The 288,358-nt window shown below is 40.9% G+C and overlaps 6 protein-coding genes and 1 long non-coding RNA gene across 15 annotated transcripts; 5 read left to right on the forward strand and 2 right to left on the reverse strand.

Annotated features, from left to right (window-relative positions):
• Positions 1–735: 735 nt before the first annotated feature.
• On the forward strand, positions 736–9,718 carry LOC121183705. The gene is made up of 2 exons (XR_005894222.1): positions 736–1,441; positions 9,366–9,718. It is a non-coding gene; the product is annotated as an uncharacterized LOC121183705 (long non-coding RNA).
• A 12,942-nt stretch (positions 9,719–22,660) lies between these two features.
• s1pr4 (sphingosine-1-phosphate receptor 4) lies at positions 22,661–25,346 on the reverse strand. Its single transcript, XM_041039430.1, has 2 exons — positions 25,269–25,346; positions 22,661–24,531 (listed from the first exon to the last, which is right to left on the reverse strand). The coding sequence occupies exon 2, from the start codon at positions 24,372–24,374 to the stop codon at positions 23,130–23,132; it is 1,245 nt and encodes a 414-aa protein (XP_040895364.1). The 5' UTR covers positions 24,375–24,531; positions 25,269–25,346; the 3' UTR covers positions 22,661–23,129.
• Positions 25,347–29,563: 4,217 nt separating this feature from the next.
• LOC121182944 (unconventional myosin-IXb) lies at positions 29,564–82,693 on the forward strand. Of its 6 annotated transcripts, none has more exons than XR_005894177.1 (44): positions 29,564–29,988; positions 47,422–47,642; positions 47,777–47,996; positions 48,356–48,865; positions 60,205–60,299; positions 62,809–62,871; positions 64,381–64,480; positions 64,903–65,003; positions 65,264–65,393; positions 65,491–65,580; positions 65,891–66,007; positions 66,169–66,303; positions 66,592–66,713; positions 66,877–67,018; positions 67,210–67,405; positions 67,893–67,968; positions 70,044–70,157; positions 70,772–70,811; positions 70,976–71,098; positions 71,210–71,290; positions 71,604–71,714; positions 72,091–72,216; positions 72,324–72,473; positions 72,602–72,762; positions 72,928–74,124; positions 74,533–74,608; positions 74,740–74,858; positions 75,684–75,802; positions 76,367–76,560; positions 76,655–76,762; positions 76,875–77,045; positions 77,130–77,171; positions 77,283–77,394; positions 77,513–77,586; positions 78,296–78,488; positions 78,634–78,762; positions 79,028–79,133; positions 79,359–79,490; positions 79,608–79,731; positions 80,017–80,067; positions 80,947–81,062; positions 81,165–81,316; positions 81,428–81,481; positions 81,783–81,852. XR_005894177.1 is itself a non-coding variant. In XM_041039625.1 (44 exons), exons 2-43 carry the CDS (start codon positions 47,485–47,487, stop codon positions 81,439–81,441), a joined length of 6,378 nt encoding a protein of 2,125 aa, XP_040895559.1. In that variant the 5' UTR covers positions 29,564–29,988; positions 47,422–47,484; the 3' UTR covers positions 81,442–81,481; positions 81,783–81,923. The 6 variants fall into 6 exon arrangements, 4 of the variants coding, with proteins under 4 accessions (XP_040895559.1, XP_040895557.1, XP_040895560.1 ...); XM_041039625.1 differs by having other exon boundaries at positions 81,165–81,304; positions 81,783–81,923; XR_005894178.1 differs by lacking the exon at positions 80,017–80,067.
• Positions 82,694–85,040: 2,347 nt separating this feature from the next.
• use1 (unconventional SNARE in the ER 1 homolog (S. cerevisiae)) lies at positions 85,041–90,137 on the forward strand. Of its 2 annotated transcripts, none has more exons than XM_041041257.1 (8): positions 85,041–85,152; positions 86,230–86,279; positions 86,594–86,672; positions 86,880–87,032; positions 87,226–87,241; positions 87,383–87,413; positions 87,677–87,839; positions 88,593–90,137. In XM_041041257.1, exons 1-8 carry the CDS (start codon positions 85,054–85,056, stop codon positions 88,773–88,775), a joined length of 774 nt encoding a protein of 257 aa, XP_040897191.1. In that variant the 5' UTR covers positions 85,041–85,053; the 3' UTR covers positions 88,776–90,137. The 2 variants fall into 2 exon arrangements, with proteins under 2 accessions (XP_040897191.1, XP_040897192.1); XM_041041258.1 differs by having other exon boundaries at positions 85,063–85,142.
• Positions 90,138–106,590: 16,453 nt separating this feature from the next.
• Positions 106,591–184,482, forward strand: insrb (insulin receptor b). Of its 2 annotated transcripts, XM_041041031.1 has the most exons (23): positions 106,591–107,492; positions 128,636–129,184; positions 160,567–160,775; positions 160,896–161,017; positions 166,537–166,676; positions 166,806–166,950; positions 167,057–167,271; positions 167,413–167,539; positions 167,716–167,966; positions 168,692–168,859; positions 168,981–169,179; positions 170,956–171,094; positions 171,251–171,404; positions 171,591–171,739; positions 173,106–173,262; positions 173,665–173,761; positions 173,972–174,039; positions 174,207–174,436; positions 175,107–175,217; positions 175,360–175,522; positions 175,673–175,802; positions 175,955–176,089; positions 176,230–184,482. In XM_041041031.1, the coding sequence occupies exons 1-23, from the start codon at positions 107,405–107,407 to the stop codon at positions 176,582–176,584; spliced, it is 4,101 nt and encodes a 1,366-aa protein (XP_040896965.1). In that variant the 5' UTR covers positions 106,591–107,404; the 3' UTR covers positions 176,585–184,482. The 2 variants fall into 2 exon arrangements, with proteins under 2 accessions (XP_040896965.1, XP_040896966.1); XM_041041032.1 differs by lacking the exons at positions 106,591–107,492; positions 128,636–129,184 and adding an exon at positions 133,498–133,586.
• Positions 184,483–191,207: 6,725 nt separating this feature from the next.
• On the forward strand, positions 191,208–234,130 carry arhgef18b (rho/rac guanine nucleotide exchange factor (GEF) 18b). 2 transcript variants are annotated; one of them, XM_041040102.1, is made up of 30 exons: positions 191,208–191,356; positions 191,984–192,588; positions 193,059–193,215; positions 193,758–193,884; positions 193,989–194,043; positions 195,562–195,633; positions 196,114–196,222; positions 196,653–196,851; positions 204,152–204,219; positions 204,952–204,997; positions 206,477–206,684; positions 207,342–207,448; positions 208,539–208,679; positions 209,028–209,278; positions 209,520–209,645; positions 209,767–209,884; positions 209,987–210,241; positions 210,495–210,571; positions 210,781–210,959; positions 217,443–217,516; positions 217,852–218,037; positions 218,264–218,410; positions 218,759–218,874; positions 219,390–219,458; positions 220,078–220,125; positions 220,361–220,642; positions 220,765–220,914; positions 228,152–228,497; positions 229,040–229,165; positions 229,656–234,130. In XM_041040102.1, the coding sequence occupies exons 2-30, from the start codon at positions 192,473–192,475 to the stop codon at positions 229,973–229,975; spliced, it is 4,275 nt and encodes a 1,424-aa protein (XP_040896036.1). In that variant the 5' UTR covers positions 191,208–191,356; positions 191,984–192,472; the 3' UTR covers positions 229,976–234,130. The 2 variants fall into 2 exon arrangements, with proteins under 2 accessions (XP_040896036.1, XP_040896037.1); XM_041040103.1 differs by having other exon boundaries at positions 218,264–218,404.
• Positions 234,131–246,416: 12,286 nt separating this feature from the next.
• On the reverse strand, positions 246,417–257,648 carry enc3 (ectodermal-neural cortex 3). Its single transcript, XM_041040415.1, has 4 exons — positions 257,353–257,648; positions 255,011–256,045; positions 254,147–254,920; positions 246,417–247,931 (listed from the first exon to the last, which is right to left on the reverse strand). The coding sequence occupies exons 2-3, from the start codon at positions 256,031–256,033 to the stop codon at positions 254,174–254,176; spliced, it is 1,770 nt and encodes a 589-aa protein (XP_040896349.1). The 5' UTR covers positions 256,034–256,045; positions 257,353–257,648; the 3' UTR covers positions 246,417–247,931; positions 254,147–254,173.
• Between the last annotated feature and the right edge of the window lie 30,710 nt (positions 257,649–288,358).

A 288,358-nucleotide genomic window follows, 5' to 3' on the forward strand; every position in this document is an offset into this window, starting at 1 on the left:
GAACTTTAATGTACTCTAATCAAAGGACACTGAATCTTATCTGAGAATAAACATGATATGTTGAAAACTCAAATTTCCATCATGATATGTTGCGATAATATGCTTCTTAGTGTTATTATGGTCATAAACTAAGTGGTTAAATGTGTTTTCTGCCTGTTGTTGTTTCATTGATTCTACACACACATCACTTGCAGTGGCACAGTAGACCATTAGTTCTGTAATGGCAGGTAAACATTTGAGACAATCACAAGGCAAACAGAGAAACACAATCAATGCCTCTCAGCCTCAAGAAATACGAGCCTGCACCTGGACTCCTTCAAAGTGCCCCAGCACCTCCGCAAATGAGCAAAAAGGGAGACAGTGCCCCTTTAAGGGATAACTCACAGAGGAAGGAGGAAAGCTGCAAAAAGGAAGGAGAGGAGGTGTATATGTGTACGTGTACATGTCAAACTGATAGACACTTGGGAGAGAGACAGAGAAAAAGACAGAGAGGAAAGAGAGATAAGGAGAGAGAAAACCAGATACTGAGAGACACAACATTGCATTAGGCACTAAGAGCCATTCCTCGCTCGCTAAAGGCTAATGCAATTGCCACAATAAGAGTGTCTCAGTGGAGGCTGTAAAAAAAAAAAAAAAAAAAAAAACTAAGAGGGGAATGAAAGAGGAGAGGCAGGGAGGGAGTGAGGGAGGGGAGGGAGAATGAAGGGAGGGATAGAGAGACGAGGGAGGGAGGGAAGAAGGAGAACTGGCAGGTCTGCTTCCAGACTCTCACATGGACAGTGGATCTCTTGGGACAACTGGCTGAAAGTCTCTCTCTGTCTCTACTGTTACTCCTGGCTGTGTGTGAGTGGCTGAGTGGGTCGCTACTCTGCTGTGTCTCCAGAGTGATTTATCAGGTTTACAGGGAGGAGAGACAGAGGGAGAGAGAGGGAGACAACTCCGGTAGCAGGCAGGCAGCAGTTACCAGCCAGCTGGCTGGGTGTGTTAACTCCACATCTGACCTCTATGGGAACAGAGCAGCCTCAACTCCTCTCCTCCTGGCAGGCTGTGGGAACAACGGTGGACAGATCTTCATTTTTACCCCTGTCTCTGCCTCTGCCTCCTGTCGGGCTTGGGGATCTGGCCAGAGCAGGACATGACATGACAGAACAGGACAGCTTTGGCAAGGGAGACCTCAACAGGGAGACCCAGGCTCTGAGGATTGCACTGCCGACTGATTCTTGGATCTGAAGTGGCACAGTTGGCAGAGTCGGGTTGACAGTCATGGCAGCAATGCAGTTGTCTACTCAGTCATTCGGCGATCAGATGGTTAGCCAGTCAGGCAGAAAATCGGTCAGTGGGGTCCTTCCCAAAGGGCAACTCTTCCACTTTGTGCATATCCTCATCTGAACTCTGAGGTGACTCAGACCTACCAAGTGGCAAAAGCGGACCTGTGGGCATGGTGAGTGGCAAACCCCCCCGCCCTCTCTGTCTCTCACATGCTTTTTCACACACAGTTTTTTCCTCTGAGCCTTTTTCTTATATGGGTATAGCATTCCTTTTCCAAATTTTATTGGTTTTGCTCTGTTGTGCCTCTCCTTATTTTTCCATCTTTTTTCTTCCGGTTGGCAGCTGACTTGCCACCGTGCCACAGATTTGATCAAAGCATCAGTGTGATCTTATGGAGTTTTAGGCAGTTGTCGAAGAGTCGCTTTGATCTTTTGGTGATGGCACTTGGGAAGACATCTGCATCTGTTTGTATGGCAAACAAGTAGTTGGTTTTACAGCCATCAAATCTCACCAGAGATATTTCACACGGGTAGTTTAAGCTAGTTGTTTATGAGGGTCAAATGAATAGTAAAATCTTTACTTACTCAAGGCTACATTACAGCATTACATAGTGAATTTTAATGCCAAATCAATAAAAAAAAACCTCATAAAACTTGAATAAACCTGTATTTGATTCTGAGCTCCGTAAACAGAAAAACAGATAGCATTTCACAAACGCACACACACACACGCACCTGCATGACTTTTGGCTGCTGTACCAGCACTTTTTCTCAGCAAACTCATGACTGTGGGGGGTTTTGCAGAACGGCATAATCTCACCACTGTTTGGAAAAGGAGTTTGATTTGATAAACCAACCCTAAAGTCAAGTGCACACAACATTTTTGGACACATAGTTCAAATATTTGAGTGTGCTCCAAGGCTTTATCTGGGTGTGCTAAATCAGTAAGTTGTTCCCATGTGTAAGAGACACATTACACAAGGGCAGACAAATGCTTTTAGAAAAGTTTTATACTTGTGCGCATTAATTGCAGTGGTATAAATGATGAAATGAGATTATACTGTGATAGAACTATATTCATGCTTGCTTGTAGCTGCATTTAGTGATATTTGGTATTAACACTTAATATAATAAATAACACTCAAAATAACTGTATAATGTGAAAGGGTCTATGGTAATGACAGACGACAAAGAAAAAAAATCCACACCCAACTCGGCAGCTCTATACATCTTTTAGCTTTTTTTTTGTGGCACAGCTGTATAGTTGAGTCTCACAGCTCTCATTAACCCCCCAGTATAAAACCATGAACAGTCATTTACAACTTGGCACTCAGACACGCAATACAAATGAACATCTGGCGAACAAAGTTTAGCATCTAGGGTGGTAACGACCTTTTTTTTTTTTTTCTGGAGTCATGAAGCCAAACCAGAACTGACAAGAAGCAAATTCAGGGCTTACATGTGTTGGTTCACAAGAAATATGACTACAATGAGGTGCCCATGTTGCTCCATGTCTATTAAAGATCTACCAATTATTGATAACAAGTTAGCCATAACCACCTAATCAATCAATCAATCAATCAAGAACTTTATTTGTCCCCTGGGGGGCAATTCAACTAATAAACATACGGCGTGTTAATGCTGTCTTTCTGTTAATTTGTTCGGGAATCTCTGTGCCCTCTAGTGGTCAGATATCACATGATTAAGCTTTAAATCTAAATCTCTTCTACACTCTACTTCAGAACAGGCCAAACACTGCATATGCGCTATCTGCGGCAGATGTTGACATGGGCGTTGTCTCGAGTACAACGAACAGATGTTTGTTATTTGGGTTCAGCAGCTAATTTTGCTGTCATCGATCAGCGTTTGTGTGAGCGTGAGCACATGTCTCATTGTGAGGGCATGCCTGTGTTGTGTGTTTTCCTAGGCAAGAAGTGCACCTGTGTGCACTCCACAGTGGTTCGTTGTGTGTGTTGGTGCCCTGTGTGCAGCCGCACAGCCTCCTCCTCTCTCATGGTTTCCCTGCACTTTGTGTGTTCGCTGGTTCCCCTCAGATCAACTGCAGAGTGTTTAAGTGTACAGGACAGCATGGTTTCCCTGAGCTCTTTCAGTCCGGCCATGAGTCTACCACAGAGAATTTCTGTCTGAGCGGTGGCAATTACAGCGCACATCCAAAGCCATCTTAGCCAGGAACCAAATGAAGGAGCCTTTGATAGGCCCCGACTGATGCATATTTACTTTTTACGACCAACCAAGTAGTAAACAGCTTGCTTTCTTGGCGCTGGAGTGAGACTTTAAATATAGGCCTGTTCACACACAAACATGCAAATAAACACATGCACATGCATGAACACTCACACACAAATAGACAAAGACTTTTCAAGTAATAGAGGGAATAGTACACGTCCATTTCTTCTTCTGCCAAATCAGTGAACGCCACAGAAATACCCACGACTTAGCGACACTGCCAGTTCTGATTGCCACTGATTTCATAATCAGGTTTGTTGAGCTATGCCTGGTTGTTGTTGTTGTTTTTGTTTTTTTTTTGGAGCTGCAGACACAGCAGCAGCAGCAGCAGTAGCCTCCAATTGAAGCCATGTGTGGTGGAAAAACAGGCCTCAGTTTGTGGAGAGATTGCATGCTTGGAGTGGGAGGGAGCCTGCCGGTTACAGAGGTCACAATCCGAACACGCCAACTCCTCCTGGCCTTCTCACACGCCATGCTGACGGATGCATCTCAATAGTCAGTGAGCAGTCCCTCCCAAACCACCTTCACTCCCTCCTCATATTGAAATGAATCAGCTTAGAAGGTGTATCTCCAGCTTCTGCTGCAGGAATCACCTGTTATTTTTAATTTTATTAATTTAAAAATAATTTTAATATTTTTAATTTAATTAACTTTTACGTGATGCCTACAAGAATAATACGGATCAAACAAGGGACACTAGGAAAGGCCTCCTAGCTGACTTTCGTTCTTATAGGTTGTGTCTGGAACTGCAGGAACGCTGTGTTCAGGGTGTGCCACAAAATAAAAAGCGGTTGGTTTAGTTGGGTCTGGTATGAGACTTTATTGGAGTTTGCTCTGCTAATAGTGGTGCTGATACATCCCAGTGTCCTCAGATGAACCCAGCAGTCTAATGTTGTTGTGTCTGAGCTTATTCCCTCCACCCATATGTCACCTGAGCACACTCGCACACGTCTTCACTCTATTTATCGTCTCTTTCACCTCTAATATCTATTTTTACCCTCTTTTATGCATGACTCTCTCAGTCTTTTCCCTGTTCCTCAGCTCTTCTCAGGTTCTTGCAGAGTCTTTCCCCTCAAGTTAAAATGTTATCAGCACAGCCACAGCTATTAGCTAATAGCTGAGATAGCCACTACTATCAGATTCAGAGATAGCCTATGCCAGGCTTTAATGCAGCTGTGCCATTTCCCCTCATGCATTATAATCGATCATGTTCCTGTCAGAGCAAAGAGCCAGATCATTTTTTCATTTCTCCATTGTTCCTATAAGAGGTGAGTCAGTGCCTCCATAAAGATAACATTCATGTGATTCATACAGTGAGGTACTTTTTGACGTAAAATTCACAAATCTCTTTAGTATCATATGTCTTATTCTGTTACACTTCTAAGTAAAGCTTGGTAATGATGGATTTTGCATGAAATTACATCCGGACCAAACTACATTAACGCTATGCAAAGTGGATTATTGTTAATGGGACATGTGAAAAAGCTCCTGCTTGATGTCTGCTCCCTTCATCAGTCACATGTGGGAGCTGGTTTATCGAGACTGAGTGATCTAATGAGCTAAATAATGAAGCCCAGACCCAACAAACACTGGTAATGACTTTTTAATGCTCATGGGGTCTTTAGTTACCTACAGAGGTGTGAACGGTTGAGATTGGTTCATGTTTTATCTCGCTGATCAAGTGCGGCTTATAGTTGTACATAATATCTCAGGCCCACCTCTTCCTGATGACAGTGTAAAGGTGAAGGTGGCGCGCTCCATACAAACTGGTGCGCACGTGTTGTCCAAGTGTTTATAGCTGTGAAAAGCCAGCTGTCACTGAGAGGGGCGAGCCGTAATAATTGTTAAAACGTGGGTGAGAAATGAAACGAAAAAGCCACAAAAATAATTTTGCAAAGAACGAAAAACGAGAACTTCTTAGAGAAGCTCGAACCCAGGCTTTTTTCCATGCAGCTGGCCAATCGCTGCATGAAGTGGGTTCGAATGTCAGCCTGTCACTTATGGAAAGTTACAGAAATTGTTGGTTGCAGGTTTTAGTTGCTGTTCGATGATCTGTTAAGTAATTAGTTTGAGACATACTGACACCTTTAAGACGGCAGTACAATTGAAAAGAGCTCTTACCACATCAGACAACAAAAGTATATGCAGCTGTTCCGAACAGCCACAATCGACGGCGGGATGAAAAGCAGGCCAATGTAGAGAGGAGAGAGACGTGATACTGTTTCGATAAGTGGATAATGGGAACATTTTCAGAAGGCATTTGTAGTGTCTCGATTGTTCACGTGAAAAGTGATAGATGTTGTGTGAAGTATTAAAAAGAGGACTTGGGAGAGAAGTTAAAACCCAGTATTTGTTTTCACCTCCACACGCCTGGTTTTGTAAAGTCACAGAAATTGTCAGTTGCATCATGTCATTCAACAACCCAACCAGCTCTTTGGTTGGGGAATACTGGTGCCAACATTCAAAACCTCTCTCCCAAAGGTTTGTATTAAAAGAGTTAAAAAGAGTTTTGTATTTCATAAGAGCTTTGCACACTTACAGACTGGAAGAGCCTGTTAATATAACATCCATTAACCAAAGCTTTGCTCATGCTGGATATTGCTCTCTCTTTCTCACAGACAAACACATACATTCTCACACGCTAGCACTTCTCTCCGTCTCTTGTTTCTCCTTCTACCTCTCAACAGTTTGCCTGTGTTTTGTGAGAGCAGGGTGACAAATCACAGTGGCACCGATGTGTGAGATGCAGGGTGACGTCAGTGCTGTGCGGCTGGGTTTAGATGTGAATCTTACGCCTGCGGTCACCACCACATATATCACAACATCTCTTGTGTAAACACTGCCAAACTGCCAAGAGTGGAATTACATGAGAAACTGCTTTTCAGCAAATGGTGTGTGGCTTTTGTCACCTTTGTAAGAAAGTAGGGGGAAAAGAGGCAAGGAGCATTTGTGGATTTTTGTGGGTACATACAAATGTTAATACACTTAATTTTGTGGCTGCCTCTTTGTGTTTTTTTTGGGGGGTACCAAATGCCACTTGTGCTCTGTGTTATTTCCACTCTGGCTCTCCTTCGGCCTTTTGCCCAACAAGCAGTTCCTCCAGGCTGCGAGAATGAGGTCAGTTTATTCAGCTGAGAGTGCAAACCATGCGCTTTCTAAATGCGGTGACTTCTTCGCACCTTCAGCCTTGTGTCCAACAATAAGTTCCATCAGGCTGTAAATTATGTTCATCTGGACTCACACAAACTGGAGACATGACATTATGCTTTCACAAACCACAAACAAATGACAGTGAAAGTCAAGTTTAGTTACCATGGACATATGAAAATCATGTCAAACGAACCTCCAGTAATTTATTAATATCAGTTTTGTCCTGAAGCTGTAGATAGTTTTTTTTTTTTTTTTTTTTTTTTAAAGAAAAGTACATTGTCCTTCATCATTCTGGAGTATTTATCTGATGTAGACCTTGAACAATTAGTTGATCAACAGAGACTATTTCAAGAAAAAAATGCCAAACTTTTGATTGTTGCAGCTTTCTTTGTCACATTTGTGAATTTGAATAGTTTTCACAATTGTCTAATATTTTATGGACAAAACAAGCTGATGAAAAAGCTGAAGATTAACCCGAACTAATAATAATAAAAAATGTTAGTTACACTCCTAAGTTACTGTGCATTTCAGGTGTTACGCCAATTCTGGTTTTGTAGAAAGACTTTTCTTGGATGTGTTACAACCTGACAACAATGTCACCTATCAGTTATTTCCCACATTGAGCCTCCACACCCTGCAAACAAACACTGACCACTCCCTTTGATTCACTCTCACCATTTTCTTTTCTTTCACACACAATGCAGATCAGCTCATGCATGCAAATGAACAACAGAAACGCCTCCATGGACGCGCACACCCTCGTTGGCACACACACCCAAGTGGGCAATCCCTCATTCCACTTTCCTACAACTGTTCAGTGAAGCACAACTTTACGTTCCACATCTCACAAACCTAGACAAACATATTTATTCATGATTCCTGCACAGGGAGGGGCAGACTGCTAACGCTGCTTGACAGGACAGGCATTTTTCTCTGTCTGGAAGGATTGTGCACGCCTGCGTTAAGTTGTACAACATGTACTGTGGCTCTGCACATAAACTCCAGGGCTGATGTAGTTCCTTCATAAAATGACACACAGATGCCTGTGAGATCCCATCAGCAGACATTGTAACGTTTTTATGTACATGCAAGTGTAGACAAGAATGGCACCATGACTTCAGAAGATAAGAGAGAAAAGCCTCTGTGTATTTTCTTTGTAATTATCAAGATTTCAAAATGCACTGATGATAGTGCTTTCAGATGGGCTCCGCACTCCTGCAGCGCTGATTATAGATGGATCTCTACAGTTTGTCCTTCACTCGCATTCCTCAACATCTTACTGGAATACTAGAAATTAACACACCATGAACCTACACCACTGATACATAGAGGAATAGTTTATCATTTTGGAAAACATACGTAATTGTATTGCAGAGAGATATATGAGAAAACTGATGCTTCTATTTGTTAAACGTGTAGAGACAGCACAGTTTTATTTGGATTAAACAAACAAGATGCAGCGTGTTCACTGTTCACCGTTGAGTTTTAAACGTGTGTAGAAGGATTTCATTACCTTTGGACAGAGCCAGGCTGCCAGCTGTCTCCCCCTGTTCCCAGTCTTTGAGCTAAGCTAAGCTAACTGTCTGCCAGCTGTAGCTCCATGTTTAACTGACAAATATGAGCGCGGCATCAGTCTCCTCATCTAACTAGGAAAGTAGATGTATTTCCCAAAATGTCAAACTATTTCTTTAAGTCCACAAATTTAAGACGACAGTTGCATGTAGCATGAAAACATCTGATCATGGTTTTGAAATCTTCTGATGAAATGACACATTTAAATATTTCTTAAGTTACTCCACAGTAAAACAAACAAACAAAACAGCTTTCCGCTTGTGACAGAGGGAACTCTACATATGGTTCTCCAATCATTTTGACTCTCAAATTAAGGGAGAGGAGACGCTGACGATGTATGAAAAGTTGTCAAGGATAGACTGTTGAGACTCAGCCCTAACCTCCTCCTCACCGCTCAACAATCCTGTCATTATTCCTTCCCCACCATGGTGGGCCTGGAATTTTCCCTGTAAAACAGAACAAACAACAACAACAAAAGATAATCATACACGGTGACGTTCTAATTTTGCAAGATGGAAGTTGTAAAAAAGAGCTGGAGTTTGTTTGTTCTATGTCTCCACTTGTGACCCACCCAGCAGATTCAAACCATCTACAATGGGAAAACAAATCAAACAGCTCTCTATGACCTGAAAACCCCTCATTTAATGGGAGCCAGAGACAAAATAGAACCATGTTCTTTTGTCATAGTTTGCTCATTGTTTGCTAAAAAGAACACAGATCTCCTTGTGGTGCCCGTGTTCTCTCAACATTTTATAGAGAGAACACTGACGTCCAGGAGCACCAGACAGTTTGCATTGCTCTTGCCGTTTAAAACAAGCAGTGTTTCCTTTTTGCCCCTGAGTTGCTTTAAACAAACTGAACAGGTAGCTGGCTCTGCATGTTTCAACTAGGTTCCACATCTGCTGCATCTTGCTGATCTGTGCAACAGAAAAGTCTGCAGAGTCATTCCTCACGTCCCACAATTAAATTTAATGGAGATAAGTACCATATTTCATCCCGGGGTTACAGGAGTGGTTTGAAGTGCATCATGGATTATCATCAGGTCAGTTCAAGTTCTAATGTAAAGGTTTTGTATATACTCTCTGAGGAGTAATGTACCCCACGGCTCTTTCTTTCTCTCTCTTTCAGGTCACAGGTGCTTCACAGCTGCTGTGGAAGGAAACATATGGAGCCCAGGAAGATGCCGGAGATACAGAGGGCAAGGAAGGGCAAGGAGGTGCGGACTGGATCCAGCCTCTGCCCTGGCTGTGGTGGGGAGGGTTCCTGGCACCGTGATTTGATGCACAAAGAGAAACAAAAATCACATTGCCAGGGATTTCCACTCCTTCACAGCTCAGCAGATGACCCGGCTGCATCATTATATTTCCACCGTGGGATGCTTTTGTGTAGTCTCCTTCACTGTTCTGTGTTTTTTTGTTCAGTTGATATCTGACACTGGATGTTGCTATGGAGTCAAAGAAATAAATATTGGAGAGCTTAGACGGATATTGTTATCAAAGTTCTCAAGACTTCAAGAGGTTAACTTATGGAATCAGATTGTCACATGAAAAACTGCAAAAGAACACGTGTCTCCCTTGAAAGGTGTTAAAATGCTTTTCAGGCTGCACTTAAATCTGCAGCTGTCTGAAATTTGAACTGTCTTCACTGTTCTCTCCTTTCAAATCATCCAGGAAGTCGATATAAATTCATATGAGAGCCAGACAGCTTTACACGACAGAACAAATTTTTGCATGCAGTTTCAGCTCTTGGATTTTAGATTTGTAAACAAGGAGATGATTTTGATGTAAAGAAAGAAATCTGGGATCAGCCACTGACAGCACACTGAAACCCAACGCGAACTAGCCCGGTTGAAGGCGAAGCAAACCTCAACATCATAAGTGTTGCAGAAATTCACCAAACTTTACAACTGAACAGTCACGTAAAGGTCTGTGTGAGTCTCTATTCCCTCAAAAGCCAGCCACTTGCTAAAGGCACAGAGCTTAGCTAATTGGTGAGCATTGATCCCTGCTATGTGTTGTTCACAGTGGCTAAGTTCAGTGCCTGAGGTGAAATAGTTGATTCGACGGAGGGGATTTGTTTCGGTGAATGGAAAGAACCTGATGATCTCGGATATGAAGAAAGGAGGAGGGAGAAGGAGAGGAGAGGAATGACGAGAGATTAGGTGGAGAAAGAGGGAGCGAGGCTGGAAGGTGGAAAGACGGAAACACTAAAGATCAAGGTCTTGTATGAAGTTAAATGTGTTTCTTTGGACCAAATGATGGTCTAGGTTGTGTAATATGGTTTAGAAGTGGGACAAGCTGTACATTTTTTTAATTGTGTTTGCCTGAAGCAACAACTGTCTTACCTTACGCATCTGGCAAGAATCATCATGCATGCCAAATATATTTGAAAGCATTTCAATGAGGGAGTTTGACCCAAGTTTAATGTCGACGTTTTGTATTGAGATTTTAGGAATGTGTTGCTAAATGTCAGGCCCGTCCGGGCATGCCCAGTTCATGTCCAACTGAGTTTGCTCAGGACCAGTGTGCCAGTATCTCAGTGCCACACAGCAGCCTGGACTTAAGTGTTGGAGACAAAACCTGCATACACTTAATTGACCTTTAATGATAAATGCCCTGTTCACAACTTGCTGTCTATTACTTCCCTCCTGCGTGGAGTGTTAGGCTAATGTTAGCAGCTCTTTCCTACACTTTATTAGGTATGGAAGTTTACACTCCAACAAATCCTGTCAACGTAATTCGATATAGTGTTTGGTCATCCTAAAAAACTTTTTTTTTCTATAACACTGTAAGCTAAACAGCTAAAAGAGATTATGGTATACCAAAAGAAATGTCACAATATACTTTATCACAATTGTCAGTTAGTACAAAATATTGTATGCCAGCAATAAATGGATACCTTTTTTTTCTTTTACAAGATTATTGTTTTAAATCAAGTAACAGACGCATTAACATGTCAGCCAGATACAGCTTGAGGTCATAAAGTTAGCTTAATTATCTAGGAAACTATAGTTAATAAAATCTGCCTGTGACAGTTGTCTGCCAGAAATTATAACTCTGGCTTTGTCTGGCTCTGTCTGAAATGAAGGAACCATTGTTGCAAAGCTTTCTAAGAATTTAGGATGATAAATTTGTTATCATTTTCATTGTAAATAGTGCTGAAAAGCTTGACAGATCTAACAGCAGTAACGAAAGGGGAGGCAGGGCTTAATGGTCAATTCACCCTAACAGAGATTGCTGTCTTGTTTTTTTTGGTCACTGTTCTTACACTGCAGGTTGCGCACAATCTAATCTTTCTTTTTTTGTTGGATTAAAAAACATGCCCTCTGTTTTAGCATGCAGACTGCATCCTGCATTGTCAGATGATGTCTGGGCTGCGCCCTCCCGTGCCTACTGAACTGGTATCAGTGTTTTATCTGAAAACTGGCTCAGTTCAGCAGGAACAGGAGTTGAGCCCTCTTACTAGCAAGATCTTTGTCCTGTGATACTTCACCAACACCCATTGAGCACGCAGCAAGACAGCTCAGCTCAGATTCAACATTTCGGTTGCTGTGTTCAATTGACCACACCCAACACAGAGCCGCGTGGGATGTTAGCCTCGAGTCACTGGCCCTGATGAAAATTAAACCCGAGCTTTCCAACCTGTCAGACGACGGCACTGAACCCTGAAGTGTATGCAAAGCAGAGCAGCTTGAGTCCGATGACTGTCCCCTTTCTTTGGTAAAATATGAATGTTTCATAAGCAGATTTACCATTTTTTGCAGAATAGGTAAGCCCCGGCGTCCCGAGCCATTGTGTGAATACTGTTACATACTGATGCAGTCGTTCTTGCTGTTCTGCTCAGCCTTCATGTTTATTTAAGCATTCTTCCGTCGACAAGGCTGCAAACACGTCTCTCACTCTCTCTCACGCTTATGTCTCTCTCTCTGACTCTCTCTCTTTTTTTCTGTCTTTCTGTGCTGTCAAAGGCCAGACTGAGACTGGATTTCATTGTGAGGTAATCCCTGTGAAATGTCTGCTATGCCTGTGTAATTGATGTCACCCAGCAGTCGCCATTAGCAGTGATTGGGAATGTGTGCAATGCTGCTTCCTCCCCACTCTCCAGATAACTTGTAGCCACCAAAGGAAAAGTGCTTCATCTTGAAGATATTCATAGCCAGAGGAAAATGGAAGCTCATTAGCAGGCATGATGAATCTGCTCTTATCCAGCAACTCCACTGACCTTGGTTGGCATCATAAAATTATATTTCTGTCGCTTTGAACTTCTGTGGATAAATGTTCCATGCAAACCTTGAGGAGATTACCCACAGAATGTCTAGAAAGTTGATTTTTTCATAGTGTCAGCGGTGTGGTATTGTCTTCAGGGCATTGTTCAGCCAGGTGGTACCACTGACAAGTTAGCTATGATTTGTGTAAGCATTTAAAGGTACAGTCAGCGATTCTAATCCAGTGGCAAATTCAGCAAATATCTCATCACGGTCTACTAGCTGTCCATTCTGTGTGTGGCCTGAAAACAGTGTTTGTACACAGCCCTGGCTCTGTAAATGGGGAAACAAACAAAGTGGCTTGGATCATGCCACACAACACTATTCCAGCAAATCAGCAACAAGGGGTAATGAGGCAGGCCCACCTCTGCCTCTTCCTTTGCTTTTGATGCCTGGTGTCCCTCTTCCACTTCCTGACCCAGGAGGAACAAAGCTACACCATGATAGTACTAAAATGTAAATGACATTGTAGATATTACTTTGCCAACTTGGTATCAAAATATTTTACCTGCTATGTCAGACCTCACATTATTTCTTTGGACTTACACGTCTTTGTTTGTGTAATGTTACTCCTCCCACCATATGTGCTCGTCTGTGGAATTACACCATAGTAAGAGGAAAATCTTAATAACGTCAGAGATATAATCCTGCCACGTTATTTTTTTCCTTGTTCTTTTAGAATTTGTAATAAACAACATTCCTCTGTGTGTCACTGACGGAGAAGTATATGTTACTGTTATTGGTGAAGTTACTAGTGATAATATTACCCATACATAGGCTGAGTTACGCTTCGGCTTAGGCTTTGGCTTATATAAATATTTGGCTTCAACGCCTATTTAAATATTGGCAGGCTGAATAACTGAATGGAAGACAATGGCGCATTGTCGTGAAGTTCTTTATTCTACATGTCAGTAAGTTTCTAATTACTTTCAACCGTTTGGAGCATGATTTATTCTGATGTTACAGGTGCACCAAGTGTTTCATTTCATTACTGATCAAACCATGATTTACTGTAATAAAGTTTAAAGGAGCCTGAGAAAGAACTCCAGCATTGTTTTTCTTTTTTTATTCAGTATCGTAAGATAACATCATTTATCCCTAAGAGGCAAACATGTTACAGCAGGAAAGACCAAAGGTGCAGACAAAAACAAAAAAGGTTATCAGAATGTGACAACATTTCTGTGGTACTGAGAAATTATGAAACTATGACTTTAATTGCACATAATTACCATATTGTTATGTCTTTTGGTTGCTGTCGCTTTACCAGTCAGGGCCAAAACTACCACTGAAGATACTGGGATTGTGAGGTCAACCTGGGGGTTTTAGGAATCTGGAGATATTTTAAATTATTATTCCATTATACCATTTTTTAGACTCAGTATATACAGTTTTGACTGCTTTTAGGCCAGTTCATAGATTAAGCATTCATTATTTCCCAATCTGAATCTAAGTTTAATGCAGCAAAACCAGATATTAGTGGCTATTGTAGCCTCTGCTGTAGGACCAGGCTACAGCAAGGACATGTCATAGAAACTCTATACTGGACACAAAGATGGTGCCTGCTCACTTGAATAAAATTTACTCACCTGGCGCATAAACCAAATGAGTGTTCTGGTTTCCGGATTTGCTTCTGCACTGTGTGGTTGGTGTTTCTGGCCCTGCCTGCGTACCACTCTCCTAGGCTGTGGAAAGTTTTACAAATAAAAACCATCCATGAATTAACTCATGATAGAGTAATAACCAACCTTGCTTGTAGTTTGACATATCCTGCGAACAGTTTTACAGACATTTATTTTCTAATGATTGTGCAGGGAAAAATTATCTTTGGGCTGCAGGAGGTTTTTCTTTATGTGCATCTTTCTTGGTACATACGTGGGTTACACAGGTCTGATAAAATCACTTCTTTCTTTCTCCATACTAACAGATTATTTTCATTTTCAAACTTGTCCTGCTGACTCAAGTAACATCATTTGAAACGTTTTATTAGATTGCATGCAGCTTCCTCTGGAGACACAAAAGGCTTTATACTACTTTTTTCACAAATGCAGTAGTACTCCTCAAGACCTATAAATACCCCTTGTTGTGTAAAATACTGTTGGATTGCCAACAATCCATTTTTATGATAAACGTTCATGGGTGTATAATATTCTTCTACTTAAAGTCCCTCTCAATAATCAATTCAGAAAAAAAACCCTTGTAAAACTGAACTTTTGAGCATAAAAAAGTTTACATTGTTGTGATATGGAGGGAAATAACATTTACAGTCAATGCAACTTAACAATAAACTAAAAAAAATAAAATAATTTTAAAAATGTCCAGGGTAACAGGACTGACTGGGGAATGACCTCAGTACTGTTTCTTGTCAGTGTTGTAGCAGACGAATTCCGGTAAACTGCAAAAGGTCGAAAGTTCAACTTTCTTTTTTAGTTACACTTGTTGCATCCTGTTGCATGCTGTCAGTTTCATGCAGTGAAATCAAAAACATGACAATACACAGTCTCTAGTTTTTATGAAAAAAAAAAAAAAAAACACTCACACATCCACAGAGCCAATGACTGGTACCCAGACCAAAGCCTCCCGTTCTCCTTTTAGTCTCCATAGTGATGTCAGTATCCCTTTCATCTTCAGGCCTCAAAGGCTGACCAGATTTCGTGATGTGGCTGGTTTATTAAGCCTGATCTGCTTTTGTTGCCCCCTCTGCCATTCAGTCAGCATCCGTGCAGTTCTGGCCCGTGGCTGTGAGCTTGCCTGCGTAATTTGGTTTAGAGCTGAGCAGGAACATCTGTTCTACAAAGCTTGAGCTCCTTCCGTTCCTCGGGCCTCATGCAAAAAAAACAAGGGCAGTAGTGAGGCCACTGCTGCAGCACAGAACCTCCAAACCTGCAGGTCATGACCTTGGGTAGAAACCCTCTCAATAATAATCTCAGCAGTGGGCGAAGAAGAATGACAGCCCTTTGAATGTTCGAGGTTCAAATGTGTAAAGTGGCAATAATTAGGAATATGCTTTATTGATTTCATATGTACACTAGGAGTTTTAAAACTTTGAGACAAAGCATTTCATTCAGTCAGCCCACTCACATGAAACAAATTTATGGTGGGAATATAGATCACAAACACTTATGACATTAAATGTTGTTAGTGTTCTGTCATTCAGTTTGACCACATACTAACTTTTAAAAACATTAGACTATCAAGAAAAAGATGTTCACTTATTAGTACTTATGGGTATCATTTTGTTAGAGATCCGGGGTTTTACTCATGAAAAAATATGCATAAATCCCACATTAAGCTTGGATTTATGAAATATGATAAAGTTTCTAAAAACAGTGGATTGCACTTCTCTCCAACAAATTGTTATACACACACTGTCCACGGCACACACACTACTTCCTGATGATAACAATCCCACAATGTAATGCTCTGTATTTTAGAGATGCAGATAGTACCACTGTGCAACTCTGGTCAGTGACATATGACAGTGAAGTGGACAAGCAAAGAGAGAACTTCTGCATTGGAGATTAATTCAGAATCTTCAGCATGATAATAAATAAATAAAGACAAACTATAAATTTTACTTGTGCAAATGTTGCAGATCCAGGGAAGGCAATGTTTGGGTTTGTCAGCTTGTTGGTGCACAACTTTGGTCCAGACTGAAAGATCTTTACTACTATTGGATACATATGAGACACCCCTTTGGCTTAAGGTTCATGACATTAACCATGGAACACAAAGTCTAGTTCAAATCTGTCCTGGGGACCTTTGGCTATTAATACTACTCAGTGCATTGCCATGGTTGTACAGACATTCATGGTCTTCTGAGGATGAAGCCCACTGACTTTTTTGCTTGCCTGAATTTTCCTGTAGCACTACAAGAAAGTTCACATTTGGGGCTTTGAAATGGCAAGCAATAATTATTGCATGGATTGAGTCAGAAGTTAGAATTTCAACTTGTCATATACTTTTAGTTTAGGATTGAACACTTGCAAAACTATTTACTATTACAGTCTCAGCTGTGCTTGTTGCGTTTAATGCTAACTAGAAGTTTTTAACATGCTAACATACCAAACTACGTGGGGGAGCATGATAAACATTTCACCTGCTTATCTATCACCTGCACCTAGTTACATGTCAGCACTAGCACTGTAAACATGTAAGCATACTGAAGTTAGCATTTAGCTTAGAGTACTGCACGGCACTTCACAGAGCTGCTAGCATATCTGTCGATTCCCAACCATGTCCCCTCCATGTCCTCTTTAAGAAAACCTGCATCCTCACTTTGGAAACTTTTTGAAACCAAAGCTGAATCATCACCCTTGGAACATCTTTCACAACACAATTAGTTAAGTGGTCACGGTGCTCAGTCAAAGCACAGCAAGAATGAGAGAGGGGATTTAGAAAAGGGAGAAGACATGCTCACATACATTCCCAAGGTTGAGAGCTAAGTCACTGCAGATGGCCAACATCCAACCCTCAAGGGAAAACTTGTGTTGTCTTTGATAATTGTGTTCTACCCTCACAATGAAAGAGGAATGAAAAACACTTTGGCATGCTTGTGGCAATTTTTCAAACCTGCTGGAAAATGTTATGTATTTATTATTATTAAAAAATAAAGAAGAGGTTAGTGACAGAGTTTGTGCTGACAGTGTGTCTACCTCCATCATTTTATATCTCATAACCTCTGGCCTGTTCTCCTCTGTATCCGCTGTCCCACTATCTATAATCTGATAAAGAGGAAACCGCTGGACCCAGAGATGGTGTAGATTTTAGGAGCCCTGCCTCCTCCACATGCATCCAAACTGGCATTGGAGAAAATGTCTCCAATGTCTCTCCAAAAAAAATGGAGAACGAGGACGACGTAACTCCTCTCCTCCTGCTGCCTTCAATTTCAAGGCTCATTTTATGAATGGGGTATAACAGACATGTTTGATACGTGTTTATGCATACCTTTAAACTGTAGCCCAGAGGATATAAATCCAAAATAAGATCTCAAAGCTGCATTGGCTTCTTCAGAAAGGATTCCTCAGCCAGGTGCAGTCGACTAAACCCGACACATGAGGAAGAAAAGGGCCTTGTATGCAAACGTTTCATTTGTTCGTGTGGACATGCAGCGCGTACGCCCTTCCTGTTCTTTTGTTGGCAAGAGCGCGACGTCAGCTGCTCAAAGGAAAATGGCAAACACATTGATTGATTAATTGCAACCACAACACTGGATATTTGCACAGCCATTATTGATGTCTGACTGTGGAATGGGATGCTGTAAGGTAGCCAAATAAATGCAATATTTTCTTGGGGAGTTCTACCCAGGGAGCAAGACGGCTGGGTTAAATAAAGAGAGAATTTCCTGATGTTGCCAGTTCATGAAATCATCCTCTGTGTGAATGAGAAAGAGCAGATAACGACTGACTGCCCCAGCGGACACCTGGTGGTTACTGTCTGGGTTATATCAGCTCTGTTGAGGGAATGCTTTTACTGTACACCCATGTATACACAGATGCACAAACACATGCACACTTGAACCCATACAGTATATATACAGCCTGACATACACACACATTCAAGTACACATAGGAGGCTCTATTGTGTTTTCTCCTGTCCTGTGTAAAATAAATGGCGATGACAGCTGCTGTGCACATATTATGATGATTATGTGAGATAGAACATGTCTAATATGAGAACAAAATGTATTTTCATTACATTTAATGCATTATGGTGTAGTAAATTTTGCACAAACGTGTTCTATTCCCATATCATCAATTTTACAGTTGTAGGAAACTATGCAAGCCATTATTTTTCAGCAGATCATGCAAGTGTTTTCATGTAAGATAAGCAATCAGACTGTCTCTTGTTCTTATATGTTTGTCCTCCTCTTCTCTATGAACTATAGGTGCAGAAGAAACCTGAACAATGTGTCACAGGCTTCCTTTTTTGGCAGTTTTCCATTCCCATGTGATCTGCATGTATGCGTGACAACATGTCAGCATGACAGGAATGATAATCTTTCCCCCACTGAATAGACTGTCACTCATCTGAGTCAATACATTCCTGTAATTTTTGATGTTTACTACATTGTTGGACTGTTTTTCCTTTACCCCAGCCCCTGCATTTCTTTTCTTTTTTTGTATTTTCTGTCAGTGCTGTGAGTTGTGTCTTTCATCACTCCTGGTTTGATTTCTTGATTTCTTAAAGTGCGGTGACACTCATGGTTTGGGAGTTTATGTACACTATGTTCTTGTCTTTGGCTTCTGTCTGGGTCAGAGAGTCAGAGAGTGTCTATTAATTTCTGTGGACACTAGTGACACAAGTGAAGTCATATCACTGGAGATTTCTGGAGCTTCTGTGGCGCTGTTACTGCAAGGTTTTTTTCTTAACAGACTCAAGTGGTTTGTGATCAGTTTTTCCACAATGACTTAAAAACCATAGACACAATACTGGAAATGTTTGTGTCCAAACAAAATACCATGCACATAGTTTTTCTTTTCTTCAAGCTGAGTGTAGCTGATTTCACAGTGACCCTGACGCCTACCCAGCAGGCTTTTCTGATAGTAAAACTGTGCCATACTTGGGAATTTTTTATTTATTTATTTATTTATTTTATAGTGAGCATGTGGTTGAACTGCAGATAAGTAGATTAGGCTAAAGGAGTGGTTTAACAGTAGTTTCCAAAAATATTTATATTCATTTATTTATAGAAATTGGGTCATATTATAACTGGCCTGGAAACATGTTGGCCTCCGCCCTGAAAGAGCAAGCTTTTAACTCATAAGGTTTTGGGTGGAGTATCCCTGTAAAGTGATTGCTGTGTGTGTCAGTGTATCTCTACACTGAAGCTAGTAAAATTGGTGACAATGATTTTCCATTAACACAGCTGATATCATTTTTTAACAAGCTTAGGACATAAATCTCACTTAGTCTTAGTCTCACTTATTTTATTTTTTTTTTGCAGGCTGTTGTGTTGCATTGAGCACTCGTGCAGCACATGTGTCGCAGTGCTGATGGCAACGTATCACACTCTCCCCCGCGTAGCTTCTCTGTGCCTCACCCCCTGCCTTCCCCTCTCCTCAGACAGTACATCATTAGCTGTCTGCTGAACACCTGGAGGCAAAGCCAGCGAGGTAATTATTGAGGGCATAGCCATGTCTGCACGCAACTATCATTAACCCATCGTACCTCATTTAGAGAGGAGAAAAGACCTTGTTGTTGTAAGGGGAGAAGGAGAGAGAGCAGTGTGGATTGGTGATCAGCCCCTGACATGTCAAATATGATACAACAAATATCTCTGAGCCTAGAGCTAATAAAGCCTGGAATTTGCTGTTGCTTTTTCATTCAGGCACCGGACCTGGAGACGTGCCAGGACCAAGGATGAGGGAGGCTTATCCTCTACTCTTAACCGTAAAGATGCAGGAATTCATGAGAGGGGAACACACACACACACACACACACACACACACACACACACACACACACACACACACACACACACACACACACACACACACACACAAAACTAGCAATGACTTGTTTGCTTCCCCAGCCACAAAAAACAGGAAAAGATTTTGAGGTGAGCCAACCTCAGAAATCCTTACTTCTAAGAAACCTCATAAACGACTGCAGAAACCGGAGTTAGAGTGTTTATGGGCATGTTGATGTTTGAGTGTGTGCAAATACATCTTAAATATGTATGTATTAGCCTATAGGCTTTGCATGTACATTTCAGACTGAGTATGTTATTCATATGCGTTAAATTTTAAGTTGCTTCACTGTCATCTGCAAATGATAATAAATATGCATGTGTGTTCTTTCCTGTCGTTACGGCAGAGCACAGTTCCCTCAGATGCTGCGTGGGCGGCTGTTTCAGGTAAAAGTGTAAAAGCAGAGTTCTTCCTTTATCACTTCAACGCCTCATTTCCTTCTTCCAGTCATCACTGACGAGCCTGTGCAGCTCACACGTCATAAACAGGAATGCCTACATGATGCTGCCAGGATAGTGAAACATCTCAAAAGTTATTAACAAAAAGCAAGTGAATTGTTTTTAAAGTTAAGATGCCTTACAATTGTTGATTTGTTTGGAACCAAGTTAAATTGCTGTGTATGTCTACTAACTGCTGAACAGATTGATTTAATTTTTACTTGCTTGCATGCCTGTACAGTTTACTATAGAGCTAAAGTCACACTTAACTTTTAGATTAGCTTCTGCTGTAGTTTCTTTCACATGTGAGTGTAATTTCTTTGTTCACTGTCCTTTCTGAAAAACTGAAACTAGCACTGCTGAAAAAGATTATAACCAATTACTTAATGGTGCTGACTGCAACATGATATCAGGTTTGTCACTAAAACTCATAGCGGTGTGTTGTTTTATAAGATACTGGCTTTTTTCTTAATCTCTGCTAAAATGAAATGGTGCTGAAAATTACAACCCGCTAGCTGGTACAGTCATAAATAAATACTCATGAGACTATGGACAGAAAATCCAAGTATCATGTTTGAGCTTTTTAGAAGACCTTCTATGAGAAAATACACTTCCTGGGGAGGCTAATGGAACTTGAAGAGGAGATGGGGCTTCAGTGTTCTGGTCCACAGGGACACTTCAGAACAATATTCTTCAAATTCTAGCTGAGGAAGAGGATTAAGGATGTTTTCACCATCTTAATCTCTTTTATCGTCAGCATGGGTTTGTGAACATGACTCACACACATTAACACTCAGACTCTTATCTGTATATCAGTCCTGTATTTTGTAATAATCATTCATTTCAGCCAAAACCTGCTGTAATCCATCAATCACAGTCAGAACCTGCACTGGGACCTTATTATTATTTTAATCTTTTTTTTAAATGGGTTTAAGTACACGTAGGAAATAAAACACGAAGGATTTTAATGGTTGCTTAAGTAAACGTAAACAGACTGATGGGACAAAATAGATTCTTCATGGTTAAAGGGACCAACTTCTTACCCTTAGTAATTTGCTGCTACATGAATGCACTATTTTTTCTCCACAAATCTGAGTATTTTTTCATCATTTATTTTTTTTTATGTGAGTGATCTTTTCTCAGTGGTTTAAAGTGGGTGGGGTTTAGTTGAAAAAAAGGTGATGTCACGCATATCAGAGCACCAATCAGCATTTAGCATCATTTGAATCTGAATGTGGTGACGGTTGGTGGGGTTGTTTGTTCATGTTGTCAGGCCACTGTCAAGCACATCTGATCACACCAACACCACAATACCAAAATAAAAATCATCTGAGTTTTTTAGAGTTAAATGCTCAGTAAATAATTACTATGGGTACTTTTTTTCTGAACTGCCTCAGTGTAATTAGAGATATTTTAGAAAGTAAAGCAAAAACATTATTCTGAAAGTGGGAACTTTCATATCATCAACCTTTAAATAGCATACAGTACTGAGTTCTCTCAGATAGTGGGGCTGCACCTTGTGGCCATGATCTACTATAGTGACTGTTTCATGAAATACATAGTGAAACTACCAGATATGCATGCTTTGCATGCTCTGTCTTTGCGGAATGTCTGACCGTTGATTTTGTGAAAATTCCTCCTACATTCTCATTTCAAGACAAAACCTGTTGTTCCAGTGTGCAGCCGTAAAGTACAGTACAGTAGCCTGTATAACTTACGGGTGAATACTATCTGCTCAACCTTATCTATCTACCCAGCCAGACAGTCATAATGAATTTATCAATTAGCCCAGGCTGTGTGTGCCCTTGGGGCTGCAGTCCCAGCCCTCACCTCCTCTGCACTGAACTTCAATCAGTCATCCTGTCAGAAAAGCAGAGAGGGAAGAGCAGTCTGGAAAAGGCCATTTGAGAAGTCTGTTAGGTCTAACAAAGAAGACAAACCTATAAAACTATAGTAAGAAATATTTCCTCTTATGTACAGTTTCATGTTGTGCAAAATCTTCATTAAACTGATGAATGAAGAGATTCAAATACATAATTTTAATATGGAAGGATATGTAAAATTTACATATAGTAAATCTAGAAAATTATTAAGCTCTTATGTTGCGATTACTGCATTATACAATATATTTTCAGGTTCTGGAAATCTAAAGCATTTTGAATCATATCATCCATCTGCAGGAGCCAGTCAAGGCTTTGGTGACATGTCTCCCTCCAGAGGAAAGCTGAGGTACTATACTTAATGAAAACAGCATAAAGCAAAATAAACTTTATTCATATTTCCATATAAAATGAAACATCAGGATCAGTACAAAATGTTATAAAATACAATGCAATACATATTTATACATATTTTCACATTCTGCACAATACATATGTTCACATTTACGTATATATCATTATTTTTGTAAATAATCTGCCTTAAAATCTATAAAAAAATATACAGTATATATCCTGGCAAAAGTAAATGAGTATAGTGCAACACTGGCTCAATGCAGTAACTGAGTAAAATGCATGGAGAAAATGAATGTCTGGTAATACATAAACTCTTGCTATTTGAGAAAAAATTGCATATTTTTATCAGATTTCTTGACCTGCATAACAATCAGTGCAAGTACCTGCTCGAAAAACAGTAAACATTCATACCAAAACTTAGAGGAAACGGTTAGATGTGTATCAGTGCACACAGGTCTTGTTTGCTTGGGAGGGGAGAACATTGTGGTTTAACCACTTGAAACTGACAGGCAGCTGGTGGTGGAGCTGAGCCTGCATTTTTTGGGTGCCCTGCGAGACTTGCTTGGGGTCGATGGTGGGGAGGCCACGCTCAGATTTCTGACTTTGTTAAAGCTGTTCCTCAGACTGTCCCTCCTGCTCTCTGAGGTGCTGCTGGTATCCTTGGATGTGAATGTGTCTGGGTGACAGAGGCCAACATTCAGGCAACAGCAGCACAGCAGCTCAGCAATAGCCTTCCTCATCTCACTGCTGCCCAGGGCATAGATGATGGGGTTCAGGCCGGAGTTCAAGACAGCCAGGGAGATGAAATAGTCAGCACTGAACAGCAGTCCACACTGGCGGGAGACACAGAAGAAATCCACCAGCAACAGCACGAACAGTGGCCCCCAGCACAGCATGAAGACTCCAACAATGGTGATCACAGTTTTAAGCAGAGCCAAAGAGCGCTTGCGACTGCGGTGGGGACCCAGCTGTGCACTCCTGTGTACGTGGCAGTAGATGGCACCATAGAGCACACCAATGGCCAGGAGGATGACAAAGAAGATGATGAGAGAGAAAAAGATGTAGGTCTTGGAGTAGAGAGGGAGGAGGGTGGAGCATTTGTCCAGGCTGCACACACAGTTCCAGCCCAGCAAGGGCAGGAAGCCAATCACTAGTGCCAAAACCCAGCAGAGTGCCACCAAGAAATAGATCCTATAGTAGGTCTTCCTAGCTGATTTCTGGGGCAGTGGCTTCATCATCGTGGTGTAACGCTCCACAGCAATCAGCAGCAAACTGAATATGGATGCTGCCAGAGCCACAAAGAGCATCCCTTCCCTGAAGAGCCACAGAGCAGGGGTGAGGCGGAAAGTCTGGTTGCCAGACAGACAGATGTTGACCAGGTAGGCAGCACCTGTGAGGAGATCACTGAGTGTGATGTTGGCAATACAGACATAAACCCAGCGTCGGCTGTAGCATATGCGGGAGATGACAGCAATCAGCACCAGGAGATTCTCCAGGATGATGAAAATGCTGACGAAGAGGAAGACGGCTATGGGGATAGTGATCTGGTTTTGTGTGTTTGAGATGGTCCTGTTCTGCAGGCGGCCAGTGTGGTTGTAATGCCGCAGAATCACATGGCTTATCCCACTGGCCATAGTGGTAGCGTGTGATACGGTGGCATTGCTGGGGTAACTGGGTGAGTAGTACAAGTGGGGGCAGGAGGAGGAGGAGGTGAGGGAGGAGATGACATTCATAGCAATGGCTGGTATGGTCAAGATCAAGGCTGTGGGTAGGAACAGGCTGAACCGAGCTGGTACGAGCTGCACAGAAATTAGTGTGGCACTCCTGTGATCAAACAGGCTATCATCACACTCTAACCGCTGTAGCTCTCTGCCTGTGCTCAACACACACCTGAACAGACAAGAGAAAATAAGAACAATTTCAATATGGCATCTGTATTAAAATCAAACCAAATAAAAGATAAGTCCAGGTTCTGTCATAACAGCACTGTTACAACACCCTCATTGTGGTTCTTCAATCGATTTAAAAGGCATCATTTAAATGTCTCCATGTGACACAGCACTCCACCTAACTGTGGTTAACACAGGATGAGTGAGCAGATGCCGAGGGCATTTAAATCACCACATGAAGGAAATACACATACGACACAAACACATATGCTGGAAAACGCTTACTTAAAATTCCCGTGCAACAATGTTAACTGAATTACTGCACCGTACTATGATAAATAATTGCAAAATAGCAACAACAGAAGTTTTTTTCTTTTTTCCTAAAATGTCAGTGCAGCTTCACTGAAATCAATCAAAATCAATTAAAAGAAAAAAAGAAGTAAGAAGAAATATAAAGCCTTTTTCCTTTAAACGCTCTAAATAAAACCTTATCTCAAGCTATAAAAAAATACATTCACGTTTCCACAGTGCTCGATGTGCTCACTGTGGAAATGTGGAAACATAAGAGCTCAGTGGAAATTCTGAAATGCATTTAACATTTAAAATGTATTTTACAATATAATTTAGAATTTATACAATACCATATAATTACATTTTCTTATATTTTGATAATATCTATTCCAGATCATTTTCAGACCCACACAGTGAAGTGAATGCTGTGCAGTGGAGAATACTTACTCTGGCTGCTGGAGGTGATGTTGAGTGTGTGAGAAGGTATCGCAGTTGTAGCTGACTACAGATTTTTGCAGCACATTTTTTTTATGGGGAAGTAAGCCAGAGAGGTTACACACCACACCCAAATATATCACACACACACACACACACACACACACACACACACACACACACACACACACACACACACACACACACACACACACACGTGTGTGTGTGTGTGTGGCATATGCAAGAGAGTGATTGCCATCACCTTGTAAAGAGAAAAAGCAACTGCAAGAATTTCAAAGTTGCCTACAGTTTTAGAATTCATGGTCGAAGAGGTCATATGCTGTTAGATGGTTATTTACTTGTTATTTCAGAGATTAAATTCTTATTCCAAAAAGTCACAGTTTGCCATCATTTTTCTGGCACATCAAGATCATCATGTTTTCCAAGGACATCATGCAGATTATACTACTACAGCACATCAAATGTTATTGCTCAAGCTACCCTATGGCAACTTATACGGGAAACTCTCTTTCAAAACACGTGCTACGCTAAGCCAGTAGTAAATGTTTTGTAAAGTTACATGTCTCAATATTTTTAAGGATATGTGGCAAGAATTTCACTTGCACTTAAGAGACCTAAAAGCTTCAAATTAGAATTGATTTTTTTCTCAATATTTCTCAGAATGTACAAGAGAAAAAAACAGGAACTTCCAATCAGATGGAAAGGTACCCCTCCCTGTAGATAGAGGGTTTCATGTCTCATTACACAGCTGTGGTTATGTGTTTGGGTATACACAGGACACACTCACTCTATTCACTCCGTGCTCTTAATGCATGGCACACTTGACTTTATCAAACCTCCAACCATGCACAAGCAGACTCTAACCACATGCCATAAGAGAGGCAGTGTCATTGAGGCCATGACCACTTTCAAGTCAAGTATAAACGCATAACATAGTGAGAACCAGCATATGGTTCATCTTGCAAGCACCAGAAAGTGGTGCCAGACCCCAAAATCAAGAAACCACTTTTTGAATATGAGCTAAACCAGAGCTTGTGGCAGAACAAATTTGCCCTTCAGAGCAGAGTTTTCAAAGACCTATGATTATATATTTCAAACTTTCAGCAAAGTAGGCTCTAATTGTATCACTGCACTATAATTATCATTTATCAAATATTTGAAAAGGTCAAATGAAACCTTTGAGAGCATTTAACTATAACCATGTTAATGCCCCAAATGTTTTCATAAGAAAATTATGCTTTTCATTCTCATAGCAAATGTTTTTTTTTTTGGCAATAAGAATTTTGCAATTTGCAATTTGGTATTATCTGTTGTCTTGCATCTTTGTCACAAATATGTTTCTGTCACAAATATGTTTCTGTGTTTTACACTGTTCCACCTGGTGTCTCCATTCAAGAGCAAGACCAGGCTGTGCATGTAAATACAGAAACAATGCAAAGGTAGAACTGTGAGACACTTGACCTACATTGTGTGTAACTGTAATGAAGCATTACATTTACAGGCCTCCCCCATGAAACCAAATTTGCTAATTTCAAACACAGCTTCTCCTTTTTTGTCTCGAGATATAAAAGACAAGCATACACGCATCAATAAACAATACAGTAAACACTCTGATATAGGCTGGATGTTGCTCTATCTGAATCTAACAATGTAGTGGTGAGACTGTTTTTGCGGAAGGAATGAGGAAAAAGAAAAACCCAATTAAGAAAAATTCACAACAACAGACAGCAACATGAGGTGTTAACACACACCCATGACTGTTGAAAACGCCCTTACTCTGAAAATATGACTTCAAACAGAACTGTAACCACGAAGTGCGTATTCTAAACCACAAGTGTGTGTGTGTGTTTTTTTCTGCAAGTGTTAAACAGACCCTGAAGGCTTTTTATTATAATGACTTCAAACAAGATTGTGCGTGTCAGTCCAGTAATATTTGTTGTTTGTCCGGTGACAAGTGTCACTATCTTTTATATTTGCCTAGCCTGTTCAAGGTTGCAGGGGACCAAAACCTGTCCCAGTGTGCACTAGGTAAGAGAACATGCAGACATTTTACCGGTCTAACTCACATGCAAGCATTTAGAGTTTCCACTTTACCTGTACTGCATGGCTTGGGACTGAGGGAGGAAACATTCACCAACAAAAGCCCCAGCTAGCCACGTGGGATTTGAACCCATCACCTGGCAGAGAGAGCTTAACAAGCAACATTTAATTTGTAATTTAGGTATTTGTTGCTTGATTGGTCAGATGAAGTGAAACTTTTTCTTGGGTATACTACTACATCAGACAAAGTCTGCAGTGTTGCAGACCTATTGAAAATATGCATAAAGCAACCAAAAAAAAAAAAAAAAAATCTGTGAGAATGCCCTCAAGGCCCTTGCTAATGTTTATATTTGCCTTTGAGTTCAGCTTAGGTGCTGCTTAGGTCCAAGGACACAGGGGAAATTACTTGAGAGTGAACTACAGCAAAACAAGGAGTGGACAAACGTCCCATGGAGAGGCAACAGTCTGCAGGTTTTCATTGCAACCAAAGCTTCCAACAACTGATCAGCATTCTTTGGAACGAAAGCCTGCAGACCGTTGGCTTTCCATGGCTGACACCACCCCTGTGCTACTGCCTTGTAAATCTGTTATGGCTTACGCATTTGCAAACAAATTTCCTGCTTACACATCCACTACACCATCAGCCCTTTCACATTACACACAGTGACTTGAGTAATTGTTGATGTAAAAAAAAACATTGATTGGTGGAACTTTTAACATTTAGGGAAACCACCTCCCTTCCTGTTGTGGTCTTTGACTTCAACTTCCATTATGTGCTGTGCAATGACAAATATCAGAACTGTGATAAAGGAAAAATTGTTAAAATGGACTATGTAAAAATGTGATTGCTGATCTTTAGATGTTTAACAACAGATGTTTTACAGAGAGTCAACTGTTCACTCCTTTCAGTCTCAGTCTTCCAGAAAGCCCTGAAAACTGAGACATGAGGGTTGTAACTAGGACCAAAAAAATCTCAGCATGCAACTCCATCCCTCATACCACCACACTGGCTAAGACTTGAGACCAACTCTTTAAAGCACTTGGGGTTGCCTTTGTGAATGAAATGTGCTTTAGAAATAAATTTGCCTTTCCTTGCCTTGCAATGTATGAAACAACCTATTTGGTGGCTGATCAAGTCTGAACTTACCGTCCCTGAGGTAAGGATGACTGATTTGCTTGATGTTGAGCAGTCAACATCTGGTGGCCACAAGTTAATATTACAGTCATTTTAATGTTGAGGAAAACATGCAGTGTCACAGTGGGACCACTGGAAGATGCTAAAAAGCTCGCTGAAATCCTGAAATGTTACAATCTTGTTTTCACCTTTAGAGAATTATGAATATTTCAGCTATGAATTGCAGACATAGTTTAATGCAACACAAGTTGGAATAGATCTGTTTAGAATTCTTTGTAAATTGAATCGAGTGGACTAACTTAAACTTTAAATTATGTTCCTTAGGAAACAAACATCACTGGAGAAAAATCAACATTAAAAAGGGAGTACAAAATACTAATCAGTCTAATAAATATATGCACAGTGTCCAAAATACTAAAAGTAAAGAGTAAAAAACATAAACTAACTTACAGTTAGCCCAGCAATAGCTTGTTTAATTAGCCTTAGACAACTAGCATTAGTTAGCAGTAAACTGATGCAGATAAACTAAACATGTGATAAATCAACATTCCCAGAACTGTTGTTGCAAAAAGGAGCACCTATAAATAATGCTGCAATAAATAATACAATAAATTTGGGGAACAGATAAAAGATGCTTATCAATACTTATTCAGTCAAAATGGTTGATCTAACAATGTCCATTAAACTGCCATTGAACTCTGCCAATGGTTGTTGTTACTAGCAGCAGAAAGTTCAGCTGCAGGTAACTGTTGGTGGCAGTGGCGGTTCTACATTAGCTTTGAAAAGCTCCTCTCTGCTTGAGCCACAGTGACTGGCAGAGTAAGTGCAACCCTGAGAGCAGGATTATCAGAAAAACAAAACCGTGCAGGAATTATAGGCCTGTATTTATAATATGAATGAAATGTGCGTTATTTGGAAGAAAGTCGAGGTGACTTTCGCCCACTAATCCAGAGGCCACTCTGTAGTACCACCGCTGTAATCCCGCTAGAGGGCGCTCTTCTTTTACAATTGCCACCCAAAGCAACAGGGTGCCTTCATTGTACAGAATCTGGCTTCTGCCTTTTTCCTCAACTTTTTTTTTTTTCCACCGCTCACACTGCTGCTGTTATTTAGGCAAAGAGAAAGGAAGTAGCGACAGGCTAGCTGGTTAGCCGGTCTGAAACCAACACAGCCTGTCAGGAAAGAGTGGACTTTTGAGTCTGTTTTATCTCATAGAGTGCTCTTCTTTATTTAATGGAAGCGTATAACTAGGCTACGGGTTTTTTTTGTCGGTTCGTTTTATTTTCTTTCCCCCACGGTTTCAGACCTTCAGATTGACTCAACTCTTGAGCTTTGTCTGTCTGGGACTCCACCGTTGTTAGCCTGCTTCATATATGTCCCTCTTGATTTAATCAAAAGAAGAAGGAGAAGAAGAAGAACCCCCCACGAACTGAAAAGAAACCGCGACTTTATCATTTATTTGTTCACCAGTCGCTTGAACCGCGGGGAATGCAGTTAAGGATTACACCGAGACAATGAGAAAATCAGCCGGGAAAGGTACGTTAAAGACGGTTTGCTCCAGCACTTCGCCTTTGCAGGAGCTTGTTCTGTTCCTTACATGGCAGCGTGGTGAATTTCCTCTACAGTTTGGTTTATTGTTGTTGAAAGATGTGTGTTTTGCTTTTATGGCTACCAGGCAGTGTATTGGTAGAGCCGTTCTAGGAATTTATTGTGAAGTAGTCAGCCAGTGAATATCAGCGTCTAACGTTAACCGTACAAACGTAAACGGTTCCCTGGTGAAAGCAGTGTTTAATGCCCCCTTTTAAGACTAAATAGACCTGCCGTGTAACCGTCGCAGGCGTCCTGTCTGACTGTGATGATAGGTAATAACAGTATGTCGCCTGTTTGGTCAGTGACACACAGTAGCATAGTTGCATCCAGTGTGTGAATGAGCTGGGAATGTAGGCTGACTTGTTGCAGTCCAGTGTCCCCAGGCCTGGTGCGTAATGTGACTAACTTGCATATCAGTGGGTTGTTGTTCTGCTGGAGTCAACAAGGCTCACTTAGATTTCAGTGTTGAGTTTGGTTGCAACAGACATGAACCCAACCAGAATTGCCCAGACGGGGGTAACTTAAGCTTATCCAAATTACCAGTGTACCGTAACTGTTATTAAGTGCCCTCCGTGGGGCACAGTTTATGGAGGAGTGCAGCCAGTGATAAGGTGAGGTAGTGAAATACATTAATAATAAAGTAATGGCTCTACTTAGAACTGGAAGATTTACTGATATAGCATTGTTCTCATGATATGGGATAGGTATTGTGTGTAGCTTTTATTCTAATTTCATGACATGGCTTAATAGCTTCTCCCCAGGCTTAACATCTGCATTGTAAAAAAAAACAACTTTCTGAACTTTTTTTTTTGACTGTCTGGCTGAGTAATATCAGCAGTGACTGTCTGCCACTATCAGCCACCTCTGGTTTACAGTTATTATGCAAAACTCCTGTCACCTTAACAATTTAGAAGTCAACAGTTAGAAGAAAGAGATATGGTTGAAATCAGTTTCATGATTTTTACAAGGATATTTTCCATTGTCAATTAATATTACAACATGGCAAATGTATTTAGAGTCACTTGTGAAATAATCGTACTGATGTGATCGTTTTGTGGCAGCTCCTTCCATACAGTAGCACATTGGCTAAACCTTAACAAGGTCTTCCAAACAAGCTGCAGGACCAAGCTCTCGCTGCACGAGTAACGTCTGGGTGATGGAAAAAAGTAATCATACATAGGAACATTAAAATTACCCACATATGCACTTGGAAGTTCCTCTCTCTCTCTCTCTCTCTCTCTCTCTCTCTCTCTCTCTCTCTCTCTCTGTTTCCCTCTTTCCATTTTTCTGATTTACTCTGGCCTGAATACAGTTGTGTTCTTCCAGTTACCTAATAGCAAATAATTTCATCATGCTGCAATAATGTATTTAGTCTTCCTTCTGTTGGACTGGCAGCTTCATGGCTCTTTCAGCCACACGTTGTGACCCAGGCCTTCAGGAATAGATCAGAATAAGTTGTCAGACTATAGAGAGTGAAATTATGAGTATTACCTATTGAATGGTTTCGGAGTGGGATGAAGTAGCGCCTCATTCAGGTTTCGTTGTTGTTTTATAAGTAAGTTGCTGTTTTTAAGTTAAAAAAAAAAAAAATCTTGTTTTTATTTTAGAAATTTACAAATTAAGTTATCATCAACTATAAAACATTAGCAATAACTGGCCATTCCTTTACCACACCATACACACAAATAATTATACTACTGATGGAACAGTCAGTGACCAGTTTCTAGGTAGTTTTTGGATTTAAAAAAACCCCACCACAGTTTATCACTGAATTTTAAAGCATCTGCATTGGATATAAATGCAAATTAAATCTTATTAGAAAGTCAAGCACACCATGACAGCTTTTAAAGAAAGTCTTTAAAGACCAAACTCAAGTGACATTGAACAGAATGTAGACTACATTTTAATTTACACAATACATTTGACCTTTCATGTCTATTATTCAGATGTTTAATAGTAAATAATATAGCTAATAATGGTGCATCATAGCTGTTTTGGGTGCATGTGTGTGTCGAGCACCTGTAAGGCTGGTTGTGTGGGGCTTGCCAACAACACTGTTCTGTGGTTCAAGCATCAGTATGTTAAACATAATTAAGGTCCCCATCTGTCATATTCAAAATGTCATTAACATCCCAATTCCACAGAAAAGCTTAAGAGTCAAATCGCCATTTATTTAAAATGCTTCCTGTTTCACAGTTTCAATTATAGTAACTATTTAGATATTTTAAAAAGGCGAAAAGGCGGAGAAGGCATGCAACTGAATAAAGATGTTATTCAGATATGAACACATAATACTCTAAATCTGAATGCCATCCAAGCTGGAGCTGTAATGTGAAGCAAAATGCCCCCCCCCTCCCAAACTTCACACACACACTGAACAGACCTGTCCAATATCTTAAAGATTGCAAACAGAAACCCCCTCATATTATGTTGCAATATAGCCCATTTTATCCCATACCTCCCTAAAGTGCTTCTAAACACTTGGGCAGCCCACAGAAAGGCTCTCTGCCATGTTTGAAAGAAAAGGGCCATATGGCCCCCTGCTAATGGTTTGTACTCTGCAGAGGTGACAGTGGTTGAGGACAAGAAGGGGGAGGGGGAAGGAAGACCAATTACATCTCCAGTTCAGCGTTGAGTTGTAATTGGTCTACACATCCTGGTGAGTCCAATTGTGTGAAACTGCGGATGAAAAGATAATTGCCTCAATCATAGCCGTGCCAATATTTCTCAGAGGAGAGATTCAAGGGTTTCCTCAAACCAGACATTGATATTCAGGCTCAGTGTGTTTATTTTCAGCCACCGAATCTTGCCTTGTGTGTGTGTTATTAAATGTAAGTTTCCTATCCGACAACACAATAAATCAATCTGTTGTTTTTATCTTTAAAATCAGTGTCCTGTTCACTGTGGTATTTCAGTGTTTTTAATAAATTTAGGTCTGTTGCTGTTTTGGATCATAAACATGAACCACATCAGAGGAGCTGTTGTTGTTTCCTAATACGATGCGGATGAAGCTGCTCTCTCCTACAACGCCACAAATGTCTTTGGACAGAAAAACTGTAAAATTGTTTTTAAAGGCAACAGAAGTTGAAATGGTTACGAAATGGTGTTGTCTTATTTTTACACTGATGTCTTAGATGTCTTGTGGTTAGGTGAATATAATCATTTTATTTTTAGCTGATGACTTGAGAGGTGTGGGTGTTGTTTTTGCATCTTTGCATAGCAAAAACTACTTTGTGGAAGTTGCTGTGGTTCTGTCAGCAGCTCTATCAAGTCTCTGTCTTAGTTTAAATGTGTTTTCACAGTTAAATATGTTGGGATTTTTACTACACGTACGTGGAAACTATTTGGTTTCTCACAACTGTTTGATGAATCACCCAGTGAGGGAAATTAGGTCAAATTGGTAAATGTAAAATCTACTCTTTAAAAGGATTATGAAAACTCAAAAAATAGGTACAAATTGCCATTGTGTGTTTCGTCCATTTGAGTAGTTTAAAACCTGAAGATGTTGCGGTACTGACTGATTTTGGGGATTGTGTCCTGTTTGGTAACCCTGTTTGTGTGAGTCCAGGCTGTTCTTGGGTTACTGTGTGTGACAAAACAAGGCCAGAGGAACAGGTCGAGCTACGGAGTGCTGTGGCAGCACAGTGATTTCTAATGAGTCCCTTAGCAGCATGCGTTGTCTCTATGCGCAGCTGGTGAACTGGGCTAAGATGATGTAGGCTACCTGTGAAATGACGCAGTCACCTGCAGTCCCATGGCCCTGCAGAACAGCTTCACTTCACAGCTTCAGATACACCAGCTGGCTCATCTGTCTGGAGGCAAACACAATGCACTTTTTTTTTTTTTTTTGAGAACTTTCAGTGTGTACTGAAAGAGAAAGCATACATTGCTGGCTACACAATTGCATGATGATTAAAAAGTAGATGATTGTACATTGTATGTGTATTTTACTACATTATTTTTAAAGACGCTCTCCTGTAAATCTTGACAAATCAGTGTGTGTGAGACTATTGGCTGCTACACAAGAGATACTGAAGAGCTCATTGCCAAGGGCTTGGCAAGAAAAGTCAGACATGTAGAGGCTTGTGTTTCTATTTACCCATGGGGTGATCAGGAAGATGTCTGTATCAATGTTACTTATATTGCTAGTCAAGAATAGCTAGGATGGGTTGGGCTGGGTGTCATTCTGCCTTTTGTTAACCTGTGGGCTGGTTCAGGTGACAGTATTATAATTTCAGAACAGCAAAATCTAAGATCGCAGATATCTCAGCTGTAGGAGCTTCACCTTCTTATCTCTGCATCACAGATGTTGACAGCTGACTTGAATAGGCTGCCGTGGGTAAATACTGGACCGTTTCCATGAGTGTTACCTATTCACTCAGTAAAGCAAGCTGAGGAGGTGTGTGAACACAGAAGAAGGAATGAATGGAAAGAAGGTCAGAAAAGAGAAATGGGACACCAGTGAGTTAGCATATGCATGTGCTTTTTGTGTACATACAGTGTGGGTCAGCTCTTAGTCCAGTAACGTGACAGGAATGCTCCAGGGTCTGCCTTTCTGTGGTGAAAGATGGGGGAGAAAAAAATAGCCCTGTGTTCTGCAGAAAACTGCTAACCGGGCTCTGCAGTGTGGATTTGCAGTGACCTGTATTTTGTAGAGACTGGACCAGATGGAGAAAGTCTGCATGAGCAGACGAGGAGAGGCAGAGAAGAGGGAGAGTGGTGGGGGTTTAAAAGTCATCAATTCCACAAACTCCTTGGTAACTTTCAATGTGGCAAGCTGAATTTATGGGCTTTATAAATAGATCCAGCTGTAATGATAGGGTATAAGTGAGGAAAAGGCAGTCTGACTGTTTAGGGATGGCCTACTTACAGTGCATTTGTTTGTTGTGCCTTAGTCTTCACTCAGCCATCATTGTAAGGTCCAAACACATCAAGTCAAGATGGCTCGGATCAAAGCTTGGTTGTGATGATTATGATTATACCAAACCTGCCTGTTTAGATTTGGATTATAGGCACAGTTATAAGCCAAGCAAAGTTTTAAGCAAAATATACAACAGAAGAATTTTCCACAGTGAAGGGAAAAGTGGGCTGTTAGGGTCATGAAAGACAGATTTTCACCCACTTTCAGGCAGCTCGAGTACACTGATTTCATGCAGCATTTAGGTTAAAATCTACATGTTATATTTTTATTGTTAATCCATGTTTTGGGGGGTAACCCTCAGCAGTGTTTATGTTATCTGGTTTTCATTGCATTCAGATGTATGGAGTGTAAAGTGAGAGACACCAGCAATGTAGGATTTTAGCTTTTTGATTCTTTTTTAACAGTTCACATTGAAATTTATCTATTAATTTTTTTAAATCCATGAATTGGTGTGAGCTACTCTCTGTTAGTGATATTGATGCATGGGGTTTTAACTCCGGCCGTGATTCCTGTGGTCGGAAATCTCCCAGTGAGAGCCTGCAACTTGTCAGCTAAAAACAAGCAGCAGCCGCACAAGGCCACCAAACAAAAAACATTTCAGCTACAGCAACGCACACAAACTGTCCACAACAGATTATGACATCTTTTTGCATGATGCTACTGTTTGACACACTTCCTCTCAGACCCATCTGGAGACTACATTGCTTACAGTGTGTTCCATGCGTCAGTATCACTACTGGTCAACAACTCAGACAACTGTTTGTAAAAACATATAAAATCCATTGTGTGTTAAAGCTCTGATTTCAAGTTTGACATATTGCTCTGAAGCCTTTCTGTCACTCACTACCCACTCCCTCAGCTGCCGTGGTCAGCCCTCAGGAAGAGCACTGTTGTGTGTCTGTGTGGATACAGATTGACTAGTTGATGGCTGTGGTGAGTGCTATAACCTCCCCCTCCATCCTCTCTGTGGTCACTGATCCTGTCCCTAGGCTCTGGATTATGGGCAGAGAGAGGGCACACCCTGAGGCTCTCTTTGCTGCTACGCTGCAAAATTAGATCATTAGGCATAGCTAAGTAGGGCCAGACAGAGACAGTAGGTTAAATGTATCTATCATTATTGTTTACTTGAATTTCTATCAGCATCCCTGTCAGTTCCTCTTACAGTTTTAGGAAACAACAGAATCTATCTGTAACTGCCAAGGAAATTGTTGGAAACTGGTCATGAGAATATTTTGCAGTCTATTTTTAGGCTAAATATGGTCTGTGATATCTAAAACACTGCCTCCAACTGGCAAATTCCAAACAACCCTCATCTGTGTCATCTTTACCTGCTTTAAGTCAAACCACAAAGGTGCCATGTGCAACTGACTGTAAATTCCTGAGCTGGTAGTAGTCGTTGCTCCTTCCTGTATGACAGAGATAAACACGCACATTGTGTAATGACCAGGTAAATTGAAGTACTAGCTACGATCTCTATGTGTGTTTACTTATTAAAACACCCTACATTTGCATCTCCCACACACATTGTGGAGATGCAAATGCAGAGGAGACAAAAGATTTAAGAGTAAACCTGAAGGCTCCATGAGTCTGTATGAAACAGTACCTAATCTAATACTTAGTCTGCCAAAAGCCTCCGAGTATCAAGGGCGTAGGTATATTTTCACAAATTGAGCTCAACTCATTTACATCTTGGTTTAAGAGCTATGAGCAAGTCAAAGGAAATAGACCTGAGTGCCATTTCTTACTCACCGTTTTTGAAACGATGTGGGGAAAAAATGAATAATCTCAGCCAGGCAAGGCGGTGGAGGTGACAAACCATTCCCATTATATGTGCCAGGGCAGAAGCAAACCAGTGTGTTACAGACGACACTGGATGGCTCAGTGTTCGGACTAGTGAGTACAAGGTTGACACAGCGCCACTTGAAGCGCATGATGTTTGTTGCTGTAATTAGTTGTTGGTGTGTATCTGAGTTAGTTTCTGATGTTTATTGTGTAAAACGCTCTTCAAACTTGAGAGGAAAGTTGAAGTTCATAATGTGTTTTTACCATGACAGTGAGAAAAATCACATTCACAAAACTGAGTATGGTGTTTACTCCACTTCACTCCCATTATTGGCTTGATTACAATTTGATTAGGTTCTTTGTGTTCATGTAAACAGTCATTAACGTAATCTGACATCGTTTAACGATTTGCCCCAAATTACTCTGTGACTCGTCCTGGTTGTCTGCGTGAAAGAAAAAAGCACTTAATGTATCGCAGCCACATTTATCTGTTTCACAGTTACTGGGATGTATTTTGGCCTTTGACACATATTTCCAGTCCAGACATATCAATACAATCCAATGTATTTGTGTTCAGCATCTGGGTTGAACTCTCAGTGAGTTGACTGTAGCTCAGTCTCACTGGATGCCTGAAAGTCTGTGGAGAGTGACAAGAGAAGTGAAAGAAAAAAATTCAAAGCACAGAGATGGAAAGAAAGAGACAAGCTGAGGGTTGAAGGAAAGAGAGATGGAGCAGGAACAGTAGACCTTGGCTGTGTGCTCTCTTGTTGGCTGGGCTCCGCTCTGCTCTGTTTGTTTTTGCTCTATTTTTACCGTGCAGTCTGACTCTGGTCACTGATGAATGACTCCATATGTAAGTTACATTTCATCTGACAGAAATCATTCAGGATTTCTGGCTTAGGTGAGAGAGGGGGAGTGTTTTTTCTTTTTAACACACGATTTTCACATCATTACTTTTGTTCTCCGCTCTTGTTACTGTGCAGTCCACTTTAAAAAAAAAAAAAAAAGATCTTTTCTAAGATGCTTATCATCTACATGTTAGTGTGTGAATCTGTGAGGCCACCCAAACATCGTCAGGGCTCACCACAGGAGAGTTGTTTTCAATAGATTATACTTGCTGCACTTGCTGCCCTACATATAATCTATCGTACGTAGATTATGCTTTTTCCCATTTCTTACTCCTTTTCATTACACATCCGTCATCACAAGCTCTTTATAGTTATCCCCCCTGCTGCTTTTTGTCCTGCTTTCAAGTCCAAAGTGAGGTCAAAACATGTATAAAATGTAGGATGAGTAATATTACTAACACAAAAATGTTCCCCAGTTGGTAGAGCACGGTGTTGCAGAGCGTGGTGAACCCACACTAAAACCTTGTCATAGTAGAGAGAGCAGAGGCTTTAGTCTGTTAGCTACTTTAAATCCCAGTTTCCCCCTGCTATCTGTGTTGTATGCTCCCCAACAGGATTTTAAGATCAAGATTTTAACATTGCACCCAGCTGCCCAGACTTTTATATTTTGTAAGGAACAAAGAAAAGTATGTCTCTGTATGTGTGTGGCACGTGTAACCGGCAACAGGGGTAGGGGATTTTAAATAAGTATGAACTTAGTGCAGTGCAGTGACTATTCTGGTGCTACAATGGAGTCATGTGTTTGAGGAAGTGTTTTTGGAGCAGGGTAGCCCACATGAGTGAGCGTGTACAATAATCCCCTCTGTGTGCCTCCTTCCCCTCGCTTCCTTTTCTCTTCTTCCTGATTTCTGTCTGCAGCTGCCCCACATCTCCAGATGCTCTACTGTACTGTATGTTTGTGTGTGCGTCTGTGCGTGTAGTTGATCACACGGAGTGGGAAGGAAGTGTTTCCTTAGATGGAGACCATCCTTAATTACCTTTCTTTAAAATGATTGCATATGCAGTGGGTGGACACAATAACATGAACATCAGCCAAGTGCAACCCTGCTGTTAACATTTCATTCAGGCTGGGTTGTAAAAAACAGTAATTTTCAGCAAGTAAGCTGTTGATTCTTTTTTGAGAAATCGATCAATCATTTGGTCTGTAAAATATCACTGAACACTGAAGATAGCAGCAAATATTTCCATATGAAAAAGCAGAAAAGTAGAGTTTTTTCATTTTCAAGGATTCATTGAAAATTGTGGCTGATGGATTTTTTCATCATCACATTGACGTTTTAGAAGTATAGAATTTATTGGGGAAATTTATTAAATCATACTTGTGTTTATGTTGTTTTATCCACCCCTCTAAATGTCTGTAATACTAAGGAAGAACATTCCAGTCTCCTACATGTTTTCACTATACTGTACTTGCTTGTCTCTGGTCTAAACTAGTCTATTAGTCCAACATGGTTGAGATGACTGGTCCGGAAAGCTTTCCAGAATCCACTGTCACCACCAACCAGTGAGGAATCCCAAAACAACCAATCAGACCGAGCAGAGACTTCTGGGTTGCATTAAGTCAGACATGCTATGGCCTCAGTGGTCTGGTGTATTTCATGTGGACGCTGCTGCTTTGAATCTAAAGTTTCAGCTCATCACCGTGATTGAAAACATAAAGTTCTCTACACTGTCTTGGTTGCTATGCATTGCCTTATCCCTGCATTAACCTCTGGATGAAGGAACCTTGGGACTTCAGTCTGTGCAAGGCACACAGTTTTGGAGAGGTTTGGTGAAATCCAAAAAAAAAAAAAAAAAAAAACACTCTGTTCTTGGCTCTCCTGCTCTGCTCACTGGGGCTTGCCCTCTGGTCTGACTGACTGGGTGACAGTGTAGAATTATATTCATTAAATGTAAATCAAAAACACCAAGGTGCTGTTTTTTATGGCAAGCAGAGTTCCCTCAAGACTTCTCCTTTACACAGTGTGGCTTGGCATCTGGACTGTGTTAAAGCAGCAGTGCCAAATGTTAGGCGGTGGGGAGCAGAAGGGGGTGACCAGCAGGGGGTCGAAGGGGAGGTATTAGAGGGCAGCGTCGGGGGAGATTGTGTGAAAGACGATGGAATGACAGGAGGGATGGAGGGAAAGGGGCACAGTTAAGGAAACGGTTAAAAACACAGTGTTAGAGCAGAGGCAGACGGGTGGCAAGACACGGGGGAGTAGTGTAAGGCTGTACCTGGGCCTCTTAGATTACTGGCCTGCAGTGAGATGTACATAAAGTAGTAGTAGTAGAGTTCATAAAGCTGTGGCTGAAACTAATGTTGGATTGCCTCAAGCAACAGCAGAACATGCTGACATGTGGAGGCCTTAGAGGAGTGATACAGCCATGATTTCAAGTTGTTTAAAATTAGGTTGTCCCATGTGCTTGCACCCGGCCCCAGCTGTTGAGGTTTACCCGTCTCGCTTGGCTTGGCATGATCTGCATGTGATGCGGGGTCACAGCTACCTCAGAGGGATGTCAAATGGACAGCCGTCTGCTTCAGTTTGTCAATACACGATTCAGGCACATGATATTTCGAGTGGTGGATCAATGTAGTGCACTCAGATGGCCATGGTATGATTGATTTAAACTGTCCATCACAGTTATGGTAAATTCATTGTGACAGACAGCTTGCTAGCTTGAGTTTCTTTATGGTTTGGAAAATGAAGTGGTGGCTGTGATGGGGAAGATGGGTCAAATGGGTATTATTCATCTCAGTGAGGCTTAAATTCGCCATCTCTGATAATGTCTTTCTCTGCTCTTTTATGCTCCTTTTCTAGCAGCTTATTTGTAGCAGAGAAGAGGATTTTGACCATGAGCTTGAGCTCCATATTGAATGAATAGGGTAGTATCAACAAGTCAAAGACTGGATCCCTGCGGCTCCTATCTTCTTTATCCTCTTCTTTAGACGGAGGCAGCAGATGCTCCTCAGCTCTGGTTTTATTGTTTGTGGCTGGCCAGCCTGGGAGCTGACTTAAAGACGGGGGGAGGAGATGAGCTTTTAGTGCCCTTTTTTCTTCTCTTTCCTTCACTCTCTCTTCACAGTTCTCTCTCTATCTGTGTTTGTCTTATTGAGCCCAGTTGGTGTCTGCTGGATGAGTTAATTCCCTGATTGAGGTTTCAGTCCCTTTAAACAAAAGGCTGCATCTTTGAATGGGCCACATGGCTCCAGTGGGAGGGCTCTGATCCATTCACAGCCATTTTGGGCGCATCTGCACTTCCTATAGAGTCTCAACCCGGAGGTTGATTTACCACCAGTCAGCAGCAACAGGAGCAATCTCGCTCTATCACACAGGTCCTGAGTGCATTTATGAATCTCTAAGAGAATACAGACCACACATGTGTGGGCTGAAAGCCACATGGATCACACACAAACAGACACAGACCAGCAGAGTGAATCTGTACTTCCCTTGCCTCTGCTTCTCATTGTGCCCAGAGGACAATGCAGCCTGCTTTGGCAAAGAGCCAGCCCCTCTCATCTCCATTAGGTCAAGCACAGAGAGTTGTAGTGGTGATGGATACTTCAATGGCCCCTGCTCCACTTTTTTGCGGGGAGAGGAAGGGAGCTTGGTCTAAAGCATTGCAGCCTTGCACACAGATGTACCCTGGAAAGGTTGTAGATGGACTTGGGAATTTTGAAATGCTTGAAATTCGATGTAAAAGCAAAATGATTACATTAACTTGAACACAGATGTTCAAACGGTTATCCTCCTCAGCTCCACAAAGCCTTCAGTCGGTCCGTCATGACAAGCACATGTTGTTGGAACAAGCGTAGTCTAAACCCACAGAACTTTATTTAAATTCTAGTAAAGGTCTCAAGATTTCCAAAGTTAAAACGATTTCCGCAGTTAAAAAAAAAAAAAGTTGGCAGATTGAGTTTGTTTGTTTCATTTATCAAAAAGAAATGGCTTCAACAAAACCCCAGAACAAGCTTTGTAGGGCCAACTCATGATGGGGAGGGAAGCCTTACATTTACTCATTACTTTTGTCAGTACAGGGTCGTGCCCTCCAGAACAAAGTACATTCCTGTTGTTTTGATTAAATTAAAAGTGCGGTAGAAGCCTTCTGGGTCTTCCTATCTGCTATCGTTGTCATGTCAAGGATTAGTTAAGTCCGTGATTGGAGCTGCTTGTAGCCCTGACTCATGAGATTTAGTCCTCCTGTGACGGTGATGAGGAGTGCCGGGAGTCACCGTATCATTGGTTCACACACACCGCTGACATCATAACTTGCTTCCTTTTGGTTCACCTCCTCCTTTGTTTGTGTGTGTATTAGAGTGTGAGGCATGCAGTTAGGGAGAGATGGGAGGAGTGAGAAGGCGAGCTGACATTAGTGAGAAACAGAGAGAATATTCCAGTTGAAGTTTATTGACCCTGTATGTGTCACTGGGTCATTCACTTCCTGCCAGATCATAGAGTCAGCCGTGGTGTTTCAGCAGTGACTGGCTGCTCTGTTTATATGGTGTAAATATACTGTGTATATATGTGTGTGTGTGTGTGCCAGTCTTGGGAGGTCCATTAGGAAGAAAATTTACTGTCTGTAACAGAGCCTAACAGCATAACACTCAAGACTTTAACACATCTCCAAGTGAGATCATAAACACTACAACAACTGGCCATATAAAGGCAAAATATTTCTTTTCTCTCTCCGCTAATTGGCACTGTAGACGTACTATCGTCCCTCCTCTTCCTCTGGGTGGAGCTTTTTGCTATTTCTTTGAAGGTGGGTGAGGAAGACAGAGTAGGAACTGGGAGAAAGCAGAGAGTGAGTAAGACCTGGTTGGTTTAATTCATTCTGCCAGCGATTGTCAAACAACTCCTTCGCTTACTGTCATGCCACCTTCAGTTGTAATGAAATTAGAAGAGTGCTTGTGTTTTATGTAGATGTTTTTTCTCCATCCTCCTAATTTGGCTGTGTGTGCATGTGACACACATTTGTTCAGAGACTGTGTACACTATTGCTCCTTTATAATTGTGCCCGTCAGAATCATAGCATATAAAATGGGCCATAACTTTCAGTGTTAACACCATGGCTCTGAAATATTGACCCCCAGACAACTGTCTCGAATAGTTCCTCTGTGGCAGAGGACTGAAAATCAGTACAGCAGTCCAGGCATGAACATGTGTGGTCTAATTGAAAAAGCTATAAACCTTATTTCTCATTAGGTAGTGTTAACTGTGCTCACTTCAATTTCTGTTGTGTTGCTAAATCAGCGGAGTAACATTTCTGTGCACAGTCCAATCTTACATCTGTCTTCCTGATGAATGTACAGTGGAACTAATTTACTGAAAGCCTATTCTCCTTGACTGGATAATGAGGGGTTAGATGGGATGAAGTTAACAGGGATGAGTGGTGCCTCTCTTAAAAAAAAAAAGTCTGGTTTAAGGAGCTTGTTAGTTGTTAATGCCACCTCCTGCGCACAGGAGCTAAAGAGCCCCTCTCTACCATCAGCTATGGTCCTGTGCTCTAGTGTCTTCCCATCCACCCCCATTAAGCAGCTAAAGTGCCAGGCTAAGCCTACGCAGAGCAGACAACCCTAGGTCTTATCTGTGGAATGCTGGGCATCCTTACAGAGGATCTCCTCTGCACGCAGGAAGCTGTATTATCTCAAAGCCTCCGTCTCCTTTGATTGTCCCCTGGGACCTCTCTCTTTTCTGTCTCACTTTTAGATGTTTACCTCTCTCACTCTTTGCCTCTCCCTCTGCCTTCCTCTCTTTTTCTTTGTTCAATTTTTTTCTGTCACTACTTTTTTTCCCGTTTTTTTTCTCTTTGTACAACCACACAAATTGAGATGAAATCTCTAATGTGGTACACACAGATACTGTAGCTTTACATTTGCTCTTTTGAAACTAGTTGAGAGAGCAGCTCAGGAGTTAAAGGGACAGATTTAAACCAGACAGAGCCCATGATGGAGGATAATGATGATGCTGCCTTTTGTGGTCTCTGCAGTTTTGCATGCCTTGGCATTTTACAGGCTTGCATGTTTTTGGGACTGTGGTCAGCTAGCCTGGCAAAGGCACAAGCTCATGAGTCTCAAGTTGCTCTATTTTTCCTCTAATTCTCTTCTGTGACCTAAATGATTCCAGAGTTGGCTTTGCCGAGATATCCTTGTTTAGTGCAGTTTTGTGTTTCATCTGTTTGTAGTATGTAGTGATGTGCCGTTTTGCAAACAAAAAGAAACTTAAAAATATTGATAATGATTTGGACAATGCAAAAAGGTCAATTTCAGTAACTTCAGATAAACTGGATAGATAGATGCAACCAGTTACCAGCATCACTATGAGGTTTGGAGCGGGAGAGTTTTTTCCATTTAAAGCACTCGCCTCTTTTGGGTGAGACTGCGTAGGGTTATTTTTTTAGTCGTCAGACGTTCCCATGGCTAGACAGTAGAGGATGACACAAAACATTATCTTTGCTGCTATTACTCAACCAGATGATTTTTCATGAGATTGATACGAGCAGTCCTTTCATCTGAGCTAAAAGGTTCATTTGTAGAATGACTACTCATATTAACTCCATATCCGACATGAGTAAAATTGGTTAAATCAGTCTTTGGAAAGTTCTAGTGAAAATAAACCTTGTAATGTAGAAATGGAGAACTTGATTTCATAATGCATGCAAAGGTCTGTGAGACCCTCTTTTCCCTAGGCCTGCTTATTTTGGGCATATCTGAGACTATAACATTTCTTATTTTTCTGGTTGAGAAAATAAACTGTCTCTGCTTGAATGATAAAAGTGATAAACTGTAAGCTTTCAGGACTCGACCCCGGATCAGGTTACCAAAGCAGTGCAGTCTCCCTGCCATACAGTGATTTAAACCAGGTCCCTGTTTCCCCAAGGCGAGCTTTCAGTTTACACAGCATGCATTACTGATGCAAAGCCATGCTACATGATCCGTCCGTAGACCAAACTTTACTCAGCTGCTGTCTGTATGACTCACATGCAACTATAGATCACTATTCTGCATTCATTTTTGTTACAGACAGCATTAACCTGGATCGTGTTCCTTTGGCTGTGGTCCAAAGTCCTGAAATACCTCAGTGCTACTTCAAAGAGTTGACTTTAAATCAATCAAAAGTGTTGGCCTGGCTATCTGTTTAACAGTGATGATGTAAAGCTGTCATCATGTCAGCCTGACAAAGTAACCAAAGCAACTGACACTGCCAATAATTTGGGTGTGGGGTGGAGTGAACTTACAGTTATACAAAGAAGAATTATAATACAGTGATTTGAGTGCAAATTACAGAGCAGTGTTAGTCCTACAAGGTTTTGTACTGACACTAACTACTGCACAGTAGATTGTGGTGTGGAAAGCTGATGCACTGTCTGGGACCAACTGTTCTCTTTCTTCCATATACAGGTTGCCGATAGCTGTAAAGTTATAGTTTCAACTTTAACAGAAAAGCATGTAAAAGTTGTGATTGAATCTATTCTCTTTCATTAAAGCTTATGGGATAAAACCTTGGTGGTGCTGGTAATAGTTAGTAGGTAATTGGTTTGAATCACAACCTGAAAGCTATCAGCTCCTCGTGGCAGATGATTGCCCATCTCTCCCTATAAACAGTGTTGTAAATCCCAAAATATTGTTGCCTGACCTTGTTGACATCAGTCAGTTTTATGGCATGGATGACAGTCTTGTGATTCATCAGTAAGACGTTTGTCCTTTATTTTTTAGTTTAGTTTTACTTCATAAAACACTACGCTACAATTAGACAGCTTCACCGCAGTGAGGGAATCAGTGAAATCCATAGTAAGGACTGAACAAACCTCGACTGTGTTCTCAATTAATGGTCTGCTCAGGGCTCTATGATGTTACAAGACCTTTTGTGTTGGGGTTTTGCCCAGCAGAGAAAATTGAGTTATCCATGGATGGAGAGATGAGTTGTTGTGGCTGCTGAACACTTTATCCTGCCACTGAGTTCTACGTCATACATTGCCGTAGGTGTGTTGTGTGAGAGTGAATAATGTACAGTCATTACACCGCCTGTGGTTTGCCCTAAGTGTTCTCTGTTTTTCGTTGCTATCATTGAGCGGAAGGGTTCAATTTCTGTGCATCTGCAGCTGCAACTTACGGTAAGGTTTCTGTGGCAAAGCTATGTACATGTGATGCGATAACAATGGGCCTCAGTGTTATAAAATACAAGTCATCACCACCACTGATGCACACGTCTGATATATGTACCCAGGCTCATGTGTTTTCTTTTTTCAATTTTTTTTTTATTTATTTATTTTTTTTTAAAATCTTGACATGGAAGTACAGTTTAATGTCATTTGACCTACTCTGACAGCTGAGGTGTATTTTTAGATGTGAGGAAAACCACAAACTGGAAATCAGCTGCATTCCATTTAACCATTGGCTTTGTCTCAGTCAGACATCATCAGTTCAAAATATCTTTGTGTTTGCCTTAATCTAAGTTTGTTTATCATCTGAAAACATTTTATTCCATATGTCACATATTGTGGTACTTTTTCCATAATATTTTTACTTTACATTTTAGTCAGTGTTCTCCTCTAGGCGTGTCACACTAGAAGTTTGGCATTCCCCGTTTATTCAACTAAAGATTAAAATTTTAACGTAGTACTTTAAGCATATTATGGACAGACAATTTAGTCTCTGTCTCAGGTATCTTGAGTGATTATTCTCCTTCTTGTCATAATGCAGATACTTCTATGGCACTGTTCTTCCCAAGTGATTTTGCTTATTTTGCCATTTCATTTGATTGGTCGGCCACAGCTAGATTGACAGCTCTTGCGTCATAAAAATGATCAGCCTTGCAGCAATGGTATCCAAAGTTAAAACTCCTCTGACTCCTATTTTAATCTTGTGGTATGTAATTAGCATTTGCAGTAAAATAATTACATTTGGCAGATCAACACAAGTATATTTTGTGTAACCAGCCAGCTTATTCTGTAATCAAAGCAGGCCTATGGGTAGACATCCCTTGATGCATGTGGTTTTTCAACAATTAGGTCAAGGCCTATAATGCTAACATTTTTTCACTTCACCCTTGTCTTTGCTGCTATGTGATTTCTGCAACTTACAGTCTGTGATTTCTCGTTCCTTCACTCCTCTTCTCATAACCTTTTGATAACTCGTAAACGTTTGATAAACAGATTAAGTGTGTATTTCACTTGGAGTACATTGCTCACACTGCCCAGTTCTACAGAGTTTTAACATCTTTTTATGATAAACCACTGATTACAAATGATCTGTTGCTAATTTATGAGGTCTGTGTCCTATCAAACTGTCACATTTACTTGCCCGGGCCTCTTTTCTAAGGTAATCAGAGACACATCTCTGTAGCAGAGTTGCATTATGTGCAAACTTTAAAATTCAAAGAATCAGATACCAAGGATGAGATTCCCATTTGGTTTGAGACTTTGTTTGAAAATCAACTATTTTGTTTGCCTTTTAAAATGGTTGCTGAGAGCTGCAATGACGCATTGTTTAAGCTTTTAGAAAGCTGTAATGCTTTATATTGGAAACCGTTCACTATCAAGGCTCTCTCACTGTGTTTCTACTGGCAATACACCAGCACTGAGTGTTTATTAGAATGGAATAGATAATAGTTGGCATGGCAGTCATTCTTCTGTCTTTCATCTCAAATGTTTTAACTATAACCTGACTTGTGTTTCCCTTTTATCACGGTCCTGTGTCAGTATTCAAACTTATCAAACTGATAATGGTTATCAGTGTGGGTTATAAACGTGAAAATAACTGTCATGGATCACTCAACCTCTCGTTTTCAGGTGCTGCGTGGTGAGAGGGAAGCAGTGGGTGCGGCATGCTGAGGCCACTCCCCCTGGCTCAGGATGAGTGTCAGAGATGGCTCTGCCACCATGGCAACGAACGCAGGTGGAGGAGGAGGGGGAGGTGGGCAAGCTAACCCTATCGATTCTGATGGCCGCTCATACGTGCTCCAGATCTACCCACGGCTGGCTGCCCAGCCCTCCACCTGCTGCAACCTTAGGTGAGTGTTATAAAATTTTTAGCTATGATATGGTTCAAAAAGATAAAACTCCACATTGTATTCCTTCTTAAACAAAGGAACTATTGTAAAACATCACTGATCAAACTTAGTAATTACTTTTATCTACTCATCAGAGTGCAGAAGGATGCAACAGCAGCCTCTGTGATCTCGGATGCTGCCACGGCACTGGGGCTGGACCCTGGCCGCCTGTATGTGCTGGCAGAGGTGAAGGAGTGTGGAGGGGAAGAGTGGGTGCTGGAGGCCGGAGACCTGCCAGTACAGAGGTTTCTGCTGTGGCCTCGGAAAGCCCAGGAGCAACACCCTCAAAGCCTTGGCTTTTACTTCTTACTACAGGTAGAGCTGACAGTGTACAGTTCACTTTGCTGTCAGACGTAGTGGATGTGGTCCTGTAAGAAAAGTCGTCCCATTGTCTGACTATTGCATTCTACTTCCTTCTGCTCTATGTTCCTCTTTGTTGCCATTTTCAGTGATAAACAAAAACAAACACTTAGGTAACAAGTTACATGCTAATAAACAAAACCATAACAATAACATCGATAAATTTGCCACAAGCAAAATGTTTGCCACCTTTTAGCCATATTGGCCTGCTGTTTTAGGAAATTTAAACCACCCAGAATATTTTAACCCAGAAAGATACTGTGTCGGCATTAAACAGTTTTACAGTCTCTTTTCTTTTCCCATGTGTGATCCAGGAGAGGAACCATGATGGCTCTATTCATTATGTCCACCTCCCACCTGTGTCCAAGGAGCAGGAGGCACAGCGGCTAGCCGCCAGGGGCTTCCTTCCACCTCCACAGGACGACTTTGCAGACCTCTGCAACCTCCCCGTCCTCAATGAGGACAGGATATTAAATAACCTGCGCACACGCTTTTACAAGAAAAAGATCTACACCTATGCAGGCAGCATCCTCATTGCCATCAACCCCTTCAAGTTCCTGCCCATCTACAACCCTAAGTATGTCAAGATGTACGAGAACCACCAGCTGGGGAAACTGGAGCCTCATATTTTTGCTATCGCAGATGTAGCCTACTATGCCATGCTCAGGAAGAGGGTCAACCAGTGCATTGTCATCTCTGGGGAAAGTGGCTCAGGCAAGACCCAGAGTACCAACTTCCTGATCCACTGTCTTACTGCGCTCAGCCAAAAGGGCTATGCCAGTGGGGTGGAGAGGACCATACTGGGGGCTGGACCAGTGCTAGAGGTAAGAAAGAACGTTTTTTTTTGCCATTTTGGTCGACAGCTCACTCATCTTGAGGTGTTTCTCTTAAAAAATTTAGGTAACTGGTGAATTAGTATAGCGTGGCTCAAAGCTTAGTCACCTGATCTAGTTTTAGGAACATGTTTATTGTTGTGAAGAGATGAGAGATGGGATAAGGTCTGTGATAAGATGGTGTCTATCTTGTATAAGGGCGCAACAAAACAAAGAATGAAAAGTAGACTCTTAGTAAAACAGGCAAGTCTGGTAGTTCCTCATTGCAGGGTTGTCCCTACCATAGAAAGGCATAGGCGCGGTATTTTTACAGAGTGCTTTAAGCCCAATGAACTTAAAACGTCATTTAGGCCACATATCAGAATGAATGTAAGGACAGTTGTGTTCCTATCTTACAGCTAAAGAATGTGGCTTGGTAGCTTAACAAAGTTAGGCTGCGTTAACGTCTTTTTCTGATGAAAACTGCTGATCAAAGCGTTTTTTGTTTTGTTTTTTTCGTGTGTGTGTGTGTGTGTGTGTGTGTGTGTGTGTGTGTGTGTGTGTGTGTGTGTGTGTGTGTGTGTGTGTGTGTGTGTGTGTACATACATATATCTGTTCCTAATGCAGTTCAGGCATCACTTGGTTCCATAACTTAAGTTAGGTAACAGGCTAGTTTTGCTAGTGAAAAAAAATGAAGATAAAAACCAACCAGACACTCTCAGGACCCATCCAGTTTTACTTCACCTTGACCGTGCCATACATTTCACTGTGCTCTCATTAGAACATAAGCAGTTTCTCCACCACTACCTTCTCCAATTTGAATGTTGCAAGGGGACATGACATGTCTCATTGCTCCTCTTGTGATTGGTCAGCTGTCAGAAAACTGCAGGACATAGAGCATTTTTGCCTGAGAATATTCTTGGTTGAACTCCTTTCAACCAAGAATAATAACATTTATATTTCAACATGTTTATACTTCCTATGTTTACAAGTGAAGGTATTACGCATATATTTTCATTAAATCCATGTTATTTGGTGAGAGGAATAGATTGTTGACTGTAAGTGCAATAAGTGTTGCCAGCTTTCTTTCACAAATGTGGTAAGGACAACTGCTAAAAACAATGTGAAAAAAAAAAAACATAAAATTTCCTTCAAATAATTTCAAACCCCCTGAACCCACGTAAGCCCTTTGAAAAGCTAGGGAAAACCCTGCATTAGCTCTGAGACTTACATCTGTTTATCTCATCAGTCACATGGAAATAATCTCATATCACAGAAGATGTTATAGCTATGTAGTCTTAGTTTCTTCTCTGCAATGGCTTCAGTCAGGTGAGAAATGCATTGGTATTTTGATGAAGTCATACCAGACAAGAACATCTCTTCCTTAAAAATGACTCGTCATGTTACTCTTGCATGCAAAAGCACACACAGGCAGAGAATGCAAAATACACAGAGTTGTTATATTTTGAGATTATGTTACAGGGCAGTAATTATTAAACATCATATGAAAGTATCAGATCCCCTTCAGAACTGAGAAAATGTATTTTCAGGCTGTGACTCAATTGCTCTTTCGTATGGGCTGAGCTAATGGGGCACATGGGAGTCTTTGTACAGTGTGAAAGACTTTACATAAAGACGTGGTTTACCCAGAAAGAAGAAATGAAAAAGAGGATGGGAAGTTGCGCCATTGGCCCTTTTATGTGACCTCTCGTCTTTGAAAATGCTTTAGAATCTAGAAAAGATAGGGCTGTTTTTGGTTCTCTATCTCAACGTACTTCTGCACAAACACTGATGTTTCTCATTGTATATTTTTAATGCAAATGCTAATCTTGGTCTCTTTTGCCAGCTGCTTGTGTAACACCATTTTCTAGGGCTTAAAATATGAATGAGTTGAATTTCATTCGGAGCTGTTGTTGACCAAGCGCTGGTATTTTTTGTTGCTGTTTCGGTCAGGTGACTGTGCTCCACTTCCTGCTTTCTCCACTCTGAGAAATTAGATGCTTGTACTGACTTGCTCTCTGCAACCGTTGACAGGACAGAATAAATCCAAAGCTCCAGCCAGACTGAAACTGAAAACTTTGTAGAAGTTAACAGATAGCTCTTGGGAAAATCATGAAAGCTCAGGGGCTGATTTTTTTGCGTTGTGTTATTTTTTCTCACTGTTGAACATTTGTATAAGGCCAGCTTGGTAATGATGGTGCACATTTTGCAGATTGTAAACAAGCAGACTTACCAACAGTTTGTTCATCTGAGACTACAGACTGTTGACTTGCTTAGTTGTCTGATTAAGTGAACAGCTGTCTCAACGATACACAGGAAATAATCAGATGATACACACAATCAGGATGCGCATATTTTCTCACTCGTAGATTAACATCAAAAATGCATATTTTCAGCTTGCAAGTGAACCAAATCAAAACATAGTTAATTATAGGGCTGCAAATAATTTTTTCCAGTATTGACTGATCTGCTGATTGTGTACTCAATTAATCGATTGTTTTTTCTATAAAATGTCAGAGAATGGTGGGAAGTGGTGGTTATAATTTCCAACAGCTCAAAAGAGATGTGTTCAAATTGCTTATACTAATTGCCCAGCGAACCCTAATCAGAATATTTCAGCTTACTGTCACATACATGTGACAAAGAAAAGCAACAAATCTTCACATTTCATAAGCTGGAATCAGTGAACATGACCAAAAAACAATTATTCAACCTCAGTTATTTCCCCTCTCCTCAGTTTTGACTTGGATATGAGTTGTTTCCAGTCTTTGTATGCTAAGAGACATTTCGACAGAGATACTGTGTGGGGTGTCACCAGTGAGTGGAGGCATCTGAATGTAAGGTCACTGAGGATATCTTTATGCTGCTGACAGTTAAATGGCCAGGGCTTATTGCAAACTACTCTCTGTGTTTGGTGACAAAAGGGCCGCACAGAAATATGTGCAGACAAGTAGACATCTGTTAGCTTTTACTTTGTTTAACCAGAAATGGTTGCATCATGAAAAGTAAGTTATTGCACAGTATTGTTTTTGCATGAGTTTAATCCCCGAGCTACGTGGCAAAGAACAGAGTTGACTTTGTTTTGTTTGCTTATTTATTTATTTATTTTTTATCCCTGTAATGAGAAACGGGGTCTCCTCCACTTTCACATATGGAAGAATTTACTTCTGGTCAGACCTCAAGCAGGGTTATTATTGTGAAGTCAGTCTCTGCAGTCACGTCCCTCCCACTCTCTTATAAGCAACAGTCCATTGTGAGTGTTGTCTCACATTGTGTTCTGCAAGCCTCCGTCATGAGTTTAACTCAGCTTGTGCATATTTTCAGTTCTTGACGATTAGACTGCCTTGCAGATCTGGCTCTGCTGAATTAAGCATGATGTTTTGTGTGTGTGGCCGTGTGTGGTGCTCTGGATGGCATGAAAGCGTGTGACCCCAGGCCATATTAACTTTTAGAGTGCTTCCTGTGAGTGATGTAATCTGAATGTATGTTTGTGATTTGTGAATACGGAGGGACTAGAGATTGAAAAAGATAAAATGAAGTTCTGCCTGAGGTTGCAGAGCAAATGTCAGACTGTGATGCCCTCAATCACGGGAATACCATATAGACAAAAAGCAGAAATCCATGCACTTAGGTTCAATTTAATAGCCTTCCTTGGAGTGGGGAACTAATTACTCTCAGACTGAACTGGAAGTAAATCGCCTCTACATATTTTTCTGTTTTATTTCGCAGTAATGTGGCTAAAAATAGACCTTTTAGCCAGAAAAGCCGTATGTGGAATGTGGTTTATTGAAAGTACAAAACGGTGCTGAAAAGTAAAAAACCCCTGATCTGGAACACACAGTTTGATGGAAAAGAGAAACATTGAGCAGAGGTTTGATGGGAGTTTGCCGCAAGCAGCTGGCTTGAATATTAATGACAAGAATACAGTGCACATCTACAGTAAGTTGCAGCCGTGGTATGTCCATCCGTCCATTTGTCACATCCCTATCAACTCCCTACCCTCTGACTCAATACTGGAGCTTTCACTCACAGAACTGCTGCTTCTTTCAGATGCATGTGAATAAGCAGCATCTGAAAGCACGGGTCCCTTGATGTGTGTCAGTCTGTCAGAGTCTTTGGTTCCAGATGGCTGATGGAGGGAAGAAGGGGGAGGTGATGGAGAGATTTTCCCCTCCATCAGCAGAGTTCTGGTCCCTTTGGCAGACACACTGCCACTCTGCCACTCACTCCCAGAATGCAGTGTGTGTATGTGTCAGCCCAGTCCAGAGCTGTGGTTGCAGGGGTAGACAGGGAGACGGGTTTGGTCTTTGCTGGCCTGGTCAGTGGAGGAAGTGGAGACAGGATTCCATGTGTGACCAGTCTGTCAATCATCCTAGCTATTGAACAGCTGTGTATTTCCCTTTTAGGCATTATAGCATCCAAACATGCTTTTTTTTTTCCCCAGAAAACTTTAAACACTAGTGGAAGCTGTTGCTTTTAACGTTTTTCCACACTATTACGTGCTTAGAGAACCTCCTAGTTAGTTACTCTCTTTTGACAACACCCTCCAGCTTTTGCTGCACGCTCATAAGATGGCTGACATGAAAGAAAATTTGCTTTACAGTGGAAGCAATAACTCCTCTGAAATTATGTTTCCTGCAGTTTCTCTCCACGCAAATCGTCTACCTCTGGTGGTGCCCTCCTGACAACTTCCAGGCAAGACATTATATATGGAGGTGCAGCATTCTATTTTTAAACAGGTTTAGTAAAATGGTGGAATTTTACTTAAAAAGTAGTTTGGTTTGATTCCTCTTTTTTTGTCCTGGAAGCTGATCAGGTTACAGTGGTGGAAAATGCAAAGTGTGTGCGTGCGTGCGTGCGTGTGTGTGCGTGTGTGTGCGTGTGTGTGCGTGTGTGTGTGTATCCTCGAGCTATAGGGGAGGTCTCCAGGCCCGGGTCACATTTTGAGGAGATGAGATCATCGTTTGTGGTGCTGGACTCTGGCTGTGGGCTGTGTTGCTGGCAGATAGAATGGCCCAAACCTGAAACCATTTGAGAAAGCCTCTGTCCTACTTTAGAGCATTATACCACTTCTTTAGATTCTATATTCTGTTCCATTCTATTCTACGAATTCCCTTCCTTTGTTTGGCAAGGGAGAGATAGTCTTTTATACCTTCTGAACAAATAGGGCTTCTGTCTGCAGAACAGCTCACCAGCTCTAAATGAGTATTTCGCTTCTGAACTGGTCCAACTGGTTGATCCTCTGTTACGTAGTTCTTTTGGTGTCTCTGTTTTCTTTTGCCAGGCTTTAAGGCCTATTTGTTCTTAATGTCAGCAAGGCCCTCCTCTTTTGCGCAGAGTATGCTGACACATGGGCAGGCAATATTAGGGAAATACAGATCAGGTTTTTCTCATGTAAGAAAATTTGCCATTCAACTGACCTGTTAAACTAAATTTTGCTTGATATGTTACTGGACAAATTGTTCTAAATATACTAGATTTTTAGGTGCAACTTTTCATTCATCCAGGTCATCGTGTCCTAAGGGTTGATTGAAGGCAACTGGACTTCTTATTTGAAGCTTGAAGACGTTTCACCTCTCACCCGTGAAGCTTCTCCAGCTTGTGTAATCCATGTGGAGCTTCAGCCATGGTTTTAAAACTAAAATTGACAACTTTGTAATTGCTGTAGTGAAGAAAAGAGGAAAAAAAACAAGTATCTCAATAAAAAAAAAGGAAAATATTGGAAAATAGCTTACTTGGGATAAAAGCTGGATTTCAGTTATTCAGGGCTCTTGTGGACTTGTAGTATAACCTATTTCAAAGGTGAAATGAAGCTGTTTTGACCAGATATCTCTGACCACACTTTAGTCAGTTCTTACTCATGTAAAAAAATTTGATGACAGGTATGATGTAAGTCATCACTTTTTTTTCTACTCCCCCATCCAGTCAATGATGTGATGGGAGAAAATCATCTGCTATAACAGGCCTAAGTAGCAGAGGGGTATATGCTTGCTAACAGGAGTAAGACTGATGTTTAGATTTTACTGCATCCACAACTATCTGTCACAAAATAAAGTGAATTAATGTAGCTACATTATAGGACATTATTAATATAGATTATTAATATATTATTCATTCAACTGTTCAGTCACTGAAATAAAATAATGCCTTATAACTAAAGCCTAACCTGTAAGTTGTTACACATTCCTCTTGCTATGTTCCCAGACCCCCCATGCCACTGTGTTCACAGCTTCAGACAGGAAGTTCCTATCATCCGGAACCCTCTTTAACAGGAAGCGGCTACGACACGGGAAGTAGCAGCAGTAGTTCTCGCTGCCGCTAGCTCAGAGCCTTGAGGGGTGTGGATAGACCAAAGTACTGTATTGTTGTTCAGGAAGTGCAGAGGAGTAGCTGGCCATTCTGTCTGCTGATCCATTGTTTATCTCTTAGTTATGGGTTGCACCTCTTTATTCCTCAGCTATATTTGGTCAGGCTGGGTGGCATTGTGTATGGGTCTGGGAAAAGCTGGCATTACTGAGTTTAAGCCCCTGCGTCATGTGCATGTGTCATTTGTCTCATACACACACACACACACATACACAAAGTCCTTACTGTAATCACATCATCCAGAATCATAACTGAAGAGTAGGGCATGTTTCTTACAGACCAAATACAGCGTACATGTTGCAGCATGCTGCAGGCCACTTTCATGGTCTATTCATGGCACTGTGACCACACCACAAGCTGGAGTTTGATGTGGTATCCATCTAGACATGGGTGGAGCTGCTTGAAATGACTCCAATCTGGTAAAATACCAGACCACATGAGGAGTAAAACTGGTGCTTGAAAACTTAATCCTAAGTATCCTTTTTTGCCTCTAACATGTGTCTTGACCCTCTGCTTGCATTAGTTGGCCATATAGTGTGTAGGCGCACAGGGTTGAAAAACGTATATCTTAAATTAACTTAGCCAAGTCTCCCTTGTATTATTGTTGACAACAGGTGCTTTGACATCATTACTTTTGTATATTAGAAAAATAGTAAATGCAAACATGGACCTTTTTTTTTTTCTTTTTAAAACAGCAAAGATATAACTACAATTTAACAGGTCAAAAAACTGAGCAAGTTGCTTGTGATAAAGAAAATGCAGTTTACTTTCTTATTGAGACCAAAAGATTTAACAGGGTTAAAGTTATTAATCCAGCAGGCCTCTCTGCAAGGGTTTCTCCATCAAATCACCTTCTTTAGGGCAAGGGTGAATTTTGTCAGTTGTGCAAAATATTGATTCTGCAGAGTTAAAATTTGACTTCTATACTGAGGTGCAGTTGTGTTGTCCGTTGCTATTGCAAGCTCCAGTGGTCGGTTATTGATGGTGACAACACTCACGATGTATATATGTGTCGTGTTGAAATGTCTGTGTGGTCTACGATGTTCAGACTAAACATGCTTCAAAGATCATGATTGCTGAAACTCTTGCATCAGATAATTTAAATAACAAAAAAAAAATGTGGTTTCTGGTTTCCTCCTGGACTCAACTCTGTCCTGAACAGAATGGCTCCCTCATAACGTTTTTTTTTTTTTGGACGTTTCCACAGTAGCTGAGTTACTGCTGTGCAGCTATCTTGTGATAGCAGACTTAATACTGTGCAGAGCATTTGTGCACATGTGGCATACGCCCTAACCATTCAGCTCTCGAGTCACCCAGGATCAACAGTCTTTTAGTGAGCTGCATGTCATGTCCCCAGAAACAAGAGTACTGCATCGCCATCCTGTTGATGACAATAAATAAATAAAGAATTTAGAAATATATGCTTCTGACAATCATGCAGTACATTCATTGAAGTTGTTCAGCATAACCTCATTCACTGGAACATTCACCATTATTAAATCGAAGCACCAGCCCCTCTAAGTGCTATTGACGCCCTTATTGTACCTCAAAGAATCAATTCTTTGTTAACAATTCAGTTGAGTTAAGCTCGAGGGGTTTAAGTGTAGTTGGTGGGATATAGTGGCGGCTTGAAGCACAGCCAAACATAGAGGAGGAACTGTGTAGAGACGTGGTTGTATTCAATCACTGCCAGCATCATGTGATCTCACCAAAGCATTTTTCACATTCAGGACAACAACAAACAGTGATTATTTTGTCACTAAGTACCATTGGTGTTTTGCTTCAACATTACAGCTACCAGTGATTATATAGCTCATTACCCTGCTGTTTGGTGCTCCAGTTTAACTTGTAATTTAAGAGTACATTGATTTAAGTTGAGCTTAAAGAACATGATTGCTATGGTAGTGGGTGTAAAGTGTCTACCACTGAATGAGTGAGCATGTCCACCTAGAGGTTTGATCAATTCTTGCATGAGCGCCTGTCGTTGTCCTCTGTGAATGTGGGAACTGTTTTTCTGGCGGTTGGACTATTTAGAGTCCTTTTGTGAGCGTATCCATGCTGCAGTGAGGTGTCAGTGTCAGGGCCTTGGCAGCTCCTGTGGAAACGTTTAACCGAAGCGCTTTTGTGCAGCTAGACTTTAAAGGATGCAGCAGTGCCTCCTCGTTATAGTAATAAGGTCTTGTAACCAAGCAGACACTGTAGGTTTTTACTGGTTACAATAAAGTTTTTGTCCTTTCCATTAGCAGGCATGTTGAAAATATGCCAGAAAATTTCTAAAAACTGTAATACTCTCAGATCATCATAGAGGTGACCACAGAGGGAAATACCCAAAGCTTGGGGGGAAGTATGACAACTCGTGGGGTATAGAAAGTTGTTTCTGAGGAGTCAACAGCATTTTTGTTTCTGTTGTATACACCAGCAGACCGTTTCCCTCCACATATTTTTTGTTTGTTCATGTTTGTGCAAGTGTATACTAGACCCAACATTTAATACCTTTTTAAAGTATATAATTTATACCTTCTCGTCTCTGCCCCACTTGCTTGTTGAGACAAACAGCTCATAAACTGCACTGTTGTAGAGACACTCCCAGAGTTTGGTTTAAAGAAGAAGTTTATGTGTATGTGAGGGGGACTGAATGGGGATGTGAGACTTTATTCTGGTAGCTCTGGCTCTGTGGAAGTGGAAATGTACAGGGGAGCGGGCTGCCAGAGGAGCCTGCTCACCATAGAAAGGAATCAGTTAAGACAGCATCAGACGTCATGAGATGGTCACTGGATATGCATACCCACAGCATGCACATATGCACGCACTGCAGACTGCACTCTGTTTTTTGCCCTTTCACTCTCTCTCTTTCTCTACTTCTCACGCTCCCTTCCTTCTCTTTTTCTTCCGTAAACTCCTTGAGAGCACCTACATTTCGTAAGAATGCAGATTAGACCACGTTTTTCCATGAACACGGCTTTTGCTCCACTTCCTCATACCTGCTGAGCCTTCCAGCCAGTTAGATGACTTGCTAATGGGCATGTTCAAATACGAATGATGCTGTGACATGTTTAGCATTCCCCTCCATGGTGCAGTGGCCTGTGCCTGTGCAGAGATTTCCCAGGGTTTTGTGCTCTTGGCTGCACTGTTTGTGGAGTTGGGATGATCAGAACGATACTGGGCACAGTGGGCGGCACTGAATAGCGAGGCACTTCGGATGTATTAGCACCAAAACACACTTTACTGACCCCTCAAACCTGGAACGTAAGTGATGGCTTTGCACGCTTTAAACAGAGATAACATTTGAAATGTGCAATTTATATATTTTATATCGGCATGCTAAACATACAATTGAACATGCACATCAAATAATGTGTGGTATAAACACACACACACACACACAGCCCGGAAAGTGAGGGTAGGAGCCTTGTCTGAGCAAGTCCAAGTTAATCGAAAATGGCTAATTCTCATCACAGATAAGAAACAACTGAGTATCTCTTTCATCAACAAGCTACAACTCTTGCCTCATACTTCCCCTGAGTCTCTAAACTATTTTCAAATCCCATTTTGGTTTGAAGATTTTAGTGCATTAAAAAAATAAAGGTTAGTGCAAATGGGTAAAAAGCAAAGGAGAGTTAGTAATTCAAGAAAAGAGCTAAAGAGCTAATTCAAAACAGATCTGCTGTAGCAAAGGAAATGAAAATAGGTCAGCAGTGCATCCTAAGGAATCTCAATCAGACCCTGTAGGTGTGTGTGTTTGCATGTTTGCTTGTGCCCCCTAACTCTAATCATCCCCAACACCACTGTATCAAATTCACTCTGCAAGTGCTTTGAAAGACACAATGTGCCTCCTATTTAACATGCACTGAGTCAACTTCCCCTGCAGTGGCCTTTTGTTGAGTGTTTGTGTGTGTATCTGTCTATCTGTAACCATGTGAGTGTGTGTATCATGAAGGGTAAAAAGGAGTGCTATTCTGTTACCGTATCAATGCAATAAACAGGGCCCCTCAGCGAGGCCTGGTGGCTGAGCTCTGTGTGCCCCTGGCTAGGTTAGCATTAGCCTGGGGCCTGGAGAAAAACCCTGGTCCTCTCTGTTTCTGTTAGTAGTCTGACACTGCTATAAAGAACAGCTGTCTGAACCTCATTTATCATCACTGACCTATGCTCTTTCTGTCTCTCTTTTACTCTCTCTCTCTCTCTCTCTCTCTCTCTCTCTCTCTCTCACACACACACACACACACACACACACACACACACACACACACACACACACACACACACACACACACACAGTGAGAAAGAGAATGAGGGGAAAAGGGACTTAAAGTAGGAAAGAAAGCAGGCAAAGAAAAGAAAGAGATGGATGGGAAGAGAGTGAGAGGAGGGCAAGAGGGGACAACGAGTTGCAGATGCTCGCCCCCTCGCAAGACCCCCAACATGCACAAATACAAGCATGCACATGCACACACACCTATACACACATACATACAGTCCCGCCCCCTTCCATGGTTTCAGCTGCTGTTTGAAAACAAGATTTAACCCCTGGACTATCCAGTTTCTTTGTTGCCATGGTGATTTGTTGTTGTTGACTTCAGTAATGGGGCTGATAGATGTGCTCTACTTGACGGTGCACTGCACAGTTTTGTTGTTGCACTCAGTAAGTAGCACCTCCATATAAGGTTTGAAACTCACCGCTGTTGACGGTTTGGTTTCCAAACATCAACAGTGAACGTAGCTTAAATCAAGCCTGATGTGATGCTTTCCTTCTGTCTTACTCTCTGTATTTTGTCTCAGTCCTAAATTGACTTTTGCATGTTAAACAGTTACCTCACTGACTGATTTGACAGAATGATTAAGACATGTTGAGGGGAAACTCAGCTGTGGTGATATTGCATTAATCTAAAGAAGTTGTTGATTGACTTTGTAATATGCAGTATGTTTTTATCTTTGTCTTTATCTCTTTAAACTCACCCTGTGTTTCTGTCCTCTGTTGTCTTTGCCAGGCCTTTGGGAACGCCAAGACAGCTCACAACAACAACTCCAGTCGCTTTGGTAAATTCATCCAGGTTAATTATCTGGAGAGTGGAGTGGTCAGAGGGTGAGTAATTAACACCAGCTGCATGTGTGTATGTTTGTGCATGTGTGTCTTTGCGTGCAGCAGATCAACTCAACAAGGCTTCACACAAAGTACAGCTGTACAACACCATAGAGGGACATTTAAACGATCATTTTTTTATGTTCTGTGTCATCTTCCTGTTGCTCGTCATCAGGGTCTTCTACCTCTCTGCAGCCTAATATCTTCCTCTTTGCTCTTTTTATGGCTAGTCATGTGGTTCCTCCTCTGTGTGTGTGTGTGTGTGTGTGTGTGTGAAACTTTCAACCGCTAGCATGTCCTTCCTTTTTCTCAGCAGTCACATTTTGGTTAGGTGCTGCATCAAAGTCTGGTCAGCTGTGTCACTTCCTCATTTCCTCACCAGGAGAGGGGAACAGCTGCTCACTACAGTGTCTCAAAAAGGACAACATTTTATGCTAAAACTGTAGAAGAGTTCAGACTAAACACTGACAGGGTGATAATAAAATTTGATTTGAAACACGTAAATGCCTGTGGCGACAGCTGCTAAGCTACACAGTAAGTGGGCATCCCCAACCTTATTATCCCCTAATGGCACCAGCTCTCATCAGGCTCTATTGAATTACTTATCCTAAGAAGACCTCGTAATTCAATCATGAAAGTTAATTTTAGGTGGTTGGGGCATTTCTGTGTCACCAAGTGAACTCAGACAAGGAAATACCAAAAAAGCTCACACACCTCACATAGTTTACCACCACCTTATGTGCTGGTGGAACCTGCTTCACATCAGTAAAATATTCAGAGGACCATCACAGCCCGGCTCTGTGGACTTAACAAAGGCTGCCTGTCTATCTCTCCATCTCCAGTGGCAGCCATTCAGACAGTCAATAGAAGAGATTAACAAAGGGAAGGCTGCTGTTCCGCTCTGCTCTGCTTTGCTTTCTGAGTGGACCCACTAACAGACTGACAGAAGGGATGTTTTTATGCTCTCTTTCTGTCTCTCTCTGTCTCTTGCTGTGGTTTACTCTCTGTGCAGCAAATCCTTTCTCACTGGGATCTGAGCAAGATGAAGCAGGACCATGAAAAGAGACACCCACTTCAGTGGAGGTGTAAAAAAGAGGTGGTGTGTGAGTGACAGATGCCTGAGAGCAAACGCACTGTATTTATGCATTATGAGACTTACCCCTTTGGTAAATGCTGACTGATATCCTGTATAGCCTGTATGTCAGTCCGCTCCTTTGTACTTTGCTGAGAGGCTCCTGTCAACATTCCTGCAGATTTGTACTGTTCTCAGATCATCTCATATAAGCAGACAAGAAGCCATTTTAACTTTTAGAGTGCTGTCATGTTCACATATTATTCTCTGTGATGGGCTTCCAAACTCAAATTCATCGTCTGTTCTTGTTGCTCTGAACCCCCTGAGAAAAATATTTGCAAACACAACTTGTGTACATCATGACATATACATGAAACAGGCTCTCAGAGCAAATTCTGAGAGCCTTGTGTACAAAAACATTTGCATTCAAGAAGTTCACATGGCGGATATTTCTGTGGCTATTCGTAGATATTTCAAAAGCATTTGAGTAGAGTTGACACCTGCATAGGATGCCTATAATTGGACACCAGTGTAAAGTCCTGTCAGATGCTGGGGGCCAAAAGGCTGTGTGCCTTCTAAAGCATCACCTTACACCTTATATAAAATATATATCTTAAATTTGCTTGGATAAAATTTAAATATTATAGTAGTATTAATAGTATAGTAGGGTGTCTGGACCATATCAACTCAAACAAACTCTAACATTTTTACTATATCCATAAAAGTATTTTACAGATTATTTTGAGAAAGAGGGGAAAAAAAAGGCAAACTAGTGGATCTGTATAGTAGATATACAGTATGACTTTAGTGGAGGCATCAGTTTTAGCAGATGGACACCAAAATGTTTCTCACAGGATGGCTCTATTTTTAGTGTATCATGAAGACTGGCGTCAGTGTTGTTTTGGCCTGGCTATAAAAAAAAACAACTCTGACTTATAAAATTTGATTTAGACAACTTTATGGCCTTGGCTTGGTGCAGTGGGTAAATAGCACTGCTTTTAAAGCAGCACATCTCATGACTGCAGGGGTCTGAAAGCATAGCTCTACCCCTGCGGTAGCCTTCCAGTCTCCTCTGTTCATCTTTATTATACAATAGAATAAAATAAATGAATACTAGAGTTGTTTGTCGTCTGTGTTGCCATGCGGTGTGTGTGATGTCCTGTGCCATCCGTCCGACCGTATCTGCACACTTTGTTCACTCTTTTATTGTTCCGACCATCTGCCCTCACTTCCCCTGCTGCTCCTCCCTTCATTTTTTAAAAATCACTTTCACTTATGATGTGAAAATACACACATGCGCGTGCACAAAGACACTTGCATGGACAGAGCTGAGTGACCTTAGTGTTAAGTGATTCATCCTTATTGTTCTTGTTCTTCCTCTTTTTTTCTTGTCCCCTTTGCTTGCTCCTCCCTGTCTCTCTCCCTGTCTTTTTTTTTTAGGGCTGTGGTGGAGAAATATCTCTTGGAGAAGTCTCGTCTGGTCTCTAGAGAGAAGAACGAGAGGTGAGGAAGGACAGGCTGGGTCTTGACCTCTCATCCCCACTGACCTTCATGGGCCCCTCTGCACAAACATGGGGAGTTTCCCCTGGGTGCCTCTGACGGTTGGATATGAAGTTCAGCTGAAGGATTCAGTCTTTAGTCTTTGACTTTGCACATTTATCTGCCCAAACACACCCCTATACACATACTCACATATTCAGACAGATAGAGATAGTGAAATATCTGTGTATGTTAATTCTTCTATTAATAGCTGCGTGTCCATAGTGAACTGAATGTTACCCACCGACATTAAAGTGGACATACGTATACTGTAAAGTGTGTATACTTGATCGTACTCTTACACATTGAATGTAGCAGTCATGGATCATATGAATGTACTTTGGTTTTGGCCTCATTTTAATGAGACATCCAGTGATTCCAGTTTGTTTGAGTTAAAAATAACTGTTGCTACATAAGCAAATGATAAAGTAAAAAAAAAAAAAAAATCACTTTCCTGTATGTCAGTTGTGAGAGACACTGCCTCATTTGCAGGTCACATCACCCAAGCCTGTATTACTCACAGTGACATTCTCTGTGAGTAACTAGACTATCTGTCTGTTGCTACTTGTGTGACTAAGGGAAGTGAGCAAATCCTCCTCTGTGTTTTCATTTGCTGTGTAATATAGATTACTGATGAATGAGTCAAAAGAAGAGACTGACAGATTTTGATTACCACTAGTTTGTCACATCAATGAAATTAACAAAACACCCTGACTAAATAATAGTTTTTCTAATGAATGTAGTTACAGCTAATCCTTAGCCACAAGGTAGTAGTTCTTTATCTGTTACTGACAGGGGAAGGCTTTTTCTAACTACACAAGTTATGTTTTATCTTTCCAGTTTAGATTTGCACAAACATAGATACACACAGGCACTCATGGGGATTGGTCTGTAAAACCACAGTCTTCCACCGAGCAGCTCAGCTGACACAGTTGGTGCTTTATATAAAAACTTACGGTATTTGTATTTTCAGTATTCAGTAGTTTCCTGTTCAGACTTCCCCATCTAGTTTTCGAAAATGCAGTAACCTTTCATTACCAAGCCTGCTTCCATAACCTTTACTGTTAATAACCTAGCCTACAGTTGCTGTTGACAGAGCATGTTGCCTGTCTAGTCAGGTAGTGAGTCTAATGTATGATATCATTGTCTCTTAGCAATAAGTGTGGAAACTCATTACATTTGTGTGCTGCCGCCTGTCTACCCACCTTCCCGCTGATAGCACGAGTGGAAAATTGTTATCAACATAATTGAGCTCCAGACATCGTCTTCTATTAGTGTTTTACAGTTTGTTGACTCTTGGTTTATCACCAAAACTGCCCCTTATTTGTGACCGTAAACATGAAACTTATATCACTGATAACTGCTCACCAGATAATAAAACAAACCAGTGATGAATGCACATATGAATTAATTAATCCAGTGAAGCGTTTGCCAGTGGACATTACATATACATGCTGTGTGTTGTTTTTCCAGGAACTATCACGTGTTTTACTACCTGTTGTTGGGAGCTTCAGAGGAGGAGAAGAAGGAGTTTAAGTTGCTAGCGCCTGAAGACTACTTCTACCTCAAGCAGGTACAGTGCTGCCCGCTGCCCCATCACATCCAGACATCCAGCACTTTACACACTATTTGAAGTAAACAGGAAAAAAAATCCTGACTTTTCCCTTCAATATCATTCTGCCCTGTTCAGTCTGCTCAGCCCTTCTGAGCATCACTTTCCAACTCTAAACGAACTGTAACCTGTTGTAATTCACTGTGAATGGACCTGGTATTCATACAGACTGTCAAGCTTCTCAATAAGCTGCCTAGCTTACTGCGCACATGTGAACTGCATGTTAATCAAGCTGTCTTTGTTCTCTCACTCGTTTATATTCCCCTCTGCCCACACTCTCCTTTTCATTTACCTCTGTTCTTCACCTGTTTATTTTTCCACTTTGTGCTTTTGCTTTCATTTTCTCATCTTCACGCACTCACACTGTCTTTCCTTCCTTGCAGCAAAACTTTAAGATTGAAGATGAGGAAGACCTGCGTCATGACTTTGAAAGGCTGCAGCAAGCAATGGAGATGGTTGGCTTCCTTCCTGCCACTAAGAAACAGTGAGTGAATCTGTGAACATGTACAGTTATTTTGGTCTGAGCATTGAGTTACATTACCAAAAATATAAATGACAACAAAGAAACTTTTAGAGCACCAACAACACAACAACAACTGCATCTAACGGGCTAATGTTGCAATTTATCGGAGTCAGTATGCAGATACAATGCTTCTATTCAGTTTGAGCAGCAACTGCATGTGTCATATGACTGTATTGTAGCTGTTGCTTTCAGTTTATGTAATTTTTATGACTCGTTTGCAGGATATTTTCTGTCCTCTCGGCCATCTTGTATCTGGGCAACGTGACCTACAGGAGGAAGTCGACGGGACGGGACGAAGGGTTGGATGTGGGACCACCAGAGGTCCTGGCTACACTCTCTGACCTCCTAAAGGTAAAATATTTCTGTGCATGTTTGTGACTCCAAACTTTCCACTCTGTCAGGGAGTTGTGTGTAAATGCCAGCATTAACCTGTGGGTGTCCCTCCCAGGTTAAAGAGGAGCTGCTGGTCGAGGCGCTGACAAAGAGGAAAACGGTGACAGTCAACGACAAGCTGATCCTCCCTTACAGCCACTCTGAGGTAGGCACCAGCCATGGAGACATCTCTGCATCTTGTCATTACTTTAACAGTGTCCAACTGCACTCTAATGGTGCCCTTGTAGGTCTGATTCTTCCTTATGCCTTTCTACGTCTTCCTCTTTATCGATGCCACACCTTCTGTAGATATATTACTTCCATTCAGTGTGTAATATTCAATGCACATTTGCCTTCATCTGTCTGCATTTTTTTTTTATATGTTGTCATATAATCTTCTTCCAAAGCGCGCTGTCAAACAGAACCTATGCTCATGGATGTTTTTGTCACAATATTCATCACCATTCTCTCATCAGGCTATCACAGCCAGAGACTCCATGGCCAAATCTCTGTACAGTGCCTTGTTTGACTGGATCGTCCTACGCATCAATCATGCATTGCTTAACAAGAAAGACATGGAGGAATCTGTCCCGGTGAGACACACGCTCTCACACCAACACAGAAAATACATGCAGATGGATCCATCTTCACATTATGAAACACTACAAATATTCTTTTCTTTGAGCTGATGATTGTCATTCCCTTCCCTGCTTCTTACTACTGTTCGGTTGCTGTTCATGGTCCTGTTTTCCAGTGCTTGTCCATTGGAGTCCTGGACATTTTCGGCTTTGAGGACTTTGAGACAAACAGCTTTGAGCAGTTCTGTATCAACTACGCAAACGAGCAGCTGCAGTATTACTTCAACCATCACATCTTCAATCTGGAACAGGTGAGCAGTTTTGTTTAACCCCCCCCCATCCTAAAGTAATTCAATGGGACATTCCTAACATCACACCCCCAGAAGATTTGCTTCCTTGTGATACAAACTTAAGACAGTCTTCTGCTCCAAAAAAAAGATATATATATATATTTTTTTTAAATATTGGTAACCTTTTCTTTTTGAGATTAGTTGGTTAAATAATTCAGGTTACAAGATCAGCAGGGAAATTTCCAAACATCCTGCCATGACTTCACCAGTTAGCTGGTTCACTGAAATGTTCCTTCCTGCCTCATGCAGGAAGAGTACCAGGCAGAGGGAATCACCTGGCACAACATCGACTACACAGACAATGTGGGCTGTATCCATCTCATTAGCAAGAAGCCCACTGGCCTGCTCTACCTGCTGGATGAGGAGAGCAAGTAAGACACACCTACAGATGATTCACTCAGTTTCTTTCATGTCTTATGGATGCAGGTAGGAATTAAGTTTGTTTTGAATTTGACAAATCAGTTGAATTTGTCCATTTATCTGTATTTTCTTTTTCCTTTTCCCTTTCCCCTCTGCTCTGTGCCTGTGTTTCAGCTTTCCGCATGCCACAGATGAGACACTATTAGCCAAATTCAAGCAGCAGCACCAGGGCAACAAATACTTTGTCCCCACAGCAGTCATGGAGCCTGCCTTCGTCATTCGCCACTTTGCTGGAAAAGTCAAATATCAAATCAAGGTAAACAGAAAGATGGACAGAAAAGCCACAGGTAACATGACAATATCTGATTACATTAAGCACAAACAGAAGACAAGCTTTTGGGTTTTAAATTCCACTTTCAGTTACACTTAAATATGATCTCGACCGATGTTTGTTTGTGGGTTGATGGTGGCTTTTTGTAATGTTCTTGACACGTTTGACCTCACCAGGATTTCCGGGAGAAGAACACAGACCACATGCGTCCCGATATTGTGGCATTGTTGCGGAGCAGTGACCGTGCATATGTGCGGCAGCTCATCGGCATGGACCCGGTGGCCATGTTTCGGTGGGGCATCCTGCGTGCCACCATCAGAGGCATTGCTGCTTTCAATGAGGCGGGCCGTTCCTGGGCCGCCAAAACTTCAGGTATAGTATTGGTGTGAACCTCTTCTGGGTAAAATAATCCCAAAAATGACAACATGTTAATTCTGAAAAATACTCAAGCTTAATCAGTCAGAATTAATTTAGCTTTGCAACATGGATTTTGTGCATCAGTTCTGGTGATTTACTGTCAAGTACTAACCAAAAGTGTCATGTCATAGCTTCATCCTCAGACCACTAGTGCAGCTTATACTGCAACTTCTGGCTACTGCTGTTTCTCTGCTCTGTAATTAGCCTTTCAGGTCAGCACATAGAGGAATATGAAGTTCAGAACGTGAGGCTTTAGGAGATTTTGACATTTTCTCTACAATTCTCAATCCTCCAGACTATTTATGAGCTCTCAGTAAAATGAAAACAACAAAAACTGCTGCAGTCAGGTGACTCTGATCAGCCTTTATGCTGCCAGGAAACGTCTTATGATTAATACACTGTTTCACTTGTTAATAATGTGTGTTGTGTGTTTATGTTTTAGGTGTTGTCCGTCCAATCTCCAGAACTCCTTTAGGAGAGCTTCAGCGGTCCAATGCCCCAATAGAAAGAATGTACAAGTAAGTAAAGTACATAATTGAATGTGAAACTTGTCTCACTTGGTCTGTGTTGTGTTTGGACTGGTTTTCTAACCCTCAGGTCTGTTTCCTTTGGAGAAATCCCTCTATCATAGTACCTGTGGACGTGGAGCAGACTGTCGGTCCTGTTCATTTTGAGTTTAATAATCCTGGTACTCTTCACTTTCATGAAACACAGACCCATGATTTTAAGTGAGATCAACTAAATGCACAGCCTTCAGGTGGCTGCCACTTTTCTTCCACTCACAGGGAAACTACACAGTAACATATTTTCAGTTTGATGGTCCTTGTTGATGGTGAAGGAAATGTTTAAATTGGTTGGTGGAACTGTGGATCTCCTCAGTGATCTTGTGGTACTGGATGAGATGAGGAAGGACAATGTCAGACACCTACTGTAAACTGTTCAGCTGAATTCTTATGTCTCATTGGAACGGAATCCACCAAAACACAGACACCTGACAGACAAATCCTCCTTCACCTCATCTCAGTCACCCAAATCCTCTCCACCCTTTGGTGACCCCAGTGTGTGCGGTTCTCTCCTCTCCCTCTCCCCTCCACAGACGAGCGTCTATGCTCGATTTCTACTTTGATCACTCAGAGGAGCGCCCTCTTGAGGCCTTTGAAGACATCTTTGCTAGCTATGAGAGTAAGAAGTAAGTGAATTTGGTGGACAGGAGAAAAGAATGAAGACATGAGGCCAAGCAGGAAAGAAATGTGCTTTATTTTGGGTAAACAGTGTCGGTTTTGTCCATTCTCTTGAGTTTTCTCCCACCTTCAAAAAAAAACTGAATATTTATTTAGCTTTTTAATATGATTAAATGAGAGGGAATTCAAGGTAAAAGGCATTTGGCTTTTACCTTGAATTCCCTCTCTTCCCTCACTGTAATCCCAATCTTTTTCTGTAGCTGCGATAATCTCTCTCCTTCCTCGTGTTTATTATTCTTGCTATAGAGCACAGGAAGGTGTTTGTACTGGCCTGCTCTGATTAGCTACCCGGATTACTTACATCAACTGTGAATCACTGGAAGCACACATGTATTCAAACACATACAGACCCCTAGTCAAATAGACAAAGAAAATTAGGAGAGCTTTCTCAGAATGGAACAAAACCACAGAGAATACTTTTGGATTGTTGGGCCCTCTGAACCTTGACTTTCTACCTCCTGCTTTCAGATCTGAAATTACTGGGTTGTGTTTTTTAAGACAGAATATCTAACCTAACTGTTGAACCTCTAAGCACACTGTTACCATTATTTAATCACCCAGAGCTGCAACAACAGAGGTGTAGAGGTCAGGTTCACTGTGACTCATTTACTACATACGCTGCCCATTTCTTCACTGCTTTGCCTCCTCTGTTTTCATTGTCATTCATGGTAAGTATTGAAAAGCATTGCATGGACAAGCTCTGGGACATGGAAATGTCTCCACATTAACCTCATCAGACTCCGTGTGCAGTGTAACACCAGCACCAGATAAAGGACCATAAATCCAAAAACCTCACCAGTAACAACTTACAGTCACACAGCCAGTAACAATTCCAGCATGGAAACAGATGGCCAGCCACTCTGAACGTCAGCTCAGCTCTGCATGTTAACTACCACAGTGGCAGGGATACAGGGTGTGAATACAACCCCTACATGCCCCCATGTCTCTTTGTGTGTGTGTGTCTTTTTCTGTTTTTAAAAGGGATATGGCAGCATGGTTGGGTGGTCTAGTGTGTCTTGTGGTTTCCATGTACATAAACATGAGCAGCGGGAGAATACATTACATGGGTTATTCTTCACGGATGAGCAGAGAGCAAAAGCTGAAGTTTCTCTTGATAGCAGACCCCCAACTATCCTGCAGTGTGTGTTCTTGTCTTGGGTTACTGCGGTGGTGTGTTTTCCTCCAAGGTGTCTTAACAGTGGTGTGCTGTCACTCCCCGCTTTATGGGTTTGTTTTTATTTTTCCTCCCTTCGTCCTTTTGTGGGTTTTTCCAACCTTTCTTCTGTTTTTCCTCTCCCTCCTCCCCCTCTCCCTCCCACTCCACTCTGGGTGTTTGTTTATGGTGTGATCAGAGACATGCATGCAGAGATCATCAGCTCCATTAAGAACTTGCAGCTGGATGGTGAGGACCCTCGCAAGCTGCTGCAGTCCTGGGGTCGCCTCCGCTTCCCGCGACACGTCCTCCAGTGAGTCTGCAGACAGACCTGGCGTCAGCTCTTCTCTGAATTAGTCCAGTGTAGTCGGCTCATCAGCAGACATTACATGAATAGCACTGTTTGTAGATAGTATCTAGTTTTCTTGAAGGGCTCAAACTCAAACGCCTTGAATACTTATTTTGGTGATTGCTGCATGGACATCATCAGAAGACTGTGCTGGCATGTGAGGACTTTTGGAGCATCTTGTGAAAATATGTCCCAGTGGCCTCGCAGCATGTTAGAATTTGCAGCAAGTTCTGCAGTCTGACAGCAAGATAGAGAACATGAACATGTCTGTCTGTATGGAGAGTCTCTGCTGGGCTGATTGTTTAGGTTCTACTTCCCATCTCCTGCAGCAAACTCCTGCCTCCACTTCACCATCATCCTTTTCCTGTCACTCATTCCTTGCCTTGCCTTTGTCCATCATTTGTCCCGTCTTCCAGGTGCAACCCTTGATTCATCACTGACTGACACTGCGCATGAAGAAGTCACCCCTCCGTACTAACCCGACTTCTCACACGCCATTTCATCCTCCTGCCTCAGCTTTTAACACTTCACTCCCTCAGACTCAACCTGCTTCTTTTTTTTTTCCCTTTTTTCCACAGGAAAAACAAGAGCATCAGACAGAAGCAGGTCATCCCCAAGGTAAACCTGAGGAAATGAACTGTGACACAAAAATTAGAGACAAATAAAAAGAAAAATGCTTCTACAGTCATATAAACCAAGGAAGGCAGTTTGCCTTCCTTTTGTTAGAATCGTAATGACTGAGTGCAAGTGGGAGATAACTTCACTGTATTACTGCTGTGCAGAATTTGCTGGATTCTCGGTCTCTGAAGTTCATTGTGAGCCTGACGCTGCACGATCGCACTACCAAGTCTCTGCTCCACCTGCACAAGAAGAAGAAGCCCCCTAGCATCAGTGCTCAGTTCCAGGTAGAATCACTCAGCTCATTATACACAGAAACTGGGCATTTTACGCCTAACACACCATCCATCAGCAGCAGTCCCCACCATTTAGCAAACCCGTCTCGTTGTTTCCTTCAGACTTCTCTGACCAAACTCCTGGAGACTCTGAACAGAGCAGAGCCTTTCTTCATTCGCTGTATCCGCTCCAATGCTGAGAAGGTAAGACTCTGTTTAATAGCTTCTGTTCAAATATTGAATGTTTTCTTCCAGCTTAAAGGCATTACAAGAGGAAATCTTGAGTGTACATTGTGCATATAGTGTAATTTTGTGTACCTCTCTTAAACAAATCTTTTACCTTTTGTAAACTGAAGCAAGATTATATTAAACAGGATTTTAAAGTCAATATAAAACCTGAGGTATGAAAATTGTCACAATGATATATTATATCAGCGATTGTTACTTTGTGAATATGTGAATCTTAAATGCTAAGAATATAACCAAATGTGCTTCTTGTGTCCTTATAAATGAGCAGAGGGAGATGTATCTGGATGAGGCCTTGGTGGTTCAGCAGCTGCGATACACAGGAATGCTGGAAACTGTTCGTATTAGGAGGTCAGGCTACGGAGCCAAGTACACATTCCAGGTACTGCAAAGTTACCCCTCTTTTAGGAACATCCATGAGATAATCACGCAGCATGTAGAATGTCACACCAGGCACTGAAGATGTAGTATTTTGACTTTGAATAGAAGCTGATACAATGGCCTGCAACAGCACCACTAACACACATGAAGACAAGGTCACAATGTAATTCAAGATAAATATCTTTATGAAATCCTTGGCCCACAGTTTTCAGAGATGTTGAAATTCTTACTGTGCTGTAATGATGAAACATGTTGATGACATTGCTGTATGTAACATATGTACTGTTTAATACCTGACATGAGGTTTGGGTTATTCATCACTACAACATGTCCTGCCTTGAGTAGTCCATAAGGCCTTTGTTTTCTCGTCTCTGCAGGAGTTTATTGAGCAGTTCGGCGTTTTGCTGCCGAAGAACGCCACACCTTGTAAAGAGGACATCTCAGCACTGCTTGAGAAGAAGATGGGCCTGGACCCCACTACGTACCAGATAGGCAAAACAAAGGTGCTCTGTTGTATACTTTCAGTTCATTTTATGTTCTTGTCTCCCTTTGTTTCTGTACAATTTTGAATGTCATTCATCTGAATTCTAGTGCATTTCTCTCTCTTCAGGTCTTCTTGAAGGAGTTGGAGCGACAGCAGCTGCAGGACACGCTGCACAAGGATGTAATGCGTAAGATTATCTTCCTTCAGCGTTGGTTCAGAGCTCGTCTGCAGAGGAAAGAGTTTTTGGACATGAGACAGGCAGCCATCTTGATCCAGGTAAACACACATGCAACATTTAAGATTTTGGCCTGCTGTGTCACTATATTAGTTTGAATTGTTTTGTTCCTTTTTTAATATTTGGGAGAGAATTAAACAATCCGGATATTCCCTCTCCTCTCTATTAGTGTTCATGGCGTGGGTACTGCAAGGAGGAGCAAAGGCGACGTGCAGCCACTTTGATCCAGGCTGTGTGGAGAGGGCACAGACAGAGGTTCGAGTACCACCGCCAAAGACGAGGTGCTACCAAAATACAAGCCTTGGTCAGAGGCCATTCAGCACGCAGGAGGTAAGAACATAGACACAGTCCATGTCTCTATAGTATCTATAGTTGGTTTTGTTAATACTAAAAGTATGGTCTAGAACAAGTGTGCTGGACCCCTGATGGACATGCTGTAAAAACATTTTTTAAAAAACATGGATGGCTGTCATATTTATGTTTTATGTTTTACAGGTGTCAGTCCATACGTGAGGAGAAACAGAGACTGGAGGAAGAGGAAAAAGAAGCTCAGAGGAGGGCAGAAGAAGAGGAACGAAAGAGGAGGGAAGAGGAGGAAGAGGCAAGAAGAAAAGCAGAGGAGGAAGCAAGGAGGAGGATGGAGGAAGAAGCAAGAAGGAAAGAAGAAGAAGAGGAAACCAGGAGGAGAGCAGAGGAAGAAGAGGCTGCTAGGAAAGAACAGGAAGAGCAGAAGAAGAGAGAAGAGGAGGAGGAGAAAAGGCTGGCAAAAGAGCCTCAAACAAGAGACGATCCAGATATAGAGCTGGTCACAGAGGAGATGCTGGATGACAGCCTCCCCATCCAGGAGATGGAGGAGGAGAGAGGAGAAGAGGATGGAGAAGTTAAATCAGTCTCACATAAAGAGGAGGAGGAACAGGACAAGGATGAAGAGCTGGAGGATGAGGATGAGGAATTAAATTTGGAGGCCTACGGTACCCTGGCTGAGGCTGGACCTCAGCTGGATGAGAAAGAGGAGGAGGAGGAAGAGGAGGATTTGGAGAACCAAACACTAGAACAGTCAGATTCAAAACCAGGTCTGCCCTCTGATGGGGTCACCTCCAAATCACGTACACCCACATCTCCCGGTCAGGCAGCGTCAGGTAAACAGGCTCCGAGCACTACCTCCACACCTTCCAGTGCTCAACATAACAGAGTACGATCTGCAGCTATTAACAGGGGCCAGAAGAGAGAGCAGAGGAGACGAAGAGGGCTGGAACACAACCAGAGAGAGACTGATCGAGCCGCCTCCTCATCCTCAGCCACCAGTAAGGACCAAACATCCCCACCGAAGGGCAAAAGCCAGGAGACCTCTAAGCTGAAAGAGCGATCAGAGAGCAAAGAGCTTGACCAGTACACCTTTGTGGCCTGGAAAATGAAAGAAGACAAGGGAGGGAAGAAGGAAGCAAAAACTTCCCCTCCTCCCGCTTCTGCTCCTGTTCGTCCATCTACGCTGTCCCTGCAGCCCGCTGACACTGCACCTGAGAGAAACGGCCTAGGGGAGGGTGGGGGAGCTGTAAGCCTGCATCGCCGCCCTGGGGCGATTAAAGAGAAGCCCGAGAAGTGGAGGGGAAGGAGAAGTGATGGAGAATACCCTGAGAACACCAGCCCTCCTTCAACCCCCAACCGGGAAGAAAGGAGGAAAAAACAACCACTGTATGTCTTCTGTTATTGGTCATATTCTCAGATCTACCCTCATGTTAGAGGACAAGTCTGGAGATATTCTGTATTTTTCATTCTCGATCAGTAGAATGAATACATTACAAGATCAGTAGAAACAAATGAACTTGGGGCTGAGTGCCACCAACAGGAGATTTGTTAACAATTACAAAAATATAGAATATTGCCAGACTTATCCTTTAAAGTGCAAGAATGGGTTTTTTATCCTGTTTACATAATTTATAGAATTAAATTATAATTATATTTATATATGATTATATAAAGTCACAGTAGATCTTCTAAGAAACATTTCCAACATTTTGTTTGCTTGTGTAAGAAATCCCACAGTTGTCATCTTTTCATAAATTGATTTGTATCTTTATGTCTCTGCCTGTCCATCTGCAGGAGTGAAGCAGCCTCATCATCAATTGACAGTCTGTCTCCAGGTTCTGAAGGAGCTGGCATTGTATCAGCCAGAGAGGTATTTATGTGTTGTATATCTATTTTAATGCAGCATGTCTTGTTTTAAAAGTCCGGATAGATGTTTTTGACATTTAAAATTGCAAAAAATCTGCCCTAACTGTCTAATAATTTCTCAAACCTGTCCTGCAGTTGATTTCCCCCTCAGAAGGCCATGGTGACGGCTCAAAGGGGAGCTCCATCAGAAGGAAACAGCACGGTGGTTCTGGTCACCAAGATTCAGCCCACTCCATGCCATCCACACCAGACAGGTACTGCACTGCACCAAACTGGTTTATACAGTAGACACAGGCTTGTGATGGTTTGTTATTTAATATGACAAAAAGCATTTTGGTCCATACATTTGTTTGTAAAGGAGGTGAGTGAAGCACAGCGCAGGCGACTGTGTCTGTAGTATCAGTGAAGGTAGATTCTGTAATAAAAGAAATCATTAGGAAAGCACTGTGAATTATTCTCACTTTCCTCTAAACCCATTTCAGTGTCTGCTTGAATTAGATTTGTGGGAAAATTTGTTTAACCGATCTACCCTGACCTCCTTGTGTGACGTGTCATGTTCACAGATGGAAATTCCTGATAACTGAATTTCCTATGAATGGATTTATGTGTCCGAAATGTACGCGTAACGCTCAGTCACTGGGCCAAAGCTATAATCAGAGAGAGAGGCATTGGGTGGATTGCTTTGTTTTTAATTTGTATTGTTGCTATGGTGACACAGCTGGAGCACAGCTTGGTTTGTGGCCCTTTAAAAGCAGACTGTTCCCGGATAATTAAGTTTTGATGCCATTTTTAAATACTTGATGTCTTAGTTATTTGCTTAAATTATCTGTTTTGTCTGTTGCCAAGAAATATTCCAGGTCACACACAGCCACAACCGTTAGCAACACTAAGGAGACTGTGCTCTGCTATTAGAAACAAATGAGTTATGAGATATGACTCTGTGATATCGTAAATCCACGCTGGAAAATTTCTTTCCTGCATCCAGCATGAACATCAATCCTTTCAGTGTTATACAACAGTTTTGCTGAACAATATTTATGAGTATTGTCTAAAGCATCTTGTGTGTTTGTGTCCTGCAGGTCAGGTGGTTTCTTCAGCAAGATTTTGAAAAAACGACCCCACAAAGAGGCACAGACTCCGGACAACGGAGAGCTGACACTTTCTCAGGTTCTCAATGAAAAGCCACCAGGAGGGGAAGGTAAACAGTACAAACAGGGAGCAGAAGTTGAGTCTGTCCTTATCAAGCTCTAAAATAATTGTATGGATTTGCTAGAGCAGGGACATTCAGTTCCTTCCTTTAATTTATTTGGGTTTGTTGGGCTTCGTTTGCCCAAACCTGATAGAAAGAAGATTAATTCTATGAAACACTTGAAAAAAATCATTAAACTGTTTATATTTCATCATCGAGACTGAGATCAAATATTGATCTGCGCTAACTAACTGCACTACAACTGCTTTAGTTCACCGCTATCACACCTCATGAAGTGAGACATGGAGAGAAAACACAGGTGTATTATCATTTATTATTCCCGTGCCTCAGCTAACCCTGCTGTTTGCTTTCTGAGAAAATACTGACCCGTGCTGGATCACGCTCAGTGATAACAAAATAACTTTACTTTGGGTTTTGTTTCATCCATGGTACTTATGCATCGTGTACATTCTGCATTAGAAGTCTGAATTAGAAGTCTGAATTAGAAGTTTGAGAACGGAGGTAGAGAAGTAGCACTTTTCCTCATGTAGTCTGTTTTACGATCCTTTTCAGCCCCAACATCTGGACATCCATTCCGGCCTATTTCCCAGCCACACGGTGACCACAGTGATAAAGGTTTAGGCCGTAACCCCTCCATAAAGATCAGTCGTGCCACACGGGTCTCGGAGCAGTGGAATGCCTCGCTGGACCGGGAAATCACCAACTCCAACGAGCTACGGCACCTTGACGAGTTTCTGTGCAACACGGTAAATGAAGGACAATAAGAGGTTTACCAGTTGTAGGGAATAATTTAAGCTTATTTACCCACAAAAATATGTTTTGTTATGTGTTTCTGGTTAGGTCAACGATTTCCGCTCCAGGGGGAAGCCGCTGTCAGCCACAGAGGACATCTTTGTAACGGCCACCAAGCAGTTCAGAGAGAATATCAAAGCCATGTATTCGCTCACAGTAAGTCTGTCTGCAGACACAAAACACATACACAATACATACTGATCAAAGCTCTTCGTCACCATCCTCTCCTCTCCCTCATTTTCTCTCCTGTCCCACAAAATTTTACCAGAAACCCACCATTGCCTACAAAGGTCTGATGACGAGTTACCAGAACAAAGTGATCTACCTGGCGGGCGACAAGAAGAAAGGAGAAGTTCAACTTGTGGTCAATTTGTTCCAGTCAGTGTTGGACGGTTTCATCAGAGGAGAGATGAAAAAGGAGGAAGCTGAACCTGCAAAGGTGAAACACAGATTCATTATCATTCAGTCTAATTAGTCCAGATATGAAAAAGTAATATATTCACACCTTTCTTTGTTTTTGCAGCCCGCTAAAGCTCAGAAGAAGAGGAGGAAAAAAGATAAAAGTGTAAGTGAGCAGAGTTTGGAGTTGTCTTTTGTACAAAATAAATCATAAAATAGATCATTTTAATTCATTATACATTAGGATTTTTAATGGAGCGACTGTCTGTCTTGTTAGATGGAGAGCCCCCTGGATCATGTTTTCGTAAACTATCAGGTCAGCATTATGCAGTCGTGTGACCAGTGTAGCTCTTACATCTGGGGCATGGAGAAGGCCTACGTGTGCAGCTGTGAGTTAACACCCCAACAAAACTCTTTCTCTTGCTTCTCATTTGTGTTCAAAACCTTGAGACTAAATCACCATAATGCATTCATTTATACATTTTTTTTTTAAATCTTGTTTTACAGATTGTAAAATGGTGTGCCATAAGAAGTGCATCTGCAAAATAGTCACTGACTGCTCCACCTTCTGTGCCAAAAAGGTAGGTTTTTATGTCTGGACACACACACAGTCCAAGATTAATGACAGCCTCTGTTCTGCAAGACTCAGCCATATTTTCTCATAAAGTCTGAAACATGGCCCTTGCTGTTCTCTGTTTGTATTTTTAGATAAATGACGGAATATCATAGCACCGGCTTGTAAAATTTAAACACCTCATTTTAACACAGATAAAATAAGTCGGTTGCTCTATTATGACTCAGTGTGAGCCCAAATAAAGGTTCATAAACACTGTCAAGGCCACATGGGAACATTATCAGTCTTTCAATCTTTGTTAAAATAAAAGGTGTTGAAATTTTACTTGCCAATACAGAAATAGGTCCCTATTTAGCTTAATATGCAGTGATGTATTAAGTATCATGTTTTAGTTTTTCAAAAGACTGGTGAACATAACTCTCTTTGACAAATTATATTTAGCAAAGAAACCCAGAGGAACAGTAGCTAACCCAGAAGTGGGGCAGGAACTTGGCTCTCTGTATTGTCCTGCATTAATTCTCCGTGTTTTGAAACTCTGGGGAAGGGAAGTTTGTCATATTTTACCATAATGCTTAAACAAAACTTTCCTTAACCTTAGTTGCAAAGTATAATATTTCAACAATGTACGATTTGGAAGGATGTTGTAGATAGATCGTGGAGAGCGGATTGGATGAGTAGACTTCTTACTGACTGCTGCTGCCTGTCTGAATTCACAGAGTGATGAAGAGTCCGGTGGTCAGCACTTCGGGGTGCGTGTGTGTCATCTGGTCAGCGACAAGAACCCAGTACCCATGGTGCTGGAGATGATGCTGGAGCACGTGGAGATGAACGGCATCTACACTGAGGGCATCTACCGCAAGTCTGGCTCTGCCAACAGAATGAAAGAGCTGCACCAGCGACTGGAAACTGGTTAGATCTGCACAATGTTTACACTTAACTAATGATTAACTGGGCAACTGCATTATCTTTATTTACCAGCCTTTTTGTTTAACTAACCATACACGCAAAAACTCTGTCAATTTCTCTATTGACGAGACATTGTTGATGTATTTAGACCCCAGCCAGGTCTGCCTTGAAGACTACCCCATCCACACGGTGACTGGCCTGGTCAAACAGTGGTTGAGGGAGCTGCCGGACCCACTCATGACTTTCACTCATTACAGTGACTTCCTACATGCAGTGGGTGAGCATACTGTTCCCCACCAGGGGGCAGCATTTTACAGTAGACTTGTTGGTCTGTAGTTTAAATTCTCTTTTTTTTTTTTTTTTTTAAATTGGCTACTAGTCAGGTGAGGCTAAAATTTGACATTTAAGGTGGAAACTGTTAATCACACATGATTAAAAATTAAATAAAGACATTTTTGAAATATGAAGGACTCTTAGTGTTAATATATTATTATGGGTTATGAGTCATTATGTTTTTGTTTTTTTTTTTTACCTTCCTCCAGAACTGCCAGAGAAGCAGGAGCAGCTTCGTGCCATCTACAAAGTGCTGGATGAGCTTCCTATAGCAAACTTCAGCACGTTGGAGAGACTCGTCTTCCACCTCGTCAGGTAGGGATTCTCTCATTGTGGCCTTATATATTTGAATATGTTATATATATATCCACTATTGTTCTCAAAATGTATGCAATCCAAATATCAAACTCACTTATTTTTTTTTGGAGGCTATTTTATCACTTATTACAAATGTATTGAATATATCCCAGAGTGGATATGGATTATAAGTAGATGCAGCTAAATAACTAATAAATTAATATTTAGTAAATTCTCTTTCAGGGTGTGTAAAGAGGAGGCGCATAACCGCATGTCTCCAAACTCGTTGGCCATAGTTTTTGCCCCGTGTGTCCTACGCTGTCCAGACAGCGCTGACCCGCTGCTCAGCATGAAGGATGTTGCCAAGACGACCACGTAAGACTGCCCTGAAAGCAAGAACACCAAAATCTGCTTTTATAATTTAGAATTGTTGCTGTAAATCAATATACATACTCCTACTGTTTGACATCATGTCCTCTCCTCCCTCTGTAGGTGTTTAGAGATGCTCATCAATGAGCAGATAAGACTCTACAATGAGAAGATGGAGGAGATCGAGCAGCTGGAATACGCTGAGGCTCTGGCTGTTAACCAGCTCAAACTCAAGAGAAAAAACACGGTGAGGAACTGAACCCCGCCTCGCTCTGGGTCACCTTTGTTCGATTCAGTGTGCTCCCAAAACAGTGGCAATTTTTAGATTTCTGTTTAGCCTGGATGTAAACGACGAACTCTGAAACATTTAAAAAGTCACCTGTCAGTAATGAATCATGATGAAATACCCTGTGTATTTGTAAATCAGTGTTATTTTTCGACATCATTTAAATCACACAACAACGCCAGTATCAGAAGCTGTCATTCTGCAGTTACATGGGTAACATGGCCGATGTTCCTTGTCTCTCCTTAGCCCTACTGGCATTTACCTCTCAGGTTCTCAGCTCCTTACAAAGGAGTGGTGGTATGTATCAATGGGTTCTTCTGGTACAGTAGATCTAGTAGTTGTAGTGAGTTGTACTGTGCCATGTAGAAGCACTTGTGCATGGCATGTTAGATGTGGGTGACTTTTGACGCTCTGGCTGTATTTTATTTTTTATTATTATTTTTAATCCATCTTTCCTTAATACTTTTTTCACTTCCTTACTAACTGGTAGCAGATTGCATGTTGCTGTTAGTCTGGTTTAGATCTTGCTTGTGATGTGAAGGATTTCCTGTTTGCTATTTTTCTTGCTCTCTCTACGAGAGGACAAGATGGTTCTGGGTTGGTGTTGTACTTGCCATCTTTGGAAGGAATGACTTACCTTTCAAAGCTTGATCGTAATGATGCATATTTGTCTTTGTGCTGTTCCACTGTCTTCATATCTTTTTTTTTTTTCATTGAAAGAAGACCACAAAGTTCTGTATGTCATGTTATTTGTGAAGTGATTAGAGGTGTCTGGGTTTTGGTAGTTGTGTCTTCTAACCCTTTATCGTAGCTATGAACAGTTTGCCCCCCCCTCACACTGATACTGTTTTGAAAGAGCAAATGTGTTTGATAGCTTATTTTTTGTCACTTCATTTATTTTTCTCCCTTTAAATTATTCCTTTTCACAGAAGTGCTGTAAGAATTATGTGTAGGTGCATGAAATCCACAGGCACCATCCACCCTCGCTCTTCTCACTAACAAACCCTGGAATCAGTTTCAGATCTGGCTCAAAGCCATCGCTCTGTTATGGCTATTTCATGTTTTTTGTTACTTATTGTATAAATATAATTAGAATTATATTTATATAACTATGTAATGGACACTTTTAGGTTGAGTTGGGTGACACATCAGATTGTGATGTTATGTCTCCTGCAGATGCATGAGAAGGTCAGTTCTGATCTCAGTGTGGTCCCTGAGAACGAGCCTCTGGACTCGGACACAGAGGCCGAGAAGAACCTGGTGGAACGCATCAAGTCCATCAAACAGGAGAAGTAAAGATGTCTTCTTTATTAATTTGTCTGTATTCACCAAGGTACAGTGTCCCTCTCCAGTCTCTCACCTATCTGGTGTCTTTATCATCTGTTCCTCTGTAGAGAAGACTTGGCCTGCCGATTGCCAGAGATGGAGCAGCCCGGTTCAGACCAGGAGAACTTGGACTCTGAAGCCTCGCTGAGTTCTGAGAGTCTTTTGGACGAGCAGCAGCGCTTATCTGCCCACAGCTCAGAGCCTGAAGGTCAGTATTAAGGTACAGTCTGGACTTTCACTCCTTCTACCTGTTTCTCTGGCTCACCTGTGGGTTTCTGACCAGAGCACTGGGGGCCGCTGGTTTGGGCCCTTCCTGTGTTTTGTGGTGCAGGTCTGGACCAGTGATGGTGATTGGGGCTGTGACGTCTGCTCTGTAACAAAGCAGGTTGGAGGAACAGCAACCGTGTTTGTGTGTTTGTGTGTGTGTTTGTGTGCATACGTGTGCACACCCATGTATGCATGTAAATGCATGTGTGGCATGCTCAAACGTTATCCAAATGAATTAACTGACCATTTGGCACACCATTTCAAATCAAATGCCTAATTGTAGCTCACTGAACATAATTTTTTGTAGACAACATGGTTGCATGATCTTCCATTGGTCTTCACCCTCTCAGGATTAATGTGTGATTCTTTAAGGACAGCATGTATATTTTTCCTCATCTTCCCCTTTTCCTCTCTTCCAGGACAAGGTGGTTCCCAGCTGAGGAGATACAGGCCAATTTGTCCACCCAAACCATCCGACCTGGCCCAGCGACCTAAAGTCCTTGGTGGACGCGTCTTGCTGCCAACGCTCACCCATGCTAGCTCCACCTCTTCTATTTCCAGCTGCGCTTCCTCAACCTCCGAAACCTCCAACGCCTCCATCAGGCCTCTGCTGCGACGCCGTAACCCCATCATCCCAGACACGGTTAAACTCCCCCCAGGCGTCCTCTCCCAGTCCGCAACCTCGAGTCTAGCTCAGACTCACACTCCTCCTGTAAATCAAGCATTTAACTATTTGTTCAAGAGAAGAGATCAGCCGGGCCGCCGTAAAGACAGCACCCAGTCCCTGTACATCGACAGCCCTGATTGTGACCTATTATTGCATTTCTCCTCCTGCCCTCCCTCCGCCTCCTCCTCCTCCTCCTCCATCTCCTTGGTGACACCGTGTCCTCAGCACCAGCACCGTGAGACACAGGCCTCGAAGGGCCAGAGGCGCTTTTCTGATCCTGACGTACCTTGCATGGAAGAGGACGTCTGAGCAGGACAGAACAGAAAAGATGGCGAAGTGAAGAAGATTAAAAGCAACAATCTCTGAACAGACAAAAGGAAATGAGTAGAAATGGCTTTCAGGGTAAACACACGACTGTGATGGGATTGTAGAAAGCCAGGAGAGGATAAAATCACGAATCACATAGAGGAAGAGAAATTATTGGCATGGTGAGATGTGCAAAGATGAACCGAAGAGAGACACAGAGGAGGCTGCTCCAGTTGCTGTCGTCAGAGGGAAGGTGATCAAGGAACTGCTAACATGTTTAAAGTCTTGTTGTCCTGTATGACAGTAAAAAAAAAAAAAACTGGACAAGATGCTGCCGAGCACCTTTTCTATCATTTTGATATATTGTGGTTACTGTCAGCGAATTCAGCAGGGACACAGGCTGGATTTTACTGTAGCCTCATAATGATGGAATTTTGTTTAGTTTTTTTTTGTCTTTCTCCTATTTTTTAAATACATTTGTGCTAATTCAAGGAAATAATAGAGGTTTCAGTCGCACTTTTCATTTCTTAGTTCTCCTACTGAGCAAAACATGCTCACTGAAATGTTAGCTAGTGCCTTGATAATGTACAGTAATTTGAACAAGAAGCTCATTTCTCGTGTTGTTGTTATGGAACAGTACTTGTAGAGGGAGGGAGGGAGGGTTATCTGGGATAAAGAGAGGGTACCTTTGTCTCAGAGTTTTGTGTTTGTTGTACTGAACCAACACGAGACAGACCATGTTCAGAGCAAGGACCTAAACATGCACAGTGACTGTTGTAGAAAGCACATCAGTCTGTCCGCCTCCACCGCCTTTTACCTGCCGCACAGCAAGCACCAGATGCGAAGTCGACGCCCTCACATAGCAAAGGGAAAGGAGAGCAGCACACGCCACTTTTTTTCCTTTTGAGACAACACGAACGCAAAACACAACACCGGCCATTATGCATCAGCCGTGCCACGATGTCTTTAAAGCTCAAAGCCCCTCGGACTCACCTTACCCCTTTTCTAAAAGGAGCTTGGCTTCACTCAGCTGTGGACAGTCCCGTAATGAGCAGGTTCTGCTGATTTCTGCACATTTCAACTTTGTATGAAATGTAATACTAATGTTCCTCTCTGACTGCTGTTGAATGATGTCTGCTAGTCTGTCTGGATTATGAGGAAGATGTGTAATGTGTAACAGAGAGTGTATGGTTGGGACTGAATGACGTGAACTGTAATGGTTATTAGTATTAACATGACAATACAGAACATGATGCTTATAACACCTGCCGCTGTGTGATTTGATCAGGCGCAATTGAAAAAGTTTCTCGCTGTTGATTTTGGGTACATAACACCTTTTTATGCAGTAGACAATGAAGAAGGATCAATTTACAAGTAATTAAAGGATGAATATTCAGGCTATGTACTTTTTTGATATAAGCTATAAACCATCAGAGGTCATTGACAAACTCTCCATAAATTAGTCTCCTCCAAAAAGGGTTAACAGATGCACTTAGACCATTGGCACCCAACATTTTGAATAGTAATATGAAGTAAGATTATATATCCGTGCATCTTGAGTCAGCTCCTTCTTTCTCTCATTTGGGGAGGATTTGATATTTTGATCCACCACACAAATATTTAACCGTGCATTTGCATTTACACAAACAGTCTTTATAATTTATTTGTTAAAACGGACTTCAACAGTGGTTCTGAATCAAAAGAAAAAATTGTGATATGCTGCCTTTATTTTGATTTTTTTTCTTTATTACATTTTAAAAAGTACTTTACAGGCCTAAACTGGTTCCTCATAGGTTACAGACAAATCAGAAGTGATAATCAACAGATGAAAGTCTTTGCTGATGTGTTGAAAATCTTCATCCTCTAACTCTGACATTCAGTCTTTGGGAAAAGCTTATTGTTTTAGTCTCTTCACAACTCGTATAAAGAAATAAGAAGATTCTATATTGATCTGACTGAATGAATTTGGTGCCTGTTTCCAGTGAAGGTGTAGCAATGACTTGATAAAACTGACACACACACACAGAGTACCAGCTGAGGCAGACATTCATGCACCTGTCATCTGACAAGCTGTTATATGTGATTCATTGTGGTCCACCGTGTCTTAACTAAACTGTTTTTCTTTAACTGTAATTCAAAAGGTTTCCACACTGAAAACGGAATGACCTGTGCCAACAGAATGAAGGTATGAAAAATACCATCAACAAACTTACAGCAAGAACTTCATAAATACCTTTATTGCACATTAAAAACTGTAGAGAGAGAGAAAGACATATATACATATACACATATACACATATACACATATACACATACATATATTTATATATATATACACATACATAAGTGCATGACATTGGGCTGTGTTTGAGGGTAAACAAAAATACAAGAAGAAAACTTAAGCAGCGAACAAACTGGCACACATGATCATTTCCCCTTTACTGAATTTTGAAGGGCTTTATTTATGTATTTATTTATTTTATTTATGTATTTAGCTACTAAGATTACTTCTCGTGCTCTCACTCAGCCCAGCCCCGCCCCTTGTCCAAATATGGTAACTTCTGGCTCCAAAAAAAAAAGAAAAAAGATGGCGACGGTCAAATTGCCTCGAGGCTTCAAAACCGCAGTTCAAATACCAATTCCTAACGTCAGAGTGGGTTGCCGCTTGTCGGAGGGTCGTTGCGTCATATTGCTGCGACGGTGAGTCGGCTTCAAACATGGCTTCCAGATTAGAAATCAATTTCGTCAGACTGCTATCTCGCTGTGAATCTATCGCCTCGGAGAAACGAGGAGCGACAGAGTGGAGGTTAGAGAAGGTAAAAGCAACATAAACACGGAGGAAATCTAACCGCCGGGAGCTGTTTGTTCCTTCTTAAGCTAAAGTTAGCATGACTGTCGCTGTTGTTGTTAGTCGCAGCTGCTTGTTAGCCACGTCGTCACTCGATGAAAAGAAAACAGGAACAGAATCATGTTTCACAGTTAAAAAAACATTTAAATATTGTGCATTGACTTTTAGGTTGTGTGCTAATCTTGTTCAGTTAGTTTTGTGTGCGAGTGACAGAGTAACGTCGTGCTGCCCGTTAGCAAAAATCATTAATGGTTGATCTGAGCTACAGACAGCGACGTTTAAAATTACCGTCCACATATTCACACGTAAACACACACACCGTCACATTAAAATCTGTACTGCACTGGGGACACACTGATTCAAGTAAAGAGAAAACACTTTTATTGCAAACACTTTTATTTTGTTGACAGTGCTAGTAAATATTCAGTTTTCTTTCATCTATGACAAAGGAAAACATCGGATCCTGATGTTTCAGAACCTGAAACCAGCAAATGTTTGGCATTTTTGCCTTAATAAACACAAAAAGACTAAAACACTTATTGAATAGTTGTTGATTAAGTTACTGTGTGAATCTTTAAGGAAAGCTTGTACTAAACGACTACTCCTTGCAGCTCTGTATACATTACTTTTTCTAAACGACGAATATTCGACTGATTAACTGGCAGCTGAGTGTGCAGACTTGCCTCTTTCATCATCATTATGAGTCAGCTTACAGTTTCGTCTAGTTTGCCAGTATTAGTTAAATGTGAAATGCCACTGATGTTCATTACAAACACCTGCTTAATTCCCTGGTAAAACACTGTCAGTTATGAGGTGGCAAATTATTGTGTGGTGGATTACAGACAGGACTAACATCTAGATGTATTTCTTTTTTTTAATATACCAAAGAGTGTGTTTAGATTTTCAGTGCTGCTTTAGTCTTGTTTCATTTAAGACTGACAGCACTAAGGCACAGTAGAGCTCAAGTTCATGTCTGTTTCAAACTTTCAACATATTAAAAAAAAAAAAAAGTGAACAATTACTGTTTCTGTTTTATCTCCTCTAGTATGTTGGTGCCCTAGAGGAGATGCTGGTGGCTCTGAGGAAAAGCCCAAGGTATCACCACAATGTCACGTCTTAATATATTTATATTTATATTTATATTTATTTTTATTATTGCTAATTGGTAATACACATAAGTCCCTGCTGTCAAATGTTTACTGTGACCTTGAGTCACATATGGAAAGGCTACTAAAGATTTTCATCACTTGCAAACCACAAAACTTCTGATGCATGCAAATCTTTTTCCATTGTTTTTTTTTTTAACAAACAGTGCTTCTGTTACGCCCTTGTTTTATTCATGACCTCTCAATGAGTTTGTAAAGAAGTGTAAAAATAGTTATTCAATAACGTATTATGTCTTTGTCCAGCAAACCCACAGCAGAGGTCCTGGCAGAATACACGAGAAAAGTAGATTTTCTGAAAGGACTCCTGGAGGCAGAGAAACTGGTCAGTGGCAGTATTTCACAGATTTATTGCCTATAAGAATGTTTCCCCTTTTCCACATTATGTACTGGATGTGTTAGCATTTCTTAATATTTCTAGGAGTGATATAATCAGTAGTTTGTTGTCATTCTTTATGTTTAATCTTAAATTCAGACAAACATTTAAAGACCAATTCTATTTATTTATTTATTTATTTGTTCTCCTCCACAGTCTTCACCAACAGAAAAAGCTTTAGCTAATCAGTTCCTCGCCCCCGGGCGAACGCCCACAATAGCCAACGAGAGGATGCCTGCCACTAAAACTGTCCACATGCAGACAAAGGCCCGGTGTACAGGAGAGATGCGGAACGAGCTGCTCGGCACGGTAGGATTTCTTTCTGTAACAGTAAAGTCACCATGAAGACATTTTTATTCATACTTAGCTACAAAAGCTGTGCTCTCCTTATTAAAACACCTTGAGGTTTGGTAGAAAAACTGGATTCAGAAATTGATTTGAATTCCCTACATCACTCACCTTCTGTTTAACTCACAAATGTTCCTCTTTCATGTCATCACAGGTTTTATCAGGCAAAGGTAAGAATTATTTTGCAAGTCAACAGGATTTTGGATTCAGTATCTCTTCTGAGGAATGGTAGCTAGCAATTTTTAGCAAACTGGAATTCTGGAGATGTATTTTGTGAGAGTTAAATCTCTTTAACTCTTTCCTCTCTGTAGGCACATCAGAGACAGACTTGCGAAACAGAAGGTAAATTTTAAAATATTATTTTGTCTCAGTAAGTACTAATGATGGATATAACCTTATTTACTAAATTGTCAGTGTGTAACATCCACTGATTTCCTCCTCAAAATGTCGAGGTTCATTCACAGCTCTGTTTAATTTGTGTCTTACAGAACTTGAGTCAGGACACTGTGCCGCTACTTACTGTTAAATCCTTTTAAAAATTGTTGCTCTAAATGATTTTATCACTGCACTCTTCACTGTTAATAATACCTTCTCAATGCGCACAGAGGTTTCCCTCTGGATGAACGTCAGTCTGCTGCAGAGCTGGATGCTGTCCTGCAGCATCACCACAACCTGCAGGAGAAGCTGGCAGAGGACATGCTCAACCTGGCCCGAAATCTGAAGAACAACACTATGGCAGCACAGAATATCATCAGGCAGGACAACCAGGTAACTGGATGAACACTTCCAAGTGTCACAACAATCACCATACTATGCACTTCAATTATATATTATATATTTACCTGCCAAAATAAGGACTAAACAAACATTTCTAAAGTAACACATCACTAAATTTCAGACTTGTTTATGGGAATAAGCTCAGTATTCAACTGATGGCTAATCGTGTGTGTGTTAGTCATGGAGGACACAATTCAAGAAAAGGCAAAAACAATAATGTTCAAGATCATGTGTTAAAAGGAAGCAGGTGCCTGTTAATGATCAAGGCAAGATGAGGCAGATGCATGTGACTAGATGATGGATCGATGTTGCAGTTTTTTTTTTTTAAAGAGACGGATTTCAAACACAACTGGGAAAGCTTTTATTGAACATAAAATAAGCAAACTCAGGGTTTGTCGATTATTCTGTAATGTTATGTGTTTTTGGTTTGTTGCCCAGGTTTTTGTCAGACCCATTAAACAGATTGAGAAATGTTTTTATATTTCACATCTTCCACATTTTCTCTGGGGTTTGGTCTCTGGTATATGTTTATGTTTATATTCCTGTTCCCTCAAAACATTTTCTCCTCCTGATACCACACATCTCAGCTGATTCTGTCCACAAGTGGGCAGTATAAGATAAGTAATGCTCACAACCAGCCTGTGAATCCATTATGTGCAGAAGAGCTGATCTGTGAGTTATTATTCCTTTCACTAAACTGGATTGTAGGTCTGACTGATATAAATTTATCTTGACATTTCCCAGACTCTGAATCAGTCCATGCGCCAGGCAGACCTGAACTTTGAGAAGCTGAAGACGGAGTCTGAGCGATTGGAGCAGCACACCAAGAAATCCGTGAACTGGCTCCTGTGGCTGATGCTCATCCTGGTCTCTTTCGCCTTTATCAGTATGATCCTCTTCATCAGACTCTTCCCCAGACTCAGATGATGACTGTGCGCAGTCCTGAACTCTTAGCCCTACATCCTCTCCTGTGTTTACAAGAGCAGTAGCCACATAGGCCTCCATAGATCTACACATCATGTCTGTATGTGTGATACAGATCAGTAGCGGTCAGAACCAAAACACCTCAGTCTGACGGACTGAAAAGTTTGCACTTTTGAAACTGAAATTCTTCCTCTAAACAGGCTGATGAAAGATAGATAAAAATGCAGAAGGTGGTTTGAAGCATCAGTATTCATGTTTTTTTTTTGTTTTTTTTTAAACAGGACAGAACATGAATCAAGGTTAAAGAGCTACCTGCAGAGCCTTTTTTGGGAGCAGTAACATACACTAGTCTTAACAGCCAGACAGCAGGGACTGAGCCTTAATTATTTTAATCCCCTATCAGGTAGGCTGCTAGCCATTCAGTACACGTATGCACTTTCTCACTTTGTGGGACTCAAGTCAAAGTCATGTTTTGTAGAACATTATTCTCCACCATGCATATAATCAAAGAGAGCTCATGAACCGTCCACCATCTGCTTCACGTTGCACTGGAAATCAACAATTTTAGTACTGTTTCAGTTACCTGAAAACTGAGTCCAAAACAGTCTGACTTATAAATAAGTGTGGGTGTGCTAAAGCCTAAAATGATTTGGTAACACTTTACTTTAACCCCCCTCTTTAGTATTTATAAGCACCACATAAATGTTTAATAAATGGTTTATAACACACTATAAGTGCAGACATTATTATTATTAATGTACAGTATTTGTCAACAATAATAACTTCTCATATGAAGATTACAGAGTATACATCGGTCTCCAGTTCTGTGTGACCACAGCAGGACTTTAAAACACATTAATCAAATCTTTATACATTATCAACTACATTATAGTGTGTTATAAACCATTTATGACATGTTCATATAATGCATATGAGTGTTAAATGGTGGTGGTTAAAGTGAAGCGTTACCAGTTGTTTCCCTTAAATAAAATATTATTACAATTTACAAAACAAATATCACATAAAACTTTTATTTTTCAACTGCTGGCAAAAGTTTTGGAAGCGTTCATCGTCGAGAGGTTTAGACCTTTGCGCTGTTAGATTTAATTCATTTCATCGCTCCGCATATTTCCAACATCGTCAGTCCTGTCCATTATTGAAGAGTCTGTGAGGTTTGGTGGATGGTTCCATACATGTACGTCAGGTGATGATATCCGTTGTAGTGGTGACTGCTGAGGCTGCTGATGTTGATGAAGTAAGATTTTGTCCTCATTAAATGACTGTAACCCCGTGTTCCAACCCCTTATAAACATTGTTTGTGTGTTCATAGGATCACAACAAAGTAAACTGATTCCAGCAAAAATCTAAATAATTCCGCCTCCTTTGATTGAATAATAAATGTGAGTACTGTAGGGGATCTTTGGGAGTTGTTCATGACACCCTCTGTCTTTGTCGAAATAAGTGATGATGCAGTGACTTCATGCGGCCAGTGTGTGTCAGTCGTGCTCCTACAATATGAGCACGCAATGACCTCCATGACCCTGATGGCCTGATCACGCCGTGAATCCTAAATTAACCCCACTACTCATTTAGAAGTGATCTGAGGATTGAAGTATGGCTAAATAAAGGCAGTTGGCCACAAAAAAAGCACACGGTGACCATATGTGACTCTGTGGGTTTTTCAGCTTTTGTTCCTCCTTAATTTGAGCCCGATAGCAGTAAGGTATCTGGTTTAAGACTGTATGTTTCACACATTCAAATACCCAGAAGAAACTTCTCACAGGTTAACATTCCTCCCATGTTGTTAGCCTAACTGTCATATGAGGCCTGTGGAGCTGACTGGCTTGCCCAGGCTTGCAGCTCTGCCCCCTGGCCCTTCCTCTCTCTCCCGTCTCCCTGCCCCGCCTCATGGCTGGCTGGCTGGCTGGGCCGGGGCCTGGCCCTGGCCCGCCGTGTATTTTAGGATCCCTGGGGGGTATTTTGCCTGCTGGAATGCCGAGGTATGCAGGCCACCATGAGACCAAATGAGGTTGTGTCACTGCGGAGGATCGTCATCCCTCAGTTTAATCACAGCTGTTTGCGCCTTCATTCTCAGGCCTTTACTAATGCTCCGGCTGTGTGATTGGCTTTTGAACTGAAACTGCAGTACATGACTTCATCAGTGGTGCGGTTTCTTGTGTTCATTATGGTTGTATTATCCCGTTACCTGAAAGAGATTGTTAACCATTTATGTTTTAGTTTTAGAGTCTGGGATGTGTAAAGTAAAAAACTTCTCTGTGAAGCTCATTAACAGCCTTTTTATCCTCTGACCCTGTAAACTGGGTTGCCAGTTTGTGGTGAATCCCTTTGACTGGTTGGACTGGTTATTAGCACTCACCACCTGGAAATGTGCTGCTGACCAAAATCCATTTATTAAACTGCCTATTTAATGGCTCATTAGAGAGTGAATATGAGTAAGTAAAACGTTTTTGGGGCTTTTTATGCCTTTGTTATATAGATAGTAGAGAGAAATCGGGGATGACAGTAAAGTTTCCCCCAGTCAGACGTGAACTGGAAGCTTTGTGATTCATGGTTGGCACCACTGCAAGTATTTATGAATGGATTATCAGCATTTATAACTGCACCAAATAGAAAGGATGAACACCAGCCATGTACACATAGATAATTACACACACACACACACACATGCGTGTGTATATTTGAGCTGGTTCTTACGTGTGTGAGTTGTAGTATGCTTTTAATTGGTTTGATCCAGCAGAGAACAGAGGAACAAATTGTTAAGCATGAGAGAACTTCCATCCCCTCTCAGTTCAGCGTTGCGCCTGTTAAACACCCCAACACTCCAGTCTTTTTAATTTAGTTTTTGGCTGCAGCTACGTGGAGGATTTGGGTTGCCTACAGAGATGAAGGAGATTTTTCTTTCATTCTCTTTTCTCTTTTTTTCCATCTACTTCCTTGAGGGAGCAAAAGGGTAAAGAGGGCTTTTCTTTTTTCTTTTTTCCTTCCTGCCATAGTTTTGAATGTGCTGTAATGTTAATGACCTAATGGGAGTGTAAAAGGCTGCACTTATTATGCTTATAATGTGAGTCACTATCTTACACATGCATACTCCAATTCATGGAAAAAGGTTCTATAAAACTGGCTCTGGCCTCACAGTCACAGAGGCATGCTCTGCAACTACATTTTACAGCCAAATCTCCATGAGTCCGTAAACTCCTTGAATTTTTTTTTTTTTTTTTTAAGTAATTGGTTGCTTTTATGGTTTAATTTCCCGGTTGTTAGCTCTTAGTTTCCAGTTTTTCTTAGGTCAGACATGAAAATCCTGTCTACATCTTGGTCAAGGTTAACACTGAAAACACCAGGTTTTCACTGTTATCCCAGACAAAAACATTTATTATCGTCATCAATATGTTAGAAGGCTGTCAATAATCCAAACCAATTTAAATGACATTTATTCACATTGCAGTTTCTCTTTTTTTTTTTTTTGCTGGCCTCTGGAGTCTGTGTCTCCTGACAAGAGCTGCACCACCACTGATCTCATTCTCCTGATCTGTCTCGCCTACACAGGTGTTGTGGAAGTTTCTCTGTTTTCTTTTTGCCGTTACTGTTTCCCTCGACAGGACCCACCTCCCCCAGTGTGTGTGTGTGAGAGAGAGAGAGGGAGAGAGAGACTGAGTGTTTCTGTATCTCTCTCGGTCTGTGTGGCTGTGTTGTGTCTGTGGCTCTTCCTGAGTCTTAACACCCTAATGAGGGTTCCTCTTCAAGCTCACACACACACACACACACACACACACACACACACACACATGTACAGGTACAGCTGTGTTGTGGCAGCTCTCTGACTGGTGGGTTCAAGTAGCTGAAGCATGTAGGAGGACCACTTTCTCCTCTCTCACAGTGTGTGTGACAGCTGAGGATTAATTTGAGAGAATCATATTATCCACAAAAAGTACATCACAGATAAACCAAGCAGACATAACAGTACACCCTTAGCTGTGTGTGTGGTATGTGTTTGTACATGCCTGTGTGTTTTCTTCTGTGCATGCATGTGAGTTTGTTGCCCCGCAAAGACCTGAGCAACATGTAATTCCCTGCAGCACCCTATTGCCCCCCCTGTCCCTCTGTGTTCCCAGCCAAGTGTCAACATGCGGGTTAATGCGCTGAACCTTCCAGCCTATTTGTCAGGCAGCGCAGCAGTGAGAGAGTCCCCCAGTGGAAGTAACCTGCTGGTTTCTGTTCAGCCTTTGATGTTTCGAGTCCAGGTAGTGCTGCTGCTGAGAGGCTTAATTTCTTGGTTCTTTTGCTTCTTCACCTTTTAGTAACTCAGGCTCTCCCAGCAGGCAGGACTGAAGGCCACGGCTGTTGCTGGTACTAAAGGAAGCTTTGTGGCTCGATGCTGGGAAGACAAGTTTGTCTGCCTCTTATCTGGCCATAAAAAGCACTTAAAGGAATAGTTTGACACTCTGGGAAATGTGCTTGTTGGCTTTCCTGCCAAGAGTCAGAATATTGAAACCCTCACGTCTGTATGGTAACTGTGTGGCAACAGCCAGCAGCCTGTTCACTTAGGTTGGTGCAGAGACTGAAAACAGGGGAAAACATCAAACCTGGCTCAACAAAATCCAGCTACCAACACCTCCAAGACTCACAAATAAACAAGTTTTCAAAACATTGACTGAAGCTCCTGTACCTACATGGTTTTATGCAGTGCTGCATAAAACACATGCACATGCACATGATTACTGGATAAGCGGTTAAAGATGGATGGATGCATGTGATTGGCTGATTGTATAATTGCATGAACAAGCAGGTGTACAGGTGTTCCTAACAAAGTTCTCGGTGAGTGCATATTAGATTATTAGACGGTTAATACTGCTGCGATACTGTTATAGTTGGTCCAGGTGTAACTAGTTTTACAGTTCACAAGATAAATTTGAGGGGTTGAGGGGTTGAATGATGGGATAGGAAGAAATAAATCAAAGTTCTGTTAGATAAATTTTTTCTTCATTTTTGGGGCTTTTCCTTTGCTTTTTGTGAAGCTTAAAGCAGCATGAAGTGGACATACTCAAGTACAAGCACTTCAAAATTGTACTTCAGTTCCTATCCACTGCTGGCTGCCTGTAGCTTCAGACTGAAGGGACAGATATGAAAGTTGTACCAATCTTTTCATCTAACTCTCAGAAAGAAAGCAAATACACATAGTTCTCAAAATGTCGAACTAATCCTTTAAATTTGTGCTTTAATACTAGAATTGGAACTGGGGTATGAAGTCGCAGGTGGCTTGGGTGTGACACTTGTTTTTCTCTTAGCAGACTGAGCCTTGGGCTGGGAATCACAGCTCAGACAGGGAGGAGGCCTTGAGGGTAAAAACTGTCAAGGACGCGAAGGTTCTGTAGACAGTATGAAGCAGGAGCAGGGCCCGGCAGCTGAGGCTCTGGGCTCTGCCTGAGGCCTGAGCCAAGACTGGGATGTGTCCTTGGGGGGTGAGGGATGGGAGGTGGAGACGGGTGGGGGTACATCCCAGGAACAATATGCTGTTTAACAAAAGTGATATGTGGGAACCAGGTTCACCTCTCCTGGCCCCCTCAACATTTTCCCCCTGGAGGCCCCAAGCTGCCATCAGCAGGTGGAGGGTCCCTCCTGGAACAAGGGAGGCTCCTCAGGGTAGTAGATTAGAGTTGTGCATGCATGTGTGTGTTGGGAGTGTATGCATAACATCTCTCCTTTTTTGCTTTCATCTACCAGATTCTCTTTCTCTAGTTTTCTGGATCCATGTTTTTATTAAAGATGAAAATGACCGAAATACTGAAACTGATATTGACCAGCTTTTTGAGTTCGACATGAAAATAACCAGATTCTTTAAGGTGTGTGTGTGTGTGTAATGTCGATAAAAGGTCTGAGTCCTTGGCTGAGCTTTTATTTGTGAGGATTTTTGAGACCAAGGTCTCTTTCAAGGGTAGCTTCAACGTCATTCGTCACATGTTTTGTCCTCTGAGTTATGTCAAGGCCAAGCAGATGGTCTGCGATTAACTGCAAAACACAAAAGTGCTACATTTTTGGAAAAATTCTTCTTTGTGGTTTTCAGTAACATGTTACTCTCTCAGTGCAGCTTCTGAGAAAAAATGTTATGATTTCAACAATAGGGATTCCTCTGTTCTTGAAATTTTTCAGTTAGAAAGGACCATATTTTGTAAATTTTACATTATTCTGTCACATTTTCAGTTTTCGGTGTGCACACTAACACTGCTTCGACAGTGTTCTCCTCTTCCAAGCCATCGTGTTCACAAGATATTCCAGATCAATACTGATGCTGCTTGTTTGGTTGTCAGACCAAACCCAGCTCTTTGTTCTTCACCATCGATTCTTTTCTTTCTGTGTTTTTCTTGTTAAATAACAGGATGTCTCCGAGTTGAAGATGTGAAAAGATCGTGTTTAAAACTGTGAGCATCTTCAGTGATTTAAAAAAAAACAAAAACAATAAAAAAAACAGGTCTTCTCTGCTCGTGAGCTACTGGAAACCAGTAAGACAAAATTTGACGAGGTGGAAAATGAGGTGGATAAATATAAAATTTTTCATTGTCTTCTAGATTTTCTTTTGCTAACTCCTCTTCTGCCACTCTTGAATCTTTTCATTCTCTGTCCTGTGATGTCCGGCTTGGGTTCAGCACAACTCTGTGATTGACCCCGGTGAGTTAAAGCCCTGATCTCCCTCTTGTCTGAGGGCCAGGCAGGTGATAGAGCAGTGGAGGAACACTGGCAAGGCCATTTATCAGACTTCAAATACAGCAACAGTCCCGGTGAAATCCAAACACAGGAAATCCATACGACTGAACATGAAAGAAGACACAAGACTGAGGAGCAAAGCTGCTCATGTCCCATGTCCTTTACTCATACTTGTAAGGCACGTGTCTCATGGCAGTATTGGGTAACAAGGAGCAGAAATGTACATATGTCCCTTTTCACCTCCGTGAGTCAGAGTTTTCTTGCATGGAGATCATCATATTCAGGGCAGTCCACATATTTTCAGTCATTCAGCATCAGCTAACCCTAACCCATCAGCTAGTGGCAGCTAAACTCAGAGCCTCAGAGCGTGATACTATCATTTGGCCATGTGATTCGGAAATTTTGCAGAGGCTCTTCTTTTTTTTGCGGCGGAGCCTCTCAGCTCGTGGCGATGTTAAACTCGCTTGACTGAGGACAGTGACACCTGTGCTCCAGCCGCTTCTAAATCAGACCTGGCAGACCTGTTTTTCTGGTGGTTCTTGGATTACAGTCTGACCATTTTCATTTATTGTCTTCTCAGCAAAGTATGACAAGTTGGGTTTTTTTTTCCAAAAGACCACTATGCCCAGTACCTTATACTTACAAATATTGGTTTGCACTGATTACCTTGGGACCTGAGGTCTATTGTGTGTTTTCTAAGATCTCCACTGAGCTCTTTGGACTTTCCCACTGCAATATTTGTGGCTTCATCTAACGTGTGCAGTCAAACAAGTCCAGGCACAGAGATGTTACCAACTGTAGTAAATTATACTCACTGACAGGAAGTCAGGAGGTAATCTTATCTAAATCCTAGAACTTTCTATGATACCAATATTAATAATATACAGTACTTTACTATCACACCATGTGTATTTTTGACCCTTTGGATTTGTAACATATTTTTGAGAAGACCCACGAATCCAAACGTATTTGTTTTGTGACAAAGTACAAAGTACATTTCTCAATCATTCTGTCACAAAAAAAAAACAGTTGTAGAAATAACTGAAATCCCCAAACTGCCATGACACAAGAGTCCCTGACAAATGTATGTAAACACCACCAGCAACACATCAAGATTTAATCAGTGCAGAGACATGTCCTCCATGATATGTTTACAACATATTCCTAATTATCACCTGTCTAATCTTAGCCTGCATGCTTCATGGTACTAGCTATTTTTGTGCACACTCTGAATATTTATGTCCTTAATTGTGCTTTTTTTGCTCATGTTTTCAAACTGGGGTTATTTATAGTGACTAGACACACTGTACTCTCACACAGCTGGCCACTGTCAGGCATACAATCATGACACACACACTTGCACTCTGTCAAGTAAAGGACACCACATTTCAGTAATTCCGGCTTGCGTAAGGCTGATACCACAGTTTGTTTGTTGACTCCCAGACCTCTCACTGAACTTTTACACGCATCCTACTTCCCTGATCCCCAACTTCCCTGTCCCTCTGCTTGTGAGAACATAAACAAATTCTGTTATTATTATTGTCATTCAGGGAAGTTTCAAGACACAACACAGCCACCCGGTTCCTCCCATTCTCAGTGTGTAGAGTGCTGCCCCCTCCCTCCCTCCCTCCCCCCGGGATCAGAGAGCACTGCTGTGGTCAATCCCTGACCTGAGTCGCAGGATGTTGAAGTAGCATGCCTCAGGGCTGTGACTGGAAATAGGACTTGGGAAGAGTGAATAGTCAAAGCCTTGATGTCTGGCCTCCCCACTTCTGCTCCTCTAGGATGGAAAAGAAGAGGCCACACACACACACACATACACAAACACAAACACACATTCAAACCTCTCTGTCAAATAACTGACAAGAGCTTGAGGCCAGTACTTAGACTTCATTCCATTAGGTCGATAACAATAGCAGATGGAAGAGGAAACTAATCAAGGATTGTGGCAGTTTGCTTGGCAACCCTGTTACGTCTAATTTTGTTTGAGGAAGAGAAGGTTCACTGGGGGAAATGGCTTTGCAGATGCTGGGCCAGGTTGCTATCAAAAGCAGCAGTTAGTCTCTTGCTCCCCTGTAATTGATGGTGTCATGAACGCTGCAATTTGTCTTTGGTCCTCTCAGAAGGAGTAGTTCTCACCTTGGATGTGGTGTTTCCAACGTCCAGGATGGGTGGTGCGTGGCTGGGTCTGTTTCCTCTGTAAACACTAATACAATGCTGCTGCATTTATCCCACAACCGTTCCTCGCTCTCAGGAAGTAATTAAGTGTTTCCCCTTACTCTTACTTCGGTCCCAGTCAATCCCTGTGCCAGAAAGAAAATGCATTCTGCCCTTTGAGCTCCATAAGCCTCTCTTGTTTGTTTCTGTAAATATATTTTAAAGCAAAAAATCTTTGTTACTCAACCCCCCCCCCCCCCCCCCCCCCTCCCCCATTATCTCTGATGTACACTGTTTACAGATTGTAGAGAGCAAGTACACTCCCATTGCATGTTTGTAATTTTCTAAGATACAGGGTTTAATCCACATATTTCAAAACAATTTCCTGCTCAGCTCAGAGGTCAGGAAAACATCACTAGCTATTAAACTGCTGGTGCATGGTTCATGTACGATTCGTCCAGTAAGTGTTTACTTTGTCAGTGCTGTGTGGTCCTTGTGTGCTGTGATTCAAATGTTTGTACCAGAAACTGTTTCCACATCACATTCGAGTTATTGCTTGAAAAGCAGGCAACATGATTTTTGCACTGAAACGGTCGATAAGCTGAAAAAGATCTGGAGCAGGAGTAAGAAACAGAAATATTTTAAATCTAATTTGCATATCCAGCAGAATAGGATGTGCATTCAACAACATCAGTTCTGTCATGAGAAATTTGTCCTCTTTGAAATGTCATTAATTTCTGCAGAGGCCATAATGTTATTATGTGAAGAACAGACGCTCCTTTCTCATCACTCATTAAATCATTTGGGTGCGGTGTCCTTTGATTGATATTAAAATCCCTGGAGCACACGGCCAGTAATGGTGGACACAGAGGGTCACTGTCAGGTCCCCGCTGACACTGGAATCATGGGAATTTTTACCCCGGCTCTGATCTGCTCTCACAAGTTGCCCTGCTGCTGATTTCACGTGTGTGTGTGTCACCACCGTTTTATAGGCATTATCATTTTCTCATACTCTGTCCCAGCTGCAAACTGGGGGCGTGACACAACAAATAAACAGTCTTACATATATGGCTCCTTATCACAATAAATCATCGTGGACAGTGCATATGAATGGCTTTGTTGAACCCAGGCTGGAGCAGAGAGAAGCTCCAGTGGAAAGAGCTCTTTTGTGTGGAGCTGGACAAGGCTTTGGTAAGACCTCAAATCCAGAGGAGACAATATATCCCAGGACCCTCAGCCTCTGCTGCCATTGTGAGGAGGATTCAGGAGGAGGTGGCTGGAGCCTCATCCACCCAACCCACAGAATCACCAACTGCAGTACCTGAAGTAAGTGTGAATGATCTTGTTGCATATGTATACATCTGACTGTGTGTGTGTGTCATTCTCAGTTGCACTTGGTATCAACAAAAGGAAGCATTGCATTGTTCATGGACTTAACAAGGACATGAAGACATGCATCAAGAAATAAATTTGCAACACTCTCACACTGTTAAATTCTGTCCCTCATGTGTTGTGTAGACTGGTATTCTGTGTTTAATGGGGCGCATTTATCATTTCTATAAAATAATATATGTATATTCAAAGCAATAAACATCAGTAGTGATGAAAACCTTATTTCATTTGATAAATATGATTTATTCCACCAAAGAAAAAAAAAATGTCTCAAAATCCCCATAATGTTGTGGGTCCACTAGACCTGTGAACATAGGGTGAGTAACAAAAACACAAATGCCACACCAGGGTTAACTCTGAACTTTAAAGTAAATGTTGAACATGAACCTTGAAGATGTTTTGTAGTAAGTTAAACATTTTTCCAGTGTGCTGAAAAACAGAGACAATGATGACAAAATTTTACTAAAAAATTTTCTTTTTTAAAGTCAAGATATCATAGTTTATGACCATAATTCCAATTTCTAATATTTCGCGAGCTCAATGTGAACAAATCAAGTCGAGCCCTGTCATCTTCAACCAACCCTGTGCAGTTCTTCACGCTGTATGATATGTTTCCTGGAGCCCCACTCAAGGTGTTGCTCTTGTATCTGTTATTCGTCACAGTAAATTTGTCTTGCAAATCTTTATAAATTGTTGTCAGATGATGGTGAGTTCTCATTCGGTCAGGACACAGATGAGAATGGCTCTCCTATCTGGGTTCAGCCACCTCTCCCTCTTAGTTTTCTCCTGCGGAACTGTTTCGAACAACTGAGCCGTTTGCACGTGTGCATGCACGTGTACGCATTTACGTGCGAAAGAAAGCAACAAAACAACAGTGTCCCCATATTCCCAGTGTGAGGGGAAGTACAAGAGGCATACTTTGATGTTGTGCAGGCCACACTATCTTCCTGAAGACAACACACCTTTTCCCCCTGAGCCTACGCTGTTCAGGGACCTGTGACATTGACCTGACCTTGACTATCTTGTGTATTTACTGGGTCTCTCTCACTGGAAGTGTTGCTCTCGTTCTCACTCTGACAATATGTAAAGCTGTCACCGACACATCCTCTGAGGACGGGCATTTAGGTTTAAGTTGGCCATGCAGTGCTCCTCCCCAGTTCCTTATCAATGATGAAACTAATCTTTTAGCCCTGCACATGGGCCCCTGAACCATGTGAGAAAAGGAACGTTTAGGGGAGGAGGAGGGCAGGAGCAAAGAAAAAAAAAGAAATGGGGAGGGAGAAAAAAAAATAGGGGGGCGGGGGGGTAGAAAAAAGGAAAATGAAAAAGTTGAAGTGGGTTCAGTCTTGAAAGTGTGAAGGAAAATAGCAGGTGACGAGAGTTTGTACACGGAAAGAGGGCAGTGGGCAGCAGAAGTGACCTTGACAGTGTAATCTGTTTATAGATAAGTGTGGTGTGGTCCATGTGTGGGAAAAGAAGCTCCATGTGATGTGTGTGTGACCCGGGGTTAAGTGTCTTACGCACAGGCCAGGGGTAAGCACACAGGGACTCACACAACACACATAATGGAGCATATAACAGGGGCGGAGGCTGGGTTTACAGAAGGGTCTTATATAGTTCAGAACATTGTGACAGAGATAGAGCTATCTCAGAGAGGAAACCTTTCCTTTAGAAAAACAAACTGCTGTACATCTTTCTTTATCTCCAGAGTGGTTAAAGAATTCACTTGGTAAGCATGACATATAGAACAAAAAGGACACTGGATGTAAACAACAAGGTTACGTATTCCAGTGTGACTTTTGTCATGTTTACGGTAACTAATTCACTTCAAAACATAGATGATTATGTCTAACAGCCTCTTCCATCCTACTTGACCCAAAAAGCTGTTCAGTTACAATTTCTCAAGGAAAACATACTTCACTTTTAATTCAGTTCAATTTGATTTATATAGTGTCTTCCACAATCAAACTTGTCTCAAAGTGTTTTACAGAGACCCAGAGCCCAGAGTAAAGGTCCTGCACTCAGAGTTTTAGTTATGAGTAAGTACACAGGTACAAACAGTAAAATGCAGTTAAATGATCAAAAATTCGAGTATCCTACTCAGAATGAAAGCAGGATAACCCCTGTGAATGGTAAATTATTCTACTGGATTTTTTTTTGTTGTTGTTGTTGTACCTAGTTTGAATAAATTAAACTTCCACTACTTCTGATCTTCAAAGCAACCAGTGACTATTTTAAATCAATGTACATTATTTGCCTCTGAAATGTGTTAAATGTGAAGTTGAAGTATAAAGTAATAGAAAATAGAAAAAGTAGTTTTAGGTTTTTTTAAAAAAATGCTTATTATCAAAGTTAGTGAAGTTTAATTTCCTGTCAATTGATTAATTACATCATTTCATGCATTTTCTTAATTAATCAAGAGCAATATTTAAATGTCCACAGTGTATAAAACTACAGAGGGCTTTCTAGAAGTCTTTCCTGTCCCTAAGAATGATATAACTCCGGGATTACATGTGTAAGTGTACACTGCTTTTAGATAACACAGTGTACCCTTGGTTACAGATTCATTAGCGGTTGATCAGACAGAGACAGACAGAGAGTTCAGACATACTGAAGCTCAGTGGATCAATCTGGTGACCTGAAAGGCAGCTTTTGTCAACATGGATTATCAACATGAGTTGTGTGGTCTGTGTGTGAGATTTATCGGATCACTGAATACATCATATACATCACATAATCACAGTGCTGAGCTGACCAAGGTGTTCTTTCCAAAAGCTTTAGTTTTCCTCATCAGTGGCTTAGTCAGACATCTACAGCTCTTCTCATCTTCCTCACTGATCCTGTTGCAGATAAACTGTTCCACACACAGACAGGTGGGCTGTTCCTTCACTTCGGCTGGATCATCAGGGACCAGTTCGATCCAGATAGATAGAGATAGATAGATAGATAGATAGATAGATAGATAGATAGATAGATAGATAGATAGATAGATAGATAGATAGATAGATAGATAGATAGATAGATAGATAGATAGATAGATAGATAGATAACATAAAGGCTAACATAAATACTAACTGTAAAGTGTACTTTGCCAAAACTAGTCACAAATGAAGTGAGGAGACAGTGATGTTGCAATGAAAATTAAAAACAAAACTCACACTTTAGGGAAGGGAATTAGGTGCCAGATTAACTGTTTTGTGTCTGATGATGATAACGAAGTCTTTTTACAGATTTTGAATAAAAGCCACGAAGTGACAGTGCCTGTGATACACCCCCCCACCCCCAACATACTGCACCTGTACAGGAAGAAGAGCAGATCATGATCCACGTCACAGACCCTCCACAGTAAGAGTGTAATAATACAGTACAATGTTTTGCATGTGGGGTACATCTGAACCTGGGTTGTTTTCATGCAGATATTTTTTGCATATGTACCAGAATACAGAACTTCCTTTTGTCACAGATAATGATGCGTCCTGTTGAGTTTTTTGTGTTAATCTCTCACTTAACTAACAATTCATGTGATTGCTCTGTGCTTGTGTGATTGAGAGATAGTCTGTTGTTTGTGTGTTTGTCTCAGCTGCAGGCTACAGGGCCTGAAGTGCAGGAACAGCAAGTGTAAATCACTAACACGGGGAGCTGGTTTGAAGAGGATAATCCAGAAACGCTTTGTCTGTTTAAGCTCATGACCCTGTCCTTGGTGGACGTGGTCTCTCTCACGCACATACACACAAATGCCCTCTGCGCATACAATACATGCACAGACACACAGAGGCTGAAAGAAGGCTCCTGCTTCCTGGCTCCCCAGGCAGCTAATTACTAAGCCATCCACACCAACAAAGGAGAGACACTCTCCATTCAAACATATTAATCCCTCCATATACAGGGTGCAGCAGAGACGGCTGCAGCGAGAACGCATTGGAGTTCGTTTTGCCTTATGCATCTGTGTGTTTGTGTGTGTGAGAGAGCGAAACAGATGTAATATGTAGCAGGAGTTAATGTTGCAAAAGTTTATGTTGTGAGGCAGGAGGAGGAAATGCAAATATGCACATTTGTAATTTATTTACTTGTTTGTGCATCTTGAATGCCAACTGTACGAATGAATTCTTCTGCTCTCCGAGGAGCTGTTATCTCTCGTGTCCTTCGTGCTCCTTCGTTGATGAGGACGCCCTGAGCTGCAAGACCAACTTCAATGCTCCTTGTCATAGATTCTCCAATTTCCTGGACTCTAAGGGATAGACCAGGACCAGAATATATTCTCTCATTTGGTGTTTTGATGAAGGCGGTGCTGGGTTAAGATCTGGTAATTTTATGATTCATCTCATTTTCATACTCATCCAAACTAGGGACGAGCCAGCCCGATCCAATTTTTGGTCTGGTATTTGTCCAGATACTGACCATGTTAAGTAAACTGGGTTCCAGCCAAGATGTGACCAAACCAGCTTCTTTGTCGGTGCCACTGGAAAATTCAGTGTTTCGCTATCACTTACATTCATTCGGTCAAACCTGTCCACTGACTCAGCACCACAGCAATCCCTGGCATTATGTTACCTTACATGAAAATGAGTTCCTGGCAGTGAGGTAGACATATGGGGGAAATTTGTGAATTTTGGAGAAAGAGCAGATTGGTTATGGGGTCAGTACTCTGTATCCATTGAGGTATTTCTGGAATCGTATCGGGAGAGAAAACAGACGATTCGTGCATCACTAAACAAACCATTCACTGACCCCTCGTACCCTGTATGGAACCAACTGCACTTGTTCCGTTTTGCTACTCATTTATTTAAGTTAATTCTTTAGTTTGTTGGCTGTATGCAATCTGTAAGGGGATTCGCGAATAAAGTAAAAGAAAAAAAAGAATGAAAACAATATGAACTGGGACATGTGTGGGCCTTGAGGAATACCTTTCACTGTTGCTCTAAGTGCTGACCCCACAACTTTTTCCTCAGCAGCTGAATTACAACCATCTCTGTGCCTTTCACATTTCTGCATGTCCTCCAGTCTGAGTGAACGGCCAAATGCCAGGTGGAAACATCCCAAATCTGCCCCAGAACTCTTGATAAAAAGAGAGGTGTCAACAAGTTCATGATAGGCACATTTCCATACCTGTGTGAGTGACCGAGATGAACTCTGTAGAGAAGATCTGGTGCTTAGGAACTTTTTAAAACCTGTATTTGATTTAAAATTCTTAATTTGCAGTCATTTTTTAAAGCTGCCTTTACCAAAGAATTCCTACATCCTCATAGTACAGCGCACATGCTGACAGAATCACATTGTGTTTATCTGACATAGCCCCAAGCTCCCCCCACTTGCCTCTCTGGTCAGATTTAATCCTATTTATTCACAACGTTGTATCCCTTTGTCCCTATTTGACATTTGGTGTAAGTGAATTGCTTGGAGTTATTTTTAGTGCCACCTACTGAAATGAAGTTGTAGTACAACGTGCATGAGCAGGGCTGTAGTGCTGCACAAGTGCTGCATGTGTAGACTCATATAACAGCACTCTAGGTAGGTTAGTGGGATAAAAAGCCATCCACTCAACTTCCTCCACTCCCACTGAAAAGGGAAAGAAATTGGAGTTCTGTGCAGTGCCCAGAGAGGAAGTGGGACAAGTGTGTGGACAGAATAAGAGAATAAGAAGAAAAGAGAGAGAACAGACAGACTGTGTGTGTGCCTCCAGTTGGCGTCAGACGGCGTGACTACCACAAAGAGATCTGTTTTGACTAGATTCCACAACCCTTAGTCCTTCAGACCTGTGACATTTAATCTCACTAATACCTCATTTACTCTGTTCACTGGGTAACAACATTCCTCAGATTAACAACAAGCCTGCTCCACAAGCTCTTAGCAGAGTGCAGCAGTATGTACCCATCCAAGCACACAAACTGCACCCCTCTGTGATAAACTAGAAGAAAATGTTCTACTCTATTCTAATCTATTCTATTCAATTCTGTTCTAAGTCAAAAGGTCTCAGGGTCAGGTAAGAAATGTGGTCAGAGGTTTCCATGCCATAAGTGCTTGTAGGAAGAACTTCCAGGTATTATGCGCAGTTACGTTTCAATCACTAGGACAGGTTTCATTATAAGGATATTTGCTATGCAAATCTGAAGGAACTTTGTGTACTTTCCTTACTGCAGGCAGGCATTTTACTTCCTGGCTGTGGGGCCAAGACAGTGCGTAATGTTTACACTGCTCTATGACACACAGCAACTTTGTTTTGACCACAATCTCACTGGTCTATGACAATGTGACAAGGAAAATCTGGAAATAAATGTGACATATATATATATATATATAGATATATAGATATATCGTACATATATGATGAGAAATTGTTGTACAGAAATGTTAAAGATTTGCAATAATTTAGAAACATGTTGCCACCAGAGAGCCCTGGCAAGTTATTTTTTCAACTTCTCTGTTCTCTTTTACACTGTCAAGTGTGAGACTGTCATAAGCTTGTTTTTTTTTTTTTTTAATCTAATTTAATTTAATTTAATTTTTAATGATGGACATCTCAGTTTGGAAGAAATTTTTTTTTTTTCACATTTCAGCTGAAGCTGTGCGATCTCTTCATATCAAGGCCAAGGTAGACAAGGGGAAAAATATTAATGAAATCGGTGGCATAAATCTGATCAGACAACACTTATTATGCTGCTTATTATGATTATTATGATTATTGTGTTTAATCATATTTAATTCAGGTTGTCGATATCAGAAAAAGGGACAGTAGCTCGACACATTCTTTTAAATTAACATATCGTTCAAACTGTATTTTATATATATTTCTATATTACTCTCTTCCAGTTCTTATAAGGTGTTGTTATGTGTTCATCCCCTCCCTGACAAAGAGCACCGGCGTTCTGACACTAAAGGCTGTGCAGGCTCAGACAGTCCAGATCCGGACCCTGGTGGTTGGGTAAGCGGTTATCCGCTCCGGGTTTTCCCGCAGACCGTGCGTGGCCCAGCTGAGGTGACTGGCAGGACTTGTTTACTGGTGGAGAGACTCGCAGAGAGAGAGAGACGGAGAGAGAGGGAACCTGAGGGAGAGCAATCGCCAAACGGAACGGGAATCCAAGTTTTTACACTTGACCCGTCTTTTTTTTAAAGTCTTTTTCTGTTTGTTTACCTCAACCTTTTTTGACTATCGGAGACGGGATACTCACTTTGTGTGTGCGCGCGCGCGTGTTTTTCTTTTCAATTTTTTTTTTAACTCTATCGCCGACACCGAAACCTCGTTTGTTTTGGATTAGCTAGCTAACGTTAGCTGTTTTCTCCCATCGGCTAACGTTGATCTGAGAAAAAGAAACGGGCGGCGTGGTGGAGAGTTTTCTCACTTCACAGCAGCGTGCAGGTTAAACGGAACCGTTGTTTTTGTCCCCTCCACCCCCCCTTTTTTTCCTCCACTGTCCCCCCCAATAGTGGATGGAGAGAGAAGTAACGTTTACCTCCCCCCCAAGTTTTCCTTCTTTGTTTTCTTTCTCCCGTTTTGTCGTTTTAAGGGTGTTCATTCGTTTGCGGCGTGGTGGTCAGCGGGGGTAAAGGAGTTCAGAGGAGGGTCGAGGTAGGGAAAGCTGAATCGCTGCACGTTTTTCCTGCACGTAGCTGCTCGGAGGAGTTTCCTGGGATGTGCTCCCATCTGTCTTAAAAAGGGTGAGCTTCTGAGAAGACACTAGCAAAGCAGGAGTAATATAAAGACCTGTGAACTTCAAAAGAGAGAACGCAAACCCTGCTATCTCCGGTTCTCGGTTCTGTTATTGGGCGATATCCGCAAGTTTTGAGCCCATGTCCGCTGAAGGAACAGAAGAGGAGACTGTTTTTTAACGCTGTGCATAAGAAAACTACTTGCAATTTGTTTTTTGAAGAGGGCATTCCCTCACTGGAGCATTGCATTACAGAGAAATGAGCCCGGGGCCAGTGGACCTCCATCGGGGACCTCCAAACTAGCCCTCTGCGTGTGGGATATTAATAATATTACTGTTATTTCTCTCTTGATACGTACCAGAGCTAAACAGATGAACGTGGACAGGCGGCTTCACTTATGGAAAATGAAGATTTTTACTCGCACATGTGTTACCAGAACCCAAGATCACGTCATTTAGTGGTCTGCATTTTTTCCAGGGCTCACATACATCACAGACTTGGCTGGGGAAATAAAGTTATTACCACCCCCCCGGGCTTACGGGGGGCAACCTTGAATCGGTTGACTTTTTTGGACCTTCAGTTTTAAGAATTTTGTTGTTGTTGTTTTATTACTTTTGATATTCCAGCTCCTTTTGAAATAACATTTGTCCCACACGATTGTTTTTTTTTTTTTTTTTGAAAACCTTCAAGAGGAGAGCACAACTTTCCCTCAAGTCAAAATGTGGACGCTAAAACTGCGAGCACAAATTGTGTTTTTTATCATCTGCACCTGCATTGTATGCCAATGTGGACTAATAAACGGAGAAAGTAAGTATTTCTGTTTCTTTTTATATTTATTTGCCAAGCATTGTTGCTGTATTTTTTGTCATGGGACATATCATCCAAGTTCACTGTTTCCATCTGCACCTAATGCCATCTAACATACTGACACAGCAATTTGTTAACTTCAGATTATATATGTGTCAATTCTAAATGTCATCATTATAAGAGTTTCTCCTCTTCTACTATAAAGTTTTATCAAGACACCAGTAAACATACCAAGCGGTCACTATTCAATCAGACAGGAGTATAATATTGACTCCAGAAGGTGTAAAACAGTGTGTTTCACAGTGTAATTAGACAAATTTAAATAACTTTGAAGTAACTGAAGCGGGTTTAGGTCTGTGATGGAATATTATGGGGATAATGGAGCTCAGAAAAATAGTATGATATTTAATGTTCTCACTTAAGGTGATAATTTTAGTTATTTTGGACCTTCATTTTGGCGCATGCGTAATGTTTCATACAGGGTCTAATTAAGGGGCTAGTAATTTCAGTGGTTGAGTATGCGTGGCTGCCACGCTAATAATTGATATTCCTCAGTAGAATATCACCGCCCCCCCCCCCTCCCTCACCCAACCCCCCCTCCTCCCGGTGCTGTCTCTTAAAGGTACGTATTTTAGCGGCCTGCGTTGGATGCGCCAGCCCCAGGGCCAGATTAGTCGCTGTAACTGGACGAGGGTGGTCTGCTGCAGCGAGTTTAAACTGGGAGTAGCAGGATTGGCCCTGTGAGCGCGGCTAGGCCTCTCATGGCGACAGAGACACACCAACAACAACAACAACGCCACACACACACACACACACACACACACACAGACGGCGCTGCCTGCTGCAGCAGCCTGAACGTAAACAAATTAGGCGCCGACGCTAAGAAGTCTCTTTATAGGTGGTGGATTAGCCTACATTGGTCTTTAGCTCCAGGTCGAACTCAAGCATGGTCATCTTCTTTACTGCACGATGTCTGTTCCTTGTGGTGTTTTTTTTTAATCAATGAATTAGGGGTTGGATCATAGTAGTATAACAGCGTGTAATCTAAACAGTACCGTGGTGCTTTGCGGACAGAGATATGGAGACAATGATCCCCCCGTACACCGCCTATTGACCTCGTCTTAATAATGATATTAGTGGGGTGATAATTTGCAGCAAGGAATTTTGTTTTCAACTGATGTGATTATTATAGACTACTGTTGCATTTAAACAGAAATATAGTGGAGGAAAACCCACCTAAGATCACACTTTACACACTTTTTTATTTGCAGATTAAACTTCATAAACAATAACCAAGAAATATCAGATTAACTTAATTTATAGAAGTGCATTGACTCAAAAATACATTTATGTACAAGGTAAAGTTTTACTTTATTCTTTTTCCTTCTGATAAAAGGACAAAAGACAATAGGATAGAACTGAATGAGAGCAGAAAAGTGGACCATATCATTTTGTTAAAGCACATAACACACAGGACCATGTGGTAACTCAGTAGTGTCACATTATTTCAGTTTGAATGAATGAACGCAATGAATTTAACACAGAATGGCTGGAATACAGCTGTTCAGAAATGAGTTGGCGTGCATTTTACTTGTTTATTAGTGCTTTGACCTTTGGCCTACAATTCCCTGTTTGAGATTTGTGTTTGGTGTTTTAGATGATGTGTTGCACAAGTCCAGAGCAAGGGAGCAGGTAGACCTGTTTAAAATTAGGGAACAAATCACCTTAAATACATTCTCAATGAAATAGTTTTTGCTCCTTTTTTGCATTTTATTCCGTAAATGTTGTGGTTCTTCAAACTTTGGGTTGTGTTACTTTATTACTTAAAAGTGACTCTCAGAGACTAGGTTCAAAGGAAATGTTCTGGCTGCTTTACACAGGTTATGTATGCAGACAGAACAGAGGCCCCTGAAAGGGGGTCTTATGAGACAAGGTTGCTGGTATCCCTCCTTCCAGTTCTTTCTTTCTTTCTCTCTCTCTCTCTCTCTCTCTCTCAGGGAGTGGGGCACATGTCATTTGCTGTTTCTGGATCCTGATTTACTCATTTCTCTGGGAAGTGACCATATTTGGCACTCTTGAGATGTTTACGCCTGGGGTGGTGGGGGGTGCAACAACCAAAATACTTAGAATACTTCATTCTGAATCCACATGCATCTTCACCTCAGTCATGGGAAAAGGGAAGCAGTATTGATATATAAACCACGCTGCGGCTGTGATCCTCTGACTGCACTCTAGAGAATGTTATAAGGTGGTTTTTACAGGCTGTTGTTAGTTGATTTTGATTGGGCTGTTTGTCATAGTTATCAGCAAACAGTTTTCTGAAGTAACCGCTGAGCTGTCTCCTGGTATAACTTGTGAAAAACAAGTTGTGCAACTGGGAGCCTTGCCCCCTTCTTGTTCCTCTCAGGCTTGTAAGCACAGCTCTGCTGGAAAGAGGTAGTGTGCATATGTGTATGTATGTGTTGTTGTGCATACTTTCCACAGCGTATATATTGCTTCTTTAACAGGCTTTGTCGCATAGGCTGCATCAAAGAAATTCCCACTCTGACAATCTGAATTAAATGCCCACAGCAGTCTTTCTTACTCCTGCTGATAGAGTAACTTGTTGATTTATAAAATGAGGGCAAGCAGAGATGCCCTCCATTTCTGTGTGAGTTTGTCTTTATCTCATTCTGATACTCAGGTTCTCTTCACTGAAGTGCACAGTTGTGCACATTTTCTGACAATGCTGTGCATGTTGTGGAATGTGTTTGAAGTGGCCCACCATGTAGGTGCCTGTGTGTGTGTGTGTGTTTGTACATGTACATGTATATCAGTATGTACCATAGACACCCTGTGCTGTCTGCAGGATCTCATGTCTCAGCTTTGACCTGCCCACTTCCGGGTAGTGAGTGTTTTCTGCATATCTCTGTGTGTGTGTGTATGTGTCTGTATGTGTGTGTGTCTAGAGGAGGTGGCCATGCTTAAGAACAGTGTGTACTAGAGCAACAGGCTCAAGAGAGGGCTACCTGTTAGCACTAGCCCCTGTGCCCTGAGTGGCCCCTTGACCCACCACACATCTATTTCATCAAATGGACGAATCGCAGGATGTGTTTTGTCATGAAATTTTCAAGCAATAATGCCTGACGTGATTCCCTGAAACATGAAAACAATGATCAAGGTGGAGGTAAAGAAAGTCACAATGCAAACCAGAGTGGCCATTCCTCTACTGAATACCTTACTTTATTTCAGGACATCTCAAAGGATATTTAAGAATAGTTGCTCCAAAAGAGTACATTATTGTGCTTATACAATGGCCAGAGAATAGAGGAGAAAGGTCTGTATTTAAGTAATCACTTGCTTTCTAAAGGTTAATCTGAATTCAGTTTAAGTCAGTTAAGTTAGTTTCACCAGTTTAGTTTTAATATTATAGCTTGACCGATGGAGTTTTTGAGGCTGATCTTAATATTTCAGATCAGATATATCAGCTGATACTCATTATTTGATTAAACATTTTTGATAAGAATTGCTAATTTTTTTTTTTTAAGATTTGTGACCACAATGTGCACGGAATGAGGCGTTTTACAGTTGAAAATTAGACTGCTCTCTGGAGGACAAACTATAAGCTGGAGAGACTGTAACACACCTCTGGTTTGTTTTGTCAGTCCAACTGTCCAAAGATATTCAGTTTACTAAATTGTAACATGAGCAAATGACGGCAATCAGGGTCTGGTACACCAAATAATACTTAATAGCATAACTTCTGTTAGGTTTTAGCTATTTTATCTGCTGTTCTCATGCCTTTCTATTTGAACAGCCTGTACTGTAAGTTTAATGCACTACACGCCGAAACGTGGCTTTCACAATTCAGCCCTACCGCTGATTGCATATTGCCATTGTATGTTTGGGTAGTCCATGTTCACAGAGCCAGCAGACAATGGGGGTCATGAACTGAGGCTCCACCAGCTGTGTGTTGCATTTTGAGTGCTGGCCAGGAAGGCAATATGTACTTCTAGAGGAAATTAACTGTTGGGGTGCCTTTCCTAAGTGCTTCCTCCACTGCTCTTATCTTTCCAAGTGTCCCTTTCAACTTCTCCTTACTTGCCAAAGTGTTTTTTTTCTTCATCTTATTTGCACTTGTGTACGTGTGCAATACAAGCAGAGGATGAATAATCAGAAAACTGACCTTTTGACTTCAACAATTCACAGATTGGCCGACGATAAAGTACATTCCTATAACGTGTTTCCTTGAGTGCTTTCATAAGACACTTCATTACTGAGTCTACATTGTTCTCATTTTATAGTCTTTTGAAAGGGCTCAGGGGATTTCTTAAATTCAGCCATTGGAAAGGAAATACAATGTTTTTTAATCATTGTGTTCTCAGCAAGCTTTGAATAGTCAACTAACACATAATGCCCAGCTACAGGAGTGCGAGAGCATGTTCCCTTCGAAAGTTTTTGACAGTGGCATACAATGTAAAGCTGAACACTTATTGTTAGAATCTCTTTAAGATGTGAACTGTAGTTTTAGGGCATAATGTGTCAGCGTGGTGAAGTTTGGAAGATGATAAATTGTGATTTATAGTTTACAAACAAGTTCATACCAAGCAACGAGCATCCATTATATTAGAATTTAAACAATGATACTGTGATACTGTTGTATAGCTCCTTTAACAAAACTAAAGTAACATCTATGATCATTGGTTTCAATGTTGTGTTTTGTTTTTGTTTAGAAATTCAATTTTTTTATTCAATTTTTTTTCTCTTAAAAAATTATATATATTCTACACGATCCATGAGACTCATTGTCCATTGATACGAAGATATGCATATTGGAATATGTGTGTTGGTCCTTACAGTTTTGTGGTAGACAGGGCTGCACTTTTAATATGGAGCTTAGCTGATGGCCTCCTCTCTGACTCCCATTCCTAGATAGAGAACTGTGACTGTTTATGTAAACCTCTGCTCACTGCACAGAAATGTGGTCTAGTTGGGAGGGGATGGATGGAGTGCGGGGATCACACACACACACACACACACACACACGCAGGCACAGACACACAGAGAGTACCGTTACACCATGCTGCAACAATCTGATTTGATAGTTCTTGTTGCTGTTTGGATCTGCCCTATTTTAACCGCTGGTGACTACACAAAGTAAAATCCAAGTTGAGCCGGCCCTGTAATGCAGGGATCAGCAAAGGGATCTTTTGGGGGGCTTTTTCTGGCAGGACCAGACACCGGTTGAGGCCATGTCCATGTCCTAATGTGAGCAAATTGGAAAATCAATTTGTTTGTCTTCACCCCCCCCCCCCCCCCCCCCCACTTTCACAAGAGCCTGGGGTCTTTGACCATTAAAAATACCTTGTTGGCGAAGTTGCTGTCCCAAAAAAAGGCTGTTTTGGATTGATTGCAATGAGAAAAATTTTTGCATGTGTATTTCCATAGGTGATCTTCACCATATCTGCATTTTCACATAGACTCCATGCACTTTGTAAACAGTTGTTCTAAAACAGTGGAAATCTATTTGGTAGGAATGACGTAAAGCTTCTGGCTCAAGAGGCCAGCGCCTGCCCAGTACAAGAGATATAAGTGTTTTTCTATTGTTTTGGCATTTCAGTGGACTGTAGACTTTTTATGTAAGCAGCTGTGTAGACAGAAAACTTTTGACATTTTAAACAGTGACACTACATTACATTAGTGTGGATTATGAGAGGAAGGCTGAATTGTTAGTGTGGAAATAAGCATCAGGAGTTGTGTCTCTGCTCTCTGGTGGTTACAGCTCAGAAAACCATCCCACGATTTGAAGGTCACACTTTCAGCAGTTAACATGTCTGTCTCTGTCAGGCACTGATCCTCCAGCTTTTTTCAGGGTTGCCCTTCTAACTACCCCTGCTCTCTGACTTCACTGGTGAAAGAGTGTATGCATGTAAGTTTGTGTCTTACAAAGAAATGTGAACAAGCAGCTTCCTGTTTACAGTGTAACGGGGGCGCTGAAAAGATCTAATGGAAAGTTGAACAACTCTGCAGTGGATAAATCTTTGTAAGTCTGTTACTTGTTCATGTTTTAGGCTAAATTTTGGACACCCCTTGATTTTTTTTTTTGTAATAATTTGTGGAGATAAGTTTGTCTGACATCTATGCAATACGTTCTACTCACTGAATTAAAGTATATGAGCCAACAACAGATAACAGAGAACTGATGTCACACCGTGCACACCAAATGTCAACTGATAAAGCCCATTGTCAATATGCCTACATAATGTTTTTCTTTCTTTTTTCCATCTTTATCAATATTGTTTGTATCAGTTCTATATGGGGTGGGTTGGTGTTCATAATACAATATGAAAATGTCCCCATCCTGCATTGTTATATTAACGAGAGCCTCACGTTTACTCTCCACTCTAATCACTCTCTCTCACACACACACACACATTTTTTGCACAGCACGGTATGTGTGTCACTTTGTGCAGGCAACACTCTGTTTGTATCATGTTTTTTGCGTATGGATGTTTGTTGGGCAGGAGTGGCTGTGTAACTGAACCTGATGGGTTAAATGTATTTTGAGAACTGTCATATGACTGAGAAGTGGCTATTTGACACACAGCCCTGTGAGTCTCTTAGCAGTTAATTACAACACACACACTCACACACACACGTGCTACTAACTGTTATCGAGTAGGAGAATGGCTAGATTGAAGATATAAAATAATGCAAAGCTGGCTTCAGATGATGACTAGGCCATATAGAAATCAATCACGGACATGAGGTGAATGCCAGATCAATTTCCCTGTCAATTTACAGACCCAGGAAACTTGTGATCACAATAACTCAACTTCAGATAATCCAGAGAAATCCTTAATTATACATGCATTATTCGCAATAGTTTGTAATTCTGTTGAAATCACGCTATTATCCTAGTCAAATTGGAGAAAGGCTTATAAAGTTGACTTCTCTCTGCATCTTCTTGCTTTGATCAGAATCTAACTTAGACCATAACCAGCCAGTTTCAAATATGTAGTGCTTCATATTAATTAAGATATAGAGTAATCCATGTAAGCATGAGGTATATGTGTTTTGTATTTTCTTCCTCTTAAACTTTCATGCATCAGTCATTCATTTGGATATTATGTGAAAAATGCACCAAAATTTGATCAGTAAATGAAGCAGTAAAGGCTGCAGCAACTGCTCCCTCATTCTCTCCTGTGTCCATGCCTTTCTCAGTCTTGGCTCTCTCTGTCTCTCTCTGTATCTCTCTCTCTATATATATATATATATCTTTCTCTCCCCTGCTTTCAGCTGGAGCTCCCTCCCCTCCCATATCCACCTCTCATTCTCCCTCCCTCCCTTCGTTTGCTTTTACGTTCAGGGGTAAGAGGGTTCAATCTCATCCACTGATTTGTTTTTCTTTCACACTGCAGATGCGCACAGCCTGCAGACCTGTCTTACACACACACACACACACACCTGCTAATCCTGCTCTGTATGTGGTGGGAAAGCCTCCTCTTTCAAACCTCTTAAAGGTGTGAACACCATCCATTTGACACCTCTCTCTCTCTCCAGCTCTTTGTATTTTGTTTTCTCCTCTCTTATTAGGCCTGCTTGCTCCAGCTGGGCCTAAGTGATGCTTAACATGTACACCTGCACATTGTGAACAACAGCACCCAGTCACATGTATCTCGGTGATTATGTTGTATTTGCTGCGCTGCATCTGTGTATTTGTGTGTCCTTTTATGAGTGATGGTGTGTGTGTGTGTGTGTCGGGTGGGGTGGGGGGCTCTGTTTTTGTCCTGATGAACTAGCCTGAGATGGGTTACTATGGTGACAGCACTAGCTGTGCTGGCAGTAGGCTACAGTGCTCCCCCCTACCTCCCATTTCTAAACACACTTCTAGCCATGCTACATTTAACTCGCATTTAACTGCATTTTTATGCATTTTTAATGTGTGATGACAGAAAGTAGAATTAGCATTGTTGGCATAATTGTCCTGCCTGTAGTCGACTGTAACGTATTATTGACTTGGTGTTACCGGTGGTGACACACTCATACCAGATTTTACCTCTCCTGACCCCCAGAGAGGTGTCACCTGTTAGTGAACCATAGTCTGTCCTCATTGTTTTCATTGTTACGAGAAATCAGTCTTAACACCAGTACTGAAGTCAGGGCTTCTCATCAGTCAGCATGTGTCCTGTAGTGTGTGGGAGGAACCCACTGAATCTCAGAATCTGTCAATAAGTAATGAGAGTCCTGAGAGTGTAGTCCTACTCCTGATTTCTGTCCTAGACTCACCACAGTAGCAGAGTTACATTTTTTTTATTGATCCATAATACTACTTGTGATAAATACTCTGACTGTGACTTGTTTTCATGATCAGTGCTCACTGATCTCAGACACCAACAGAAGTCCCGCACAAAGGTGGCAAACCGCAGTATTGCTCACCTCAAGGAACACTAACCTCCACCTCTCCTACTTTAACAGCATGTAACGCATGCAGTCTTCACTGCGCCCTCACCAACATTACACCAGACATAGAGGGAGACGGACACCTCCCGCTTTACAGAAAGAGGGTTCACAAAGCTCCTTCCTTCTCAGTTCTCTCCTGTGCCCGCTCTACTGTTAAGTCCACCTCTGCACCATTTCACCCACTAGTCATGAAACCAGATGGGTGAGAATCTGGCCATGCCTCACAAAACGACCGGCCAAGCAGTAAATGTAATCTTTAATTACAGAATGCATGCTTGTATGATTTTATTAGGGTTTTTTTTATTAACTGTTAACTGTTTTTTATTAACTGGTTTGTTCCTGCATTTTGGGAGTAAAGAAAGTTCTGTCAATTGAACAGAACCATTTATTTCATCTGTGGTAGTGATTCATGTAATAACAGCCCCACTAATACCTAGCCTTTTACATGCCAGAATACATCTGTTAGGCCAATTTTCGTCTAATCTGAAAGACATTTACTGCAAATCAGTTGAGCCCTCTCATATTTGTACCAACCAAAACCTGAACCTACCAACTAACATGGGAGAGTATAGACAATTACATGACAAGTCAAGCATTGTAGATATAATATGGCACTTGGTGGTGTTTCTTTCTAAAATGTATTCCGAAGCTGATTTTGATAGATAATTTAACAGAAATAAACATTGGTTTTCCAAAACCACTGCAATGTATTTCCAGTTTTGAAAATCCTTCCTACAGCAGGTCTGCAAATTAGAAACTTTCTCCAGTTTGAAGTTTATGTCAGTCATGTTGCTGGTGGAAACAATACTGAACAAAGCAGTTAACAGTAGTCTGCTAAAGTGAGCATGGCAGTGTTGGCACAGAATAGTCTCTAGTAAGTGGCTGATTATTAGCTGCTTAACTAAAGGGCTAATATGTAGGTTGAGGTCACTTAGCATATAATTGTATTTATTGGTGCAGCTCACAGATCAAACGACGAACAAAGTCATGGTGTTGGGTACAAATTTTATTTTGGAATTGGTGTGAAAACACAAGGATCCCTGTAAGTGCAATGCTCCTAAACCGATTACAGAACAGAATATTCTCTCAACATAATTTGTTGTTGAATTAAAGCAATGGTTTGACATCTACCCCTTCCTCTGTGTGTGTGTGTATTTTGGGAATAAAAACAAAGCAATTATAAGAAGAGACATAAGCATCAGTTTTGGCAAAACATTAAGCCTTGAAGCATTCAGGTCAGACGTAGTGTTATGTTTAAATTTCATTGTATAATTGTTGATGCGTGTGCCGTGTGCATCACATGCCCTTTGCTGGCGTAACAATGTTTAACTGGTCATTATGTGTCACATAAGGACAAGAGTGGAGCGAAAGGATTGTCCCAAAGTGGCAGAGCTGATCTGACAGAAGACATGTGAGGGACTGATTCCAGGATGGAGTGAGCTTTCACCTAGTTTATGAGCCCGCATCAAGCATTCCTAATTCACTTACAGTTAAAGGGGGGCCCATATTGAATCATCCCTTGCTGTTAAATGACAGCGTAATGAATGGAAGTCATTTTACAATACCGCCGTGGCCACAGACCCTCCACTCCAGGGACCAGTCTGTCAGAGGCCTAGGTAACAGCCGGTGATTTGTTGGCTGAGGGGCTCTTCTGAACGTTAACATGACGTCAGTATTTCATCCATGCCATACCTAGCATGCTCGTGGATATCCTGTACGGAAAAACAAACAGGAGGGCAGCTATTGAAAATCTTTGGGAGTCTGTGAAGGTTTTTTGTGGAAAAACAAACAGCAGGGGAGGGAATAGTTGTGCATGTGTGTTTACTGATAACATGTTCAGAATAATCTTCAACTTTGTGTGCAGTTATATCAAGGCATATAAGAAAGTGGTGTTAAAAGACAGGGGGGAATGAAAGCAGGTTTTTGCAAAAAAAAAAAAAAAAAAAAAAATCATTACCTGTTTGCGTTTTGGTAAATGTAAGGAGGCACCGAAGCTGTGGGTACAGGTCTGAGCAATGGAAAAGGTAGAGGGAGGGAGAGATATGGAAAGAAGGAAGCAGAGAGGCAGGATGTGTGTCTGCATGTTTGTGTGTGTGTGTGAGAGAGAGAGAGAGAGGTTTTCCTGCAGCAGCCAGTGAGAGCTGGTGGTCTAACAACCCAGACAAATGGGCCATTAAACTGACCTGGCCCCTCTGCTCTCCATCCCCCCAGCCTCCCCTTTGCTTCTCCCTCTTTTCCGTTTTGGTTTGTCAACTCTCCCAACATCAAATCTCTCTGTTTGCTCCTGTACCACTTTGCTCTCCCCATCTCTCAAATTCTGCCTTGTGTTTTTTTTTCCTTTCTTGCTTGCCTGCTCCCCTGCTTGTTAACGTATCCCGATTCCTCTTTATAGTCTCTGGCTTACACACACATACAGACACATTCATATATCCACACACAAACAACTGGAGTCTCATTTCAAGGCAGTTAGAATCAAATTATTTCCTCCTCTCTGGGTGTTTTTCTTCGTTTGCATCAAATTTTGGATTCAGCCGTAGCTTGGAGTTGGCAGCCTTGCAGCAATCCAGTCAAATCAATAGGATTTGCCATGCTTGGGATGAGCTCACTCGTCCATTCACCACACAGGGAATACCTTTGCTAAACCCCTAAACTGTTATAGCTGAAGGTTAAAACTACTGAGTGTCAAAAGAAAGTGTTAGCATGTCGCGCTGTAGCCTGGGCAGCTGTCCCATCGCAACTCTTGTACTCTGCCTTTGTTATCTGAATCCTTCTAGGTCTTTCCTAGTTCAGTCTTAATGCCGGGTGGCTAAAGCACAAACTACAGTGCTACAGGGAGCAGGTTAGGATTGGAAGTGTAGCTTTACAGCCTCCCTGCAGATGAAGAGGCCTGAGCAGGCAGACAGGCAGATTTGAAAGAAGAAAGAAAGCCATATGACTTGGCAGAGCCATCAAGCAGGCGTAGCATCATGTGTAGCTCTGGTTTGTGGGTCGGAGCGTTGGTGGGGCTGGGCCCTGCAGCTGCTGCCGTGTGGCTGCAAGTCAAGCAGGGGAACTAAGCCCCGGCTGCCTCCCTCTCAAGCCGAGGCTCACCACAAGAAGACGCTGCACTGCGCTCCACTCACTAACGTGGGAAGATGAAAAGGAGCATCAGATGTTTTTTGTATTACTCATTCCGTGTGTGTGTGTGTGTGTGTTGTCTGTCTTATGCTATGTCTTCAGCACAGTCCAGCCTGCAGTTGATTACCTGCTCCCGTTTCATAGTCCTCTGTCTGTTCCCAAATGCTATGTCAGGAATGTCGCTCCCCCCAACATGCTTTTTATTTGTTTGGAGCACCACCTGGTTTAGCTGTTTTGTAAGGCGTGGCCAAAATGTTTCAGATTTTTTTTTGTGTGTGTGTGTGTATTACCAGCTGTCCAATTATTCTCTAGACAGCGAACATGTTGGTTGTAATTGGTCTTAGAAGTAAGTGGAAAAACAGAATGAACATATGCGATTATGTGTATTTGCTTGAAATTACATGTTACTACATCCAAGTAACAGTGAAGTGCAGTTTAGTTGTAGTGGACTCATCAGGTTTCAGTGTATTTGTAGATGCATTTTCAGTTCTTTTAATGTGTAAATTGCACTGCACCATGCTGCAAACGCACATGTAGCAGAGGGAATGAGAAAGAGAAATGGCTGGAAATTCTTCATTTGCTTGCTGTTTTTTTTTTATATTAAGTTGGAACAGTGGTCCAAATAAAATTTGGATGAATTAGGGGTAAGTCAGGGGCAAGTTTAAGCTTCCTTGAACCCTTGTTCTGTTGTTTTAAGTGTGAAAAGGACAGCTAATAAGACCCCCAAGACTCAGTTAACTTATATCAATCTTATATAAAAGATTAACATGAGACATTTTTCACTGTCAGACTACACATGTCTACATAGTGGATAATTAGCATTTGGGTTGGTAGGCACATGGACTCAAAGGATCATTTGCCATCAGGCGCACTTTTACACCTAGCAGACGTCAAACAGGGCAGTCCACACACATTCTTGCTTGTGTTTATTCTGCCCTCTTTTCCTCCACTTCTACTTCTACACCTCTATTATTCTCTCCTCCCTCCTGGCAGCCTTGAGTCCCAAGGTCGAACCAAGTTCGTTGGAACTAGAAAATAGTGAGTCATTGTTTTTAAAAACAAGTGACAGTGACCTGGCACCTCGCCAGCCCCCCTCACTTCTTTTTCTCTTCCTCATTCTTTCTCTCTGCTTACACTCTGTCTTTTTGTCTCCCTCTGTCTGCATCTATCCTTCCCTTCTCCTTCTCCTTCCGTCCTTCCCCTCCTCTCTCCTTTGCCAGTGCCGGAAGGTAGAGAGAAGGAGGCGAGCCAAAGTCACCAGTGTGATCTGATTTAGGCCTCTCTCCTCTCTTGGCCAGCCATCTGACAGTGCAGGGGCCAGCGTGATGCTCTTTTCTACTCTCTTCAATCTGCCACAGCCTGGCCCTGTGCCACAGCTGTAACGGGACCCAGCGTTGTATATAAATAGGCTAGGCCAGCTCCCCTTGCCATGCTCCTCAATGGGAGGCTGAGGCAATGGAGGAACAGGTGCTCCAACCCACACACTCCCTCTCTCTCTGCTCTGTCTCCCTTCCCAAACACCCCCCCACCACACACACACTTTTATCTGATGTCCTCAAATGTGGAAGTACAGGTCAGTCACGATGCACGTTTGCTACAGTCACTTATCATATCACTTGGTCATTGTTCCTTCTCACTGTTAGCAGAAGATTTAAAAAAAAAATATTATATATTTTATGGCACATAGAGCCTATTTCCAGTCAGGCTGCCCCCCTCACTGTCTTTCCCTGGCTCACGTAGTGTTATTTTGGTCCTCAGCTCTCTTTGTTTTGGAAGTACAAGTTGGTACATGTTAATCAAAATGCCTCTCATGCAATTTCTCAGCATCAATTTTCACTGCAGAAGCCACAGCTTGGCAGTGGGCGCACAGGGAGCTGGCTTTACTTCTCAGGACTTTCCACAGCTATATTAACAAACAAATGCATTTTTCCACTGGCAGTCCACTTGGCACCATGGCTGCATATTTTCTCTCCTGGGGTTTGTTCAGCAACTGAGCTGTTGACAAATCTATAATCAGCAGATCACCTCATCAGGGGCAACGTGCGCCTAAGCTGACAGAGAGAGGAAACTTCTCACAGTCCAGAGTTAGCTGCCACCTGGTTTCATGCTAGACAGGTCTGGTTTCACGCTAAGCTAACGTGTGGCTGCCCTCTGCTACAGTGAAAGGCAGAGGCAGGCCGGTCCGCTGGCCACAGAGGGCTCCACTCTCACCTTCTAAAACTTCCACTGTGATCCGCTTTCTCACTGCCAGCAAGCACTGGGTCAGCCAGCCAGCTACTGTTAGTTGATGCATATTAAATTCTCCGCAGGGAGCACAACTCTAAAAATAAGAGAAGAATCTTTCTGAAATTGTAGCTACACTATAACGGAGGCTGCAGCTGTGGGTGCTCACTGAATAGCGGAGATGGCAGTTTCTGTCTGAGATAGCCGTTACATTGGTATGACCTCAGTTGCACCAGCCGTGCTCATTTCTGAGCTGAAATTATGGTAAGCTTTTTCAGTGAGCTAACCCGCTAACATGTAGAATTAGTGCAAATTAGAAAAAACTTGGTTTACTAATAATTTAGTGCTATCATGCCAATATTCCTATAAGAAATAAAAGAAGATGGCTCGGACAGATCACTTTGTTGTACACTACATACATCAGTCTTCCACTCCACAGACCTTTAATTTGCTGTGTAGTAAAATCTAAATCAGAATACTTCATTCTCAGTTGCTGCCACAGTGTTCCCCATACTTAGGGTCTATGTGGGCAGCCCTAACCTAACGCCTTATTTCAACATTTTCAAACACCTGTATGAGTTGTATACACTGTAGTAACTGAGTGGGGACTAGAGGCTTCTCTGTGTACAGCCCGTTAGCTTGTGTCCACTACTAGCCTGCATGTTGTTTAGGGAACGTAAGTAAATTGTAGTGTCTTCCATCTGTAAATTGTAGCTACAGAAAATAACCTGGGTTATACTGTCCCCCTCTAACCTCCAGCTGAGTCTCTGCATGCACATCGGTCACTTGTTGTTCTACCCACCACCACAAGTAAATTCTCAACCTGTGGGAAACACTGCACCGTATAGCGTCTTCGCACTGTTACTGGATTGTGTCCACAGCATGAAGATTTTCTGTGGGAATGGTGAAAGACTTGATACCAGTATTCATTTATCTGTTTTTCACCTTATAATCAAACTCTGTTTAGTAGCCAAGATCGAAAGTACTGGAATTTCTTGAGACACTGTTGATGCAGGGTAATTTTCACAGCTTAGTTTCACATTACAAACTTGCACATTATGGAAAGCTGAGGCAGAGAGACAGATTGAATTATATATAATGTATCACTGTATTGAGTGTGCACATTAAAGGTTCAGTATTTAATAGGTGCTTTCACATATGCAGCTTTACTCTTGTGAGTTAACTGCATTTTGCTGTTAAAGGGTTGAGCGTAAGGAGGGAGCCCATAGTCAGTAACAGCAACTGGACTGCACAAGTGGTAGTAACAGTACTGCTGAGGTTTCATATGTGCAGTATGTGCAAATGCAGCAGTCACATTTGCAGAGCATTAAATGTAAAATGGCAGACTTGACTGACCCCCATAAACTAAAGAACCAAATTTACCACTTGATAGAAAATGAAAACTATCAAAATTCACTTCTTATGACTAAATCCAAAGGATCAATAGGCAGTCCCTCTAATAAATAACTGGAAATAAATAATTTAGCCTTGTTTAATTATGTTTTGGTTACTGGTTTCTCATGCATGCTGTGCCTGCACAGCAAAAGAGAAGCCACAGTCATTCTCAAAGCGGACTGAGGGTCATACTTTTGTGTCTGGCTTTTGAATGAGTGCTGAAATTTAAAGAAATCCGTTGGTAGAGAAAAAATCTGCCATTTGTAATTATTTTCATTTAAAAAAAGAAAAGATGCTGTGGAGCAAAAACAGATACTCTTGTTTTCCTGTTTGAGCTACTTAAATTAAAAACTGCATATATCTGGTAAATGTTGGATGTTTTGAAATGCAATGATCTGTGTTTCAGAACAAAATATAATGTGGTATTGTTTTTTTCCTATCATTTCCATTCCGTTAATTTGTTATTCTCCTTTTGAAGACTTAAACTCGTTCACCTCGCTACATCTCCATGCTTTCTCCTCTGCTGTTTGTTTGTTTGACACCCCCCTATACCTCCCTCCTCCTCCTCCTCCTCCTTCTCTCCTCATTCCTGCTGCCAAATTAAGTGTCAAATAGACAGGGAAGGCGGGTGGCTGGCCCACATTTCTCCTATAGAGGTCCACGGTATGGTACAGTACGTTCCAGTCGGTGCTCTGTTATTCCATTCTCTGCTCCACTCAGACCCCCCCCCCCCCCCCCACCCCCACCCCCAGCTCATTAGCGGCTGATTGGGTTGTTATTGTAATTAAGAGCTCCTGTACAGGCAGTGAGAGCACCAAGCTGTCTGCTTATGGGTGGTCCTCAGTGGGAGGGTGGGCTGTAGAGGGGTTACGGTCATTGTCCAGCAAAACCCCTCGCCCACACAATGTTTACCAGTTTTTCTTCTGTATCACAGATGAAGCTCAAACCAGGAGCTTGTCTCTTTATGTTTGCTATGTGAGTCAAAGCCACAGGGCCTTCTGTTTGACAGGTTCCTTTCTACAGATGAGACAGCCATGAAAAACTGTTCAGCAGGTGCAGGTGTCTCTCCCTCTGTCTCTATGCCTCCCTGTTTCTGTATTTTGTCCCATATTCTTCCTTCAAATATCCAGTCAAAGACTGTTTGTTGAGTGTTAGTTTATTGTAGGTGAACATCACTTTTTGTTGTGTCCCTCCCCCGAAGCTGTGTGTGTGTGTGTGTGTGTGTGTGTGTGTGTGTGTGTGTGTGTGTGTGTGTGTGTGTGTGTGTGTGTGTGTGCGCGCGCGCGCGCGCACAAGCGAGTATGTTGCTTGTCATGTAACAGTGGTCCATAGCGGCCCTCCATTCATGCATGTGATCACCAACCGTCCTGTAGGTCCCTTACGTCACTGTGCGTTCCTGTCTGGGCTCAGATTACACTTTCAGGCCCCTCACTCCCCTCCCATCATCTCTCTGCCCCTCCACCCCACCTACCCCTTCTGTTCCCCCTCTTTTGCCCGAGACCCGCAACTCAATCTCCCCCTGTCTCCCTATTTGCTCTCTTTGCCTCTCCTGTGTCCCCCTGCTCCTAAACCTGGAAGCTGAGAGGGAGGAGATGGCTCATTATTTTAAAGACACAGTGGCTCTCGCAGCCAACCGCTGACTACATAACAACCTTTACTCCCCCTCCCTCTCCTCCCCTCTTCCCCATCTGCCCCCTGATGACCCCCCCCCCAACTCCATACTCCCCTCTTCGTTCTTGTCAGTCGAAAACAAGACTCCATTTTGCAAAGGGAACTCCCAGCAGCACCGTCTAGTGCTTCTACTGCATCCCCGCATGGCCAACTAACATCTCTTTGTGTCAATAAAGCTTGTCCAACAGCAGACTTGACGTATGTGCTAGCCTGTTAGCCTGCTGTGCATGTAGAAAGACTTCATTTCTACTAACATATTTCTCACCTAGAGTAGGGAAAAATACATTCATGTGAAAAGTTCTTGTTTGTCTCTTGAAGAGCATTGTGGGCAGAGGTGAGATGCACCCTAACCCTGTTGGCATTGCATAACACTGTTATGTTGTTGTGTGTTACACAGTAGGTCTCCGGTTAGTGCTGCAGACTGACAGCGAGTGGGTGGCCTGTAGGCCTGTTTGATGTGTCCAGGAGATATGCCAGGAGGGGCAGAGAGGTGTAAGGTTACTGTTATCACTGGGAATAACACCAACTGCCGTATAATGGAGGAAGAAGTGTGTTATGGTTTCTGTTACACTAAGTGTCTAATGAATAGGGTGTGGCCAAGACGAGCTGGCTAGATTGTGTGGATGAGTTTCTGTTGTTGTTCAAACTCTGTGTTATCTGATGAGATGCTTAACAGCTGAAATGGATTTATTGTCTTATTTTATGAGTTGTTTTTGGCTGCCAGTAAGGTTGACTGCAAGCAGAAGTGTGCAAAGTGGAGCAGTCTTTGGCCATTTCCACACCATTGTGGATAAATTTGAACACTCCATTTAAATGTTTTTCCACACAAACCAGCGCTTTCAGATTGTTTTGACAAAAATGACCGTTTACATAGCTTTTTGTAGCCCTTGCTGCTGCATGTCTTCTCACATTTATCACACACACACATATATATATATATGATGATTTAGTCATCGTGGTAAATATCTTGGCACTCTTATTCTAAGTATCAAATACAAATGCCAATGTGTAGACATGAACATCCTTAATGTGAAACATTGGTGCCCTTCATGGATTTAAATTTCACTTTTAAATTTGACCTCTCTTTTTTTTAAGGTTATCCAGATAAGAGACGACCAGTTGCCACTTATATTTTGTCACCATTTGGTATCTGACTTCTTCCACTCTGACAAAATTCAAGGCTGAATAACTAACCCCTTATTGCCAAGTAAGGGGTTACTTGTTTACTACAACAAGATTGCCTAGTTGTAGTAAACAACATGGTTTTCTTTGTCAGTGTAGTTATTATAAGCTTTATTGGCTGCTCTTCATTAAAAGAAGTCACTTAAACTGTTCCATTGATGTGCTGCTGGTCAGAGTTTGTACCTGGACTGTTGACATGTTTGTCTTGCTAACCATTAACAGAATGGGAAGTTAATAGGTAGCTTACACCTGGGAAGTGCCCAGGGCCAATAACAACTCAGTGAAACTATGCAGTCCACTGCAGCAATTTTTTTTTTCCATTTTACAATGCATGTTTTGGTGTGATTGGTTATTTTTTTAGTGTGTTCAAAGTGGTGGTGGTGGGAAATTGAGCAGAATAAATGGGGAAAATAGCAAAAAGGTGGCGAGCAGATGGGGTTCACACCTTTAAGATGCATGAAAGACACTTACAGACGGATTGTGATTAGCAGGTGTGTGTCTGTGTCATCGATTGAAAACAGCAGACTAAATGGAGACCATTAGATTGCTTCACTGATAAGGGGCTCATTTTACCCTGGATGCACAAGCTCAGGCTCCTGTTCATCCTTTCTTTTTCCCTAAGATTATCACTGTTGTCACGAAAAGGGCCTGTTTTTCCTTTAACATAATGGGTGGGGATTTTAAGAAGGATCAGTTTCCTAGTTATTTGTTATGGTTTGTCCTAAATTTACTGTTGTGAAGAAGAACTGTTGTGTTATGTTGCTTTTTTTTTTTTTTTTTTCAAAAACCAATTATCCTTACAAGCCGTTCTTCTCTCATTCACAATGCTGCAGTGTTAATCCAATAAATGACTGGGAAAAGTAGTCTGTTTGTTTCTTGTAGTGGAGATAGGTTTGTCATTTTCCATTAAAAAGTTGCATCTTCTCACATGTTGGTTATTGTCCATAACAATCTGTTTTAGGCTATAACGGCTGCCGGTATGGTTGATACGGTACATGAGTGGTTAAGTCATGTGAACAAATTAGTATTTTATGTCTCACCATTACCAGTGCGTTTAATGAGTATGTTCACTGAATGTAAATGGTTGTGTCCACACTGCGCATTTATGCAAATGATTGCGTCACTGTGTCAGACGGTAAATTATGCTTCTTTCTCTCAACTGCAAGTCTGTTCATATATGTTGACACTCTCTTTGACAAGGTGTTGACAGACTCGCCTGTTCAAATTTTTGAGCAATCTGGTCGAGACAGATCCCACTTTTATGACTATTCCTTGATGTTTTCATTTCTAAGAAGGTTTGTAGGAAAATAGGTGTGGTGATGAATCTGGGCTGTGTTTAGGAGGTGTCTTCTTACTTGTTACTATGTTGATTTGTTGATAGCTTTTTTGAGAGAAGAGCACAGAATGTCTCAGACCTCTTACAAACCATTTCAGTAAACGATAGATTAGTTCCTAATCCAATAATCACTCACCTGTCCTATAAAAGAGAATTCTTGCTGTGGGTCTGACAGCAGCTGATTTTGATGCACTTCTCTGACAACAGATCATATACGAGCAATATTATCATTCTATTTCCTTTTAGTATCTCTGTAAGCCTAGTTTAAAGGAAAAATGATAGAATTTGTTGTAGCTGTACACCTGTCTTATATAATTTAAACTTCCCCACCCTCCCGCTTTGTAATTTCTCTTTAACTGCTTTAGAAAATTTTAGAAATGTGCATCTTATTATTTGTAGCGGGCAACAGCAGCATGCTGCTTCCCTCTGTACATCTCCTGAAGTGTGTGTGTGTGTGTGTGTGTGTGTGTGTGTGTGTGTGTGTGTGTGTGTGTGTGTGTGTGTGTGTGTGTGTGTGTGTGTGTGTGTGTGTGTGTGTGTGTGTGTGTGTGTGTGTGTGTGTGTGTGTGCGCGCGCGCGCGCGCAGCAGTTAAAGAGTATGAATGAGCATGTATAAGGATTTTGCTTTGAGGCTTCATTTCTCTTTAACCCCTTCACGTCTGCTTCATTCACATCACACAGTGCCATACAATAGTTTCCTCTCTGGAGAAATACTGCCGGAGCCAGTGAGAAGAGAGAGATGCAGTGTTTGTGTGTGAGAGAGAGAGAGGGGGAGGAAGAGGGAGAGGGTTGGGGAGAGCACATGTGGCCAGTCAGATTGTAGAGGGGACTTGAGTAAGACTGCTTCTTGAATGGCTCTGCCCTACTTAATATAAATCACCTGTGGTTTCATGGTGTAAAAGAGGAATGTAATGATGTTTGTGTTAATACTGTTGCAAATTGAAGATGTTAAAATCCAGTTTGATTCACCTCCATCCAACAGTGATGGAAGACTGAAATGATTAGTCCATTAATTAATTAGTTGAGTTTAGCAAATATTTAAAAATCTGATACTCTTTTAGGTCATGTTTCAAGCAAAAATATCCTGACATACCCTCATTCCAGCTTCTCAGCTCGGTGGATTTGCTGCTCTTCTTTGTCTTATGTGATAATAAACTAAATATCTTTGGGTTTGGACTACAACCTGGATAAAATTTGTAATGTGTTGGTGTCACCTCTGGCTTTAGAAGAGCGTGATGCACATTGTTCGCTGTTTCCTGTAATTTTATAGATTTAAGTGATTCATGATCATTAATACGGAAAATTACTGGAGCGAACAACTGATGACGCAAATAATCGTTATTTCCATCACTGTTAGAAACACCTCTCAGTTTAATACAATACAAATCAAGAGCATCACACACTTCCAAAAAATATCCATAATGTTGAATCAGCGCTTTGAACAAAAACTGCCTTCAAAGGAGGATTTATTGCAGGACTGTTTTAGACTGCATCGGTTTCAGCTAGTTGTATTAAAATAGGCAACTGTGTGTATTCCTGAAATACACACCTGCAGATGTGCTCTGGAGCGAGATGCTTAACATTAAAATGTTCTAAAGGAGCTATGTTATTATTTGGCAGCTGCCTTGTAGGAATTAATCATGAATAAGAGGCAGGGGAAGGTGGAGGAGAAAGATGTCTCAATAAAACTTTAGTAAATATTAATGAAATGCTTGAATGAACTATTTTAAAAACTCTTCTTTCTTCTCACATCTTCTTCTACTCTCTATTCTTCCAGTCTGCCCAAGCAAGGACATCCGGAACAATGTGACCAACCTCCAGTCTCTGGAGAACTGCACCATCATCGAGGGCCACCTGAAGATTCTGCTTATGTTTAAGACCAAGACCGAGGACTTCCGGGGTCTCAGTTACCCGAAGCTACGAGTGGTGACTGACTACGTGTTGCTGTTCAGGGTGTATGGCCTCGAGACCCTCAGCGATCTCTTCCCCAACCTGACAGTGATCCGTGGCAACAACCTCTTCTTCAACTACGCTCTTGTGATTTATGAGATGTTGCAGCTGAAGGAGGTGGGCCTTCACAGTCTGATGAATATCACTCGGGGAGCTGTGAGGATCGAGAAGAATCCGGACCTGTGCTACCTTTCCACTCTGGACTGGTCCAAGATCCTGGACTCGGTGGAAGACAACTTCATAGTGGCCAATAAGAATGACAGGGAGTGTGGAGATGTGTGTCCTGGCACGGCCCAAGGTCAGACCATCTGCCTACAGAACACCATCAACGGACACTTCAGGGGACGATGCTGGTCGCAGAACCACTGCCAAAGAAGTAAGTGTTTATCTGTGTTAATGCGTCTTTAACAATGCAGGATGTATTCTGTCTTTCTTTCCCCATGCAATCCATTTTTACCAATTGGACATTCGATCGTTGTCAGGCCTTTAAACTAGCCCGATGCTCACTAACTTAAAAAAAAATGGGACTGACATTTATGCATGGAGTGGTGGAAAAATCTTCATATTGACTGGCCGTTGTGCAGATATGATAGTATACAGGTAGCACCTTTCCTGAATCCATCACGGTGCTTGTTGTGAAGTGGTCTATTGAGACACATAATGAGAATATGCACTCCCTGAAATCAATTGAGGCGACTGATGTTTTCATTCCAAATGGTTTATGTAATGATTTCTATGATGCAGAGGGCTGCTCCTAATATCAGCAGCCAGGGGTGTTGGACACGCCACGCCCTCTGATTAGCATTCATTGACTGGAGCATTGTGGGCAAGTAATCTGTAATTATAGGCTTGGGATCTGCTTGATGTGTGAAATGACTCAACTGCATTGTCGAGTCAGGGAGCTGCACATTCAAAGGTAGGCATTATGGGAAGAAACACACTGAAAGAATGAGGTTAGAGCGAGAGGGTTGATGGACAGGGATAAACAGTTTAGTACATATGTTTGTTATAAATTGTACAGATTCTCCCTTTGAGTGAAAAAAAGAGCTGTGGGTTTGCTTGGTGCTTCATCCAGCTGCCAGTGTGTCGGCCAGTCAGCCAGTCTTTCCTCTCCTACCATAAAAACAGAGAATGGCTTCTATTGTAAGACACACAGAGAGAATGCTTATTATTTTTTGAAGGCGATTATAGCTTGTGTTGTTTTTTTTCTCCTCTGTCTCTGTGTCTGACAGAACGGCTAGTGTTCAAAGCATAACGACCTCGGCCATGTTTATACTTGAACGACTGTTGCAGCCTGCCTTTATAATGTTGGCTCCTCGATTTTCTGCCAGGTCTCACTGTCGGGAAAGTAATACAGGAAATGGCTCTCTTTGTGTCTCAGTCTCCGTCTCTACACACACACACACACACACACACACACACACACACACACACACACACACACACACACACACACACACACATTGCCTTAGAGTTTTGACTTTAACAAGTTGTACAGTATTCGCTTTGTTTTAATTGTTAGAATAAAACAACAATTTTAAGTAGCAAAAAGGAAAAACGTGGTGGCACTTAAGGTTGAGTTGTCCGGGTGTTTGAAGACTTGGAAAACTAAAAAGAAAAACTTCTTAAGACTTAAAAGTGCTCTTAAATTTAAGAAACTCTAGGTCTCTTAATTTGTTTAAAAGTAGGTCTTAGATGGCTGCAGTAAAGAGACAGAAGTGAGCACACACCTCTGGGGACATTTTGGACTGACTGTACAAAATATCATTGGTCATGATGAATTATACGTTAGCTGAAGCTATATGTATAATTCAAAAGTGGGTAATTTTAGCCTGTTATTTGCATTGGATGTGAACATGTGATAGGATGTTGCACAACTCTTTTTTTTTCTTTCTTTTTTCCCCACTTCCCACGCATTTCCATAGTCTGCACTTGTTAATTCTTCCTTGAAGAACTTTTTTACTTACTTTTTTTACTAAGTTGAACACTCTTGGATGAAAATTCTTTGAAATTTTATAAATACGGGCTTGGTTTCAGAGGCGAACAGCCCTGACCATTAAAAAAAAAAAAAGGCAAGTGATACAAAGGAGTGTGTACACTACGTCAAAGACCATGTTTGCATGTGTTTTTTTTTGTCCCCTTAGCTTCGGATAGGCCAGGGGAGCAGGTATGACGCTGTGCTCTGCGTCATGTGACAGGCACCAGTTTAGTCAAGAGCTGTGTGTCAAAGCAGGAGCCATTTCTAGAACATGATGCAATGGTTGTCTATCCCTGCAACGGTGTGTGTGTGTGTGTGTGTGCGTGCGTGCGTGCGTGCGTGCGTGCGTGCGTGTGTGTGTGCGTGCTATATACAGAGATGATATGTGTACACTTACTGTAAATGTTTGTGTGTGTGTGTGTGTGATATATATGTACTTGAGTGTGTGTCCCCACTCGAGGTGAGAGCCACAGTTCCACATTGCCACAGACTTGTTTTTAGTGTAGAGCAGCAAACTCTCCCAGACTTGAAGCTAGTGTTTTTCTCTGCTCTAGAGTAATATACAAATGTTTAAAAAAAAGTTAAAAAAAACTGTAATTTGTATAATAGCATTGGTAACAATAATGATAGCAGAGTTTTTAGTTTGTTTAATACAACTTTATTTTGTAGCTTAATATTATTATACAGTTGTCAGTGTATGCATGGCATGTTACAACCCTGCAGATGAGATGAACCTAGATGAGATAAAAGGATGTGAGATATGAACGTCAAGAAAGAGAAAAATGTTGTTTCCCTTGGGTGCCTGTGCAGTGCTACCCACCGGAACACATGCTGGGTGGTGGTGTGAGGAAACTATAGGATCTTTAATTAGGGCTTCTGTGGATAAAAACTCACAGTTAACACACTTAGATGCACACATAGACACAAGTGTGCGTGTGCACACCAAGACGCGAGTGCAGGGCGGAGGAACATTAGATGGAGCATTAAAGTTTATGTGTGAGTGGAAACTGTGGGGTTGTTTTTGTTGTGTTTTTACAGGGTTCTAGTTGCCTTAGGTAAGAGCCAGGGGAGAGCCTGCATTCCTCTGATCTCACACATGCTCCTTACAAGCAGGAAAACCATTGTGTGCACGTGTGTGCACATGCATGAGTGTGTGAGAACCAAGAAATGTCATGTTTAAATGAGCAGGATCCTTAAGTAGCTTGTTGGCTAACCAAAACAGCCTGGATGGTATATGAAATCTGACATTCATTGCCTAGCAGTTTTCTCTGTTTTATATATATATATGTGTGTGTGTGTGTCTGGCGTACTTACGTATTTCGTGTGCATGTGTGCACTGTTTATTTACAACTTTGTGCAGGTAGCCCTTCAGATGTTGAGGTCAGTACAGTAGCAGATTTTGTCAAGTGGACTTGACTTGTGGCTGCAATATTCTCAGCTGTTACAAGCTGTCACCAGTCACTGTAGCTTTGTTGCCTGATTGAATGTTGGTTGTTTGCTTTGCCTCGGGACAATAGTAGTGCAATAGCATATTTCAATCTAGGGTCATAGTTGGCCTTATGAATATATCTGCTTTGTGCTTCAGAGCACAGCACTAGAAACTTCCACCGATGCTGTTTTCTCAGGGCATCAGATCTTCTCCTTATATCATAAGTTAGCTTTTTTTCTATGTGGACATTTGTGTGAACTGAATCAGTTGAAATATCTCTGAGCAGTGAAATTCCTACCAGTCTTACACGTGCCTTTCTGCAGTTAATCCTGCACATGGAAAATAAGAAAAGGAAAATGATCACAGTTTCCTACTGGTGTTGAAGTATCAGATTGAACTTAGTTAAAAACACACTACTAGAAGGGAAGGGTAAGGTTGTCAAGTATGAGATCAGTGGGGTTTAAAGATCACTGGCACCTGCTGTAAAAGAGACAGACAAGATGTGTAACCATTGTGGATACAACCTGCAGACCCACATGTTTGCACAGCATGCATGCACTATATATTACTATATTTGCAGATGAGAAACCTAGAGTAGACACATATACAGGCAGATTGCTTGACAGAAAACAAGCACGCACGCAAGGCTAAGGAATAGATTATCAAATGTGAGGTAAAAAGAGAGAAAAGCACAGATAGAAAGGAAGTAAGGGTAATATTCACAGACGAGAGAATGAGGGAATGGGAACAAACAGTTGATCTCCTGTTTAGATAAGGCTCTATCTGTTGCTGAGGCTTGGCACACTGTGTTCAGCCTCACAGACACCAGCCAGCACTATGCTTGCACAACTCACGCACACAAAAACCTACACACACACACAAGCAGGATGAGAGAAAGCTTTACAGGTTAAAGATCACTCCGCCTGTGCCTACGTGCTTTGTTGTTTGTGGGATTGTTTTCAGGCACTCACACACACAGACGCACAGACAGAGTCGCAGTTTCACCTCAGTGACAAAAGCCACATAGGGAAAATGCCCTCTCTCCATTATACGTACCCCTTTCAGACTATCACAGTCACACAGGTTAAACCTCTGATGGTAGTCGATATAAATGGGTCAATGTGCGTCATCCAGCACGACTTTGTGACCCTCCTCCTGACCAGAGTTGAATACAGGTTGGACATCGCCCAGCTATGGTCAACAGGCTTCAGGAGTAGGGACAGGAATTTTTAAAAAATACATGAAACAAGCTTCCCAGGAGCAGCTAAGAGAGAGAGCGTGAGGAGAACAGAAAATGAAACTTCATGGTGTTTAAAATATGAAATGTATACATTTCTTTGGATTTCTCAGGAACTGCAGCTTTATTTCCATGTAAGTATAGTTGTAGGCATGAGTCTCTGTGAGTGGTGTACACCAGAGATAAACCTGTGACACCAGTGTGAATGGGTGAAAAAACAAGGTAAATTGAAGACATTGTATGTTATGAAAGAGTTGTTAAATGATAGGTTTGGATTTTTTCAAGTCTGTTAAAACAATAGTCACATGCCATGTCTACATTGAGACAGTTACAGGTCACTTAAATAATTTCTCCTGTCCTAAGAAGGAGAGAAGAAAGAAGGCTTGCAACATCCCATAAAACTACAAATTTATTGTTTTTGCACTTGGTGTTTTTGTGTAGATTAAACAAGCAAAATATAACATGCTAACTTGTGAAGTCTAGAGTCACTGGCAGGACGTTTTTTACCTTTGGACAGAGCCAGGCTAGCTGTTTGTCCTGCTTTCAGTATTTAGGCAAAGCTAAGCTAATGGTTTCCTGTCCGTACCTTCATATTTAACAGCTAGACGTGAGAGGAGTGTCGGTGTTATCATCTAACCTGACAAGAAAGCAAACAAACATATTTCCCAAAATGTTGATCCGTTCCTTTAATATCAGTACTGTATGCTCACGTTGTTGTTCCAGCTGTTATTCAAGGACGCCTTGGAAATGGAAATTGTCTTCAGTGTTGTTTCCATTAGTGTTTTATTTCTCATACTATCAAATGAAAGTGGACAGTCAGTGTGGATAAGATGAGGGCCAGATGAGGAGGCCAGGAGGGGAAGAGGAGGGATTGAGCAAAGCAAAATAAACAGAGCAAAACAAACATGGTGGGGCGTTTTCAAGTGTGGCTCCCAGGTACACACACAGACACACACTCCAAAACCACACACGCACACACACACTCACACTTTTGCCAGAGTGGCGAGTGGCCAAGCGAGAGGAGGCTAAAGAGAGAAAGAAAATGACAGTATTAAGGATGGAGGCGCTCAGTGAAGCGTGGTGTTGGCCTGTGCCCACAACCAAACAAAAACACTTCGCTGTCCCAGCCTCTTAATTGGGGTGTAAAAGTCTCTCTGCTCAGGCTGCTTCCATACACACTTCTTTCTCGATATCATCATCTCTTCTATCTTTCTTTGGTTGAGTTTTTGCAGTTGTTTCTAATGAGAGTTAAATGAAAGAGTTTTCCTGAAGCTGTTCTTAATTAGCCATTTAGTGCTCAGTGACACAGGGAACCCAAGAACATAAACACAAAGGGACAGCCTGACTGAGTGCGGGAGCGTTACTCTTTCTCTAAATGGCTCATTTATAATCTATTATGAGACATCACTGATTTTGTATTGCTTTAAACTGAAAGAATATGACCAAAATTACCAGATTTCTGATTCAGACCTTTTTTTCATTAATTGTAATTGTAAGGACTGTGTGTCAGTTTTAAGTAGAACATTATTTAATGTTATGTAATACAAGGGTTTTATATCAGTTTTTGCTGCTTTGGTCAGTACCAAAAAGTACTGAGGTTCCATACTGAGCCATAGTTTTAAAGTTCTGCCATGATTAAAAACATTTCTAAAGTGGTAACATCTTGCCAGCATTTATCTACAGCCATAAGACAGAACAGATAAAGAGCTGGTCTTTAACAGTTGTTCAGGATTATTACTGTAGTCTATATGTTGTAACACAAGCACAAACACACACACACTCCCATGCACACTCACTAATTCTCTTTCCCGCTGGTGATCAACAGTTATGACAGGTACAGTAAATGCCCATCACGTGGGCATTTTTGCACATTTGTCTCACTCAAAATGCAACTAGCTAATCGCAGCCTGGAGGCCTGGGGCCACTTGAACTTTGACCGAAATGTTTTTCCACTGAGAGCTTGAAACGTTATCCTTTGCTGTCTTCTCCCTCGCTACAGTTAACATGACTGCCTGGAAATGGGAGCTTGTTTTACAGTTAACTAAATAACTTATACACTGTGAGAGGAAAACAAAGAACTGAACATGTACTACACAATTGGGGTAATATAGTGTTTGTGTAACATGTCATTTTAAAAACATACGGGAAGGTGTCTAGCTTGTGATCCTGTATGCTTGTAGGACCTTAGTCAAAATGAGGTCACACCAGAATAAGGGTTTAGGGCTGCGTGATTACAGCTAAAACGAATGTTCAACTGTTGTTACAGGCTTTATAATCATAATTATAGATAATGTTGTCACACTAAGTAGATTTATAAATACAGCTCCTGATTTTGCAGCACATTTCAGGAAGGTTTCTTTCCCAAAGCAAAAAAGTTAATCTTCTGTCTTCTTTCTGTACCTTCAAATGGAAAAAAATTTAAGAGAAGTGCCTGTATATGAATTGTTTCCAATTTACTTCTCCGTTCCAGTTCCCGAGCAAAGTGAATTGCAACTGATGTGATCCTGATAGTGATACACTCTCTCACACAGGAGAGAGAGAGAGCTGCGTACATTTGTTCTCATCTTCCTCTCACTTATTGCTCTAGACACGGGAAAGCTCTTCTTTGATGCTGTCCATTTATGATAGTTAAAGCTTTTCTGTGGTGGCTTGTCTTATATCAACACACACACACACACACATACACACACACACGCCCGCACTCACTCACACACTGGTGTTTGAATTACCATGAATATCTTATAAGGGACGAGGAGTGAGGGGAAGAGACAAAAACTGAAGGAGAGGGGATGAGAAGAAGGGTGAAAGGATAGAAACCGACAGATGGAGAGGGAGAGGTAGTAATTGTGCTCTTGTGTTTTCCTTCCTGGCAGCTTGCATCCTTGTTAACAAATCCAAATTAACTTTGATAAGCTGGCATCAGTTATGTACATGCGTGTGTGTGTGTGTGTGCGAGTGTGCATGTGCTTCCCTCTACTTGCTCCATTCGCGCAGCAAGTGCAGTAGCAGGCAGGCAGTGCTAGCCGTGCGCCCCAGGGGATCTGGAAAAGTCTCTCTCCTCTCTCCTCCAGCTCATCAATGGACTGGCACTCCCACATCCTGCTCTACACACAGTGTAATAGTGCACATTCAGATAGACACATGCACAACAAATACACACTTGCACCGAGAGCCAAGTGGAGCACAAACGTACGCACGACGCTAAGTGGAGCATGCTGACACTGCTGCCCACTATTCTGACCAGGGATTGGCTGTTAGTAGAAATGTTAGTAGCCTATAGTGTGGAGAGGATGGGGGCTTCTGAGGATACCAACATGCTGGAACAAGATGTATGGCTACTGTTACTGCACTGTGTTTTTTTCCCCAAAGTGTCAAGAGGGCGTGAGGCATTGCTTATACGTTGATGCCTCCTTATTCTCCTTATTGCATTTTTATTGAAAACATATTTTAGATTTTTAAACTCAGGACAAGTAGATATTGAGAGGGAAACTGATATTCCTTCCTAATGAGGATAATAGTTTGATTCCCTTTGTGCATGTGCGGTTTGATGTGTGTTTCTCTCTGTGAGAATTTGTGTGTGAGCTGCAGAGGAAAGCATGTTGGCAGGCGAGTGGTTGTTACAGCCTGAGCTGTGTGAAAGGACTTCCTCATTACTTCCTGCCTTTGTCCAAAGCACTTCCTACTGCCGAGCTGTACAACTGGGCCCTGGGGGTGTGGGGGGCGGTATTATTTACATGTGAGGGAAAATGAAAGGAAAGAAAACTTAGATGAATAGTTCACAGCTCTCCAGATCTGCATCCCTTTAACAAAAATTGCCAAACTGACAGTGCTGCTAATGTTTATTTCATTAATCCTTTTGCAAGCCTCCCGCAAATTCAAATCCCCAGGCTGTATACCAGTGTATCAGAAATTAGACTGCAGGCGGCTGAGACGACAGGTGAGCTGTAAGGATTGCATAAAGTGTTTGTGTGTGAGGGAAGAAAATAACACATCCCTCCCTCTGATCGAGTGAAGGGGATTGTTTTCAGGTGTTTGGCCAGATCAGATGACTGTCTGCTTCCAGCTCTGACATCAGCCCCACACACTTACACACACACATACACCAGTGAAAACACAGTCTGATCAACAGTAGCCCCAAGTCCTAGTATTGTGCCAACATGGTTCAGTGGTGACTTATCGACTACTAAGTAACTTGAGTGTAAGATGCACCTGTGAAGATGGCAGAGAATTATCAGAAACCTGGATAAGGAGTTTCCATGCTAAAGTGTCCTGGTTTCTGTTGTAGTACTCCAGCCAACATCAACATGTCCAGGTTTTTTAAAACTGGGGTAAGGGCCTGCTTATCCAGGTTTCTGAAACCAGGATTTGATGTTTACACGTGCAACACATTTGGGATATTCCAAAAACCAGGATACTTGTGCACACGTAAACGAAGGTGACCCTATTTTTCAGTCTTAGAAAACAGTGTTAGCAGTACGGTAGCACGGTAATAGAACCTTAAATTACAATAAATAGGTCTTGTTGAACTTCTTGTTAAATAACCATAGATTGTTATTCAATACTGGAGACAAAAACTTCCATTGTTTTCTGTTAGGCATAGGGAGTTGTGAAACAGCTTATCCAAATCTTCAGAACCTAAAGTCTGCCACTGTTTCATAAATTAGATACTATAGCATTTCACCAGTCCCAGCAGTTGGCATAGAGATTTTCAAACTTTTATGAGTGAAGGAAATAATAAAGTGAATGATTATAAAGCTTATGAGAACAGTCCTTCCATAAACACATAACACATGCAGCCCAGTCAGAGCAGATATAGTCCCTACCAGTACATCATTAACTCAGTCTAAAGGGAGCAACACTGCTCCGTCATTGGAGTAGGGAAGTTCTGTGTATGTTCATGCATACATGATCTGAGAACTTCATGTTAGGGGCTTAACATAGTCTGTAACTGCAGCTACTAGTATGTACTGTATTTGGAATATGTGATGTTTATGCTCCATCAAATATTTGGAATTTCATGGGTGACTTTGAGCTCGGCTAAAGGGGTCGGAAGGGATGTTTGCAGATTCAAAATTCTCAAGAATTTTTGTTGTTACATCACCTTCTTGGGAAAGCGATTTTTCCCACAGGTTGAGAAGTGTATTCATGGTGATGTGTGGGCTGTGGAGTTCATGCTCATCTGGCACCTCAGACTTTCCAAATTATTATTGTGCTTCCATTTATTATTTATTTCCTGTTGTTTTGATCTCACACACTGGTTTGCTCTAAAAACAGAAAAAACAGCTATTACTGGAGAGGCACGTGTACCAAAGGAAGCCCTCAAAAGACAGTGCTGGAAATCAGCATTGTAATTTCTAAACTTGCTTTTCCTGAACTGAACTTGTTTATCCTCATATGACCTCCCCATCCTAGAAGTTGCATCCAAAGCCGACTCTTTCCACGTAGTTCTGTACAGAACCAGCTCATTCACTTCACTGAATGTCATGCCCTTGGCTTTCAAGAAATGGCTCTTTTCCTTGAAACATTTAACAGGTCCCTCTCTGCTAAAAAACTAAACATAAACACAGTACCCTTCAGGCAGTCCAGGGTAGCACTTGAACTCATACATATAGACACAAATTCCAGGGGGGCTCACAAAGACAGGAAGTGCCAGTATGGGACGTGAACAGGTGTGTGTGTTCATAGTGTTCTTGTCTAGCAGCAGGGACTAAACTACTTCTTTTTTTCTCTGCTTCATTTCTATTTTGTTTTGTCTAGGATAATGTAAATTAAACACTGTAAATTTCTGTCAGCTAGATGCTCAGTAGTCTGTCATGACGTTTTGACGAGTGTCAATTTTTATTCATCTTTTGATGTCTCTCCAACAGCACCGCCCTGAGCAGTCTTTGGCATTAAATGTTGTAGTAAGATATCTGATAAGGAAATCTAATATCTCATCTAATAAGGAAAAGGTATCATGAGACAGATAATCAGAGAAGCCATTTCCATTTGAATGCCACTGTTTTGTTGTATGGCTCAGTGGCTGTGTCACCCCTACGCTGCGGGCATCAGAACAGAGATTGGCATTAGCTCCAAATTGCAAAACAGGTACTTTCCCCTGACCTGCAATCTGTACTACTTGTTTCATTTGTGTTGTGACTCGTAGCATTACTCAGAAGCTTGTAGAAGAAATCTGTAGAATCTCTAGTGGAAGAAATCTGATAAGAAAGGTTTACACAGAAACAGAAAAATGGATGACGTGGATAACATTCACGTATGAGTGAATGTAACTTGAATAGCTAGATAAATCTTGGTGCCAACACTGTATGTGTTTATGTTTAAAGATATGACACAGGATATTAAGATTTTAACCCTGGTTTGAGTAATGAGCTAGGGCACAAGGTCAGAGGATGATGTCGTGAATGTTGAAACCAACAGCTTTAAGTTTTATCTCAGGTCACGCTTCCACAAAATGAGGCGATTACTGAATTTGTAGACCATGTTTGATCATCTTAAAACAAAAGGTTACTTCTTTTGCTGAATATTCATCTGTTTTTTTTCTCTTTTTCATCAGTTGTTTCTTCAGCTGAACACCTGGCCCCATTCCCAGTGTTGCCCTTACAATACTGTAGATTTGTTTTATTCTGCCTCTCCGCTTGTCTGTCCTGATCATACCATAAGTATCCCATAGTATAAAAGTGATGTTGTAAAAATATTAGGCCTATAAACTCCCTTGGCTGCTCATGCCATCTCCACTCTCTTCCAAACAGCTTGAGTGGTAATATATATTTGCAAGACAGATATAAAAATGCCATGATAATCCTTCTCTCTTTGCCTAAATGCATCCCGTGATGATACCAGAGTGGTGACAGAGTTATAAGACTGCAGTAAAAATGGCTGTTACTGTTCCACGGTCATCTTCATCTCTCCTGCAGCGCAGCGTCTGTATTGAACCTAAGTAGAAAATTACAGCACAGGACAAGACTGCAGTCATGCTCATAGTATGTATTCCCTGCTCTTCCTCCTCTCCTCGCTACACTTTTTGTGGCCCCCGCTGCCCTCATGAGGAATGAATGCAGTTAATAATTTTACCGACATGGATGGGGATGTCTAGTCGTCTAGCCATGGGTGGAAAAACCTGGAAAAGTGTCTGACGCCGCTAAAACAGTGTGATGAAAAAAAGAATAAATGGTTTTTTCCTGTCTTTTTCTCTTTCTCTCTCCATGTCCCTTCCCTGCTTCTGTTGCTCCACCTTGTGAAAGATCCTCCTTCTGCACTCCCTCCCTTCTCCTTTTTTTTCTCCCTCTGTCCCTCTGTTCCTTTTCTTTGTGCACTCTCTCTCTCCCTCTCTCCCCCTCTTCCTTCCCCTTCCATGCTGTGGTATGCAGACATGCAGGAATTTCTGGGCCTCAAAATGATAGACCAAACTTGTCAGCCCTGGCTCCTGTTTCCAAAGATGGCCGCCTTGGCAGTGTGTGTGCCTGTGATTGGTGCATGTCTGAGTTACTCCCCATGTGATTGGTCATAACATGTTTGTCCAAAGCTCGTGTTGTTGGCAAAAGTGTGAATTTCAGTTTTTTGTTTGTATAAGAACACTGTCCTTCTGTAATTTGTGACTGCTTAGTGACTGCATCTCTTCCTTTCCTCAGATTTCCCTCCTGCGCAGTTTTGTGAGTGGCTTCAGAAACATTTGTGTTATTGCATGCCGCTGTCTTTTTTACTATGTGAATGGGGGGGGTGTGTCGTTCTGAGCTCCCCACCCACCTTAGTAAAATGGTAAAGTGTAAAAGAAAGAAATGCATTTACAGCACAAGATGAAGACCATTGCGGAGAGAAGGGCTGCAGCTAACAATTACTATTATTATGCATTAATGTGCCTGTTACTTTCCTAATTCATTTGTTGATAATTTGATTTTAAATGCCGGAAAATAGTGAAAAATGCCTGTCATCATTTCCAAAAGGCCCAAGGCAGTGCAAAACCCAAAGACATTCAATTAACTGTCATGTAAGAAAACAAAGGAGCACAAAATTCTAACAATTGAGAATCTGGAAACAGGTTGTATTTGGCATTTTTACACAAATAGATGAACTGAGAACTGTGCATTGATGATTCCCTGTAGGAATCTATCTCTATCATGTATACAAAAATAATAAGTAATACATGAAAGGCACCCAGTAGTACAATTATACTATACTACAGTTATACTGGTTTTAGTTTATTATACTAGTTGTTCCTGGTGTCGACCACACAACAGTGGCAGCAATGCATATATACAGTTCTTGTGGTGCCACAGAACACTTTCTCAGCCCCTCATAAATGTTCAATGGAACTGAGGTCAGGTGACTGTGGAGGAAAGTCCATGACAGTTAGGACTCACTGGTCTTGTTTGATCTTCAAATAGTTCTTGTAAAACTTTGAGGTGTGTCTGGGGTAATTATCATGCTGCTGTATGAATCCTTCTCCACAAAGATGCAAACCAAAGGGTACAGCATGTCTCTGGAGTGTGGTCAGGGTGTAGCAAAACACCCCTATTTGAATATTCCCACCACCAAGTTTCACAATGGGTTTGATACACTGTGGTATCATTCTCTCTCTTGTTCCTCTCCTTTCATACACCCTTCTGTTACCGTTAGGCTGATATTTTCTTAGCCCACCCCAAGTATTTGTCCTTGTTTTCAGAAGCAGTTTAGAAACCCAGAGACCATAACAACACAGCTTTCTATGGACAGTACTTTCACTGATTGGAGTCTTGCGTTCTTTATTTAACAAATTTTGTATCTGTGTTGAAGATGCTCTTCTATCTCTCAGGGAACTAAGTTTGGTGTGTTGATCCTCTGATAATGTGCCCAATTTTAGAGTTCTACACTGACTGAGAAAGCCTCTCTTCACTTAGAATAACTATTTGAATTCTGACACTTAATTCTGATGCGATTTTTCCCACTATCACACTACAACTTAGTGAGCAATGACCTGCTGTAAATAAAGGCACAGCTTTATTTATAACAGGTGAACACTGGCTGCAAGTCGAGTTACTTGAATGAGACTCGGATGAGTAGATTAAATCCACCTGAGTGTCATCTGAATGCATGCTTCAATAAACAGGATGCAACTCAAGGACATCTGATTTTTGTACAACGGACTTAAGTTGGCCAGTGCCCCAATTTTGCTTAAATTTGATTGCTGACCCAGAAATAGAGCAGAATCTTAAATATTTCGTCTTCATTTTACATGACGTAACTTAATCTTTCAAAATCCTCGAACTGATTATTTCCAAAATAAATATATACAGATATTCAATGTGTAATAGAAAGATTTTCTACATAAATATACAGATACGTACATATTTAGAGTTTAGAATTAGAATTATGTGTGTGCATATGTATGTATGTATTTATGTAACATTCAGCCCCACAACATTAAAACCAGCAACTGATTTTTGTATTGTATATTGAAGATGACACTGACTAGGACCCATAGCTTGTCCTTAATATAGACTATGAGCTAATGAGGTAGCCTCTTACGAGTCGTGTGTTTGTGTGTGTATCACCAGGCAGAATGACGTCCAGCCCAGCTAATATTTAGCATGCCTTGGCTGTTGCCTCCTCTCTCCAATGTCTGGTGCTCAGGGCCTTGTGATGGCATTGTTGCAACTAAAAAAGGTTCTGCTCCAGTGCTCCTGCTCGCAGCCTGTCAGCCAGACATACTGCACTCTGCTATCTGTTCTACACACACGGCATAGATGACTCTCCCAGCTATGTTTTGCTGGTATTTTGGATGAACTACGGTGCACCTGTGTTTCTCTCTGTGTACTGTGTATACCCATATATCATCTGACTACTCCTTGTGCGATTCGTATCTTGACGGAGATAGAGTGGAATGAGAATTTTTTGTTTTATTTATTTATTTATTTATTGCATGAGGAATTTTGTTGTCATGTGCTGTCGGTTTTCCTCTTTTAGTTTGCCTGTGTGTTCTCTACCAACATCTGACCTACACAATGCAAAATTTAGGTTAATAAGATCAACTAGACCCACAATATTTTTGGTATGTGGACAGAAAGCATGTGACCAACTGTAATTTATATCAGTCATGAGGGAGGGGCAGTGGACATTAGCAGACTCACAACAACAACAACAACACCATTCCCTTTGCTAATCCAGTACACAAACCACCATTTTGGAACTGCTGTTTCCACTCAGTGTTGCTGCTTCTGAAAAAAGAAGCCAAGGAAAAAAAACACTCCCAAGTGAATCCTTCTTTAATGGCAAGATTTAGTTTTTATACTTTAACTTCTTGTTGGTTCGTGTTGGATTTGGAAGATGAGTGAGAAACCTAGAAAACGGTTTGGTTTCTGACATGTCTTATAACAAATGGCTTTGCATGTCACCCACAAAAAATGTAAGCCCCCAGGAGTAATGCTGGTGTATGTCCCCCTTATCGCCCACCATCTCTCTTCCTGCCGCCTGGCTCGACCAATCCAGACAGAGTGCTGAAGCAGAGGGGCGCCCCTCTGGTCAATTCCACTAAACTAATTGGTTGCAAGGGCTTTTGGGTAGAAGGCAGTCTGGGAGCAGAGGTGAATATCTGTATGTGAGCATGCCTGTGCAGACATGTGCGCATGGAGGTACGCCTGGAGTTGGGTCCTATTTAGTGTGTTTGTGTGTTTATCCCTCAGTTCCTCCCAGAGCAGGAATGGAAACACCAAGGGAGCAACTGGGCAGGGCTCTCATTAGTGGAAGTGCGATGCTTGCTGGAGGGGTTAACAGTATATCAGAGAGTGGGAGAGAGGTCAGCATTAACAGAAAGATGTGGCAGGGATGGGACCACAAAAAATATAGTTACTGATGTTTGTTGTTCGCCTCCAGTCCAGTTTATCATGCACACCATGCTAATTCTAATGCATCCAAAACAACTCCTTTATGAAGCTTAGTATATTTCATTTTTGTTTAGACTTTATCGGTGAAGTGTTGATTCAACTCCATGGTAATTTTGGAGGCTATTTGTGGTGTTTCTATTGAAAGACGTTTCCGAAAAAATGCCTTACACCCTCATTCAGGCAGAGAAAATGACCATAGAGTTGAATATATTACCGAATCAGTGGACTGATGTTGGAATGAATGGATCAGTAATTGAATGTGGGAGTGGATGTTTGAATCAAAGTATAAACATCCAGCAGTTTTCTTCTGAACAACTCAGCCTGTCCTTTTTTCCGTTTTCTTAGTGTTGTTCAAAGTCAGTAACTCGGATGTGTGTGTGTGGTTGCCTCTGTATGTGTGACCCCCTCTGAAGACTGGATAGCAGTGATGGAGGGAGGGATGCAGAGATGCAGAGAACAGCTTGGATGACAAACTCAGCTCCCCGTTCTCTTTGACGGGACATATGTCTGTAGGAGGGACTGTCTGGCGCTCCATAAGTCCATACTGTGGACAGTACGTGCATGTGTAGATTGAGACAGATGCTCCAGTCTCATCGTCTCATGTGTACCACTGACAGAGATAAATGTGCCAATAGCACTTTCCTGGACTGCAGAAAAATAGCTGTGGTCGTGCATTGCACTTCTCGCCTGTGCTAGCTGATTGGATGACCGTATTGCCCCCTGTTGCTTATTGGCCAAGCTTTTAAGATCTTTTTCTGTGATTGCTGACAGCGGTTTGATTAATAATAATAATAATACATCAAATTTGTATAGCGCTTTTCTGGGTGCTCAAAGACGCTGGACAATGGAAAGACGCTCTGGTCTTATTTTATTTTATTTTATTTTATTTTATTTTTTATTTTTATTTTTTTTTAATTTTACGTAGTATTTGTCACATTGGAGATTTGCTTAAATTTGACTTTTTTGTATCCTTTTGTTTTCATTATATTTATTGGCTTGTTCTCAATCTTATAGCTGACTTCATAAATTAAACTTAATCAGATAGAGATGGTAATGAGTTGTCAATGATCAATTAATTATTGTTAAGAGTTTGATCAATCTAGAGTATATTAACAATAGGTAAAGTTTGTAGATTATTTAAGCATCCTAAGGCCATCAATTTCCTGTGTTAGTTTCTTCAAAGGTTGGACCATTGCTAATTATTGATCATTCATGTGGCTGCCAATCATTTAATGAAACTCCTTCAAAATTTGCATCCCCAGTTCCATTTTAGGTGATTAATTTATTCAGTCCTGGTTCAAGTCCCAGTTCAGGGTGTTTATTCATGTCCAACACCAGAGTGAAAATAGCTGATCTACTGTGCAAGTTACCACATGAAAACACAGTAATGGTAGTAGTAGTTTGATTTCCTCCTTTTTCAGTCATAATATTTGCTCTACACACCAATGTCAACAGGTCCCCTAGTGAACACTTCCTTTTTCCGGAAGTCGAACATGGCCGCTGATAGCATCAATCACCAATACCTGTTTACTGTCTCCTGTTAACTGCTCTCCCCCTGACCGCCCAGACTCTCCATTTTGCACTAATTTAATTTAGTCCTCATTCTACTTTTTAAAATCCTATTACAAAGACACACACACACACACAGCTGTTTACCTCTGCCCATCCAGTGTTCTGAGGCAGAGATCACATCTGTTATACAGTGGTGTTGTGGTGGCGAAGCAAGTATCATATTTAGAAGCTGGCCGCAAAAACGTGGGTTTGCTGCACAGTTAAAAAAAAACCCCATTGAGCAGTTTCTTCTTGCCTGTTTGTTATTTTGTGATTTCAGCAAGTAAAAACAGTTAGAGGATAAACATGGCTCACATACTGTCTTCACCAGGTTTTCTCATTAATCAAGCAAATGTGAGATATATAGGAACCCACCTGTTACAGTGTGACTGTGCACGTGTGTTAAAGCTGCTGTTCCATAAATGGCTCCCTACTCATCACACATGAATGCTTCTTTTTTTTTTTTTTTTAATATATATTCTCCCTCACAAATAACAGCCATACAGTAACCAGCTGAGCTGTAGGGAGCATGTTTTTTTTTCTGAGCTGCGTTCATAATGTGTGCTTTGGCAGCATCCAGTGCTAAAATTCTTGCACTGTCTGTTGTCATTTGCTAGATGTGTATAAATCAGTGCTGGACGTCTTCGTGTTCATCTGCCTTGGGTTAGTTGCGTGATGTTACACATAAATGTACCCTTTACTAAATCAGGCAAACACACATATTCATTTACGATGCTGGCCTTCCTGTACATAGTGTACTTGTAAACACTGGTGTGTTGGCTCAACTTTCCCTCTTATTCCATGATGTTTGTGTCATGAAAGTACCACCATTAAAGTTTTCAATGTGAGAGCAAAACACAAATCAATGCTTGCTCCTGACATTTGCCGTTACAGAGGCCGTGCCAAGCTGCACTGGTTTCTCACTATAAATTCTCAATAATTTCTCAGTTAAGGAATTTTGGAATAATAGATAGCTTATCTCACAGTGCCTTTGGGGCTGCATAAAGCATTTGTCACAACCCCTTCACACCAACAGTAAAACTGTTTTTTCCTGGCCTGTTTTGTTGGTGTGATTTTGAGAGTAGCTTTGGTGAGCATCACAGGTTATCTCAGGGCACTCAGAAATGAACTCTTATTCAGCAACACACCAGCCAGGGTTTGTTAGAGACAGAAATATTTAAATATATAGATATAAATATACAGATATTTAAATTGCAATGCTGAATTTAAGGAACATTTTTATTTACTTTTTGTCATTTACATCTTTGTTGTTTATACCTGTTGTATTTGCAGCAGCAGGGTAAAGCTTGCCACGAGACACAGGTAGTGTCTGTCAGTTTGTCTTTCTTCCTGTTTAGCTCTGGCGGCTGTGTTTCAGTGAAAGGCTTTTTTCTTTGTGTGCCACTCACCCAATCCCCTTGCTGCCTGCCTCCTTGAGGGGCCTCTGTTGACAACACCTGCGCCCCCAAGGATAAGCAGGGCCTCTTCAATCCCCTGACACCCTTTTCCCCTTCCTAATGTATGTGTTGTGTTCCTTATTCTTTTGTCCTATACCCTGGTGTACATGTATTATGTATGTGCATACATGCATACACACATATGGCCACATGATACAAATGGGTAGTCCTTTATGGTTAGACCCTTCTTCTCTAGCAGTCACCCCGCTGTGTAGATCCCTCAGCTGGGGTTTGTTTTTCAGTCAGGCCCCTAAAGGGACACCATGCCTGAGTCTGGCATGTATCTGAGGCTGGCCGAGGACTCAGCTCTTCTCTACTTTCTGCCTCGAATGTCCACATTATGCCCAACCTGCAGCCGTAATAGCTCGTGAATGTTCAGAGTCAGTCCCTCATCCACTGTAGTACCGACTGCCAGAGACATAATGGGTGCAAGTATGCTTCAGACGCCAAGACAAGAATTTCCAAACTTGTTGCTGTCTGATGGAACCAGCAATATTTTTTTTTTTGTTTGTTTAATTGCTGTTTTTGTCAAATTTGGACTATACACATCAAGGTAGAAGATCAAGTCAATTATAGCTACAAGGCCTTGAGTGCAACTTTTTGTTTTAGATCACTGTTCAGTACAGCAGGCAGCAATATGTTATTATGTCTCAGCAGAAGAGATTATAGGTTTGTATTTCTGATATATCTGAATTCTTGGAAATAGTTTGTACACCACGTGCACTGTTGTTTGGTTTGTAAGAGGCAAACATGTTTTGAGTAGAGCTGCAGATTTTATTGTCTTGAGATCTGAAAAGCGCATGTACATGCTATCCCTCAGGAACTGGAATCTGCAGAGAGAGGATTTAAATATTTTGATTCTGTAATACTGTTAATTCTACATTACAATTTTAATAGCACTGAACAAGGAAGGACCACTGATTCATTCTTTCAGTTATCTTCTGTATCCTTAGTAGTTTCTAATAAGAGCTACTCAAAGCGTTATATCTTATATATTTCTTAATGATCAGAACAGACCATTCAAGTGTTTCTTTAACTTTGGATGACATGGAGCCAGATACAGATGAATGTTGGTTCCATCACTGCTGCGCTTAAGGACAGAGTTTATAAACAGCCTTAGTTGCTTTTGCTTCATATGTGAAATCCAAGATAAAATGAAATAAAATGTTGTGCATGTGCAGAGGCTCTCTTTCTTTTCTCCTCTGGGGCTTAAAGTGAAAAAACAGCTCCTCCTTCTTACTCATAGTCTCACACTTGGCAGCTTTGCAGACAGAAACATGCAGTGAAAGATAGAGAAGTGAGAAACTGAGCTTGGCACTAATGTTGAGTTAAACCTACTAAATTACTGTCAAATCCTTTTAAAGTTCTTATACTGAGTCTTTTAAATTCATCCAGTGTTGTCGTTAAATTAGTGTTGGGTATCAAAATGCTGATATACAGCTTTCATCATGAAAGAAAGAATGATCATGTTTGGGTTTATTTGTGTCAAAGCTCAGTTATTATTGTATGTATTGTATGTAATGCAGGTGAGAGCTTCATGTGCTGATGAGAAAGTCAAACCTGGAAAACACTAAGTTAACATAGATTTCTAGACAGTTATTAATACAATCACGCCTTATATGTAAGCAGCTAATAAAATGTATACTTTAAATATATAACTGAGGAATATTATTTTAGAATGTGAATTGCAACTGAAATTTAACTCCTATTTCTAATGGCCCTCCTTAGGTAAATGATGTGTCCACTGTTTAATCTTGTTTTTGAGGAGACGCCCCACGAATTCCTATACCAGGAGAGAAAAACAAGCCTGGGGAAGGGGTGTTTGTCAAAGCGAACTGATCAGAGTGAGTGAGGGATAGAAGGACAGAAACGGAGAACTCTTTACCCCGGACTATTGAATCCATGCTGTGTGTCATTTTGCTAATTGTGTTCCACGTAGGGCCACATGCCTGCACCCTCCGCTGTTTCTCTGTCTTTTATGTGTCGTTCTCAGTCTTGTCCCCCCCGCCCCTTCCATCAGACACTCACTTCTCCTGGGCATCTGTATCACTGCATTTGGTTGCGGATTGCACTCTGTTTTCACATGTTTGTTGCGACTTGCAGCAGTCTACATCCATGCATCTCATATATAATGCTTGTGATTGGCACGTGAATGCATGCTCATGCACACACAGCAACACACGCACATAATCTCCCTTCATTTCTCTGCAGTTAATAGTGTGTGCTTATGCCAAATCTCTTTAGTCTGGCAGTTATTGGAACTAAGATTTTAATTGGGGGAGGTTTTAGAGCAGGCCTCGCTGCATTAGCATTACAACAGGGGCATGTTTGAGGGGAGGACTATCAGGCAGACAGTGAGCCATCAGTCTAAGGAGCAGACATACCAGTCAAAAAAAGAACAGAGATGACAATGTAAATGTATGGTATGTATACTATTTCTGCATAGTCTAGACAAGGAAGTGATGTTTCATGAGGGATTTGTGGACTCTTCAAATACTTCATCACACACTTTTCTGCCTGAAATACCTTCTGCTGTTGATGTGAGGTCTTCGTATGATTGATTGAATCATGTCAGCACCTGTTGAATGGTTTTGGATTAGAATTTGTTCAAAAATGGAGTCAATTCGGAAACATCCACATCCACCTGCTGCTTTGTTCTGCAGCTCCTGAGCTGTCCAGAACACAACACTGCCTAAATAGCTAATTTCAGAGGTTATAGTCTTACTTTGCTCAAGAACCTTAGGTATATTCAGATTCTGGGGTCTGTTGTTTACAAATTAACATATAATAGGATGATGTCAGCTCCATTTTCTTACAGTCTTTATTGGCCCTTTGCATAGACAGATTTAGTGAAGTAATTTTAACTCTGTAACTCAAGAACAGTCTCAAACTGGATTAGTTTTGCGAAGCTGATAAAAGTTTGATAAATATCTGAAAACATTTTGGTATGTAATATATTACATTTGTTTTTCAGCAAAGAACATCTTGCATGATTTGCTTTGATCCATGAAGTTGTAGACCTGTTCTCCTTACAACCAGCAGAACCCAGTGTTAGTTCCAGTTCTTGGTTTTCCCACCACCTTTTCTAGTTACGGACAAAAGAACGGGGGATGTGATCAGACAGATGGACAACCAAAAAGTAGAGCACACAGAAGCAAGAGATCTCCCAGTTTTCCCCAAATTCCTTTGACGCATTTGAGCCTGAATATGAGTTTACACTGTTTTACTTATGACTAACACTCTCCATAATCAGTCCCTGCACACCGGCTCAGGAGACCCCTGGCTGGTCTTCTCGGCTGTTTTCCTTGGCCGCTCGATCTGCTGATGGAAAGATGGCTCTCAGTGAGGTCAAACTGAGGTTTTGACAACACGAAATGAGGCTGCGAGGGATGACAGTGAATTGACAACCACAGTTCCATGGCTTCTGTTTTTGTGGGCGAAGATATTATGGTCACCATGTTTATAACCCAAGGACATTTCGTGACCAAGAGTGCTTGAAACCTGTGCCAAGGTATTAGTCAATGAACTATTTTTGTCAATGTTTGAAGGGGTTTTCACCGCCTCAAGAACATTGTGTACCTGACATCTACCCTTGTAAGATGCAGTTTATTGGGAAACATTGTAAATCAGAAAGGTGAGAGTCACAGTAAGAGGATATCAGTTTATCACTAACACTAATTGAGATGTCTACAGCTTAAAATGTCTGTAAAGGTAAGTATTTCAAGCAGGTAATAATAACTAATAATAACTTGTGAATACAGATTGGTTCAGGGCTGGCAGCTGTAAAGTTCTCCAATCTTGAGGTCGGAGGTCGAGGGGCAGGAAGGGAGGGTCGCTTGTCTCAGAACAAAAGAACGATGCTGGAACGTCACGTGTCTGTGACACATGATCTGCGTACTGTATTTGTGGTGTGTTGTGGACATAAGATGAGGGGATGTGTGTATGTGAACCCCTGTGACAAGCCTGTTTCTTGTAGTAATGATGGAGAGTTTCCCTCCTTCCTCCCAGAATAAATAGCCTTCCTGAGGCATTGTGGGATATGAATGGCAGGAGGAGATGGGTGGGATGGGAGTGCTTATATTTGTGTGATACAAGGAGCAACTGACTCAGACTCAGAACAAAACTAACATGGAGACTTTAATTTAATTTAACTTTTTTGCTGCCTGTGTTTTTCTCTTTGTATAAGACCACCTTTGCACCTTTTGAGTTCTCCACTTAGTATGTTACATTTTTATCCTCTGCTCTAAAACTTCAAATCTGACCTCTGTGGCCACACTTCACCGTTAGGTATTGCTTCTTTCTCTTGCCATCGGTTGCTCTGTGTGCGCAAGTGCATGTGTGCGCTCATACGTGTATTTGTGTGTGCCTGTCTGTGTACCGTAGCTCTGCTTAGTGCTATGCTGTGAATATGAAATAGGGCAGCTAGCATCTGCACTGCAGGCATCCCGCTCTGGCCCCCACACTGTGCCTACTGCTCAGTGCAGCTGGCCAGCATGTAGAAACACAAGAGCGTGCGGTGTGTGTCTGTGAGTGAGTGTGTTTTGTATGAGTGAGTGTTGAGGAGGAAGAGGGTTAAGTTTACTTGTGTCTGTGCCTTTTGTTTGTGTGGGTTCATCTTGTTTCTTCTTCTTTTGGTTTCTGAGAGACTGTTTGTGTTTACCTGGACGAGATTGATTTCCTCTGTCTCTGCATGCGTGTTTGCCTTCACATTTGCCCGCATGCTTGTTGCTACATCTTTATCTGCCCCTGTGCATCTGTATTGTTAGCCTCTCTTTTATCTATGTGGCAGTTTTGTTTATACACAAACATAACCCAGTAAAGATTCCAAAATTGGGTTGACCTTTCATTTAGTCTCTGTATAAAGATATTCCCAGTAGGGCTGCAACGAACAGTTATTTTCGTTTTGGACTCATCTTCCAATTTTCTTATGGATTCATTGACCTAAGGTTTAGAATAGCTTGTTAGAAAACGCGTGCCATCCCCACTTTGTCCGTTTGTAAGGGCAAGATGAACTCAAAGCCCCTGAAACACAAGAAAGGCAGGAAAGAGGAAGAGAAGCAGAAGTAGAGACAGGAGAAGAGGAGCAAGTGAAAGATGGAGTAAGGAAAGAGGAGAGGAGAAAGAGATGGAATCTGTGACAATCAGCCTTTTGATAAACATTGTCTCTGTGTCAACTGAGGACACAGACAGAGAAAGCAATTTGAGTTCTCCCTTTGCTTTTCTCTCCCTCTCCCTTTCTGTGGCTAATATGAGGAGATAATGGGCCATTGACGCAGAAAGGGAAGACTTAAAAACACCTTAGTCATGACTGGGCTGCCACTCAGTGCCACTGATTAAATTACCCAGATGAAGCGGAGTATTTATCTAAGCACAACTACAATCCATAAAACTGCACTTATTGTGCCCAGCTGAAGATGTCAAATCACTGTCTGCACTTCTTTGTGGCAGCGTTGTGTATATAGAGCTGGAATGCTGCAAACATACAGTAGAATTTATTCAGGGATTTTAATGTCCTACATGACATGATAGAAGTTGGAACTGCAGTCGGGTTTTGAGTCGGATCCTTTCTCTTTGTCCGACCGCTATGTCAGAGCAGGGTAGAAGTCTGGACGAATCAGTGTAGTAAGACTAACAAATATTCAGAGATGATTGTCTTGAACCAGTCTCAGTGTAGGGTTGATGGGCATCGTCCAGTGTGACTGCAAGGGACAGAGAAGGTGGCTCAAAATGGGACTGAACTTGTAAGTGATCGCTCAGCAGGAGCAGAAAATCACAGTTCTCCATCAAACATCATTTGAGTCAACCTGGATCCACAATGGAAGAACCATTTTCTCCTGATCTGGTTCCTTTTTTTGATGCATGTGTCTCTTTAGGCATAGCACAGACCCATCAATGAATCACTGACCTGATATCAGCTCAGACATGGTACTGGGTCTCTTTGACTGGCTAAAGTGTTATGAAGAGACTTCTGCCTCCTCCGCTGTCTGTGTGTGTGTGTGTGTGTGTGTGTGTGTGTGTGTGTGTGTGTAAATGATTCTCGGTAGTTGTGATGTGAAGGAAAATCATGAGGCCAGTGATGCAGGTGTCTCGCTCTCTAGATGGATGTTCCCTCTCTGCCTCTCTCCATCACCTTCCCACTGTCACCAAACTGTCTAGTCAGCAAAACCCTCTGGACCTCTCCCTGTGTGTACACGTGTGTGGACTCTGTATGTGTGCGTTTGTGTATGAGAGAGAGACTGTTTGTTAATCTCAGTTATCTCTATGACTGTTTTGTCTACTCCTGGTTTTCTGTGTGCATGTGTGTTAGAGAGAGAGAGAGAGAGAGAGTTTGTGTCGACTGCAGCAGTGTCTGCATAAGCTTGTGTTTGTGGTCCTAGCATGTCTTTGTTTCCGCTTGTGTATTTCATGTTTGCATCTAGACGTCAGAAAAAGTGCAGCCAGCAGCAAATGCTGTGGCTGGTGGCAGTGTGACAGAATTAAAGATGTGGCTCGGAGGAAGGGAGTAAAGGAGGGTAGGGGGGTAAGGAGCTGGGATGAAGGCAGAGATGTGGGAACAGAGGGATGCAACAGAAGAGGGATGAGGATGGGTGCGCGGGGAGGGTAGTAACAGTGGATGTGTTGGAAGAGAGAAGAATAAGGGAGTGGCGAGGAGGGCCATCAGTGGGAAGTATTGATTGTAGCTCCCTCCTGAGTGTCTGTAATGAGATCTAGTGGCTGTGGCTTTCTGGAGGAGCAGATTTGTCACCTGGGGCTAGAGACTACTGCTGGGCGGGACAGGGGGAGAAGGAAAACAGGCAGAGGAGGGTCAAAAAGAGGAAAGGAGGAGGCAACAGAGGGGAATTAGTCAGGGAGAGGAGAGAAGAGTGCAGACCTTAAAGGAATACAGAGATGAAAAGAATTTGGCTTTACGATAAAAAGACAAGACACAAATGATGACTAGAGGGGAATCTAAGAAAATGCCTGTTGGGAACATGCAGCTAATTACTGCAGACAGTCTATGTCTGGACTCATCTCCATGGTAACAAGATGGGCCAGCAGGGCTGGCCAGCGCACAGGAAGGCACAGACAAGGAAATCAATAAACAGACAGACAAAGTAGGGAGCAAAACCATACCCATTAAGCCAGATTCACCCTTTCATTTTGCTGTCTACATGTTAGTGTGTGTATATGTATGTGTATCAGTTCATGCTCACCCGATGACCCTACACTGAGACATAGTTTTTGTTCCTAGAGCAGCTGTCGATAACAAGCTAACCTTACATATAAAAGAGGACTGACTGGATGGGGAGACAGCAGATCTCAGATCAGAGAAGGTTGCTGCGGTCTGAATGTTGCTAGTTTGAATCGTGCAACAGTCAGGAAAGTTTGGCCTCTCTTAGTGATAACAAAGAGACCTCTGCTCCCTCAGCAACTACTGATGAATTGTCCTTGAGCAAAGCAAGAAACTTCTCCATCAACCTTTTTAGTGGCCAACAGCAGCAGAAGAATGTGATTATACTTGGAAGCTGTTATAAGAGAGTGTGCTAGACTCTGTAAGAGTGAAGCAAGACACTGAGAAAGACCATGTGTGCTTATTCAACCGTGGACATACTAAGACACTGCAGGTTTATTAACAGGCTTTGCTCACAGCATTAGAGCTTTCTTACCTACATGAACAGACCTTCTGTTTTTTTAATATTGGAAGATTGACAGAGGGCTACTGTTTATGTAAGTGAGCAACTAGACATGTTGAGGCAGGTATGTGGAGATATGGAAGGGGTCTGAGTGTGTGTGTGTGTGATGGAGAGAAAAAACAAAATCTCTTCTGTACCCGACTTGATGGATTCTAATGAAGAGGTGACACAGAAAAACACAGATTTTTTTGGAAATAGGTCTGCAAACATGGCATTTTCACCACAATGTGAGTAGGTTGAGGAGGTTTGGTGTAACACTAAAAAGGAATAGAGACCGCTTCATGAACTGTGTGTGTGTGTTTGTGTGTGAGTAAGAGACAAGCCCTGTTCTCTTTCAGTCAGTTCCAACCATCAGTAACCCAATATAGTCTGGGTCATTTAGCCAATAGGACGTGTGCACGCACACACACACACACAGATACTTTGAAACAATGGAAACTCTCTTGTCAGGGTGGCCTGACTTTGCTTTCCTTATTGTCACCAATTGTCTTTTATAAAAGACCTTATACTGAAGGCTCTTTTTAAATTTATGGTTGGCACTGTTGGTTTTCCGCTGACATTCCTATTATCTAACATGGATAAACAAACATTACATGAAAGTGCCTATGAACATCTGTAAATTGACTTAATATTTTTGTGATCATCTAAACTGACTCTCAGTCCTGTGCCGTGCATCACATCCACCTTGAACTTGGCAAATGTGGCAAAAACAAACTAATCGTTTTCCAGTTCTGATGGACAATGTTTGACATTTATGGTTGTCTGCGTGTGTTGGTTATTTTCCACCTGCAGAATACAATGAGGTTGATAAAGCCATCGTGACCCAGTGACATGAATCAGAGCAGTTTCCTGGCATGGTAAACCACCCAGTCTCATTACTGAGTGATGAGTGTATGTGTGTGTTGTTCAGTTGCACATAGCTGATCCACGTTAGACCTTGTGGACGTGCATAAATGTCTTGTCCAAACATTTACCATTTTGGATTCAGGCTTCAGTGTGTGAGTCATACGCACACTGTAAAGAGACACCACAGAGTGTCATGGTCGTCATTGTCTTGGTGACAGTTTCATAGGATTATATAAATAGAGCTGATAGAAAGGAAGGAAATGCGGTGATTCTTCTGAGCATTGATTCTTTTCTGTTATCTGGGAATTTGCTTCACTTATTGGTAGTGATAGACTCTCACAGCTTTGTAACAGCAGGGCGGTATCTTGATATTTGCAAGTACACGAGTAAACTCATAGACGCCTGTTCCTGTGTTTGGAAAGTTGCTTGCATAATGGCTGCTTTTTATGTCTGTGTCAATAACCCTGAGAGGGAGTGGCTGTTGCAGGGGGAGGTATGACTGTCTACTCTTCTTTTCGTCCTTTGATATCGGTCAGAAAATATGCACATATTCAGAATTGCAGATAAAATCTAGAAATATATTTTGTTGTAACCCCACTTTCACTTGTAATTCAGTAAATGTGCAGTGTAATAAATCGCATACTTTCCAACTGCTGTCAGCTTGCACCGCATTATACTCACCAAAATGTTAACACAAGTTTAAAAAAAAAGGTAAAGCAAAAGGCATGAAATACTTAATAATAAAAAAAATAGCAAAACGTGCAGTGGTAAAACTATACAGACAACACTAAACAGATTTGCCACTGAGGTTAATAATTGCATTATTTTTACTAGTTATTAACACACCAAATCAACTCCTCTGTCCAATGGGTAACGATAAGAACCTGCTAACCTATCTTTGAACTCCTGTGAGGGGTATTGGCTGGAATCAAATCAAACTCTTACTTAAAGGTAAAACAGTGTCATTCTGAATTGGAAAATTCATCCAAGCCTTATCTTGTTACTGTTACTCCTTTCTGTTTTCCTCCCACCTTCCTCCCTCACTGTCAGCTCACCTTATTACCCCTCTACTCTCTGTCCTCCCCGTCTCTCCTTTTGGCCATCAGAGTGAACTCAAATAGACCTTTGCTTTAGCGTGTGTGTGTTTGTATATGTGCGCTTTTGCTTGCATGTATATTGATGCTTTTGATGACAGTATCACTCTCTTCACCTCCCTGCGATCAGTGTGTTTTTGTTTACCCCCCCCCCCCCCCCCCCCCCCCCATCTCTACCTTTTGCTCTCTCAGGGCGAATGTCTTACATCAGATCACTCGAAGCATTTATAGCAAAGCTTTTGAAGCTTAGGACTCCCACTGTGGCCAAATATAGTAAACTTGAATCCAGCAGCCATTTGTGTGTGTGTGTGTGTAAATGTGTATGTGTAAGAGGGTGGATGAGTGTGTGCGTGCACGTGTTCTCCTGAGTAAATGGCTCTGGGGTAAAAACGTGTTTGTTATTGTTCCAAGCACTTTGCCTGTAGACAACACTGCCAATTAAAGGGGAGGTTTTATGTGTTAAGAGCAGGAAGTGTTATCGTGTGTGGCTGCACGCCATTGGCTGCCCAGCGTCTCCCATGTTCCTTCCCTGGGGACTGAGCAGCCAGGGCTCTTTACTGCCATGGCCAAATGAAAGGTAAACACAGCACACCTTTGATCAGGCTTTGCATTTAAAACCCTTACTGGAACTATGCTTGTGTGTGTCTGTGTGTTTGGAGGGAAGTGGCAAGCAAATTATTGAATGACACAGTGAGGTTTACGTGTGTGTGTGTATTTAGCTTAATGGGAGATAAGCCCTCCAGGATGCTACTACCTCCTCCTCCTCCTCCTCTTGTTGTTGAAGCATGAGTGAAATCATCCCTCCATCCATGGCTCCTTCCCTCCATCCCCCCATCCAGCCAGCATGAAAACAAAAAAAGGCGTTGTATGAATGAAAGTGGGAGGAGCCGAGTGGCCTAGAAAGGCAGGCAGGCAGGCAGATAGAGAGCTAGATAGTGGTGCAGGGCAGGGTGAGGCTGTGGTGGAGAGGAGGGATAGAGAAGAGGACAGTGGAGCAGGAGGAGGGGATGAATGAGTGAGCTGACTGGAGCATGTTTGGCACAGCAGCTAGCTTGTATAGCCCAACGCTAGCGTGAGCAGAATGGGGAATAATGCTGCTGCAGTAGTGGTGTTATTCTGCTGTAGTGTTCCCTGCTGAGACCACTGTGCTGGGATCTGATAGAAACAGGAGAGAAAAAGGGTAAATCGCTAAATATACTTGATGTAAGGATGAATGAAAAAAATAACTACAAGATAAAATGAAATAACAGGGTAGTGCACTGATTTATTACATGTTGCTGTTAACACAGGGATGTAAACAACAGTTCATGAGTATGTCTTAAATGGATTTGATCCTATCTATTTTGGCCTCGCTCAAGTCTTAAGCTCATTGTAATTGACCCAAAACAGCAGCAGTAGATTCATCTTCCCAGGCATGCTGGCTCCTTAGCTGCGTCTGCCCCCTGTCTGCCCCAGCAAGGCCAGGGTTAACCCTGGGCGTCTCTCCTCCCAACATGGAAGAGGCCATTGAATGGCTGCCTCCCCCAGCCAGCGAACACATTGGCTGAGGCTGAGGGTGGATCTTGGGCTGGAGCAGCACTCTGGCATGGATCATCAGCCTGGAGCTGGATTGCGGAGCTATCTCAGCCCTCCCTGCTTTGCTATGCGATGCCGTGGTCACAGCATGTACACACAGAACAGACAGAGGAGAGGGGGAGGGCTGGAGAAGAGCTATGCATTTTTCTCTGTGGGTCAGGGACGACTGTGTGCAGTGGTGGGTTAACTAGCTCATAGTAAAGAAAATGCAGTGGAGCGACCCCTGCATGAACTACCCCAGAAGGTCAGAAATGATGTTTTTTCTACATTAGGCAGTCTCCCTCTCTGCAGTTTTGACCTCCTGTCCCTTTTGTCATTGTTCTTTCTTTTAAATTCATTATCCCATCCCTCTTCTCCCCCTGCCACAACCCCGTATGTCCTCTCTGCTTTTACTCAGGCAGCAAAATGGGCAGCCCTCCCATGCAGGGGGGGGGGGGGGTCCTAGTTGTATCCTTGGCAGTGAGAGCTCATGTGATGTCCTCACAGAAGTGGCATACCACAAAGGCGAGCATACTGTGCCCTCATTGCACATTTCACCTATTTAACAGTGTGATGCCCGGCTCTTAACACTGTCTCTTCCAATTTTGTAGCTGCTAGGGAACCGTGATTGTGCTTCTTCTTTGATTCTGATTTTAACTCTGTTTATAGTAAGGATAAGTTAGGAAAAGTAGACTTATAAAATCTTAGAAATGGTCATAGCTTGTTATTTGACCTAGATCTGCTTCTTGCCCCGACACTCTTTGGTTCAATTAGCACATGATATCAAAGCTGACAGTATAGTGAGAAATATGGTGAGAGACGGCCATTAACACAAGGGGTCATGAGGAGGAAGCCCAGTCGGATGTCAGATATGGCCTAAATATTAAGCTGTTTCCAAGACGTTAGATGTTTGAAACTCTGATTGCCGTGTAGGTGTTTTAACATGTTCACTAATTGAAAATCAAGACTGTAATCTTACTTTGTCATCTAAAGGTGTGAGTGGCTGATAAATACAAAAGGCTTGATTATTTTATGAGCCAATATGTCATTTTAGACACTTTAGATGTTTTTTACCTGCCAAAGTGGATACTAGACTAAAAATGAACTTACAGTCGCGGTAGTTACTTACCAACCTGTGACTTATGGTGAGTCCCTATCCTGTTTGCACCCGGTCAGTGCCTGGTATAAGGTGAAATCTGATCAGTCTCTTCTGGCTCACTGACAAGGCAATAACAGTTAGTTTATTAGATCATTACAGGGCATAGGTCAAACCTGACTGCTAATCCAATCACAACTGACACACAATTGAGGTTCTTTGACCAAATGCTGTTTCTCAAAAGGTCAAATGACCTGACAAACCTAACATGAGACAGTGACATGCAGTGTTTAGCCTACTTGCAATTAAAGTTGTTTCCATTGAACTCCAGACTGCCACTACTGGGTGAACAGTGATATCGCAGTGTAACATGCAACCACTTAAAACAGAGGGGGAGCTCATTCTATTGGAAACAAAGTTAGTGATGTAAATATCAGAGCCAGCAATCCATCACCCAGCAAGGAAATCACTGATCTTTTCTGTCTGATTTTTTTTTTACATTAGTTTGACCTTTTCATAAGGGTCATAAGTTTTTCAGTCACAGGACTGTGCTGTTCCTGATGTCAGTACACCGTTCCCATTTTCTGCTGGAACACCCATACCAGTAACACATTTAAATGGCAATAAGGAGCCAAAAGGCCTAGCTGAGAAACCACCTCTTTATAGTACATTCAGCCATGTTCATGTGTGTACGTGCACTCCCTCCTTGCTCTCAGATCAGGGCAAACCACCACTTGGTGGCCATTTCCCTTCTTGTTTTAATGTTTTGTGAGACGGAGCGATGGAGAGAAATATCCCTGCCTACGCACAGCCCCATGCTGTTTATATTTGGTGTTTTGTTTTGTCCAACTGCTCCAACTCATCTCCAAATGCCGTGTAATGCCAGTCAAATGAAAATACTACAGGGGGCCAGAATAAAAAACAACATGGCAAACCTGATATTAATCACCTTTTTCTCTTTTCTCCTCTCCTTCTCCTTCTCCTCAGTGTGCTTGGACAACTGTAAGCATGGTGCGTGTAGCCTCCAGGGCCAGTGCTGCCATGACCAGTGCCTGGGCGGCTGTTCTGAGCCAGGCAACGCGAGTAGCTGTGTGGCCTGCAGGAACCTCCAGTATGGGAACACCTGTGTGGAGAAATGTCCTCCTGGATACTATGTCTTCAGGGGCTGGCGCTGCGTCAGCTTCTCTTTCTGCCAGGTTGGTAATTACTGGAATTCTTAAAGTGAACTCATATAATATTTAGCACAGACACTGTAAACTCATGCACTACTGTAAACAAACATGTTTTACATGTGTTGTTTTTGTTTTCAAATCCAGGATCTCCACAACCAGTGCAAGATGAATCAGGATCGGGAGTCAGGCTGCCATGAATATGTCATCCATAATGGGGCCTGTATTCCAGAGTGTCCTTCTGGATACACCACTATAAACTCCACTACGTGCGTCTGGCTGACACACACACACATGCACACACACACACACACCTTTATTGCCACCATCAACACTGCCGTGTTAATGATGGTGGCCCATCATTACATGATCAGAGATGTAACTGTCACCGTCAACAAATCAAGTAGATTGTGGTCACTGAACACACTCAATAACATTTGCACACAAGAGATGATGGCATTTGGAAGTTGATCAGACAGAAAGGAAGAAGTATTTTTCCCCTGTGGAAAGTCTCTCTTGTGTGGAGAAGCGGCTGGGTTGGTGGGAACAAATTCTGAAGAGACGCAGTAGATGAGCAAAGAAAAGGGCAAAACATCAGCTGCTCCTCTGCTTGTCTTATTTACCCTAAGCAGTGCTGGAAATAACACATAGGCTCACAATTAATTTGTGTCATTGCGGACAATCAGTATGATTATTTCAAATATTTCACGTTAAGCTGCATGCCTTATTTTGTATGTTCTTATTCTTATTAAGTACAGCGTCAGTTATACGAACAGTCAGCTAGTGTGAATACTGTAAAGCCCATGAGCTAACGTTCTTATTATTTAGTAGAAGGTCATACTCTCTCTTTATTGCTACTGCCTAGTATTCAGAAAAGACCACAAAATGGCACAAATGAATACAATTATGATATATATGACATAAAAGAACAAAACGTTTTCCACAGCAGTTTATAAAAAGTTTTGTAAGCATTTAAGTATGCAGACTATATGCATATTTTTTTAACTTGTGCTGCTCATTTTGTGTTACCTACAAAAACACTTTCTGTCAGCATGGAGCAACTTTTTGAATCATACAAGTGCTGATTATTTTGGAAACAGCCTGCAAGGGTGCACTGGAGTGAAATAATGTGACTGGGTCTTTATGTACCCAACAGCCAATTATTTTCCTATTGAAAGGATTATTCAGTAGTAACCTGAGCTCAGCTTTACAGTCTGTCTGGGACCTGTTTACTTAGTCTGGTTGAGTGGTTCACACAAGATTATTTTGTGTGAAATAATAAGCATATCGTAAGCATATCGAACCTCCCACATAAAAGTGACAGCCAAGTGCATTGGATGTAAAACCACCCTAAAAAAAACTGTCTACACCTCACCTGGTCCTGTTTAGCTCACAGCTTTGTCTGCTTGTGCAACATGCAAGGGCATGACCTTATTTAGCTTTCTTACTTATAGTAAAGTGGGGTAGAGGAACATCACTAGCTTCCTTATTTAGCCCCTGTAGCTGTTGCTGCCAAGTGTGTGTTTTGAAACCACTACTGTTTGCATGCTTTCAAAACACATACATACGTTTGGGCAATGAGGATAAAACATTTTCCAGTAGAAACATGATGTATGAATCACCCCTGTTGTCTGGGCTAGGCAAATCTGACAAAACAGCTATGACAAGAGCTGCCAGGATAGTCTGTAGTTTAAAAAACATTATTACATGCCAAGCCACATACTAAGAAGAAGCAGCGTTGTGTTTTTAAGCTATTACAGAAGTCTTTGCTGGTATTAGAGCATTTTTGTTGGTTGAGAATAATTTGTGTAGAAGAAAGACAGATGAAGAGTGAGTGAAAAGAAGCACAGAGAGGTGTATCTGAGTTTGTTCTTATAAGAGCAGGTTGTGTGCTGGAGATGTCTGCGTGAATCCACAGGTGGCTGGATGATTGATGGTGTTTGTGTTTATGGTGTACCTGTATGTGTGGATGTGTGTATTTGTGTGTGCATATATTTGTATGCGCGTGGGCATACATGCATTTGAGTGTTTATGTGCACAGAACGTGTTCCTGACAACATTAACTTGTTCCCACCAAAGTGTCGAGTGGTCGAGTTACTTTTTCCAGGTGCAGGCTGAGGGAAATGTCCACTGTGTACAGATAGAGGTGTATATGGTATATATAGATGTATTTATTAAGTAAATAACACACACGTGCACAGAACCTTTAGTACACTCAGCGGAAATGGTAAGGACATTTCAACCCAAAATGACTTTCTAGAAATGTATTTTGTGTGTGTGTTTGTGTGTGTTTGTGTTTGTGTTTGTGTCTGTAAGAGAGAGATTGACTTTCCCTTGCATGCTGCCAGCCTGCAGGGATTATCAGGTGCTTAGACAGAAAAGAACATTGCTTTAAGTCTCAGTCATACACCCTGAGGCATAAGACAGAATGCCATCCTTTATATATATGTGTGTGTGTGTGTGTGTTTTTGTTGATGTGTGCGTGCGTGCACAGAGATATATGTCACATTATGTGATAAACAAGACTTTTCTTTTCCATTGGGTTTCTGTTGCACTTGCAACATCAGGGCCTCTGTATGTGTGTGTATGTGTGCTTTTCTGCTATGGTTTGCTTATAGCAAGAAGAAGCGTCATCACAATGGCTGAACCAGGCAGAAGCTACACCCAGACAGACATACACACGCCCAGATAGGCAGGCAGACGACACACTTTGTAAAAAAAACACACACACACACACACACTCACACACACCAGTGAGGACTGAAAAGGAGTAAGGATGTTCCACAGTAGCAAAAATGGAAACCCAAAGGTTTACATCATGGTTTTTCTGTTGGATAGTAAAATACCTCCCTTTGATATCCTTATGTAGTATTATCCAAATTTGAGCATATATAATGTTAGTTTGAATATTTACAATGCAAAGTAATGAGTATATATACAAACAACAAGAATTAATATTTTGAGGAGCCAGTTGTCACTACAAGATCAAGTGTCTCATGAATGTAGAACTGTGAGGTGAACCGTTTGAGATGTTTTTGAAGAAAGAGTGTGCTTTACCATATTTTAATCATGTACCTTTAAATTCTACACATTGTGGCTGCCTCCTCTGTCTCTCCTTGTCTCTTCAGACAGGTAGCTGTGCTCTCTTGACATTTGGCTGTCCCTCACATCTACTGTATGAAAAGAGTTTGCTCATTTTTCCTGGAAGCTGTGACAGCACAGTAGTACAGCTCTGTGTCCGTGTGTGTGTAAGTGTGCACTCACACGGCCCAAAACCAAACCCAAGCGTCAGCTGCGGCCTCTGTTCTAGATGGTTCTAGCAGACCCTGGAGTCACAGAGTTCAGCCGGACAGATAAACACTGTCCCTTTAAGAGCTGCCGTTGGACCCAGCCTGTCTGCCTGTGTGTCTGTGTTTTTCAGTACAACGGCCCAAAACATTCTCTCTTTCTACACTGCAACTAGAGCGTTACTTTTGAGAAGCTGAATATGCGATTTTCCATGTGGAAGAAAAGAGAGAGAGAGAGAGAGACACACACAAAATATCCTAGAGTTTCTCTTCTCGCTGTTGTTCCGGAGAGATCATTACATTGAGTTTCCACTCGTACAGTAGTCATAGAGGGGAAACAATGATTTGGTCTCTGAATGATGTAAATTATTAAGAGCTTGATAAGATGGAAACTAGGAGAAGCCAGGTGTATGTATGTAATGGGTCATTTGGCGCTCTGAGGGTGGACAGGAAAAGCCAGACAAGGACCCAAACATCACCCCTGGGAGTAAGTGTTGCATGTCACTATGGTGAATGGCATCTATAGTGCAGCCTAGCTTTTTCGGGGGAAAGTAGAGGCACGATTTGGATAAGAGTGTGCACTTCTGTGTGTGTGTGTGTGTGTGTGTGTGTGTGTGTGTGTGTGTGTGTGTGTGTGTGTGTGTGTGTGTGCGTTGTTCCTGGAGAGGGGGATTATAATAAGAGTTGCATAAACATAGAATTAAAACAGGGTGAGCTTACAAATGGCAGTTCATGCAGAGCTTGCAATGGGCCCCACAGTGAACAACAGCATGCTTTGTTAGCTGCTCCCTGGGCACAGGGGCTGCTTTATAAAGGTGCCTGTTAACGCTGCTGTTTGATGTCATTGTCACCTCAACTCTGATCAGACTGCTTCAAAATCCACTCTGATGGTCCAGTGTCGTTCCTTGCCCTCCTCTGATTTATAGATCGATTTTTAAAGAAAGTAGAAAACTTTGACCCAACTTTCATGTCTCTGTTGCATGGTCACCTCACTTTAAAGCAGCCCGTTAGACAAACGCTGGTGGGTGGGTGTGTGGGGAAAGCTGTCATTCCGTGGTGTTAGGAGCTATATGTTGAGGTCGCCCACCAGCCAAAATAAAGCATTTTAGTTTATGTGTAAGGCAGCCCTTTGTGGTTAGGGATGTCAAGGCTGGAAGTGGAATTAAAGAGAGGGATTATGTTCTTTCGAGAGGGCTTCAAAAAAATAGTGCTCATTTGTGAATGAAGCGTCGGTTCTCTTTTCTCTCTGTGGCGTGTACCCGGCTGCTTGCTAGACAAGGCCTGCCTTTTGAGAATGAATTTCCTGAAAGGCAGCACTATCAAGGCCTCATTGCTCAGAGTGAATGTGTGTGTGTGTGTGTGTATGTGATTACGTGCACAGGCACATGTTTGCAGGGAGAGGACGCAACTCATAGAGCTGAGACAGGGAGAGAGAGAGAGAGAGAGAGAGAGAGAGAGACAGAGGAAAGCCTGTTGGGAACTGCAGCTGGTGTTTCAGTCATGCTGTTTTTGTTGTCTGTGATTGTGCATCCGTGCGTGCGCGTGTGTTGCATGTGCGACAGAAGTCATTGAAGCAAAGGATGAGAAAGCTCTCCCCTCTATTGCGCAGTGCTAATAAAAATGAAAGAGGCTCAGATATGGATGAGAGATTGCATAATCTAATTCTTCTCCTAAAAGCCTATGGATTCATTATGGGACTTAACAAATTAATTGAGAGAATTATACAGATTCACCTCTGAATACATCAGAGCTCATTCGTTGGACTGCAAGGTTCTGTTCGAGAGTTTGTGAAACCATACACTCTGTAGTGCTGATTTTTAGGTAGTTTATTTTCTCAGGAAGGAAGGAGGTAAAAATAAGATTAAGCACATCACATACTTAAATATTAGGCTAGATATCTGCCTGCATTTAGAGGGAAGAGATTCCAGAAAGTAGAAGAAATGTATATCAGTCAAATTCCTCTCAACAGATTCAGCCTTGTTGTTTGAATATGCCATGTCATTCCCGGTCCCAACCCACGCCACACCAGTGCGTCACTGAGCATTCCTGCCTCATACCATTCAGTCCTGCTCCATTCCATTTCTGATATCTGCACGCAGAAACATTTATGGTATTTTTTGGTTTTCTTCCCTTAGAAACTAGGTTGTTGTTTTCTTCCACTGAGGGTGTTGCTCTGGAGTATTTCCATGATGTCTCCTAGTGTCCAGACACTTAGCTTGTCATGTTAGAAATGATTGTGACATCGGTTGTTGGCTCGCATGAACATTGCAGCCTTAGTTGTTTTGCAGCTTTGGGATGTATTGAGCAGTGTAATCCCATTTTGATTAACTGCATATAATGTCCCTGCTTTGCTGTATTGATCTGTATAAGGCTCTCTGCCAATAATTACTGCATTAACAACAAAGTTTTTTTTTTCATGAGAAACACACCTCACCTCATTCATTAGAATGTTGATGTTGTGTTGATGACCCTAAAGTGTGTTTGTATCTTTGTGTGTGTAGGTTGACCTGTTCACCGTGTGAAGGCCTGTGTCCTAAACTGTGTATGGGAAATAAGACGATTGACTCTGTAACTTCAGCCCAGGCCCTGAGAGGCTGTACTGTTCTCCAAGGCAATTTGATCATCAAGATTCGAGGAGGGAGTAAGTACTACCACACCTCAGCTACTCCTGTGCCTATTTGTCTTTATATGACCATCTCCCTGTCTTCTGCCATCACCTAGTGGCTATTTATAGAGAACTATAAATGACCAACTGTCTATCTCCTCACAGATAACATAGCTGCTGAGTTGGAAGCAAGTTTGGGCCAGTTAGAGGAGATCACAGGCTACCTGACTGTTCGCAGAGCATACGCCCTGGTTTCTCTCTCCTTCCTCCGCAAACTACACATCATCAGAGGGGAGCATCTTGAGACAGAGTAAGTCCTCTCCTCTCCTCTTCTCTCCAGGGATATTGTTTTAAACAAACAGGGTATCCTACATTGTATTTAATTTCTTTATGTGTCTTCCCCCTGTCTCTCTTAGTATTTATGCCTTCTACGCGCTGGACAACCAGAACCTACGAGAACTGTGGGATTGGTCCAAGCACAACCTGACCATCCAGCGTGGCCGTACATTCTTCCATTATAACTCCAAACTTTGCATGTCTGAAATCAGAAAGATGGAGGAGGTAACGGGAGCCAAGGAGCGCAACCAAAAGAATGACATAGCTGTACGCAACAATGGGGACCAAGCCTCGTGTAAGAAGACTTTGATTGTCATTTTTAACCACTTTGGTTAAAACCATAATGGTTTTGCCTGTACCTCAAAAGCAGAAGCAGTAATGTGTTGAAGTTCAACTGTTCACTTCTCTTTTCCTATCCTATGTTTTTGTCCTGTAGGCGAGACCAAGCTGCTGAAATTCACTCTGATCAAGACCACATCAAACATGATTATGTTGAGGTGGGAGCCCTTTTGGCCCTTAGATTTTAGAGACCTGCTGGGATTTATGGTTCTCTATAAAGAAGCGTAAGTATTAGACAAAGATTTTTCTTTTTCAAACCATATCATAAAACATACTAAAGTTATATTGTAGCAATTAGCCACATTGAGCAAACATATCAAAAGTTAGAGGATTTCAATCTGAAGCTGACTCTGAGTAGCTGGTTCACTCTCTCTGACCACTTCCCTTCCATCTGCTATAGGCCGAATAAGAATGTGACAGAGTTTGATGGCCAGGACGCGTGTGGCTCTAACAGCTGGGCAATTGCTGATGTTGATCCTCCATCCCGTTCCACGGATGTCAAGAAGGCGGAGGATCCGGGGCACCTAATCCGACCATTGAAGCCCTGGACCCAGTATGCCATCATGGTTAAAACCCAACTGTCTGCATCTGATGAGCACCAGGTTCATGGAGCCAAGAGTGAGATCATCTACGTCCGTACCAATGCCTCCAGTGAGTTCTGTTTACATTCAGTGTCACTCACCACACCACACTGTGCTGTGCCTTTGAGGCATAACAAACATGCTGAATGCGTTTCCTTCTTCATAAATCACTTGCAGCACGTTTTCCATATTTTCAACCTGCATTGTTTACATCTATGTTTGCGTGGTAGCAGTCTTCTTCCTTCCCACCTTTTCCTGGGCATCACTGTGTTTCTTGGCTTGTTACCGCCACCAGCTGTCAATCATAGGAACAAAGAGAAATCCTGCTAGGAATGTGAACAGAGTCCCCACAACACACATGCACATAGATGTGCAAACAAAACAGGGACTTAATCAAATCATTTCACTATACAGTAGTGCCACAGACAGTCAAGAACCCTAACCCTGACTCCACAAGTTCTGGAAATGATAAGCAATGATGAAGTGATGAAATGATTAATTTATTCAGTTATAAATCATAAAAATAATATGGTATGAATCATTTTATCTGGTTTTGCGACGATGGCGAGGTAAAAAGCTTCTTGTTACAGCTTGTTATTCACCAGAAATCCACACTTGTATTTATTTGATTGGTTAACACGGCACCTTGTCGGATGATGTTTTCCAGTGCCCCGTCTCTTTGAAATGAATGAGCGGTCTGTGTTTTTCACTAGGGCTAAAGTCGGTATGGACGAATCCTAATGTCATACAGTGCCCATTCTGTCCTTACTATTGTCTTGCTGTCTTCCTCCTTAGAGCCCTCAGTGCCTCTAGACCCCATGTCCTCCTCCAACTCCTCCTCCCAGATCATCCTGAAGTGGAAAACTCCAACCAGTCCCAATGGCAACATTACCCACTACCGTGTCATCTGTCGCAAGCAGCCTGAGGACAGCGACCTCTACAAGTTTGACTACTGCCTGCAAGGTCAGTATCCGCAGGCTGTGGCATTTGAGTCTGCCCATGGAACTGTTTGCAAACAAATCATCTGCTGATCATTTCACATTTGTTTCTTTGGCTCTCCCTCACACCTCTTTGTCCTGCCCAGGAATGAAGCTGCCGTCTCGTACCCCGACCCACCTGGACAGTGAGGATGAGCAGAAGTGGAACCACACTGCTGAGCCCCCCTCAGGGGGCGGGTGCTGTGACTGCCCCAAGACAGACAGCCAGCTAAAGAAGGAGCAGGAGGAGATAGAGTACCGCAAGACCTTCGAGAACTACCTCCACAATGAAGTCTTTGAGAGCAGGTATATGTCTTGGATTGTAATTAAATGTTACAGTTCATGATACAGGGTCTAGAAATTTGAGTAGCACTATTGTTTAAAATTAACAGTAATACAATTTATTTCACTTTTACTGTTGTTCATTTTATTATTGTAACTATGACAAGTTTACTGAGATCATTAGTGACTTTAGTCACTTTGAGTTCCCCCCAAAAAGTTCTTCAAGCTCCTACTTTCTCTTTTCTTCTTTGCTAGCACAGATGACTTAATGAGGCGTCAGCAGATGATTCAGAGTCTCGATCCCAGCAAAATCAGAATTTTGACAGTTTGTATTTTGAAATGTTTTCTTTCAGACCAGTTTTTTCACGAAGAAGTCAAAAAACTCTGCACCACCACCAAAAAATTTGTCTTTATGTGTTTAATGTTCAATACAGTCTGAAACATGCTAAAATAACAAATCAGTAATCACAATAGCAAGGGTATGTTTATGACCACGAAAACAAAGAAGTACAGGCCAAATTTAAGCTTCTTTCTTGTTACAGTGGCCACACTAAAGCACTGTACAGCAGTCTGGTCACAATTAATACTAAATGTGTACTTGTTTACGAAGCTTGTTTACATTCAAAACTAAGCACATTAAGAGTTACAGTGGCACCAAGAGGAGCATCTTGTGTGGTTTGTGGCCATGCAGCAGCAACACTGGAGCCCCTCTGTCCAGACTACATCACCCTTCTTTTGTCTCAACCAACATGATCTGCGTCTTAGACTCTGTGCCAACTTTGTCTCGTCCATCCGTGTGTGTGTGTGTGGGGGGGGGGGTTGGGGGGGCCTATATAGACCCTTGTTTTTGTTCTGGGCACTGCTGTGAGGGGCTTAGGGTGGGAGTTGCTGATTGTCTGTACCCCAGTGCCCCTACCCTCTTGCCTGACACAAACACACATAGTCTCTCCCTCTGCTTCCCTAGGGGAGTGATTACTGTGCCCATTATCATTCATGCCAGTCAGGGGTGCAGTCATGCGGACTGCCATTTGAACACACACAAACACCCAAACTCACACACACCTCAGCTGCATTTTGAACCCACGCCGCTGAATTGGCCAAGGTCAGCTCCGTACATAAAAGAAAACTCATGCTCTCTTTTTCCATCTCGCAAAGAGATGCAGGAAGCTTTGTATTTTTCTCTTAACTGATCAAGTATTTGTTCAGCATTAACTCAAGTCTCACACCTGTATAGTGAATGAGAGGCTCCAGCTTGAGATAAAGTGCCTTAGTCAAGGACATTTAATGGTGGCAATTTTTGAAGGAAAGAAGATAGTTTTCAAATTCATAAACAGTGATTCGACTTGATTTTTACACAAAGGTACACTGCATTACTTCTATGTCTTCATTTGGTTTGAGTTCATGTACTGTGTGGCTGACGTACATGGACAACCACTGAGAGTAAAGTGGACCTTACTCATGGGCACCACCCAGTGGTGAGGGTCGGTAGCTTTTCCATCGAACCAGTAGGAGGTATTAGTGGATAAATGTCATGCAGTCAAACTTGCCACACACTGGAAAGGTTAGTGTGAGCAGAGGTCCTCGCTGGCCTCCTCCGCACTACTGCTCAGTCTGCCATCTGCTGAGTCTAATTCGCATGAAATGCTTCTGACTTTGAGTTGATCATTTATCTTGGCTTGTCTGAGGCTCATGTAGAATCTTCAACAAATAACTTCTATGACAGCTTCAAGACTTATTTTCTCCAGTTTGCGTTCTGCCTAACATTTGCTAACCGACTTACCTGTCGCTCTGTTGCTCCAGACCATCGCGTAGACGACGCTCAGTGGGAGTTGCCAACACCACCCAAACCCCTCACTTCCTTACTACAGCCCCCAGTCTGCCATTTGGCTCCACCAAAGCCACCCCTGGAGATAATGACGAGGATGAGGAAGGATCCAAGGTCTCAAACACTTTATATTTTGTATACCATACAAATTATTATCTCTGAAAAAGATCTTATTGTTAAATAATGCAATTAATTTCGTCGGTCTCTAACTTTAATACTGTATCTTTTGTAAAGAGACTTTATATCAGATTATTCATCTTTTCTATTCAGGTGGAGCTGAAGGTGTTCTCAAAGGAGTCAACAGTCATCTCCAACCTGCACCATTTTACCAGTTATAAGATAGAGATTATGGCCTGCAACCATCCGACAGACCTGAAACGCTGCAGCATGGCTACTTATGTCAGTGCCCGAACCATGCCAGAGGGTAAGAACACATACAAATAGGTAACCTACAGTATCTTAAACGAATGCAGCCGATCCTATCCTACCCTACTTTCAAGAAGGTTATAAGTCAGTCAGTCTAATTGCCCACACTAAAAACAGTGTAGAAACACATTGTTTTATACTGTATATGTGTTAAATGTTTATTCTTTTTGTCTGGTACCTACAGAAAAAGCAGACGACATCCCAGGCCCTGTGACCCATGAGATAGTGACAGCTGAGCCTCCCTATGTGTTGATCAAATGGAATGCACCCCGCTCCCCTAATGGCCTCATCATCCTGTACGAGGTGTTCTACAGGAAGGTTGGGGACACAGAGGTCAGCATCAGTCATTGCCTGACTTTTTGGGGGGAAAATTTGGGGGAAGGAGGGGTCATGGTTCTTTTTTCATAAACTGAAGGAGGCGGAGGTGAGGGTGGGAAAGAGCCAGCAGAAATTATCTTGATATACACTGTAGGAAGGAGAAATACAGGGCTTAAAGGGGAGACAGGTGCTCAAGAAAACATGGATAAAGGTGAGAAGAAATGCAGAGAGAAGAGGGAGTAATCTGGGAAGACTAGGGAGTAGATGCAGGTAGGAAAGGAGACGTTGGCTGTATCTACTCAAATTCTGTTTGTTCCTTATATGGAGAGAGGAACAAAGGAAATATTTGTTGACAAATTCCCAGTGCTACCACTGTGTGTGTTGACGTCTTCTGCTGCGTGTGTTTGCATATTATTATTTCTGTGTGTTTGTGCCCATAAATGCTTGTCTGTGACAGTGTGAGTGTCAAAATGTGTGTCTGTGTATGTGTGTGTGTGATTGTGTGTGTGATTGTGTGTGTTGTTGTTGTTTACTTGCTGTAAATGTGTGAATTCATCTCTCATTGCTATTCATTGCTGCACTGCCTGACCCTAGGAGCCAGTAGCAGCTCTGTTACCATAGTGACAGAGGCAGGCAGGAAGACTAGAATGCAGTGGCAGGGATGGAGTGATCTCAGACGACATCTCCAGTGCACTAAGCTGCACTGAAAACACACCACTGACTAACACACCCTGCAGTGAAAACAAACTGATCTGGATGTTCAGAGCATGTCAGAGGTTCAGATTATTTGTTTGTTTTTCTGCACAGTTCTGGCATACACCCAGACTAAACACATACGGTGAATCATAGCAAATATTAACATGTCTTCAAGGCAGACCTCTGACTGCCCTTTTAATTAGCATATATGCTCAAAGATATGAATAATAAAACCCAGTATGTAGGCTTTCTTCATTGACATGTCACTAAAAATATGTATATATATATATATATATATATATATATATATATATATATATATATATATATATATATATATATATATATATGTTTAATTTAAGTTTTCATTGAGCATTGGGGACTGTAAATTTTGGACTTTCAATATAAAATTGTTAATACAATAAAATATTTAAACGAAAAATTGTGTTTCAGATGTAAGTGCACTAAAAAAGCATGACCGTGCTGTTGTGTATTGCTAATGTGCTAATGTATATTTAGTATTTCCAACAGTCTATGAATTTATTCTTGTTGTCTGAGATTTTTGATTTTAAGTGTATCCAATGTGTTATTTCCTAGTTGTATTAAATTCAGTTGTCAGCTGTTATTAGCTGTTGTCATCATCCCTCGTGGTTCCTAATACCAAAGTGCTTTTTTGTTCTTCCAGGTTCACACAGCTTGCGTGTCACGGCCGGCCTACCTCAAGTCAGGTGGCACAAAGCTTTCGCTTGTGCAGCCTGGAAACTACAGCGTGAGAGTCCGCGCCACCTCCCTGGCAGGAAATGGCTCTTTTACAGATACCATTTACTTCTTCATGCCCAACCGTAAGTCTGGAGGCTGTATCTCTGACTTACCTGAGCTCACCTGTATTGACAATCATGTATTACTCAGATGCATCTGGAAATTCGTACCTGCTTACACATTTACTCTATGCTGGTTAAAGTCCAACAAGCTTTTCACTTCAAAACTTTAAACAAAGTATGTTTTGTTTAGAAAAAAAAAATCTTATTTCATTTTTAATTTTATTGGACAGAAATGTGGAAAATATACAGAATTTTGTGGAAATTCTTTATTGTTCCAGAAAAACTGTACGATATTTAATAGCCAAGACCTCTTTCAGCTCTATTATTATTATTTTACACATTATTATTCTTTATTGCAGTTCTGTTTTTCATATAGTGCAAACCCCCAAGTGAACTGACTACTGATTTCTGTGTTTATTACAGCGGACCCAGGTTTAATTTGGATTGTAATTGGCCCAGTCATCTGCTTCATCCTGCTGCTGTTTGTGGGAGGTGGAGTTTTTTGGGTCTTTAAGAAGAGGTAAGAGCTTTGAGTGGCAGGCTTCTTATCAGATGGATCCTCTGTGGGACACAAGCTGTCCAAATAACACTCTATCACATCAAATAGGGAATGGTGCTTGTTTTGTTTAAATAAACAAGACAGAAGCAATAGGGTCAAGGCTTACAGGAGAAAGTTCATATCTTATTAGAGTTTTCAGTGTCTCTTATGCATTCTGTGTTTGTGTTACAGGCAAACAGAAGGCCCAACAGGACCTCTTATCGCCTCCTCAAACCCTGAGTACATCAGCGCTAACGATGGTAAGACAAGCATCTTAATAAAATGACCAAGATTAAGAAGTAAAACACATTTTGCTTTTTCTGCGTATCCTCAGATGATAGCCTGTGTGAAATCGTTGTAACTATATTCATGAACATAGATACTGCTTCACTTAATCAAAATGCTAATTTGCGTCTGTTTTGTGTAGTGTATGTTCCTGATGAGTGGGAGGTGCCCCGGGAGAAGATCACGGTGCTCAGAGAGCTGGGTCAGGGATCCTTTGGCATGGTGTACGAGGGAATAGCCAAGGACATCGTCAAAGGAGACCCAGAGACACGCGTAGCGGTCAAGACGGTCAATGAATCGGCCAGCCTGCGGGAGAGGATCGAGTTCCTCAACGAAGCCTCTGTCATGAAGGCCTTCAGTTGTCACCACGTGGTACGACAAGCTTTGCAAAAAAGCTTTTCAAACTGTTTTCCTCTCAGCTTGATTACTGACTAACAGGGACACTGAAGCAGCTATCAATATACGTGTGAATTACAGTATATTACAGTGTTATGTCATTATTCAGAAACCAGCATGAACATGTATGACTCACTGAATCATGATTCACTTGTTGTGTTGATGCTGCCATATTGACACACAATTTGACTCCCAAAACAAATGTTTACACTTGGTAAGCAACTGTGCCAGCCATCACTGTTTTTTTGAACAACATACTAAGCATCAATTAATTTGCCATATGTTGTGTTGTCAGCTGGGAAAATCATGTTGAGACGTGGGCAGGCTTTCATACTATTGTCCCCCTAATGAAGAGAGCATTGACATCGTGATGTTTTTTTTACATGTTGTCATGTCTGCTGCCTGGTGGTGGCAACAGAAATGGTTCTCCTAAAGGGGAAGTCATTTAGGATATCTTATCTAACTTTGATCTTAAATGTGAAGGTGTGTTAACATCCACATTTGGGGATGAGCAGCGATTTCAGTCCTTTTATATGAAGTGCCCCAAATTTAAGTGACCAAATCTCCTTGGATAAGTTAACATGATCCTGTTGCGTTTGCATATGTATGACCACGAGTGTGTTTTTCTTTATTTTTCTCTGTGTAGGTACGTCTGCTAGGTGTGGTGTCCAGAGCTCAGCCCACCCTGGTAGTGATGGAGCTGATGACCCACGGCGACCTGAAGAGCTACTTGCGGAGTCTCAGGCCAGACTCTGAGGTAAGTCTCCCAGAGAGATCCCATCTCTGCAAAACCCCACCCGAGTGGCATTAACCATTACAGCTAAAGGAAGCTCAGTTCTGATATGTCCACTTGTCACTGACAGACTGCATGAATGTATTTTTGTGTGTTTGTTTTGTAGAACAACCCATCAGGCCGTCCACCACCCACACTCAAGGAGATGATCCAGATGGCTGCAGAAATTGCAGACGGCATGGCCTACCTCAATGCCAAGAAGTTTGTCCACAGAGACCTGGCAGCCCGGAACTGCATGGTGGCAGAGGACTTCACTGTCAAGATTGGAGGTACTGTAGCTTGTGTTTGTTTTTTCTTGTTGTTAGTTCTGTGTTACAATGGAATTGAGTATTGAGTCGTCACAGAGTGTAATTTTCAGCTGGTTAACGTTTTACTGTGCTTACAGTTCAGGCGTATTGAGCTCTCTCTCTTTCTCATAGACTTTGGCATGACACGAGACATCTATGAGACCGACTACTACCGCAAAGGAGGGAAGGGCCTGCTTCCTGTCAGGTGGATGGCTCCAGAGTCTCTGAAGGACGGAGTCTTCACTGCCCACTCTGACTGCTGGTAAGGCTCACTTTAGCAGTTCTTGTACAGTCTTTGCAACCCTGATTTCATTCCTGGTGCATTTGATCACATTTGCCTTTGTGTGTGTGTGTGTGTGTGTGTGTGTGTGTGTGTGTGTGTGTGTGTGTGTGTTTGTGTTTGTGTTTCTGCAGGTCATTTGGCGTTGTGCTGTGGGAGATCAGTACGTTAGCAGAGCAGCCTTACCAGGGTTTATCCAATGAACAGGTTCTAAAGTTTGTCATGGATGGAGGATACCTAGACCGGCCAGAGAACTGCCCTGAGAGAATGTGAGTTAATACACACTGTCAAATAGTCATTTCTTCCTACCTACAGCTGCATGTAAGATTGCTGCTCTTGTCTTAGTCTGAGGCTGATAGAAAACTTGTCTCAAGTTTTGAATTTTTTGATATCCAATCCTCCCTCCCAGGCACAACCTAATGCAGATGTGCTGGCAGTACAACCCCAAAATGCGGCCGACGTTCCACGAGATCATCGAGATGCTGCGGGACGACCTGCACCCGTCTTTCCAGGAGGTCTCTTTCTTCTATAGCGAGGAGAACAAAGTCCCCGAGACAGAGGAGTTTGACCTGGACCTGGACAACATGGAAAGCATCCCCCTGGACCCGTCTTCATACTCGCAGAGAGAGGAGAGCTTAGGCAGGGACAGCGGGCCCTCGGTGGCCCTCAGGGGGAACTATGAGGAACATGTCCCCTACACACACATGAACGGTGGCAAGAAAAACGGACGAATCTTATCGCTGCCCAGATCCAGCCCCTCCTAACATTTCCTGTTTCCTAAACGAACTTGTTTAACCTTCCCTACTCCTTTCCCATCCTTCTTTCTCTTCCAGTCCATTTTTCTGTATCCTTCATGTTCCTCTCATCATTTTCTAATGATTTTCTTATTCTTGGAGAAGTACTTCTAAAAAGACACAGATCTCAGGACTTTTTATTTTCTTCCTCATGGCTGCCAAACACAGGCAAGCAAGGGATGCAAACATGGTGTAACACTTTTTTTAACTTCCTCCACAACACATTGGATTGTCGATTACCAGATTACCTATCTATCGTTTTTCACTATTGCCACGTTTCCAAGACTCATCGTGATGGAAACAGAGAGAGAAAAAAAAAACTGTGAACACAACAAACCTTAGACAACCAAGAAGGCTGCTTATGCTCAACGTCCTCAAGACTTGTCCCTCCTGTTGTCCCCCACCAAATCAGCATTTCCACTTTTCTGTGCTTTGTTTTTTTTTCTGTTTTTTTCTCCAAGTGAAATCTTTTCCTCAGATAGTGGCCTTTTTATTTGTGGCCTATAAACAAAGAGAAGTGTCTATCTGCGCTTACACTAATTTCCTTTTGAACAATGACTTAATCAGTTTGGAACGGTGGGATGGCTTGCAAAGACTTGATCCTAGAACAAATCATCTATTCCTAGAGAAATGTTTTCTTTTTGTTGTTTTTGTTTTTCCTCTTGGTACTGCAGAATTCCAAACTACACACAGATTCATCGGGTGTTTGGTGAATAGTTTTAATTTATTTGCTTTTATTGTTTTTTTTTCTCTTCTCTTTCTGTCTTTCTCTTCCTTTCTCTCCCAGTTTTATTTCTGTGTCCTCACTATATGGCTGAAGGATATTTAAACAGTTAAGAATTGGACAAAAGAGTTCCTCAGACTGACCAATAGCTGCTGCTTTGATATATTTTAGTGGGCATAGAAATATGCAAATATATATAATATATATCTAGTATATATAGAATATTGGTATTTATATACCAGTATTTTATATATAATATGTGACATACTGATGTTTTTGTAAATAGTTCATACTTGTAAGGTTATTCATCAGGAGCTTTGCTAGTATTTTGTTTTGCCAGGTTTTTTTTCCTTATTTTTATAGCCCCAGAAATCACACTAATCTACGATCAGTGCTCTCTGTGTCTTAGGCCTCCAGCAATCCCTCAAAATATTCTCCACATCTGTATGGGAAAGGCGAAAGCCCCGAAATATTGTCAACTCACTGCATCTTTTTTTTTTTTTTTAATAAACCTCGTTCCCACTGAGAGCTGTCAATATTCGGTGGCAACTTAACTACTACAACAACAATGACGACGACAAAAAAAAAAAAGAAACAGAATAAAACAACAATGGAATAACCAAAAAAAAAGCTTTATCGAAAAGGGGAATGAGGTCTTTCTAGGTTGAAGTGCACCTGATGTGTCCGTGTCTGCTGTCTTTCTCTGGTCAGATCACGCTGGAGTTGTAGTCTTGAGTTGAGTCTGTATGTGTTCGATCACAGGTTTATTATGTCTTTCATGTGATTGTTCTGGTTGTCAGTGTTAATTGTCAGTGAGGTTAGAGAGCATGTCGAGAGCTTGTCTCGCCTCAGTGATTGTACTTCCTTATGTTAGCGTAACACTAATGGCTTTTCAGTTGTGTCTTTGCTGCTTGGGTCAGAGCAGGGTGGGAATTAACACCAGCTCTCATCTAAATGCAGGAAAGGTGGATGACTGGCCCCAAACGTCCTCAGACTTTTAAAAAGCAGTATCCTTCCCTTCCTGTTTGACCTGAGATCTGGCACAGTTCAGGACCTCAGTGTGAGATGGAAGGCTTTATCAAATTCAAATTCAATCAAATTCAGTCCCCCTCTCATTGTTGTTCTTTTAGGTTTGCTCTGCACCACACACACAAACACACACCTCCTGCACACTCTCCCTCCTCAGTCTTCCTGAGGTTTCCCATTGGCTGCAGAGCTCGCTGCTCAGAATCAGGCTGGTGGAAATTTCCACGTTTTGTGGTCGAGAGCTGGAGAGAAATATGGAAAGTTCCAAGTGTATTCAGAGTCCACAGCAGGTAGCAGAAGGGGGGGGCAGTGTGTCTCTGTCTCTCTATCTTTCAGTGTGTCTGAGAGAGGGAGTGTGAGTGATTGTTAATCCTATTATTCTCTCTGCTATCACATGCAGTTAGGCAGTCAGGACACGGTGTGCAGCAGCTATTTCACTCAGGTCTGACATTCCAGGATTTAGTTGGAACGGCTCGTTCTCTCATGCTCTCTGTTTTCCCTGCCTGCTGGCAAAGCTGGTACCATCACCACACCCCATCAGTGCACACAAGAAAGGCCTTTTTTTCCTTCTTAATAATTGATTGCTAGAGATATTCCGTGGCAAACAGAATTTGCTAAACATTCATTCAATGAGAAATTTGCTAAAATTTTCTGTCCCTCCTGCTGGGAATCAGAAACATTCCCTTCAGCTGTACCCTTACACAAAGCAAAGTCATTACTGACCCTTCATTGTGTCTCTTCAAATCACAACTTCACCACGGCTTTTTTTTTTTTTTGTTTAGAATCCAAAGGCCACAGTAGATCCTCTGTTAACACTCTTCTCTCACGCTCTAACAACATCAGTTGATGACGTGGGAGGCGATAGTCAGCAGACAAGTTGAGATGAACTTTTTTTCTGGACGCTCAGACCAGTGTGGTTGCCAATTTGGCCGAACAGCATTCAGCACTTATAGTATAGCCAAAGTGTTGGCAGCTCTCTGTCAACAACAAGAACCCACGGAGTCAGAGAAAGCATAGCTGCCTCCATATTTTACCAGTGCCTTCTCAAACCCAGAGCCACGTCCAGGCTAGGTATATTGGCTAGTATAACACACACACACACACAGGCCTCTATGCTCTCTGTATTTTTTCTCATGAGGCAGGAGAGACATAGAAATCAAAGCTGTATCTACATTTGTGTTTGTAGGCTTACAATTTTATTCTTTGCTAGAAGAGAAGTAGAAGTCTTTGGAGCAGTTTTTTTTATTAGTATTATTATTTTTTGTTTCAGCTTGTTGCCAGCATAAGGTTTAAACACTAAAGTTCACCCAGTGCTTTAGCGGTGACACTGTGGATTGGCCAGAGTCTGTTATGATGTAGGTTAGGCCTGAGGTTATGATGTAAATTTTAGTTATTATTCTGAGGAGTTACAATCTTTGGCTTTTTTTACTTTGTAAATATCTGTGACCTAGTTTGGAAAATAAAAGCAGAATAAAAAGATATAAAAAAATAAAAAAAATCTGATGCCCTTCGGTTGCGTGACAGAAAAATGGAGGACCTTAGCTGTGTCACAGTTCCACGCTACGTACTAATACTACTCTCTGAACTTAACAGTAAACAAGCAGTTTGCTTTACATCTTTGAGTGTACTTAATTTTCCAGCATAAACACACTACATACTGAAAACCCAGTTAGAATTAGCATGTAGTATGGAAGTTGGACATGGCTCTCGTCTCCACCTTGACCTAGGTTGCTTATCTTGTGGTGGTGTTCACACGCATATGCAATTTTTAATTAAGATGGTGCCCATATCTTTGAAATACCAGATATTTATTTTATTATGATCATTGTCATTGTATAAGAAAAACACAGCTTTTTAGTCGAGCATTTTTCAGGTGTTTGAAAGTAACTTAAAAGCCTAGTTTGTTATTGTACTGGAGGAGCAGCCGGTGGTGAGCTGCTGGAGTGCTAGTGAGTTAGTAAGTGAGTAATTGTCGTCGTCTTTGTGTTGTTTGAGTCTACCTCAGTGCATATGGAGGAATCAGTCTAAAGAGCCTAAATCATCCCTGTCAATATCCCATCATTTCAAATAATATCACTTTTATACATTACTAACACTGCTGATCAATTCCTTTTCCACTGTGGTCTATTAAATCCCTCTGCCTCTTTGTTTTCACAGTTTTGTCTTCTTCTTGTGTCCCGGGGAAAGTTTTTTTAGACTCCTGCAGTATATGGATATTGTTGGGAGCGCTGCCCATCATATTTTGGCCCTTTTTGTCTGTTTCTTTGCTTTTAGATTTTTATTTTAGGTCTCATTTTAAGTCATTGTTGTAGCTTTTTAGAACACACTTTCAAGTTATTCAGGTATTATTCCTAATAATTTTACCCCTAGCACGTGTTAAATGTGATAAACAGTAAATTGGATTTATGGACAGTCTATCCTTTTGACTATTACAGTTTATAAAAGTCCCCCAGCTTCCCCTGGGCGCTAAAAGAAGCAAGGTAGCTTTATTGTGTCTATTTCCTTTTTATCTGGCAGAGAACCCTACACCTCTTCGTCTTCTTCAGTCTGTCAACTTGCCTCTTTGTGGTCAAAACAGTTCACATCCCACGTCTCCTCCAGCCGTTGTCAGTTCATTTGTCTGTTTCTCTGTTCAGATTTTGTTTTGTTTTGTATGTATATTTTTTCTACTGTGAATATCAAGAGATAACCTTTATTTTCTGTCAATGCCATGGATTGGGTCTGTTGTGGCTGATCAGGACACTGACATCTGGGCTGGTTAAAAAGTTTTGAGGAGGAGGACCCCCTCTTCCCCCTTTGCAAAGGACAAAAAAAAGCTGGACTGGGACAATCCTGTGTGCCATAAGAACTATTAACAGACATGAAATCTAGATTGTAACTTTTCGTCTCAGGGAGGCGGCCTGATGCTTTGTGGTTGGAGGATAAAGAGGATGAGGAGGAAGAAGAGCTACCTACCTACCTTTTATCTATTCTGACTGAAGTGCAAGTTCTCTCAGCATCCTTGCAAAAAAAAAAAAAAAGAGCAAAATGGAGATGTTAAGCCCAAGGACAAGTTTTCAACAATAAAAACCCAAACACCCTTTTCATAAATACAAATTTTTTTCTTCCCCTTTTGAGGATAATCAGGAATCCTCCTCTCTCTCTCTCTCTCTGACTTGATGTGGTTTGGACTGCCCTCTAGCGATTGGATGGGAGCGTTGCAGGTCAGGGGTGGCAAAGCAAACAGGGCCCCGACCCACAGTGCCTTGCTCAGACTAATGGCCCACCTGACCCCCTCCCACCCAGTCCACCCATACCCCCTCCCCTTCCCTTTGAGCAGAACCGCCACTGACTGGCTTGTCTCCACCAATCACTAAAGAGGATTTTCCACCTCCCAAACATGATACGAAAACACATGAATTATGTTTTTATGCGTTCTGTTTCTTGGGAAAAAAAATAATGCCATTTGGAATTATATGACTGATGATTTTTACCAAAAAAAAAGAAAAGAAAAAAATGTTGAACTTATGTCTCTACTCTGCTAAAGCTCTGGCTTGCTTTGTGCATGGAAAATGAATTATCTATACCAGCGGATCGCTTGATAATTTGATGCTCACTGATTTTGCTTTTCATCAGTCTGTTTTGACAGCGACGCCCCAAAGCACATGCAAAAACCCACTTTTAGGAACAAGTGATTGCATTACAATTGGGGGGGTTTCCATTTGAAATGCATTCGGTTGTTCCATAATTTTTAAAAGATGAACTGATTAATAAGCTCTTAACTGTAAATAGCGGCAGATCACCTTGGCTCCTGAAAAACGAAAGCACTTGATTTTAGGGAAGGTTAGGTTTGTTTTGTTGATCTCTGATGACCTAAAATGTGGTTGGACAGAGCATACTAGTGACACAGCGCAGGGTGAGAACAAAGCATTGTATGTATTATTGTTTTGTTTTAAAGAAAAGAAAAGAGTATTACATTTTAGAGACGTTGATTTCTATTTTTTTTAGCCAAAGTAGGGAGGGCAAATACAATTACTTTTTCTGACTGTAAACTTTTACTACTCTTGTACATTATGAATTTAACATTGTTATCAATGTGTATATAACTTTTTTCTAAATTTAAAAAGATAGAATTTCTTTTGTTTGTTTTCTTTTTGTTTTTTTTTTGTTCATGACACAACCCACTACACAGAAAAAAAGCAAGTCTGTCGATGTATTTTAACAGGAGCAGCACAACTCCAGTCTGAGGGCTTAACCCTTTGTAAAAAGACATAAACAATATGTGGCCTGAAATGTTTCGAAGTGAACCCTGCTCTTAATCCGATGCATGTTCTGAATGTTGGCCGACAAGAGGTCATGCATTTGAACCACCCCCACATAGCCACAGCAACGTGTCACCCATAAAGCCTTTCTTGTGTCACAAAAACATCACCTATCACAGATGTTGTATGGAATTGTTTCTGACAAGAGACGTGTTTAGTTTGCAAATGTGTTTGTGTGTATGTGTGTTTTTTTTTTATGTGAGAAACTGGAAAGACCACTGCACATCCTTTTGAAGAAGGGGAAACATGAGTGATAAAATCCTGAATAAGCTAAAAAGAAAACTTTACATCTTTAAGTTTAGACTGTAAAGCTGGAGGTGTTAAAGGAATAATTTGACATTTTGGGACATGTACGCTAATTTGCTTTCTAATTGAGAGGTAGATGAGAAGTTCCATATCACTCTCATACTGCTGTGCTAAGCTACTGCCAGCTGCTGGTTAGCTTAACTTAGCTTAGCAAAAAGACTAGAAATGAGGAAACCAGTAAACCAGTGGTAACAAAATCCACCTACCAGCAACTCTTAATTTCACTAATGAACACATATTAAAGCCTGTTTAGTTAATCTGTAAAAAACAGTAGTGTAAAAACATCTATTTGCTATTTTACGGGACATTATGTACCAATTGTATGTGCAAATTAAACATAACATGTTAATTAAGTATTTTAGGTTCTTTTTTAGGTAATTTTGTTACCTATGTATAGAGCCAGGCTAGCTGTTTCCCCCTGTTTCCACTCTTTATGCTAAGCTAAGCTAACCATCTGCTGGCTGTGTATTAAATTTAATGGACAAACATGAGACTGGTATTGCTCTTTGCGTCCCTCCCAGACAGTTAAGAAGCTTCTTTCCCAAAATGTCAAACTGTTTCCCCAAGGAAGCTGAGCGTGAAGGAGAAACACCTTCAGCTGCAAACGAATTAAGTACTGTCTGTCAGTCGTGTGATGATGAACTGTTCATGTTTGTGTTATTGATTAGGGAGAGAGACGCCACTGTTTGCAGACAGACGGTGGGGGCGTTGCAGGTAATGGTGACCCTGTTTGTTAGAGGACAAATCTAAGGAAAAGCAGCCTCTTCTTGACTTTGAAGTCATCTGTCGGTCCAGTGGTCTGCTCCAGTTTACACACCAATACCTTATATTTGTCTCTATCCTGTTCCCTGTGCTGTATGTCGTTTAGTGGAGTTGTGTCTGTGTTGTCCTCAGTTGAAGTCTTTACCACAGCTTTCTTTGTCTTGCTGCTCCTTGTCCTCCTCTTCCTCCTCTGTGTGTCCTTTCAAGTCTCTTTCTCTCCTCGGTGCACATAGGTGGTCCCCAGAATGCTGTGTGTAGTCTTGCAGGATACCTTTTTATTAATGTCATTTTGTTGCTGATGAATATGCTGATGTATTAATTTTGGGATATGTTGTTGTGTGTACATTATGTTGAGACATCGGTGCGTATGCAGACAGCAGGTGTATATGTGTGTATGTACAGTCCAAACCCCCCTGAACCCGCAACCCACAGAGATCGCTTCATCCCTCACACTGGATCCAAATGTGCCATTATCTTTATGTATCACATATATCAACATATTGAACACAACACATACACATAGACACATACACACAAGACAGAAATACATGCATATTGTACAGGATCAAAAATGTGCCATGACTAAATGAACGCTTGACAATTTATTTTTTCTATGTTTTCAAAGGAGAGTCAAGTAGTGACATGTACAGAAAATGTTGCAATGAAATGGAAAATAAAAATCTTGCTGTGTGTAAATTATTCAACAATTAACTGTTTATATTAAAATTATGAATAAAATTATTGGAGAATATGTGTCTTCTCACACTTCTTAACTATGGACTGAGGCTAGTAAGCAGAAATTATATGACACAGAATTGCAAGTCACCTTTGAAACAGTAACTGACCTATATCAACATATAACTCTATTATAATTGTTGTCACTTCACTGATGAAGACTGAGATACACTCAGAGAGCTTAGGAAAAAATAACTACAGCACTTCAGCATCATAGTTCAGCCGCAGACCTCTAACTGCTGGCTCCTGAAACGATCAGATGACACAACTTGTTGAGAGAGGTCAGTGTTTCTCCTTCATTTACCTTTCAGTTCCTGGCCTGCATGTTCACAGTCGGTGCAAAATTCAGAACCTGCACCTTGTTGTGGTCAACCTGCTTCACTTACAACTGAGAATGATGCAACTGCAAAGAAAAGGATGAAATGCACAAATAAATTCTCATCTGGTTAATTTCATCAGAATGCAATTTACATGTATTTTTTAATAAACTTTTTTTCATGCAGAATCGCTGCAAAACCAAGGACAACAACACACTGCCTGCTCAAGATCACTCTACTGTATTTCGTGAAACAATACTGCACCTTGTGAGTTTTCCTTTTTCAGTCTCACTGTCTGTGAATTATGTTTCGGGGGAAACACCAGGCCTGCAATAGCTTATTCATGTGAGCCTCGGTGTTCATTCACACACTGAGATTTCAGAGTGGAAGGTGACAAGTCATGTACGGTGTGCACTGATGTGCAATGCTATAAAAGTTGTGCTATGACTGAAACCACAATAAACAGAGCTTGTTCCTCCTAACCCATTTTCTCGAGTCTGTGCAGAGAGTATGAAGCTGCAAAACATGGATGCAAATGCAGGTCCAACTAATGAGAGTCATGAGATAATACTACATCTCACTAACTAGTATCCAGTTGTGAATGCACTGCCTTCAGTTAGTTAAGAGTCTGTGAGGTCAGAGCAAAAGTTCATGCCAATAAACATGGTCACTTATTTTCAACAGAAGACTACATTTATGCTACACCTCTGCCATCGAGCATGTGAGCTGCCACAGCATGTTTTGGAGCAGCAGTGATGTGTGAAACTGCATGTGTGGGCCAATCAGCTGCACTTGGGCCTCAGCTGCAGAGAGCGAGAAAAAGAGGAAGTGGGGTCGAGAACCTGTGACTGACTTTTGGCTCTCTGCACTCAGTGTGAGGACAAACCTGACGTTCTCACACAACGCCGTGAGCCCGGGAGGATTTTTAACCTCTTTTCTCCTCTCTGTGGGTTCATCTTGGTGGTCAGATAGATTTAATGCTGTCTCCTGTTACCTATCATCAAATGTAAGTAGAGTTTCAGTTGTTTTTCTGAGTTTTTGTCATGAACTTTGACAAGTTTTGAGCCATTCTCTCCACGCTGGGGGCCCATTTGATTCCCTGCAGTTTGTTTATGCATTGTCTGAAATGTGAGGTACTTTTCTGCAGTAGAGTTCTGTTACTCGCCATTTCTGAGCCTGTGGTCTGCTTCCCCTATCTGTGGGAAAGTCATGAGGCTTTTCCACTTTATGTGCAGTGAGCTGAACTTGACAGTCATCTGTGATTACACTTGCGCAAATTTAAAAGCACAATGGTTGCAACAGTTGTCAGTCTGTGTCTATCAGCAGTAAAAGATACATTCTCTCCTGTGTTCTCTCCTGTGTAGCTATCACTCTTCTGCACGAGTATTGTCCTTTTTTCAAAGACTTCACTTTGTTTTTCAAAGCGATAACAGGAGATCAGCATGTATAAATTGCCCTCCTCCACTTTTGTTGCATATACTTCCTTCTCTTTTTCTGTTTCTGGACTGTTTCCCTAAAACAGCGTCATCTTTTCATCTTTTTGGAGGCATCTAATTCCTGAGTGTCTTTGATAATTAAAATACACATTACTTCCCTTTCTTATCCTGTGTCACAGCCAAAAACCCATTGCTGGTCTCTTGTCATTCCAGTCAGTTTACAAAATGTCTACAGTGAAGATTATTCCTGCCATAACATTTTTCCCCCCATAAACTTGGAAAAAGTAAAGTTACTCTTTTCCTTTTTCCCTTTCCTGCTCTTTCTCTCTCTCCTCACTGGAGTCTTTGGGGAGGTAATCCCCAACCAGCAGCTCCCTGATCCTACCCTTGGACTCTCTCGCTTTCTCTCTCCTTCTCTCTTTCTCGACTGCCCTCCCTCCACCCCCACCCACCCCCAACCCTCCTCTCACTGGGTGCCAGAGCTCCAGTGTGAGCGAGCTCCATTTCCTGCTGACCTCCCCACTGTGCTGTGCTCCTATGGCGGGCTCTCCTCTTAACAACTCCTGGCCCTCCTTCTCCAAACTCTGGATGAAGAGATGGTCCTTCAAGCGAGGTAGGAGGAAAGTGTGGTTTTAGATTTAGGTTATAGTTCAGGGTTTGTTTTTTAGTTTGTTTTTTTGGTTTGTTGGACAGCTCAGAGTGAACACGGAGAGGAAAAAACTGGATAGAGAGAAGAGGCGAGTGTCATCCAACAGAGGTTGTGGACTGGATGTGACCTTGGGATGTTGCGAGTGTGTGATCTGCGCCTCTTTGCTCTTTTCCTTAATTTATCTTCTTCATAACTCCCATGAACTTTTTCTGATAAAATTGTTGTTTGCCATTTTAATCTGGTTGGGGTTTGAGGTGAGTGACGGTTGCAGGGTTTCAGATGACAGTTTGTGAGTCATTTCTAACCCTTGTGCATTGCATAAGCTGTGAGAATGCGCAAACGTCACAATTTGGAACTTGAAACCTGATTATTTATTGGAAAATATCATTTTGTGTTTATAGTGCTGCTACTGTAACCTTTAGCAGCCTAAATGAAGAGTTTTTTTTTTAAATGGGTTTGTATAGCATTGAAATTTTACTGTTTTCTAAGTAAATCCATTAAGAAAACTCTCAATTCACTGAGAAAAAGACACAGTAGGTGTAACAACTCGTATTTTTCTGGTCATTTTTATCTCATAGCCCTCTCTGTAACACACAGAACTTGAGTTATTTCATGCTTTCTGTTCCCATGCTGTTATCTTCAGAAGAATATGGCATTTTAGACATAAAGAAGCCATGTAGGATGCTTCCATTTTGCTTCAGTCGTAGTATCTGTGCAGCTCGGCGCTTTGAAACAGTAGTCAGACAAATTTCTGATGAAAGAGGATCTGCGAGATGACAGTTGTTTTGATCTGTGCCTCAGCCTCAGATCTAACAGCCTCTGTGTACTGTTTTCACCCACACATAACATCTATCACACACACACACACACACACACACACACACACACACACACACACACACACACACACACACACACACCACACACACACACACACACACACACACACACACACATACACCCATCCAGGTACTGGTCATCGTGACCTTAATCCAAACACTTTGTCACAGAGGAAAGTAGTCAATAATATATTTGGAGTATACGTGTGATTTTTATCTTATAATCTGTGGTTACTGTATATGGGTAGCATTTTAGCTCAGTGTGTCTGTGTGTGTTTTTGTGTGAAATTAGAATGACCTCAATTATACTGGGAAAGGTGTTTGTTGTACTAGTGTCAGCTGTAGACAAGTGTATCTCCTCTAAACCTGTGTGCATTGTAATAACTCATAATGTACATTGTAAATAATCAACTGACCATGTCATATGATGCCCAGGTTCCTCTTGTGATTGTCACGTAGCTTTGCAAACATACTTATGTACAGTAGGCACCGTGGCAAACACATGCCCTCATTTCCTTCTTGCCACATTTGCTCATTTTGTCCTCCCTTTCACAGAACATATCAAAACACTAACCATAGTTAAATACTATCACATACATTTGTCAATTATTTTCTGCATAGTTAAAAATACACTTCTCATTTAATGTTTTATGTAAAAGCACTTACCGTCTAGAGCTATTTATGTAGATTTTAAGTTGTGTGCACTTTGTTGGAATTGCTGATCTCCTTCAGTTTTAACAGAATAAAAAAAAAAAGGTCAATCATTTAGAGGCTTAACATGGTTTTACTTTTTTCCAGTCAAATAAAACAGCCTAAGTTACTTAAATTCATTATAATATCTGATTTATTGTGTGCTGCCACATTCAGCGCAGTGGGCAAACATTACAGTAGTGGAATTACAATGCAGAGTTACAATTTTCAGTATAATACTGAGTAAATATTGAACAATTAATTTTAAGAGTTTTAGGCAAGGTGCTAAAGTCATTTGGTGATTTAGTAGTTGACAATAGTCATTAGTTTTAGCAGCAGACCACCCTTTGTTATCTGGAGTCAAACTGTGCGGAAAACAGCTGACTACAACAGTGCCAAAACAGTTATGGAGACACACACACACACACACACCTGAGCAGGGACTCACACACGCACACACTGATGTTTCATCCTTGTGTGATGTATTAGCAGATATGAGCGGCTAACCATAAAAGGCTACAGCGGCTCTACAAGACAGCATCAAGCAGCCGCTGCAGTGTCTGTACCGAGTGTCTGAGTTTACACTTAACACAAGAGGGATTTGGACGCAAACAAATTCCCCCTCCAGCGGGGACACTGCCATCCCCACAGCCTCAGCCAATGATTTAGTAATATAGAAAATAGATATACAGTGTGTCTGTCTGTGTGTTTATTTGAGAGCATCTCTGGCTGTCGCGCTGAAATGGGGAGTGGATGCTGTTGGTTTATAGCAGGACATGGTGCAGGGCTCAGAGTGTGGCCTGTCTGCATTTTATCTCGCTGCACAACACTACCTGAGGTCTCTTACTGAAAAGTCATTGTTTGCCTTTAATGTCGCAGATAAACTGACCGAGAGGCACATAAAGACCTTTAGTTTGAGTCAGAAAACAGACTCTGAGAGCCTGGATCAAGCTTAACTGATTCCACTTTTATTTTTTAAATTTCAGACCTGCTTGTTGTGATGACTTTAGGTAGTTAGTTAGTTGTGTTGTTGTCACAAGTTCAGAGTTTGTATAAGGAACTTTTACAAATAATTTATTCTATGTCATGTGTCACAGATAAAAGCCTTGAATCCAGATAAGTTTCATATCTTGACAAAATACTGTAGACACTAAGCCCCCATGATGCCTTCTAGATGTCAGTGATGACCATCTGAGCTTTTCATATAATTCATGGTGATCAGTGTCCAATGGTTTAAAGGTAGTGGCAGCGACATGAGCGTACAGCACATGTCCATAATCCAATGACTATGTTTAATGTGAAAGGGTTCAGTATGTATAACATCATAGCATTTTCCATCTGTGTTTCACAGCCTGCAGATTTAATGTTCAGTCTCGCCCTCTCAGCAGTCTTGGTTCCAGTCACAGTAGGCAGCTGTTTTCGACATAAAACCTGTGATAAACCTACTGTAGGCTATCATTACCTGCCCAGCACCAAGCTACAAACATACAAAGTTATCAACTACTGTAGCTTGTGAACATTCACTCCTTTAAGAGTTGGTGGAGACCAAACTGGATGTAAAAGAAGTTTGAACATTGGACTTAAATTTGTCAGGTGGACAGAAAAACAACTCCAAATCAATGCTAATGTTGCTCGATTTCTGTTGAAGGTGAAAGCAGGCAGTCACCATAACATTTATATATACAGTGTATGCAGTATTGTCCAAAAGTCTGAGACCACTTCCCCACTTTATACAGCTTATTTATATGCATTTCCATATGTACAGTACATATATCAATGTTGTGTTTACAAAATAAATTAGTGGAGAAACTTAATTAGACTCAAACTGGAAAGTTTCAATGATTCTCTTCTATTCTGTTTGTGTCCCACATCCTAGCATGTTTATGTTTCAGTTTTATAGTCCTGAGTGGTCCACCATGCAGTGCCTCTTCACTTCCAGCCCCCATTCACCCTTCCTTTTCTGGCTGACATAACAGACTATACTATGTACTATACAGCATTAGCGGCAGCTGTTTTGCATAATACGTCTTTACACTGGTAATGTAAAGAAAATTAACCTTCACTAGGGAACACAAAGGGGGCAAATGTGTTCAAGGAGAACTGAGTCAGGCCCTGTGGAGCCAGGCTCGCTTAGGCTAAGGCTCGGGTTCACAGGAGGCGTTCCTTATGAAATGAGGCTTATGTAAGCTGTCATAACTGTGGCTCTGCCCTCCTCAGATGGGCATGGTGTGGCTGAAACCCTAACAGCGAACATGACATTCTCAGACGCCTTTACAGACTTTTCAGACACCACAAGACAAAGTTTCTTTCTGTGACGCAAGAAATGTTTCAGTGATACACTTTTTAACCTCAAATGTGTGTACCATACATCTCCTTCATATAGCAGCATGTACTTACTATTGTATATTAGATTATTTACCACAAGCAAGCAGCTTCTCAGGCCACTGAAAGCTCAGTGAGGGAATAATCTCTGGCTCTCCACCACTGACATAGAGGCTAATACTGGCTCACTGAGCAGTTGCCAGTGGTGACGGTGGTTTGTGGCATCATGTGAATCGCGGAATCTGTTTATGCAATGGAAATGTAAAGGAGCTTTCCATGAGAGGCTGGAGCAGGGGCTGTTACTGGGCTTTTTCTTCCATCATACACAAAATCGCTTAAATTGAATACACAGGTGTTGTGCAGCTGTTGCAACCAGCTACATCTGCCCTTCTTTGTGCTTTTAACTCTTGATCGTACTGTTGAATTTATTGTGTCTTTACAAAACGATGACCTACAAACATCACATCCATTTTCTTTCAGCATCAGAGTGCAAGCCATGTAGTCAGCCCTGCGGGCCTCCCAGTGCCCAACTCGGTGTCCAGTCTCCTGATTCCAGTGGTAAAGGATCGTCCCCCTCACTGTCCCCTGCCTCCGTCGCTGAGGATATCTTCTTTGATAAAACCCCTGATGACCAAGTAAAGCTCAGTATTCTTCATTTGCATCATCTTTATTTTTTCCACTTCCTGTTTCCCAGATATATCCTAATGACTTTGTCGATCCCCTCACTTTTCTTCTAGCACCACTGTGAGCTTGATATTTGCAGTTTTAAGCAGAATACCTTGACAGCTCTGAGGTAGATTACCATGAAATTTGCCACAGACATTCAAGGTCCCTGGTGGATAAATTCTAATGACTTTGGTGATCCCTTGACGTCTTCCCTGGTACCACCATGAGGTTGACATTTTTGCCATGAAATTTAGTAGAGAAATTCGAGTCACCAGAGAATAAAGTGTAATAAGTTTGATCCCCTGACCTTCTATTCTGTACCATCACCAGATTAAAATTTTTTTCCAACTCTGATTTATTATCAGGTACCTGCAAAACTAATGCCAATGTTAGCATGCTAAACCTCCTAAATAAGATCGCAAACCTAGTAAACATTATACCTGCTGAACATCATCCTGTCAGCATGCTGATGTAACCGTTTAGCTCAAAACACAGCTGTGCCTACATTATCACAGAATCTTCTCTCTGTTCTACATGTCTACCCACTTATTTCTCTCTCCCTTTTCTTTCATTTTGCCTCCCTTGCTAACTGGCAGGATGCATGTTCAGTAGTCAGTGACTACGACTGCCCTTGTGCGGAGGTGGGGAGCAGCGTGGAGGACCTGCTGGGCTTCAGTTCCTCTCTGAGAGACTCTGAGTACTTCAAAGACTTGGAGGGAGGGGTTTCAGCTTCTCAGTCTACTGCATCCACAACAACCAATGTCACAGAGAGCAATGCCCTAACTGCTGGCCTACAGGTGTCTCTAAACACGAACACTCCTGTCAGCAGCCTACCTGGACAGACTTCTCTGAGTACACTCTACTCTCAGGTCAATGCACCATCACCACCTGCGGAGGAACCTCATCACAGCTTTGTGGTAACTCAGCTTAGTTCTAAGTTATTGCCAGGCTGTATTATTGACAGCAGTGACTCCTCAGACCCAGCAGTGGGTCTTAGTTTGACAATAAATCTGAATGGACTGTTGGGATCATTAGAAACTGCAAAAGGAACTACAGGATCAGAGGGAGTAAAGGAACAAACCACAATGGATTTTGAAGGAGAGCCAGATGAGGACAGCTTTCCTATTCTGGTCAGATCCATGTCAACGTCTCGAAGGCACAGCTGGGGTGTCCCTGTGTCCCCCATTAACCTGGGGAGGAGGTAAGATGGAGGATGGATGGACGGATGCAGGGATAGAGAGATGAATAGTTGCTAAAGATGAATGGAAAAAAATCAAAGGAAGGTCATTACTGCACTTTCCTCATAAGCCATGTCTGAAGTCCTTCCTATGAGGAAGAGGAATTTAATGTTTTGCTTTTAGTGTCACCCAGCATCATGGCTGGGTGACAGCCATGATGGCTTTTAACGTCTCTGCCCTCATTGTGCTATTTAATGGTTTCTGGTGGTTTAATTGGTTGCTCTTTCACATCTTAAATAATGCTGTTCAAGACAACTTTGTGTGTTGACATGAACAGTTCACCAAATCTTTATTAGGAAACAAAACTGAAATGGAACACAAAAATAAACACAGGACATAGTATGTCTCGCTCAAATGTTTCGTTTGGTTAACAGATACATTTCAGAGCTGGTTAACCCCTCCTTGTGTGTTTGTTGCTATGCTGTGCTGTCAGACTGAGTCTGGATACCATGGCCATGGACAGCGATGGAGAAAGAGAGGATGATGAGGACGGACAGGAGCAGATCTACAGCTTCACAGCCTGTCCTGGGGAGGAGACAGATGGTCCCAGGCTGAAGGTCACCTGTCCCAGAGCCAGAGTCACAAGCATGGTAATAAGGAATAGCGACACACTATACTTTAAAGATGACTGGAGTTTTGTTATTGTCTACAAATTTAATCTCATGACCAAAACCAACAGCTTTTTTGCCAGTTTCTCAGTCCAACTTCCTTACCATGTCTGTGTCCCTCAGATTCACACCCATCAGCTCCCACTGAAGACGCAGATCTTTAAATTTATATTTTCATTTTTTTTAAAAAATGCATAAGAATTCCCCAAAACAGATGGGTACTAGAGTTTTAGCAAATGTTACTCAAACTGGAGTAAATTGTGTGTTTGCTGGGGATTATTTTTAGCTGCAGATTAATACACATTTCGTGCTCTAGGGTAGTATTTATGACACCGGGACGATGTGTGAGGGCTTTGTTGTTCTTGGTATTTTCATTGGGTTTTTCCTGACAACACGAAAACTGTCGAACATCACCAGACTGCTCTTTCAAGGGACTAATCTTGTAAGGGAAAAAACTAAGAGGAGGTAAAACAGATCAAATGTGCACGTGATCTACATGTGTGTTTATTCTTCAATGTTTTCAGGCCAGCGGTGCTCCCAGCAGACATCTGTATTCCCGCTCAGACATCCTCGCCACGGACGAATGTTCCCGTGCTGCACACATTTCCCGTGTTGTGCAGACATCCAAACAGGCTGCACGGGCAGCAGGAGGTGGGGCTGAGTGTCCATGTAGAGAACATGTTAGTTTATGTGTTTTACACTCAGCAGGCAGCTGTTTTCATCATATCTGACCTTTTCTTCTTTCACTCGTACAGCAGAGGAGTTTGACCCTGAAGAAAACCTACATTCTACTGAAGGACAGAGCCACATGTAAGTCCAAACCATCATCATCAGTTACATCTGCCACCTGAGTTTTTCCTGAGATTTCAGAGCCCTTTTTTCTCATCTTAGGGTTTTTTTTTTTAGTTTCATCTGTTTATAGAGTCATATTCATGATACTGAAAGTATCATGAAGTATTAATTTTAAGTAAAACAAAGGTACAAATTAGAGAAAAAAAGACTTTTGTTTTTGTTATGAGTGTGTGTATATGCACAAAGAACACGATGAAGTGGGAAGACAAAGATAAATGTATGATTCAGAATTCGTAGAAGGATTCAGATCAGTTCATTGTATCACTATAGCCATGACAAAGATTAAGCTTTTGTAATTTGAATCATATAACTTTCCTACTGATGAAGATAGTTAAGATATTTAATGCCATCTACAGGCCTTTTAAACCCATTTGACCGTTTGGATTGGAATATCTATTTCCTTTCTGGAGGATGCCTCAGTCTGACTGGCAGTTGAGGTTTAATGATGCTTCTGGTTTGGTTTGATTCACTTCAACTGTACCTGCAGCTTTTGAATTGTGCGGTACAGTAGTGCACATACTGTTCTGCAGTTGTAAATTGTTATAGTCTGGTACAGCTATCTAACTCCCACGTAACGGAGGGGTTTTCCCCATTTCCTCCTGACATTTCTGCTTCATGTCATATGCCTGCAACCTCCCCCTCCCACAGTCCTCTCTCCCAGCTCCTTAGATGGCCCCTGTGTGTGTGTGTGTGTGTGTGTGTGTGTGTGTGTACGGTTAATGTGCGCTAATGTGACTGTGAGTGTGTGTGTCTGCTGATTGTGTGGACACAGCAGACGAGGGAGGATTTTTCTCTAAATCACAGTTTGACACCCAGCTCCCAGCAGTCGCGCCCTCTCCTCTCCTCTCCCCTCCTGTCCTCTCCTCTGTCCTCAGCCCCCACTCAGCCTCAGTGTCTTGTTTGTCTTAGGCTGATGGTACAGAAAGTTCTGCAGGAGCTAAAGCTGTACCATGGGTAAGTAAACAGGAGAGGGAGGTCTGCTTGCTCCTACTGCTGTTCAAACGTCATCTGAATCTTCAAAGCAGCAGCAGGGCAGGCCAATTAATGACCAGGGGGAGCACAGCACTGTCTCTGTGTTTGTTTGTGTACATATTGTTTTGTTTGTGCATGCATGTCTTATGGCATGTGCGTATGCATGTGCCTGTTTGTGCACTGACACAGTGTGCCATTGAACACGGAAAATGTCTGTGGAAGACCAGACTTTTTTTTTTTTTTTAATTTCACAAAACCATAAGTTGATGTTGAACTCACCTGACTGAGGGAAGCCCATCTTTTCAAATTTTACTGTTGGCTAAACTATCTTATCCTGTCAGATTGTCTTTTGTTTTCACAACACTATTCACTTGTGCTGTGAAAACAGCATCTTATTGCAATGTTTCAGCGTGGAAAGTTTAAAATTTTAGTGTATATGGTTCATCATTGGGCCACTTTGCCATTGAAAGTTGAACATTAAAATCATGTCATTGTCTGCCACAGAGCGAAGCAGAGGCACCACACATCAGACAAAGATTCAGGAAATGTCACTTGGTATGAGTTCCTCTCTAATGAGTGAGTATTGTTCTGTCTTTTTTTTTTGTATCACTGAAGCTGCAGAAATGTTCACAGGTCACAGTGGACAATTTTGGCCAAAAAAAAGCTCACAGAATTATGAGATCTTTAATTGCTTTCTATGTGTCTTGTCCATTTGCAGGGGTGTTTCATTAGCTATCTGTTACAGGTTCTGGTCAAAACTGTTTTGTGTCATATGTGTTGTTTTCCAGATTGACAGTCAACAAAGACCATAAAAGCTATGATATATGTCATACACCTTATGCAAGACAAACAAAAAACAAAACAAAACTATAAAATACGGTTTCAAGGTGATTCAACAAACTATTTTCATCAACTAGTGGTGATTTTTAAATGTGTGGATGAGATGAGATAAATACTGGCAGACAAAAAAACAAAAAACAAAAACATAAAGCTGTTTTCATATGTTGACATTTCCTGTATTTTTTGGTGCAATGAATTCACTGCCACTTCTGCCAGGAATGAAGAAGAGGACGATCGTACAGAGAAGGTGGAGAAAGGCACCAAGGTGAAGAGGACTCTCAGCTCTTTGAGGAACAGGATGACTGGTTCCTTCAATAAAGATAAGGTAAACCCAGAACACAGACAAATGGTGCATGTTGTCACTTTGAACTCATAGTGCAACATACCATGCCTCCTGAACTGCAGCAACATACTGTATATGACCTAATAAGGATTACAATTTTCTCCAAGAGCTAAGACTCCTAGGGACAAAATGTTCCTAGGAACGCAGAAAAGTGAATGCAGTGGCTGCCCTTTGCTGTATTTCCTGATATTACAAAAACCAAATCCTGAGGTGTGAAGAGTTTACTTCATGTTGCATGTTGCTGCACGCACAATGCACTAATCTACTTACACAAACCCTGTTACATATCCTGCCTCCGATGTGGTTGTGTGATGTCACACCCAGCCATGCAGTATGTGCCACAGTGAAAGAGGACACACAAATTTGCATATACAAACCTCCTTCTGTGTTTGCTTTTGTTGTTCCTCTGCAGGGTAAGAATCGAGAAAAAGAGCAGCAGAAAGAGAAGGGGAAGGAGAAGGAGAGGGAAGCCAAAGAGAAAGTGCGCAGGAACAGCACCACCAGCAGCAGCAGCAATGGGCATTATTTGAGGCCAGGCGCTTTTTCCAGCTGTGCCACCTGCTCACTGTGCGGCAAGACCCTGCAGAAAAAGCATGGCCTGCAGTGCATGAGTGAGTAACACCACAGTTGCAGGTGTACACGCACCCACGCTTGTTCTCAGGATGACACGTGCATAGGTGTCGCGCTCACATACAAACTCGCATCTATTTATACCCATGCTGCTGCATGCATGCTCACTCACCCAGTTAGTGGTCCACTCAAGCACACAGGCAAACAAACACATCCACACACATGAGGCCATAAAGAGTAATGAATCCCATAAACATTTCTGAATTTCTGAAGTTTTCACTTTGTCTTCACAACTGTGTCTTAACCCAGAAAGTGATAATTACATCAAGTGGCTTTTCTTTGGCTTTTCTTTTGCACCTTTCTGCTGAAAAGATGATGGTGTTCCCTTTCAGTTCCTCTTCAAAAAGCATCTAAAACTGTGAAGAATTTCATAAAAAAAAAAAGAAAAACAGTGAAATCCACAGCTCCCTCTGTGCTTGTTTTCAAGCTGTGTCATTGCTGCTTGTGTCTTGTGTTGCACAACTCAGCTCACTTGTTTAGATGTGTTATATGATGTATTATCACCATTCTCTGACACATGTTTATGTGGAACTATAGCATGCTGTAACTTTGTTCCTCCAACTTGTAATATTGTTCATATTTCCTGTATCTTCTGTGCGTTGTATGAACAATAAGACAGTAGGTCCTGTTTTGTCTGGAGGCAACCACAGCTTTATGTCCATGCATAGAGTAGGCCTGTTGAGGACATTTCAACACCCAGCTGTTCCTCTTTCTGTCAAAGTTGTGCCATTCCTATGCAGCCTGCAGGCCAGCTGATAAGACTGTAATACCCAATGAAAGATGTAAACCTGTTCGCTTTAGGTCTGAAAAAGTATAAGTTTGAGAAAGTAGGCCGTTTACCAACAAAATAATCAAAAGTTTAAAGTGATCAAATAAGTCTGTTCAAATTTAACAGAAATTGGTAGTGCTACAACTTTTGGTAATAGATGTATGTGGTTGTGCTAAAGTACAGTTTAAGTACCCATAACTGCATGGTTCTAAAGTAAACATATAATGAAGTAAAATCACATCAACTTTAATAGCATATTTTAAATGCTGTATTAGCCAATATGTTTATTACGCATTTCCATTCTGCTTTTCTGCACAGACTGAAAGATACTAGAAATAGATACTATATAGACTATAAAGTGTGTGGCAACAAATATGTACATTTAGCCATTGTATAGGTACTTGCATACTCAATATGCCGCCTATTTTATGTATTATATTTACCATACATTTTTATCATATATGTCTGTATGTATAGGAACAATATTGCAGATGCATTAATGCGTAAACAGCATTTCAGTTGTTGAAGCAGACTCCTACAGGGTAATTCCTTTTCATCGTGACATAGCCAGACTGACGTCTAATCAGCTATGGGGACACATTTGTTGGTATTACTGTAATTCAGAGACTTCTCATAAGCCATGTGGTCTGCTGGTAGAGAATTTCACATCGCCAAATAGAGTTTCCAATGAGGAAATAGAACTGTTCTCAATATTAGTGCCCTTTCATCTTCTCTGAAGTGGACCATTTACAGGAGTGCAAGGAGAGGAGCAGTTAGTCATTCTGTGCTTCCACTTCATTATTTCATGGCTGGGACCTCATAGGTTTCCTTGCTCCTTCTGCTCTGTGGGAGACAAAGGCCATACTATGTACAGAACATTTATAATTCTTACAGTCTGGCAGGGTGGGATATAATGTATGATTGTTTTTAATAGTGTGATTATTAAACAAAGTTGTTCTGGAATATTTCACAAGACACAGGGCACCACATCCAGAGTGAATCAGGCAGCGCTGCTTCTTTTAGACATTAACCAGAAACCAATAACACATCTATCTCACTCTCCTTTGTCTTTGTGGCAACTCTCCATTCATCACCCATAAAGTCGCAAATCCTAAATGTTGACACTTCTTGTGTTGTTGGTACACGCACACACACACATACACACGGGCGTGAGAAAACAAGTGAGTGTCCCTTTAATTTGAACCGAGCCCTGTGGGGATTCAGCCGAGAATCAGCCTGTGGAATGCGTCGTTTGTGTGCCAGAGATTGTTCCCAGTGCAGAGTAGGACACAAAACTGGACAAAACCAAGAATGTGGCATACTTGTTGCTACTGATATTCAATGGCCGAACTGATTTATCTAGCTTACGGACAGACTACACTTCCCTCTGGATGCAGCCGATCCAGATAAACCCGGGTCTTGCTGGAACGGTAAGAGGCAGCTACTGTAGCGATGGTCTGAAGCGCGATCAGGTGGATAACTCCCGTTGTTTCGCTCAATGGGACTTTTCAGGCATCCTGGCCGCTAGCTAGCCAACCAGCTAAGTGCTAATAATAGCCAACCAACCGCTTCTTGCGTTTCTCTTCTGAAGGCTTGGTGTTTTTTGTCGGGTTTGAGTAAGCGTGTGAACAAGGGGAAGCCACTTCTAGAGTTTTTTAGATTCTCAATTTATTGCAAACTGTTCCAAATTAGCTTAGGTGACACAGAGCTGAATAGCTGTTAGCCACTTAACGCTAGCGTTGTTAGCTTGCCTACAACCGCTTCTATTTGAAAAACAAGGTTAGTTGGGTAAGCTGTTGACTTTAATTAGCTTAAAGTGATAGTTTATGTAAACACACAGCCACACCGGCGCTGTTTTGTGTTAGTGATTGAATGTTGAGCAACTTCCCTTCAAGTTCACTTTATGTGCCCTTTCTGGAGTTTGTCTTTGCCGCTGGGTTGCAGACTTTGCAAGACGCTCAACCGGTGATTGCTAACTTAGCTAGCGTTAGCTTCCCAGATAACTTCTGTTATTTGCTCGGAGTCGGTTGTTGAAATGTTACTAGCTTGTTCGGATGTTGTCTCTCATATGGTGAGAAAATCAAAGGTTAGTACAGGTAACAGTATTCACATTTACAGTTAGATGGCGAGATACATCTGTCTGTGTTACAGTCTCTTTTATTTCTAGTGTTCCCACCCCGTTATACTTGGCTCAGAGACTCAGGCAGCTAACTGGCTTGGTGTTATGAAACTCCATGGTCCTCGATGTGTTAAATTGTGTTATTCTTGAGTGTCAAATTCTTGTAATTCCTCAGCCGGGCAGGTGATCCCCTCTCCCATTGCTGTATTACCATCAGGCAATAGGAATGGCTCAGGCTGAGGGGTGACCATTCAGCCTGTCCCCTCACTCCTCTACTTCTATGTTCTGACTGAGTTTTCTTTTTGACTGGATCACATGGTGATAATTGTGCTTGGCAGGTCTGCTAGTGCATAACAGCCCACTCCACTGACTCTGGGTCTCACCCACCTCACCCTGTTAGCACACCACTTCTCTATGCATCACTGCTTTGCTATCCAGCATTTCTGACTCTCTGGGCATCTGCTTTTGGCTAGATTTAAGTTTTTGATTGCCCCAGTGTTTCCTCTGAGTGCCTCTCAGCAGGTTTTGACGTCTTAACAGTTGTTATCATCTGCTTTTCATTCTGTCTTTTGGCCTGATTAGTCAGCAGACCAACCAACAAAGTAGAAATGTGCTGAAGGAGCAAAATAATAAATTGTATGATTATTTACCTGAATGTGGGACTGCAGCTGTATCCACTAATCATTAAGCTGCCCATTATTTTCTCAACTCACCATTTTGTCTCTGAAGTTTCAGAATTTAGTGAAAATACCTTTCATAAAGTGGTGTATTCAGATTGCTTCCTTTATTCAAACAACAGTCAAAACCCCACTCATGTCAGTTAACTATATTTACTGTATATGACAAAAAAAGTACAAAATCCTTATATTAAAACTGAAACCTAAACAATGTTTGACATCTGTGCTTGAAAAGTCACCAAAACAATGAATCGATTATCGATTAGATCTAGATTTGCCTCAGCCTCTCCTTTTAAGTATTGCCAGTATGCTACTAGTTTTTAATGGTAATCATGACCCTTCGTTTTTGGGTGAGAGATGTTTCGCTTCACTGAGTAAACAGCTCCCTGAGCCCCAGTTCCTCCTGTTTCATTTAGATGATGTCATGGTTTGGCTGGCTGCTTCAGAGTTTGCCCCAAGTGTTGATGTTTTTGTCACTATTGTCTCATGGAATTAAATAACCTCGTATACACATACGCGTGCATGCATGAACACACAGGAAGCAGGTGAGGTCAGTTTTTGGCTGCTGTGTAAGAGAGTAATAACTTCAAAAACGGCCGTCATGCCCTCCTTTTCCTCCAGGTTGTTTTTTTTAACAACTGATTGTGGTTTAGGGGTTTTTCTATGAAAAGCAGAGGGGCACACAAGTGGTTTTACCATGGTAAATTTCTATACAAAGAATAGTGAAAGGAAATTACAGATATTAATCTAACCAACATCTTCTCCAACACAGAACTGTGGCTTTACACTAGTTAAAATGTCTCATGCACTCTCAGGTCCTTTTTGGAAATTGTTCATACTTAGTACAGTAAATTAAATTAAATTATAGACATCAGGAAATATAATTCTAGTGATCGCAGTGGTGACCTAGACCTCATTTGTATTTCCAGTTCACTGAGTGATGCACTCGAGTGTGCATTGTACACCACAAGTGTGCTTCATGTGTGATAGGGTCGTTACCAGTCAGCAGATGTTGGGTGTGATGGTGGTGGTTTTTGATGTGGGCTGAGTGTCCCGTGGATCAGCTGCAAACCACAGCGCTGCTGACAGGAGTGAGTGACTGGAACTTTATCACACTGTTCAAGAGTGACAGAGCTGGTCAGCACTCACCCACAGGGTCCACCTGATGACATGAATCACAGTAATAGTATATTCTGGCCTGATGTCAAAGACGTGTATGCATTGATCTGTTGGCCATGACATAATGTCTAGCACAACATTGGTTTGTTTTCACTGTGGGTATTGCATATTGTTCTATTGGCTTGGCAACATTGAGGCGGTCTGTAGCTGCAGTGGGTTAGCTCTGATAAGCTCTGTGATATCAGTAAACAGACAACGCTGCATTCTTTCTTATCTTGGGATTAGTTTTTTAGAAGAAAAATTCTCTTCAATGCATTTTGAATATAATCACCTCAACTACACATTCCTAAACAGAAATGGCTTACTCCTGGGTTCTTCAGTGATGACTGTTGTTGTAATGACACAGCTTTTTATTCCATCTAGATCTGCTTGTCTGTTGGGTTCCCTTATCTTTTCCTGTTCTTAGCAATCCTTTTCCTAGCCTTGCATAGTCAGTGTTTTTTGGGCTTTGTTGAAGATGGTTATGAGATGTGTTACTGGCCTGGTAGGCTTAATTAGACATTGACAGTATGTTGTGTTTTTTGTCTTTTGTGTGGAAGAACCAGGCTGGCAGAGAAATTGGAATTTGAATGTTAGTTGGAGCGAGGTGGAAAATTGTCTCTGGGTTTGGCTGGCATGTCTGTTGATGAGTGTGTTGACTTACTGACTGCAGTGACCAGGAAAAAAAACACCTCTCTGACTTCAAAATTGAGTGTAATCTAAAGAGGATTATCAGATTTAAAGCAATATGCTCGAAAAAAGTGTTGTTTGTATTCAAAATTTTGTGCTTTTGCGCAAATGTTTAACTGTGCACTGCTTTGTTTCTGCATCAGTTCAGTACTGCTGGACCCAGCTCAAAGAGGGACACAGCGCTGCTGGTGAAGATTATTCAGAAGCCAGTTTCTGTTTTCTTTTCCTTCAGCTCAGCCAGCAATTGTTCATTTATTAGCAGAGAGAGGGGTACAGATGGGGTAGGTCAGAGATTGTGAATGAAGTGGAAATAATACACTGGTTAGGACTAGATCTTAAATGTAAAAGGGCAAATGTTGATGGATTACTAAGTGCTAAGACTCTTTGACGTAAAGGACACAATATGTGCATCTATTCTGTTCCACCTCATCTGTTATTTATGTACTCATCAATTCACCTGCACACACAAATGATCATTTCTATCACTGCCTCATGCTTTTACTGTACAGGAAGCAGCGTTTTTGCCATTGTGTTCATTGTACCAGCACACAAAAGGAGAATAAGCAATAGAAGCCTTTACATTAAGCTGTACAGCAGTTAGTGGAAGTTGCTAGTGTGGGTCGTGTTTACACTGTGTTGTTAACAAAAGTAGAGCCTTTGTCAACAAGATTCAAACAATCACTGCACTGCCTCTTGACCCATATAGCATAGTATATGTAGAGTGGGCACTGTTTTTTCACTCAGATCACTAATCAGTCAGAAAAAATAGTGGGAAATAACAAAATGCAAGATTTAAAAAGAAGAAAAAGTAGTAACTAAAAATAAAACCTTAATATCCTTGTTATCTAAGTGTTAACACACAAAACACATATTTTTTTCACTTTTTCTGTATTTTCCAGTACAGACCCATTTGATGCCATCAGCTGAATTCTGCTTTTTGCTTATTAATACATTCAATCAGATTGTTAAACTCATCAACTCTGCTTCCACCGATCAGCCTCTACACAGAGAAGCAGGTCTCATTTTAGTGTGTATATTCATTTCTGTACTTGTTCTCATCTGTATATGTTTTGCATTGAAGGCCATGTGCTTCTTGTCCACGTCAGCCTGGTTTTACCTGGCTGGGTTGGGATCAGACTTTGCATAGTGATGACTTAATTTGTTTGGCCAGCCTAGTCCCTCGAGAAAGGCTGGTGCTTACCTTATACAGTATGTAGCCAGGCTGAAAAACGTAACTGTTTTCTTTTACCTGTGTTTTGTCTGTCCAGTAATTGAGTAGAACACGAAGGAGAGAACTTGTTACCCACAATATGTTTTTCCAAAACATCTCTGATTTGTATCTGTCTTAATCAGCAGAGATACAATCAGTCACTCCATCTACACCTGACAACAGGAGCTTTGTTTTCCATACAGGGAGAAACGTGGAGAAAAAGTGAAGCGTGTTACTGAGAAAAAGGGAGTTACTGACTTCCCGACAGTGAGACTCTGTATCATGTACTTGTAAACAAACAGAAGCCACAGAGTTACCGCTGCATCAGTCTCATGGAGCCAGAAGTGATTCTTTCACTTTGTGATGAGACTACGTTTGAAAACAAGTTCTCGACAAACAGTTGTCGACAGCGGCAGCTGAATAAGCTATGCCTCCAGGCTTTTGTTTCTTTGTCCTGTTTGAATCACAGCCTTTTACTTTGAGCACTTCTTTCAGTAGCTGTTGGGCTGGTTTTGAAACCTCAAACTTGGTTTACTGTTTCACTGTTCCTGTCCATTTTCACTCCAAAAGCTGCCGCTGTTGCCTCTGTATACTGCACAGCTGGTCTGGCAAGACTAATGCAACACTGATCCTGTGTTTCTGTCCTGCTGTGTTTCAGATTGTGCTGTGAACGTTCACAAGAGCTGCAAGTCTCTGCTGGGTGAGTGCACCAGCAGCAAGAATAAGGTAAACACTACACTGGTGCATAGAAAAACAAGGACTAAGGCTACACTGAAGTCATCCTAGGGCCTAAACTTACAATGTGGTCTATAATTTTACATATATTGACTAGTTAAATGCACATGTACATGGTCAGATGCTGGACCTGTAGCACAAAATGAACCTTCAGTAGATTCCTATGTTGTCCAATTTGAACAGTTGCATAATTTACATGGTAAATTTAACGCTTTGGTTGTCGTGGTATCACCGCTTCACTAAATTAGAAAATGATTTGCAACGTAAATGACTGTGCTAGATATCAAAATTCAAATTTGTCTAGCATTACTGAAAAAGATTTCTGAGCTTTTGTTCATCATGAACCATGAATTTCAGTTCTGCACGTATCCCATGTGTTATGCTCTTTTAACATTTTTGAGGGGCAGCAAATTGACTGTAAGTGAACCTTCACACGTACATGTGGCTACTGCAGCATAATTCCACATTTGTCAGTGAGATTTGAGCACTCTTTCAAGCCTGAGCTTTTAAGATGACTCCACTGAAGATTACATGCCTCTGTCCATTCTTGAATATGAATCTGCCTGAGATGGACTTTGCTTAACAAGCAAAGTCCAGTCTCGTCCTGTAAAGAAAGTACAGTAAGAGCATGCAATTTTTAGCCATTTTGTAATCTGTCACTCAGCTGATAAAAGCTTGGGAGAATGGCCTTGAAAAAATGCTTTCTTCTTTTTCTTCACACAGAGAGATTCTCTGCCGAAGAGCGGCTCATCGGGATCTCCTAACCTTGGTAAGTAGAACATGCATGTGCAAATGTGTTAAAAGGGGTGGGGAGGCTGCAATGATGGATAAGAAGGCAGCTTTAGTCCCCTTGTGTCAAATTAAAGCGAACTGGTTGCCTCTCTGGTGGTTTGCAGAGGATTAAAATGATGTGTATAGAACCATACTTTTTCTTCAGTTTGCACATCTTTTTCTTACTGAACGTGTAAGTTGTACATGGCTCTTAATGGTGAATGTGTGTGTCTGCCTACACACTGTGCATAGAGGGGGAGATTGGCCTCCAGCAGGCTGCAGGCAAAGGTGATGATTAGCTATTGTTAAGAGAACAGTCAGGTGATTTACTTCTGGTTCAGTTCTTGTCAAGATAGATTTAGTAATGTATGTACAATATATACACATAAGTCAAATTAATGTAAACATACAAAGAACAAGAGGAAGCAAAACAAAGTCAGATCTTTGTAAATTGTTCATTTCAAAGAATTCTGCCATACATTATTATTTTCTTTTTTTGTAGAAGGTTAAACATCTTTTCACTTATTAAAGTGGTTAGCATCTGAATAAATGTGCAGTGTGCTTTCATTCATCATCATGAAGTGGTCCAGCCCAGGAAATTTCAATCAGTGCTTAATTGTAACATTCAGCAGGTCCTGTTGCATGTTATCGAACCCACGGGAGACATGAGCAGCTGTAGCAGCAGCAGCTTAAGTTAATCTCCTGTAGCGGTTGTTATTCTCTTTTGAACAGCTGGAGTCCTATCGGCCACACCTGACTTCTCTTCACGTCCTGCTCTGACCAATCAGTAACTTGTGCAGGGGGTCGGGAAGACAAAGAGTGGAGACAGGGAAAGTGCGAGAAATATAAAAGGGCGTGCATCTTTCCAGAAGTTGCTACAAGAACTAGGACACGACAGATCTGGGCGGGTTGCGTACAAAACCAGGCTGTGCGCTGTCCTCTGCTTCTTCTGGATTACACCAGTGAAAGCACATAGCTCACTACTTATGCAGTAATATTTACTGATACTGCGACGGAGTATTAAACCTTACCTTGGAGTTTGGATTATTACTCTCCTCCTTCTGCCACTCAGTCAAGTTTGAGACATTCGCAATGGAGCTATCTGTTACTGAAGGCGCGAGCCAAACCACAAGGGCCCCCAAAGCGTTCTCCAGAATTGCTAAACCGTCCTCCTCTTCCTCCCCATCTTCCTCTGCCTCATCGTGGGGTTTGTCTGGACGTGTGGGGATGCGAGTGTTGATGCACCGCGACCTGATCACCTGCCAGTTCTTCCGATCCCTGCCTCGATCTTGGCTGAAAAATTACTGGGGTCAACTCGGACAGGAGTCAAAAAAGCACCCGCTCGGCTCCTCATCCTCTTCTCCTCTCCGCTGGTCATCTTCTCCTTTCTCTCTCTCCTCTCCTCGCTTCTCCTCATGTTCCTCCTCTGTTCCCTCTCATTCCCGTCGTTCACCTGTCTCTCGTCTTTCTTCCCTAGCGCTAAAAGACCGGGACAGGGAGCGGGATCAGGCAGGCCCAGCCTCATCACTGACCCTAGATGGCCAGCCAAGTTATCTCAGCGTCCCAGGCATGACCGTTAGTCAGTGGGGACCTAACACTCAGCTGACTGCCGCCCATACCACCAGCTCCACTGCAGCCCTTGCCTCCAGCTTTGGCCACAGCCTCCGTCACCACAACAGCTCAGGGTGAGTATCTCTGCCCTTCAGCTTACACTTTTCTTTCTAACTAGTTTACTTTTGAAACGATTGCTCATGAATGACAGGGTGCTTTTTGACTTGGAGCTGAGAAGTTCAAATAAACTTCTCTGCCATCTTTCTCTCAAATCCATGTCATAGATGTTTGCAGAATCTGCTGTATGTTAATGCTGAATATTTTTAGATTATTCTCTTTGCTGCTCAAATACTATTTTCTCTATGTCATTGTGGGAGGTTTATTTATAGTTGACACATCAAGACAAGCTGTTTTTTCTAATAATACAGCCTTTTGAAACTGAAGCTAGACTGTTCTCAGAAGTAGACTACTTTAATGATGCTTTGCTAAGAAAAGTGGCTAATAGATAGAGAGAGAGAGAGAGAAGCAGAGAATCAGGAAAGGTTTTAACAAGAGCAGAAAAAAGGAGCGACAGCCGGACAACAGTATGGAGGAAAGAAGGAAGGAAGGAAAGAAAAATTTAGCTACCTGTTTTTTGCTTTCACGTTTGATTTTACATCAGTGTCACTGTGCAGCTGTATATATGTGCTTGCTGGGTCTTGCGTGTATTTAAGCTACCACTAGCTAGAGGGCTTGAGTTGTGTCAGTGTCAGCATGTATGCCACTTTGGACCTGTGGTTGTCATCCCTCAGATCCCTCCCTGGGGAAATGGATGAAACAGATGCTCTCCGCTCCAAACGCTGCAACGAAGATGCCATTTCCCTCGCTCCCTCCACCACCGAGTCCATCATTGTAGAAGGTGAGTCGACTGTCTGAGGTGGGCATTGAAGTTGAATTTCAGTAGTTCCACTCTTGGCTGAAATTATTGACTTGAAATGTGATGGTGGTAACTCTGTTCTTTCTAATTTAACTACCTTTTCATAGCCTGTTTAGTCCTCTAAGATCTACATGTTTGCCTGAATGCAGAGTGATAGTTTGTCTTCAGGGAGTTTACTTAAATCCAGGGAGGAGAGTGTTTTGTGGAGTCAGGGGTGATCTCACCCTGTCTCATTAAGAATGAGTGTGTGGGAGAGACAGACAGGCGAACTGTGTACTAGCGTTCTGTCTTTTTCTCCCAGCTGCCATGTTTCAGGATTTGGTGTTTTATAGGACACACCCATACCCTGAAAAAGCTTTGCAGGTGCAGAAATAGTAGAATTAGCTTAATCTCTGTCCTTATTAATGTGCTCTACAAGATTTATCACATTTACAATGCATCGCTACGATGTCAAGTCAAAGCGTAACATAAAAAATTATGTTTGACAAATTGGTTTGTTGAGTCGAGATTGCATAGTTCATATTGCCCCTTCCATATGTATCATTTCCAGCCCTGCCAAAACACAAAAAGACGAGACATGAAGTCATCAGTGAACTATTCTCAAACTTGGAGGCTTCACAAAAAAGTATTTGGAAACCTTTTCAATGGGAATCATCTTCTTAAAATCATTGTTAATCATTGTTCGTAATTTACGAATGATACAAAATGTAGAGGATTTTGTTAAAGTGGTCTCGGGACATGAGTTACCTGTTGTCCATAGGAAACTAGATCTGGTCATTTTGTGTCATCAGTGACTTTGAGTGAAGAGACCAACCTTCAGGCGCACAATTCAGGTTCAGCCCCACATGTCTGAACTTCCTCCATCCTGATTAGCTGACGTTGAGCCAGACTATGAATTCTTAACATAGACTGGATTCTTTCAGGGAAGCATTTCTGCTTATCTTGACCTCTGACCCTCCTGTGAAAACACTGACCTAAACATGGGCCCCCAACATTGTGCTGTTTTCTGCCACATTGGGATTATTACACTGTAATGGTTCATAGTTTTCAGTGCCTCTGCTTCTTTCTTCAGATGCTCATTATGCAGCAGTGCGGGCTGATCTGGAGTCGGATGCCCAGGACCTGGAGGCGGAGTCATGGAGTTTAGCAGTTGACCAGCAGTATGTTAAGAGACACCCTAAAGAAATGGTGAAGAGGCAGGATGTGATTTATGGTAAGTGTGATTTCCTAGAGTGCACTCACACCTGTACCTGTTCAAAGACTGAGTTACCTGTCTTGTGGGCTGACAGGGAGCTCATTGATTGGATAGTTTTGGTGAACTGTCATCCTGGAGCATCAGTGCTACACACAATGTCAGGGTAAATCAAAAAAGTCACTGACTTTTACTTTTTAAAGAGTCTTCCACTGATTTAGCGTCGTGTTTCTATAATATTGTCTGAATCATGATGTACAATTTAAAAAAAAAGGGTTTGAAATCCCCCCCACACACACACACACCCCTCAGATGCATGCCTGTTTTACATGGCAGAACATTAACATGTAACTTAATGTCATTGTACAGAGCTGATGCAGACAGAAATGCACCATGTGCGAACGCTGAAGATCATGCAGCGTGTCTATGTCCGAGAGTTGAAAGAGAACCTCCAGATGGACTCGGGAAGGCTGGACTGTCTGTTCCCACGCTTGGAAAACCTCCTCGAGCTTCACACACATCTCCTGTCTTGTCTCAAAGAGCGGCGGCGAGAAAACCTTGTGTCGCCCAACGACAGGAACTACACTATCAACAGAGTGGCAGACATTCTGATCGCACAGGTACACAGTCGATACGTCACATCTCTAACAAGAGCACACTTGCATACAAATGCCTAGCATCGACTTCTTTGAATATGTCCCATGATAGAGTTAAACATGCACAATATAATACACAAGTTATATGTAAGCAGCATAATACATGTGTCACAGTGCAGTATGGGCCAACACGCAAACACAGACTGCAGAAACAGAGCAATGAGCTGACTAGGTGACAGGAATGACAGTTTGCTTTGTTCTCCAGTTCTCAGGTGAAATAGGAGAGAGGATGAAGGACAGCTATGGAGATTTCTGCAGTCACCACACTGAGGCTGTCAGCTACTACAAAGAACAGCTGCAAAACAACAAAAAGTTCCAAAACATCATACGGGTAAGACACATTAGCATATTCAGATTTTTGACGTCAGATTTAATCTTCTTCCTCTGTAGTATAGCATATTAAATCCTCTTGCAGTGTGATACATATTAAATTATGCTCTTTTTCATCTCAGAAAATCAACAACCTGTCCATTGTGCGGAGGTTAGGAGTGACAGAGTGTATTCTGTTAGTGACACAGCGCATTACCAAGTACCCAGTACTAGTGGAGCGGATTCTGCACAACACTGAAGGTCCAGCATTGCACATGCATTTTTTTTAGTATGGCATAACGTCACCTGTTATTGTTTAATTGTGCTATATTTATAAAGTATCAATTTTTTTTCTGTCTCTAGCGGGAACAGAGGAACATGAGGATCTGACTCGGGCTCTGGGTCTGATTAAAGACACCATCATTCAGGTGGACTCACTGGTTAATCTCTATGAGAAGACATGTCGACTCAGAGACATACACAACAAGATGGAGCCAAAGGCAATGGGAAAAATCAAAGATGGCCGAGTGTTTCGCAGGGAGGACCTGGCACAGGGAAGGAGACGGCTGCTTCATGAGGGCACAGTCAACTGGAAAGCTGCTTCTGGCAGGCTCAAAGGCATGAAATATCATGATAAAACAAACTACTTTCCTGTACAACAATCTGGTTGTGTGCACACACTGTATATGCTGTTCTACTAAAAAGAAATCAGTAATGTGTCATGCTGGTCCTTTGCAAGGTTTTGGAATGAATTAGCATTTAAAAAGATGCCCACACATTCAAAATATGTGGAGTCTAGTTTCATGTGCCTTCTTTCCAGCTTGGAGGAAAGAAGAAATAAACTGTCCTTTATAATTTTTTATCTTTCCAGATATTCTTGCAGTGCTTCTGTCAGATGTGTTGCTCTTGTTACAAGAAAAGGACCAGAGATATGTGTTTGCTACAGTGGTAAGTGACTTGTCTTTTATCTTTCTGTCAGTATAACATTAACATCATCTATATTAAAGAGGAATAGTTTATTAATGCACAGTAAGACGTCAGTGATGCAAGATCTTTAATCCTCATTATGAACGTCATTCATCTCTTTTTTATGAAGTACCAGTAATCAGTGATCTCAGTAATCCCTTCCTTGTTCCTTGTTACTGTGATCCACCCAGGATAACAAGCCGTCAGTGATCTCTCTTCAGAAGCTGATAGTCAGAGAGGTGGCCCATGAGGAGAAAGCCATGTTTCTTATCTGCGCATCCTCCAATGAGCCAGAGATGTATGAGATCCACACCACCTCCAAGGAGGAGCGAAATACTTGGATGACACACATACGGCAATCTGTTGAGAGGTAGCTGCAGTTACACAGACAGAGGGTTTTGTATGTGGGGAGTGTTAGAAAGCCCATTTACAAATAGTTGTATTCGTACTGTTAGTAGTTGTACGTGAATGTGATTTCCTAACTGTCCGTGAACGCACCTCGAATGCGGCTGTACGGCGAACTTACAGAATCAAGTTCTTTTCTTTGCCTGAGCGGCCGTAATAGTCAGCGGTGTCGCCGGATAACTTCAAATGTGTACCCTGAAGTGTTTAGTGCGTACATGCTTAAAAGGTGGGTGTAATGTTCACCAGTTCCAGCCCTGCTCGATGAGCGACTGAAACAGATGGAGTTTGAAGAGTTACAGTGACAGCTTGCAGAGGAACAACAAGCCGACATTGAATGCCAGAGACTCCATGCCCAAGCTAAAGAGGCTCAGCGGCTACAGGAGGAAGCTCACAGAGCTAGAGAGTCATTAACCAGACAACTAAAACGACAGCGAGAGCTGAAGATGAGAGAGAATGAGCTAGAAATAGCCAAGCTCGTTACTTCTCTCCTCAGAGAGAAAACACAGGACCCTGACGACACTAGGGCCTCACCACCTCTGTCAGATGTCGTACAGGCTGACCCAGTACCACTGTCTTCCCAGTCATCATCACCTGACAGCTGCATACCCCTACCAACAATACCACATAAAGACTTCAGCCCACCTACAGTCTCCATGGCTCAGCCCCCAGTGCCACAGGTGGCTCCTCCTCCAGCTTTTCTGCCCCTGAACCAAGCACCTGCGAGCTACCATACCTCCTCACCCCCTATAACAACATACCAGGCACCATACCCTGCACCATACCCAGCTCATCCATCGCAGCATTACCAACCCGGTGCAGCCATCACCTGCGCTGATCAGGCAGCATTATACACCAAGCCAGCCTGGATGCCATCCAACCCATATTCCGCCACAGCTGGTATGAATCTCTTCGTCCCCTCACCATATGGCATTCCAAAGCCAACAATTCCCCAATTTGATAGCGGTAAAGAGAGTGACTTTGCATTACTCAAGATGGCCCTCGACAACGTGTTAAGCAGTCATCAGCATCTGAATGAGCAGTACAAGTACCAAGTGCTCCTTGGGCACCTGAAACTGCCGAGTGCACTCCAACTCGCTAAAGCTTACATGCATGATCCAAAGCCCTACATCACAGCCATGCAAGCTCTACAGGACAAGTATGGCCAACCTCGGCAGCTTGTCCAGAGTGAATTGGGTGCCATACTGAATGCTCCAGCCCTCAAGTTTGGAGACTCAGAAGCATTCGATGCCTTCGCCCTATCCATCCAATCATTAGTAGACATGCTTAAGACTCTGGTAGGTCAGAACGGCTACGAACTAAGATGTGGGTCCCATGTCGACCGACTATTAAGCAAGATGCCTCCAAACTACCACGGTGGCTTCGTGGAGCACTGCCTGAACACAGGGATTCTTCAGACAGGAACAGACCAAACATACACCTTACCTGACTTGGGAACCTGGCTACAGATGAAATCCCAGGCTAAATGCGTCGCTGGCAGAGCTGCAGCACTCTATAACCATGAAACCCCCAAGCCGATAAAGAGAGACCAACGTACCTTTACCAAGCCAAAGGAGAAATCTACTGCGTTCTTCCTCACTGCTGTCAACGACCAGGGCTCCAAGGGACGATCCTCACACCCCAAGCCTGCACACAAACCTAAACCATACTGTCCTCATTGCGACAACAGAGAACACTTCCTGAATGCTTGCCCAGAGTTCAAGAAACTGGACACAAGTCAGATTGTGAAGTGGATAACAGATGAACAGCGGTGTTGGAGGTGTGGACGATCACACAAGCCAGATGCTTGCACTCTCAAGCGACCCTGCAACACCTGCAAAGAGCAGCATTTGACAGTACTGCATGACGCTGTCCAGCAAAACCAGAAAAGTGTGCTCATGGTGACTGCCCCCACTACAAAGGTGCACCTAGACAAACCAAATAGGTCTCCCAAAGTGATGTTGAAGGTTGTGAAAGTCCTGCTTCACAACAAAGACCAAGTGTTGGAGACCCATGCTGTACTTGATGACGGCTCAGAGAGGAGTATTATCTTGCCACAAGCTGTGCAACACCTGAACCTTGCCTTAGAGCCCGAAACACTCACTCTCCGGACTGTCTGCCAAGACGTAGTGCAGCTCCAAGGTGCTTCAGTTACCTTCCACGTATCCCCCCTTCTGAAACCTGGTGAGAAGTATCGCATACATCAGGCGTTCACATCTGATAACATGGGCCTCTCTGAACATTCTTACCCAGTGGCCACTCTCCAGCGGAAATATAAACACCTCCGCAACTTACCTTTATCTCCTGTGGACCACGTCCAACCCCTGTTGCTGATTGGATCTGATATGCCTCATCTCCTGACACCTACAGAGCCAGTCCGTATGGGCCCACCAGGTGGACCAATCGCAGTCCACACCAAGTTCGGCTGGGCTCTTCAAGGCCCCACCAGCATCGACCAGATTCCTGCATCCACGCAACAATGCCTGTTCACTGCAACGGCTTCACCAGCCACTGAACTCTTCAAGAATGTCGAGCGCTCCGTCTCTGAAGCACAGAGCGGAGATTAGCTAAAAACCCAGATCTCGCTAAGGTGTACTGCCAGGAGATCGAGAAGCTCAAGAAGATGGGCTATGTAGCCAAGGTGCCACCTGAGGTAGCTAAAGCCTCTCCACAATCCTGGTACATACCTCACCACATGGTAACCCACAATGGCAAGAATAGGATAGTTTTTAATTGCTCTTTCCAATATAATGGGCAGTCCCTCAATGATCTTCTCCTCCCAGGGCCAACCTTGGGTCCATCCCTGCTAGGAGTCCTCATCAGATTCCGCCAGTCTCCTGTTGCTGTGAGTGGTGACATTAAAGATATGTTCCACCAGGTACGCCTTCTGCCAGAAGACAAACCAGTATTGCGCTTCATTTGGTGTAATATGCACAGAACTGAAGAGCCAAGCATCTACAAGTGGCAAGTCCTGCAATTTGGTACAACATGCAGTCCCTGCTGTGCCATCTATGCCCTGCAACGGCACATCCATGACAAAGGTGACCCCAACAGTGACCTTGTTAAGTGTGTCGAGCAGTCATTCTATGTTGATAACTGCCTTCACAGTGCCCATTCAGCAGATGAAGCTAAGGACCTCGTTGATGGTCTGCGCCAGCTACTCCACAGCGGAGGCTTTGAGATACACCAGTGGGCCAGCAATGTACCTGCGGTCATTGATCTCCCACCTGAAGCCAGATCTGAGAGCAGTGAGCTATGGCTTTCCCAAACCAGTACAGACCTTCAGGAGCCAACCTTGGGACTATGTTGGGACTGCCTCTGAGACTCCCTGAGATACAAGCACAAAGCAGTGGAGAGCACTGAACGCCGACGAGGAATGTTTATAAAGTGCTAGCCTGTCAATATGATCCCCTAGGCTACATTTTGCTATTCACAACCCGAGCCAACATCAATCAGAGACCTTCACATCTTCTGTGACGCATCTGAGAGAGCATATGGGTCTGTGGCTTACTTAAAGACAGAAGATGCCAAGAAGGAAGTCCACGTCTCCTTTGTGTTAGCGAGATCTCGTGTGGCACCAAAGAAGCAACTTTCCATGTCTCAACTGGAGCTGAGTGCTGCTCTTACCGGCGCTCAACTGGCCCGTGTCCTTCAGAATGAGATCACTCTGCCCATCAGAAGAGTCATACTTTGGTCCGACTCCACCACAGTCCTTCACTGGATTAAATCAGAGTCCTGCCGTTACAAAGTGTTTGTTGGCACCCGCGTGGCTGAGATCCAGAGTCTTACTGACGTGAGTAACTGGAGATATGTGGATACCGCAAACAACCCGGCAGATGATATCACACGAGGCATGACCCTGCGTGAACTGTCTCAACCACATCGTTGGAACCAAGGCCCTGAGTTCCTGCATCACCCTGAAGACTGCTGGCCGATCAGACCCTCAGTCAGTCCAGAACCAGAGAATGGTGAGCTTAAGAAAGCAGCTTTCTGTGCACATGTGTTGATTCCTGCCCTCAACTCATGGATGTCAGCACCTTCTCCTCATGGAAGAACCTCCTACAAACAACAACGCGGTCCCTACATGGGGCGGCTGATACAAGCTCACCCAGGGAAGCAGCTGACTACACCAAAGCTGAGACTCTCCTGCTAAAGCATGCACAGTTGGACTCATTTCTGGATGAGGTCAAGGCACTCATGCATGACAGACCCCTGCCAAACAACAGTCGTTTGAGTTCCTTATCCCCTGAGTATGATAAGGAAACAGGACTCCTCAGAGTTGGAGGGAGACTGCGAAGAGCAGAGCAGCTAAAGTTGGATTCTATTCACCCAATCGTGTTGGACCCCAAACATCACCTGACTAAGTTAATCATTCAGGATTTTGACTAGACCCTCCTTCATCCTGGATCAGAGAGAGTACTAGCGGAGCTTCGCTGTCGGTTTTGGATTCTGCGAGGAAGGGAAGCAATCAAGAGGCAGCAGCGCACCTGAGTGCAGTGTCAGGCATGGCGTGCCAGCCCTTCAGTCCCTAAGATGGCAGACCTGCCGCCAGCTCGTCTACGCCTGTATAAGCCATCCTTTTACTCAACTGGTGTGGACTGTTTCGGACCCTTCACTGTGAAGATCGGACGTTGACTGGAAAAGCGATGGGGTATCATCTATAAATGCATGACTACTCGATGTGTGCATTTGGATCTCCTAGAGAGTCTTGACGCCGACGCCTTCTTGATGTCTCTGCGGCGCTTCATCGCCAGGAGAGGCAAACCCTTTGAGCTCCTCTCTGATAATGGGACAAGTTTTGTTGGAGGAGCCCGGGAGCTGCAGGAGGCCTTCGAGGCTATGGCTCCACACCTGAAAGAACAATTAGCTGAACAGCAGATCAAGTTCTGTTTCAATCCTACAAGTGCTCCTCACTTCGGTGGGACGTGGGAGAGAGAAATCAAGTCAGTGAAGACGGCTCTCAGTGTTGTACTGAAGGAGCAGACAGTGACTGAAACAGTGCTCCGGACTGTCCTTACAGAAGTGGAAGGCATCCAGAATGCCAAGCCCCTTGGCTATGTATCTTCAGACATTGCAGATCCAGACCCTATCACACCTAACATCCTGCTGATGGGATGCTACGACGCATCACTCCCTCAGGTCATCTATGACTCCACTAACACCTTAGGAAACCGCAGATGGAGGCATAGTCAAGCCCTGGTTGACCACTTCTGGTCAAGGTTCATCAGTCACTACTTGCCCAGTTTGCAGGAGAGACAGAAATGGCAGACAGATGGGAAATACCTCACCAAAAACCAAGTGGTACTGTTGATCCTCAGCTTCCACGGGCCCTCTGGCCAGTTGGTAAGGTGACACAGACTTATCCTGGAGTGGATGGACGCATCAGGACCGCCGCTGTTCAGGTTAAGGATCGGACCTACCTTCGACCAGCAGCTCGTCTGATCCAGCTCCCTGAACTTGAAGACGACAAAGTCCAGGATCCAGCTACCTGAGTGGCTTTCTACCTTGGGTTCGACTGTCCCTATAGACACTCGGTGGCGGCAGTGTTAGAAAGCCCATTTACAAATAGTTGTATTCGTACTGTTAGTAGTTGTACGTGAATGTGATTTCCTAACTGTCCGTGAACGCACCTCGAATGCGGCTGTACGGCGAACTTACAGAATCCAGTTCTTTTCTTTGCCCGAGCGGCCGTAATAGTCAGCGGTGTCGCCGGATAACTTCAAATGTGTACCCTGAAGTGTTTAGTGCGTACATGCTTAAAAGGTGGGTGTAATGTTCATGTTCAGGGTTATTCCCTTGTTTAGTAGCCTGTTGATAACGGCTAAGTTAGCCTATGAGCCGTACGAGGCTATATGTTAGCTTGTTGTAACGCTAATACGTTCCGTTTACAGTTCATTCGTATGCTTTGCTTACATCAATTCAATTCAATTCAATTTTATTTAGTTTGTTAGTTAGAAATATTGAACTTCCCTGCATATTATACTTACCGTTTATTATGTATTGTCGTTCCAGACCACACTCAAACACTCAAACACTCACACACCCTCTCAAACACTCGCTCCCTCGCCCTTACACTCATTCATTCATTCACACGTACCCACGCATTAAAGGAAGTACAGAATAAATCCACCAACTCATGTACTTTGAACCACTCTAAGAAAGAACATTCCTGGAGCCTATCTCCACTTCAGGGAGAGATACTTCTACCGGCACACATCCATTTAGTATTCTGTCTCAGACGCATCCAAAATTGACTGTTCAGGTCTCAAATTCTGGAAGATTATGTTAATGATTTACACATTGTGTAAAGTGTAAACAAATTATTAGTTATAATATGTGAATGCACTGTGGACTCAGATGACACAGAGAATGCATAAGAGCCTTGCTCAGTTTGTTTCCTTTGTCTCTCCACCTGTCCACCTGTACTGGCTTTTGTCCTCTACACTCTCAGCTGTCCTCATACAGAAGAGAGGCTGTTCAGTGAGGAGGAAGAGGCACGAGCTTCCAGGTTCAAGGAGTTTCAAGGTAACCAATAAGAAACATTGACAGACCTGAAGCAGTGCCCTCAAAAATGAGCTATACCAGATCACTAGGGGGTGCTAATGTATCATGTTAACATTTTTAACTTTAACTTTTTGAGCTTTGACTTTTCTACATCTCTTCAGACTGTTTTAAGATATGTTATTTTTTAAGTAGCCAGTTCTGTTTGAAACACCTTAAAATATGTGACTGTCCTTAATAATAATAATAATGTTTTTTGTATGGATACTCCAGAGATGGGCTTATGATAAGTTGTGAAACATGATTTATTTTATAAGGTCTGAGTCTGTTCTTATTCTTTTTTGTGTTTCCTGTTGTAGAGCGGTTGGGCCAGAAGGACGCAGTAATTGTGCAGGCTCTTACTGAGAAGCTGCAGCTGTTTGCAGACATGGCAGAGTCTGTGGCAGGTCTAGAGGACACTGCTTCACGTTCTAGGCTTCTCCTTCGAGGAGACACCTCAGACCTCCAGCAGGGGGAGACCCTGCTCAAAGGAGCTATCACTGAGGGTAGGACAATTCTACATGATGAACATCTGACATAAAGGCATTACACCATGAATGGGTTTTACGCACAGTTTGTCAGCTTTATGTTCATGTAGTGTAGTAGTGTAGTGCCCACTGCAGCTGCATAATAAGTGGATGTAGCATTGTTAAGTTTGCTCCTGTTCCCCTAAACCCTCTCACTCTGTCCAGCTTTGCAGCCTTAACTAACTTGCTATCTCTTTCACTTCAGTGGAGAACCTCCAGAACCTGTTGCAGTCCGGAGTAAGGGAGGAGGCTCCAAGCTCTCGATTGGAGGAAGGAGGCGGATCTGGGGTCCTGCCTAGGCGAGCGGATACCTTTGGTGGCTATGACAGCAGCCCCACCATCCTCAGTAAGAGTGAGTGCAGCACACTCCATGCCCTGAGGAAGTCCACCATCTAATGGAAGTTGAAGTTGTATTTCAAATTATGAACTGTTAATAAATTTGACAGTTTTTTCAAAGACTATTGATTCCTTGAATTGGTTTTATTGGTTGTGGTTTTCTAACTAATTTCTTGGCAACAAAGCCAGCATGCAAAACTGAAAAAAAATTCAAGATTGTTATGGTCATAGTTTTTCATGTATATGTGTGTGGCTCTGTGCAGTGTTTGTGACTGTGAATGTTTCTATGTATCAGGTTGGTTTACTTATTTGTGTGTGTTTGTCACCGTGTCTCTTTCGGCGTGTGTTGATGTGTGTTTGCCAGATGGCAGTGTGAAGAAGAACTCTTCTGGCGAGTCCAGAAACAGAGACAGAAGCCAGAGAGCCAGCTCCGACCCTCAGCTCAAAGACCTCTGTGGCAGCCACACCCTGGAGCAGACGGTAGGGGCCTCACCATACACTCATTGGGATGAGTCAGAGTGTTATTTCCTGTAAATAGTAAACAGACCAAATCATCTGGAAAGTTTCCATGTCTTGATGTTTACTGTAACCCTGTTCTTGCAGGTCACTTCATTTGTTTATAAATAGATAAAGCCTTGATAACACATTGTGCTCAACATTGATTTAACTTCCAGTAAATCCTGGTGTGACAAAAAAAGCCAGTTTCACTCATAATAACTCACATGCAATATAATAAATCACATTATTTGACAAACAAAATTGTACACATTTTACCTTTTCTTACATGGCTAAGAACAACACCTCAATGAAACCTCTTTTGGATTTTAATGTGTAGGATGGACAGCCGTTTTTCATATATTACCATAAACAAATTTCATATGTTCCAAATGTTTTCAGGGTCTTCCATTTGTAGCAGTGCAGCACAGTACTCACAGTGTGTTTGTGATGTTATTTCATTAGTATGACTTGCTGTGTGTCTGACTGCTGTTGCTCAGGTTGATGAGAGCTCCTGCTCTCCCGCCAGATGGAACCGCATCTGGTCCAACTCCTTCCCTGAGGCTGAGGTAAACTCTCTTTCTCTGATCTGTCGCCTTGTGTTACACAAAATGGCTGGATTTGATATTCATAACCATGTTTGCTGAACTGAAAAGATCCCATGAGCTACCCATGAGTAGCTTGCTTATGCAATGAATGTATTGTTTTGGAAATGCTGGTTGTTAATTACCAATTATGACAGCTTTTTGCTTCTGTGCTCTGTCTCCTATCATAACTGTAATCTGCTGAGCTCACATTATCCACTAACTGCTCACTAACTGTAATCTAAATGCTGGCCCTCTAACATTGTCCATTGTCAACCCTGTTTGTATTATGCTGCATGTCCTTCTCCTCCATTCCCAGCTGTCCTATCTTCCTCCTTTTCCTCCTTTCACCCAGCCCGGCCATCGGCAGGAGGGTTCCCCATATGAGCCGGGTTCTGCTCAAGGTTTCTTCCTGTTAAAAGGGAGTTTTTCCTTGCCACTGTCGCCTTAAGTGCTTGCTCTGGGGTCAGGCTCTGGGTCTCTGTAAAGCGCTTTGAGACAATTTTGGCGCTATATAAATAAAATTGGATTGAGTTGAATTGAATTTCAATTGAATTTGAAAATTAATTATATTATGATAACTTTGTCTGTGTCTCTGGTCCAGTTCTTTGACAGAGTGCTGATGCTCTCCCAAAGGCTCTATAGTCTGCAGGTAATACTGTCCCCTCAGTTGTTTTTTCTGTTTATTTTCTACCTGAAAATGTCAACAAATGCAACATTAACTTTAACTGTTTATTTGGTGTTATTTGTAGGTTGACTCACTTTAACTTGATAACTTTCACAAAAAGCATATTGAATTTCTGTTCCACTGTAATAGCAAATAAACATTGTCTCAGTACAAAATTAAAATATGTTTTTTTTTCTCCTATCCCCGTCTTCGTCTTCAGGCCGTCATTTCTCAGCAGGACAGCCACATTGAGCTGCAGCGGGCCTCTTTGACAGAGCGGGCCTCCCTGCCCGGCCGCCACCGAGGGAATGTGCTCCTGGAGCAGGAGAAGCAGAGGACTCTGGCCCTGCAGAGAGAAGAGCTGGCCAGCTTCCACAAGCTGCAGTCTCAGCACCGGCAGGAGCAGCAGCGTTGGGAGAAGGAGAGGGAGAGGCACCGCCAGCAAGTTGAGGCCACCGAGGCTAGGCTCCGACAAAGGGAGGAGGAGTGCAGACGGCTGGAGGTGAAGTGCCGTGCTGTCATTGACCTGAAAATCTTGCTCCATTGCTCTGTGCCTAATTTGCTCCTGAGATGGCAATATTCTACAGAAACCTTGCAGCATTGCTTGTTTTTGTTTTGGTGCAGGAACATCTGGCAAAAGAGAGGGAGGAGCTGGACAGGCAGAGAGAGACGTACCAGCAGGACCTGGAGAGACTGAGAGAGTCTACCAGAGCTGTGGAGAAAGAAAAGGAACGCCTGGAAAACCAGAAAAAGATCAAGCGGAAGACCATTGAGGTGGGGAACCTGTGGTGTAGATGATAATGGTCATATGTAGGCAAATAAGAGCAAAACAAGACAAAATTTGCTAATACAGATATCACAGTATGTCTTAAGTTTGGAGTAAGTGGCTTACCACACAGTACAAGACCAACCAGCTAGCTTTTGTTAGTGGAGACAAAAGCAACGGAGCGGATGTAGTCTGCTGGATGCGGACAGCAGACTACATTGGGAATCACACAGATGTGCTCACACATGTTTGTCAGCATGTACTGTCAGAATTTTAGCAGATGGCGACATTTACACCATGTGGACCCTCATAGCCACACAGATGTGGAAAATGAAGCTTGACAATATGATTTATTTCATATACACTAAAAATCATAACAAGGTATTTTTTTTTTTTTTTTTTTACAGTTTTATTGATTGATGACTAACCGTATACACATTTTTGATTAAAATAGTTTATAGGTAGCTTTGGTTTTAAAGAATGCCATTGAAAATTATGAAACTCTAAGTTGAAGGTCATATAAAAGTATATTACTACACCCAAAGTTCTGTGTAAGAAGGAGGGAAGTAAGGACACGGGTGAGGTACTGAGTGGATGAGGTAACACCAGTAACAGTGGTGTTGGTGACGATGACTCACAGGATAAAGAATTACAAGGGGCTTTCCTGTCTCTCTTGATTGCTCTTTGGCCGTTTCTTGTTCTTGCTTCTCTCCTCCAAACCTTTACTTACCTTGTTCTTTGTCTTTTTTCTTTCGATCCCACCCCCCTGGGCACAAATCCTGTACCCACCCTTCCAAGGTACAGGAGCATCTGAAACACTGAAGTACCAAATATACAGTAATTTAATACATCAGCTGCAAGATTATGTGACATTTGATTTCATAGTGAGGCGTTTGCATGAATTTTAAAGTCACACAAGATTGTTTTCATTTACAATCTTTGCATTCTTCTTGTGGCTGTAACACTTCACATCTTGCCTTTCTGTAGTTTTTAATCTCCTTTTCAGTGTCTGCACATCTCCCTCTTAACATCAGCTTTCCTGTCTCATCATGTATGCAAATGACATCTCAACACACATACAACTGAATGCATCTCAAACCACTTAACCCCACAATCCATCTACACAGAGAGCAGTCTTTCTCTTCATTTCTCTTTCTCTGCTCTCCTTCCTGTGTTTCCTTACTTGTATCCCTCTTTCTCTCCTTGCAGCACAATGCGGGCCATTGTTTGTGAGTTTCATGGGAGAGGAACTTTGAGAAAGATCCACTGACTGTAATTTCATGCTTGGTGCTAACAGATCTGTCATGGAACTTCAGTAAAGTTACTTAATATCAGCCTTTAGCATTTTCAAAGGCCTGTATCACTGTGACAGTTTGGTTGATTAGCATTCTCTGTGACGAGCTGAGGAGAGGTGAAAGTAACTGTAGCATTGGAAGTTTTATCTTCACGCAGACTTTATCTTCTTAACAATCAAAGAAGATACAGAGAGATGTGACAGTTTTGGTATCTTTATCAAAGGTGGTCAAGATGGATTGATTCCTGTGTCACAGTATAGGTAATTTTATATCACAATATAAATATACACTCTTGTGGCAGTTTATTAGGTACACCTGACGAAAACTAATACAGTTTAGTTCATCATAAAGGTTATAATGTTCAGTTTTTATTGAAAATGTTTTAGAGAGGTGTTGATTCAACTGCAAGATCATTTTGCATTTTACAGAGAGGTATTCCCGTTGTTTAGCCTACCAACATTTGTATAAAGGGGGTAGGCAAAATAATAGGAACACCTGCATTAGTTTTATCTAGGTGTACCTAATAAACACCCAACCAGGTGTGTATTATGACATAAATAATTTATTGTTATTGGATAAACTTGAAATTTCTCATGGGCCACCTCTCTGACAGGAATTTCAGTTTTTGGACAATCAAGCAAAGCAAAGACCTAACAAAACAAGGTTCCTCATCACATTGATGAAAATGAACCAAAAAATGCATTACAAATTCAAGACATGGCAGTACAGCAACCTTCTTTTTATAATCTTATGTGAGGAGAAGGCAACTGCTTATTTGAACCAGACTTTGTCTATGGCAGCACTTAATTCTTTTAGCACTTAATTATTCCTGACATGTTTCACATGATTTTCCTGTGTGGTGGTGGGGTAAAATAGTAATGTCAAATTTAGTAATTCTTCTAATTTGACATTAATAATAGTAGTAATGTCAAATTTAGTAATTCTTCTTAGTAATTCTTTCAAAGAGATTTTTAATGAAGTTGGTGGGCAAATTTTAAAACCAGTGGTCTAGACTCGATAATAGTGAGAGAGGATCATGAACATTAATGGCAGCTGTTCTTGCTGAGTCACACACATGATCTTGTCATTCGGAGGAGTCCATGTGAAACACACCTAATGATGAGACTCTGACTAATGGTCCCCAGTGTAAGAAAGGAAATATTTTCAGTTCGATGAGTCAGTGATTGTGTCTTTTTCTCTTTCTTTTTCTTTGTCTGAAAAAAAAAAAAGGTCTGTCAGTATGTGTGCAAACTGGATTGTTGTTTCCCAAGAAGTTGGGCCAATTTACTGATGAGCTTTCTACCAACGCATCACTGGTACACAAGCTCCCATACAGATCTTTCTTTCTGATTGAGGCTATCTCCAGTGATGTCATTAGTCCTTCTCTGCTGTCTGGCATTCCTGCCTTGTTGACACCTGACAGGTATCTCTGATTGGCCAGTGTCTCTTTTTCCTGCATACCAAGCTGAATAACTGACAGATGACACAGTGCTGTCCATTCAAGTCCTGACACGTCCCCAAAAAAAGCTACAGTGCTTTTTTGCAACTTTACTGTCCTCTTTTTTGTTCTCATCCATTTCATGTAACCTTGCTCTTAATATCTTCAGACATCTGGCTGCCTATCTATCTACTATCCATTTGTCTGTGTCATCCCAAAGATTTCATGGTAAGAAGACCTTTAAAAGACATTCCTCACTCCTCAGTTCACTGGAATCCGAACTCTAGATGTACACAAACATAACCAGCTGACATGAGTTACTGCACTTATCATCTCATTACTGGCTGCAGAAGGCAGGCCTTTGACTGTGAGTTGTACCTGGAACACTTCACAGTGACTCCTGGAAAACCACAGCCTCTGGTCTTGTGAAGTGAAGGAACCCCTTGCTGAATTTACTTAATCATCTGTGATGAGTAATGCTCCCGTATCGATCTTTGTCAGTCACAGTTTTAGAGGTATTGTTACAGTGAGTGGTGCAGCACAGAACTTGTATTACTTGTATACTGTTTGGTGGCAGTGAAAGCAGTAAAATTGGAGAAGAGGAAGCAAAGTGAGAGGATACTGTACAGAGAAAAACTCAACACTCATCCATATGACCTGACTACAAAGAAGGTGCTCTGAGTTGACTACTGAATTACCATCATTGACCACAGAACGCCTCTAAAATGGTAGTTAACCCAAAATGCACTTTGGTTTTGCATCATCTTTCAAAGACCAATTACAGACAGAAGTCTTCACTCATTCAGCGATGGTGACTAAGATCGCTGTGTGATTTGTTTTTTTCATAGACTGCAAGATATGACCTGAAGCAGGTCAGATGTAGACCCTGTCATCACTCAGTGCCCCATTAAATCATGCCCATAATATTTATCTTAGACCAGTTAAGTAGTGTGTTTGTGTGTTTTGTACACATGCAGATGTATGGGTTGCAGTTCTATACTGCTGGTTCTACCGTGGGACTTTCTTGGCTGTGGTTTTGAGAGATTTGGAAGTGGTTTGCTCCCCCTCTGCATCAAACACATCAAACGATCTTTTCCTCAGCTGTGACCTCAGGATCTGTTCCAGGCTCCGAGCCAGTCTGATATCAACAGACATTTAAACACCACCACCACCTAACATTAAGACTCATCAGCAAGCCCAAAGAGCTATGATTAGACCTGATGAAAAAAAAAAGTCATGCCTCTGTGTTTTCTTTTTTTAAAATGAGTGTTTGAGCAAGAATGGTTCTAGTTGCAGCATGTCCTGACTTCAGAGAAACTTGACTTTCATGTGTTATCTCATTTGATCATGCTTGGCCTCTTGATAAGGAAAACACTGGGCTCAGGCTTTTTCATTGGCTGTCACCCAGGACAGAGCCTCGGGACTGATTGCACAATAGCCATGTAAATGTAATATCATAAAGCATGTGAGTAATGGAGGCTTGAGCTTGAATCTTTGAGATTTGAATGACAGTTAACAAGAAGAAAAACAACCTACACAATACACCAAGAGGAAAAAAAGGCAATAAACATACACCAGCCTTATTTGATGGACTGAAAACTAAAGGGTAGAAACTTAGCTTACGGCTACAAGGTTAAAAATTTAATCCCTGGCCGAGTATGAAAGTGTTTCGAGGGATCTCCTGCTTTTTGCTCAAGAGCAGAACACTGTAAAACTGAATAGGTACTTGGTGTCAGCAACTACAATAACATGACAGAGAACATTGCTAAAACATAGGAATGTTGGCAAAGGTGAACAGCAACATTAAAAGGTCAGTCGTAAACAGTGAGCTGTATTAGTGTCTTCTACAAACTGAGTTACCTCTTCCCCTCTTTGACCTCAGTCTCCAGGATGATTTACAATGCTGCTGTCTGAGTGTGTTCCGGTGGTCTGAAAAAAAAAAAAAAACCCCAGTGAGCTACTCTTTACCCATCAACACCTTCACCATGTGCGCACATATACCTAGATGCCTGAGACTTGCTTCTTCTATAATCAGTCAGTAGCAGTTGCTTTGCAGAACTAAGACAGAACACCAAGTTCGAGGGCAGATATTTTCTCTACACCATCTGCCACTATAGCTATTTCCCACCTGTTAGCTGTACACTGTGTGCAGCCCTGTTCTGTCTTCAACTAAAATATTTTCAAATTACTCATAGTTTTAAGTTAATCATTTGCTCTTTGAGGGGAAAAAAAGCACTTGTATGTAGACTAAAAGTTGCACTTTTCTTTGCATCCTCTTTGTGTCCAATTCTGGGATGTAGCCACATGTACGGTTGCACAGGAAAAATATTTTTATTGTAGATTAATCTGCCTCTTATTATTATTATTTACTTTATTAATTAATCTGTTGTCTTACGGCAGCAACTAAGTTATTTTCAGTATCCATTAATCTGCAGATTTTCTTGATTAATCATTCAATCACTTGGGTCACTTTACTGTTCCACCAATCATCTAGTCCAGGTGAGATTCAGCATCCAATATCTCCTTCCTCGTAGTGTCCATTGTGTAGAAGGCAACACACTGTGCAGTGTTAGTGGAGAAGTGTATGATATGGGAGTATCCAGGCAGTTTTCAGGATGAGAGGAACTTGGCTGTGTAATTAGCTAGTCCAAGCCTGTTATTAACAGAGGCCTCTGGAAGGCTAATTGTTTATGTGCTGTCAGTCAGGTCTCTTTGTGCTGTGCAGCTTCCGCACGGTTTACTGCCCTGGAAACCAGCTGTTTATGCCACTTAAAGCTGATCACCTTTTTCTGGGAACAATGGAACATCTGTGTGCCAGGATGAGTGAGTGCTGAAAGGAGGAATGATGTAAGGGAAGAAGAAGAAGAAAGGGGGATTTACCGTGGAGAAGGGGGTTATGGAGATTTTCCCCACTGCAGGGCCCCTCTCTGCCTCGGGTCATCCCATCATGCTCTGCTGTTACAGCTGGGGATAGCTACAGTCTCCACAAACACACAGTCACAGCCAGATGGGTCTGCCCTTCATGCACTGCAAAACAGTCATCATGGGTCCCCCATCGCCACAGGAAGTGTTCTACATCCTCATCAGTCTTGTAGCATGTGGCAGTGAAGACTGAGATTATAGGGATATCATCCTTTTATTACATATCAGATAAAAGGCTTGTGTCAGTAGCCTTATGTAGCCTGCTGGGATTCAACTTCAGAGAAAAGACCAACTTTCCTTTCTGACATTTTGATGAATCCTAAAGTGGTCTAGTAAAAAAAAAAAAAAAAGTATATAGATACTAAATATTGGATATTAGCTGCTCAAATCCATTATGAAACCTTCAATCTGATTTTACCTTTTTATTATGCATTTATTGGGTGTTACTGAACTGACCTGCAGTTACACAGAGACATGTACAAGTGATCTTGTTACGCTTTTGTCATCTTTTTCTCACACATTATTATATTATTGTGTGGCTGTACAAGGGTGCAAAGTAGATTCTTAACAACACAAAAAAAACAAAACTTTTTGACTGATTTGTATTTTAAGTTTTGACAAATGCCCCTCTGCAACTCATTGTGTCATGTTGCTGAATGGTTTAAGCTCTGGTCTTTGTTGGTGTAGGAAGTCTTCCAGTTCACAGTGAACAGATGCTTTTTTTATACTTCATGTAATGCAACAAATAGGATTACTAACATATATAAACACTACACCACATCATTGTTTCAGAACCCCTCCTGGTCAGTCTTATTCAGTGCAGATTGGATGATGATGTTTACTTGATCTCTGGATCATCTTTCCTTCAGTCTAGCAATTAAGTGGACAATGCAGTCAGTGTCTTTCATCCACTGATGTCATGAGAGCCATTTTCTTGTTCCCCTGCTTGTCTAACCACCCTGCCTGTTTTGTTAGACATGCCTTTATGTGCACAGGGACTATTAAGGGTTTTATGTTTCTCATTTTGTATGTGTGTGTGTGTGTGTGTGTGCGTGCATATTGTCCTTGAGCCTCTTGGAACACATCAAAAGTCTGTTACCAGGCTTACCAAAGTGTCTGCTCAGCAAAAAGAGTTGCATGTGTTTCTGATTCCCTCTTTAGCCCATAAATACCGTGCTCTTCAACAGATTGTCTTTCTGTAATGACACGGCATCACACAGACCGTTTCTGTACTCTTCAGAAGTTGTTTTAAGTTTTTTTTTTTCCCCTTCAAAAAAAATACTCTCATACATAACCCACAATGCAGCCAGCTTACTCACACACACACACACACACACACACACACACACACACACACACACACACACACACACACACATACTCACACACACACAACATGCAAACATGACCTTCCACAACTCAGATTCCAAACTGAATCCGGCCGCAAATATGGATAATTATAGTGCAGAGTTGGGGAGCAGGCCTTTGTGGACTAGAATACGGAATCTGAAGTCTTAAATGATGATGTTTTCAACACTTGAAGAAGACTTCAGTCACGTCTCAGCAAATAACATCATCTTCCTCCTCCAGGTGGCTCCTCTGTCTGGCAGTCTGAATGGAGAGCTGCTCATTTCCTCCGGCCTCACTAGCTCCACCGGTGTCTCTGACCTGCCTCAGAAGTCCCTGGTGCGCGCCAGCCTGTCTGTAGCACCAGCCGACTATCCAGAGCGCCCTGAAGTGACATTGCGGCGGGAGACAGGCTCTTCCACCCTGCCGCTGAAGACAGAAGTCCCGCTTCACCTCTTCAGCACCACCAACCAGCAGCACAAACTGGTCGGGGTGCAGCAGCAGATTCCCACCAAGCTTGCCGCTTTTAGCAGCGGCAAAGGGAAAGGAGGCAAGAGCGGCAAAGCTTCGCATCGCACTGACAGCTCAGGTAAGGAGTTAGACTACTAGGTTTCACATGATTGGTAGGTGGAAGGATGGAGAGACACAAATTTGGTACTTAATAGACACAGGTTGAAGACGCACTTGTTTTTGGTCAGTCTTGTGTGACCAGTAAATGACTGAAGTCATTTCTACTGGCCTTCAGCTCTATGAACTGACATTAACACTGATTTGGGATTTTTTTTTTTTTTTTACTAAAAGCAGCTGCCTACAGTGCAACACAAACTAATACTAATATAATAAGCATAATAGAAGTACACCCTACTAAAAATGTTTTATAAGTGTAGCACTGAGGTTTATTCCTCTCACCATTCCCCCCTCCCTCCTCGCTGTCATTGACATCCAAGCCATCTGTGCCTGACATGAGCTTGACCTGTTCAGCATCATTTAAGTGGCTCATTAGGGTCACATTAGCTGTCTAAATTGGGGCCAAGCCAAGCTGCTAATTTTACAATTAAATCACATTCTATCTCTGTTTGTCTCGTTTTCTTTGCCCCTTATTCCTCCTCCTCCTCCTCCTCCTCCTCTCAGCCTCAGTGGATATGAAGCAGATGCTGCCACTGAAGCTGTCTGCCCGAGATGAAAATGCCCTCAAGGCCAAGCGCTCCATCAGTCCCCACCAGCAGCTCTCGCTGTCAGCCCTGCATCACCACGCAGGTACCTATTTATACACACACATACTGTTCATGAACACACACACTCTCCCTCCATTTGGACAAACCCAAACACAATCTCCTCCCGTCTGCCTGTGCCTAATGCATTATTTAACTTCTTTTCTCACAGACGCAAACACGAGACACACACATTCTCCACCTGGGCAAACCCTACCCCACCCGATCATGTTCCTCTCTAAAGCTGTCTTCATGCCCAGCCTCACCCTGTGTAAACACCTATCAATTTCACATGCTTCGCTGTGATTAATGGCAGGCCGTACTGCTGACACAGACATTTTAACACTTTAATCCTGTGCCCTCACAATTACCGCTGACAAAAAACACTGGCAGGATTTCATGTGAGAGATTGCAGTTAGGATGAGTAAGCCCAGCTGTATTAAACTGGTACAAATGACTAATCTGCCGGCAGTTTTCATGCTATTTTTGGTGTAATCCCTTGTTCTCTAATGGCCTTTCTTTTATGTGTCTGACAGATCAGCTCAGTCCTCCAGACAGTGCTGGAGCAGACAGCCAAACCACCTCCTCCATTAGCACCTCCCACCCTCCAAATGCTCAGAAGCCCCCCATGCCTCCTGCGCAGTCCCATCCTCAGCCCCCCATGCAGCCTCCCGCCATTCCTCCCCACTCTCAGAGCACTGGATTTCTCCAGTTCCAGTCCCATGTGCAGCCGCAGGGCTTCAGCCCCAACGCCCAGGCACATGTCCAGGTAAATCATGGGCTCAGCCACAGCATGCCGCCACCATACAAGATCCCCACAGAAGACCTCAATAAGGAGGATGTCATCTTCTTCTAAGCTCCTGATTGCTGATCACAAAAACAAAACAAAAAAAAGACAATTATGAGATCGTTACTGATCCCCAGCCAACCACAAGGTCCATTTCAAGGAGCCACTAACATGTGATAGTGTGACACTGACTGTATATCAGTGTAGGCAGGTGTTTTATTATTGACTATTAAGATAAGGTTGTTTGAATATCTGTACAAAGTTGCAGCAGTCTGTTGCAGACAACAGAGCCTTTGTCAGAGTTACAGTGGCTCACATAGAAAAAAAAACTTGCTTTTAAACTTTCTTTTTTATTTAATTTTTTTTTTTCTAAACAAGAAGTACGAAGAGGGAGCTTTTGACTAAACAAAGGCTTCTTGTAATACATATGACAAGGTTTAAATGAAGTTATAGCAATCCAAAGACATTAGCTGCAAGAGCTGAAGGTAATTTGACTGAAAGGAACAATGTGAAAAAAAAAACAAAAAACGGTTGGGTGCATTTCAGGAGACTCCGGTCAGGCTGGTTAGTGAAGCATGTGTAAAGTGAAAGGTGCAGCAACGGAGCCCCAGCCTTAACCACCTCCTTCTACTGGTAGCTGGAACCGCAAGAAACGATTCAACAGGAACTCAGAAGAACTCTTTATAAACGAACACTCTCTGCTTGGTGTTTCATTTGCACAGTGTAAATACTCCATTCCAGACTTATGAATGAACTTTTATGGACAAATTGTGTTTTGTTTGTTTGTACAGTTGTGAAGGTTCATTTAATTTTGCTGTTCTTGTTCCCCTTAATCATGCTGATTGCAGATGGCTAACATCGTGGATTACATCTTTAGCGTTGCCAGTGGTTGTGAAACTTGGATTTGGTCAGCATACAATCTTTTTTTCCAGGCTGTTGTATAATAATGCTTCATTTCAATTAAGGGAGAGTTTGGCTTTTGGGAAGATATACTGTTTTTCCAACCCATGCAGAGTGAGACAAACTCAGCGATGCCTTTCTTATATTCTCTGTGTAGTACAAAGTAGAGTGAGTTAAGTCGACTCCAGGTCTGTTCCTGCGTGTCGTAGCAATAACTCTCCTCAAAAACACTGAGGATTAATCATTTGTATTCAACCTATCAATAACAATATTTCTAAATAGCATTTTGAAGTACATACAGCTTCATTTTTGTTTCTGCAACTATGGCTGTGGGTCTTCTGTGTCTTTACCATGGAAAGCCTTCAGCCTTTAAAGTTTAAAGGTATTTGTTCCGGATATGTAGCTGAGCTGCTGTTGATCCCATTAAACATCCAGGAAATGAGCTGAATTTGGCACTGTTCGTCATCTAGATATCAAAAAGGCCTCAATGAGTTTATCACACCCTGAGTTACAGTTCCCAAAAACTATCCCTTTAAGCAAACCATCTTCAAGAAACGTCTATTTGTGGGCATTTTAATGTGCTGTACAGTTCATGCCATTTCATGCTGTATGTTGTTTTAAGGGTAAACATAACTTTTAACTGCTTCATATTTCTGGACAGTGGCAAAGAAAAGAGAAAGGCGGGATAATACTTTTAAAAGAGAACATAAGTGATAATCACAACAGTTCTATACAGACTTAATCCACCATAATACTAGCAGAAAATAGACCTTCGTGATTTTGCACCAGTTCGTCCAGCAGTATACATGTACAGAGTCTGCTAGAAAGAATGTACAGAAAATTGAAGCATGTTGAAGTTTATAGATTCCCTTGTTCAATTCACTTTGGTCCTATTTTTTCACCCAAGTCAGGAAATGAAAAGTTCATGTGACTGACAAGTCAATTTTTTTGAAAGCTTGTGTCTCTGGAGCTCATTTTGCTGACTTGGCAGTCTGTGAAATTGTCCTAGTGGCTTAATTTTAACTAAGTCAGTATATCTTTGAGTTAAATATGAAGATGTCAGTTTTCTCCAAGGCCATCAGGTCTCATTGACAGTGTGTTTTATTGATTGCTGATGACATTTCATTAGCTGGGTCTTAAATCTCTGTGCCTGACAGAAAACCGGTACTGTGACGGGTGCAGCAAAAAGGACTTTCAGCTGTCGTCTAAGATTTCAGTCTTTATCTTTTCTTCACAGATGAAATATGGGGATGTTCATCCCATTACTTTGCTCTGTACGTACGAGAGATTCCTTTAAATCCTTAAGTAGTTGACACATTAATGTGTTCTGTGTCTCTGGAGGGGAAAATATCAGGAGAGCTTTTTGTCTTTGCCCAAATAAGCTTGTCTCTGAAGGTGTGATCACTACCTGGAGTTTGAGCAAGTTTCCTGAGTGCTGATGTATATTATGTATATTGTTGTACATACTGTATGTGATCTCCTCTGCTCTGGCTGCCCTCCTCCTACACATTCATCAAGATGCAAAAGTCAGCCAAAAGTCTGTTTGTGCATATGTGTATATACACTTACAATACACACATGGGTGTGTACGTACAATACGGTACGCCTTGCTTGGATAAATTCGTGGCAGTTTATGAAACCACAGTCAGTCATTGCTGTTGTGTAAATCAACTAAAACTGAAGGTGTGTATATTTAATCTGCTGATGTGTGTTGACGTTGTAGCTTTGAAATCGAGGTGCACTGTCTGTCGGCTTTGTCCTGCGATTCTTGAGTGATGTCTCTCCAAGATTATGTAGCAGTTTAAAAAAAAACAAAAAAAACAAACTAAACCATCTGCTTGTTTCAGTCGGTTAAACCAAAGAGACGTTCGGCTGGCTGGGCTCCTTTCTGTGCTCGTGTATGAAGGATAAATGACACTGTGCTGGTTGCGTAGTTGTGCACAAAGTGTTATTACTTGTAAAAACATCCTCCGGGGAGTGTCCATAACAAGTATGTTTACAGCACGTTGTAGTCCAGTCCATATCCTGCTTCAGGTCTAATTTTTGGATTTCCTGTTTGTTTTGCAGCCTCACATTCACATGAGAACTGTCTTCATACACAGGAGAACATAATATTTTGGGAGTCGTCTTGAAATCACAGAAAAAATAAACCACGAGTCAGACAGGTACGCCAGTGCACCGGCTTATAAAGGCACATTTTTTTCCGTGATCAGTATATGAGCTCACCAACATTGCTGTTGAAGAAATACAGTATTTATATGCATGACACCTGATCATCACCAAGAACCACGGGCTGTTAATGTGCATGTGAACATACTTGTGATTATTTTTAGTGGGTGGAACCCTAAAAAAAAAAAGAGACTTTCCACTCTTCAGCAAAACAATCCCAAATCAAGTTCTTCTTACTCTTTTTTGCCCCCCCCCCCACACCTTTCAACCATCTCGCACTGTTTTCAGTCAATGCTTAAAAACTTGAAACCCATCAGGACAAAGAAGTCTTGAAAGTGCTGTTGATTAGCTCACGTCATGACAACTGAGCAAACTCCATCTACCGATAAAGACCGTTTGATAATGGTTGAAAGCTTTAGAAAAAGCCAGTAAGTTGATCTTGGGTTGGGATTGTTTTGTAAAACCACTAACTTTTAATTCCATGTTTGTCCATTTTCCTGTGTCTCCAAGTGTCTCTTTTTTTCTGAATGAAAGATATCAGACAGCAGGAAAACTGGTGTAAGAGCACTTTAGTTTTGCTCCAGATACAAGACTTTTATCTGTGGATTACAGTGGACCTCAGCAGGAGAGGTGGATGCTGCCTGTTGGTGCCACTATTTGGGTCAACCCTAGTCTTAAATGTTGCTTTGCTGTACTGAATTTTTTGACCTCTTTGCTCTGTTTTAAAACTTGGAAGCCAGTCAGTCACATCACTGTGTTTGTGTGTGTCTGTGTGTATCTGTGTGTGCACTTGCCACCACAAACACTTCTGACAGAGCTGTTTTCAACTGTGTTTTGTTTTATTATACAAACACACTCATACACACGTTGGACCTGTAATGTGTAAATAACAGTGAACATATTTTATTTCCTCGGCCAATTTTACACTAGTCACTTTGGATAGTAGCATACTTGAAGGGGAAAATGAATGTTTATAATGCTTATTATTATTGTCTGTGAACTTTTATTTACCAAGAGCTGTCTAATGACATTTGTAGCACACAGCAAAACTGATTTTTGTACTGTTTTATTTTATTCACTGCAAGACCTTAGAACGACCCGTGGACACAAACTGCTGCCTTAGAGAGAGTTTAGTAATAAAAAGTCTTGAGATGATTTTTCTCCTTTTTTTTTTACGCTTTTTTTGGGCTGTCTTTTAAGTTTCGAAGTCACTGTCAACAAAAGCTTATTGTTTGCTTTGCTGTATATTTTAATCATTGCTGTTTAGGCAAAAGTCAAGCATGGAACGAGGGATTGCCATTTGTGTACATTTGTATTTACGATGATTTGTCCTCTGTTTTTCCTTCCTTAGCAACCACTACATGAACGTGTAGCATACAATTCTGCCTCATTATTTTGATTTCTACTCACTGCTCGTCACAATAACCCTGACCACCCAATTAGCTAGCACTGTAACCATTCTTCAGTGTCTAGGAGGTGCAGTAACAGTGTTATTGACCCTGTGTTTAGACGACCTAATAACAGTCTATTCCCAGACAAAGCTCTATTTTCAGGTGCTGTGGTTGTGGCTGTTCAGTCCCTCTGTGGACCTTCTCTAACAGCAGGACTGCCGGTTCCTGCGTTATTGTCATTCTGGCTGGGAAGACGCTACAGTAGTGGCCAGTTTTTATTGTCTGCTGTCATTAGTGGCTTTTCTCTGTCTCCTCTCAACAATTATTTTTCCAGGCTGCTTCCCCTGTGGAGGGAAGCTGCATTTGACGCCGTCTTTGTTTTTGTCTCGTTCCTTCCAGTGCTCTGCCCATTGCATGTCTCCCTGTCTCTTCCCCTCTCATCTAATGCCTCCAATCCATCTTGACTCAACCGCCTCACAGCTCCGAGGCGTTTTATGTGATGCAGTTCGCAGGAAGTCAGGAGTCTTGGCTGTTCTGTGACAGAGGCTCTTCTCACCGCAGAGTTAAACAAATAGATGCTCCCCAGAGACAGACGTGCAGACGAACCTCCCTGCGGGCTCATAAAACACTGAGGCAAATCTTGGTTTGATAGACTCTGTCTCAGCAGTTGGTTTCTATTTGTTTTTGTTCTTCCACTCAGATCTAACAGCTTCCTTGTGCCTTGGCACCATGCAGTTTGGAATGAGCCATTAGACTATTAAAACAGTCTAGTCTGGCCACTCAGTGACACCACAATTCAAATTCATGCTTCCCATCCTTTTTAGCTTGCAACCCCTCAAGAAGAAATAATATCTCCTTGTGACCCTGGTCAGTGGTTCCACACGTCCTATCAGTTGTGATCTTGTTTGAGTAATTTTAAGAAATCCAAAGAGGTAAAATTATCCAGCAAATGACAAGAGACAAATCTAAGAGTCTACAGCCATGCCAGAGTCTCTGTGAGGCTGATAAGTCTGGTGATATTCTATATTTTTCTTTTCATCAACAAGTCCCATGAAAAGACTTAAACCGCCAGTAAATTGATGCTAATAACAAGTGTCCCCATAGACTTCAGTTGTTCAAAAACTATTAATAACTCATGAGTGAGCCACACTGATGCACTGGGCATCAGATGTTCCTTCATTCTAATGAACACAAGCTCTGTATTTCTTGTTTTTAGTCAATCCCATATAATCCATCCTGCTGCTCTAAATGCAAGAACGCAAAATGTGTACGGCTGAAAACAATCCAATTTCCCTCCAAGCTACAAATGGTGGCACTAGTGAAAGTCAGGGTATCACCAGCGTCAGTAGGATACATGGTCTGGGTACCGTGAATGTCTGTTCCAGATTTCACGGTTATTCATCGAATAGTTGTTGAGGTACTTCAGTCTGGCCCAAAGTGGTGGGCCAGCCAACAATGTCATGGACCACCACTGCTAGCATGGCTGAAAAGTAGAAATTAGAGAAAAATCCCACCCACTGTGCAATTCCTGGCCCTTAGGTGTGGAACCGCTGCGTGTAACCGACATCAGCAAGTCTTCTAAACGAGACTACACTACATCCTCTGCAAACCTCCAGCTTGCTGTTTTTGCAAGTGCTGTTATGAAGGAATGTGCTTTATGGCTGCTTATCTGTGTGTTGTTTCATTGCTCCTGGCTGACACAAAGATCCTCTTGTTGAAAAGACACAAAGCAGACTCTATCCGTCCTCTTTGCTAACACCCAAGGTGATTACAGAAAGATAGCCAGCAGTAAAACATGTCTCTCAGCCAAGGCTGCTTCGCCCTCCTTGGCAGGCTGTGGCATATTTTGGAAAAGAGAAGTCTGTCGAAGATAAAGCTTTTTGATTTTTTTCCCCCCCGTGTTGTAGCTGTTATCAGTGATAGATAAAGAGCAGTTTGTGGCCTGCAACAGCTCTGTGTATTTACATCAGTGTGTGTCTCCTTGGACATTAGATATTTCTCAAGGGTTGTAAAGTCTGATGTGTAAACTTGGAGTGATTTCACGCTGTCTGGCTCATAGTTGTGCTTTGGATGAATGAGAATCATTGTTCCCCCTCCACCTGCTCAACTGATCTTCCATCTTGCATCAACAAAGGAAGTTGCTGTGAGGGGGGTTACACTGAAAGAGACCTCCACAGTGAAAGGTTATGCCAAGTAGAAATCAGATCGGGAAAAGGGCTATTGTTCTGCCAGAAGAGACGCCTCAGGTGAATTGAAAAGGGGAGATGGATTATGAAGAAAGTGTGCTCTGTGCTGACTCGCCCTTTGTGCTCACAGTGTTTGCATTTAGCAGTCAGCTGTGGCCTGGTGACTGACTGGTCGGTCCAGTTTTATTCCCATGTGCCCTGTGTGCTGATTACCCTGCCTCAGGAAGTGATGGGCAGCACCAGTGTGGTAGATCAGTCTGTTCCAGAGAAAAGAGTAAATACGTTAGATTCCCATTGAGTTTCACTGAGACAAATCTATGCTCAATTACAAAACAAGATTTAGTCTTAGATTAAAGAATTAGTTTCATAATTTGGGAGAAATTCTTATTTGCTTTCTTGTGCTATGTGAGAAGGGAAGATTGATACTATTTCCTGTCTGTTCAAAACAAAGCTACAGCCAACAGCCACTTAGCTTAGCATAAAGACTGGAAGCAGGGGGAAACAGATAGCCCAGGTTTATCTCTAGGTAACAAAAGCTGGCTCACGGCACCACCGTAGTTCACTAATTAATCCTTATTATCTTGTTTGTGGCTGGCTGTAGCTTCACATTTGGCGTACAGACATGAGAGTGGTATCAATCTTCTCACTTAGCTCTTGGCAAGACAGCGTGTAAGTAGATTTCCCAAAACATTGAACTATAACTTTAAGAAACCCTTCAGCATTTAATGAGTTGATTCTCTGCCTGTACAATTATTACCAATGTCAGATAAATTCAAGTCCTGTCCACAGCTTTAACCATTTTCCATCTGTGTTTCAGGATGCAGTGGTGTTCAGTGCTGTTGCAGTGTGGGAGGTCTCTGTGGCATTTTCAAAGAAGCAGAAAGAACTTCCCGAATACACACACTCACACACATTTCTGGTACCTTAAGTCAAACGCTAGTGGTGCCAAGACAAATAGACTCCTGGCAGCTGGCATGGAAAACCCTCTTCCAAACCCAACGTGAAGTTGTGGGCAATTTAATTTGCTAAGTTTCTCCCTGGAAAGACCCAATAGGAGCTTTGTGTAAAAGTTTCTTTGCCATCATCAAAGATGTTTCTGAAAGTCTGTGCCAAACATTGGGGAATATGTGCACTGCTTTCAAGAAGAAGGGAATACAAGGTGGAAAAAAACATGTTCAAATGTATATATATGTAGAGTAAAAGGGAACAAAAAGCCTGCAGGAAGCCCTTAAAACCAGACAGCGATGAGAAATTATTCTAAAGCGAGTAAAAGGGAGCTGCAGGCTCTCACTGTCAGGTAAAGCAGATGCACTTTTGTTGATGATGCACTTAAACCTTCCTGTATTATCTTGAGGAGCTCTCTGTGAGCATTTGTTGTCCCTTTCGTAGAATATAGCCTGAGGTGGTGCACTTCAGTCCAGAACGACCCTTTCAACATCATCAAAAGCAAAGGCAAGTTAATTTTTTTGTCTATATAAGATGGTTTTGTCCCTGATAGTCTTTTTTTTAAATGTAGAAATTAGCTGATGAAGGAGAAAGGGGAGAATTAAGACTGGCTGCTAAACCAGAAAGATTCAAACTCAGCCCTAAAAGGACAAACTGGGGAGAAAATAAATGTGTACAGCTTCCTCAGCACTTCCTTCTTTCATCTTGGAAGAGTGGAGCGCAGCAGAGCTCATCACAAGTGTAGCGCTGCTCTACAGGGGAGATCTAAACACAGCCTCTCTGATTTGGGAGCTGGAACGGAGCAGTCGCCAGCCTCCCACCAGAGCTGGCAGGGTTGGATGGCTGTCTGGCTGCAGTTGATGAGGGGGAGGAGGGAGGAGTGGGGGAGTGGAGACGGGAAGACGCTGCCAAAAGACCAAAAGGCCACTAACTGCTGCAACACCGAACACCAGAGTAAGAGAGGGCTTGGTGGGTTTGTTTGCCACAGTGCAGAAAGAAAGAAAGAAATTTTAATGTGAAAATTTGTTTATCTAGTTACTCAGGGGTACTACAGTTAAAAAGAGACATGTTGATATCATTCACCAAAGACAAAAACAGAAACCCAACACAAGTGCAAACAGAAAAACAGGACCAAAATGCTTTAGTGGCTGAAATTGTACGTAAACCCTGTCTCAATTCAAATTTTTTTTGCTAAATGTTTTGTGCAAGAAACAAAACTGCTGTTGGGCTGTGTAGGTGTACATTGCCGGTCAACAACGTTTTTTTCTAGTGAACAAAGCGATACGTTCATGTACCCCACACGGGTCCAAGAGATGGTGGTCAGGGTGGATGGTTGGTGGTTAGGTTTAGGCAACAAAAGCACTTTGGTTAAGATTTAGGAGCAGATGGTGGTTTCAGTTAAATATTAACAAAGTAAACACGTCAGGTCTCATGGATCAACCCAGGGCTGACTTTTTCAATATTTAATCAAGACCACCATCTTTACCCAACTTTAACTGCTAGCTCTGATTGCCTGAACATAACCATGAAAACGTTAATAACATTTTAAACCAAATGAACCAGATAAGTCGTCACTGAATGCTTTGCAGATGCATTCTGTGTGAACATTTTGAGACTTGGCAGTTACGCTCAGTAAACACATTTCCTCGTTTTTTTTATTTAAAAACCTAATTTATGCATCATCATGTTTCCCTCTAAACACATAAAAGGTTGTGTCGTAAAGATTTGAGATTTAATGTGGTATGGTTCTTTCTTGCTAGATAACACTGAGCTCCAATATTATAGACAGAAATGCTAAACAAAAACACACATGCACAGTGCCGCTGATTCACCACTTGACTCCATTCACTGTTAAAAGTCTTCAGTCACCTGCTCAGGTTCTCATCACCTCTGAGGAAGAAACTTAACTTATGCAACAGAGGAGAAACTATTTGCCAACCCAGTGAAATCAGTCTTGGGCGTGCATACACATGCACAACATACTGTGAATACACCCACTCAAACACACAGGCGCTGTGTTCTTGCTTTTTCTTTTTTTATCCGTGGGTCTTATTTCAGACCATTAACATGTCAAAGATTCTTGGCAGAGTGTTGAAGTGCATTAAGCAGGATAATATGATAATGCGACACAAGCCCCAATGAAAGCTCTGCCATCTACTGTAACTTGCCCAAGAACCTGTTCCACCACAAACAAAGGAAGACTGTGCCATTGTTCAAATACACCAAATCTCTTCTTGCCTCCTTTTCTTCTCCTCCTTTACCTCTGTTTTTTTTTTAATATATCTGTTACCCCTATATATTTATATATATCTGTCTTTCAGTTATCCTTTGCTCTCTGGGAAACAGCATCTGTTGGCCAATCAGAGCCTTCTTTGAAGATAACAACAAACTCCAGTCCAGTTACAATCCTGAACAATACACCCTGCAAACAGTCAGCTTTTCTCTACAGTCTTATCATAAATCATTCAGTGTTTTGATCTTGCTTGCAAGTATTTGCAGTGACCCACCTCCGCTGAGCCCTTCCTCTTCACTCATTTTCTGTGTATCAAAAGCAGAGTGAGGCTCTTGGGGGAATTTGAAGAATCTCCGATGAGATGCTGGTCACAGAGCAGTGACATGGCACCGTCTCCATACGTTCAATCAGAGCTACACTGGCTTGTCTGTCTCTATACGTGTGCGTGCATGCGTGAGTGTGTGTGTTAATACAGCATGTGTCTGCTTCATTAGTTTTGTATAAGCCCCCATGCTCTGGTCTGAATGAGGAGGGTGGACGACACACGTCAGCCCCAGACAGAGACAGATGCTGCTGATACGTCCGAGTATCTCTCTATTGTGCTGTTCATCCTCAGTGTCACATCTGATCTGAAGTGGTCAGCCAGACACGGTACAACAGAAGGGGTCGCTTCAAACACACACACACACACAGTCATACGTGTGGCGTGGCTTATTTTCAAAATTCTGTTTGGTGTGTCTTTCTGTAAGAGTGTGTATGTGCCAGAGGGCGGGTTTACATCTGCCACACTCCAGCACAGAGGCCTCCTCATCAGGCTGTGGATGATGCTGCTTTTGAAGTTTTTTTTTTTTTTTCTCTCCAAGCGGAAAGGAGCTTTTGATTGGAGAAGCAAAGAGGTTTTGTCAGTGTGTGTGTGTGTGTGTGTGTGTGTGTGTGTGTGTGTGTGTGTGTGTGTGTGTGTGTGTGTGTGTGTGTGTGTGTGTGTGTGTGTGTGTGTGTGTGTGTGTGTGTGTGCGCCCCTCCCTGTCACCCCAACCTATAGCAGGCCCCCCTTCTTGAGCCCCACTCCAACCCAACTGGGAATTAATCTGTGTTTTATTAATGAGAGTCAGAGGAAGTGGCAATTATGTGAAAAAAAATCTCAGTCCCTGCAAAACAACAAAGGGCTTTGCTGTGTCTTTGTGAGACAGAGGAAGAGAAACATATCTTTTTGTACCACATGAATCTAAGTATGCCAGGCTTGCCTGGAATGTCCGCTGGCTCATCTCAGCTCTGCCCACAGTTGCTGCTCATCGGCTACGGTCAGTGGATGAAGCCTTTGTGTGCTTTTCCTGTGAATGAAACTGTCCTTGTGTTGACTCTGTGACGTGATGAGAGATCACAAAGGATCCTCTACCAAAGTGCATATTTCAGATGGTCCTCCCACCTCTGTTTGCAAGAGGGAGAAAACATGGGAGGGGAGAAGCATCTTAAAAATGCAATTTGTTGGACAGGCATGCAACTACATCATCTATTGTGCCGGGGGATGAAAAAGTACTCCGATCCTTTGTTGAAGTAAATGTACCAGTACAACTGCACTCACAATCTAATGTGCAGAAGTATTACATCAGCAAAATTTAAAACTATCAGAAGTAAAAGTAATTTTTCTGCAGAAAATGGTCCCTGTGACTGATTCTATCATATTATTATTTATATGATTATTAGATTATTAAAGCATCGTGTAAATACCATTTTACTGTCATAGTTGGTTAAGGTGGAGCTACCTTTATCTGTCTTATAGTTTGGTCGTTCAGTCCAGTGATTCCCAACCTAGGGTATGAGCCTAAATTAAAGATAAAAGACAAATCCAGGGGGTTGGAGGATTAATGGGGTAAGAAAGAAAAACTTTCCATTACATATATTTGCATTTGTGGACTTTAATCTTTGCTTCTTTGTGAATTTTTGAATAATTTTACTTCCTTGTGCAGGGAACAGTTATTAAAAGGAAACCATCTGAAAAGTTTGAGGAAGATCTCACTCTCACATAAGCCGTAAAGGTTGGGGTCTTAATCTGAAAACTAACTATTGCTGTCAAGTAAAATCCTCTCTGAAATATTGTGAAGTAGAAGTAGAAAATGCCAGAAAATTAAAAGCACAGATTATGGGTTTGTACCACCAACAGGACGAGAAAATAAGCTTTCTTGTTCTCATTATGGGCAACTCGGAATTTGAATCTGCAGGCAAATTGCAGTAAAATGGCTGGATGTGTGTTTGCATGTTTGAGCTTGAGTGCGAGTGCAAGGCAGCAAACACACAGAGCTGAGCTCATCAAAGGCCTGAATGCGGAACAATCAACTCTCTGACTGTTAAATCCATTGTGTGCCTGCCAGAACCAGAAAGTTTCCCTCCTCTGCTCTCCTCTCCTCTCCTCTCTTCTCCTCTCCTCTCCTCTCTCCTTTCTTCCCCCCTGTAATTTACTGGGTAATTATTCCATTGTGTAAACAGCTATTACTGTGGCCGAATCCTGGCAAGTCTGAAAGCGCTCTCCTGTCACAATGCTCACATTTCTGTCCTCTCTCTCTCTCTCTCTCTCTCTCTCTCTTTGTCAAAGCCACAGGTCTTCACTGCACAGACGCTCAAAAATAGAAGCCGTGAAATTAATCTGGTGGAGAGAGAGAGAAAGAGAGACAGAGAGAGACTCAAATGTTGGAACAAGTCTGCAGAAACAGGTTGCCTCTGTAATCCACACTGATTGCAATTTCACACCTCTGTGTCAAGTTATAATGGCAACACATTATTTTTATAATGAGGCCTTTAGTAATACTGGAGCTTTGTTTTGAGAAGTAACTCTTCATACCTAAGACATAATTTAACTCATCAATTCGTCCCTTTGCTTTTATTTTAAGTTATGGCAGTATGAAGGTTTTAAGGTCACGGCATCCAACTGTACCATTAACAGTAACAGTAAGTAAAAAAATTTCCAGTTCCAGGTGACAAAGCTTTGTAGGGACAGATACTGTCGAGGGTACACAGCGGAAACTTACAATAGGAGTGCAGTTATAATCAGTGGTCAGTTTGTTAGATACAATCCAATACAGCAGCCCTGCCATAGTGTCGAACCGTGTGAAGTTTATCATGTCCAGTTAGAGAAACACCTCTCAGTATGACGTCATCCAGTGGAACTAATCAATAACTGGGACGTACAAACATAAAATTGGATTAATACTTATATGTCATTGTCAACAAAACCTGAACATCATAGGCATCATAAACGTAGAAATAATCCTTGTTTTGGATTACTTCACACTGTACAGGTGTACCCAATAAAGACACACAACACTGGGCCTGCAGAGGAGGTTGTGAATGTGACTGCAGACTGAATACAGGAGTTTCAGGTCCACCTCACATACATGTACCCACACACACATGCATACAAATATACACAAACACCTCCTGCTCAGACAGCGGAGACGAGACAACTCCTGCATTCACTCCAGTGGTTAGACTGTCTGACTGACTGTCTGTCTGTCTGTCTGTCTGTCTGTCTGTCTGTCTGTCTGTCTGTCTGTCTGTCTGTCTCTGTCTGTCTGTCTGTCTGTCTGTCTGTCTCACACTCTGTTTACTCCACATTTTCTTGCCCAGTCAGCTCTGAAACCTCAGAGCTTCTGCCAGCAAAAATGCCCACAGCCGGTGAGAGGTAGGAAGGAAAGAGGGGGGAGACAAAAAGATGCAGAGACACATTTAACTCCACCACCAGCATGGACGTAGAGAGAAGGGGGACAGCATTGTTCAGTAATTATTTATTCTTGAAGACTTGGACATGCTTGTGGTGTCTTTCTTAGTATTCATGCCAATAAAGCAGAATGAAACAAACTAAATTTGAAAGCGAGACAGAGTGAGAAAGACAATAGAGGAGGGGAAGGCTGATGTTTACTTACAGAGATTTGCAACCTGGGAGACTGATGTAGGAATGAGTGGCAGAGTGAAGGCTCCTCTTGGACAGTAGACAGTTTTTAAGATGTTGCTCCTGGTGGTATTTTAACTGTGAAACACAAACACACAAGCATGTACTGCACACACACTCCCTGTCTGTCTGCCACAGATACCTGCACTACATAAATATTTATAGCTCATCAATATTTCCTGCTGGTTGACCTAGAAAAGAAAACAGTGGTTTAGGATTAATACAGTTTTATTTTTGTTTCTACAGTAGAGTAAACAAACATAACCCTATGCTTCTAGATTTAATTGACTTTGTTTGTTTGTTTTATTTGCAGGTTTTTGCAGATCTGTCATACCAGATCTAATTTGGCCAGAAGGTGAATATTGATCTGCCGGTCCACTGTGGGGTTTCCTGAGTCGGTCTGCAGGGGCCATCCTCCAGGCCCCCTGGGGAAGGCGAGAGAAGGTCGATTCTCTCACCTCAACAAGGCGTCTTTGTCCTCATCCAGGGCAGGCAGAGGCCCCAGCTGGGGGTCTCAGGCCAGCAGACACACGCCGATATTTGGGTGGAGAGGCAGAGTGCAACGCCCCTGTCCGTTCCACCTCACTGCCTCCTTTCTTGTGGGTTAACAAGAAACCGTAAGTGCTCCACCCCCCCACCTCGCTCACACACACACACCACCACAGACACACATGCACATTAAGCATAAATTCATATTCACACAAAAACCACACTCACATAAACAAAGACCCCACATATCCTTCAGCCTAGGTTCCAGATTGTTATGGCAGTTTGCCCCCCCCTCCTCCTTCCCTCCTTGTTTTTTTTTTTTGGCAGCCTCTGAGTTTCTTTTGTCTCCAGCCGACTTTCAAATGTCTATTTATTCACCGTGGTTTAATTGTGTTGTCGGGAAGATCTGTTTGAAATTGCCCGGTTTGCACATTTAGCATTACAATAGGAGCCATTGACCAGCCTGCTCATCACGCTGTCCAGTGCCAGGTCTCCCTTTTCAGAGAGGGGTGTTTCATCTTTTTGTGCACTTGTGCATTGTATTACAAAAATCCATAAATTAACCTTTGATGAGCCCCCGTACCCATACTGGCACAAACATGTCCACATGCTTGACTGGACATGGCCTGTTACAGGCATGATGTCATGGCTGCAGAGGGGCATTTTTTGGAGCTGTCTCTTGTTTACATCCAATTAACAGCGGGCTTTGAAGTTTTTTTGGTTGGCTTTGAAAAGATCTAACAATGCTGCTGCATTATGTCACTCAAGTGTTTGTTTTAGGGCATCCCCGAAAAGCTTTTATGTAATTTGTTACACAAATCTGGCAATTTGTGGCAATCAGTTGGTGTGTATTGAGCACAGAGAATTTTGAGAGGAAATTGTTCTGTTAATTAAACTTGTAGATGTTTACAACGTTCCACCCTTTCTTTAAATGTTTAGGACATGTTACAGCAATCAACATATCTGAGGATATGTTAATTTGATATTCAAATCACTTAGAGCACAACTCACAAACAACTTGCAAAACATTCAGGCTGTTTCCCTCATGACTCGTCGACCTTCTGTTTCTGTCTGATGGGTAGTGAGAGCAGGAGGATGATAAAAGTGACAGTCTAAAGAAGAGAATTACTGTGTGACTCTGCAAATGAACTGTATTTTCAATCCTGTCATTAAAGCCAAGTGTAGCTCTACCAGGGCAGGTGTTAGAGATTCAGGAGCCAGTCAAAACATAACATGTTCTCAGATGTAGCAAGTTTTCGGCCATATTAGCAGTACCATGGATGGGAGCAATCTGGGGTCTGTTTGGCATGTGCCACTTTTTCTCAAGGTCCACAGACTTAGAGGCTTTTTCGAGAGCTTTTGGGTGAGCTCTTGGATAGTTCGCACACCAATAGGGAACATGATCTTGGTTGTGAGTTTTACCCTACTGATGATCTGCTCTTTTCAGTTTACTGTTTCAAAGGTCAAGAACAGAATTCAAAGAACAGTTAGTGTTTAAATCATCCATAACAACGTCTTCTAAGAAACAGATGCTCTGTCACCTTTGAAATAAATCAAGGAAGAATTTGAAAGTTAAAGTACACCAGGAGCTACTGAAATCCAAAGAAACTGCCATCAAGTCTGATATCAGAGTGGAGGCAGATTGTTCAAACAAAACAGCAATAATGGCTCAGTAGCTAAGACGTCACAAACATCATCAAACTTTGAGCCTGCAGGCATCACATCCAGAGCCACTTCCCTGAATCTGAGAGTGGGTACATTCCTCTCTGGTTCTCCTCCCTGCCACTTTGCAAAATCGTGCCAGGCAGGCATCTTCCCACCCTACGCCCAGTCTGGACTGCACTGTCTTCTCACGTAGACCTGGCAGCTGCAGAATGAGAAGCATGGAGGAGCATCACCTGACTGAGCAGAACTAGCACATTCTTCAGGGTTTGAGGGTTATAACTTGCGTGCACATCTTACATGGTGAGTGCCAGAGCAGCAGAGGCTTGCACTTCACATACCACATTACCAGAGTGTGTGATATCGCTATGAAAAGGGGGTATTATAAGAGAGAGACAGGCGGACAGACCGACAGGAGGAAGGAGACGAGTGTTCCCGGTAAATACCGAAACCACTCCTAACCTGCGTTTGGAAACTAGTCGAAGCACGTAAAGAGTACCTGTGTGATTATATGGCTGACCATGCTGTTTTAATGACACAGCTGCCGAATTCCAGTCATTCCCTGGAAAACAAGAGGGCAGACACCGAAAAATGTTTTCAACAAGATGACATTTATTGACAAGTTATGAACAGTGGAACATGAAGTAACAGATAGTGTATCAGTAATAGCTTAATATACCGGTATATCTGATATATTGGGAACCTACACACAAATGAAGATTGTTGAGACAGAGAAAAAAAATTCAATTATGTGCTACAAAAAAGGCTTTGATTATTCACACTATCCCAAGCTGTTTTAAGACAAAGATACAAAAAAATTAAGACCATTAAGAAATTTCTTTGTACAAATTGTGCAAATCAAAGGCTTCTACAAATGAAATATACAAACTATACACACAAAAGACTTCCATTAAAGATACTCAAATATTATAGCTACAAAGTTAACTACTTTTGAAAACACCTAGCTTTCATTATCTAAATCCAAAATAACACTAAGGTTAGCAATTTGGGTTTTGGCAACATTTATGTTTTAAATATGACCACTGCTATTAAGCGTAATCATACATTTCTAAAACGAGCGAGTTTTGTAAAATTGTTTATCACAAAACTAGTACATTCACAAAGTATTCAGACCAGAAAAAGACATAAAACAAAAACATTACCCTTCCTTGAACAAATACAGGCAAAACTATACATAACCCTGAGACAAAAAAAAAAAAAAAAACAAGTTCAAAATAGCATCTTGAAACAGAAAAGTATCTTCTTCAGCCGTAACGGGTCACATTCTCTCTTGCGAGCTTGTATTTTAAGTTGAGGAGGAGATACAAATTTAGCTCACCAAAATTGAGGGAAGCCCAAGTCCAACGTCTAAAAATACAGACAGGAAGATTGTTTCTGTGCACAAAATCATACACTTCCCCAAATGTCTTCTCTAGTTCCCCATACGCCTGGCAGAGCAAAGGTCTAATTCAGTCTATCAGCAGTCCAAATAAATTACACCTGAGTAAACGCCCAGTGTCAGTAGGGGACAAGAACCACAACAAAGGACAGCTGACTTTCTTTTTTAGTTCACTGTTAAACAACAAGTCAGTGAGAGACACTAATAAGTCCTTTAAGAGCCAGTTAAACTGGTAATCTACTGGTGAGATAATATACATTTGATGATGGAGTGAGTCAGTTGAGCAGTGCAGGGCTGATACAGTCACAGTAGCTTATTTGACCCAGGGGGGATGGAAAGAGAAAAGATTAAAAATCTGAGGCAGATGCCCAGAGCACACATCTATGCCTGTCTAGGTCTGTCCAGGCTGTGGTTTGCATGTTATATAGAGACAGCCGTAAAGTCCATGCAGTATACATGGCAACGAGTCCAGCTCAGGCTAGTGGCTACATGGGAAAGTTACACAAGAACGACGAGTAAACAGATCAGGTGGAAAGAGGCTGCAGACTTCTAGTCTCTGGGCCGTTTCCAGGACTCGGGCCTTCAGTCCTCTCCAGATAAAGATAATGTGAATCAGGTTGGATAGAGCCACAGCAGGAATACACAAAACCGTCCTCGTCCTCTCTGTAGCCGTCGAAGGGAGACCGCATACCAGACGCCGCGGCTGATCTGGGGAAAGACACACAGGGAGATTAATGTTTAGGTCCTGAGAACTCAGAGGAGCTGCTGTTGTATGAGGACAGACCACATGACCAGAGGGGAGGCCTGGGCATTCTCAGGGACTGGAGAAGAATGCAGGGACTTGGTTCCTCCGAGCCACACATCAGCTTATCACCATGCCATTTTATCAGGCTTACCCACATAGCGTTAATAAGGCCTCAGGACGGGGCGTTATTTAACTAAAGTCCTCCTGGCATGTGGGATTAAGCTGCTCAAGCCATTTATGTCGCTAGGTAATAAATATCTGAGGGTGGCAGAGGATAGGACCCCGCTCAACAAAAATAGGCTTCTCTGGACTCCGATAAAACACATTTTCCAAAACCATCTGCTTTATTCGGATAGAATTCATACTGTATGAGGCCTTCTTATGGGTCAATTTTCAAATTCCTGCATGTGTTAAGCAGAATTTTTACAACAAACACTGAGATGAATTCTTTGGAACCTCTCATCTCCGGCTCCCTCTGCAACCTCAGATACTTGAGCGTCTAATTTTCCTCCCCTGCAGTTATGAAGGAATGTTCCACTGGATATTTGGCGGGGGGTGGGGTTGGAGAGAAACCCGAATGTGATGTTTGCATCTCATTTACATATTTTTGATGATAACTCAGCTCTGCCAGAGCAGATGAAGAGTGTGTGTGCTCTCTATGCTAGGAGGAAGAGAGCTGACAGTTACAGGCAGGCTCTGCTGGGGGCTTGTTTGGATAACCTAATGAGTTCTCATTTCCATGGCCAACAAAGCTGGCTGATGCTACAGAAGCCTTCACTGATCTGTACACATCTGTTACTGTTGCGAATACATTGCCTGGAGCATAACAGTAATACACAGCCAGAGCATTGTGCTACTGGAATAACAAAAGGCAAAAAGAGGTTACAAATAAGCTTTAGATTAAGCAGCAGTAGGAAAACTATCTGATTGGATATTAAACCCTCTAGAAGAATTACTGTCAAGATGCATTGCAAAATACAATACCTTGAGCTGAAGCTGAATTTTAAAATAGATGTGTCTCTGTTTAATATGGCCTCTATGCAGAAACCAACACAGGTTTGGTGGCAAAACCAAAACAATACTTTTTTTGACACCTTACATACACATTCTTTCTACAAAACTAGAGCTAGATAAGAAGATTGATATAATCTCATTTTCCTTGGTTAAATATAAGACTGCAGCCAACAGCCTGTTAGCTTAGCTTAGCATAATGACTGGAAACAAGGGTAGCAGTCCAGAGGGGAACAAGAAAAGTTTGATTGTATTGTCTAAATAGGACAGCTTCCACAAAGGTTATATGTCTATCATCAGTATGTCCGTCAAACAACACCATCCCTGTTTCGTATTGCCAAACTTCAGTTCCCTCAGCTGCAACAAGGGTCCTGCTGTCATCAGAAATGAGCTCTAGACTGTCTCAGAGTCCCTTCATTGTTACCTGTCACGTCGAGGTCAATTATTTACGACCCTGGGCTGTACCAGCCACACTGTTCAACACAGACACGTGTAATCTTCTGTATATGACAAATTCAGCCTGCTTTGCATTTAAAACTTTTCTACTTTCTCATTTTACCAAAATAGTCAAATTGACCTTCATGGATATGACTTCCTTCTGCCAACAGGGAGTAAGATGTCTTGAGTGAATAAGTGTGGGATGGCAACAGGCGGCGAGGTTAATAACTGTAACCCAGAGAGTACCCAGATGCCCCGTGTGTGCATCTTCTGTCTGGTCCGCTGCACTAACCACAGTGTGCTGCTGTGAGGGATGGAGGGGAGTCCATGTGTCCTTCAGCTGACCAAACAGATGGGCTGGGACCATATGAAGTGATTGGATCTGGCGCTCAGAGGTTTAACCTGACTCAGTCTGCCTGCTCCATCACTTCTCCTCCACACAGAAATAACGCCAGATTGAGTTTGATAAAACAAAAATAATTACCAAATCTTAAGCTTTTATGTGATTTTAAAATGTCACATTGTCTAGTTGAAAGAACACACACACACACACACACAGTGGGACTAGGTTGGACTAGGTGGACAAAACCTGCATCATGAGATTTGTCTCCAGATTTTTTTTTCTTTTTGCTTGTTTTATTGCTCCTTGGACTCCATCCGTGTCTTCTAGAGGCCAAATTACCCATGATACACCAAACTAAAGCTGAGTCCTCTTTTTTTATCAGTCCCTTGTGTCCAACAAGGCCTGTGCCATGTTTACTAATGACCACCTAGAATACCACTGTATCAGTGGTCAATACAGTGGTGAATCACAGTCACTTCATTTACATGTGTTTGCATTGTTTTGAGGGACAAATAAAGGACTCCAGGATGAGCCATAAGCATCTTGGTACAGCTGCAAAGTATAATGAGCCACATCTTGATGAATCCCTGTAGAAACTCTGGTTTAAGACTGAAACAAAGAGTGTCTCTGTGACTGAATACGCGCCACTTCAGTAGTACTTCAGAGGCGCAAATATTACGTAATTCAGATTAATTACCAGGCAGACACACTCTGTCCCATCCCAGCTGGCTTTCTGAAGAGCCCCCTGTAACTGTATGACAGCTCATCTCTTTTTAAGGGCGTAATCAAATTAGTCTGGGTGATTATTCAGCCATTTTAAGCATCTTTTTCCCTTTTGCTTTTTGTTACTCGCAGCGTGGAGAAAAGACCAATAAAAACTCCATTAGGTTTATGCAAATTTAAGCAGCCATGCCAAGGGCTGTAACGTTGCAGATTGATTACTCAAGGGACCGGAGACGAAGTGTGTGAGTGCACGTGCTAACTTTAACTCTGTATGTGTGTGTGTGTCTGAGAGAGAGCGGAGGTGGGATCGTTGTTGTACACAGATGCCACAATAAAAGCCTCATTCAGCTTGTGTTCCTGGTGGCCCTCACAGCAAGGCATTAATAAAACATTAGTATTGAGTGACTGGGGCCTCTGCACTCCTCCTCCCTGATCCCACTGTGACCTTTCCATTTTACAGCAGCTGTCTGGGGATGCAGAGAGCCCGCCGACGACTCCCTCTGTGGCCCCCCTGACCTCTCCAGGTGTACCCTATCGCACAGAGCCTTGCCCACCTCATAAGCGCTTCAGTTGAAGCCGTTAAAAAGGAGAATGCTGCTTATGTCTGTGATTTTCTGGAGAGTAGAGGGATGGAGGGTGGGGGGGAGGGTGTGCTGAGAAAACAAAGGATCAAGTGTAGATAACAGTCATTTCTGGGGCCGTTATAGTTCAGTGATTTAAAGGAGAGAGAGAGAGTGTGCTGAACTTTGTGCAGGGATCTCTGGTTACACCCTGTCTGCCTGTAGTCTGGTACCAACAACAGACCAGATTACACCCTGATGCTATTTGACGTTGTACTTCTAAAGCAGACGCCAAATATACCATTTAAAGGCTAGTTACCAACTGTAAAAATTGCACAGGAAAAAAAAGTCAAAATAATAAAATTAAATCTGTTCAGTCTGAGAATGTTAAAAAGCTATTTACTTCTCCTGTCTAGACCATAACAAATACGAACCATAATGCTTTAACATTTACAAATACTTTTCCATCAACAGTGGGTTCTGGTTTGGCCCTGGAGTCTGTGGTTAGTCACATCTGGTGGAAATGCACAAGGCTACGAACTACAGTAGGTGGTGACAAAAAGAGCAGTAAGGCTGGTAATCCCATACAGGCCACGCACACTGCCAGGACAACTGAAAGGCCTCAACCACAAGGCAACATTAACAAATCTTTACTAATGGGAATGCTGGCCACACCTTCATTCCTCCCAAATTAGAGTAAGGATGGCTGGCTTTTTAAAGGACAGGCAATGCCAGCAATGTGACTGGCCGTGTGTTTGTGTGAGTGAGCGAGAGAGAGTGGTGAGAGTAGTATGAGTAGAAAGCGGGTGGTTTCACTACTGCTTGAAAACTTACAATACTACTAGTGAATACTTAAACAGCTGACTGGTGGTTTTCAGCCCCATTATAAACATGAAAAGAGTAACACACACACAATTATTTTCCTCTCTGATCCCAGCTGAAAGTTGACAGCCCTGGGAGCAAAGTATTTTAAGGCAGGCGTTAGTCTCGGCTGCCAAATGGTGCAAAATATAGATTTGCTTCTCCTGGTCTTACTCACTCTCCACTTCACCTCCTCCTCTGTTTGTGTATATATCTTTGTGTATGTGGCCATCTCGGGTAAGAGAAAGTCGACCAGAGTCAGGGTAGGACGCCTGCTTAACAAGCTGGAAATCTGAGCTTATTCCATGTCTGCTGTAATTAAACATAAAGGCAGTCGGCAGTGTGATGGTAGCTACCGTAACTGTGTAACTGAGTTCATATAGATGCAGTGCCTTGATCTTTCATAGCCAGCCTGTCTGTCTCCATCAGGCCAGAAAAACCTTGACTACCATGGAGACAGCGGTCCATACCAGCAGCCTCATAATGTTAAGCCCCCTGCTCCATCATATCCAGCTGTTTACTGTAGACACAAGTCACACATAAGTCTTCTGCCTCTCACTTGCTTCCACTTAGCTTTACTTTCAAACTTCTAGGCAGCATAGAAAAGAGTTTGCTTTGAGTTACTCTCACATTTTCCTGTAAGGAAAAAGCAGCTGTTTTGCAGAACAAAGAGTAATTAAACTTTAGTCACTGACCAGTATACCAAAGATATTCAACCTATTTTGTCACAGGATTTTTTTTTTCCTGGTAACAACTAACAGGACCTTTTTACTTGAAATTCAGCTGGTAAAAGATGCAAACCACAGAAGTTTTCATACTATGATCATGAATTTCCTCCTTATTTGAAATCCTCACATCTAACTCTCAGCAAGAAAGTGAAGAAGTGTAAGCGTCACATAGGCGAACTATTGCTTTAAGTGTGGGCGTTTGAGATCCTTGATTACAGACAGCAGCTCTGTGGCAAACAGGCTGCATTAAAGTGAACATATAGCATCAGGGTAGATACTTGCTTTGTGAAGCCCAGTGAATGTAGTCAACGTAATAAAACCCTGCCATGTTTTTACTTTGATATTTCATTACTCTAGTAAAGATAAAACCACAAAACCATCAATAAAAGATGCAGCAGAGTCTGAGCTTTTTCAAAATGCAAATCCAATGACTGGTGAAGCAATGAACTGTTTTCCATTGATTGCACCAGCACTAAAATAAGATCACAGGACAGGGCCTTACGTCATGAAACTCCACCACCACAGGGCACATGTAAAAACAACTTACAAGCCTTCAAAATACTACTATATCTCCTCGTCTTGTTTCATCTACTAGCCTCTCCAAACCTCCTGCCTCACCCTGTGTGAAAAACTGAAAACACCTCAGGAAAAATTTATCATCTCTTATCTCACATAAAGCTGTGAAAACTGCCACCTGTCGTTCCTCAGGCAGATTAGATTGAGCAATTCTTCACTGATAACATATTTTCATACCCTTGAGATTGATCCTTTGCTCCCCTTATTATATTTCTGATATGATTACTGTTTTTTTTTTTTTCTGTCACCTCACAGGTGCTAAAGCAGTTTTTTTATCCTGTTAAGCACTTTGTAAACGTTGTAAAATCATAAAGTGCTATATGAATTAAGTTGTATAAAGTCGGGCATATCACCAAATTCACCCAAACCTCCTTGTGTTCCTCTGGCTTCAGGCCTTCTATATGTTGTGACACCTGTTTCATATCACCTTTTATAACTTTTATAACTTACGACCGTTCTCATAACTGACAGTCGGTTAGCACCAAGGAGATTGGGCCTGCACAGCACTTGCCTTCTTGGCGCTACAAGCACAGACCTGACCCCTGCCTCTCCACCTCGCTCCTGTCACTGACACAGGTCTTGTGTTGTAGCACTGTCTCTGTAATTACCAGCACCGCTGACATTCCTCCTGCTCTCTAAACCAGGACTCCACCATGTTTATCCAACACCCAGCCGCCACAGCAGCTAGATAATGTGTAACTGTAACCACTAGCAACCCTGACAACAGCTAAGGATTTTAAACTGGCCTCGTCCGGTTCAAACTGACATTCACATGGGTCTGTTAAATAAGTGACAGTGTGGTTTAAACTGATTAAAGATATTCTTGTTTCCATAAAGTCAGATCCCATTTATTATGTGACAATAGGGACACTATGTATAGCACATGTAATTGACATCTTGTTTGTTCGTGTCAATTTCAGGAAACTGCAATTACTCACCGTAGAAACCTCAGACAGCGTGTCCCTCTACGCTGAGAGGTACTTCCATGTGCTGACGAAGGCAGTGGGAATGAGTGAGTAGGGAACACTGGTCACGCTGTCCCAAGAGTCCGACGATGGATCGTAACAGTCAAGAGTCTTACACCTCTGAGCCCCAAAGTATCCCCCGACTACATATAGTCTGTTTCCTGACGCCACTGCGTGACAGCTGATCCGTTTGGCCGTCACGTCACCAAACTTTGACCACTGGTACGTCTCGCTGTTGAACCGGTAGGCAGAGCTGGCTGAGAATTCAGTGTCACCGCCAATCACTACAACGTGGTTCCCGACCACAGCTGCAGCCGTGTATCGCCACAGCTGCGGACAGGCGGCCGGTACAGACCACCGATTCTGACAAGGGTCAAAGCACTGCACCTTGGGATACTTGTCTCTGTTTACACTGGTGCCCCCAAAGGCAAAGAGTTTGTTTTTGGCACCAACGACGGCAGCATTGCTCACCCCTTCTCTGAGCGGAGCCACCAGGGTCCATTTATTGGTCTGAGGGTCGTACTGTTCCACCTGTTTGAGAGACACAGATGGAGAAGCAGGGAAGGATCCTGCAAGAGAAGTGTGTCCTCCCACTACATACAGCATGTGGTCGAGCTCCGCAGAACCATGTCCAAATCTGGCTACCAACATGGGAGCTGCTTTGGACCACTCATCATGTAATGTGTCGTAGACCCACACATCTTTGGAGGCTCCATTCTCAGAGCCGCGCCCTCCAGTAACGTAAACCTGAGAGACAGGCAGAGAAATCACATTTTGAATATCACTATATAATGTTAAATGAAAATGCAGACGTTGAAGTACATATCACACACATACCTTGCAACCGATAGCACAGGCACTGCATTCTTTCCTGGGGCTTGGGATGTCTGTTTTGGGGGTAATCTCCTTGGTCTTGTTGTCGATCATGTAGACTTTATCACACATGAAAGTCTGTCCTCCCAGCAACAGCAGAGCCTGGCTGACTTTTCTTGGCCGAGCACAGAACCCTGTTACAATACCGTCATTCTGGAGGATCCTCATCTTACACCTTACTGCATCTTCAACAATCTCCCGGCCCACCTTGTGACACATCACTAGCTCCTCTGAAGCGACATTCTTCAGCAGATATGTTTCTGGGAGCAGTGCCAGGCGGACGCAGCGCAGAAGCTCGGGCAGCTCGCTATGCCTCTGCTCCATGTCTGCCTTAACCCAGTCGATAACAGCCTCGTACACAAGGCTCTCATCCTCCACCTCCAGTTCTTCACTGAGAATTAGCTCCTGCACTTTGTCTCTGGGCAGGCTGAGGAAGTCCTCTGTCTTGAAGAGAGTAGCAAAGTTTGCCAGGCACATCCTCCACGACAACTCATACAGTCTCTGACACTGATGGGCATCTGACAGCAGCATCATCCCCAGACAGTTTGACTGGTGGAGGTTCTTTTCCAGAAACTCTGCTGCCGCGTCCCTGATGTCGTGGAATTGAAGCATGTCTCCGGCCTCTAGGAGCGACTCTGCGTTTTCCTCGTTGATTATTACTCGGGCTGAGTAGGCGTAGTCAAGCAAGAGCTCCAGCACCTCTGGATGGAGAGAGTCGTGAAAGTTGACTTCCGCGTCACGACTCTCCCTGAGCCCACCGCTGAACATGGCCTCAAAGTATCGGCTACAGGAAGCCAGGACGGCCCGGTGACAGGGAAAGGATCGGTTTCCGGCTTTCAGAACCACATCTGTGAAGACTTTTCGTTTGCGCAGCAGGTTGAGTTGAGTCAACAAGCTGTCGGCATGGGACGTCTTGTGGAAGAGTTGGATATTCATGGAGCCGGAACTAGAGCGAGACTTTCTGTTTTCGTGGTTACTGACAGACATCTTGCCTTGGACCTGGAAGAGGAAATACAGGATAAAAACATAAGCACGAGTGGAAAGAGCCACTCCTTTGCATTTGTTTGATTTAACAGTTTATGATAGCCGGACAGGAAGAATGGGATTTTATGAGTGTGCGCTCCTTTTTATGTGAACGCTACCATAAACACTCCTCCCATTTTATGACTAAACAAAACTCACTATGCCAATATCTGATGAATGGGCTGTTCAAAAATAAAATATACATCAATGCCTTGGGTTACAGTGGAAATGAACTTCAGACTTTAGAGAGATGAAAGGAGATCAGATAAGAAGCACTCCCACAGCAAACCCTTGTGTGTACACTGTGTGGCACAAAGATTTACACTGTGAAACCTACATCAGTGTCAAAACTCAATTCTCAAACCTGTGCTGGCAAATGAGCTACGGTAACTTAGCCCCTGATACGACCATCTGTAATTAATGTCAGGTAAAGAAGCAACACCTGGGTGTGTTGCCCTGTATCATATCTTTCCACCCCTATAAACATTTCATGGCTGTGAGTCACCTCCAACTAAAGCCAGAGCCAATAAATTCCTGCCAGCCTGTTCTGTTTCTCTGCTGGCTCACATACAAGGTGGTGCCAAAGGCAAAGCTTTCAAGCCCACATAAGATGTGACACCTCAGACCAGCTCCTTAAGGATCAAATTATGTAACCACTGTGCAACAGATGAAAACCCAGTCGTTTCTTTTGATCATCTGCAGTGGGTTTAGACTGGCTCGCAGATTTGCATTAAGTGGGAGAATATGTTAATGCTGAATTACAAATACTATTGCATTCGGTATTCAAATTCGAGTATATATAATTATATAATAACAAGCTACTAACACATTTCAATGGTATTATGAATATTACTCGTTTGTAATAATCACGATGTGGCACAGTGGGTTAATAAGGACTGTACACAACTTGAAAACGACCAAATAAATATCTTCCGCTTAAAAGCCTCCATTGTTTCATAGCAGATAAATTTAAGTCGGCTATTCAGTCCCACTGAAAAGGGAGGGAGACGGTGGACTTCCGTGGAGGGACTCAGCGTGAAATCCAATTCGTTTTGTGCAGTAAATGTGAAACTCCGGTCAGCACTTCAGCATGCGCTCAACTTTCCTCCCAAGTTAGCAGCAGCCTGCAAGCATCCAGCCTGCTACAACCCCCCGACTTCAAAAGGACCCGACGTTATACAGCCTGTAACTAAACTCATATTTCGGAAGTTGGAGAAACGTCAAACAATCAAGTATCTCGGTGATCGATACTTTAGGAGGATCGGGGGCGTCTAAATGCTTACCTTGATCGGAGCAGAGCTGATCCGGATTCCTTTATCTCGGTTACAACTTGTTCCGCCGTCGATCTGTTTGAAGTTGTGGCTCAGTTTAGACGAATCCGCTTTCCGAGTTTAATACGTGTCCTAAACTAATGGGAAATGGTTGAGCCATCTGTGAGCGTCGCAAGCTTTTAGTTTAAGCCCGAAAATAAAACACACTATTTTTTTTTTTTTTTTTTTTTTTTTCAATTCAGCTGCTCCGCTTCTTCTCGGGGAGCCACGCAGCCTTCAACAGAGCAACGAGCTGAGCGGAGAGAAAGCAGAGCCAACGGTAGTGTTCGTTCTGACTCCTCCTATTCCTGCTGCTATTGTCCAATGGGCAGAAACACGACGGAAAAGGCTCGCTTTATTCTTTATCCAACAATCAATCATTGTCAGATACCAATGCCATAAAAATTCAGAAACACCTGCCACTGTGTGTTTCACCTGCCTGCTTCGTTCCTCACTTGCACATGAATGTGCACATAGAAGAAAATCTCTAATTTGTCTCCACTATCAAGGCAGTGGAAGTTTATTTGTATAGCACCTTTCAGCAGCAAGGCAAGGGCATGCAGACAAAATATAAAAGAAACACAAGTATGTATAGCGGGCTATATTTATGTTGTGGACTATATATCCTCTGTATATGCTACACGTTAGGGTATGTATGTGTACATGTGTATTTGATGATTTAGATAAGTGGCATATAATAACCTTGTTATTATCACTATTATTACAAGGCAAGGTAAAAAAAAAAAAAGACACGTTTAAAGAGACATAAAACAGAAGATAAAACGTTTGGCTAAAATTGATTTTTTTAAAGGATAAGCACCGTTAAGCTATAGTTATAGGTATGAATGAACACGCCTGAATTCCTAATTAAAGGCAGCAGCAAAAATAAACTTTTGAGCCTTAATTTCAAGAGAACACAGAAACTCAGCTGCTTCATCATGTTATCAGAGGCAATACTGGAATCACACCAGAGTGTATTTCCTTAGATTTAGAGTACATGAGGTTTTCACAACCCAGCCTTGGGTTCAAACACTACATGTGCAGTTACTAAGCCCTACTGAAGAGTCTTCAAGTAAGATACAGACTGAATCCCCAATAGTATTCTCTGCATTTTAGAAATACTGAGGTTATGCGTTCCTCCAGCACTGCCAACATTTCAGTAATGTGCACTGTAATTTTTTATTGCCAAAGATGAAGGTCTAAATGCTGTTTCAAAGTATTTTCCACACTTCCAGAAATAAAATGTGGGGTGAAATGAAGCCTGAAGCCATAATTCATCTACCTTTTTGTTGGCCTAAATCTAGTCACATTCAAGCACACTGAATCTAATAATAGTTTTTAACTGTAGAATGTAAACTCCCTCCCAGTTGATAAAATCAACAAACCCCCCCCCCCCCCCCCCCCCCCCCCCCCCCAAAAAAAAGGAAAGGAAATGAAACTCTCTGACACATGTCCTCAGTGGTGGCTGTTGCCTGGGCTGAATACCTCTGACTTTTAACAAGCAAAGAAAGAGAATATTTTAATACGATATGAGGTTTACCCAGATACTGATGCTGATAATAATCATAAGGAATACTGATCAGCATCCCCGCTCTCTAACAAGCACAATGCACAGTGTTGGCCCCTTGCTCAGAGTGCCAGCTCCACATAACCAGCAGTCTTAATGATCATATGATGGCAGGTTAAAGTCCTTCAGAGGACCATGAGATCGTTTCTTCAACTGAATTCCTGGCATTTTCTGAAGGATTTAAGTACTTGTGAGGTTTACAGGAATTTATCAAGAATGTCCCTCAGTTCCAGGCAGGCTATCAGGACAAGAATCAGGTCAGGCAAGAATCAGCCAAGTCAGCCTGCACATACGAAGAATTTCACGGGCTGCTTAAAACATGAGAACAACACAGAAGTTATAACTACTATATAAACACAGTGAAGAAGAACTTTAAGAAAACAGTTGTCTTGTTCTGTGTGCATTCTGCATAAAAGTAAGTAGCATCCAAATGCTAATTTTATTTAAATAGAAAAGCATGCAAATCTACCTCTTCTGTGCAATAAACACATAGATCTTTGTTGGGGCATGTCCCAACATGTTTGCAGGTGTAATTAATGTCATTTATAATGGCTTGATTCCGTTTTGGGAGTGCCAGGACCAGGGCCCTGCTGTTGGGCGAACTGGCTCTATGGTTTGTTTCAGTTAAAAGCAACTGAGGCTTTTCTTTTTTCTTTTTTTTTTTTTTTGATGTTATTAGTTGCACCTGTGCTTTTCATGCATTAACATTCCCATGAAAGTCAGCAAAGGAGAAAGAGTGATAGCTAGAAATGAAAACAGAAACAGCTAACAGAACTATTTGAAAGGTTCACTAGACCAAGGATGCTTTGAATATTTGGGGTTTAAAATGAGCTCATTTTTATTCAAACAATAGAGGCTCTGAGCAGAACTACTCCCTTCTAAAACTGACAGGCTGGAAGAGACTCTCCAACACTGGAGTCGATGCCTTCACTGCTCAGGTTTCCCCTCCCTCTCTCTCTCTCTCTCTCTCTCTCTCTCTCTTTCTGTCACTCAACAGCTGCTTTTGAAGATTAAAAGCTGCTGCTGTTTTTCGACTGTGTTCATGTGCGTGTGACTGTCTGTTAGAGAAAAAAGAGACAGAGAATTTTCCTTTTATCCAGTATTTATTTATTTTCAATTGTTTTCTTACAGGGGATTTAAATTTGAGTGCCACTCATATTTCAAGTTACCAAATTTCTTTTTTTTTACACTTGAAAGTCCCCAAAGTAACCACTAACAACTTTGTTAAGCCTTTGAGTCTGACATCAATAAACACATACATTGGTAATTTACATTTTCCTAACCATTTTTTGCTGGTGCATGTTGAAGCCTCCCTTGTATCAGACTGGGCTGAATGCTTTCATACACACAAGTGTGCCTACTGGAGATTAAGAATTTAAGCAGATTAGATTAATGAACTCATGATTGTAATCTAGGGTTAATTCATTTTGCTGCACTTTAACCCAACCCTCCCCCCACTCAGCCCCATGGCTTGAAGCCAAACTGGTCTGAGGACATATGTGAGTGTGTGTGTGTTTGCATGTGCATTGTGTAACTGGCCATTAATTACTCTTAGGCAGGCACGCCACTAATCAGACCCCCTACAACCACTCCTCAATGCCCCCTGCATTGCCACAAACCATTCACAGAATGTTGGTTTATACGACAGTAACCGTCACTGCATTGTTGCCTGTGGACTCACTGTACCACATATTTGTTCACTCAAGGCAGGTGGTCCCCTCAGTGAGGTCATCCTGTCTGAAACATAAGGAGAGGGGTCCTCTGAGGGGGTCATCCTCACGCTCAGGCCTTGACACCAAACAATGCAGAGGCTCTTATCACTTTCTATTTTTGTAGTTGGCTCCTGCTTCCTATGTAGTTTCAGTTAGAAGTGAATGTTTTATTTATTTACCCAGGCAAACTGACAGGTTTAGTCAAGTTGGCAGACCAGTTTACAGTAACGGCCTTGGAATGACTGACAGAATGCAGTGTAATTATGCAATGTATAAAAAGAACATGGCAATCAAAATTATGCACACTGATGTGCACATTGTTCTATTATAATATATTTTCAAATACAGCTTATTCAGGATAATCCAGAAAAGATAAAAGCCTCCTGATATGTTTTGCAAGACAGTTTAATTTCCCCCTGCCATTTATATGTGAATTTTATCATTCCAAACATTCAGCTGAAACACACTTACACAAATGCATTTTAAAACTGTAATTAAAGCTGCAAGCAGCGATGGGCGGGCTCTCGCACCCCTTGCAAGCCGCGGGAGTCGCAGCCAGCGCAGCCATGCACAAGAGTCCTCCTATGTCCTCTTCTCTCTCCTGCTCTTTTCCCCAGAGAAGCACAGCAGTATACAGCAACAGAAAAGACATGGCCCCCTCACAGCAGGGGGCGCTATGAGTGTATCACCATATGAGCATATAAATGAGTTGAGAGTGTGAAGGTCATCCTGATTTTCTGTGCAGAGCAAGCATGTAATTTGGTTTAATGGACAGTGTGTTATTTGTAAATTACTTTAGTGTTGTTTAGAGTTTGTGTAGACATTTCAATGGTGTTTTTTTCAGTCACATATGTTGAGAATACCAGGATGTCCTTGGTTAAATATATCCTGGTATTTGTGGATATATATATGAAAAAGTTAACTTTAATGGACATTTGTACTTTGAGTGAGTTGTGTTTATGTGACTACATCTGTAATGTGGTTACAAGAAAGTTGCACATGTTAAGAAAAAGTATCATGAAGTTTGTCAGAGGATAACTCACACAGTCAGTGTTCAGTTAGAGAGATGTTGATGAAGCAGGTTAATGGAGCCTGTTGTTAAAAGTTAGACATTAATGAAATTTCTATTTTTCCTGTGTTTTATATAGCTGGTGCACAAGACAGCTGTGACGCAGCCTTTTTTACTTTACTTATATTGTTTTTTGTCATGCACAACAGAGATGTGCACTGCCATTTTGACCATTTGTCCTTTACTTATATTCTTATTTTGACTCTATTTCTATTGGTGATGCAGAACAGAGATATGTTGCAGTCTTTTACCTGTTTTTCTGAACTTATATTTTTATATGTACTGTGTTTTTATTGCTGGAGCACAACAGAGCTCTGGTGCATTTTCTACATTTCTACTGTGTTTGTGTGCTCTCTACATGTCCAAATCCTTTGCTTTCTCTACTTTCTCAAGAATTAAGAACTATTTCAAATCATATACAATCATGTACATCACCACTTACCCACAGACGTAACGCAAAAATATATAACACATTATAGATTATGTCATAAATCCATGCTTTGATTCTATAGCAGTAACACCTACATATATGTCATATACATTATTCAAAGTAAGGTTTTCTTTCCTACATTACAATAGCATTTCCACGAATGCCATGTCTCATTCTAACTAGATATGTTGATAACACAATATTTAAGAAATCTTGTTGAAATATAGGTTTTGCTTTACGTTTACATCACTTCAAAAAGCAAAAGGCACTGGTTATGGTACACCTAGGACACTAGGGTGGGGTTCAATTCCCTGCAGTGCCCTGCTAATAGATTGTTGATGTAAGATCAACACAAAATCCTAAATCTACACAGCTTGTCATGACAACTCCATGTTAACACATCTATGTAGAATGTATGTATTTCCATTATATAACATTTATGGCTCCAAGTAAAAGGAGCTCAACTGCACCAATGTCTCCACTATCTTCTCTTCTTTCCAACAGCCCTAATCTCATCTGCTCTCCAGATATACAGAGACATACACATGTACAAAAGACATGTCTTCTCCCCCAGTAGGTGCTGTTTGTGTGTAGCATAATATGAGCATGTCACTGTGTTCTCTTTTGTGCTTTTATGCTGATCAGTTTCTCCCTCTTCATCTGCTCTGCATTCCAGAGAACTACATGAAAAATACACATATTTCCTAATCCCAACAGTTTCACACATTTTCAGAATCTAGGGGGCGCTACAGAACCGCTTGGCAGCGCTAGGTCGGATGGAACGTATCAGACAAGAACTTTCATTGGGGGAAAATTTTGGGCAAAGTTTGGTGAGTTTTTAAGATTGTTCAGGGGTTGAAATTAGCCGACTAAGCGGCGGAAGAAAATTAAAAGAGGAGGAGAGTAATAATACTCCCTTCAATTAGAACATGGCTGTAATAAAAAAAATGTCATAGTGTAGTAAGGCTTCAAAATTGGCCAAAAAAAGTCATATTTTAGAATGGCTGAAAATTGTGCCAAAAAAGCCCTAGTATAGAAAGGCGTCAAAATCAGCCAAAAAAGCCTTTTTTTTCAGACCTCAAAATGTCATAAAAAAACGTCATAGTATAGTAAGGCTTCAAAATCGGCCAAAAAAAGTCAAAAATTTTTTCGACCTCAAAATGTCATAAAAAACGTCATAGTATAGTAAGGCGCCAAATCTGTGAAAAAAAGTCAAAAAATTTTTCCACCTCAAAATGTCATAAAAAACGTCATAGTATAGTAAGGCGTCAAAATGGTGAAAAAAAAGTCAAAATTTTTTTCCACCTCAAAATGTCATAAAAAACGTCATAGTATAGTAAGGCGTCAAAATCGGTGAAAAAAAGTCAAAAATTTTTTCCACCTCAAAATGTCATAAAAAACGTCATAGTATAGTAAGGCGTCAAAATCGGTGAAAAAAAAGTCAAAAATTTTTTCCACCTCAAAATGTCATAAAAAACGTCATAGTATAGTAAGGCATTTTTTTCGGACAAAAAAAGTCAAAATTTTTTTCCACCTCAAAATGTCATAAAAAACGTCATAGTATAGTAAGGCGTTTTTTTCGGACAAAAAAAGTCAAAAAATGTTTCCACCTCAAAATGTCATAAAAAACGTCATAGTATAGTAAGGCGTAAAAATCGGACAAAAAAAGTCAAAATATTTTTCCACTTCAAAATGTCATAAAAAACGTCATAGTATAGTAAGGCGTTTTTTTCGGACAAAAAAAGTCAAAATTTTTTTCCACCTCAAAATGTCATAAAAAACGTCATAGTATAGTAAGGCGTCAAAATCGGTGAAAAAAAGTCAAAATTTTTTTCCACCTCAAAATGTCATAAAAAACGTCATAGTATAGTAAGGTGTTTTTTTCGGCCAAAAAAAGTCAAAATTTTTTTCCACCTCAAAATGTCATAAAAAACGTCATAGTATAGTAAGGCGTTTTTTTCGGACAAAAAAAGTCAAAAATTTTTTCCACCTCAAAATGTCATAAAAAACATCATAGTATAGTAAGGTGTTTTTTTCGGCCAAAAAAAGTCAAAAATTTTTTCCACCTCAAAATGTCATAAAAAACGTCATAGTATAGTAAGGCGTCAAAATCGGCAAAAAAAAGTCAAAAATTTTTTCCACCTCAAAATGTCATCAAAAACGTCATAGTATAGTAAGGCGTCAAAATCGGTGAAAAAAAGTCAAAAATTTTTTCCACCTCAAAATGTCATAAAAAACGTCATAGTATAGTAAGGCGTTTTTTTCGGACAAAAAAAGTCAAAATTTTTTTCCACCTCAAAATGTCATAAAAAACGTCATAGTATAGTAAGGCGTAAAAATCGGACAAAAAAAGTCAAAATATTTTTCCACTTCAAAATGTCATAAAAAACGTCATACTATAGTAAGGTGTTTTTTTTCGGCCAAAAAAAGTCAAAAATTTTTTCCACCTCAAAATGTCATAAAAAACGTCATAGTATAGTAAGGCGTTTTTTTCGGGCAAAAAAAGTCAAAACTTATTTCCACCTCAAAATGTCATAAAAAACGTCATAGTATAGTAAGGCGTCAAAATCGGACAAAAAAAGTCAAAATATTTTTCCACCTCAAAATGTCATAAAAAACGTCATAGTATAGTAAGGTGTTTTTTTCGGCCAAAAAAAGTCAAAAATTTTTTCCACCTCAAAATGTCATAAAAAACGTCATAGTATAGTAAGGCGTCAAAATCGGTGAAAAAAAGTCAAAAATTTTTTCCACCTCAAAATGTCATAAAAACGTCATAGTAAAGTAAGGCGTTTTTTTTCGGACAAAAAAAGTCAAAATTTTTTTCCACCTCAAAATGTCATAAAAAACGTCATAGTATAGTAAGGCGTCAAAATCGGTGAAAAAAAGTCAAAAATTTTTTCCACCTCAAAATGTCATAAAAAACGTCATAGTATAGTAAGGCGTCAAAATCGGTGAAAAAAAGTCAAAATTTTTTCCACCTCAAAATGTCATAAAAAACGTCATAGTATAGTAAGGCGTTTTTTTCGGACAAAAAAAGTCAAAATTTTTTTCCACCTCAAAATGTCATAAAAAATGTCATAGTATAGTAAGGCGTTTTTTTCGGACAAAAAAAGTCAAAAATTTTTTCCACCTCAAAATGTCATAAAAAACGTCATAGTATAGTAAGGCGTTTTTTTCGGACAAAAAAAGTCAAAAATTTTTTCCACCTCAAAATGTCATAAAAAACGTCATAGTATAGTAAGGCGTAAAAATCGGACAAAAAAAGTCAAAATATTTTTCCACTTCAAAATGTCATAAAAAACGTCATAGTATAGTAAGGTGTTTTTTTCGGCCAAAAAAAGTCAAAAATTTTTTCCACCTCAAAATGTCATCAAAAACGTCATAGTATAGTAAGGCGTCAAAATCGGCCAAAAAAAGTCAAAAAATTTTTCCACCTCAAAATGTCATAAAAAACGTCATAGTATAGTAAGGCGTCAAAATCGGTGAAAAAAAGTCAAAAATTTTTTACACCTCAAAATGTCATAAAAAACGTCATAGTATAGTAAGGCGTCAAAATCGGTGAAAAAAAGTCAAAAATTTTTTCCACCTCAAAATGTCATAAAAAACGTCATAGTATAGTAAGGCGTCAAAATTGGCCAAAAAAAGTCAAAAATTTTTTCCACCTCAAAATGTCATAAAAAACGTCATAGTATAGTAAGGTGTTTTTTTCGGCCAAAAAAAGTCAAAATTTTTTTCCACCTCAAAATGTCATAAAAAACGTCATAGTATAGTAAGGCGTTTTTTTCGGGCAAAAAAAGTCAAAACTTATTTCCACCTCAAAATGTCATAAAAAACGTCATAGTATAGTAAGGCGTCAAAATCGGACAAAAAAAGTCAAAATATTTTTCCACCTCAAAATGTCATAAAAAACGTCATAGTATAGTAAGGCGTTTTTTTCGGCCAAAAAAAGTCAAAAATTTTTTCCACCTCAAAATGTCATAAAAAACGTCATAGTATAGTAAGGCGTCAAAATCGGTGAAAAAAAGTCAAAAAATTTTTCCACCTCAAAATGTCATAAAAACGTCATAGTATAGTAAGGCGTTTTTTTTGGGACAAAAAAAGTCAAAATTTTTTTCCACCTCAAAATGTCATAAAAAACGTCATAGTATAGTAAGGCGTTTTTTTCGGCCAAAAAAAGTCAAAAATTTTTTACACCTCAAAATGTCATAAAAAACGTCATAATATAGTAAGGCGTCAAAATCGGACCAAAAAATTCATTTTTTAAAAAAACCTCAAAATGTCATAAAGAACGTCATAGTACAGTAAGGCGTCGAAATCGGACCAAAAAATTCTTTTTTTAAAAAAACCTCAAAATGTCATAAAAAACGTCGTAGTATAGTAAGGCGTCAAAATCGGTGAAAAAAAGTCAAAAATTTTTTCCACCTCAAAATGTCATAAAAAACGTCATAGTATGGTAAGGCGTCAAAATCGGTGAAAAAAAGTCAAAATTTTTTTCCACCTCAAAATGTCATAAAAAACGTCATAGTATAGTAAGGCGTTTTTTTCGGACAAAAAAAGTCAAAATTTTTTTCCACCTCAAAATGTCATAAAAAACGTCATAGTATAGTAAGGCGTCGAAATCCGACCAAAAAATTCATTTTTAAAAAAAACCTCAAAATGTCATAAAAAACGTCATAGTATAGTAAGGCGTCGAAATCGGACCAAAAAATTCTTTTTTTAAAAAAACCTCAAAATGTCATAAAGAACGTCGTAGTATAGTAAGGCGTCAAAATCGGTGAAAAAAAGTCAAAATTTTTTTCCACCTCAAAATGTCATAAAAAACGTCATAGTATAGTAAGGCGTCAAAATTGGTGAAAAAAAGTCAAAATTTTTTCCACCTCAAAATGCCATAAAATACGTCATAGTATAGTAAGGCGTTTTTTTCGGACAAAAAAAGTCAAAATTTTTTTCCACCTCAAAATGTCATAAAAAACGTCATAGTATAGTAAGGCGTCAAAATCGGCCAAAAAAAGTCAAAAATTTTTTCCACCTCAAAATGTCATAAAAAACGTCATAGTATAGTAAGGCGTCAAAATCTGTGAAAAAAAGTCAAAAATTTTTTCCACCTCAAAATGTCATAAAAAACGTCATAGTATAGTAAGGCGTTTTTTTCGGACAAAAAAAGTCAAAATTTTTTTCCACCTCAAAATGTCATAAAAAACGTCATAGTATAGTAAGGCGTCGAAATCCGACCAAAAAATTCATTTTTAAAAAAAACCTCAAAATGTCATAAAAAACGTCATAGTACAGTAAGGCGTCGAAATCGGACCAAAAAATTCTTTTTTTAAAAAAACCTCAAAATGTCATAAAGAACGTCGTAGTATAGTAAGGCGTCAAAATCGGTGAAAAAAAGTCAAAAATTTTTTACACCTCAAAATGTCATAAAAAACGTCATAGTATAGTAAGGCGTCAAAATCAGCCAAAAAAAGTCAAAAATTTTTTCCACCTCAAAATGTCATAAAATACATCATAGTATAGTAAGGCGTTTTTTTCGGACAAAAAAAGTCAAAATTTTTTTCCACCTCAAAATGTCATAAAAAACGTCATAGTATAGTAAGGCGTCAAAATCGGCCAAAAAAAGTCAAAAATTTTTTCCACCTCAAAATGTCATAAAAAACGTCATAGTATAGTAAGGCGTCAAAATCGGTGAAAAAAAGTCAAAAAATTTTTCCACCTCAAAATGTCATAAAAAACGTCATAGTATGGTAAGGCGTCAAAATCGGTGAAAAAAAGTCAAAATTTTTTTCCACCTCAAAATGTCATAAAAAACGTCATAGTATAGTAAGGCGTTTTTTTCGGACAAAAAAAGTCAAAATTTTTTTCCACCTCAAAATGTCATAAAAAACGTCATAGTATAGTAAGGCGTCAAAATCGGTGAAAAAAATTCAAAATTTTTTTCCACCTCAAAATGTCATAAAAAACGTCAGAGTATAGTAAGGCGTCAAAATCGGACAAAAAAAGTCAAAATTTTTTTCCACCTCAAAATGTCATAAAAAACGTCATAGTATAGTAAGGCGTTTTTTTCGGACAAAAAAAGTCAAAATTTTTTTCCACCTCAAAATGTCATAAAAAACGTTATAGTATAGTAAGGCGTCAAAATCGGCCAAAAAAAGTCAAAAATTTTTTCCACCTCAAAATGTCATAAAAAACGTCATAGTATAGTAAGGCATCAAAATCTGTGAAAAAAAGTCAAAAATTTTTTCCACCTCAAAATGTCATAAAAAACGTCATAGTATGGTAAGGCGTCAAAATCGGTGAAAAAAAGTCAAAATTTTTTTCCACCTCAAAATGTCATAAAAAACGTCATAGTATAGTAAGGCGTTTTTTTCGGACAAAAAAAGTCAAAATTTTTTTCCACCTCAAAATGTCATAAAAAACGTCATAGTATAGTAAGGCGTCAAAATCGGTGAAAAAAATTCAAAATTTTTTTCCACCTCAAAATGTCATAAAAAACGTCAGAGTATAGTAAGGCGTCAAAATCGGACAAAAAAAGTCAAAATATTTTTCCACCTCAAAATGTCATAAAAAACGTCATAGTATAGTAAGGCGTTTTTTTCGGACAAAAAAAGTCAAAATTTTTTTCCACCTCAAAATGTCATAAAAAACGTCATAGTATAGTAAGGCGTCAAAATCGGCCAAAAAAAGTCAAAAATTTTTTCCACCTCAAAATGTCATAAAAAACGTCATAGTATAGTAAGGCGTCAAAATCGGTGAAAAAAATTCAAAATTTTTTTCCACCTCAAAATGTCATAAAAAACGTCAGAGTATAGTAAGGCGTCAAAATCGGACAAAAAAAGTCAAAATATTTTTCCACCTCAAAATGTCATAAAAAACGTCATAGTATAGTAAGGCGTTTTTTTCGGACAAAAAAAGTCAAAATTTTTTTCCACCTCAAAATGTCATAAAAAACGTCATAGTATAGTAAGGCGTCAAAATCAGCCAAAAAAAGTCAAAAATTTTTTCCACCTCAAAATGTCATAAAAAACGTCATAGTATAGTAAGGCGTCAAAATCTGTGAAAAAAAGTCAAAATTTTTTCCACCTCAAAATTTCATAAAAAACGTCATAGTATAGTAAGGCGTTTTTTTTCGGACAAAAAAAGTCAAAATTTTTTTCCACCTCAAAATGTCATAAAAAACGTCATAGTATAGTAAGGCGTCAAAATCGGTGAAAAAAATTCAAAATTTTTTTCCACCTCAAAATGTCATAAAAAACGTCATAGTATAGTAAGGCGTCAAAATCGGCCAAAAAAAGTCAAACATTTTTTCCACCTCAAAATGTCATAAAAAACGTCATAGTATAGTAAGGCGTTTTTTTTTGGCCAAAAAAAGTCAAAATTTTTTTCCACCTCAAAATGTCATAAAAAACATCATAGTATAGTAAGGCGTCAAAATCGGTGAAAAAAAGTCAAAATTTTTTTCCACCTCAAAATGTCATAAAAAACGTCATAATATAGTAAGGCGTCAAAATCGGACCAAAAAATTCATTTTTTAAAAAAACCTCAAAATGTCATAAAGAACGTCATAGTACAGTAAGGCGTCGAAATCGGACCAAAAAATTCTTTTTTTAAAAAAACCTCAAAATGTCATAAAAAACGTCGTAGTATAGTAAGGCGTCAAAATCGGTGAAAAAAAGTCAAAAATTTTTTCCACCTCAAAATGTCATAAAAAACGTCATAGTATAGTAAGGCGTCAAAATCGGTGAAAAAAAGTCAAAAAATTTTTCCACCTCAAAATGTCATAAAAAACGTCATAGTATAGTAAGGCGTCAAAATCGGCCAAAAAAAGTCAAAAATTTTTTCCACCTCAAAATGTCATAAAAAACGTCATAGTATAGTAAGGCGTCAAAATCGGTGAAAAAAAGTCAAAATTTTTTCCACCTCAAAATGTCATAAAAAACGTCATAGTATAGTAAGGCGTTTTTTTCGGACAAACAAAGTCAACATTTTTTTCCACCTCAAAATGTCATAAAAAACGTCATAGTATAGTAAGGCGTTTTTTTCGGCCAAAAAAAGTCAAAAATTTTTTCCACCTCAAAATGTCATAAAAAACGTCATAGTATAGTAAGGCGTCAAAATCGGTGAAAAAAAGTCAAAAAATTTTTCCACCTCAAAATGTCATAAAAACGTCATAGTATAGTAAGGCGTTTTTTTTGGGACAAAAAAAGTCAAAATTTTTTTCCACCTCAAAATGTCATAAAAAACGTCATAGTATAGTAAGGCGTTTTTTTCGGCCAAAAAAAGTCAAAAATTTTTTACACCTCAAAATGTCATAAAAAACGTCATAATATAGTAAGGCGTCAAAATCGGACCAAAAAATTCATTTTTTAAAAAAACCTCAAAATGTCATAAAGAACGTCATAGTACAGTAAGGCGTCGAAATCGGACCAAAAAATTCTTTTTTTAAAAAAACCTCAAAATGTCATAAAAAACGTCGTAGTATAGTAAGGCGTCAAAATCGGTGAAAAAAAGTCAAAAATTTTTTCCACCTCAAAATGTCATAAAAAACGTCATAGTATGGTAAGGCGTCAAAATCGGTGAAAAAAAGTCAAAATTTTTTTCCACCTCAAAATGTCATAAAAAACGTCATAGTATAGTAAGGCGTTTTTTTCGGACAAAAAAAGTCAAAATTTTTTTCCACCTCAAAATGTCATAAAAAACGTCATAGTATAGTAAGGCGTCGAAATCCGACCAAAAAATTCATTTTTTAAAAAAACCTCAAAATGTCATAAAGAACGTCGTAGTATAGTAAGGCGTCAAAATCGGTGAAAAAAAGTCAAAATTTTTTTCCACCTCAAAATGTCATAAAAAACGTCATAGTATAGTAAGGCGTCAAAATTGGTGAAAAAAAGTCAAAATTTTTTCCACCTCAAAATGCCATAAAATACGTCATAGTATAGTAAGGCGTTTTTTTCGGACAAAAAAAGTCAAAATTTTTTTCCACCTCAAAATGTCATAAAAAACGTCATAGTATAGTAAGGCGTCAAAATCGGCCAAAAAAAGTCAAAAATTTTTTCCACCTCAAAATGTCATAAAAAACGTCATAGTATAGTAAGGCGTCAAAATCTGTGAAAAAAAGTCAAAAATTTTTTCCACCTCAAAATGTCATAAAAAACGTCATAGTATAGTAGGGCGTTTTTTTCGGACAAAAAAAGTCAAAATTTTTTTCCACCTCAAAATGTCATAAAAAACGTCATAGTATAGTAAGGCGTCGAAATCCGACCAAAAAATTCATTTTTAAAAAAAACCTCAAAATGTCATAAAAAACGTCATAGTACAGTAAGGCGTCGAAATCGGACCAAAAAATTCTTTTTTTAAAAAAACCTCAAAATGTCATAAAGAACGTCGTAGTATAGTAAGGCGTCAAAATCGGTGAAAAAAAGTCAAAAATTTTTTACACCTCAAAATGTCATAAAAAACGTCATAGTATAGTAAGGCGTCAAAATCAGCCAAAAAAAGTCAAAAATTTTTTCCACCTCAAAATGTCATAAAATACATCATAGTATAGTAAGGCGTTTTTTTCGGACAAAAAAAGTCAAAATTTTTTTCCACCTCAAAATGTCATAAAAAACGTCATAGTATAGTAAGGCGTCAAAATCGGCCAAAAAAAGTCAAAAATTTTTTCCACCTCAAAATGTCATAAAAAACGTCATAGTATAGTAAGGCGTCAAAATCGGTGAAAAAAAGTCAAAAAATTTTTCCACCTCAAAATGTCATAAAAAACGTCATAGTATGGTAAGGCGTCAAAATCGGTGAAAAAAAGTCAAAATTTTTTTCCACCTCAAAATGTCATAAAAAACGTCATAGTATAGTAAGGCGTTTTTTTCGGACAAAAAAAGTCAAAATTTTTTTCCACCTCAAAATGTCATAAAAAACGTCATAGTATAGTAAGGCGTCAAAATCGGTGAAAAAAATTCAAAATTTTTTTCCACCTCAAAATGTCATAAAAAACGTCAGAGTATAGTAAGGCGTCAAAATCGGACAAAAAAAGTCAAAATTTTTTTCCACCTCAAAATGTCATAAAAAACGTCATAGTATAGTAAGGCGTTTTTTTCGGACAAAAAAAGTCAAAATTTTTTTCCACCTCAAAATGTCATAAAAAACGTCATAGTATAGTAAGGCGTCAAAATCGGCCAAAAAAAGTCAAAAATTTTTTCCACCTCAAAATGTCATAAAAAACGTCATAGTATAGTAAGGCATCAAAATCTGTGAAAAAAAGTCAAAAATTTTTTCCACCTCAAAATGTCATAAAAAACGTCATAGTATGGTAAGGCGTCAAAATCGGTGAAAAAAAGTCAAAATTTTTTTCCACCTCAAAATGTCATAAAAAACGTCATAGTATAGTAAGGCGTTTTTTTCGGACAAAAAAAGTCAAAATTTTTTTCCACCTCAAAATGTCATAAAAAACGTCATAGTATAGTAAGGCGTCAAAATCGGTGAAAAAAATTCAAAATTTTTTTCCACCTCAAAATGTCATAAAAAACGTCAGAGTATAGTAAGGCGTCAAAATCGGACAAAAAAAGTCAAAATATTTTTCCACCTCAAAATGTCATAAAAAACGTCATAGTATAGTAAGGCGTTTTTTTCGGACAAAAAAAGTCAAAATTTTTTTCCACCTCAAAATGTCATAAAAAACGTCATAGTATAGTAAGGCGTCAAAATCGGCAAAAAAAAGTCAAAAATTTTTTCCACCTCAAAATGTCATAAAAAACGTCATAGTATAGTAAGGCGTCAAAATCGGTGAAAAAAATTCAAAATTTTTTTCCACCTCAAAATGTCATAAAAAACGTCAGAGTATAGTAAGGCGTCAAAATCGGACAAAAAAAGTCAAAATATTTTTCCACCTCAAAATGTCATAAAAAACGTCATAGTATAGTAAGGCGTTTTTTTCGGACAAAAAAAGTCAAAATTTTTTTCCACCTCAAAATGTCATAAAAAACGTCATAGTATAGTAAGGCGTCAAAATCAGCCAAAAAAAGTCAAAAATTTTTTCCACCTCAAAATGTCATAAAAAACGTCATAGTATAGTAAGGCGTCAAAATCTGTGAAAAAAAGTCAAAATTTTTTCCACCTCAAAATTTCATAAAAAACGTCATAGTATAGTAAGGCGTTTTTTTCGGACAAAAAAAGTCAAAATTTTTTTCCACCTCAAAATGTCATAAAAAACGTCATAGTATAGTAAGGCGTCAAAATCGGTGAAAAAAATTCAAAATTTTTTTCCACCTCAAAATGTCATAAAAAACGTCATAGTATAGTAAGGCGTCAAAATCGGCCAAAAAAAGTCAAACATTTTTTCCACCTCAAAATGTCATAAAAAACGTCATAGTATAGTAAGGCGTTTTTTTTTGGCCAAAAAAAGTCAAAATTTTTTTCCACCTCAAAATGTCATAAAAAACATCATAGTATAGTAAGGCGTCAAAATCGGTGAAAAAAAGTCAAAATTTTTTTCCACCTCAAAATGTCATAAAAAACGTCATAATATAGTAAGGCGTCAAAATCGGACCAAAAAATTCATTTTTTAAAAAAACCTCAAAATGTCATAAAGAACGTCATAGTACAGTAAGGCGTCGAAATCGGACCAAAAAATTCTTTTTTTAAAAAAACCTCAAAATGTCATAAAAAACGTCGTAGTATAGTAAGGCGTCAAAATCGGTGAAAAAAAGTCAAAAATTTTTTCCACCTCAAAATGTCATAAAAAACGTCATAGTATAGTAAGGCGTCAAAATCGGTGAAAAAAAGTCAAAAAATTTTTCCACCTCAAAATGTCATAAAAAACGTCATAGTATAGTAAGGCGTCAAAATCGGCCAAAAAAAGTCAAAAATTTTTTCCACCTCAAAATGTCATAAAAAACGTCATAGTATAGTAAGGCGTCAAAATCGGTGAAAAAAAGTCAAAATTTTTTCCACCTCAAAATGTCATAAAAAACGTCATAGTATAGTAAGGCGTTTTTTTCGGACAAACAAAGTCAACATTTTTTTCCACCTCAAAATGTCATAAAAAACGTCATAGTATAGTAAGGCGTCAAAATCGGCCAAAAAAAGTCAAAAATTTTTTCCACCTCAAAATGTCATAAAAAACGTCATAGTATAGTAAGGCGTCAAAATTGGTGAAAAAAAGTCAAAATTTTTTTCCACCTCAAAATGTCATAAAAAACGTCATAGTATAGTAAGGCGTCAAAATTGGTGAAAAAAAGTCAAAATTTTTTCCACCTCAAAATGCCATAAAATACGTCATAGTAATGTAAGGCGTTTTTTTCGGACAAAAAAAGTCAAAATTTTTTTCCACCTCAAAATGTCATAAAAAACGTCATAGTATAGTAAGGCGTCAAAATCGGTGAAAAAAAGTCAAAACATTTTTCCACCTCAAAATGTCATAAAAAACGTCATAGTATAGTAAGGCGTCAAAATCTGTGAAAAAAAGTCAAAAATTTTTTCCACCTCAAAATGTCATAAAAAACGTCATAGTATGGTAAGGCGTCAAAATCGGTGAAAAAAAGTCAAAAATTTTTTCCACCTCAAAATGTCATAAAAAACGTCATAGTATAGTAAGGCGTTTTTTTCGGACAAAAAAAGTCAAAATTTTTTTCCACCTCAAAATGTCATAAAAAACGTCATAGTATAGTAAGGCGTCGAAATCCGACCAAAAAATTCATTTTTTAAAAAAACCTCAAAATGTCATAAAAAACGTCATAGTACAGTAAGGCGTCGAAATCGGACCAAAAAATTCATTTTTAAAAAAAACCTCAAAATGTCATAAAAAACGTCATAGTACAGTAAGGCGTCGAAATCGGACCAAAAAATTCTTTTTTTTAAAAAACCTCAAAATGTCATAAAAAACGTCGTAGTATAGTAAGGCGTCAAAATCGGTGAAAAAAAGTCAAAAATTTTTTACACCTCAAAATGTCATAAAAAACGTCATAGTATAGTAAGGCGTCAAAATCGGCTAAAAAAAGTCAAAAATTTTTTCCACCTCAAAATGTCATAAAATACGTCATAGTATAGTAAGGCGTTTTTTTCGGACAAAAAAAGTCAAAAATTTTTTCCACCTCAAAATGTCATAAAAAACGTCATAGTATAGTAAGGCGTCAAAATCGGCCAAAAAAAGTCAAAAATTTTTTCCACCTCAAAATGTCATAAAAAACGTCATAGTATAGTAAGGCGTCAAAATCTGTGAAAAAAAGTCAAAAATTTTTTCCACCTCAAAATGTCATAAAAAACGTCATAGTATAGTAAGGCGTCAAAATCGGTGAAAAAAAGTCAAAAATTTTTTCCACCTCAAAATGTCATAAAAAACGTCATAGTATAGTAAGGCGTTTTTTTCGGACAAAAAAAGTCAAAATTTTTTTCCACCTCAAAATGTCATAAAAAACGTCATAGTATAGTAAGGCGTCAAAATCGGTGAAAAAAATTCAAAATTTTTTTCCACCTCAAAATGTCATAAAAAACGTCAGAGTATAGTAAGGCGTCAAAATCGGACAAAAAAAGTCAAAATATTTTTCCACCTCAAAATGTCATAAAAAACGTCATAGTATAGTAAGGCGTTTTTTTCGGACAAAAAAAGTCAAAATTTTTTTCCACCTCAAAATGTCATAAAAAACGTCATAGTATAGTAAGGCGTCAAAATCGGCCAAAAAAAGTCAAAAATTTTTTCCACCTCAAAATGTCATAAAAAACGTCATAGTATAGTAAGGCGTCAAAATCGGCCAAAAAAGGTCAAAAATTTTTTCCACCTCAAAATGTCATAAAAAACGTCATAGTATAGTAAGGCGTCAAAATCTGTGAAAAAAAGTCAAAATTTTTTCCACCTCAAAATGTCATAAAAAACGTCATAGTATGGTAAGGCGTCAAAATCGGTGAAAAAAAGTCAAAACTTTTTTCCACCTCAAAATTTCATAAAAAACGTCATAGTATAGTAAGGCGTTTTTTTCGGACAAAAAAAGTCAAAATTTTTTTCCACCTCAAAATGTCATAAAAAACGTCATAGTATAGTAAGGCGTCAAAATCGGTGAAAAAAATTCAAAATTTTTTTCCACCTCAAAATGTCATAAAAAACGTCATAGTATAGTAAGGCGTCAAAATCGGCCAAAAAAAGTCAAACATTTTTTCCACCTCAAAATGTCATAAAAAACGTCATAGTATAGTAAGGCGTTTTTTTTTGGCCAAAAAAAGTCAAAATTTTTTTCCACCTCAAAATGTCATAAAAAACATCATAGTATAGTAAGGCGTCAAAATCGGTTAAAAAAAGTCAAAATTTTTTTCCACCTCAAAATGTCATAAAAAACGTCATAATATAGTAAGGCGTCAAAATCGGACCAAAAAATTCATTTTTTAAAAAAACCTCAAAATGTCATAAAGAACGTCATAGTACAGTAAGGCGTCGAAATCGGACCAAAAAATTCTTTTTTTAAAAAAACCTCAAAATGTCATAAAAAACGTCGTAGTATAGTAAGGCGTCAAAATCGGTGAAAAAAAGTCAAAAATTTTTTCCACCTCAAAATGTCATAAAAAACGTCATAGTATAGTAAGGCGTCAAAATCGGTGAAAAAAAGTCAAAAAATTTTTCCACCTCAAAATGTTATAAAAAACGTCATAGTATAGTAAGGCGTCAAAATCGGCCAAAAAAAGTCAAAAATTTTTTCCACCTCAAAATGTCATAAAAAACGTCATAGTATAGTAAGGCGTCAAAATCGGTGAAAAAAAGTCAAAATTTTTTCCACCTCAAAATGTCATAAAAAACGTCATAGTATAGTAAGGCGTTTTTTTCGGACAAACAAAGTCAACATTTTTTTCCACCTCAAAATGTCATAAAAAACGTCATAGTATAGTAAGGCGTCAAAATCGGCCAAAAAAAGTCAAAAATTTTTTCCACCTCAAAATGTCATAAAAAACGTCATAGTATAGTAAGGCGTCAAAATCGGTGAAAAAAAGTCAAAATTTTTTCCACCTCAAAATGTCATAAAAAACGTCATAGTATAGTAAGGCGTTTTTTTCGGACAAAAAAAGTCAAAATTTTTTTCCACCTCAAAATGTCATAAAAAACGTCATAGTATAGTAAGGCGTCGAAATCCGACCAAAAAATTCATTTTTTAAAAAAACCTCAAAATGTCATAAAAAACGTCATAGTACAGTAAGGCGTCGAAATCGGACCAAAAAATTCATTTTTAAAAAGAACCTCAAAATGTCATAAAAAACGTCATAGTACAGTAAGGCGTCGAAATCGGACCAAAAAATTCTTTTTTTAAAAAAATCTCAAAATGTCATAAAAAACGTCGTAGTATAGTAAGGCGTCAAAATCGGTGAAAAAAAGTCAAAAATTTTTTACACCTCAAAATGTCATAAAAAACGTCATAGTATAGTAAGGCGTCAAAATCGGCCAAAAAAAGTCAAAATTTTTTTCCACCTCAAAATGTCATAAAATACATCATAGTATAGTAAGGCGTTTTTTTCGGACAATAAAAGTCAAAATTTTTTTCCACCTCAAAATGTCATAAAAAACGTCATAGTATAGTAAGGCGTCAAAATCGGCCAAAAAAAGTCAAAAATTTTTTCCACCTCAAAATGTCATAAAAAACGTCATAGTATAGTAAGGCGTCAAAATCTGTGAAAAAAAGTCAAAAATTTTTTCCACCTCAAAATGTCATAAAAAACGTCATAGTATGGTAAGGCGTCAAAATCGGTGAAAAAAAGTCAAAATTTTTTTCCACCTCAAAATGTCATAAAAAACGTCATAGTATAGTAAGGCGTTTTTTTCGGACAAAAAAAGTCAAAATTTTTTTCCACCTCAAAATGTCATAAAAAACGTCATAGTATAGTAAGGCGTTTTTTTTGGCCAAAAAAAGTCAAAAATTTTTTCCACTTCAAAATGTCATAAAAAACGTCATAGTATAGTAAGGCGTCAAAATCTGCCAAAAAAAGTCAAAATTTTTTTCCACCTCAAAATGTCATAAAAAACGTCATAGTATAGTAAGGCGTCAAAATCGGCGAAAAAAAGTCAAAAATTTTTTCCACCTCAGAATGTCATAAAAAACGTCATAGTATAGTAAGGCGTCGAAATCGGACCAAAAAATTCATTTTTTAAAAAAACCTCAAAATGTCATAAAAAACGTCATAGTACAGTAAGGCGTCGAAATCGGACCAAAAAATTCTTTTTTTAAAAAAACCTCAGAATGTCATAAAAAACGTCATAGTATAGTAAGGCGTCAAAATCGGTGAAAAAAAGTCAAAATTTTTTTCCACCTCAAAATGTCATAAAAAACGTCATAGTACAGTAAGGCGTTTTTTTCGGCCAAAAAAAGTCAAAATTTTTTTCCACCTCAAAATGTCATAAAAAACGTCATAGTATAGTAAGGCGTCAATATCGGTGAAAAAAAGTCAAAAATTTTTTCCACCTCAAAATGTCATAAAAAACGTCATAGTATAGTAAGGCGTCAAAATTGGTCAAAAAAAGTCAAAAAATTTTTCCACCTCAAAATGTCATAAAAAACGTCATAGTATAGTAAGGCGTCAAAATCGGTGAAAAAAAGTCAAAAAATTTTTCCACCTCAAAATGTCATAAAAAACGTCATAGTATAGTAAGGCGTAAAAATCGGACAAAAAAAGTCAAAATATTTTTCCACTTCAAAATGTCATAAAAAACGTCATAGTATAGTAAGGCGTTTTTTTCGGCCAAAAAAAGTCAAAATTTTTTTCCACCTCAAAATGTCATAAAAAACGTCATAGTATAGTGAGGCGTCAAAATCGGTGAAAAAAAGTCAAAATTTTTTTCCACCTCAAAATGTCATAAAAAACGTCATAGTATAGTAAGGCGTCAAAATCGGTGAAAAAAAGTCAAAATTTTTTTCCACCTCAAAATGTCATAAAAAACGTCATAGTACAGTAAGGCGTCGAAATCGGACCAAAAAATTCATTTTTTAAAAAAACCTCAAAATGTCATAAAAAACTTCATAGTACAGTAAGGCGTCGAAATCGGACCAAAAAATTCTTTTTTTAAAAAAACCTCAAAATGTCATAAAAAAACGTCGTAGTATAGTAAGGCGTCAAAATCGGTGAAAAAAAGTCAAAAATTTTTTACACCTCAAAATGTCATAAAAAACGTCATAGTATAGTAAGGCGTTTTTTTTTTTTGGACAAAAAAAGTCAAAATTTTTTTCCACCTCAAAATGTCATAAAATACGTCATAGTATAGTAAGGCGTTTTTTTCGGACAAAAAAAGTCAAAATTTTTTTCCACCTCAAAATGTCATAAAAAACGTCATAGTATAGTAAGGCGTCAAAATCGGCCAAAAAAAGTCAAAAATTTTTTCCACCTCAAAATGTCATAAAAAACGTCATAGTATAGTAAGGCGTCAAAATCGGCCAAAAAAAGTCAAAAATTTTTTCCACCTAGAAATGTCATAAAAAACGTCATAGTATAGTAAGGCGTTTTTTTTGGCCAAAAAAAGTCAAAATTGTTTTCCACCTCAAAATGTCATAAAAAACATCATAGTATAGTAAGGCGTCAAAATCGGTGAAAAAAAGTCAAAATTTTTTTCCACCTCAAAATGTCATAAAAAACGTCATAGTATAGTAAGGCTTCAAAATCGGTGAAAAGAAGTCAAAAATTTTTTCCACCTCAAAATGTCATAAAAAACGTCATAGTATAGTAAGGCGTTTTTTTTCGGACAAAAAAAGTCAAAATTTTTTTCCACCTCAAAATGTCATAAAAAGCGTCATAGTATAGTAAGGCATTTTTTTCGGACAAAAAAAGTCAAAAAATTTTTCCACCTCAAAATGTCATAAAAAACGTCATAGTATAGTAAGGCGTAAAAATCGGACAAAAAAAGTCAAAATATTTTTCCACTTCAAATTGTCATAAAAAACGTCATAGTATAGTAAGGTGTTTTTTTCGGCCAAAAAAAGTCAAAAATTTTTTCCACCTCAAAATGTCATAAAAAACGTCATAGTATAGTAAGGCGTTTTTTTCGGACAAAAAAAGTCAAAAATTTTTTCCACCTCAAAATGTCATAAAAAACGTCATAGTATAGTAAGGCGTTTTTTTCGGACAAAAAAAGTCAAAATTTTTTTCCACCTCAAAATGTCATAAAAAACGTCATAGTATAGTAAGGCGTCAAAATCGGTGAAAAAAAGTCAAAAATTTTTTCCACCTCAAAATGTCATAAAAAACGTCATAATATAGTAAGGCGTCAAAATCGGACCAAAAAATTCATTTTTTAAAAAAACCTCAAAATGTCATAAAGAACGTCATAGTACAGTAAGGCGTCGAAATCGGACCAAAAAATTCTTTTTTTAAAAAAACCTCAAAATGTCATAAAAAACGTCGTAGTATAGTAAGGCGTCAAAATCGGTGAAAAAAAGTCAAAAATTTTTTCCACCTCAAAATGTCATAAAAAACGTCATAGTATAGTAAGGCGTCAAAATCGGTGAAAAAAAGTCAAAAAATTTTTCCACCTCAAAATGTCATAAAAAACGTCATAGTATAGTAAGGCGTCAAAATCGGCCAAAAAAAGTCAAAAATTTTTTCCACCTCAAAATGTCATAAAAAACGTCATAGTATAGTAAGGCGTCAAAATCGGTGAAAAAAAGTCAAAATTTTTTCCACCTCAAAATGTCATAAAAAACGTCATAGTATAGTAAGGCGTTTTTTTCGGACAAACAAAGTCAACATTTTTTTCCACCTCAAAATGTCATAAAAAACGTCATAGTATAGTAAGGCGTCAAAATCGGCCAAAAAAAGTCAAAAATTTTTTCCACCTCAAAATGTCATAAAAAACGTCATAGTATAGTAAGGCGTCAAAATTGGTGAAAAAAAGTCAAAATTTTTTTCCACCTCAAAATGTCATAAAAAACGTCATAGTATAGTAAGGCGTCAAAATTGGTGAAAAAAAGTCAAAATTTTTTCCACCTCAAAATGCCATAAAATACGTCATAGTAATGTAAGGCGTTTTTTTCGGACAAAAAAAGTCAAAATTTTTTTCCACCTCAAAATGTCATAAAAAACGTCATAGTATAGTAAGGCGTCAAAATCGGTGAAAAAAAGTCAAAACATTTTTCCACCTCAAAATGTCATAAAAAACGTCATAGTATAGTAAGGCGTCAAAATCTGTGAAAAAAAGTCAAAAATTTTTTCCACCTCAAAATGTCATAAAAAACGTCATAGTATGGTAAGGCGTCAAAATCGGTGAAAAAAAGTCAAAAATTTTTTCCACCTCAAAATGTCATAAAAAACGTCATAGTATAGTAAGGCGTTTTTTTCGGACAAAAAAAGTCAAAATTTTTTTCCACCTCAAAATGTCATAAAAAACGTCATAGTATAGTAAGGCGTCGAAATCCGACCAAAAAATTCATTTTTTAAAAAAACCTCAAAATGTCATAAAAAACGTCATAGTACAGTAAGGCGTCGAAATCGGACCAAAAAATTCATTTTTAAAAAAAACCTCAAAATGTCATAAAAAACGTCATAGTACAGTAAGGCGTCGAAATCGGACCAAAAAATTCTTTTTTTTAAAAAACCTCAAAATGTCATAAAAAACGTCGTAGTATAGTAAGGCGTCAAAATCGGTGAAAAAAAGTCAAAAATTTTTTACACCTCAAAATGTCATAAAAAACGTCATAGTATAGTAAGGCGTCAAAATCGGTGAAAAAAAGTCAAAATTTTTTCCACCTCAAAATGTCATAAAAAACGTCATAGTATAGTAAGGCGTTTTTTTCGGACAAACAAAGTCAACATTTTTTTCCACCTCAAAATGTCATAAAAAACGTCATAGTATAGTAAGGCGTCAAAATCGGCCAAAAAAAGTCAAAAATTTTTTCCACCTCAAAATGTCATAAAAAACGTCATAGTATAGTAAGGCGTCAAAATTGGTGAAAAAAAGTCAAAATTTTTTTCCACCTCAAAATGTCATAAAAAACGTCATAGTATAGTAAGGCGTCAAAATTGGTGAAAAAAAGTCAAAATTTTTTCCACCTCAAAATGCCATAAAATACGTCATAGTAATGTAAGGCGTTTTTTTCGGACAAAAAAAGTCAAAATTTTTTTCCACCTCAAAATGTCATAAAAAACGTCATAGTATAGTAAGGCGTCGAAATCCGACCAAAAAATTCATTTTTTAAAAAAACCTCAAAATGTCATAAAAAACGTCATAGTACAGTAAGGCGTCGAAATCGGACCAAAAAATTCATTTTTAAAAAAAACCTCAAAATGTCATAAAAAACGTCATAGTACAGTAAGGCGTCGAAATCGGACCAAAAAATTCTTTTTTTTAAAAAACCTCAAAATGTCATAAAAAACGTCGTAGTATAGTAAGGCGTCAAAATCGGTGAAAAAAAGTCAAAAATTTTTTACACCTCAAAATGTCATAAAAAACGTCATAGTATAGTAAGGCGTCAAAATCGGCTAAAAAAAGTCAAAAATTTTTTCCACCTCAAAATGTCATAAAATACGTCATAGTATAGTAAGGCGTTTTTTTCGGACAAAAAAAGTCAAAAATTTTTTCCACCTCAAAATGTCATAAAAAACGTCATAGTATAGTAAGGCGTCAAAATCGGCCAAAAAAAGTCAAAAATTTTTTCCACCTCAAAATGTCATAAAAAACGTCATAGTATAGTAAGGCGTCAAAATCTGTGAAAAAAAGTCAAAAATTTTTTCCACCTCAAAATGTCATAAAAAACGTCATAGTATAGTAAGGCGTCAAAATCGGTGAAAGAAAGTCAAAAATTTTTTCCACCTCAAAATGTCATAAAAAACGTCATAGTATAGTAAGGCGTTTTTTTCGGACAAAAAAAGTCAAAATTTTTTTCCACCTCAAAATGTCATAAAAAACGTCATAGTATAGTAAGGCGTCAAAATCGGTGAAAAAAATTCAAAATTTTTTTCCACCTCAAAATGTCATAAAAAACGTCAGAGTATAGTAAGGCGTCAAAATCGGACAAAAAAAGTCAAAATATTTTTCCACCTCAAAATGTCATAAAAAACGTCATAGTATAGTAAGGCGTTTTTTTCGGACAAAAAAAGTCAAAATTTTTTTCCACCTCAAAATGTCATAAAAAACGTCATAGTATAGTAAGGCGTCAAAATCGGCCAAAAAAAGTCAAAAATTTTTTCCACCTCAAAATGTCATAAAAAACGTCATAGTATAGTAAGGCGTCAAAATCGGCCAAAAAAGGTCAAAAATTTTTTCCACCTCAAAATGTCATAAAAAACGTCATAGTATAGTAAGGCGTCAAAATCTGTGAAAAAAAGTCAAAATTTTTTCCACCTCAAAATGTCATAAAAAACGTCATAGTATGGTAAGGCGTCAAAATCGGTGAAAAAAAGTCAAAACTTTTTTCCACCTCAAAATTTCATAAAAAACGTCATAGTATAGTAAGGCGTTTTTTTCGGACAAAAAAAGTCAAAATTTTTTTCCACCTCAAAATGTCATAAAAAACGTCATAGTATAGTAAGGCGTCAAAATCGGTGAAAAAAATTCAAAATTTTTTTCCACCTCAAAATGTCATAAAAAACGTCATAGTATAGTAAGGCGTCAAAATCGGCCAAAAAAAGTCAAACATTTTTTCCACCTCAAAATGTCATAAAAAACGTCATAGTATAGTAAGGCGTTTTTTTTTGGCCAAAAAAAGTCAAAATTTTTTTCCACCTCAAAATGTCATAAAAAACATCATAGTATAGTAAGGCGTCAAAATCGGTGAAAAAAAGTCAAAATTTTTTTCCACCTCAAAATGTCATAAAAAACGTCATAATATAGTAAGGCGTCAAAATCGGACCAAAAAATTCATTTTTTAAAAAAACCTCAAAATGTCATAAAGAACGTCATAGTACAGTAAGGCGTCGAAATCGGACCAAAAAATTCTTTTTTTAAAAAAACCTCAAAATGTCATAAAAAACGTCGTAGTATAGTAAGGCGTCAAAATCGGTGAAAAAAAGTCAAAAATTTTTTCCACCTCAAAATGTCATAAAAAACGTCATAGTATAGTAAGGCGTCAAAATCGGTGAAAAAAAGTCAAAAAATTTTTCCACCTCAAAATGTTATAAAAAACGTCATAGTATAGTAAGGCGTCAAAATCGGCCAAAAAAAGTCAAAAATTTTTTCCACCTCAAAATGTCATAAAAAACGTCATAGTATAGTAAGGCGTCAAAATCGGTGAAAAAAAGTCAAAATTTTTTCCACCTCAAAATGTCATAAAAAACGTCATAGTATAGTAAGGCGTTTTTTTCGGACAAACAAAGTCAACATTTTTTTCCACCTCAAAATGTCATAAAAAACGTCATAGTATAGTAAGGCGTCAAAATCGGCCAAAAAAAGTCAAAAATTTTTTCCACCTCAAAATGTCATAAAAAACGTCATAGTATAGTAAGGCGTCAAAATCTGTGAAAAAAAGTCAAAATTTTTTCCACCTCAAAATGTCATAAAAAACGTCATAGTATAGTAAGGCGTTTTTTTCGGACAAAAAAAGTCAAAATTTTTTTCCACCTCAAAATGTCATAAAAAACGTCATAGTATAGTAAGGCGTCGAAATCCGACCAAAAAATTCATTTTTTAAAAAAACCTCAAAATGTCATAAAAAACGTCATAGTACAGTAAGGCGTCGAAATCGGACCAAAAAATTCATTTTTAAAAAGAACCTCAAAATGTCATAAAAAACGTCATAGTACAGTAAGGCGTCGAAATCGGACCAAAAAATTCTTTTTTTAAAAAAATCTCAAAATGTCATAAAAAACGTCGTAGTATAGTAAGGCGTCAAAATCGGTGAAAAAAAGTCAAAAATTTTTTACACCTCAAAATGTCATAAAAAACGTCATAGTATAGTAAGGCGTCAAAATCGGCCAAAAAAAGTCAAAATTTTTTTCCACCTCAAAATGTCATAAAATACATCATAGTATAGTAAGGCGTTTTTTTCGGACAATAAAAGTCAAAATTTTTTTCCACCTCAAAATGTCATAAAAAACGTCATAGTATAGTAAGGCGTCAAAATCGGCCAAAAAAAGTCAAAAATTTTTTCCACCTCAAAATGTCATAAAAAACGTCATAGTATAGTAAGGCGTCAAAATCTGTGAAAAAAAGTCAAAAATTTTTTCCACCTCAAAATGTCATAAAAAACGTCATAGTATGGTAAGGCGTCAAAATCGGTGAAAAAAAGTCAAAATTTTTTTCCACCTCAAAATGTCATAAAAAACGTCATAGTATAGTAAGGCGTTTTTTTCGGACAAAAAAAGTCAAAATTTTTTTCCACCTCAAAATGTCATAAAAAACGTCATAGTATAGTAAGGCGTTTTTTTTGGCCAAAAAAAGTCAAAAATTTTTTCCACTTCAAAATGTCATAAAAAACGTCATAGTATAGTAAGGCGTCAAAATCTGCCAAAAAAAGTCAAAATTTTTTTCCACCTCAAAATGTCATAAAAAACGTCATAGTATAGTAAGGCGTCAAAATCGGCGAAAAAAAGTCAAAAATTTTTTCCACCTCAGAATGTCATAAAAAACGTCATAGTATAGTAAGGCGTCGAAATCGGACCAAAAAATTCATTTTTTAAAAAAACCTCAAAATGTCATAAAAAACGTCATAGTACAGTAAGGCGTCGAAATCGGACCAAAAAATTCTTTTTTTAAAAAAACCTCAGAATGTCATAAAAAACGTCATAGTATAGTAAGGCGTCAAAATCGGTGAAAAAAAGTCAAAATTTTTTTCCACCTCAAAATGTCATAAAAAACGTCATAGTACAGTAAGGCGTTTTTTTCGGCCAAAAAAAGTCAAAATTTTTTTCCACCTCAAAATGTCATAAAAAACGTCATAGTATAGTAAGGCGTCAATATCGGTGAAAAAAAGTCAAAGATTTTTTCCACCTCAAAATGTCATAAAAAACGTCATAGTATAGTAAGGCGTCAAAATTGGTCAAAAAAAGTCAAAAATTTTTTCCACCTCAAAATGTCATAAAAAACGTCATAGTATAGTAAGGCGTCAAAATCGGTGAAAAAAAGTCAAAAAATTTTTCCACCTCAAAATGTCATAAAAAACGTCATAGTATAGTAAGGCGTAAAAATCGGACAAAAAAAGTCAAAATATTTTTCCACTTCAAAATGTCATAAAAAACGTCATAGTATAGTAAGGCGTTTTTTTCGGCCAAAAAAAGTCAAAATTTTTTTCCACCTCAAAATGTCATAAAAAACGTCATAGTATAGTGAGGCGTCAAAATCGGTGAAAAAAAGTCAAAATTTTTTTCCACCTCAAAATGTCATAAAAAACGTCATAGTATAGTAAGGCGTCAAAATTGGTGAAAAAAAGTCAAAATTTTTTTCCACCTCAAAATGTCATAAAAAACGTCATAGTACAGTAAGGCGTCGAAATCGGACCAAAAAATTCATTTTTTAAAAAAACCTCAAAATGTCATAAAAAACTTCATAGTACAGTAAGGCGTCGAAATCGGACCAAAAAATTCTTTTTTTAAAAAAACCTCAAAATGTCATAAAAAAACGTCGTAGTATAGTAAGGCGTCAAAATCGGTGAAAAAAAGTCAAAAATTTTTTACACCTCAAAATGTCATAAAAAACGTCATAGTATAGTAAGGCGTTTTTTTTTTTTGGACAAAAAAAGTCAAAATTTTTTTCCACCTCAAAATGTCATAAAATACGTCATAGTATAGTAAGGCGTTTTTTTCGGACAAAAAAAGTCAAAATTTTTTTCCACCTCAAAATGTCATAAAAAACGTCATAGTATAGTAAGGCGTCAAAATCGGCCAAAAAAAGTCAAAAATTTTTTCCACCTCAAAATGTCATAAAAAACGTCATAGTATAGTAAGGCGTCAAAATCGGCCAAAAAAAGTCAAAAATTTTTTCCACCTAGAAATGTCATAAAAAACGTCATAGTATAGTAAGGCGTTTTTTTTGGCCAAAAAAAGTCAAAATTGTTTTCCACCTCAAAATGTCATAAAAAACATCATAGTATAGTAAGGCGTCAAAATCGGTGAAAAAAAGTCAAAATTTTTTTCCACCTCAAAATGTCATAAAAAACGTCATAGTATAGTAAGGCTTCAAAATCGGTGAAAAGAAGTCAAAAATTTTTTCCACCTCAAAATGTCATAAAAAACGTCATAGTATAGTAAGGCGTTTTTTTTCGGACAAAAAAAGTCAAAATTTTTTTCCACCTCAAAATGTCATAAAAAACGTCATAGTATAGTAAGGCGTTTTTTTCGGACAAAAAAAGTCAAAATTTTTTTCCACCTCAAAATGTCATAAAAAACGTCATAGTATAGTAAGGCGTCGAAATCCGACCAAAAAATTGATTTTTTAAAAAAACCTCAAAATGTCATAAAAAACGTCATAGTACAGTAAGGCGTCGAAATCGGACCAAAAAATTCATTTTTAAAAAAAACCTCAAAATGTCATAAAAAACGTCATAGTACAGTAAGGCGTCGAAATCGGACCAAAAAATTCTTTTTTTTAAAAAACCTCAAAATGTCATAAAAAACGTCGTAGTATAGTAAGGCGTCAAAATCGGTGAAAAAAAGTCAAAAATTTTTTACACCTCAAAATGTCATAAAAAACGTCATAGTATAGTAAGGCGTCAAAATCGGCTAAAAAAAGTCAAAAATTTTTTCCACCTCAAAATGTCATAAAATACGTCATAGTATAGTAAGGCGTTTTTTTCGGACAAAAAAAGTCAAAAATTTTTTCCACCTCAAAATGTCATAAAAAACGTCATAGTATAGTAAGGCGTCAAAATCGGCCAAAAAAAGTCAAAAATTTTTTCCACCTCAAAATGTCATAAAAAACGTCATAGTATAGTAAGGCGTCAAAATCTGTGAAAAAAAGTCAAAAATTTTTTCCACCTCAAAATGTCATAAAAAACGTCATAGTATAGTAAGGCGTCAAAATCGGTGAAAAAAAGTCAAAAATTTTTTCCACCTCAAAATGTCATAAAAAACGTCATAGTATAGTAAGGCGTTTTTTTCGGACAAAAAAAGTCAAAATTTTTTTCCACCTCAAAATGTCATAAAAAACGTCATAGTATAGTAAGGCGTCAAAATCGGTGAAAAAAATTCAAAATTTTTTTCCACCTCAAAATGTCATAAAAAACGTCAGAGTATAGTAAGGCGTCAAAATCGGACAAAAAAAGTCAAAATATTTTTCCACCTCAAAATGTCATAAAAAACGTCATAGTATAGTAAGGCGTTTT

Source organism: Toxotes jaculatrix, chromosome 6 (assembly GCF_017976425.1).
Source record: "Toxotes jaculatrix isolate fToxJac2 chromosome 6, fToxJac2.pri, whole genome shotgun sequence".
In the NCBI taxonomy this organism is placed as follows: Eukaryota; Metazoa; Chordata; class Actinopteri; family Toxotidae; genus Toxotes; species Toxotes jaculatrix.

Excerpts from the sequence above, each read along its gene's own strand:
- s1pr4 (XM_041039430.1), bottom strand. The coding sequence starts at position 24,374 with ATGAATGTCATCTCCTCCCTCACCTCCTCCTCCTCCTGCCCCCACTTG.
- LOC121182944 (XM_041039623.1), top strand. The coding sequence starts at position 47,485 with ATGAGTGTCAGAGATGGCTCTGCCACCATGGCAACGAACGCAGGTGGA. Across the intron at positions 60,300-62,808 it reads GAGAGTGGAGTGGTCAGAGG|GGCTGTGGTGGAGAAATATC; the intron begins GTGAGTAATTAA and ends TTTTTTTTTTAG. Across the intron at positions 65,394-65,490 it reads CACTCTCTGACCTCCTAAAG|GTTAAAGAGGAGCTGCTGGT; the intron begins GTAAAATATTTC and ends TGTCCCTCCCAG.
- use1 (XM_041041257.1), top strand. The coding sequence starts at position 85,054 with ATGGCTTCCAGATTAGAAATCAATTTCGTCAGACTGCTATCTCGCTGT. Across the intron at positions 85,153-86,229 it reads CAGAGTGGAGGTTAGAGAAG|TATGTTGGTGCCCTAGAGGA; the intron begins GTAAAAGCAACA and ends TATCTCCTCTAG. Across the intron at positions 87,840-88,592 it reads TCATCAGGCAGGACAACCAG|ACTCTGAATCAGTCCATGCG; the intron begins GTAACTGGATGA and ends GACATTTCCCAG.
- insrb (XM_041041031.1), top strand. The coding sequence starts at position 107,405 with ATGTGGACGCTAAAACTGCGAGCACAAATTGTGTTTTTTATCATCTGC. Across the intron at positions 166,677-166,805 it reads CATCAAGATTCGAGGAGGGA|ATAACATAGCTGCTGAGTTG; the intron begins GTAAGTACTACC and ends ATCTCCTCACAG. Across the intron at positions 175,218-175,359 it reads GTCTCAGGCCAGACTCTGAG|AACAACCCATCAGGCCGTCC; the intron begins GTAAGTCTCCCA and ends TTTGTTTTGTAG.
- arhgef18b (XM_041040102.1), top strand. The coding sequence starts at position 192,473 with ATGGATTTTGAAGGAGAGCCAGATGAGGACAGCTTTCCTATTCTGGTC. Across the intron at positions 192,589-193,058 it reads CCCATTAACCTGGGGAGGAG|ACTGAGTCTGGATACCATGG; the intron begins GTAAGATGGAGG and ends CTGTGCTGTCAG. Across the intron at positions 210,960-217,442 it reads ATACGGCAATCTGTTGAGAG|CTGTCCTCATACAGAAGAGA; the intron begins GTAGCTGCAGTT and ends CTACACTCTCAG.
- enc3 (XM_041040415.1), bottom strand. The coding sequence starts at position 256,033 with ATGTCTGTCAGTAACCACGAAAACAGAAAGTCTCGCTCTAGTTCCGGC. Across the intron at positions 254,921-255,010 it reads CCTGTGCTATCGGTTGCAAG|GTTTACGTTACTGGAGGGCG; the intron begins GTATGTGTGTGA and ends CCTGTCTCTCAG.